The sequence below is a fragment of the Nyctibius grandis genome, chromosome 2, assembly GCF_013368605.1.
Source record: "Nyctibius grandis isolate bNycGra1 chromosome 2, bNycGra1.pri, whole genome shotgun sequence".
Classification (NCBI taxonomy): Eukaryota; Metazoa; Chordata; class Aves; order Nyctibiiformes; family Nyctibiidae; genus Nyctibius; species Nyctibius grandis.
This window is the reverse complement of record NC_090659.1, coordinates 56,871,712-57,160,069: the sequence shown is the minus strand read 5'-3', so window position 1 is coordinate 57,160,069 and position 288,358 is coordinate 56,871,712. Positions and strand designations below refer to the sequence as shown.

The 288,358-nt window shown below is 42.0% G+C and overlaps 7 protein-coding genes and 1 long non-coding RNA gene across 19 annotated transcripts in view; 3 read left to right on the top strand and 5 right to left on the bottom strand.

The window, feature by feature from the left end:
* GRTP1 (growth hormone regulated TBC protein 1) overlaps window positions 1–33,052 on the bottom strand; it is a 44,784-nt gene extending 11,732 nt beyond the window's left edge. For both annotated transcript variants that reach the window (XM_068418827.1, XM_068418834.1), the window contains exons 1-5: window positions 32,862–33,052; window positions 30,876–31,027; window positions 20,050–20,208; window positions 12,493–12,617; window positions 8,710–8,806 (exon numbers count right to left, since the gene is read on the bottom strand). In XM_068418827.1, coding sequence (XP_068274928.1) covers window positions 8,710–8,806; window positions 12,493–12,617; window positions 20,050–20,208; window positions 30,876–31,027; window positions 32,862–32,899 — 571 coding nt within the window. In that variant the 5' untranslated portion in view covers window positions 32,900–33,052. The remainder of the gene's footprint in view (window positions 1–8,709; window positions 8,807–12,492; window positions 12,618–20,049; window positions 20,209–30,875; window positions 31,028–32,861) is intronic.
* A 13,221-nt stretch (window positions 33,053–46,273) lies between these two features.
* On the top strand, window positions 46,274–52,073 carry LOC137673820 (uncharacterized). The gene is made up of 3 exons (XR_011049775.1): window positions 46,274–46,410; window positions 49,802–49,930; window positions 51,064–52,073. It is a non-coding gene; the product is annotated as an uncharacterized lncRNA (long non-coding RNA).
* A 2,053-nt stretch (window positions 52,074–54,126) lies between these two features.
* On the bottom strand, window positions 54,127–65,586 carry LOC137673781 (myb-like protein X). Its single transcript, XM_068418791.1, has one exon. It carries the CDS (start codon window positions 65,410–65,412, stop codon window positions 60,685–60,687), a length of 4,728 nt encoding a protein of 1,575 aa, XP_068274892.1. The 5' UTR covers window positions 65,413–65,586; the 3' UTR covers window positions 54,127–60,684.
* Window positions 65,587–71,302: 5,716 nt separating this feature from the next.
* ADPRHL1 (ADP-ribosylhydrolase like 1) lies at window positions 71,303–96,100 on the bottom strand. Its single transcript, XM_068418816.1, has 7 exons — window positions 95,586–96,100; window positions 91,519–91,683; window positions 85,130–85,255; window positions 82,356–82,496; window positions 77,364–77,491; window positions 73,427–73,559; window positions 71,303–71,737 (listed from the first exon to the last, which is right to left on the bottom strand). Exons 1-7 carry the CDS (start codon window positions 95,797–95,799, stop codon window positions 71,580–71,582), a joined length of 1,065 nt encoding a protein of 354 aa, XP_068274917.1. The 5' UTR covers window positions 95,800–96,100; the 3' UTR covers window positions 71,303–71,579.
* A 6,454-nt stretch (window positions 96,101–102,554) lies between these two features.
* Window positions 102,555–131,734, bottom strand: DCUN1D2 (defective in cullin neddylation 1 domain containing 2). 4 transcript variants are annotated; one of them, XM_068417801.1, is made up of 7 exons: window positions 131,537–131,734; window positions 128,508–128,724; window positions 125,415–125,583; window positions 123,775–123,905; window positions 109,455–109,537; window positions 106,583–106,679; window positions 102,555–105,831 (listed from the first exon to the last, which is right to left on the bottom strand). In XM_068417801.1, the coding sequence occupies exons 1-7, from the start codon at window positions 131,537–131,539 to the stop codon at window positions 105,752–105,754; spliced, it is 780 nt and encodes a 259-aa protein (XP_068273902.1). In that variant the 5' UTR covers window positions 131,540–131,734; the 3' UTR covers window positions 102,555–105,751. The 4 variants fall into 4 exon arrangements, with proteins under 4 accessions (XP_068273902.1, XP_068273910.1, XP_068273918.1 ...); XM_068417809.1 differs by having other exon boundaries at window positions 128,508–128,904; window positions 131,537–131,733; XM_068417817.1 differs by having other exon boundaries at window positions 128,508–128,877; window positions 131,537–131,733.
* A 597-nt stretch (window positions 131,735–132,331) lies between these two features.
* On the top strand, window positions 132,332–168,874 carry TMCO3 (transmembrane and coiled-coil domains 3). 4 transcript variants are annotated; one of them, XM_068424341.1, is made up of 13 exons: window positions 132,332–132,418; window positions 134,805–135,347; window positions 139,957–140,136; window positions 143,854–144,045; window positions 144,804–144,932; window positions 146,773–146,865; window positions 148,079–148,265; window positions 149,857–149,974; window positions 150,531–150,726; window positions 156,990–157,140; window positions 165,358–165,437; window positions 165,988–166,095; window positions 167,690–168,874. In XM_068424341.1, the coding sequence occupies exons 2-13, from the start codon at window positions 134,901–134,903 to the stop codon at window positions 167,801–167,803; spliced, it is 1,995 nt and encodes a 664-aa protein (XP_068280442.1). In that variant the 5' UTR covers window positions 132,332–132,418; window positions 134,805–134,900; the 3' UTR covers window positions 167,804–168,874. The 4 variants fall into 4 exon arrangements, with proteins under 4 accessions (XP_068280442.1, XP_068280433.1, XP_068280447.1 ...); XM_068424332.1 differs by having other exon boundaries at window positions 165,946–166,095; XM_068424346.1 differs by having other exon boundaries at window positions 166,022–166,095; window positions 167,690–167,797.
* A 6,805-nt stretch (window positions 168,875–175,679) lies between these two features.
* Window positions 175,680–221,487, top strand: TFDP1 (transcription factor Dp-1). 4 transcript variants are annotated; one of them, XM_068421813.1, is made up of 12 exons: window positions 175,680–175,786; window positions 176,670–176,754; window positions 189,539–189,605; window positions 204,164–204,270; window positions 209,390–209,511; window positions 210,804–210,969; window positions 211,168–211,311; window positions 214,834–214,902; window positions 216,229–216,380; window positions 217,165–217,331; window positions 217,936–218,017; window positions 220,157–221,487. In XM_068421813.1, the coding sequence occupies exons 2-12, from the start codon at window positions 176,743–176,745 to the stop codon at window positions 220,302–220,304; spliced, it is 1,236 nt and encodes a 411-aa protein (XP_068277914.1). In that variant the 5' UTR covers window positions 175,680–175,786; window positions 176,670–176,742; the 3' UTR covers window positions 220,305–221,487. The 4 variants fall into 4 exon arrangements, with proteins under 4 accessions (XP_068277914.1, XP_068277890.1, XP_068277899.1 ...); XM_068421789.1 differs by having other exon boundaries at window positions 211,165–211,311; XM_068421798.1 differs by having other exon boundaries at window positions 176,643–176,754; window positions 211,165–211,311.
* A 10,201-nt stretch (window positions 221,488–231,688) lies between these two features.
* On the bottom strand, window positions 231,689–238,552 carry ATP4B (ATPase H+/K+ transporting subunit beta). 2 transcript variants are annotated; one of them, XM_068395525.1, is made up of 7 exons: window positions 238,441–238,552; window positions 236,909–237,037; window positions 235,615–235,728; window positions 234,630–234,829; window positions 232,927–232,983; window positions 232,013–232,105; window positions 231,689–231,850 (listed from the first exon to the last, which is right to left on the bottom strand). In XM_068395525.1, exons 1-7 carry the CDS (start codon window positions 238,550–238,552, stop codon window positions 231,689–231,691), a joined length of 867 nt encoding a protein of 288 aa, XP_068251626.1. The 2 variants fall into 2 exon arrangements, with proteins under 2 accessions (XP_068251626.1, XP_068251627.1); XM_068395526.1 differs by having other exon boundaries at window positions 232,930–232,983.
* Window positions 238,553–288,358: the final 49,806 nt, after the last annotated feature.

The following is a 288,358-nucleotide window of genomic DNA, read 5'->3' as shown; positions in this document are numbered from 1 at the left end:
ATAACGGCATTATCCATTTGTCAGCATGCTTCTTGCTGTCAAAGGAAGGCTGCATTATTAAAATCGTAGTTGAACATGCAGGGCCCTGGCTGACCATTAGAAGGTAAAAAAATATATACATATATATGCTATGAGAAATGAAATAAGCTACTCCAGCTTTGTGTCTCTGCTGCTTTAATTATGCAGCTAAAACAACACAATCCCTTTAACATGGAGACAGCTCTGTCAAAACTATAGTTTCAATACCACATGTGCACATTAGTGCTTTCACAACTAGAGCCATTAACTAAAACTGAAAAAAAACCCAAAACCTTCCCTCCAACGTGGCTATTCCGATAAAATATAAAGCACAAACTAAGCAAGGCTTGTGCTGCTTGCTAAGGCTTGGCCACTAATTGGTTTTTAAATGTCCAAAAAAAAAAAAAAAAAAGGGGTGGGGAAGGGAGACACCTCTTCCCCCAAACCCACACTTCTCTGTTTCCACCACTCTGCCCACCCTCCTCCTTTGTATGCAGCAAGGGAATTTTACTTTTGATCAGTCCTAACTAAACTAAAATTTCATTTAAAAAGTTTATTTTGCTGGTGGCTTTGGAAAGGGATGAAACTTTGATATACTGGGGAGATAAGCAAGCAAATACCACTGCCTGCACAGATAGCCAAAGGCTGCAGTCCCATCCAGAGCAGTACCACAAATGGCCTACTGAAGATACCTCAAGTTCAACATAATGAAATTATATTAACACAAGGCTTGCCTGCCACAAGGAGAGAGGCATACTTTACTTTTTTGAGTGGAATAAGTCATTTAAGTCCTGCTTCCAGGATAAATACAGCCATATCGAGGAACACAATATTCTTCAGCATTTTTAAACACTATGGGTCCTTTTGCTGCATAGCTGAAACTTAGCAGGTTTCCTCACAAAAGTAAGGCCGACCACATGCATATTCTTGTCATATACAGGAAACTTCTGGTTTAGACAAAACTGTAAGATTTCTACCCAGCTACCTAAAGCATGCCTACTAAATATTGAGATTGTTCTTTTATTGATGAGGCTTGTGATTTGGGGGGGGGGGGGGGTGTCACATACGATACGTATAGGAAATAAATTATTCCAAAAGTCTAAATATATGTATCATTTCAGAGAAGAAATACATCAGTTACTTCCGGCTTGCTCAAGTCTCCCAAATGCCCTAGCAGTTCAGATTTGTAAGTAATAAGCATTTTAGTCTTATCATGGTTTCTAAATACAGACACATGATGACTCCTACATTCCACCTTCAGCTTAACAGGACACTGCATGCTTAATTCCCAGGTAAATACAACTGACCTCTAATGTTCAAAGTTTAATGCTTTCATCATGGCTGCTGGTTAACAGTAAAACATGTTGAAGTCCCATATTTCAAAACTCTTAATTATTCAGCCTACCAGCCAAGCATTCCTCTCTCCTAGCAGTAGACATGATGTACTTCAGAGGTGCGTATTGCTATGGCTTCACATGCGATCACAGAGGAACTCTCTTAAGGATTAGCGAGAACTCTGCCAGCTCATGGCCCTGTAGCTGGGTGCTCCCAGAGGAGGAAGGTAAGCAAACAGCCCAGAACTGATCAATCTGCTGAAATTTTCTGGGTTGATGGAGTTATAAAAAAGCTTGGTTATCAAAAACTACTTTGCAAGCTACTTTGTTATGCATAGCCTTGCAAGGAGCTTTCCACACCAAAGGCACATGCCTGTGGTGCTCAAATCTTCTCTGTGAAAGGACACAATTTTCATCAAAACAGTCTCCTTCACAGGCTGCAAATTCAGCTCAACATTACTACTATTCAGGTCTACCACTGTCTTTTACCTGCGCAGCTGAATAAAATCTTTCATGTGAAACAAAGTTCCACTCTCCTTTGGAGAATCAGGTCTTAAAAGATGCAGCTGCCTAGCCAGTTCTGCATTCAGAGGTTCCCTGGCAATACCCAATCAGGGTATTAAAATAAATTCAGCGACAAGAATGAAATAAATACATGCTTAACTTAACAGCCAACATGCCTTCACCAAGGGCAAACCATGTCTGACAAATTTGGTGGCCTTCTACGATAGGGTTACAGCACTGCTGGATAGGGAAAGAGCAACTGATGTCATCTACCTGGACTTGCGCAAAGCATTTGACACTGTCCCGCAGGACATCCTTGTCTCTAGATTGGAGAGAGATGGACTTGACGGATGGACCACTCGCTGGATAAAGAATTGGCTGGATGGTCGCACTCAAAGAGTTACGGTCAACGGCGCAATGTCCAAGTGGACACCAGTGACGAGTGGCGTTCCTCAGGAGTCGGTATTGGGACTGGTCCTGTTTAACATCTTTGTTGGCAACATGGACAGGGGGATTGAGTGCGCCCTCAGCAAGTTTGCCGACGACACCAAGTTGTGCGGTGTGGTCGACACGCTGGAGGGAAGGGATGCCTTGACAGGCTTGAGAGCTGGGCCTGTGCAAACCGCATGAAGTTCAACAAGGCCAAGTGCAAGGTCCTGCATGTGGGTCGGGGCAATCCCAAGCACAAATACAGGCTGGGCGGAGAATGGACTGAGAGCAGCCCTGAGGAGAAGGACTTGGGGGTGATGGTTGATGAGAAGCTCAACATGAGCCGGGAATGTGCACTTGCAGCCCAGAAAGCCAACTGTATCCTGGGCTGCATCAAAAGCAGCGTGGCCAGCAGGTCGAGGGAGGTGATTCTGCCCCTCTACTCCGCTCTTGTGAGACCCCACCTGGAGTACTGCGTTCAGCTCTGGGGCCCCCAAAAGAAGAAGGACATGGAGCTGTTGGAGCAAGTCCAGAGGAGGGCCACAAAGATGATCAGAGGGCTGGAGCACCTCTCCTATGAAGACAGGCTGAGAGAGTTGGAGCTGTTCAGCCCAGAGAAGAGAAGGCTCCGGGGAGACCTTCTAGCAGCCTTCCAGTACCTGAAGGGGGCCTACACGAAAGCGGGAGAGGGGCTTTTTAGAAGGGCAAGTAGTGATAGGACGAGGGGGAATGGTTTTAAACTGAAAGAAAGCAGATTTAGATTAGATATTACGAAGAAACTCTTTACTGTGAGGGTGGTGAGACACTGGAACAGGTTGCCCAGAGAAGCTGTGGATGCTCCCTCCCTGGCAGTGTTCAAGGCCAGGTTGGATGAGGCTTTGAGCAACCTGGTCTAGAGGAAAGGTGTCCCTGCCTATGGCAGGGGGGTTGTAACTAGATGATCTTTAAGGTCCCTTCCAACCCAAACCATTCTATGATTCTATGTTTAACTGCAATTAAAAGCAAGCAGTCTAAATAGAAATATTGTAAAGGTAGCACAGCATTCTGCGTTTCTCAAGTGGCCCTTCAAACCTAGAAGTCTCTGTGATGGGACATTAAATAATGTTATAACGTGAATCACTCGAAAGAGAAGGATATACAAGAGTTTGATATGTAACTGTTATTATTCACGTCTTTTACTATGCCTAATCTTTTACGCAACAGTACCTGCAAGTCTATGGTTGATACAACTGAGAACCATAGAGAGCTCAAAACAGAAATGTGTTAGCTATCTATTATCTCAACATGCAGATGTTTGCCTTAACCAGCAGCAGCTAAGCTACCCACCAAAGTGGTATCTTGTGTTGCACCTTGTGTCCTTGCAGACAGTGGCAGTTAGTTCAGTGCAGTCTACTACTATTGTGACTATTTCATCATTCAAAACTCTGTCCTTATTTTTAATTATTGATAAACAACCAGGCAGTACATGTGGGTAAAAAAAAAATTAAAAACCAAAAGGCTAAAAAGTACCAGGCTGAAGGAGGGTTGTTAGATTGATCCTTGAAGAATGCTTGTAGGCTACACCTAATGTAAGTTTTTATTAACAATGTTGGAGAAAAAGAAAAAGCTGGTATTTGTTAACAATCCTAAACTGAGAGATACTGTCCCATGTCAATACACAAGGCACAACAAAGTAACATAGTGAAAAGATTGGAGTAAGAGAGACATGATGATACTTAAAATAACAAGGACAAGAATGTGCAAATAAAGTTCAGCAAAAAGGTGTTATGAATTCCTATAAGCTGTGGAAAAAAAATCTGTTGACAATGAGAGACGAGCAATAGCACATGCATTATTACTGAGATCACAAATTAAAACCAGAGTGCCACAAGGGAAGAAAGGCAAGGGAGATCCTACAGTTTTTCCTCTCACAAAACACTTTCAGCTGCAAAGAGAGAGAAATAATGCCACTGCACAAGGCACTAGAAAATTTCCCACTGGAAAAAAAAAGGGTGCAATTGTGATCAAGTTAAAAAAAAAAAAGAAGAAAAAAATCAATTCAAACTGGAACAAGCACACAAAATAATTATTAGGCTAAAATGGGAACAGACAAGAGTTTCATGCAAAAGAAGAGTTTGACTGAAGCAGCTTAGTAATACAAAAGAACTGTAAAATGAATTGACTGTATCCTACAAATACATGAAAGGTAAGCACAAGAGAAAGGGATATTTTTTTCACTCCCAAAAGTCAGCAGTGGCACAAGAATAAAAGGATATAAAATTGGCCACGAACAGGCTAGTGCAGAAATCATAAGACCTCTCTTAACCATCGGAGGAGTAGTCTACAACTGGTTTTCATAAGAGTAAATATCTCCAGTATAATAGTCCAGTAGACTAATTAGAGTATAGCTTGATAAACACTGCTGCTTTCAGACTGAGAACTACTGACGTGACGGGGGGAGTGGGAATTGTTCTGCTATATATAAGGATAACGATCATGCTAAAGTGAGTCCAAATTGTCAAGTTTTTCCTTCTCTTAAACTAACCATTTAATCACAAATACAAAAAACATGACAAATATGCTCCTTAAATTACATACCAAAGTACCAGTTAAAAGTTCCTACCTACCTGATGCTTTCTAAAGCAACCTCCCCAATATTTCCTCAACAGAACAAAAAAAATTCTCAACAAGAACCAGGGCTATGAACAGAACAAACACTAGAGCTACACTGAATACAAACTGCAGACACATTCACTCTCAGCTCGAATTGAATCCATACTGCTTCTTGTGGGAAATACTGTCTGCTCCAGCCATCTCTTTTGAATGAACCTGGGAATAAAAGATCTTGGTAACACCCAAAACTTCAGTTAAACAAATAATTCTGTTCCCCCTTGCTGTGTTTAAATGAGATACACTCGTAATCCCTCCAAATCCCTGGTTGAGCAGCTGACAGACACAACAGGCAGTAGACTATGGACTTGCTTCTGGAAAGGTTCAGAAGCAGGATCTTTCTGGCCTCACCCAGCTGTACCCAGCAGTGCTACGTTCAGCCAGATGAATGGCACACACACAACTCCACATACCAACAAACCAAATTGTAACTTTTTCTTGCTCACTCTTCCAGCTGTGCTAACTCCATTTGAGTGTAACAGAACAATTCAGCCAGAAAAACCTCCACTGGGAGGGTCCCATTCCCAAATTGTCCCACTCCTGTCAGTCACACCTTCATCATATCCTATGGTACATACCTCCACCCACACCTAAAAACCAGTACAAGTGGGGAGGTGAGCCATAGCTTAGGGAGCCCTTCCCTGTCACTTCCCCAGAAAGCTGCTACTAATGCTCCCATCTGTCACATTCTACATTTTTCAATCAACGGCATTGATCTGTGTCTGGCTTCGTTCATCTGCTGAGCAAAAAAACACTGTCAGCATCAAGGTACTGGAGCAGCTGTTCAATGTAATTAAATGTCTGTGGGCCAGGGGAAGGAAGCGTTCATAGGGACACTGCAGAGGGCAGAGAAGGGATTTCTAAATTGTGCTAAATCATCACTGATTTGACTGGCAGTGACAGGACACACTCAAAAATGAGGACATGACCTGGAGGCATATCTGTTGCAATGAAAGGGGAAAACATATACATTAGAATGCAAACAGATCAGGAAAAGAGCATCACCACAAACTAAAGGAAAAATGTTGGCTAATCAAAGTGTTAACAACCACCAAAAATGATTGCTACTTTTCCCTCTGAAGAACATACAATGTTTCTCTGCTTCATCAACAAATACTTACAGGGCTTTAAACTGAAGGGTGCTATACCTTGCACTGTTAACAGAAGGGCAGTACTTACTTACCTGAGTAAGTTTCTTTATGGATACAGTCTACCTGTCTGTCTGATTCTCTCTCTCACATATACACACACAATATGCCACTGAAATTATGTCAATTATTTTATCTGTCTTGCTTTGAATTTTATTAATGTACAATTCAGGCACGATATAGGAGAGTAGTGGGAATAAAAGGGAAAAAAATTTTTTTAAAAATTGGAGGGAAAAAAAAAGAGCATCAGCAACAAGTTTTCTGACAATGAAGCCTTGTATTAGTCAATACAAACATTTTTACTACATAAAAGATTCATACTACCTAACTTGGGCTCTTGATGAGGCACCCAAGCTGGAAGGGACACCTCAAGCTCTCTTAAAACTGACGGTGGAGGGGAAAAGGGCACACTCAGATCAGCAATTCTGATCAGATATCCCCTTCGCCACTGACTACCAAAGAAACATAAGCACACATGTTTATAACTTCAGCACCTCAGATGGATGCCTGTACTGGATGTGCTGAACCCAGGCCAGTCTGGAACAAGACTCTTGTTACAGGGTAGTAAAAATATATCTATAAACAGGGTAGTAAGACTATATCTATAAATACAACTTAAGTAAATGTACATCTCCTTTATACACAGTAATTGCCTTTCACGTTATGATTTTCTTCTCATCACCAATGCTACTGGCATTAAGATAAATTCAACAACTAAGAGGGAAAAATAAGAGCAACTTTTGTCATATAGGTATCAGCAAAGCATAGAAGAAGGATATACAAGAAGAACTAAAGGTTTTATGACAAACTAAAGTAAACTCCCTACCAAAAAACAATTAATAAAAAATCTGAATCTACTCCCTTGTCCCAAATAAAAACATATAAGACTATCAAAAAGATTAACAGCAAAACTTGTCACACGTCACTTTGCAGTGAAACTTGCCTTTTACCAAGGGCCTTATCCCTCACACAGTCATGTCAATGGAAGGACATCCACCGATGTCAGCCAGTGGCAGGTCACGTGGCAGACAGCAGCCCTCAAGTCTCCTACCTGTTTGCACAGTTCACAGCTCTCAAGGCTGAACAAAAGCAACAGACACAGTTGATTTCTTTAGACTATTTTTATAGCTTGAAAGTAAACCTCAAGGCTGCAAACCCTCAAATATTTGCAGATTGACTCATCAAGTCATAGCACTCCCTGCCTGTCTCTACTCTTTCAATCTGCGAACGAAGTCCAACCACTCTGCTCATATGCAAGGAAAACCTGAGCTGCTATAGGGTGTATTCAGTGTAAAAGATAATTTCTTACAGACATTCAAAAGCAGTAAAAGACTCCCTCAGTTCTTCTTCCTTCTTCCTCAAAGTCTTTCCCTTCTGTTCAATAAGGAACCAAAAATTATATACTTTTTTTTTGTTTAATCTTACACAAGAACAGAAAGAAGCAGAAATTAAGATATCAACCTTGATGTCCTTGACCAGCACTTAGTTGACACTGTAATACTGAATTCAGCCTCTAACCATTTGGGATAAAGATCTGTTCAAAAGCAACACTGGGCCAACAGGGAATTTCAAAGCCTCCTTATAGAAAAACTGGTCTTCCATTTTGAGTATGGCTTTACATTAAGGGTGTAGCTGTAGTCAGTCCTGTGCAATGCTACTAGGAATTCACGATGAAACCATTCTTCCTCTGTAATTAAATCCCAAGAAAGAACATTCCCAAATGTATTTCATAGGAGTATAAAACATAGCTGTGCCTGATGTCTGCTTCTGGTTTTAAACTACTTCACACATGTGGCGAGATTAAGCTTATACATGGGGCAAAATTCAATGTGTAAACACCTCCTGAAACCCAGAGATCCAGGCAAGGGAACCTAGAGAGCTACCGAACGGACCAGATGTAGATATTGTCTATAGCTTAGGGTGCGCTGAATTTGCCTCTGGAATTTATTGACCAGCCTGGCTAGATCAGCACTGATTGTAACAGAGCTTTGACAAGAACTCCACATACAGACACATTTTGGCATTTGTTTGCTTTGTTGCAAAATCATGATGTGTAAAATGCCCAAGATATCCCCGCTCAGAAGTGGGGGACACAGCAGAAACTACCGTGCCTAGCAGAAACTACTACCACCTTGCCAAATACCTCTGAAGAAAGCTGACGCTGCCTGCAGACAAGCCACTGGGAATTCCTACTTCAGGCTCAGTGCTCAAACTGTGCACATCTCCCATCTTTGTTCTGCTCTGCAATCACTGCTTCATGTATATCTCATATTATATTCCTGCAACTGGAAGTGCCAAATCCCAGACACCTTCACCAAGTCCTGTTCCCCAGCATCATACTGATATAGGAAGACATCTACCTAACAGGTATAAGCAGGGAGTGAGAAGTAAGACTGCAAATTAACATACACATAAACCACTGCATAAAGACTAAAATCTGAGTATAAAACAGACAAGTTTTGCCTGTGTGCTGTGTCTTTGTCCTGTGTTTCCAGGACCCTAGAAAATCTTCAGTCCATGCAAGTCCATTTTAACATCTAAAACCTCTAAAACCAGAGAAGAATGCAAAGATAAAATAAAAGCCAAGCTCCAATCTACCAATACAACGATATATGTTTTTAGCATACCAGGCAATATTCTTCCAATAAGAGCATCTAGCAACCAAAAGGACTCCTCTTCTTTCTTTGTAATAAGAATCAGGTATCCAGCTATGAAGTTCATGCCCTGAAACAGAAAGAAAGGTTTTAAGATGCACTTAAGAGTTTCTAGGTTTTTTTCTTTTGATTAAGGGCTAAATTACTACAGTTCTACAAAGTCAGTGTTAAGTAAAATCTAGTAATAAAGGCCACCGGTTGAGTAAGCTGTTAAACCTGCATGACGACAGCTAACAAGAATTATTAACAAAGATCAAGGAGAGGAAAATTAAAAGAAAAATCTTAGTAGTCTATAATTTACCTTCAATTTTCCTTTTTTTTTTAAAATCCCAAAGCCCTGTCTCAATGTATTTGAAGACTGCTTTGACCAGAACCAAAACACAGCTGTACTGGACGTGCAATGCAAACACAACACATCTGCAGGTAGACAGTGCAGCTGCAGGAGAATGCCTGAACCAAACACTTTTCAGTGAAAAGTTGCAGCTCCAGCAGCTTTTACAAGCTGTTACTGCTTAACTCATCAAGTGACTGTATACAAATCATTTGCTTCCATAATACCTCCAGTACTCCACATGCTAGTCAACGACTGGCCACTACAGCTCCTCTCTTTCAAGGTGCAAACACAAGGTAAACACCAGGAGGTGGGGGGATTGGAAGAGCTACCAGAAAATTTGTGAAAAGTAGTCAAGTCATGACTGGCCAAATTCCAACTGTGCAATTTTTGTAACAGTTACTGACACTCTCTGACTGGAGAAGTGGCATACAGAACACACAGGTCACGAACTGGTATCGCCTGTAAACGCATTGCCTCTCTCTCAGGCACTTTTTTCCTTGTATCCACCATAACGCTGCTCAGTTATGGCAATATTACTGATTTACATGCACAGTAGTCCACTTGCTTAAGCATTTTTTAAGTATGTCTCTTCCGTCATAAACAAGCTGACAACCATAATAACAGAGTCATCACATCAGTATGACAATATACAAAAGCTGCCTCTGAGGTGCAAGCCCCCCCCAAGTCATCCTAAGATAACAGAAAATTATCTTTAAATATTTACAGGCTATGAAGGCTGGTGTTGGTTACATTGCCTTCTTTGGTTTCATCCCTTCCTTTGGCCTCCTCCCTGTTCTCTCTCCCTCTGAGCCTGACTTCTCCAGCACATCTACAGCCACAGGCAGCACCACTGTCTCTGGATATCCTGCAGTGCTGCCAATTATGGCTGTGAACCAGATGACAGCTACCAAAAAGAGTGTCCCTCGCAGCCTCGGGAAGCTACAACTTCCTCTCTGAACAAAGACCTCATTTCTTGCCTTCAACAGATTTGACTCACCTGTCCCACCTCAGAAGGCACTCCCAGAACATGGAAATATAAGGACACTGCATCTCCTCCAATGTTTCGTTTTCAAGCTTTAAGTCACTACGGCAGTTGTTACACAAATGGCTTGGATAGACCTTGCGTGGCCTTATACAGTGCATAGCCTTCCATCTAGGATGGCAACTATTTGTTTCCGTGCTGACAGTTAGCTTAGTAATTGCAGGTATGGTGACAAGAGACTGTCTGGCACTTAACGTGGCATGCACAAAAAACTACTGTGGAGCGTATGTTCACAGGACACTGAATTTTGCTGGTTATACTAGGGTAGGCAACATCATACCACTGTCATAGCATAACAGTGCAAAGCCTAATACACTCCCAGATGGGAGACGTAAATACCAGTAAGTACCACAAATGCACCAGCATTATGAAAACATCCCCTGAAGGGCCTTCAGTCAGTAAAAGCTCTGCAAAACATTTGAAAGAAAATTTCCATTTTTCACTCTGAATTTTCTAGTGTTTACACGGTCTCTCCTATCATGCAGTGGGTATCACCAAAGTCCAAAGAAGGGCAATGAAGCTGGCGAAGGGTCTGGAGAACAAGTCTTGTGAGGAGTGGTTGAGGGAACTGGGGTTGTTTAATCTGGAGAAAAGGAGGCTCAGGGGAGACCTTATCACTCTCTACAACTACCTGAAAGGAGGTTGTAGCGAGGAGGGTGTTAGTTTCTTCTCCCAGGTAACAAGTGACAGGATAAGAGGAAACAGCCTCATGTTGTGCCAGGGGAGGTTTAGATTGGATCTGAGGAAAAATTTCTTCACTGAAAGGGCTGTCAAACATTGGAACAGGCTGCCCAGGGAAGTGGTGGAATCACCATCCCTGGAGATATTTAAAAGACGTGCAGATGTAGTGCTTAGGGATACGGTTTAGTGGTGGACTTGGTAGTGTTAGGTTAACGGTTGGACTCGATGATCTTAAAGGTCCTTTCCAACCAAAATGGTTCTATGATATCTATCTGGATGAAGTCTGCTGCTTCTGTAGCAGAAAAGGTTGTATCCTGAAACTTTACTTGATTTACGACATGCCTTGGAAAGCAGATGTTGACCTTTTGTTTATGTTCTAATTACTTAGCCAGAAAGATAACATTCATCCTGTGAGGAGACCAGAGGTGAAAAGAAATCAAATAAGGCTTTTTAAGTTGTCTTCTTTCATCTCCAGTATTCATAATGCCAAGTTAAAACGCAAAGATTGGCCTACTGACTAAACAGTTAACGTACCAAAATTTTTTAGTAACAATTGGACATGTATTTTGGGTAATAGCTAGCATGATTTAGAAGTTGTGTATGTTTGTGGGTATAACTACCTCTATATAGGAGCCTGGCACTTGCAAAAGAGAGTATTCATAATTATACCCCTTCTGTTATTCTCAAAATATTAAAAATACATTTTAATAAATACATAATGGTGAAAAAAAAAATTAATCTTTTACTCTCATTCTTCAAATAATTTCTGTACTAAAACTGATTGGGATACACAAAAAGAATTTTTTTAGTGACTTCAGTCTAGGTTTAAGTCCCTCTAAGTCTTCTCCTCTCCAGATTTCAATAAATATAATTCATATTCTTTTAACTTTGGAACAGTTGTATTTACTGTACTAACCTTCTCAACTAACATAAGATACAGGTTAGCACACACATTCACGTAAGGAGGGGAGGAGAGAGGAGAGGACTTAATAAGTGAATTGAAAACACATTTTGCTCATGACAGTTCCTGCTTCTTTATGATCCTCAAAGGTGGCCGCATTTTTCTTGACTGCCATGAATCAACTTTTATCTTCTTTGTGTCCCACAGGAAACTTTACAGTACTTGACAATAACAACAGGAGTCTTTTTGAGCTGCCATATAAGCAGCAGCATCAGGTTGAATTTCAAACAACTTTTCTTCCTCCTTGCCTGTCTATACTGGGAGATGGCACCAAATAAATGATAGAACCCCCCAACTACATGATGTTGCATGAACGCTGGTCGTTTTGTGTTTTGAAAAATGTGACAGTGAAAACAAAGGAAATTGAGATCTCATGATGCCTTGTACACACCGAGGACTGTTTTGGGAAAGATGGCAGCAGGGAGGAAGAGGGAAAGGCAAGCTCGCTTTCTCTTCCTGTCTGAAACAATGAATCTTGATACAACCATGTGTGATAAAACATTTATTTTGCAGCTAACAGATGGAACCAAACATGATCAAGTAAGCTATGAAAAAGGCCATGGAGAAACTCACAAGGGCATCTGAACTTGCCTGAAGTGATTAATTTCCCCACACCCCCACAGGGCCATTTTAAAAACAGAAATAGTTTGTGGATCTGCTTCTAAAAACACACATTCAAATGGATAAGAACAATTACCATTGGTGAAATGCACCATTTAAAAAACAGTGATTACATACCTGACAATATCCTACTGCTTTATTATGATGCCCATATGCTACCAATACGTTGTAGAGCGTATGCTGCAAACAGGGATCAGCAGTTTTACGGAATTTTACATTATCTGGAAATGTTCTGTTCATGTCTAGACAAAACGGAAAGAGACCAAGATTAAGAGCTGTTCCCTCCTTCACATTCCAAACAAACTTTTACAGCTTTTCTGAAGTACAGGTGAAACTTCACTATGGTTCACTAAACTGTAGTTTTGGTGAACGAATTTTAAGAAACAGCTTTACCTCAATTTTGGCTAAAAAGCCATCTGCATTCAAGGATAATCTATTCCTAGAAAGACTGATCATATTAGTGTACAGAAATCAATTTCAAGCAGGACTAAAGAAATTCTGCAGATTGGACTCTCTCAACATCTGACTGCAAAGGCTTAAGCGAAAGCAAACCAGACATTCAGACTAACAGAAACATCACACACCAAATTTATCTAGCCAAGTGGCATGAAATGAGCTGTGCCTCTAGGAAAGCGTATTCTCATAACAAATCAGAGGAACATTCAATTGACCCATTCAATGAACTTCTACCAAACAGTCCCAAACAGCTAAAAAAAAAGACCTGCTCCTGCAGCTGGTGACTTCCACTTAAAAAGACTTTAAAAATACCATGATTTTAAGTTTCTTCATGATGTGACCATGAGAAAAGTTGTTTCTTCATTGGTGCAAGATCACTGAGAAGGAGAGTGATTTCTGATATCCAAGCAGCAGGGCATATTCCACATGCTTCAAGCTCAATCCTAAACCAACTAAGGACAATGCAATTACTGACATTTCAAAACATTCACTTCTTCCAGACCAAACATGGATAGTAGGACTCACCTCTCCTTACAAAGGTCTAAATATTAGACACACAAGTTTGAGCTAGTCACCCAAAACTGCCTTTAATTGTTGGAAAGAAACAGGCAGAGTTAATTTTTGGCCTGCTTCTCTCTATAAAGAAGGAACCCAAGGTCTCTAGTCCAGACTTGTGCATCTGATTTTTAGAAGTTTAAGTTGGGGAGAAAAATCCTATTCAAAAGTAACTTTGAAGATTTTTATAACCCAAGACTTATTAATAAAATAAGAATAGTTGTTTTGGTTACATTTAACAACAAAAAACTGGGTTGAAGTTAAAAAAAATTCAGTAACAGCGCTACTGTACAGATATTTATGTCCTAAGAGTTATCACTTCTTATCAGCCTTTTCCTGCATAGAGGAAGAAGTCCATTACAACTTTGACACAAAGTTGAGCTGTAAGCAACCAAAGGAAGAAAGCTCCCCAAAATCACGAGTAGCGTAATGGAAGTCACAAGCATTAAAAAGTTATTGCACTAATCACTAATTCTTTCTTTTAAAGTGAACAAATCATTTACAGAAATGGGAGGGCAGGGAAATATTTCACTTCACCTCTTATGACTGAAAAGAAAAACAAAAGAAAAAAGACAATTCTTAAAATGACTTGAGCAACAGCCAGTTATTGGATAAATAAATTTGTTTTGTTTCTTCTAGGTAGGAAAAGCAGCATAGTATTTACATAATCAAAATTTGTTGCTTATTAAAGTATATGCTGGATGTTACAGAAAATATTACTGCTGACATTCCAGTTATGGCTCCTGCCCTCAGCTATGCAGAACAAGGGTGAGGGGGGAGTACGAAAAGTCCATCACATACAGAGCAGAGACTACTCAAACTGAACTCACCTTTAATTTCACAACCTGAGGAAGGCCTGCAGCTGAGAGAATCAGTTCCAATTTGCTTTCTGATTGCAGAGCATGTTTTTCACACAAGGACTGGGGGAAGTCTTCCCTAATTTTATGAAGGATTTAAAACTTTTCTTTATATTTAGTAACAGTATTTTAGTTTGGGGGGAGGGGACAGGGACAAAAACAAGACACGAGGTAGAAGTCTTTGCCCTTAACAGAAGATATGGGGCATGGTCTCAGGTCCCGCTTCCTCTCCACCCTCCCCTTTCTGCTCCATTTGCATGCTCTCCCTCTTCCTACAGCTCTGAGGCTCCTCTGACTGCAAGGTGAGGGAAGTCAACCTGCTCCCCAAGCACACACAAACTGGTATGTTTTACTATACTACAAGACTACCAACCCCATTTTTCTACACCTGTCCCAGAGATGTCCGAACACCTCCTTCTCCCCCTCCACGCAGCCCACCCTCTGACCTGCTATCCATTAACCTACTTCATTCTTGATAGACTTATCATCCAAAGGAACACAGCCTCAAACTAGTCCAGTTTGAGGAAAAAACATCAGAATTGTTTTCAAATAGGGAAATGAACATTAGAACTTTGTACTGCTAGATAAACCCCAAAACAAGGACCGTCTTGTGGTTGTGTGCAGATCTGCTGGCTACAACCAAACCACGTATAGGAGCATGGGACCAGGAAGAAGGCCACAAAGAAAAGCCTAGCTACTCCTTTGCAGTAAATTCAGATTAAATCCCAGTAGTACTTTTTTTTGGATGATCTTTCAGTGCTGTGAAGTGGCAGCATTATGCTGCTGTGAAACAAAAACAACAGCTTTCCATTTCTGTTGATTTATCTCTGTGCAGCAACCATGAGAAGACCATTGGCTCGTTGCAGTATTTCTACCTCTCTTTCAGTAGTATAAACATAGGCAGAAAGCCACGTTAGCCTCAGTTTATAAAACAGACATCTATTCTGGTACCTGGAATCACAATTGTTGATGCTGTTTCTGGAGCAGAGAGATTTAAATGTGCAGCCCAGAAAACTAATTTTTTGTACCAGTCTTGTGCTTTTCATATTTAGGGTACTTCAAAAGTCAGGAACCTACAATCAACCTCCTTCATCTTGCTATCTCATCCTTTCTGTTCTTACCTTTGTATCCAGGGGCTTCCCACTCCCAGACACTGTGCCCAGTAAAGTACACAAGTATTTTTATAACTAACATCCTCTACTGCACTTACGGTCACTTCTTTGCTACTGCTACAGCTGTACCTTTCATCTTCTGTGAATAGCTTCCAGGCAGGTAATTTAATTATTTTTTTTTTTTTTTTTACTTAGTAAGGAGCAGAACAAAAATTCACCTCAACTGCCAGCTACAAGCATTCAAAAACTCCACTGCAAACCTCCAGAATAATGAGGATAGGTCACCAGTTACAACTTGTAAAAATATATACTTAAAGGGTATTTTAAATTTGTTACAACTGGATATTTAGGACTCATCTTCAAGTATTTCCCTGCAACACTTGGAACTAGAAATTGTTCTGGAGGTTTGGGGTTTTTTGTTTTTGTTTTTGTTTTTTTTTAAGGTAAGGTCAAGTTTGCTACCAACTAAGACTAGAGAAACTGAGCCTGACACCCCCCACCACCAGCACCAAGTAACAGTTCAATAGCTTGCAGCAATCAAGAAAGTGAACAGGGTTAGGATTTCCTACAAAAGAACAATAATTCCACTGTATAAATCTGAGAAGCACCTGCATAAATTCCAGTCCCCTTCATCTCCAAAAGGTCATATCAGAATTGGAGAAATTGCAGAAGAGAACGGCAACAAGGAAGATCACAGGTATGAAATGGCTACCATACATAGTATAAAACAAGGTGGATTAGAGCTCCTTAGTTTGGAGGGAGATGCTTATGAGCCAGACAGCACAAATCTGCAAAATCACAACTAAAGGGAGGGACATGAAAAAGGAGCAACCAGAGGGTTTTTGTGATTTTTTTCCTCATCCAGTGTTACTAACTACAAACATGCAGCGTATGACTCAGGAACTCCCCAAACCACAGATAACTGGAGACTAGGAAAAACATTCTGAGGAAGTATCACTACACACTTTACTCCTCCAGTTCTTCCTTTAGCTGTTCTGGTAGACAGAAGAATAGACGAGGAAGCCGTTTGGATATGACCTGATATGGCTCCTCTTACAGAGAGCCAGAAGAGCTGACACTGCTGTTCCCCTTGCTCTTGCACAGTTAAATGACCTAAACTCACGTGAAAATTCCCAACCTTCACTCGTAGTTTAACTCCATTCAGAGGAGCTTATTAGTGCTTTGATAGTAAAATCCTCACTGTCTCCAGTGAAGTGGCCATGGCTATTGTTTGAATTACTTTTCTGAACCCATCCTAAACTAAACTCTTACAACTGCTATCCAATCTATGCAGCCAGATCCTTATGCCAGCAGTCACGATATGCAGCGCAGGCTTGGAAGACTGACTGATAAATATCAGACCCTGGGTTTCACAGCACCTACAACTCCTCCTCATGAAACGCAAGAGTGGAAACGTGGATATAAGCTGCATGTGCATGCGAGAGGACTTGCAGACACAAACATACTTACTCTGAAATTCAATGGCCTGGCCTAAGGGGGGCTTACTGCACAGAAGCTACGTGAACTTACACCCCAGCCTTTTTGTAACCAGCCCGTAGCCTTTACATTAGGAGGACAGCCACATTTTATCCTGCCAACGTCATTTGTCCTACTAAACTTTACTATAATAGGGCATGAACAACAAAGCTCAGTGGGAATGCATGCCCTTCTAACTGTGTACGTACACCAAGCCATGAAAATTTCCATCAAAATTTAGAGACCTGCATTCTTTAAGCTCTTATTTTTATGTTTAGAGTAAGAAGCCTGCTCTCTCCTACATTCCTTTTGAAATAAAAAAAGGTACATTCAAACAGCAAATATCATATAAAACAAAATCAGCAATTAAAGCCCATCAGTTAAGAATCAGCAAGTTAAAGGCCAAAAATGGTGAAAGGACAGTTTAGATTTATTTAGCTCAAAGACTTTTATTGCTATTACTAATCAGATTTTTCTTTAAAGATTAGACCATTTCTCTACACAGTGCACCTGTACTTTTTAACCTGATTATATCTCATTAAAGACATTTTCATATTGAAAATAAGATCAAAAATGAAACAAAATGAAATGGAGCTTTCGGGTGTGTAAAAGAAACAGGACACATTGGTTCTTACACACGTTTTAAATTGAACTTGAAATAAGTCTTTGGTTGGCCTTGTCCTCCTGCCCCTCCCCATGAAAAAAAAGAAAGTGTTTGCATTCTCTTTGTTTTCAAACCACAGCATCATCCTGGCTATAACTTTACAGCTAGATCACAGGACTAAATACACCGCAACTGCCTGAAAATTTTGGAAACTGCAGACATGAAAAGCGAACAGCAGCAAGATTCCACATCTTACTTTAGTTTACTGTTAAAAACAACTACAGTGATGGGAAAACAACACAAGCAGAAAAACTGAATCATAGAATCATAGAATGGTTTGGGTTGGAAGGGACCTTAAAGATCATCTAGTTCCAACCCCCCTGCCATGGGCAGGGGCACCTTCTACTAGACCAGGTTGCCTAAAGCCCCATCCAACCTGGCCTTAAACGCTGCCAGGGAGGGGGCATCCACAACTTCTCTGGGCAACCTGTTCCAGGGTCTCACCACCCTCACAGTAAAGAATTTCTTCCTAATATCTAATCTAAATCTACCCTCTTTCAGTTTAAAACTGTTACCCCTCATCCTATCACTCCATGCTCTTGTAAAAAGTCCCTCCCCATCTTTCCTGTAGGCCCTCTTCAGGTACCGGAAGGCTGCTAGAAGGTCTCCCTGGAGCCTTCTCTTCTCCAGGCTGAACAACCCATGTCAGACATGACAATGTCAGACAACAATTCACACTGAAACAGTCCTCAGCTAAAGCCTACTATAAAATTTACACAGTCAACAAGAGCACTAAGTTTATTAAACACAAATTTCCATGCACCTTAACTACTTTGCTCCTTCTGTCCCTCATATGTTCATATTGTTTCTTCCTTTCTGAAGGGAAATCTACCACTCCTCCAAGGTCCTCTTTTTATTTTTTTTCCTCCAATAAAACCCTCCAACCCATTTCTCTTTATCCCTTCCCTCACTTCCTCCTTTTTCATTTTCTCTTATGCAGTCTTCTAATCAATGCAGTAGCTCTTCCAAAACTTTATTTCCTCCGTAACCCACAAGTAAGTCTTTATCTTCTTCCATCATTTTTCCTCCTCCACAGAAATATTTTTATTTCATGGTACCACCTGTGTGAAAAGCCACTTACTGTCATGATATGACCCTTATGACCCTTCATGTCATTGTCTAGTACTGGAAAAGAAATTGTTTGCAACTCCCACTTGCAGGAATTGTACCTCAACCAAATACAGTTTGCTCCTCCTCCAGGGCCCTTAGCAAGGCTGCCTTTGGAAAGTACCTTAGTAGCTCCCTCTGTATTCATAGTTAGAGCTCTACTGTTTCTAGTTCTGAGCAGGATATAAGCCTGAAAATTTCCTGCTAGTCTTCATATTTGTAGGAACATGAAAGTTTATGCTCCAAAATGCCTTACTAAGGCGTGTAGTCCCAAAAGCCCACAGTGCTGCTGCTGTTGTGGGGAGAGAGAGAGGAGAAACTCAGCATAAACGAAAAAGTGTTCAGGTGGTTACCCAACTCGAACAAAAACCCATAAAGCCATAATTTTAACTACCTGGCTTTTTCAAGATGAAAAAAAATGACAAGTGCACCTGCCATTCTAAACAAACAACCTCAGCATTGTGCTTGTCCAGAGCACAGCCCAACCTCTTGACTCATTAATTGGGCAATATCAGCTTCTCTACAAAAGCTCTGCTGCAGCAGGTTGAAAAGTTTCAGAACAAGTATCAGTTACATCAAACTTCTACTCACTTGTCCTTCCCTACTGCCTCTTTTAAACACCAGTGGGCCAGTCTAAGGTCAGGTTGACCTAACAACCTGTCACCAATATTGGACACTGATTAACGTTCACAGACAGCACATATGAAACTGGATTATTAGAGAAGGGGTATTTCTCCTCCTACACTTCCCTTCTTTCAGGATTTACATTTAGTGTTTAGGATTTCATCCATCAGGTGGATTTCCCCACTGCTCAGTTCATCAAATTCCTTTTTTAAACCAGTTCATATTTCTGGCCTCAGCAGCACTCTCCAGTAACAAGTGCCACAATTCAGTGACATAGGGTCTTCTAAACCTGCAGCATGGCAAATTTCATTCACTGTCTTTGGTTCTTATGTTACAAGAAACAAATAGCAATTGCTCCCCATTCACCCTCTCCACACCATTTATAATTCATGTATCTCTATCAGCACCTTTTTCTCAGCAGTCTTTTTCCTCAAGCTGAAAACCTAACATACTTCACCTGCCTCATGCAGGCACTGTACCACATCTTCAACCAACCCTGCTGCTCTTCCAGCATCCTATTGGGACAGAAGTAAGGAGAAACAGACCCAAAGTCAGGTCTCATGGTACGAAGTTATAACTCTTCAATCACTTAGGAGACGACATAATAATGTTTTCTAGTTTGTTCTCTGTTCCTTCCCAAATAATTTCTAGTCTTCCTTAATGCTTTTGACCACATGATAACCTGGAAAGATCTGTGCTGTTAAAGACCTTATCGCTAATCTAATTTACATGTTAATTCAGCACTTAAACCACTACTACATAACTTGATCTCTAATACTTAAGGACATCGGACGGATAAATAAGACAACATCAAGACAATAACCTGTTTTGATTGCTTCAACCAGCTTGTCATTCTTCTTTCCTTCAAGCAGTCTGTGGTAATATCCAGGGTTTTGTTCCATGTTGGTTTGGGCCCCACTCACAATCATCCAGATTAATGCACGGTGTTCATTGGGGATGCCTTTCCTGATATATCTCTTCACTGCAAAACAAGAATTTTAGTGTTTTTTAAAAAAATAATAAATAAATAAAATCCAGCTGTATTTATGAGCAACAGAAAGTTGAGAAGTCATAGGAAAACTCTTGATTAGAGATTATTATGCTTTCTCTCCTATGCTACCATTTAGGATAAGCGTTTCCTTCTCAGCTACATAGTATATTTTAGATTCACTCCTAAGTTCTTGCCACTCAGAGTCCCCACACAGATCTCCAGACCCACGCTTTCCTCCCTTCTCTGTTCTCCCATTAGGACTTTGAATCTTTTCCTCTTCACAGAATCACAGAATCACAGAATGTTAGGGATTGGAAGGGACCTCGAAAGATCATCTAGTCCAATCCCCCTGCCGGGGCAGGATTGCCTAGACCATATCACACAGGAACACGTCCAGGCGGGTTTTGAATGTCTCCAGAGAAGGAGACTCCACAACCTCTCTGGGCAGCCTGTTCCAGTGTTCGGTCACCCTCACCGTAAAGAAGTTTTTCCTCATATTTAAGTGGAACCTCCTGTGTTCCAGCTTGCACCCATTGCCCCTTGTCCTGTCAAGGGATGTCACTGAGAAGAGCCTGGCTCCATCCTCATGACACTTGCCCTTTACATATTTATAAACATTAATGAGGTCACCCCTCAGTCTCCTCTTCTCCAAGCTAAAGAGACCCAGCTCCCTCAGCCTCTCCTCATAAGGGAGATGTTCCACTCCCTTAATCATCTTCGTGGCTCTGCGCTGGACTCTCTCTAGCAGTTCCCTGTCCTTCTTGAACTGAGGGGCCCAGAACTGGACACAATACTCCAGATGCGGCCTCACCAGGGCAGAGTAGAGGGGGAGGAGAACCTCTCTTGACCTGCTAACCACACCCCTTCTAATACACCCCAGGATGCCATTGGCCTTCTTGGCCACAAGGGCACACTGCTGGCTCATGGTCATCCTGTTGTCCACTAGGACCCCCAGGTCCCTTTCCCCTACGCTGCTCTCCAACAGGTCTGTCCCCAACTGGTACTGGTACATGGGGTTGTTCTTGCCCAGATGCAGGACTCTACACTTGCCCTTGTTATATTTCATTAAATTTCTCCCCGCCCAACTCTCCAGCCTGTCCAGGTCCCTCTGAATGGCTGCGCAGCCTTCCGGCACATCAGCCACTCCTCCCAGTTTGGTGTCATCAGCGAACTTGCTGACAGTGCACTCTATTCCCTCATCCAAGTCATTAATGAATATATTGAATAGAACTGGTCCCAGTACCGACCCTTGAGGGACTCCGCTAGACACAGACATTGAATAGAACTGGTCCCAGTACCGACCCTTGAGGGACTCCGCTAGACACAGACATTGAATAGAACTGGTCCCAGTACCGACCCTTGAGGGACTCCGCTAGACACAGACATTGAATAGAACTGGTCCCAGTACCGACCCTTGAGGGACTCCGCTAGACACAGACCTCCAACTGGACTCTGTCCCATTGACCACCACTTTCTGGCTTCTTTCCTTCAGCCAGTTCACAATCCACCTCACTACCCGATCATCCAGACCACACTTCCTCAGTTTAGCTGCGAGGATGCTGTGGGAGACCGTGTCAAACGCTTTACTGAAATCGAGATAGACCACATCCACAGCTTTACCATCATCTATCCACCGGGTAACATCCTCATAAAAGGCTATCAAGTTGGTTGAGCAAGACTTCCCCTTGGTGAAGCCATGCTGAGTGCCCCTAATGATCCCCCTATCCTTGATGTGCCTAGAGACAGCACCAAGAACAAGTTGCTCCATCACCTTTCCAGGGATGGAGGTGAGGCTGACCGGTCTATAGTTACCCGGGTCCTCCTTCTTGCCCTTTTTGAAGACTGGAGTGACATTCGCTTTCCTCCAGTCCTCAGGCACCTCTCCCGTTGCCCACGACTTAGCAAAGATGATGGAGAGTGGCCTAGCAATGACTTCCGCCAGCTCCCTCAGCACCCGCGGGTGCATCCCATCAGGGCCCATGGATTTATGGACATCCAGGTTGCTTAATTGGTCCCTGACCCAGCCCTCATCAACCAAGACAGATTCCTCCTCTATCCTGACTTCTTCTGAGGCCTCAGGGGTCCGGGGCTCCTCAGGACAGCCTCCAACAGTATAGACAGAGGCAAAGAAGGCATTCAGTAACTCCGCCTTCTTTTTATCCTCTGTCTCCAGGACCCCCACCTCATTCATCACCTCTTCTTCCTGCCTTTCCCGACAGAGATAGGAACAGCAAAGTTTCCCCTTGATCTTTGTCCTTTTTCATTCAGACAAGCACTGACTTTTTGTTTCCCTACATTACCAACGGCCTCTGACATGATAGCCCTTTCCATTTGCTTGGTTACGCTCTAGCATATATGGCTATGTTAACACAACCCTAGGATTTCAGCTTAGCACCTAGTCACTGAAATCATAGCAGAAACTGAGAAATATGAAATATGTGGCTACTATCTAAATGAGCCTCTGGAAGAACTAGAGATGGGAGTGAGCAGCAGAGGATTTTTCATAGAATAATTGGGGAAGTCTTTTCAAATCTAAAGTAGCTCTTATCTCCTGCATCATATTCATCATCAGGGTGTGCTTTGGGGTTTTTTTAAGCAGATGATTCAGTGTAAATAACTAGGATGCAAGATTGCAGGAAGAAGCATCAGGCTAATGACAGCCAAAGCAGCTTCCTCCTGGGAATGGTATGAAAAATATTAATAAGGAGCCAGTGCTGCTCATTGGTACATAATCCTAAATCAGCATTACCCCTTCTGACCCAAAAAGACAGCCAAATGTTTGAGATCCTTCTGCTTTTTCCACGGAGAAGAAACTGACAAAGGAACCAGACGCTTCTTACTAAATGAATGAGACTGTATCAATTAGAGTATCAACTTCTCCTCCCCAAATTCTACAGGACTCAAATGAGAGTAGGGATTTTTATGCTGCCTACACACACACACACACACAAAATATCATTACCTAATGTGGTTTTATCCAGTCAGAAAGATCTGTAATTCAAGATAAACACTGCCTGAATTAAAGGCCTTAAAAACAGCAGGGGGAAACAAGGTTTTACAAGAACTCAGCCAGTCACCTTCTAAATGCATTCCACCTAATTGCAGCTGCCTGTCCTTTAGGAGCCAAACTGCTTTCCCAGTGTCAACAGGGAGATCCGTGCATCTCTCATGGGCATTTCACCCACCTAAAATCTGGCACTTTCTCTCAGAGAAACACTCCTACCCTTAACATTTGCAATAAACACCTGGTCTTCAGGGTACATTTTTGTTTAGCTTTTTGATGAGGATTTGTACTATGGGTTACAGTCTCTACTGTTATAGGTTGTAGTTAAAGTTACTTCACAGCTTCTTTTGACACACTGGAAATAATTTACTTGTTGCCATGGTTGTTTAATAATCCCCACTTAATCTTTTTTACAAGATTTTGAACTCTAATGCTCAAGAAATCCTATGGATGGACATAGCAAATGCAGGAATGAATATGAGGAAACACTCCCATTTAGGTCAACAAGAAGAGACGTTCGGATGAGCCTGCGAATGTCTCCAGAAGCAAACTTACTGGCTAAATTACTGGATTATCATATTCTAACATATAATTCCAAAGGTATTTTTTTCTGGAACAACTGTCAATTCTGCAAGCATAGCCGACATCCACATCCAACAATACACATTAAATTCAAGAGAAGCAGGGACAAGCCTTTGACATTGGCACAAGGGGAAAGCAGCCCTGCAGCACAGCGTACACTTGTTATTCCTCAGTGTCATCATTCTCATGGTAATAGACAGCCAGGGGCTTGTATCACCCCAAGTGACTACCTATCCCAGCTCCCCAACTCCCCAAGTAATGGAAAAAAGCCCTTTACATGGTGCTTTTCTTCCTCACAACATTATCATACTTGCCAGAATCTGCAAACTGGCATACAGAAGCAGCAAAGAAGTTTTGAAAATAAAGACAGTTTCAATTTGATATGTTTTATATATACAAATATTATTTATATATGTCATATTCTATACATAAAATTGTATTGGTTTATACAATTATGTATTTATTTTGTTTTCTATAGGCCCTCTTCTACATTATCGTCAGGAACTAAAAAGCCCACAACAGTCCACACCACAGAATATCCTCCCACTGTAACATTTAAGAAGCTTTCACAGATGAAGTCAGATTGTGCATTTGTCTCCAATTACACATCTGACTCCAACTATAAACCAAGAGCTTGATCTCAAACGTAGCTCTGCTGAATACCACACAGCCCTGAGTATCCGCACGCAGAATCACTCCCAGGACAACCATGGTGCACACAACGCAGTCTAAGCTTTAAAACATGTGTAGTAAAGAAATATCATTATGTGAAATTTTTTGCCTCTGTTCATTAACAAAATATGAAACATCAATTTTTAAGCAAACAAAAGCAGTCTTAATAATTCCCTTACCTCTGACACCCAGTGCCAGTTTCTGCAGGTTAAGAGTCACACTTTATTAATATGTTTTTTCTTGTTACAAGAAATGGATTGAGAGCAGCCCTGAGGAGGAGGACTTGGGGGTGATGGTTGATGAGAAGCTCAACATGAGCTGGCAATGTGCACTTGCAGCCCAGAAAGCCAACCGTATCCTGGGCTGCATCAAAAGCAGCGTGGCCAGCAGGTCAAGGGAGGTGATTCTCCTCCTCTACTCCGCTTTCATGAGACCCCACCTGCAGTACTGCATCCAGCTCTGGGGCCCCCAAAAGAAGAAGGACATGGAGCTGTTGGAGCAAGTCCAGAGGAGGGCCACGAAGATGATCAGAGGGCTGGAGCACCTCTCCTAGGAAGAGAGGCTCAGAGAGTTGGAGCTGTTCAGCCCAGAGAAGAGAAGGCTCCGGGGAGACCTTCTAGCAGCCTTCCAGTACCTGAAGGGAGCCTACAGGAAAGCTGGAGAGGGGCTTTTTACAAGGGCATGTGATGATACGATGAGGGGGAACGGTCTTAAACTGAAAGAGGGTAGATTTAGATTAGATATTAGGAAGAAATTCTTTACTGTGAGGATGGTGAGACACTGGCACAGGTTGCCCAGAGAAGTTGTGGCCCTTCCCTGGCAGCGTTTAAGGCCAGATTGGATGGGGCTTTGAGCGACCTGGTCTAGTGGAAAGGTGTCCCTGCCCATGGCAGGGGGGTTGGAACTAGATGATCTTTAAGGTCCCTTCCAACCCAAACCATTCTATGATTCTATGAAAAAAAAAAAACTATGTGATAGGGAAGTAGTCTAGAAGTGCTGATAAAGACCCAAAGTAACTTCAAGAGAAAAATATGCAGAAAATAACATTTTTCAATACTGTGCACTACTTATAATAACAAGATTTTAAAATAAGTAAATCATTTTAAAGCTGCCTGTCCTTGTTTAATGGTAGAATATGAGAATTTTTGAGGTTTTTCTTCTAGATGAAGTTGTAGATAAAGATTAATGTTTCACTCTACACTATAGACAAAGTTTATGTAGGAAAACCTCATTTAAAAAAATTATCTCATCTAAAATATTAGAAGAGTGTGATTTTGAGAAGCATCTGCACTTTTCAGTTAACTTTTTTCAGTTACTAACAATTACTCTTCAATGCTTAGGAAACTAACTTGGACCCTAGAGGAAGAATTCTACAAAAGAGTTGAAAACAACATACAACAAGGAATTGAAAGGTTTATTTTATGAATACATCACAGAAGAAACAAAGCAGATCTGTGTTGTAAATGTTCAAGTTACAGTCAAATAGAAGAACTGACTAAGATGCTCCTTCCTCCAACCCTTGGGCTGGAACAGAAGTGCTCCTGTTATAACCACTGTTTAGTACCATTTACTTTCACCTTTCACTGTATTTTATCAGCCTCAAAGACTAGAAAGCGCCTTCTACTGCTGGTCAGTTTTGACTAATCCACTTACAGCCAAATTCTTTTACGCAGCACGTTTTCGGTCAGAATTAAGCTACTTTGGGTAATTATGTCAGACAGCTTGTTGCCTGCCTGTAAACAAGCCAGAGCGGAAAGCTGTCTTTTGGTCCCATAAAGATAGCAGCTGAATGGAGAAAAGCAAAAATTAAGAGGATCTCAGTAGCATCAGAGAGAGAAGAGGCAAGTGACTGAACACTGACTGAAAATTCACATGTGCAGAGGAGACAGTAAAGATAACAAGGGTAGAGGGGGAAACAAAAATACCAGAAAATAACAAAAAGAGACTAGAGAAGGGGCAAAAGGAACTGTCAGCCAAAATTCCCCTGACCCGCCCTGCTGAAAGGCTGTAATCCAAAACAACCTGATACACTGCTTAATTACCATCGTTAAATGTAGTCTAATTATTTTTCTTTACAGTAGAACAGAATTGTATACATACATACCAGCCTGGATATGAGGCAAACACAGTAGCATGCAAACAGGCCACATTTCCAAACTGGAAAATTAACACAAGTCATCAGTTCTTCCTGTTCACCTGGACAGGAATTATGAGCTTCTCTATGTGTAAAGACAAATGGGCATGGAGCGTCTGAGACACCACGCGTACAATACCTCTCTCACATCTACTCACAGCAGGATGCATTTGGAAAGGCCCTAATAGAACTCAAAATAAGGATGTGGGTTGGCAGATGGCATTCGAGGGGGAAGCGGCAAATCAAATATTCTTTTTAGTTCTAGCTTATGGCCGACTTGCAGCAGAGGGGAAGTTAATCAGAAGCAGCAGCTCCTGAGCACAGTTTCAGAGCAACGGAGTCAGGTGCTGAAGGAGGGAAATGCAGTGCATCACCAGGCAGACCTTCTGCACTCTGACTGCCTGCAAGGAAATCACTGCAGGATCATCTTCACAGAATCACAGAATCAATCAGGTTGGAAGAGATCTCTGGGATCATCGAGTCCAACCTTTGACCTAACACCACTGTGTCAACTAGACCATGGCACTAGGTGCCACATCTAGTCTTATCTTAAACACCTCCAGGGATGGTGACTCCACCACCTTCCTGGGTAGCCCATTCCAATGTCTAATAACCCTTTCTGTGAAGAAATTTTTCCTAATGTCTAACCTGAACCTCCCCGGCACAGCTTGAGGCTCTGTCCTCTAGTCCTGTTGCTAGTTGCCTGGCAGAAGAGGCCGACCCCCACCCTGCTACAACCTCCTTTCAGTCAGTTGTAGAGAGCGATAAGGTCTCCCCTCAGCCTCCTTTTCTCCAGGCTAAACAATCCCAGTTCCCCCAGCCGCTCCTCATAGGACAGACCCTCCAGACCCTTCACCAGCTTTGTTGCCCTCCTCTGGACTTGCTCCAGCACCTCAATGTCTGTCTTGTAGCGAGGGGCCCAAAACTGAACACAGGATTTGAGGTGTGGCCTCACCAGTGCTGAGTACAGGGGGACAATTACTTCCCTTGTCCTGCTGGCCACACTATTCCTGATACACGCCAGGATGCTGTTGGCCACCTTGGCCACCTGGGCACACTGCTGGCTCGTGTTCAGCTGACCATCGACCAACACCCCCAGGTCCTTTTCCACCAGGCCGCTTTCCAGCCACTTTTCCCCAAGCCTGTAGCGTTGCATGGGGTTGTTGTGCCCCAAGCATAGGACCCGGCACTTGGTCTTATTGAACTTTATGCCATTGGTCTCAGCCCATCTATCTAACCTGTCCAGATCTCTCTTCAGAGCCTTCCTACCCTCAGGCAGATCAACACTCCCACCCAGCTTGGTGTCATCTGCAAACTTCCTAAGGGTGCACTCAATCCCCTCGTCCAGATCATCAATAAAGATATTAAACAGTACTGACCCCAAGACTGAGCCCTGGGGGACACCACTAGTGACTGGCTGCCAACTAGATGTGGTACCGTTCACCACCACTCTCTGGGCCCGGCCATCCAGCCAGTCCTTAACCCAGCGAAGAGTGCACCTGTCCAAGCCGTGGGCTGCCAGCTTATCCAGGAGAATGCCGTGGGAGACAGTATCAAAGGCTTTGCTGAAGTCCAAGTATACTACATCCACAGCCTTTCCCTCATCCACTGGGTGGGTCACCTGGTCATAAAAAGAGATCAAGTAGGTGAGGCAGGACCTGCCTCTCCTAAGCCCATGCTGACTGGGCCTGATCCCCTGGTTGTCCTGTATGTGCTGTGTAATCGCACTCAAGATGATCTGTTCCATGACCTTGCCGGGCACCGAGGTCAAGCTGACAGGCCTGTAGTTCCTGGGATCCTCCTTCCAGCCCTTCTTATGGATGGGCATCACATTGGCCAGCCTCCAGTCATCTGGGACCTCCCTGGTTAGCCAGGACTGATAATAAAAAATGGAGAGCGGCTTAGCAAGCTTTTCCGCCAGCTCCCTCAGTACCCTTGGGTGGTACCGTCTGATCCCATAGACTTGTGAGCGTCCAAGCAGCACAGCAAGTCACTACTTTGTCCTGAACTATACGGGGTCTATTCTGCTCCCCGTCCCTGTCTACTGGCTCAGGGGGGCAGTTGCCCTGAGGATAACCGGTCTTACTGTGAAAAACTGAGGCAAAAAAGGTATTAAGCACCTCAGCATTTTCCTCATCCCTAGTCACAATATTCCCCCCCACATTCAATAAAGAATGGAGGTATTCCCTTGATCTCCTTTTGTTGTGTATGTATTTATAAAAACACTTCTTATTATCTTTTACTGCAGTGGCCAGATTGATATCTTGCAGGATAAAGCACACACCTAACCAACTGCTTACGCAATTCTAAGTGCATACACCGCAGACTTCAATCTTAATACTGACAGAAGAAGGGAAGTATTTAAAAATCAGTAATTGTACAGGTTAACCTGTTGCTCTCCTCTTCTGAGGTATCAGTTGACGATAATGAGGGAGGCTTATTGTAACAACTTTGCATTTACACTCAGGCTACATTTCCTCAACATTATTTATTCCAGTCACTCTCCTTAGAATTACATATATACATGAGAACGCATAGTCTACAAATTCAAGTGTCTTTAGCAAAAGTTAGTAACATCAAAGATGATGCACCAGCCTGGAAGGGCTTGCTACAGTCAAGAGCCATTGCCTGTGTCTACTCAGTGCATTTATGGTATCTCATTTTTCACAAACAGTAGCCCGTTAGGGACAATCAACACCACATGAATGGTTAGTGCCGTTACATGGCTAGTGGAGCAGCATGACCATCAGTACTGAAGCCTGGTGGACAAGTTGAGAGATTTGGTCAAAGTTTTGGCTCTGAAATAAGACCAAATGCATTCACGCTGTATCACAGTAGCATTCTGTGTCTACAATGCTGGAACGGGCTACACAAAGGAAGAGAAATGTAACGAACTCACAGAAATTGCTACAAGCTGCCACCGTCACAGTTCACACATTTTAAGAGAAGAAGGAGATTAATTAAAACCTGAGATTATTTTTCCACAACAACTAGAAGACTAAATTCTGCAGAATCTCAAAATCCTCACTAATTCAATATACCACAGTTACTGCTATAGTCAAACTTGACACCCTAAACAAAAGCTTCTTTACACTTGGAAGAAAAAGAAGAAAGTAGAAGTAGCTACTTGCGAGTTAGCAGCATATGATCTAGCAGCTATAGCTTAAACCTACATTTTCTGGGATTCCTCAGCCTTAAAACAGACATCCATACACTAAATACACTGTTATACTTAAAATGTCTCACTAGTTATCATGCCATTCTTGGTGCCAAGAAAAAAAAAAACCACCCCAAACCAACAAAACCACCAGAACTAGCAGTCAAAGTCTGCACCTGCAGCACAGCTCTAAATATTCAGCTACGTTACAGTGAGTGTCTGATGAACTTTTGCTTTTTTTTTTTGCTAAAGTTTTACTCACTTTTTCTTTAACATACTAGAGAACTGTGCCCAGCTCCGAAAGACTCCCAAGAGAAAGCAAGCTGAATAGCATCATTAAGGGCAAAGAGGAAAATTTAGATGCGTATATGAAAAAATAACCCAGAGAAAGACTGGGAGGAAAAAACCCCACCCTTTAGTCTCACAGGATTTTCTGCCACCTTCTGACTCACTCCCTTTATTTCTCCCTGCCTCTCTTCCAAGATAAAACATTACTAGAGGTTTCTTGGTTTTTGAAGCAGCCATTAACAGTTCCATCAGCATTTTATCCAGTGTTGCATTAGCTCCTGCATTAATTTTACTTTCTTCACTTCATAAGGCATTTAGCATCAGTTCTTAGTACACACCTTTTTAGTGGTGAGGTGAATGTCATTTTACAAAAGGAGGACACAGAGAGCTAGAAAACCTCAGCCATCTAAAAAACTGTCAGAGTCAGCAACTGAGAGCCCTAATATCCTGACCCCTGGGGTTCAAGACAGTGTCTTCTACATAAACTCATGTCTTTTTAGAGAGCACAGAGCAGAGTACAATACAACAAACAGCTGAAAAACGGCATCTTGAAGTGCCCATGGCCATAACCTCTGGGTTACAGATGTAATAAGATATTATAGCATATGCCAAAGAAGGATTACTCCTTTGTAAGCTTTAAATCAAATCAATGATTCCCCCAACAACAGCATGCTTGATTATTTATTATTACTGTTTATACTACTGTTTTTCATTTGAAGACAAAAATAGTATCTAACATTCAAAAATGCAAACCAATTTAATACGATTTATATTGGTTCCAACATAACGCACTTTTACCTACAAAGAGACATACAGCTCACCTTTTAAACTCTTCCGTATACTGTTATTCCCCTTTAGGAGCTTGGACCATTTTATTGCTCTTCTAGTGAGTACCACTAGGTACCTGGAAAAGAATGCTTCATAGGATGCATAATCAAAGTCTTCTGGCCTTTCAAACCCATATGGATCAACTCTACAAAATAAAAAAGAATTCTTGTACAAATGTTTCTACATACCTACAGCTGAAAAAAAAATATATGCACGTATGCTTTAAATAACTTCCAGTTGCTATGTCTAAAGGCAGCCCAAAACTCCCTCCTCCCAACAAAAACCTACTTTACACAAACTGTTACACTCCATTTCTCATATCAAAGCTGTTTAAGTAAATGAATTCAAAGATGCACTGTTCAGTCAGTTTTACAGATTTCACTACTTTTAGAAGTAAGGAGTTTTTAGAGCAAAGAATCCATTGTGTGCAAAATTGACCCAAGTTGTGAGCACACAGAAGTCTGGGAGGTGTTTTTCTCCACAATACAAACAGTCGAAAAGTATGAAGGTATAGCACAACAGCTCAAATATGGCCTGAACTCACTTTCCACACAGTCCTGCACAGAAAAATGTCAACAAAAAGAACAAGTTACAAAGATTATTTTTAGGAGGGCCTATTTCTGAAATTATCTCATGAAAGTATATGGTTTGGAAAAAAAAACACAAATCCTTATGTCAACCTTCTTCATATGTAGCATCAAAAATGCTTATTTTATTATCTTTAACAATTTTTCAATGTTACGTCACACTATCTTGGGCAGCACAGCACTGATGGAGTTTCCAAACTGCAAGTCTGAGTCTGTTCTAGCTTGATATATCAAGTCACCTCGCTAAACTAGATTTACGGCAACTTCCCAGGGCGCTTTATACCTGCCAATTATCACCTGAGTACAGAGCACTCACAGGCTTTGTGGAAGTTAAACAGGCAGAGGGGTCTGTCCATGCAGAAAAGTTTGCAAGGCAGACATCGAGGCTCAACTTCCAAAACCACTGCCCATTTCATTGATGGAGAAGGAGTTTGCCCATGGAGCGGCACCGGCACAGCCTTGGGTAAACTCTGGCTCACAGGACTGTCACGGGTAGTAAAGCATGAATCAGAAGAGGAACATTTTAATACTCAGACCTGAAATTGGTATTACCTAATCGGCAGTTAGAAGCGTCTTCCTTGTATTCATGTACTCCTCAAATTTGACACCAAAAACACATGTGTAAACACTACCAAAACCCCTGATACAGGTTTCTCTGAGGACACTGAACGTGAGGACGCTCAAAAAACCCTAACGCCTGCAAGAACACACATCTCGTATTTATGACTACGACTGTCGAGGCAGTAAGTCCAGATTAATTTCATGCTCGACTCCATTCCTGAGGCAGAAAGGGAAAATACCGAGTGGGGAAGTACGGTTTTAAGGAAGTTACCCTCCCTAACCTGCCCCCAGGCAGTGAAGGTTATCATTACTCCTGGGTGCCCTTGCGCGACCAGCCCCATCGTGTGCCGGGGCTCTCCCCCCGGGGGGAGGCCTCTGCCCCCGCCGCCCCCTCACAACCCCCAGCGCGCTGGGGGGGACATTTCGCTCTCCCTGGGTTAACCGGCTCCAAATTCACCCTCCTCCACGGCCCCTCTCTGCCCCAGCCCTTCGCGTTTCTCGGCAAGATACTAGCAGGGGAAAAGGCTATTTTAAGGGACTACCAAAAAACCCAAACTCCCCGCGAGGCTGAGAGTCATCGCCCCCGGCCCGCTCCCCCCGCCTCAGCCAGAGCGCTGCAGGTTCACAATAAAGTTGTAAAAGCGATATTTTTAAACGTGACCCCACCCCCTGCCCCGGGAGAGCCCAGGTGGGAGCGGGCAGGCGGCCGCGGTCGGTCCCGGGTGGGGGGTGGGCACGCCGGATCCTCCGGGGGCCGCTGCCAGGCTCCCCCCCCCCCACCTTCCCAGGCCCGGGGCGGGGGAAGCGAAGCGCCGCCACCAGCAGCCCTACCTGTACGCCCAGTCCCGCCCGTCCTCTCGCCTCTCCATCGGCCGTCCGCGCTCGGCCTCCCCCCGGCGGGGAGCGCGGCACCTGGGCCGCGGGGTGGGCTCTCCTCAGGCCGCGCAGCGCCGCGGCCGCAGCCCCATACGGAGCGGCTCCCGACTCCAACTCTCCTGCCGCCCTCCGAGGGGCGGGGGCGGCCGCCGGGTCCCGCCTCCCATGCCAGGGGCCGGGAGCCGGGCAGGGCAGCTCCGCGCCCGCGGGGCCGGGCGGCGGCGGGGCGGCCTCACCGCCTGTCCCCCCCCCGCCCCTGCGGCTCCGCCTAACCTGCGCGGCCCCCGCTCCGCTCTGCGCCGCCGGGCGAGGGGGCCTGGGGGGGGCCGGGCTCCTCGGCGGCAAATAGATGTTGATCTGTTCTGATACTGCCTTAGATTTGTGTATTTCACATTTCTGTCGCGTGTCGGGAAAAATTCAACTATTTTAGCTGGAAGGGATTGTCTCACTAACATAGGGTGAGAGTGGCTTCAGGTGTGGCCCTTCAAACCAAAGGCATTTCCCCATAACCGGCGAGAAGAGGTGGTTGTATTAGTATTTAAACTCAGTTGGTTGGTTTGGGCTTTTTTCTCCCAAACCCTCGCACTGTTCCAGTTAATTTCCACAAATAATTCATTAAAGTCAATGTTTTGTTACGTTGAAATATTACCAACTTTAGCTTCTGATGACCTAGTTTCCACCATAAACTAACAATCATTTAAATACGATTTAAATAATAAATAGCAGGTTGTCAAAAACGTCGAGTAATAATACCCAAAATAATACCCAAAAAAGGCTTCCCCATTTGCAGAACCAGCATTTAACATTAGCATGTAGCTCTTCGTCTTCAGAGGTGTCGAACAAACCCTGAAACCCACACGGACTCTGCCCTACCTGACTGCCAGCAGCCTAATTCATAATACACTGTGTAACAGAACAGTGAGAGAGAAATTGTATCCCTGCTTGTCCTTTTTGAATCAAGTTCTGACTTTGCACCCAGCAAAGCGCTTGGAAAATTACAGCTACTGCCAGAGCAACATTATCTCGTTCAGCCAGAGAGTAAGAGTTGCTGAAGACAACAGATGGGATTTCACAAGGGAGATCAACAGTTGCTCCCTCCCAGCACACTCCTCGAGAAAGCTGCCTCCTCTCTGCAGGATCAAAGGCAATCACCCACACAGAAATGGGGAAGTAGTTCGGCTCCAATGGCAGGGAAAAAACACAGAGATTTGTACTTGGTTTAACTGCCATCACAGGGTTGTAAAAGTTCATGATTGTTCAGCAAAACATAGTAATCTTTTTTTGTTGTTGGAAAATTCTGTGCTTCAGCAGGCATTGGGCTTCTCTTGCAGGAGGGTGGTCCCGCTCAAATTACTGTGCGGCGTCACGAACACGCTCAGGTACTGGCAGGACTGGAACCTGATTACAAACCAGCCCAGGGAGAGCTGGCCGGTGCCTGTGCCAAGCCTGTGCTTTGACATCCCGCCAGCGTTGCCTTGGCAGAGTGTAGGCAGAGGCACGCTCTGCAAACAGCTCTGCCCCAGTGACTTGGTCAAAGTCGCGCAGAAAATCCTTGGCAGAGCTGTGAATAGGAGGCGGTGATGCTGTCCCACGGAAGAGAAGAAGGAAGCCTCAGTTAGGCAGAATACCCCCTTCTCCCCCAGATCCTGAAGCCACAGGCTCATTTGGCAGCAGGTTTATATTTCACCTGACAAGGTCAGGCTCTTTGGTGCATGTTCCTTTTAAAATGGATCTGTCAAAAGCTCCCTGCAAACAGTAGATTGTTTTTGTGATTAATTAAGGGTACATCTGCAGTGCATCAGGGGCAGCCTTGTGTATACCACAGTACATTTTTACTGTCAGCAAGCCTTGAATATTATATACAGTTTCTGTTGCTCTAAAACAAGCATAGCAACTTAGTGATTCAGTCAGATTTATGCCTGTTTCACACAAAGTCTCCTATTAAGAAACTTCATGTAACTCCTGTTAAGGAACCTACTTAGAATGTTAATCAATTAATAGAAATAATTCCTAAATTTCTGTGCAATAATTGGATCCCCATATCGTGGCTGATAGTATGAACCAGCCTACTGTCTGGCAACAGATAATATCTTGGTTGTCCTTCACAGGGTATCAGTGCTGCTCTCTTCTGGGCAGATTATATCATGCTGCTTTCAAAGGCATTCAAAGAAACTAAGGCATAAACCCTCGAGTCTGAAAACTGCATGTGCTTGGTGTTGTGATCAGCAGAAAAAGATACTATTTACTTTTGATCCTTTACTTCTGAAGGAGTTAGTGGCAGTGGCAGAGTGCGGGAGAGCAGGGTTAGGTGACGTTCAGACCAGTGAAGCTCACAGCCTTCACGCCTACCACCTGGCACAAGGGAAACACACCTCATGTAATTTTTTTCCCCTTTTGCATTTGAACCTTATCCCTGACGTTTTTACATTATGGTGAATGTGTTTGGTAGAAATTCCCATCCCGCTGCCGCCAGAGTAAGGCCTTAAAATAGTGACTTCCCTTTAAGGGCAGGCATTTAGACATGTTCCCTGCAAAGGCAGATGAAGGCAGAAGACAAGTGTTTCACAGGCTGAGGCATTCAAAGCTTCGCTTGTCTTATACCCTGTATTTTAGTGAGGAAGGCTCCCCTACTTGTGCTTGCAGAGCAGTTGTTAAATAACAATACCAGCAAAAGTTTCAGCCTTATCAGGAATTAGTCTGGGGTGGCTTTTTGCTTCCCAGAGCTGTGAAATGTGCACTATGCCACGTGTGCTTGGCATATCAGCAGCACTGAAACATGGTCCAGCTCCTCACATACCACTCCCGAGCCTGTTGTTACTTTTAGGCCAGAACTAGGGAAGGAGCATTAGGAGAAAGCCTTTGATAATATTTGTGCCTGGAAGTGTTTCCTTGGCTGCCTGTGAGGACCATAAGGGTTCTTCATCTGTCCGAGAACAGAAGAAATATCTTTATTATTTTGTGTATCACAAATGTGTCAGTTTTCTTGCCCAAGGTTCTTTTCACTGGCTGCAGCAAGGTCAATGAAAGAAACTGTTAGGGGAAAGCAAAGTGCAATAGGACCAAGAAAGGGATAAGGTATGTGTGGGTATAGAAGGTGTGTGTGGATATAGTGTGCCTACTATTTTTAAAACAGCACGGGTGAGTCTGTTAACTGAGAAATACCAGTGAGAAACACCATTCCCAGCAAAGCTAGCAGCTCTGCTTTTCCAGATCCAGACAGTTTTAAAAAACCCCTAACTACTCACAAAACGGTTAATAGCCCCTGTTTAGAAAACATGAATGCAGCAGCACTGGAGAAGAGATAAAAAAATAACTCTTGCTAGTGACTGGGTGTTGTAGTATCCCAAGTAAGTGATGAAATTTCCACGGCATATGTGGCTTCCCTAGCTTGGGTGGTTTGTCATACAGCCACTAATCTTTGTGTCTGTACTTAGTAAACCATGCCAAGCAAGCGTACCCTGCTTTGTTGGAGCTCTACTCTGCATCCATTTGGCTTGAGCTACTTTCCCATGACCTGAAAAAAATCTGCTACTCCATACTTGGAGAAAACAGTTTAGATTAAGCAGATTTGGCAGTATAGAATATCCAGTAATATATATCCAGTAATATAAAATATCCAGTAAGAAGTAAACACATATATATATATATAAAAAAATCACTGCAAGTGTATATTCTAACCTAGGTACAATGTGCTCCAGGACTAGACAACTCATCCAGCTAATGAGGTGAAGGAGTGCCACCATCACATCTAGACACCTTTGGTTCCTGTTACAACCAGCTACCTACCAAGTTTAGTCAACCTTCAGCCTACGTATGGGTTGAGGCTCCTGATGGATAATGAAATGCTGAACTTGCTCCATATTTTTGTCCCAGAAAATTGTGTCATGCTGACATAATTGTAGTCTGCGGGCCTGATTAAACCTGTTCACGTGAATGGTTCCAACAGCAGTCACTGAACTTTAAAATAGACTATGTAGCAAGGACAGAAACATATTTAAAAAAATTAATTTCCTGTTCCCTGAAGGCTTCACAGCTTCATGTCTGTGAAGGTTACTAGCTGGTAGGACAAGTTACAAACCCATCTGTAGTCTGGGAAGTGCCAGTATTTTGATTACTCTCAGCATGACTGTGGCCCCCGGAGTCAAAGCATACTGATATGAGCAACTACAAAAAGGAGCTCTAAAGCTTGCCACATACCACTGCAGCTGCGTGGAGAATCAACATTACCCATGGAAATCTCTGCAGAAAGGTTTTTGCACTCAGCTGCCATCCTCCAGCTGTGTCAGAGAAGAAGGCTCAAGGCTTTAAGTGACAATACTAGAAACAGCAGGGAAAGAGAAATGATATGGTAGTGTCCTTGGTGTGAAAAACACAGCAAATATATGTCAGAAGTGATATGGAACAAATACTTGAACATTATTAGCAGGAAGGGTTCCTAAGAAAGGGACAAGGATGTCCTTAGAAAAAGGTCAGTGTCTATCACAAACCAGTAACTCAAAAGTATGGAATGGAGTAAACCAAAAGAGAGGTTCATAATGGCTAATTACTTGATGAATCTAGCTTAGGTCAGGCTGCAACTTTGTAAAACATGTTTATTATTTCAACTGAAAAAATGAAGTATTTTCTAAATGGCTTTGTTTTGTTTGTTTTGTTTTTCCTTATCTACTTGAAAGATCACGAGGGGTATGCTGAAAGCACTTTAAATTGATGCTGATGATGTTTACTTTCCAGGCTTATAACTGAACTTTGAAATTTTGCAGGGAGAGATGACAGATGAGATTGGAGATTATTAAGTCCTTACTTCCCCCATCCCCTTTTTCTTTCTTGTCTTTATTTGTGAAGATATCATGCCTAGCAAATCTGGCAGCTGCAAGATCTACTGATTAGGGACAGGGTTTAACCTGGATGTTCTCTGGCTGTCTACTATGATTTTACATTTGGTCCTAGTTGGGAAATGTGAAGGCAAACCTTCTGCCCTTCAGTTGCCTCTGCGTTAGGACTTCTGCAAGGGCTCTCATTTCAATCGTCTCAAGTCAGTGTCCTATTCCATAAGGAGCAGGCAGAGGTGTCAATACAGGTATTTAAATACAATCATTTCATGTAAATACATAGTGTTAGCTGTGAATAACTAGCTATTTCACTTAATTGTCTCTGTGCTGTTAAGGGTTTCTCTAAAAATCACTCATTAAGAAAAAAACCCCTTAAAGTAATAACAGAGTTTGGTGTAAAAAGAAGAAGGTGTAGCTATCCATTCAGGAAGAGACATCCATTCCTTACATGCAATAAGGCAGGAGTTTTCCAGGAGCACAGATAATCTTAAGTTTCTGTAATTAAATACTATTTCATAATGCATAGGTACAAGGGCACTGAGTTTAGGTCAGATCAGCAAATTCCCTTTTTGTAAGTTCCCACCTTTGGAGCATTGAACTCTGCATAGCTAACGTGCTCCCAAGGAGGTTGTTCTTCACTGTAGCTTTCTGCATGTTTATTCTTTACACATTTTTCAAACTTAGAGGCTGAAAGAAAAATAACAAGTTTCGTGAAAACCCAAACTTGGGTTTGACAGCAAGAGTGGCTGAAACTTCTTTCAACCGCAGGGTTATAGCAACCCTACAGGCTGTAGAGATATTCATCAGTATTTACATGTAATCAAGGTATTGCCTGAAGTATCATGTTACTTTTAAATTCCTTTGAAAGGTTAGAAACTTGGATTGCAACATCTAGGACCAAATTATGACTTCTCTCTGGCTTACTTTGTCAGGTTACAGATGATATCATGTGACTAATACTGGACGAAAAATTCAATTCTCATTTTGTGTTAGTTTGCAGATAAATGACCCCCAAACACTGATACTATCACTAGCTGATACAATGTCAAAATTGAAATTATTTAATTTAAATTTCCTCTTTATATTTCAGGTATTTCTGATATTGTCCTTTCCTGTCTTAAAGTAATCAAATTGAGGAAGGATGCATAGCACTGAAAACTATCAGCAACATTTTGGTATTTCCATGGTTTACTGAGTAAGTGATTACAAAAATACTATGTTCTCAGCCAGCAGTTTGATTCTTTTTTCAGTTGAAACTGTAGCTCACATGTCAACAATACACCAGACTCTTTTTTGGACCGAGAAATTTTATTTTAGCTGTGTGTGAACTTACGAAAGTTATACAACTTAATTTGCCATTATTATCCAGTGAGCCGTAGCAATCATTGTGTATGACCATGCTGCACATTTATATTTCTTCTGCAACAGATACCTTGTATTTCTGTATTTTCATACTTCTCAATAACATATTTTTCAAGAATTTTCTTCTCAGAAACTCCAATAGTATTATTTTTATAATAATTTCCTTTTACATGACATCTTGTCACCACCAGTCCTCCATGAGCAACTGATAAACTTCTGAACACAGTCAAGTAAGCTTTATGATAATCTTCTTTCCTGATCTGTGCAAAGTCATTTTTTCACATGATTGCAAAGGTGCAAGCATCTTGTTATTAGATGTTGATAGAAAATGGACCATAGACATAATCCATATGTAGATGCAAATCAACCCACCAAAAGACATAAGTAATACTTAGAATTGACCATTACAGTTTTGCCTGCTGTGGACATGCCCTATAGGGGCCCTGATGCTCTGCCCCACTCAGTTAAAATTCATCCCATGATACCTACATGTGATGAAACCATTTAGCATTCCAAAGAATGAGTCTATAAGTAATTCCAGCTGCAATTCTCTTAACTATGCTGTTCTGGAAATATCTCTCAGACGTCATAGTTTTTTGCATTTTGATGGCAGCATAAATACCCTGTGTAAAGTTTGCAGAGAATTACAGACTTTCAGGATTGAATGGTTCTTTATATGTGTGCAACAGGTTAGTTTGTGTAAATGAAACAACTTTTAGCAAAGAAAGAATCAGAAAATCACAGAATGGTTAGGGTTGGAAGGGACCTCTGGAGATCACCTAGTCCAACCCCCTGCCAAAGAAGGTTCACCTAGAGCACATTGCACAGGGTCACATCCAGGCGGGTTTTGAATATCTCCACATATTCAGATTCAATCCCGCAGAAGTCACTGGGGTAGGAGGGAAGGGGCTGAGTGTTCATCATGCCTCTCTTAATAATTTTCAGTCCTTTGTTTCAGCCTGTCCCAGTCCCTGGGGTTCAAACAGATCTGGCAGTACAGGACCAGAGAGCGAGTGAATCACTCAGGGAGAGGAGATGATTCTCCTACAGCACAAAAAACTCCCACTCAGGCCTTCACCTAAGCAAAAAAAAAGGTGATTTCTCTCTCCAGCTCCAGTGCCCAACTCTGAAGTCCACCCAAGGCCTGGGGCCTCCCAGGGCTCAATGGGGGGTTGCTGAGCCAGCAGGAACACTGCTGGGGAGCTCTAGCACTCCTTCTAGCCAGAATTGTCCAGTCCCTGCCTGAAAGGACAGCTGAGTCTCACAAAATATATTACACGTGTCTGTTCTTTCTCTCACATGACATGTCTTTTGATTGTGTCACCAAAAAACAGAGGCTGGGGGCTATATGTTAAAGCAGGCCAGGTCTTAAATGTGAAGGTAGAGCTGCAATTTTGCTTCACATTTGAGTAGCCAGGGAAACCAAACATGAAGGAGCTTCAAGTAGAGACAAAGCAAGTTCAGCCTTACATCCAGTAGAGAAAATGCTGCTGCATTGGATATTGACAGCACCATGGAGTATTTCCCCTGCACATCACAGGATCAAATGTAGCTCACAGAAAAGTTGCAAGTCTAGCACCTACACTCAGGGTGAGAATCCAATGGTTAGATACCAGAAAGATGGACAACTGCCCGAGAACTTCCTCAGACCCACCCAGTCCTTCAGAAAAGAAAAGAAAATAGGGCGTTTCCACAAATAGGACTCTTGGAATCACAGAATCACAGAATGTTAGGGATTGGAAGGGACCTCAAAAGATCATCTAGTCCAATCGCCCTGCCGGGGCAGGATTGCCTAGACCATATCACACAGGAACGCGTCCAGGCGGGTTTTGAATGTCTCCAGAGAAGGAGACTCCACAACCTCTCTGGGCAGCCTGTTCCAGTGTTCAGTCACCCTCACCGTAAAGAAGTTTTTCCTCAAATTTAAGTGGAACCTCCTGTGCTCCAGCTTGCACCCATTGCCCCTTGTCCTGTCAAGGGATGTCACTGAGAAGAGCCTGGCTCCATCCTCATGACACTTGCCCTTTACATATTTATAAACATTAATGAGGTCACCCCTCAGTCTCCTCTTCTCCAAGCTAAAGAGACGCAGCTCCCTCAGCCTCTCCTCATAAGGGAGATGTTCCACTCCCTTAATCATCTTCGTGGCTCTGCGCTGGACTCTCTCTAGCAGTTCCCTGTCCTTCTTGAACTGAGGGGCCCAGAACTGGACACAATACTCCAGATGCGGCCTCACCAGGGCAGAGTAGAGGGGGAGGAGAACCTCTCTCGACCTGCTGACCACACCCCTTCTAATACACCCCAGGATGCCATTGGCCTTCTTGGCCACAAGGGCACACTGCTGGCTCATGGTCATCCTGTTGTCCACTAGGACCCCCAGGTCCCTTTCCCCTACGCTGCTCTCCAACAGGTCTGTCCCCAACTGGTACTGGTACATGGGGTTGTTCTTGCCCAGATGCAGGACTCTACACTTGCCCTTGTTATATTTCATTAAATTTCTCCCCGCCCAACTCTCCAGCCTGTCCAGGTCCCTCTGAATGGCTGCGCAGCCTTCCGGCACATCAGCCACTCCTCCCAGTTTGGTGTCATCAGCGAACTTGCTGACAGTGCACTCTAATCCCTCATCCAAGTCATTAATGAATATATTGAATAGAACTGGTCCCAGAACCGACCCTTGCGGAACTCCGCTAGACACAGACCTCCAACTGGACTCTGTCCCGCTGACCACTACTCTCTGGCTTCTTTCCTTCAGCCAGTTCACAATCCTCCTCACTACCCGATCATCCAGACCACACTTCCCCAGTTTAGCTGCGAGGATGCTGTGGGAGACCGTGTCAAACGCTTTACTGAAATCGAGATAGACCACATCCACAGCTTTACCATCATCTATCCACCGGGTAACATCCTCATAAAAGGCTATGAAGTTGGTTGAGCAAGACTTCCCCTTGGTGAAGCCATGCTGAGTGCCCCTAATGATCCCCCTATCCTTGATGTGCCTAGAGACAGCACCAAGAACAAGTTGCTCCATCACCTTTCCAGGGATGGAGGTGAGGCTGACCGGTCTATAGTTACCCGGGTCCTCCTTCTTGCCCTTTTTGAAGACTGGAGTGACATTCGCTTTCCTCCAGTCCTCAGGCACCTCTCCCGTTGCCCACGACTTAGCAAAGATGATGGAGAGTGGCCTAGCAATGACTTCCGCCAGCTCCCTCAGCACCCGCGGGTGCATCCCATCAGGGCCCATGGATTTATGGACATCCAGGTTGCTTAATTGGTCCCTGACCCAGCCCTCATCAACCAAGACAGATTCCTCCTCTATCCTGACTTCTTCTGAGGCCTCAGGGGTCCGGGGCTCCTCAGGACAGCCTCCAACAGTATAGACAGAGGCAAAGAAGGCATTCAGTAACTCCGCCTTCTTTTTATCCTCTGTCTCCAGGACCCCCACCTCATTCATCAGTGGGCCTACATTGCCTCTAGTGTTGGCTTTACCTGCAATGTATTTGAAGAAGTCCTTTCTGTTGTCCTTGACCTCTCTTGCAAGGTTTAATTCCATGGAGGCCTTAGCTTTCCTAGTTGCCTCCTTACATCCTCTGACAACAGACTTATATTCCTCCCAAGTGGCCAGCCCCTCCTTCCACGATCTGTACACCCTCTTCTTCCACTTGAGTTTGCCCAGCAGTTCCCTGTTCAACCATGCAGGTCTCCTGGTACCCTTCCTTGACTTCCTACCTGTTGGGATGCTCTGATCTTGAGCTCGGAAGAAGCAGTCCTTGAATGCTAACCAACTATCTTGAGCCCCCTTACCTTCTAGTACCCTGTCCCATGGGATTTCCCCTAGCAATTGCTTGAAAAGGCCAAAGTTGGCCCTCCTGAAGTTCAGGGTTGTGATTCTGCTAGCTATTCTGTTCCTGCCACATGACATCCTGAACTCTACCATCTCATGGTCGCTACAACCAAGGCTGCTCTCAACCTTCACCTCTTCAACCAGACCCTCCTTGTTAGTGAGGATCAGATCCAGCAGCGCTCCTCTCCTAGTTGGCTCATCCACCATTTGCATCAGAAAGTTATCATCAACGCACTGGAGGAACCTCCTGGACTGGGGATGGCTGGCTGAGTAGGCCTCCCAGCAAATATCAGGGTAGTTGAAATCCCCCACAACAACCAGGCCCTGTAATTGCGAGACTGCTCTCAGCTGCCTGTAGAAGGCCTCATCACCCTCCTCATCCTGATCCGGTGGCCTGTAATAGACACCCACAACAGTATCACCCCTGCCAGCCTGCCCCTTAATTCGCACCCACAAACTCTCAACTCGCTCCTGATCCGCCTCTGGACAGAACTCAATACATTCTAGCTGCTCACTCACATAAAGAGCAACTCCACCACCTCTCCTTAGCGGCCTGTCTTTCCTGAACAGGACATAGCCATCCATGACCACATTCCAGTCATGCGAGGCGTCCCACCAAGTCTCTGTAATTGCCACTAGATCATAGCCCCCCGACCGAACACGGATTTCTAACTCCTCCTGCTTATTCCCCATGCTGCGTGCATTGGTGTACAGGCATTTCAGGGAGCGAGCTGGGCACACCGATTTCATCCCAGATTCACCCCCTGATTTCACCCCAGGGGGATGGGGGGCCTCCTGGTCTACCTCGACACTAGAGCGTTGCCCCAGTGGTGCAAGCCCAGCTACCACCCCATCCCCCTTCGAATCTAGTTTAAAGCTCTCCGAATGAGCCCTGCTAATTCCTGTCCCAGAACCCTTTTGCCCCTACGACATAAACCTTTCCCATGTATCACTGTCACGCCTGTTGTCTTATAAAACCAGCCATTATCAAAGAACCCAAAGCCCTGCCTGTAGCACCAGTCTCGTAGCCAGGCGTTAATAGAGAGAATCCTACTATTCCAAACAACGTCATCACCTGAAAATGGAAGGAGGGAGGAGAAAACAACTTGTGCTCCAGACTCTTTCACCAACCGCCCTAGGGCCTTGTAGTCTTTCTTCATCCCCCTCAGACTACGGGATGCAGCTTCTTCCCCACCTGTCTGGAAGATCAGCAGGGGGTAGTACTCTGTGGCCTTCACCAGGTTGGGGAGTTGCCTGGTGATATCCCTGATTCGGGCTCCAGGCAGGCTGCAGACCTCCCTGTGATGGGGGTCAGCTCTGCATATTGGGCCCTCAGATCCCTTTAGGAAGGAGTCTCCAACCACTAAAACTCTTCTCTTCTTCCTTGTGGAGGAGGTAGCTATACGCCCGTCAGGTTTTTCTGACTGTGGTGGGACCTCTGATATAGGTTGCCTCTCCACCACATCCCCGTTGGACCGGCTGTATTCCACTAGGGCTTCATATCTATTGCTCAGAGGCACCTGTGGAGGCAAGGTAGGCAAGGAGGGCACTTCTAGGGAGGACTCAGCCTTTCAAAGCGCACCATCAGTATTTGACAGCATGACTGAGGAGCGACTGAGGGAACTGGGGTTGTTTACTCTGGAGAAAAGGAGGCTCAGGGGAGACCTTATCACTCTCTACAACTACCTGAAAGGAGGTTGTAGCAAGGTGGGTGTTAGTCTCTTCTCCCAAGTAACAAGTGATAGGATGAGAGGAAACGGCCTCAAGCTGCACCAGAGGAGGTTTGGATTGGATATCAGGAATAATTTCTTCACTGAAAGGGTTGTCAAGCATTGGAACAGGCTGTCCAGGGAAGTGGTGGAGTCACCGTCCCTGGAGGTATTTAAAAGACATGCAGATGTGGTGCTTAGGGACATGGTTTAGTGGCAGACTTGTCAGTGCTAGGTTAACGGTTGGACTCAATGATCTTAAGGGTCTTTTCCAACCTAAATGATTCTATGAGTCTATGATTCTGTCCTACTCTGTGTGGAAAAACACTGGTGGCTCTTTTGATTGCAGTGACTGCATTTTAGAGTACTGATGTGTGGTTACTACGAGGGGTGTTCACAGTGTAGCTTCTAGTATGAAACAAATGCCAGATTAGCAAGGTGGTGTGTTTCCCAGCAATGATAGTGTGTCCCTGGCAATACTATTCATATTCACAGGGGAGAAGGCTAACACTGATCCTTGCAGTCAAGCTTATGTGGTGACAACAAACAGTACTTTAAAACCTCACAGTTGCTGTCAAGGGTCCTCACAAAGGGGACACTTGTAATGAAACAAGAGACTGCTAGACGGACTGTTTTCTGGGAAGAAATAATGATTAGGTAACACTTACACAAGAATCAATGGCTGGTTTTAGCTTTTTCAATGGTCTGTTTTCCCACTTGAGCACCCTTCAGTATCTTTTGTAAATACATCCTTCTGTGCATAACTAGCTTTTGCCACTTGCACTTCCCTTACCCACAGGGCTGTCTTCAGATGTTCGGGTCCAGACTGCATTTAACGTTTCTCGCTAAACGGTTTTGAAAACCAGTGGAATAACATCAAATAATATTTGAGAAATTTGCAGCAGATATTTGCAAAGAGCAAAGCTGCGAATGCTGAAATGTTAATAATAAGGACATGCAAGATGCATATCTTGCAACTTCTGTTTTAGCACCTAACCTTTAGTTAAACTAAAAACCTGTGCTGACCAAAAGCATCTGGAATCTCCTCTCTGCACATATGTACTTCAACAGAGTAATTGAGTTAATGACCTGTACTATTAAAGATGGGTGAAAATAGTTCAGAAGAAGTGAGGTGAAATCCCTCTTTGATGAGTGTGAGAAGAGATGAGGCAGGACACCACAGAGAATCACTGCATCAGGATTTTTGCAGCTCTAAGTTGAACATGGTTATTTTTAGAGGGCCTGCTGTACATATCAACAACACTAATGACTGCCAGCAGAGACAACCACGTTCTTAGAGCCAGCGACATCGTGTGCAGCTCTCAGGATTTAGCTGAAGTATGTTTTTGCCATGTAGGTGTTAAGTAATTCATTCTTTTTGTTTCCATCAGATTGAATTATGCTTCTCTTTTACCTCTCTTTCCCTTTGGGTTGCCATTTTTAAAAGTAAAACTGTGTGGACTTACAAAGTAGGGCCTGAGAGGTTTCCTTGGGCAAAATTAGCCTGAGATAAATGAGTGATCTGGAGCCAACCCAAGAGCAAGCGTGTGTGGAGTGCAAGGTGAAGGGTGGTTCAGTAGGCATTAGGCTGGGCCAGTTCAACTGGGTACAGGATCTGACTGCCCAGAGTGGGTGAAAAATTACAACTATTAGCATTTAAAGCTGATAAAGGAGGGTAAGAAGGTGTATCACAAAGACACCAGCCAGAGCACCGCTTCCCAATGAGTATTCCCTACAAGAATATTTAAAGGCAATCCTGGGTGGTGAGTTTGTGCTTTAAAGTGTGGAGTGAAAGCAGTTTGATTACCTGAATTCTGATCAGTTACCTTTTACTTCCATAATTTTACAGCATTTGGTTCTCATTATTTAATGGAGTGAATGGCTTTTTTACAAAACTCTGGGTCTTTTTGTGTTATAGATGGTTACTATGTTTTTGCTATTGCTTTCTTTTTATTGCTATTCTGTGGTGCTTCTAACATTTTGGGAAGCAAGACAATCCCTACCGAGAAACTTGTCTCCCTCATTACTTAATCCTGAGAAGAGCAGGGAGCAAGACTCCTGTAATCCCTAGGAGGGGACACACAAACACATTTTGCCTTATAAACCCACACTTGGGCGTCAGAGGGGCGTCCTGGGCTGGCCCAGAATATGGGAGCTGTCACAGGGCAGTATTCCTTCTGCCTTTGCCAAGGGCAGCTTTCTTATCGCCATTTACTATTAGCAAGCTCTTTGCTCACAGATCTACCCACAGTGCTGTATGATGATATTCATAAGTGATAAAACTGCCTCATTAAAAAAGCTTCCGTCTAGCTGGGGTGGCTGGGGGGTCCAAGTGGAATGGCAAGTGGTGTGGGGTCAGAGAGAGCACTCTGATCTATGCCTGCAGCAGAAAAACAGCCAAAGAAATCATTGTGCAAACACTATTGGGGAATGTCAAAAGGGCCTTGAAGCAAATCGTGGAGGATTTGATTGTTGATCTCAGTGAAACACCTTCCAGACCTTTTCAAGTCTGGAAAATGGGCATATAGAGCCAGATTCTGCAAAATTCAGGGGCTCTGGCTAGGCAGAGCCACTTTGCTGCTGGTTTGTGCTCAGCGCAGCTACTGTGCCCACTGCAGACACAACATCAAAACCCTTTGCCCCAAAGTGGCAGGATTTTGCAGAAATCCAAGTGGAGGCCCCCAAAAATTACTTGTGTAGGGCAGAGGGAGCCAGTGCTCCCGCTGGAGAGGGATTGCCAGGGGTACAGTCTTCCTCTCAGACCTGCAGCACCATGTAACTTAAGTGACAGAAAACCCTGGGATTATTTTTGTCAGCAGTGATCTGGGGCAGCAGTCGTATGATTTCCATCTGGTAAGATATAAAAGTATGCTCTGTGCCAAGTGGTAACAGGGCTTTGAGACCCCAGTGCTCCAGTACTCCTAAGACCCTGTAGCAACTTCACTCCCAGCTGAGCCTGGAAGCCCTGTGTGCGTTGGGAAAGGCAGACATAATGGCATAGAGAGTCTTGCAGCAAGGCAAGAGGGTTTAGTCAGCCAAAAATGCTGTTTTTTTCAACAAAAAAATGCTGTGCATGCAAAAGGAATGCCCCCAGGCTAGTGAAATAGGCTAGTGAAATATGCTATTGAGGTATTGCCTCTGCTCCTCTCCTCTGCCCACAGGGCCCACAAACCGCTGTGGGGTCAAAGACAAGCTATTAAGACCTAGAAACAAAGCAGAGTCTGTGGGCAGCAGGAGGGATGAGGTACTAAGTGCTGCTCTTTGCCAGCAACTGAGCATAAATCAATAAGTTTTCCTCTTTGTTACCATTCAGCCTTTGCTGTGCATTTCTCTTTTCCTGGTACAGCAGGAAACCTCCATCGTCTTCTGTGCTCCACAGCCGCTTGCTGGCTCAGAGACCATCCCTGCAGGAGCACTGAAACAGCTCCAGTCACAGCAGCAGCCCTGCAGCATTGGGTGTTGGGTGTGCAGAGGAAAAGCCATGGGCAAATACACTCACGTGTGTGTCCAGGCCCTTGCAAAACCCACCCGTTCCATGTGGGCGAGTGGGGGACAGTGGTGGCAGTGGCAGAGCAAGAGGAGGCTGGTGTTTACATGAGTTCCTGAATCAGTGCTGCACTACAGCATGCAGCTCACCTGGTCTTGTGGCTTGTAGAGACAAACACGGTGGCGGAGCTCAGCCCTGGTGCAAATATAACAGGCCTGGCTTGTTTGCAGTGCATTTATGGTCCAACAGCTGAGATAACCTTTTCCTGCAATGCTGGAAATGTCGGAGGGGATGCTGCTACCTGCTTTGTAGCAATACTGGAATACTGGCAACAGCAGCAGCTACCTGTGCCTTGTGCTACCCAGGGCTCCAAGATGCAGAGGATGCTGCCTTCCTCCCACTCAGGGCTCCTCCTTCAGCTGGGGTGGTGGCAGAGGGAAAGTCCCAGGTGATCCAGGGAGGAGCGGGTACCGCACTGGAGAACAAGAGGGGTGGAAAAATCCCTCCCCACCAAATGTTTTAGTTATTTGGGCACCAAATTTGAGATTTGCAGCCAGAATGTAGTATGCGTGTGCATTTGTGTAGCTGATCAAAACAGTGCATTGAAAATGTTTTGTTTTGAATGGCTGAGAATGCTTTCTTTAACAAAATAACTCTGAAGCTTCAGAATGGAAAGATTACTGTTTGTTTTAGGGATTTTCCCAGGAATTAATGAGCAAATGCATGTTGGAAAGACATTCCTACTCATGTGGCTCTCGGGAGGGCTCAGAAATCTTTATTGAAAAATAAATGGAAAATTTGACCCACAGAGCAAGTTCTGTATGTTTCTTGGAAATACATGATTCACATTCCAACCTCATTTTGTAGCTATTGGACAGGACAGAAATGTAAGGGGAAAGGTAGGAAAGTGGAAAGGAGGAGAGGGAAGCCTGCAATAGGAAATGAATGTGTCAAAGGATGAGCTTAGCAGAGTTTCCATGTGGGCAGTCAGGGAAAAACATGTATTCTTGTGTCTATTAAAAGTACTCTTTTCAACTTCATGGTTTTACTTCTGTGAAGTATTCATATTTTTACTTTTGTGAATTGGTGAAGGAGTCCAGATGAGTTTAAAACACAGACATAGATTTTGAAAAACAGATATGGAAAACATATGTTCCTAAAAGGATGTGATGATTCAGTGGGCCCCAGACTCAAAATTTTTGACCTCCTGGGGGAATTTGGCTCATGGTGGTGCAGAGATCAGTAATGCCACAAGTCCTTGCTTGAGTCTTAGTCTTGGACCTTACTGTGGGACCTTTGGAGTCAATCAGTCAATATGGGTATCTCTTAATTCATGTCCATGTATTACTAAAGACTATAGGGGAGATGAGAAAATGATAGCCTGTGCTCATCATATACCTTCGCCTCCTGGAAGAGCAATCTTAATGATTTTTTGCTGTGGACGGTGACTGTGGCTGCGGTTCTAGTGGATGGTGAAGTTCCCTATTTCCATTGCAAATAATGTTTCATGTTCAGCCAAAGTACCGATATTACCATCTTCGGGGCAATATCCTCATGCCTAGTAAACAGCTGGTCATGCACACAAAATTAAGTATTACGGAAGAGGTGTTAAGGAGGGTGGAGAGTTAACCCTTAGCTATCATCTTTACGGCGTATTTCTTTTTCAGGTTCCCTTACGGACGCAGGGCTTTTCCCCATCTCCAAATGCCAAACTCGCCATCTGCAGGCCAGCAAGACTACGCACAAGGACCAGGGGAAAAAACAGTCCCAACAACCTCAGGGACATCTTGCTAACGGTAATCTTAAGATTTCCTCTTCTTTTATGCACTAGTTAGCAAAAGGAAATTGCCCTTTGGGTGTTATCCCAAAGAAATTTAGAGTGTCTGTCTCTGGAGCTTAATCCTATCCCGGTGGATTTTTGAAAAAATGTAAAAAAAAATAGATTTTATGTTCTTCTGCAGCAGGCTGCTGCTGCCCTTGCTAGCCGTCTCCTCATGCCTGGTCTCAGCTGCAAGGAGAGAGCACACTGCAGGGCTCCTGTCCCCTTCGGCTTCCCAGCCCAGGCCTTAACACCCTCCCCCTGCTACCAGAAATCAGCACCGGTTCCCCATGAAACATGGTTTTGATTGGAACATACTGTTTCTTAAGCATATTTTTTTTCCATGAGAACAAGTTTTATTTTTGAAAGATACCAAAACACGGTGTTTCAGGAAGTTTGAGCTTTCTTTGGCAGGCTGGAGGAACATTACTGGAATGCATTTTTCTATTTGAAATAAATTTTAAAGGTGAAAGTTACCTTATTTCAGTGGCTGTCTTGTAGTGCTCAGGAATCACAGTTGCCTCCAGTCAACAGTAAAAAGTCAAAGACAAAAGAAAATGTTTCGTTTTTATAATATTGTTTCCATTCAGCCCTTTAAAAAAAAACAAGAGGAAACTGAGGCAACCTCAGGTTCACCCCATTTTAAATAAAAGCTATCTCAAAGCTGCCTAAAGGAAAACACACACAGTCCAGCTCCCCCAGCAACAGAAGGGTTTGTAAGCACCACAGAGGAACCAGAGAATCTGCAGCCCAGCCTTTGCCAGCCCTGTAAACTGTGTCTTAAATACCATCATGCGGCACACTAATGAGAAACAGCGGAGCCTGGTTGCTGCTATGCCTCCTGCCCATAATTCACCATACATCTGGCCCCACTGGTCCTAGCAACTGTGAGCGAGACTGAAGCTGGTCTGCCATGGCCTCTTATCAGATGTTTGGTAGTGGTCTTGTCCCACCTGGAGCTTCTGCTGCGGAGGGAGCTGCTCCACTGCCGTAGGGTTACAAAGAGGGTAGCCACCAGGCAAGGGGCTGCCCAGTGAACCTGTCAAAGCTTTGGGGTCCTGTTGCTGCTGGTTGACTTAATACGCTCTTACAATCCTTCATCATTCACAGGACACTCAAAGAAGAATTTTAACGACCTTCACGGAGGCTGTCGTGATCTTACAGACTTCAGAAGTGAAGCTGAACTGTTCTTCAGCCCCTGGGAAGTGGACGATTATCTCATCGTAGTTTAGCCCTTGAGATGTGCAAACAGATGATTTTTCATTTAAACCTGGGTTTCTAAAGGAGAAAGCATAAAGAAAGAGCTGATTTTGCATTCTGTTTGCCTAGAGTTGGGTGGTAGTGGTGTACATTGGAGAGCAGTGGCCACTTATTTTAAAAAGATATTTTAAAAAGTCAGTGCACCCATTTTTTAATACAAAAATAAGCCTGAGTATTAGCTTGCTCGAAAGGGAGCACCCAGAGGTTGCACCTGTGCCACATTTCTGTGGCTTGCTGGTGAATTCTGAAAATGAGGGACGGAAGTTGATAGAAAATAATAAATTTAATCTTCCATCTGATTTTTCACATTGCCTGGAAACATCAGGTGAGCTTTTGGTGCAGTCAGATAGGTAGTACATCGCAGAATCACAGAATCAGAGAATGGCTGGGGTTGGAAGGGACCTCTGGAGATCATTTAGTCCAACCCCCTGCCAAAGCAGGTTCACCTAGAGCATGTTGCACAGGATCGTGGCCAGGTGGGTTTTGAATATCTCCAGAGGAGGAGACTCCACAGCCTCCCTGGGCAGCCTGTTCCAGTGCTCTGTCACACTCAAAGTAAAGAAGTTTTTCCTCATATTCAGATGGAACTTCCCATGTTTCAGTTTGTGCCCGTTGCCCCTTGTCCTGTCACTGGGCACCACTGAGAAGAGTCTGGCCCCATCCTCTTGACATCTGCCCCTAAGGTATCTGTAAGTGTTGATAAGTTCCCCTGCAGCCTTCTCTTCTCCAGGCTAAACAGACCCAGCTCCCTCAGCCTCTCCTCATAAGAGAGACGCTCCAGTCCTCTGATCATCTTTGTAGCCCTCCGCTGGACTCTCTCCAGTGGTTCCTTATCTTTCTTGAACTGGGGGGCCTAGAACTGGACACAGTACTCCAGGTGTGGCCTCACTAGGGCAGTGTAGAGGGGGAGGATAACCTCCCTTGACCTGCTGGCCACACTCTTCCTAATTCACCCCAGGATACTATTGGCCTTGTTGGCCACAATGGGACATTGTTAGCTCATTGTTGTTCACCAGAACTCCAAGGTCCTTCTCCACAGAAGACATCCACATACATACACTTGTAGACTTCCATGGCCCAAAGAGCTCACATGTCACCTATACAAAGACAGGCACCAAGGCAAGAGGAAAAAACATTCATTCCCATTATGCAGATGGAGAAGCAAGGCACAGAAAGAAGCTAATTCTTTTGACATCAGAAAGACTTAATGTATTGGGGGGGGGGAGGGGCAAAACAAAACTTACCTGTATTTTCATTATATTTTCTTAGGAACAGCTTGTGCTTATGTGCTTGCTTCCATGTGGTACTTGTACAAGTCTGTTTCTTCTAATTCTTAGTGACATTCAGCTTCATACTCCTGCTGGGAATCGCGCTCCCACACACTTTACATGCACCCTTTGTGCCTTTTTCAAACATGGGTTTTACGAGCTGGTGAAGAGAAATGCCAGAGGAACATCAGAAGTCCCCAAGCAACTGCTAGCATCAATTTGAGTAGTAACAGGGGAGTTGCAACTCAACTAAGTATAAAGCTGAAAAAGCGTTGCCTGTGTACGGCATCACACTGATAACCTGAGTACTTGCGTGGGTTGTCTTCCACCACAGCTCTGCCCACTCTCCACCACACTTCTCATGCTCTGTGGCCATCTCACCTACACATGTCCCCTGGAGAATTAACACTGGAAGAGCCGAAGGCGACGTGAGGATCAGTGGCGATGATTTTGGAAGAAGAGTCAGACACACAGAACAACAGTGAGTGTGAGTGAGCAGCCTCTGTCCTGGTTTCCCTGTGCTGCTCGCATCCAGGCGGTGGGTCCAGGCTGGGTGCTTGCCAGACCCTGGCCACAGCTGGCACCTGAGCTCGCTGCTGCCTGCAAAGTATGTCCTCTGTTTTGCAGGTGGGTTGTGTGGATGGATTAAGTGCTGATGATTGCGCAGACAGTTTGTGACAAGGAGGAACAGAACTGAGCTCAGCTCCTCCAAAACATCTTCAGATGGGGCAGGGTGAACCCTCAGCAAGATCCCTCTCTTCTCTTCACTGGCATTTGAAGGACCAGAAGAAAGAAAGGCCCATCTCGGGCAAGGGCCAGGGGTCTCCCCAGGGTTTGCTCCTCACAGGCTAGTCCCAGGTTTGCCTGACTGCTCTGGCTGAACAGTAGGCAGGGCTGGAGCACTTGCAGGTCATCCTGGGCTGCTCTGTGTGTAACTGTATTTCCATATTCAGAGGTTCAGTTTTGCCCAAGTTTCATGTTCTGGAGGGACAGCATCCAGTAATCTCAACAGTAAATGCTGTTTTCTTTAAAGGTTATATATGAAGGAGTAGCTGCCCAAGGACTTTCTGCAGCTCTAACACACTAATGTGGTCACCAGGTTACTGGCTTCTCCTTCCAGCCTGGGATCATGGATAGTCAAATCTGATCCAGCCCTGCCGTGGTGCCAGGTTCGTTTCAGGTGTGCATTAAATTACTCCCATCACCAAACAAAAGAAAGATAGGAAGTCACATCAGGTCATGCAGCCCTGGCTGGCCACCCTCACTCTGTGGGTAATGTGGGAGGAGGAGGTTGGCCCTACCAATGTGCTCCTTAGCCCATCACTTCTCCTATTTCAGTGGCTGGAGTCACCTCCCTGGCACACAGCCTGCTCTTCGCCCAGGTTCAAGGAGCCAGAGAGGACAGGGCAGCAAGGAGCAAGCTGCAGAGAATGCAGCTTGTCTTGTTCTTTTCAAAGCCAAGACATTTGCGTAATTCATTCTCTGCATTTTCTACCTATTCCCAGCTGTCCCATGAAACTCAGCATGTGTCAGATCTCTTGGGCGTAAGGAAAACAGTTTGCATACTGATGAGATACTTACAGGCACTGTTTGTCTTTGTTTCTCATGCTCCTTCCTTGATAATGACAGAATGATTACAAGATCGTTATTTTGTATGCTTTTATTATTTTCATCTTCTCAACACACAAGTAAGACTCGGTAGTGCAAATAAGTAACCCATCTAAGAAGGAAAACAGTTTTATTAAGAAATCTGTATGGTATGACAATGGCACAGACTTTCTTGTTACGTGATGGGTGTAATTTAAATGAGTGAATAAAGAAGATGTCTTTTGGGGATTTCTGCTTTTCTGTGATAAGTTTCCTGGGGCCTGGAGACAGAGCTGAGACACATTTGGTGGGATGTTGTTTGGGCACTTGGATCACCGCTGCCCACACTGTTCCCATTCTTCAGAAGAATGAAAGATCTCAGTAACTGGGGCTAGCAATCCAGAGTTGCCTTTGGGTAGCCCATTGTATGGGTATGAATCCCAAGGGACGCAAGCATTTAACTCTGATGCTGTAACTCAATTAAACACAGTTGTTACTTGGTAAGGATGGACTGGTCCTGCAGTGTCCAAGTGTTTTCTTTCTTTGATTCCTTCCAGAAGCCTTGGGGAGCACAATGATGGGGAAGACTTGCCTTCTTTTTAGGCTGCATCTCAACCATATAAAAAATCTCACCTCCCTGCAAGGGCCAGAATGACTGGCTTAGCAACTGCTGTGGTGCAGGCCAAAGAGCTGTGTGGTCTGCAGAAAGAGGTTGCGAGTTCTTGTGGTGAAAGCAACCTGTGCTGGCTGCACTTACTCACACGGCTGCAGCAAGCTGACCGGTCCCTGCACGTCAATTCTTTTGTTCACAGCCTTTCTTTTTGTAGATGCATTGGCAAGTGTGTTCCTGTGAAACCCTCCTGTATTTCAGAAATCTGGGTCAATGTTTTTAGAAAGGACTTTGGTTGCTCAACATGAGGCACCTTATGAAAGAAGCTTGATTTTCAGAGAGCAAGTGATGAGCACTTCCCCCAAAAATCATATCCTTTGATAAGGTGTCCCGTGTTGGATATTTGGAGTCACTAACCATTTTCAAAAGTATAGGCCCTAACAGCTATTTTGTGGCTTTTTGAGGATAATGAGTTCAGTGCATTATAGATTTTTATGGCTTTATTATCACAGGAAATTTTCCCTCTGGCAGTACATTTCTGCTGTTGCATGACACGCATCATTGAAAGCCTGCTGTAGCTCTTGCTTGCCAAGAGAAAATCCCACCATCTTACGAAGTTGTTCTTGTACCTGCAGCTCAGTGAAATATAAGCAACTGAAGGCACATTAAGGACAAACCAAATACTGTAACGGGAGGTGTCTAGCAATTCCCAAAACAATTTCAGGTCCTTTGGGTCGTAAGAGGTGAAATACTGACCTGCTGATTCTTTGGCTTTTCAGTATACAAAAGGTCTTTTAGTTGGCAGGAAAGCAGATACCCAGCAAGACTTTTTTCCTGTGTTGAAAGTGCTCATCAAGGAGTGAAAAATGTTTCGTTCTATAAAAAGCGGTGCTCATGGAAATGAAAAAGAGAAATAAAGCTTGGAGGACACGATGCATTTTGGAAACAACATAGTGAGTGGAGTAGTTAAAATTGTTTCTGCTAATAGTTGATAATACCTCTGTACTTATTTCTCAGATAATAGGTAACAGAGATTTCTTCTAGCGTTTCAGAGCAACCTCCCACCCCAAAATCCATACAGATCCCCAGTTATTATTTGTCAGGTTCCTCTATTCACACAGACAAGCTCCTTTTGGATGGTGTGCAGTCCTTGCCGTCATAGGAATAAGAGAAGAAATGTGTCCCTAAATTTCCCTGCTGTTCCCACCACTATTCCCACTTTTACTCTGCCTTCATTGCTGCTTACTTGCAACCTGCTTTACAAATTCAGCCATTAGATGGAGTGTTTCTACTGTCAGCAACTCAGAGATTTCACCTGTGGCATCTCGGGGCTGGGAGGGATGCTTCACCCAAGTGCTGAATAATCCCTGTGTGCGGGGGTCTTCTGGCTGCAGGTGGAAACGAAAAAATCTAAAATCTAAAATCTAAAATGGGGGGGTCAGGGGGAAGTTGCATTTTAATATGGAGTGTTTTCTATTCTCTTTAGTGCTTTCTTCAATTACCAGCTCCACTGACATCCAAAAAAGTACGAGGAAAATCTGAGATAAATAGTACAACTAAGTTATTTCACAGTTCAAAGCCAGAAGCCTGCATTCATTAATTTTTTGTTGCATTTGTACAATTTGGAATCAGACAGCACTACCAGGACAACTGTTTCTTCCCGGTTTTGAGGTCTGGAGAAACATAGTAATACATTTCCTAATTTTGATGTGAACTTGTCCCTCATGGTACTGGACTGGCCTGAGTCCTTCTTCTGGCGAAACCTTTTCAGGGCTTGGGCTCTTTTTGCTGAGGGTAGCTATGCTTTATATGCCCTCTTTCAATTAAAAAAGATAAGAAATCAGCAAGTAGGAGCTCTTTATCACAGTTTTATGGAGACAACGCTCATCCAGGCATGGCTTAGCAGCCCTTACTGAGCCTGGGGGAGAAAAAGGGAGCTCTCAGCAGTTCCCCTGGTCCCTCTGAGCTCTCTCAGTGCCTGAAGCCCCAGAAATATGGGCATCACATTTGTTTCATGAAACTTTTGGAGAAAGTGGTGCTCTCTTTACAAAGCTGGGACGCTGAGACCCGGGTTTGTCCCACTCAGCTTCAGGCACCTCAGTCGAGGACTGCATTGCTGTAGGAGATGGAGGGACAGCGAGGCACATCCAGAGGGCTGTTGACCTAGTACCGAGTTTGGGATCAAATGCAGAGGTTTGTCCTTCAGTAAGAAATGCAGGAGGATGAATGGGGCTGCTGGAGACGATGGCCACATGTTCAAGTGTGGGAAGGGGACTGTACTACCATACCAGTGTGCAGGGGTTTTTGGGGTCCATGCTTGGCTACCCAAATCACTCCAAACCAATCCTTTTGTGAATCCCGTGTTACTAAGCCCACCTGAGAGGTGTCCTGCAGATGTGAAGTTCTAGGGGAGCTTTTTACTATGGCCTAATTAGAGAGGACATAAAAAATCTGAAAGACTTTACTGACAGCTGCTACTGGAAGCCTGCCTGGCTTCTCTGCTTTCCCCAAGCTCTACCCCACCACTTACCACCGAACCCCCCTCTGACCTACTTCTTCAGCTGGGACCTTTCAGGTGCCCCAGGTCCTGCTTGGAGTTGGGACTCCCCTTAAACACCTCCTTTATTCAGGCTCTCAAAAACTCCTGGAAAGCTACACTTTGGAGAACCCAAAGCAATGGACTACACTTGGGGAAATTACATTGTCATTCATTTTGCCCAGTTCCTTTAAAAAAATCTCTCTTTATGAGAGGTTAATTCCATAAGAATCTGAAATTTCAAACTATGTCTCTATAGAGGGGTAACCTTGAAAAACCTTTTCTACCTGGGCTTTGTTTTTTCTTTATTTTCCCTATGCCTGGCCTGATTTTGATTGTCTCTCTGTCTCTATAGCTAAGCCAGGGCTTTAAAAAAGCATTACTAAAACTGACAAAAAAAATTCCTGCTACATTTATTGAGGGCTAAGAACTTAATGCCTTCAGTGACCTTGAGAGGTGCTTGTCTTGAGAGATGCGTTTTAGTAAAGCAGAGGGCTGTAGTATGGTGGAGGAACAGAACTGTACAGAATTACACCCGTCATGCAAAACTACAAAAGCCAGAGATGTGCTGGCAGGAGCATCAAAGATATCTGTTACCTGGTCAGACAAAGCGAAATAGCAGCCCAGGAGGGCTCCCTTCACTGCCTCTCCTGTGATGAGGTGGGAGACGTGCTTAAAGGAGAGCAGAGGCACGGGGCCTCTCCTCCTGGGGCAAAGGAGGCCGGGAACGACTCCTGGGCACTGGGAATTAAACTTAATTTTCTGTTGTGTATCTCCCTCAGGCAAGGGTGTCACCAGGCTTTGAGCCTTGCCGTTTGCACACCTTCTGGCACAGCTGACGCAGGTCTGCGTACACCTCCTCAGACTCCTGTTCTTTCTAAAGTACCCATTTCTGACATTTCTTTGCTTATCACCAGTGCTATATTTCCTGCCAGCATGGTCTGGAGTGGCTTGTTTTGGGCTGTTGACTGCAAGACACACCAGTCTTCTACTGCTCCTCTAGCCATTGCCACTAGAATTAGTACGGCCTTTTTCTTTACTTTCCTGGAGGATTAATTATGTCAGCTCCTGAAACAAAACTCGGTGATTTGCTTAAGTGAGGCATTACCCCTAAGGATGCATTTAGTCCAAATCTCTCTCATGTTTTAAGTGTACTTCAGGAACAGTCAATTAACTTGGATGGATGTTTTATGTCTTACCGGCAGAGATTAAGGCATGCGGTAACCTAAAAGTTAACCCCCACAAGATGACTCTGCCTGACTTGTTGTGAACATAGGGTGCTTAGTCTCCTAGTGCTGTATCTCTGTTGAGAAAAACAGACATTGCAGGCGTGAATTGGAAGAGTTGAGGGCCTCCTGGTGTGCACTGACTACCTCTCCTGGATGGTACCTGCTTAATATCTGGCAGACAGGAGAAGTCCTTTAATTTGTGACAGGGTAGTGATCTTTCTAGGTGTGAAAAAGGGGCAAAAAAAGCCCCCTTTTAAATTTCTTTTAAAAGATTAGAAAAAGAATCACTAAAATGGCTTCTCCTGTGCTGGCAGGAGAAGCCAGCTAATAGAGAATTTACTATTCAAGTCTGGTGCAAATGCTTTATGTTGTAAGGACTTTTCTCAATTAGGAAATGAAATCATGGACAATAAAAAGTACATTACAGTTTAGGTTTAGTACAAAGTGGCCAGCTCATAAAAGCTCAGTGGGTGAAACACACCTCTGCGCAGAAGGGTAGTCTTGTACCACCAATAAATTCCATTTAGCCTTTGTTTTGAGGACCAGTGTGACATACATATGTGATTTTCATTTTGTGAGCCTCCGGATGCCAGAAAACCTAATTTTTGGCATGTTGTGAAGGAAAAGAAATCAAAATCTAAGCCTCATCAGCAGTTAGGGGACACGATGTTCACATCCCCTCTTCCTCCCAGCTGCATCCCCGGCCGGGCCAGCCCAGTTGTCACGTATGTGACTTGTGTGTATTGTGCTGGCAAAAGGGTTTGATCACAACTTGCTGCCAGCCTGCTCTTGTCCTCATTCCCTTGCTGGCAGTGGGTCGGGGCGCTTTGCCAACCTGGGCTGGAGCAACAGCCAGCCCTTCGCTGTACAGAGTGAGGTCGTGGAGAGCCTCTTAAAAATTGAAGTGAAGTCACTGCCATGGGGGAGCAGGACCTCCCTTGAGCAAACCCTCTTTCTTTCTGGAGAGCTCTGCAATTTTCTGAAGGCGGGTCCTTAGGATATGCCTTTAGGGTTCCTCTACAGTAAGTGTTAACCTGAATCTATGGTTACAACGCTAAGCTAAACTGGCATATGGGAGAGTGGTGCTGTAAGATTTCTCTGTCTGTCACAGTTTTGCTATGACACCCAAGGCAGCAACCCTGCCTTCACTTCTCCAAAACAGCACTCATCACGTGCAAACTTTGCACAGAAGCCGCTTTTACTGTAAACACAAAAAATCATATCCCGTTAGCAGGATTCAGTGACACTGGCTGCTTGTTACTGCTCCGTTTCACATTGCATTGTATAATAAACACTTCCTAAGACTTTTAATGTGAGCTGGCACCTGCCCCATGTCTGTGCACCCCAGGATTCGAACTGGGACAGATGTCCCCTGAAGAGCTGAATTGCCCCAGCAAAGTGTTGAGCCTCTCTGGCTTACATTGTTCTCAGGAGAGGTCTGCAGGGCCTTTCAGTGCTGGGCTTTTCTGAGCCCTTACACTTGTTGCATATTCATCTGCAGTAATTAAGAACCCCTTGAAATCATGCATCTTTACAACAATAATGCATACAGTGTATGGCCAAAGTGCAAATAGCTTCAGAGGAGGTTAAATCACTATTTTTCCAATATTAATATTAATGAGGCTGAACATTTGCATTCGCGATAAATCCTCTTGTAGCATCCACGTCCTTTGATTATTTTTCTGCAGATAAATGAAGCGTTCCTCTCCTTCCCTCACTACTTCTGCTAACAGTGTCACTCAGTGCAGCAACAGATCAACAGCTCCCATTAATCTGTGAAAAGGCAGAGCTTAGAACAAGCGCTTTTTGACATAATTAAATCTGACACTGCCTACCACCATTCCTGGAAGAAGTACTAGCAGAGTTTCGTTAGAATAAGTAAATACAAATAGAGTTCACCCTGAACAGTCATCTTTGTTACAAACAAGACCCATTAGTTAGGAAGGAGAGTCTGGAGCAGGGCTGAATTCACGCTGATCTCAAAGCCCTTCTCATATTTAATTTATAAAGTGATGATTAATTCAGTGATTAGCTAATTCACTTGCAGTGATTAATTTAATTCATGCCTTCAGGCTAATGTTTAAGAAAGGAATAAAGCCCGGCTCAGATAGATGCACATCAATGTCCTTGTAATTAAAAAATGAAAATATAATGCCCTGGAGAGGAAAGGAAAAAAGAAAGATGGAGAGAATCGATGGCATGATTAGTTGTAAGTTCTTGCCTAAGCTGTAGCTGTATTTTTCAGCTGTGATGTTTAAATGTGTCAGTTACTCTAATGATCAATGGTTTGAAAGATGAATCTAAGAGTCTTTCACTGTAGCTTTCCACTGTGTATTTTGAGAATGACGCTGCTTTAGAGCAGTCCTCCAGTTCTGCTTTTCTGTCACTTGTTTTGCTAGCTGCCTGCCAGCTCCCCTCCCTTTCAGCAACATCTTTCTCATGCCTCACCAAATTCTTTGATGAGAGTGCTTGGTACTTCTTAAATCCAGGCTGTTTTTTCTTATTTTCAGCAGGATTTTTCTCATATTTTGATGCATCATGAAATGGGGATGATTTGGAGGACTTCTCTGTATTAGACAAACTGGTCTCTTTTGGAACAGTATTGCTTTTACATTTTATGCCATCACTTGGCAATGTTTTTTGATAGCTCTTTAAGCTGTCTGCAGGGCCTTCCTTTCCCGAGCCATCATTGCTGTGCTTCTCTGTTTGAGCTGCAGAGCGCAGCTGGTATTTCTCTCTTCTCTCAGGTCCACTCTTCTCTTCTGGATTACCAGTTTTATACATCGTTTTTTCATCAGCTGGTGGTGTTGATTGCTTCTTTTTGGCTGTGATGTTCTTTTCTTGAGGCTTCCCCAGTGAATTTGAAGGTGGGGACCGGCACATCCTGGAACCTAGATCTTTGCTTTTATCTTTTACAGCACTTGCATCAGGCTTTGTAAAACTTTCAGATACAGTTTGGTGTTTTTCTCCTCCTGGAATATTTTTCTCAGGCTTTGCTGATTTACTTGAAGGAGGTAACTGATGGTTCCCAGAACGCTGGTGTTTATCATCCTCTTTTACAGCTTTTGTTTCGGGTGACCTGATGTCCACTGCTGCTGGTGTCTTTTGCCTCCTGTCTCCTGAAATATTTTTTTCTTGGGACCTCACCACTGTCTTTGAAGAGGGTGACTTCTCAGAATTCAGATCTCCATCTTTTTCTTTTACATCATTAGTACCAGTCTTCTTAAAACCTGCAGAAGCTGATGTTTGTTGCTTTTGTTCTGGAGTATTTTTTTCTTGAGGCTTAACCAATATTTCTGAAGATAATGATCGGTACTTCCTGGAACTTGGCAATTTTTTCTTATCTTTTGCAACATTTGTATCAGGCATCGTAAAATCTTCACATTTTGTTTGTTGCTTTTCTCCTCCTGGAGTGTTTTCCTCACACTTTGCTGATTTTCTTGAAGGAGGCAGCTGGTAATTCCCAAAATGCCGGTGCTCATTATCCTCTTTTACAGCCTTTGCTTCAGGTGACCTAGTGTCCTCTGCTGCTGGTGTCTTTTGCTTCCTCTCTCCTGAAGAACCTCTTTCTTGAGGCTTCAGCACTTTGTTAGAAGAACATGACTGGGGCTTCTCAGAGGTATGTTTAGTCTTTTTTTTGACTGACTTAGTTTCAGGCTTTACAAAGTCACCTGGTGACATCTGCTTCTGTGTCTCTAGAGGGGGCGATTTCTTGTCTTGCTTCACTAATGGATTCGGTGATGATATTTGATTTTTAGAATCACACAAAGTATTCTTTTTATGCTGCACTGGTTCTTTTTTCAAATTAGGAGGTGTATTCTCCTCATCAGTAGTCTTGTTGTCCTGCCTTGATGTATTTCTTGTTGGCTTTGAATAATTCTTGAAGTTTGACTTGATGTTTCTTTCCTCTGCACTGCCATTTGCATGTTTCATTGGTTCATTTGATGAGGACAGGTGGTGTTTCCCATTATTGCAGCAGATGTTTTCATCTACTGTCAGATCATGTTCGTGTTTCACAAAATCTCTTGAAGGTGTTAGACACTTCAAACTCTGCCCAGTATTTTTCACTCCTTGAATGTTGGTATCATGCTCTGACGAAGGTAACTGGGATGTTTGAGGTCCATGAGCATTATTCTCATTTGAAGAGTTATTATCATGATGCATCGTATCACTTGGTGTGGATACTTGTTCCTCCTCAGATTTATGCAAGACATTTCTCTCTTCTCTCTCCTCTGTCTCCGTCTTATCATTCTCATGCTTCATGTCATCATCTGATGACAAGAACTTATCCTTTTTATGTTTGGAGATTTTATTACTACCTTTTGCATGCTTATTTTCATCTGAGACCAATTCAGTTGATGAAGGAAACAGGCTCTCTTCCAGCATATCACTTCCTTGCTTTGTGGTATCATCTGAAGTTGGTGCTCGGTTCTTCTCCAAGGGTAATAGGGGCTTTCTTGCTAGTGTGGTTTTATTTTCTTGTTTTTGAGGCTTCTTGGTTGAAAGGGAAATACAATTCTTGAAGCTCTGACATGTATTTGTCTCTTCAGCTGTAGAGTTTTCATTTTCTGTTGCTTGATTTGGGGACAGCACTTGGTTCTTGAAATCACATGCAGTTTTCTTCTCAACCGTAGTGTTGTTCCCACAATTTGTCAACTCATCTGAAGAAGGTGGTGGGTGCTTCTCACAGCCATGGCTGGCATGCTCATCTTCCACACCACCAGCTCCCTGTCTCACCAGATCAACAGGTGGAAGGGCTGGGGGATTTCCAAGGGTGTGATGGATTCTTTGTCCTGCAATCCCACTGATTGGTGTTGGTAAAGGGTTTGATGAGGGTGACAGCCATGCCTCAGAGTCAGGCCAGGGCATCTCATCTGCAGTGGCCTCTTCATGCTCAATGAAAAATTTGGATTGATTGTGACAGGTCTCCAGGTCAGTCAAGGTACTCCTGCCCAGGGCTCGATTGGTTGCATGATTCGTCATTTTATTTGGTGAAGATAATTTGTCCTTTCCAAAATCTTCTTCTGCAATGTAGAAGCTGTGCTTCACAAGGTCACCTGGCAAAGGGCTTTGTGTCTTTTCCAAATGAGAAGAGATGTGCTTTTCTTCTGCAGCACCAGGCTCCTGTTCCTGGCTCTCATTTGAGGAGATTCTGGGTTTGGTCTGATTTACATTTGGATTTGATATGTCAGCACTGGAATTACCAAACTTATTTTGTGGGCTGGGTATTTGAGGAGGCTGTGGCTGCTTGGTTTTGGAATCATTTTGCATTTGGCTCCTGGGTGTTTTATTCTTCTCTTCCTTTTTAGTTAGGACATCACTATCATTTTTGTGAGAAGTAGAGGATATTTTGTCTTCACTGTGATATTTTTCTCCTTCTTTGGCTTCCTCAGAACATCTGCCTCTTAAACCTGGTGCCTCTTTTTGGGCTATGGGTGGCCTTTTGCCAGAAGCTGGTGTTAGGAGAGTTATTTGTTGATCCTCTGTTGGAGGCTCAATTTCACAAGATGCTTGAACTCCTGGAGAGTGAAATGGCAAAATGTTTTCCAGTGCTTTCAGTTCTGGAAAACATTTTTGGCCTGCAAAGAAAGGATCCTTTTCTGGCTGTATGAGCTCTGTGTCAGCTTCCTCTGAACTGTATACATACATAGTTATTTCAGGAATTTCACCTGTTTTAGCATCCTGAGGACTTTGTTCATGGTATCCTTCACCTGTGCTAGAGTAAGGCGAGTTAGAAGGTGGACTGTCTTCCTTAACATGTTGCACAGCATTAGTAATTCCCAATAGTGCAGATGTATCAGGCCCAGCCAGCATGTTATTCCTGTTGCAGTCTAGACTACGTTCAGAGAAGGGAGGAATGCAGTCTGCAAGAGCTTTGCTTTTACAGGTAACAGAAGAGCTATCTAGATTAGGGTTAAAGACAGGTCCTTGCTTTGTGGAATCTATGTTAGCCTCAGCATGATCCTTTAGAACAGAAATGGCCTTGGGTGCCATCGGTAACTCTTCTTTGTCCTCCCTGTTCTGTGATGCATTTGCTGGTGTTTTGTTCTCACCAGGCTCTCTGTCAGTCCCCCCCTTTTCCTTCAGTGGCATGTCATAACTGAAAGGCTGCTTTGTGGCGTTATTTTTTGACCAGCTCCAAGGATGGTTAATTTTGGTAGCGATGCTGAGTCTGGGCACCGGGACCGTGGAGCACACCAAGTATTGGGACTCTGGACTGTTTATACCTGTGGCTGTCATTGCTGCCGTGCGCAGCACTCTGACCTCTGGCTTACGAATACTTTTTCTGCCTGGGAAGTTTTTAGTCTTTTTCTCACCTTTGCGCAAGAGCGATGTTTTCACCTCTGCAGCTGAGCAGAGAGTGCTTTGTTCAAACCGCTCCTTCAATTGGGACAGGACCGAACTCTTGTTGACTATTTTTGGCAAACCACTGTTTGGCCCCTTCTTTTTCCAGCTGGGAGACTTCTTCTTGACTTCTTTTTCTTCAGCAACTAAAAATTTCTTCAGGATGTTCTTCACTTTGTTTTTCCCACTTGCGCTGCTCCACCTGGCCCTCTCGCTGGGCACTGTGTCTGCATCTTCCTCCGCTGCTTTTCCATCTCCTTTCCTATCTCTGCTTCTGTCCAGCTTGTTACCAGTCCTGCTCACCCACAGTTTCTCTTTAATGACCAGTTTGCCGACTTCTCTTCTTTTCTTGGTGTACGGCTCGCGATTGCTGTTTAGAAATCTGGACCGCAAGAGCTGAAATCTGGTCGGATGCTGGCCCCTATTTGTATCTGGACATGGCTGGTTATAACTCACCTTGTTTTCTTTACCTTCTGCCCATTTTGTCCTCTTGCTGCTGAGCTGTGGATCGCCAGCTGCGAGCTCTGTGACGTACAGCAGCAGGCTGCTGAGAACAGCAAAGGCCCCTTGCTCCGTTGCCATCCTATTGAGCTGCTTCTTCAGCACCAAAGGGTCTACCAGCATCTTATCATCTCCGCAAAAGTGTGTGCTTTTGGTGCTGCGCAAGAGAAAACATGAATGTTCTTTTCAAGTCATCAACATTGCCGCTACCTCCTTATTTTGCTTTAATGGCATGCTGCCGTGCATAAAATGGAAAAAAATACTTTAATTTCGAACTTCTCAAGAGAGTTGTCATTAGTGGCCTGTTAAAAAGCATGCAAATAGTGCTTTACAAGCTTTGTGGGGCATGGTGTAGCAGGAGCGTGTAGGGTGGTCCCACACAGCACCATCGGCTCTTTCTTCTGTGTTTTGTGGCCAGTGGAAGCACTTAGGGGAGCAAGCAACGCTAATTGGGGTAATCGCATCTCCTCTGTGCCACTCCTCACTCATTGAGTATTACCGTGTCCTAATGCGAGGGCAATATCGAAGGTGATTTCCTCACCTGCTAGGTAAAGTGTAGGCAAAGATAAATATGATGAGAACACAGTTAGCAGGAAAACATGGTTCTGCCTCTGGGTTATAAAAACAGACTCAAACCATTAAAACAAAATATCAAGGCTGAGGAGCACAAATATATCACTGATTGTTTTTTCTGTTGGTACAGGTTAGAAGTCAGTAGGTAATTCTCCAGAATTTAAAAAACCCCACAGGATTTGCATGAGTTGCTTTTTGATAGCATTCAAATCCCACATCAGGACTATGCTCTTAAATCTCCTTTGTGAAGCATAGCACCACCACAACAACCCTGGCAATGTCTCTTGACTACGACCCCCTTTAATCTGGAGCAAGAAGGCTGGTATTTTGCACCCACGCTTGAGTTTGAAGAATCAGGCCCTTGGACAGCTGAGGATTTAGGTGATGCTTTAATTGGTGTGGATCAGTTACTAAATAAAATACTGAACTCAGCACAAAAGCTGGAGTGTGAAGTCAATAACAATAGATGGGGCTAGGAGGGAAAAAACCCAAGAGGTGTCGGCTTTCTGACACCACGAAAAGCTGGACGGTTACTTCACTGTGCAGTGAAATAGCTTCACGCACAGAATGCAGCTGGCATACCAGGAAGGGATTGTTTTTTTATGAGCAGAAGTGGAATAAAAAATTCTTTAAATTAACCCACACGTAGAAAATGAACAAAGGCCGCGAAGAGGCTCATCCTTTAGGGAGTGTCAGCCTTGAAAGGTTGGGGAAGGCCCAGCTGTGCCCAGGCAGCTGGTACCCCACGGACTCTGAAAGAAATTGGACCCAGCCCCCCACTGCGATATTATGGGGGCTGTTTGCAAAGTGGGGGGCTGGTCCTTGTCCAGTTGGGTAGTGACATTTGGATTCTACTTGGCTTCATTTCAAGTGCACATATTGAAAATTACATCCCTCAGCAGTGGGATGAAGTTGCCATCTTGAATGGAAGAAGGTCTATTTATAATGACTTTGTAGATATTTTTAAAGGCCAATAAAAGGAAAAAGTGTGACAACTGGCCCGTGTCTAATGTGACAAACAATACTTTGTAGGTTTTGATGGGGAATAACTGTATTTCAGCATAGCACAGGTGCACACTCCCACATGCACAATGTGGTAACATCTATCCTTTCTTTTACTGAATTGACCAGAGCCAAAGAAGCAAGGCTCCAGTGTTACACCATGATCCCTGTTTGTCACAACTATGGGAATTTTCAGAATAAAGAAAAAAGACAGAATTCAGGGTATAATTGAGGCTAAAAATATCCTGGTTCACTCTCCTATAGCCAGTCTGATGATATTTTGACTGAAACCTTGCCATGGCAGAAGATTGATCCTCTCCTCCCTAAGAAGGGCCTGGTATATTCAGAAACACATGTAGGGCCATCAACTGGCATGATTTAGGGTCGTCTCTGATCTCTCAGAACAGGAGTGGAACTAGATGCCCTGCTTACCTCTCCCTTCTGGACTACTTTGGATACAATAAATGGCCACAGTAAAATATGGACTAGTTCTGTTCTCAGTGAGGTCAGCATAGCAAACTATTATTGATTGTGAAGGGAAGAAGATCAGTATTCAAGGTAATTAATCACTTATGAGCTATAAAATTCAAACAGCTTCATTAAAACATATTACTAGTGAGCTCTGTTCAGAGTTTTCCTTTTATGCTTTTGGTAAAATACATGTTAGGGCATTCTTACAGGATGCCTTCTGAAATGTAGCATTTGTGGGCATACTGCATTGTTTCAAGTACCAAGACATGTTGCATGGGTTGAGTGCTGATCCGTATTCACCAGCAAGCAGCAGCAGCTGAGCAAACAGCTACGGCACCTTTTTAGGGCATCTGCAGGTCTTCTAAGATGACTACACCGGCAAACCAGCATCACGAATGTGTAAATCTGAAATGCGTTCTGTGGAAGGGTTGTGGTACAACGACACTAAATTCTGAGACCACCACAGAAAATGCGCATAGTGATGAGGCTGCATTGTGCCAACACTTGGAAAACACCATGCTTCTGCCTTGGGGAAAGAGGGCAAAGGTGGAGGGTTTCTCAGGTTTGGGAGCACGACCACCACTTACAACAGGCCAAGACATTATCCCTAATATTTCTTCACCACCTTTTCCCAAGTTGCAACTTGCTGTTCTTAAACTATGTGACCTATAAATGAAATTTCATCACCTCTATATCAACTATGGATAGTCAGCTCTAGTCCCACCTATGGCTGGGAGGAACTGGGCAGGTACCCCCCACGCACAAGAGGAACCCCATGCCAGAAGAAGTCACTTCCCAGCAGTGTGAGTTACACCAGATGACAAGGCAGATGCTTTGGGTTCCTCCCTGATGCTGTGAAAAGGCCTAGGGCAGACTTCAGCTGCCTCCCCAAGAGATGCTGGTTTTCACTGTTTTTCATGTGTGTGATGCTGCCTCAGTGCGCTGCTGGTTTCTGCCGCATGGTTTTCAGTGTCTGAAGAATAGACTGCTTGGACCTCCAGAGGAGGCAAGGCCACCTTCAGAAGTTTCCTGTCTTCTTGGCCCCCGAATAATTAAGATGCATAAGACAGGCAGATTAGTTATTTATTTATAGGTTCTTCAGTGACGCTTACCATGGCAGCATCAGAGCGGCAACAGCCTGATATGCTAACGGGCAGCAGTGCAACCCTATCCTGCTGGCTGGCCTGTCCCAGGGAAACCTCTGCAGCAGACACTGCCATGTTTTAGAGTGGAGGAGAGCTGACATGCCACAGCAGAGAGAGAGGAGACAGTGCTCTCCTCCAGCCCTGCCTGCACCCTCCTGCACCAACGCACTCCTGCCTTTCCACTCTGTTAGGGCTCTGGGGGCTGCTGAGTAGCAGGGGGTGGTGGCATCCCGTGGAGCTTGCTAAAAGCAGGCAGCTGAAGGAGTTTCTGGTTTACTGTCTCTGGTGTGGAGAAGAGAAGGCCCTGTCTCTTGACTCTGAATTACATGTTAAATATCTGACCACCATTTTGCACAGCCTGGCAACCCAAAGGACTAGCTGCTGCGGGGGCAGCTCTCAGGACAGGGCATGGGCAGGAGGAGGCAGCACTATGAAGACTTCATCAAAAGACATGAAAAAAATTTGAAAACACTGTCTGAGTTGCAGAAGCTGCCAGAGATCGATGGATTTCTCTGACTCGCTGTTAGTAGGCTTTGGGGAAACGGCCATGAGCTGGAGCATGTGAGGTGCTGCATCCCATAGATCCTCTCATCCTCGGACATCCCCATCACTACCCAGCTCTGCATGATGTTTGGTTCAAAGAGCTGCGTGTAGCTAAGGAAGGCAACTGGGAGCAGCTCAGCCTACTCGGAACAATGCACAGGCCTATTTAGTGTTGTCGGTGAAAGGATGGCCAACATGCTGTCGCCTCAACAAGTGCAGAAATGGTGCTTTACAAGTTCAGTCTTTGGGAACCGCCTGTTAAGTTAGATTATCTTATTTGTCTCTGAAACAAACTTGGTCCTCCCCAGCCTGGATAGAAGGTAAAATGGGAACAGTAACGAATGCTCTTCATTTTTGTTTGTGATTTGTTTTCTAAAGGAAGAGAAAAAGCCAAAGTACTAGAGAAAATCCTCCCTTGTGCAGGATATGTTCTTCTCTCTTCTCTGTTGCGGAATTTATTACAGGTATGCTAGAGGCATCCTAAACTAGAAGGAATGTTTTTAGAAAGTCTTGGTATTCTCTTAAATCTAAAGCTACTGACACAAATGCTCCTTTTGGTTTAACGTATCTCCAAAGCAAACAAGAAAGCACCCCGCAAAGCTGCCAAGAGAAAACATGCTAGAACTACAGTATGTGAAGTAGCTCATAGTATGGAAAGCCTTTTTGTATGGATATTGTCATGCAGGCTGCTATTTGTAATGACAGGGATCACCTGCTCCTCTTTCTGCCACATAACATCCCAGTGATGATTCCAGCAATTGCTTACATGGAAAAAGGAGTAGGAAAGTACTTATGTATTTTTAGCTATCTTTTTAAAATGCAGTTCAGCAGCTGGAGAGAGATAGGAGAAACCAACACCATGTAGGCAATCACCCACAGTGGAGATTAGAAAGTGCTACGTAGACCTCAGTTTCTGAACTTCTGAAATAAAACATAAGGTTAAAAGCCAGGGACAAATTCTGCACTCACTTCTTCTGTGTCATTTCATTGAGAATTCCAGATTTGTGCCTGTGCTGCTACAGGTGCATCAGAATGTCCTTCACTGACGTCTACTGTTTACTTTATCATCTGCTCTATGCAACTTTTAACTGAATCTTAGTTTGTTGGTTTTCTTGAAAAATAAAAATAAAACCCCCAAAATTTTAAAAAATATATAAAGGAAAAGAAAAAGAAGGGGAAAAGAGGAAAAAGGAAAAGAAAGAGAAAAAAGGAACAGAGGAAAAGGGAAAAGGGAAAGGGAAAGGAAAGAAGAAAGAGAAAAAAATTAATAGAAAAATGAAAAGAAAAAGGAAAAGAAAAAAGAGAAAAGAAAGAAAAAGAAAAAGAAAAAGAAAAAGAAAAAGAAAAAGAAAAAGAAAAAGAAAAAGAAAAAGAAAAAGAAAAAGAAAAAGAAAAAGAAAAAGAAAAAGAAAAAGAAAAAGAAAAAGAAAAAGAAAAAGAAAAAGAAAAAGAAAAAGAAAAAGAAAAAGAAAAAGAAAAAGAAAAAGAGAAAAAGGAGTTGAATTTGGAGAGGCGAGGTGAGTTGAAGTGAGGCGAGGTGAGTTGAGGTGAGGCGAGGCAAGGAAAGGAAAGGGGAAAAAGGGGGAAAAAGGGACAAGGAAAAAAAGGAAAAAAGCAAAAGGAAAAAGGAAAGAAGAAAAAGAAGAAAGGTAAAGTAGTCATAACTGTTTTCTTCCTGGGGCTTTTGTGGTGCTCAAACTTGTGAAATGTATCACAGCCTGACTGCTGACCTATTACAACTGCTTGAAGACCTCAGCCAAAAATTCTGCTACTGATACAGCAACATATAATCTGCTCAATCTAAAAATAACGATGCTTAGAAAATAGTGTCAGATTAATTTATTTACAAATATTTCAGCTAGTTATATTTAAAAAAAAACTTTGTTCTGAAGACTGAAGAATGATAAAAGTGTAATTCAGAAATTTTAGACACACTGATGCTTTACTGTTCCTTGGGGGTATTTTTAGTGTTGGCTTTTCCTTTTCTGGAAGCTTCTAATGTAACAATACTCTGCACCACAGTGCTGATGCGGGGATCAGCGGTTCATTAAAAACTAATCTGTGAGACATTAGGTTTACAAATGTCACAGACACATTAGATTTGAGAACAAGGAGGAACAGCAGTGGTGAAAGGATTGTCAAATATACAGAGAATATCCCCATAAGTGGGTACTACCATTAGTTTTGCAGGAAAGCATTAGTTCTGAAAATTAATTTCATATGTGTGATTACTGGTCACAGCTGTTTAGGAAGTGGTATTATAGCAAGTTAGACTGAAATCAATCAAAAGAGGTTTTATTTATTTTTTTCCATTTGAGATTATCTCATTGGTTTAAGCAGCACTCTTTATACTCAGAAATCCCCACATCAGTAAAAAAACCACAAAGACCGTACATATCTAATCAGTCTTGAATAATTCAGCTACCTTCACTTGCATGCGATCTACATACAACCTTTCAGACTAACTCTCGGCTAATTCCTTCGCTATGAACGTCAGTCAGTTATCTACAGGGTTTGATATAGTCTTTATAGAAAGAGAAAATGGCAGAAACCGCTTTACTTTTCCTCCATGGATAGTCGGTAAAGATTCTCGCCCAAGTACTCGAGCCTCTCCCTTTGTTCCAGGTCCTGGTACAAGCCTTTGGGGACCTTGCTTAGGCCGTACACCAAGCCATACAGGCAGCCAGCGATCGACCCTGTTGCCGCGCTTTCTCCTGCAGGTTTAAGCACAATTGCAATGGTCTCTCAGCATCACCTTCACATACACAACCAAAAACCGCGCTGCGCAGAGGAGGAAATATTATGCCACCGACGGAGCGTGGTGGGGGCATGTTGGGTCAGTCCCAAAGGCTGGCACCACTCCGTGTCCTGCCTCTGGCAGTGCCAGTTGAGGGTGCCTGGGGAAGAGAGAGATGCCAAGGCAAGGATGGGGCAACACCTCTGCAGTGTGCACTCCTGGGCTAGGATCTTGTTTGGTTGGGGAAAAACCGCTCCAACACAACAGCTCTTGCAAGCAGCTAGCCATCGCTAGGAAAAAAGGAGGGAAGAGTAGTTGCAGGGATCCCTGCTACATGGCAAACCTCCTGGATTGGAGAGTGTACCTTCCTTCCTAACAGCACAGCGTGGCATTGATCATGCTTTAGAACATCTAGCCACGGTGAATAGCACTGGTGCTCCGTGTGGTGCCTGAGGGTTCATGCCTGCCTGGCTCTGCAGTGAGGGGCCATGAGCTCTCTTGGTTTCACTATGTGCAGTTAAAAGGTTGCTTTGCCAAAGGCACTAGCATTTTGGGGGGCGGAGAAGCCAGCCCTTTACTAAGTCATATTGGATTTACTTCTCATGCATCTCTCAAAACTGAGGCTTGGAGCAACATTTGAAAAGCACCGTAAACAGCTTGTGTGGCCGCTGCTGCCACAAGAATCAGAGAATCACAGAATGGGAAGGGACCTCTGGAGATCATCTAGTCCAACCCCCTGCCAAAGCAGGTTCACCTAGAACACATTGCACAGGGTCGTGTCCAGGCGGGTCTTGAATATCTCCAGAGAAGGAGACTCCACAGCCTCCCTGGGCAGCCTGTTCCAGTGCTCTGTCACCCTCAAAGCAAAGATGTTTTTCCTCATATTCAGATGGAACTTCCCATGTTTCAGTTTGTGCCTGTTGCCCCTTGTCCTGTCACTGGGCACCACTGAGAAGAGTCTGGCCCCATCCTCTTGACACCTGCCCCTAAGGTATTTGTAAGTATTGATAACATCTCCCCGCAGTCTTCTCTTCTCCAGGCTAAACAGACCCAGCTCCCTCAGCCTCTCCTCATAAGAGAGATGCTCCAATCCTCTGATCATCTTTGTAGCCCTCTGCTGGACTCTCTTCAGTGGTTCCTTGTCTTTCTTGAACTGGGGGCCCCAGAACTGGACACAGTACTCCAGGTGTGGCCTTACTAGGGCAGTGTAGAGGGGGAGGATAACCTCCCTCGACCTGCTGGCCACACTCTTCCTAATTCACCCCAGGATACTATTGGCCTTGTTGGCCACAAGGGCACATTGCTGGCTCATGGTGAACTTGTCCACCAGAACTCCCAGGTCTTTCTCTACAGAGCTGCTTTCCAGCAGGTCAACCCCCAGCCTGTACTGGTGCATGGGGTTATTCCTGCCTAGGTGCAGGACCCTACACTTGCCTTTGCTGAATTTCATTAGGTTCCTCTCCACCCAACTCTCTAGCCTGTCCAGGTCTTGCTGGATGGCAGCACGGTCTTCTGGTGTAAAGAAGGCGGTTTATGGTGTAAAACCAGAGGCACAGATATAACAGGCAACATGGCAGGTTGGCCAACAGTGGCAGCTGACAGCCAGGAGGTCTCTCTCCCACCCCCGGTGAGGGAGCGGGGGGCAGGTTCTACAGGGGGCCCTCACCTCCATGGAACATGGAGCGGTTGCAGAGCTCCGTCCAGTCCCCGCCGCAGCCCAGCAAGGCGTCGTAGGCGATCATGGGGGCATCGTGGCCTCGTCTGCCCCCCCGACCTTCAGAGCTCCATCTCCTGTACGTCTGCAGGAGAGACAGCGGTGTCAGGGTAGGGTGCTGGAAACGGGGCCATGGGGCACGTGGCTGTGCCGGGATGGCTTCTCCCCTGATAGGAAGGAATATCTCATCTTGCAGGGAAAGGGCGGTGGGCAGCTGCGTTGCCTGTACTGCTGCCTGCAGCGTGGGGTGAGCCAGCACAGTGGCAGCTACCACAGGCGAGGTGATGCCTGAGGTGCAGGTATAAGCCTGCACTCCAGCTTAATGCATCAAGTCCTTGGCAGGCCAAGAACTTGGCTTGATTTAAGCAAGCCATGAATGACAAAAAAATAGACCATGATGGATTCCAAGCTCATACCCCAGATATTCCTTATTATTTAAAAAATTAGGGTTGTTAAGGACATACATACGTTGTCAGTCCTCTTCCTGCCTCTTGGATATATTCTCAGCTCCCCTTGTCACACATTTGCAAATGTTTCAATTAGCCAAGTTTTACGTGGGGGGCGAAAAAGTTCTGATTCAGAACTTTCTTTAGGGGCTCAATTTCAGACTATGTTAGTTCAACCCCCTTCTCTGACCTTTTCTTTCCAAGACTTTTCTCTCCTCTTCAGCAAGTGTTTGTTGAACAAGAGGGAAAATAATTTGCAAATGCAAGAAACATTTCTTCTGCAGGAGAAGAAAGAAGGAAAAAAAAACCCAAACCCACAGCAAGGTTTGCAAAGGAAAATCAGATTTTCTCTAGAAGAGGTACCTCCAGAACTCACTTTTTCCTGCCCAAAATCCCCGAATGAACTCAACGCTGATAAATTTATAGTAAAAAAAAATGCCTTCCTTTAAAGGAAATGGGCAGCTTTATTTCCTGAAGTTTACTTCACATTACAGTAAGTTGAATTCTTGCTGCTTGGCTGGCTCTTGGCTTCTGCAACACGTCTGAAGGGTTTGCATTTCGGTCTATTCACCTTCACCTCAGCCATTACATGCTTGGTTGTGGTTTATCTGCATATACATCAGACAAGGCAGAGCTGGACTTCAGCTTCACTCTGCTGCTTTCGGGGGCTTTTTGCCAACTAGAGAGAGTATTTATGTCTTTATGCTGTCCTTGGCTACATGCAAACTTTCCAGCCTTACTGCTGCAGTTTGGATGCTGGTGGAGCAGCGCTGGCACATGTGTAATACTACCAAAGGCAAGAGGACTAAGCGTGGAGGTGCTATTCTGGGTGCACAGGAGGGCGGCTCAAGTGTCGCTCCAGTTAGCCCTTGAGATCACTGTGTGCTCTGCATACATCTGATGTCACCTCACTTTGCTGAAACAATTTTACACTAGGGACAGCTCTCCTCGGGGCCGAGCCTGGGGGGACTTAACTGCACCAAGACACCATTTCTTAAACATTTCAGAAGTGCAACCTCCTTTCAACTCCTGCGCCTTCGTGCAGCCCTGCGATGTAGCACCAGCCCAGCTTCCCTAGGGCGGGCAGGTGAGGACCGGCAGCACTGATGCACAGACGGGGATGTCAGCATGCCCTCACTCCTGCTGAAGGCACTGAGCTGCTGCCAAGCCCTGGAGGTAATTCACACATCCCCTCCTTGCTGTAAACCCCTGCAGTCAGTAATTACAGCTGCCTCTGACTTCCTCACCCTCCAGGAGCTGACCTGCTGCTGGCTCGCACTCCCTTTCCATCCATTTTTTTCCCCTTTCTGGGTCTTTTTGCAGTGCTGGTTTAAGCAACTCCATCTTAAGGGGACGAGATCCTCACAGTCTAATTGGCGTGGATGACTTTGGTTTGGTTCCTCTCTCGTTTTGTCGCACACCGTGTCCAGCACGGGAGAGAGAGCAGGGAGAGTGATTTGTTTGCAGAAGCAAGGCTGATCCCGAGTGTAGTGTAGTTTCTGCCTATATGCTGTGTATCTAACACATTCCAAACACATACTACTGAAAAATTATTTATCCTACATTGGCCTATCTTGTATTTATACATTCAAGAAGGGGTAATTTGTCTTTTATCCCCACATTTGTAGTGATCTCCAAATTTAAGCTGTATATGTGCTTATACAGAATGTGGTCTTTGCTGCTTAGCATTTCGAGGTGTAATTTTTTTTGAGAGGGATATTGCCTTTGCAACGCACTCAGATCAATCCAAGCCACATTTAAGGGCTCCACTGTCACATCTCCTGCAGCTGGTATGTGCTTGCAGAAAAGTGTGCCTGGTCGAGCAGGAACATGCACACAATGACTTGTTGGCAAGAGTGGTGCCAGATATTCATAGAATCACAGAATGGTTTGGGTTGGAAGGGATCTTAAAGATCATCTAGTTATAACCCCCCTGCCATGAGCAGGGACACCTTTCCACAGACCAGGTTGCTCAAAGCCCCATCCAACCTGGCCTTGAACACTGCCAGGGAGGGAGCATCCACAGCTTCTCTGGGCAACCTGTTCCAGTGTCTCACCACCCTCATGGTAAAAAATTCCTTCCTGGTCCTTTGTTGGTCCTTTATTAATTGCCTGTAGAAAGGCAATCAGTATACCTCCAGACACAAGTGGCCAGTTAATTTGGAGGCAGTGCAAAGGAAAGCGCTCCTGGGGAAAAGGCAGGCAGGATGGTTACCTTCTCCTCGTTTATTCTTTCCATGGCTACAAGCACACTTGGCTTATAAGCAAATTAAGTCTCTCAACTTCTGTCAGGCTGTGATCTCTGGCTGGCAGTGAAGTTTTAGGGTCAAGCAACATTTTCCTTTCTTGTGCATGAAAATGAATAGCTTAATAGACCAAACTAGTTGGACTTGGGCAATGAAGGTAAATTTTGTTTCTGCATTATGGATTCATCCAGTTCTCTCCTGAAATGATCATGGGGAAATACTGTTGGGCTTAATCTCTCCTAAAGCTCTGCTAAGACTCTGGTAGAACTGGAAGGAATAAAAATCTAGTAGTAAATTCATGGCACTGAATTAATAAAATAAAACTGGAAGGGGATCTCTTCTTTATGTTTAGAGTGAGCAATTTATTATCCACAGTCAATCTATCTTCCATTGGCACCTTTCACTGCATAGATGAGCACCTAAAAATATACAAAGTGACTTCTCAGAATAGAACTGTGCTTTAATAGTCTGGAAAAAAGGATTGATTTATGGGAAAAGGTGACAAGAACCACATACTTATTGCTTAGCTGCTAAGTGGAGAGCTTTGAGGGGTGCCAGCACATATCAGAAAGCTGTAAACACCAGGGAAGAAGACACATTATTTCTCTTGAGTTAAGAAGATATACCAGAAGTCATGAGGCAAAGGAAAGATCATTTACGCTGTAAAATAGTAACGCATGGGACGTGGTGAAACACCATCTCTTGAGACACTTAAAACTAGCCTGGGCACAGCCTGCATTGGCAGAGAATTGCTTAGGACGGCCATCTTCTGTTCAAAGGACCATAACCAAGTCCAGCTCCTAGTACCCGAGAGGATTTCTGTGGGACTCGGGCCCCAGCTGCATTAGGCTTTAACGAGAGCCCCCGGCGAGACATTTGCCTTTTCCACCCTCAGATAGCTGTGGCGTATGTTTTGTGCCTGCTCTGGACAGCAACACACCTGACCATTAAGTCTGCCTCTCTGCACTGTTTCCTTCCATTGCAGCAACCCCAGGACCAGTGGCAAATGCTTTTTGACACTAACACATACCCAAGCCAAAGGAGGGAGTTGTTTTTTCTTTTTTGAAATTTTAGAAAAAAATAAAGACTTCCTGACTGCTCTGGCACTGGCAACAGTTGAAAAATACTGGTGTGTCTCTTTGAAAATACCTCTCTTGGTTCAGAGCCTTTCCGAGCGCTTTCTAAAGTTGCAGTTACCTTTTCTCTCTCCTCTGCGTCATAGTTGTCTGGAAAGACGGGCTTATTCTGATTTTCCTCATTGATTTCTCTCTCCTCCAAATAAAACTGCCACTTGGCTTCGAAGTAAAACCAGTGCTCCTGATATTCTGAATGCAAAAGAAATGAATGATGTAGTATTTCATCTCAGCAACATTTTCATTTCTACTTAAATAAATTTTAAAGAAAATGACAGCATCGACTGACCTGAAAAACTGGGTATTTTACAGTAACATACATTAAACAGGCATATGTACTAGAGTGTGCATTTTAATATGAAGTGCGACATCTAACTGGAAACAGAAGATGTGAAAGAAAGAAGAAAATATATTCAGAATCTTGTGCTATTTTAATGGTATATTGAAATTACATTAAGATACATCAAGATAAGATTTTTAGAGAACTTACTGAGGAGCACTCCAAGGAAAACAGAAGAGTCAACAAAAAGAAATAAAAAAATAAATTCAGTGGCAATTTTTATATTCCTTCTCTTTGATTAAAGAATATCTAAAAATGCTGGCATGTCCTAAACACAAATTGCCTCTTACTTCAGTTATCAGTTTCTATTCACATAATTTCTCCTGTATTTCTGTTCTGTTCTCATAGTATTTATGTGTGATCTTTCAGGAAAAGGCAAGTAGGAAAGATCAAAATTTCCATTTGCACCCACCTGCAGGATTGGGGCCTGAATGAAACCCTGCCTAGAAAGCCAATGGGGTAAGGAATTAGAAATCAGTGAGACGAGCAAGACCTTTAAGCTCAGGTGAACTAGCAATTCAGTATGGGACCATCGGCGTACAGTTTAAAATAAAATGAAGAATTGCCACTTTTTCCCTGTCTCTATCCTGCTTGGTCGCTCAGTTGTGTGCTGCAAGTGGCTGAGGAGCATGCACACAACCAAACCTCTTCTCTGAAGGATGTAATCTGATTTTGACCTGGTTACCCGGGATATGGAGAAGGCTGAGGTACTTAATGACTTTTTTGCCTCAGTCTTCACTGGCAAGTGCTCTACCCTCACCACCCAAGTCACAGAAGGCAAACACAGGGACTGGAAGGATGAAGAACCACCCACTGTAGGAGAAGATCAGGTTCAAGACCATCTAAGGAACCTAAAGGTGCACAAGTCCATGGGACCTGATGAGGTGCATCCATGGGTCCTGAGGGAACTGGCGGATGAAGTTGCTAAGCCGCTATCCATCATTTTTGAGAAGTCGTGGCAGTCTGGTAAAGTCCCCACTGACTGGAAAAGGGGAAACATAACCCCCATCTGCAAGAAGGGGAAAAAGGAAGACCCGAGGAACTACAGGCCAGTCAGTCTCACCTCTGTGCCTGGCAAGATCATGGAGCAGATCCTCCTGGAAACTATACTGACGCACATGGAAAATAAGGAGGTGACTGGTGACAGCCAACATGGCTTCACTAAGGGCAAATCATGCCTGACAAATTTGGTGGCCTTCTACGATGAGGTTACAGTGCTGGTGGGTAGGGGAAGAGCAACTGATGTCATCTACCTGGACTTGTGCAAAGCATTTGACACTGTCCTGCATGTCATCCTAGTCTCTAAATTGGAGAGACATGGACTTGATGGATGGACCACTGGGTGGATACGGAATTGGCTGGATGGTCACACTCAAAGAGTTGCGGTCAATGGCTCGATGTCCAAGTGAACACCAGTGACGAGTGATGTTCCTCAGGGGTCGGTATTGGGACTGGTCCTGTTTAACATCTTTGTCAGCAACATGGACAGTGGGATTGAGTGCGCCCTCAGCAAGTTTGCCGACAACACCAAGCTGTGTGGTGTAGGTGACACGCTGGAGGGAAGGGATGCCATCCAGAGGGACCTTGACAGGCTTGAGAGGTGGGCCTGTGCGAACTGCATGAAGTTCAACAAGGCCAAGTGCAAGGTCCTGTATGTGGGTCAGGGCAATCCCAAGCACAAATACAGGCTGGGCAGAGAATGGATTAAGAGCAGCCCTGAGGAGAAGGACTTGGGGGTGATGGTTGATGAGAAGCTCAACATGAGCCAGCAGTGCGCGCTTGCAGCCCAGAAAGCCAACCATATCCTGGGCTGCATCAAAAGCAGCGTGGCCAGCAGGTCGAGGGAGGTGATTCTGCCCCTCTACTCCGCTCTCGTGAGACCCCACCTGGAGTACTGTGTCCGTCTCTGGGGCCCCCAACAGAAGAAGGACATGGAGCGGTTGGAGAGAGTCCAGAGGATGATGAGAGGGCTGGAGTACCTCTCCTATGAAGAGAAGCTGAGAGAGTTGGGGCTGTTCAGCCTGGAGAAGAGAAGGCTCCAGGGAGACCTCCTAGCAGCCTTCCAGTACCTGAAGGGGGCCTATATGAAAGCGGGAGAGGGACTTTTTACAAGGGCATGTGGTGATAGGACGAGGGGGAATGGTTTTAAACTGCAAGAGGGTAGATTTAGATTAGATACTGGGAAGAAATTCTTTACTGTGAGGGTGGCGAGACACTGGAACAGATTGCCCAGAGAAGTCGTGGATGCGCCCTCCCTGTCCGTGTTTAAGGCCAGGTTGGATGAGGCTTTGAGCAACCTGGTCTAGTGAAAAGGTGTCCCTGCCTGTGGCAGGGGGGTTGGAACTAGATGATCTTTAAGGTCCCTTCCAACCCAAACCATTCTATGATTCTATGATTCTATGATTTTGCTTCTTTTCCTAAATTGCCATGCAGGTGTCTCTCTTTGGCAATTTAAATCTTTAAAGTTGTTCAACTCCAATCAAAAACATCCAAGGTGCCTTGTAGGACCTGATACTTTCACAAGGTTGCTGGTTCCCCAGCCCCAGACAGGGATGAACCTTCAACCATGTGGCCCGATACGCCTGGGAATGCCCTGCTGCCCTTTTCCTCAGTCCACGCCTCAGTTTTACCTGATTACAAGGGAGCCATTCACTAGAACCCTAAAAAATGGTGGGTGTTTAGAAAAACAGAGTGAAAGGGCACTCACAGCCATCAGGCGAAGGAGACCATCTCGAGGAAAAAAAAAGGTCACACAAAGAATATATTGAACTACCGACACCCACTCCAGCATCTGGTTACAAGGCTACTTTTAAAAATGCAGGTGACCTGACAGGTTTCTTTCTTTGTGTTTTTTTTTCCTATTTCCCCCATGACTATAAAACAAGAATGCCTCAAAAATTAATGTTGCCTATGTAGCATCTCAACAAGCAAGAAAGTGTGATTACTCCAATGCACAAGCTCAGAGACAAAGGGACCAAGCAGTGGCAGGAGATTTGGGTTGCATGGACAGTCTGTAGCATGGTCAGAAATCCCATCCTGCCAGCCCTAGTGAGGCTCTGCCCCATCCCTCAAGCCCAGCCTGAGGCACCAGTCACATTCAGGTCCATGGGACTAGCTGGCAAGTAATCACAACTGAATAGCAGAGACGGGGGCTGAGTTGAGCCTTGTGTGACTGAACACTGTGTTTGTCATCCACGGGGAATAATGCAGCTAAAAAAGAGTTTTCTAAAACTGGAGGACTCTGGCAGGATTTCTTTGCAGTGCATCTCACCAGCCAAGAAGCTTAACTTTGATGCAGGAGACTTTTCCCACTGCCAAAATAGGACGAAGTTCAACAATACGGGCACTAGCCGGAGAGCACGCCTCAGGAGTCCAATGCGCATACCTCCACGCCGAGGGGTCCTGATGGGGTGGAGTGACAGGGACCTGCTGCAAAGCCACTCAGAGAGGCGCTCGCTCACACTAATCCTGCACCTGCTCCTCATAGGTCTTGGCTAAAAAAATCCTGGTGCGCAACGAGGCACAGACGAAAATGCGGGGTCTTTCAGAAAGGCTCCCTGGTGTTCCTTTCAGATTTTAAAGCAGCAGCTCTCCTTCCCAGGTAAATCTTCATTTCTGAGTGCTCTTGAGTAGAGATTTCCATTGAATTCAATCTTTCTCAACAGCTCTCCCTTGAGATTAACAGAAAAACCTCTTTCCTTGATGTTTTAATGTAACGATACTCGTCTGTCCACAGCACCGTATCACAGAATCACAGAATCGTTGGGGTTAGAAGGGACCTCTGGAGATCATCTAGTCCAAGCCCCTGCCAAAGTAGGTTCCCCTACAGCACATTACACAGGGTCATGTCCAGGCAGGTCTTGAATATCTCCAGAGAAGGAGACTCCACAACCTCCCTGGGCAGCCTGTTCCAGTGCTCTGTCACCCTCAAAGTAAAGAAGTTTTTCCTCCTGTTATAGATGGAACTTCTCATGTTTCAGTTTGTACCCATTGCCCCTTGTCCTGTCGCTGGGCACCACTGAGAAGAGTCTGGCAGGTCTCACCATTACAAATGCATCACTCCCTGGAAAGAGGGGACTGAAATACCTTTGCCCTGAAAATCACATACACTAGTAAAGTAGCACTCTCAAGTTCAGTAGTTATATTACACTCATTTGTTTTAAAACAAGGATACAACAGGTTGTATCTTAAACATTTGTTCAGAAAAGCAACAAGTCAAATCTGAATTTATCATCAAAAGCTAACTCTTGGTCAGGAGGCATCTACAGGTGAACTTTTCCTGACAAAATGAGGAATGTCAGTGAGTTTTCTTATGGCAAATACTGGACTGTGCTAACTGATGAAAGGGAGCTGAATAATTCATATCTCAGCAGTCAGTTTGCCTGATAACCTGCTAAACATCATTTCCTCCCTCCCCCCTGCCCACCAATCTTTGAGGATTTCCTAAAAATAAAACTCTGCAGTAGAGCATTATCATTGCTATTTCTCTTTGTATTTTTGCCACTAATATACCAGGCAACTAACAGATGGTAGAAGAAGGGGGCTCCACCTGTGAAGAGCTTACAGGATGAGCAGAGAAAGCAGAAGGATAGCCAGTGGAGACGGGCAAGAGGGGAAGGCAGCAAAAATGGAGACACTGGGGAGTGACGTTTCCTCTGTGTCTTTCTAGCTGAACATAGTTTTAAGAAAATAACTCTTTTGATTCAGACATTTTACCTGCCATGTGGCGAATGGTCTTCTTGCAGTATTCTTCAGCCATTGGCACAACCTTCATCATGTCTCTTCCCCACTGCACAAGGGGTTTCCCTTGTATTGCATACGCCACAAAGAGAGCTGTGCAGAGGGACCCTAGAAAGCCTGGAATTCATAGATGACAATGATTACCAATGCGCGGTCTGTGCTCTTACCATCCTTGTCAAGACCTTCATAAAATCATTAGCGGAATGCCTCACGGCTGTCGTGCAGACTAACGAAGGCACATAACCCGTCTCCGCCTGTTTGCAGGCTGGCTCACGGCATGTTGAGATTCTTGGCTAATGTGTGGTGCCTGTTGGTTTACAACTTATTTTACATAGAAGGGACCTCTGTTCTCAGTGGTGTAACATGACAGAAATTGAGGTAGGGGTCAAAAATAAACATCATCCACTAATGTGACACTGAAAATCTTCTAATTGAAGTCACATGAAGTAACTGACTTGTGCGAAGTGATTCAGTTACAAGCTATATCACCTTGCTTACAGAGTCATCCAGCTGAAGGGTTGTACTTGTTAGATCTAACGCTATTTCTGGCTCATTTTACTCTAAGGAGTCAAGTCCATGTCTTACTTGGACAATTGCTTCTTTAAGGGTACAAGTCCATGTTCCCTGAGAGGAAAGAAGCAATTGTCTAAATAAGATATGCTGTCTGCCTGCCCAGCCAGGTCTTCCTCTTTGGATGTGAATATGCTTAAGATGAACTTTTGTTAATGGGCACTCAACACTTCCATAATGTCAGAAACAGAGGGGCTTGTTTCTCATATTTGTGCTCTTGGCATTCTGTCAAAGGCAACAAAACCAACCCAGTGCAACATGCAAAACAAGGTTAAGAAAACAAGTCAGTCATTTAAATAAGGCCCAGGTGAGCAAAGTATCAATGCGTGTGCTTCTGTTGGTGCATGGGTCCAAAAGCATTCACTCATGCATAGAGGTAAGCATGAACTTTGTGTGTCTTGCTGAAGGTAAAACCAAATTATTTTAGGAGGTTACAAGCCCAGATGAGACAATTACTCATTCTCTCTGCCTAAGACCTGCAATACTGGGTCAGGCCAAAGGCACATCCAGCCCAGGATCCAACAGATGCTTTCCAAAAGAATAGAAAAACAGGTAGAGCCAGCTCAAAGGGTCTCACTTGGATAGATGGCATCTAACCCAACTGCTGTGAAGATCCTTGAGCGTCACATTCAGCATGAGGGTGGCAGCAGAGGGTTTAGATGGTGAAGCAAAGCGCTATCAGAGGACAGTGGGACAAGCCAGTGTAGAGGGTAGTAGGAGCTGGGACATGCCCAGAAATTTTTAGGGGGGCTGGCAGTCTCTTCCTGCCTGCTCCTCAGGTAGCCCCCTCCCCCTGCTGCTATTGCCCTGCTCCCGGCAGCCCTCACGTAGCCTCCTGCCCCTCACCGGGGAAGAAAGCCAGCCCCAGCTGAGGTTTCTAGCTCTGCAAATAATGCCGGTACAGAGTGAACCTAATTGGTCTGGCTTCTCTGCTCCCCAGAGCTTCTGGACTAGCTTAGGGGCAATTTCAATTACACAGCTTGATCGCTTTTAACAGCGACAGCCCTTCTCGTCCGCTTGCCTGATCCCTTTTGAACCCCGGCGTATCTGTGGACTTTGCAGCTGTCTGTAGCAACAAGGTCTGTGGCTTAACTATGCACAACACAGGGAAGTCTATCCTTTGTCTGTTTGTTTCAGCCCTGACTGACATGTCAGTTGGGTTTTCCCCGTCTTTGAGTAATGAGAATCACAAGTGACGTTTCCCTGGCACCTTTCAGGATGGTAGTGAGGTCCACGGTGGCCCTTCCACCCCTCTCCTCCCCGCCTCCCTGCCATGCCACTTGTCTCTTTTCCCAGCTGAAAACTCCTTCTGGATGTAATTTCTCCTTGTATGGAAGGTGTTTGATGACTTGGATGCTCCTTGCTGCCATTTTCTGGCTCTAGTGAGTCCTTTCTGAGGTGAGAGACCCAGAACTGCAAGCAGTCTCACTGCTGCTAGTGCACCAGAGACTTTATATATTGGCTTAATGATATTTTCTGCTTTGATCTGAATTGTTTTCCTCTAGTTTTTTTTGCCATCCTGATGGCTTTTCTGACTGCTTCAGAACACTGAGCATGTTGAACATGTCACGATTCATCATGGTTTTATTTATTGCTGTTTAAAGCCGACAGAATGGATACGCACTTATGTAGCATAAAATTATCAGAATGACAGACCTGAATGTTCAAAACAACATTAAATCTGCTTATTTATGTTTTGTTTAGCGAATGTTTCAGATTGTGTCCTAAAATCTGTGAAGGCAGATTTTTTGGCTTTCTACCTTTACCTACAGTGATTGAATATGACAAAACCTGTCAAGAGAAAAATGGTTTTATCCTCTGAACCATAAACTTGCATGATAACAATGAGTCATCTGGATGTACATGAATCCTAAAATTTGATCAGGGCCAGTGACATGAATGTACTTTGGACAAGACAGGTTGTGTTTAGTTATTGGGGTTTTAGGAGGGAAAACTCCCAGCCTGAGGTTGCTGTCTGCAATAAAAACAAGAAAATATGTAAGCCTATATGAGTAATATCTGCATGTATATACTATCCAAGCAAAATTCAAACCAAGGCCTTGGAGTCTGCAAAGCAGAAGCAGTTTAACCAGGTGAATTCACAGGAGCTGTGTTAGTCCCCGCAGAAGTGAAGAGCAGCCTTAGGGACTTCGGTGTGCCGATATGTCAGTGGACATTACCTGTAGGATGGTTATGAGTCATCCGTCCACACTCAATGCTCACTTCAATAAGGGACTCCAGCCTTTCTGGCTTCCAGTATCGCATCCCTAAACACATGGCTTTTGTGGATGCTCCAAACCCAGAACCTAAAGTGAAAAGATAATGCCAAGCACTTAAAAGGAAGCTAATGATATACAAATATGTCGATAAAATGTGAAAAAAAGTACATTTTATTAATTCAACTCATGTGTGGGGACTCGTCAGGGAACGGGAAATTAGCATGCAAAGCGAGCTACAAGTTTTCAAAGTTTCTTGTGATGAATTTTGCTTCCGCACAGTCATTCTGCTTTTACAGGTATTTTCCAATATTCTCAAGTGCAATGAACAGAAAGCAGTCTGTTCTCTTGTTCACAGCCCTTGTCTGATTCAAACTCTCATGCCATCTTTACTCATTCTTGGCTGACACCACTGTTTTGCTTGCTCCAGATGCCAGCACTAGAAACAGAAGTCTGAGAAACAGGTACACTTTTACTATGCCCTTATTTTAGTAGTCTTCATGCTCAAGGCACGCGATTAAAACACTTTGTATGATTATATCACTGCTGATCTTACAGTTTTATTGCATGCTTCATCCTCAAGAGCCCCACAGGTAGTTCACAAAATAGTTTCTATTATTACATACAAAAATAATGTGTCCAAAAAGATATTAAAGGCTATGGAGCCAAATCCTCCAAAGTTAGGCAATGTCAGAACTGAGGTTTCCCGTGTGACCTGAAGTCAGTACTTGAGTTTATTTATTGTATACCTAATTCAGCATTTCTTTTAATCCTCAGCACCGAGTGCATGATCCCAGGTGTTCAACTTCTAAACACTTCATTGAATGGAGAGTTAAATTTACTAATGAGTTTCTCTGCAGTACTTATCACAGTAATATATGGATCCCACAGAAATTTTAATGAGCTTATCTTCGCAAGGCACCGGTGGGGTGATTATCTCCTCTTTGCAGCTGGTGAGCCAGTGCCCAAAAAAGCACTACCTCATTTCAGGCACCCATCCTCAGAAGGAGAGAGTTCGATTTTTCAAAGTACTTGGCATTTTTCAGCACTGTCTTTGCTCAGTCACACTTCCCAGTGACCTTGGGTATAGCTGAAAGCAATCAGCACTTCTCTACTTGGTCCCTGGAAGATAAGGGGCATATTTATGCCACCTAATTTTAGCATCTGTGGAACCTGCATTAGGAGCACAGCCTTCCTGTCTTTTCCAGACAGGCAGCATGGAAAAGGCGGTATCTCCATTAGCCAGTACGATGGCGTAGTAGGAGAAATTCATGGGCCAGAGTGAATTGAAGTAGCAGATGCCAAGAAGCCAGGGTCAGGGCTTTTAGTCACCTACCTTCAGAGGAGCCCTCGGCTGCTCCCCTGAGCTGTGCCCACTGTGCCTGCAGAGCACCAGGAGCTCTCCTGGAGCACTACTTGCTTTTTAGTGTCATCCCAAGCGGCTCCAGCTCAGGTGTCCTAAGATCAGGAGTGTGATCAAAGTGTGGTAGTGAGGGGGGCAAGAAGATTTGCATCAAAATTACTTGCCTGAGCCAAAATGTAACACTAACATAAGCCACCCATTGGCATCTCCAGGTGCAGTACAGTCCAATCTGAATTTCTCTCTTGAGAGAAGAGCTCTTCTCCCTGGAGAACAGCTATCCTGAGTGAGCACCCTGGTAAGGTGGTCTAATTAGGTTAGCTGAAGACATTTCTTCCCTTCTTCTTCAGAGTCTAATGTGCAAATTTTGCATGCAATAACTCTTCCACTGGGCTTAACCACCAAGGGCAGTCTAAAAAAGGCCAAACATCTGATAAATGTGACATGAAAAGTTTTGAAAAATATGATTTTATTCCCTGTAAGCTCAGAGCTTGCTTCCTCCTTGCTAGCCTTGATACCAGTGAAAGAGACCCTCTCCAGGACATCTTTGGCCACTGCTTCTGACGAAAAGGCTGGACACTTGTCCTGCAAGTGGTGTGTTTGCTCCTGTGCCTCACGTATGCTGCAGCTGTAGTGCTGGTTATTAAGGAGCCAGGAGCAGATAAAACTCTTTGCGTGTCCCACAAATTATATAGAAACCACAAGGAAGAGTCAGGAAAGAAATCCAGTCTTCCAGTGCACCAGTCAGCTTAACTGGGAGAACATATCTTCTCCTGCTTGCAAGACCAAACTCTTCATTAAACCATCTGCTGCCATAGAGCAGCAGATGAGAGTTGTCTTCTCTATGCAATCTGGTTCCTCCAAAGGACACAATCCATGCTGGTTATCCAAGAGGGAAGGATGTTGTGCTACACAGAGCTGCTAATTAAATAACATCTCTTAACATCTCCAAAATGGAGGATGCACTACAGTAATTTGACTACTGGTCTGAAGGTGCTTGTCTTTGCAAAGTCATTGTGTTCCTCCAGTCTAGGAATTTATATTAAAACCTTCTGCAGAATTAGACGAGCAAACTTGGTAAAAAAAATTCCATCACAAGGAGTAACATTAAGCCTAGACAGGGCTTCAGGTGATTAGCAGCTGTTAGCTCCGATGTCTCATTATCTACCATTTGAATCAATGAAGTAAGGGACAGCGAGACTAGTCTAAGCAAGGGGTGACACACATGTGTAGGAACATAAGGACTGTCCTCCACAATCAGACCTAAGGTCGACCTAACTTGTCATGTCTGACAGTGGCCAATGAAGAGGATACTTAAGAAAGAGTAAAAGAAAAGTATGATGATGCTACCCCTTTGTACTAATTCACCTGCTGACAGTTTGTCTCCCTGATCCAGGAGGTGGCTGGCTATTCATCTTTCTGCTTAATAACTCTTGAAGAATTTCCTTTGAGTGAATTTGCCCAGCTCTTTTTTGAACTCACATGAACAGTAGCATCTGCAAATTGGCATTGGAAAATAGTTGTGCAGCCTAATTAGGTGTTGTGTGAAGAAGTCCTTCCTTTTGCTTGCTTTGAACTTACGACCTGCCAGTTTCATTTGAAGTCTCTAGCTCCTGTGCTGGAGGAGACAGTGAGTTTTCTCTGTCTCTACTCATGTTCTCCAAGATATCTATGACTTTACAGCTCTCTATTGTACTGTCTCAGACATCATAGCCTATGGAAGCAGTTTTTTACTAATGCAACCATCCTTCCTCATATCCTTTCTGGTTCTCTTACATCCTTTTGGGGGGAGAGAGGGACCATGAAGAAACAGCAGCTATGGAGTTACGCACTAGTGCAAACATGTTTTGTGTTCTGTTCTCTGTTCCTTTCCCAGTCATTTCTAATATTCTGTTTGCTTTCTGGCTCTTACTGAGCACTGAAGTGGCGTTCTTGTAGAACTACTATATAGCTCCAGGATCCCTTCCCTGGTGACTGAATCAGCAACTGCAACTATATATATAAAACTAGGATTTCCCCCCGCCCCTGGCATATGACTTTTAATTTATCTGCATTGCATTCGGTTCTGCCACTGTGCCACACGGTTACTCATCATTGTGAGCATCTTCCACAACTCTGCACAGTATTGTCTCTGACTTTGCTGACCCACTATGCACTTGTGTTTCCAGATAGTTTGTGGACATGTTGAACAACAGAGGTCCAACACAGGTACCTCCTTCTTCATGGAGAAGACAGGCTGCAATCTCCTACTCTTCATTTACTGTCTTTTAAACAGTTTTCTATCCTCAGGAGAACCTTTCTGTCATCCTGTAACAACTTAGTGCTTCATCACTTAGTGCCTTTGGTGAGGGACCTTGCTGAGAGTCTTTTGGAAATCCTAACAGACCATCTTTGCAATGTCTCCTTTTTCTTCCTGTTTCTTGGTTACTTCACGAGCTTTCTAATAGAATTCTGAGGTGTGACTTCTTGTCACAAAAGCTGTGTTGACACTTTCTTATTACATCATTTTCATTCATGCATGACATTACTCTTTAAGTATGTAATACCTCAGTGTGCTTTTCTACACACTACATCTGTAGAATAATAAAGATGAGCTTAATGGCTTCTAAGCCCTGAAGAGGATGTGTCTTGTCTGACTACAGACTGTTCCGCGTGAGAACTTTGAGCCCGGCCCCTTTACCTCCTGTCCTTCTGTGGCTTATCCTTATCTTCATTTTTGCTTCCCAACTTTCTGCATTTAACTCATACTTTTTCCTCATGCTCCTCTAGCAATGCCACCAGCAAAAAGACACTGTCCTCAAGCACTACTAGGAAGCCCAGCAGCTGCTCCAGTAGCTACAAATAAAGACCTGCTTGCATGCTGCAGTCTCAGGCTGAAATACATGCGATGCAGGTAGAGCCAAGCTGCCATTTGACTGGCCTTTTGCAGTGGCTCCGAAGGCACATCTCTGGATCAAGGGGTACCACCTTACTCAGATTTTGGTTCCAGCCCTCAAACATTAGTGATTCTATTCTGAACAATTTGAGTTTTTAGCAATCGGACAAAACATTTTTATGACTTTCCAGAAACAGCAGACTCATCTGCATCAAAACATTAAACAAATGCTGACGAACAGAGGCAAACACTCAACAGTGAAAATTTCAGCCTCGAGCTAATCCACGTCATAAATTGGAAAAAAGCTCTTAAAATGGAAGGTGTTAAGACAGCCTTGGGCAGGTCTTCTGGTGGTCACAGGAATGTCACCAACCTTTAACATAATCTGGACACCTCTGCAATGATTGTGGCAATGAACATGACAGCAGGTGGCAAAGAGACACACAGGGCAGTTTGACTTAAGAACTCAGTGTGCTGACTATACTCACACGAATTTGTGCAGAGGAGCTTCATGTAAACAATGCAAAATTACCTAAGCTATGATTTCACTGGTCCATGAAGGCTGGCACGTGAATTCTTGCTGGAAATGAGGTAAGCTAGAATGACCATGGGAAAACAGTATTTTGGTTCCAGCCCACCCAAGATATCATCTGACTGCTAGGCATTCAAAGCCTATGGAACGTTTTTGCCTCAAGAAGAAACTTGTGAAAATTAAATTAAAAAGTTATTTATGTCCATAGCAGTGTCAGGCCCCATGGTATGCTGAACATCTCCACTTCAGGTCACTGGTTCTTTTGCTCTCAGGGTGAAAAGAAAAGGTCATCTTGGGATATCCAGAATGATATTTGTCAGACCAGATAGAGAAGATGGGCTTTAGTTGCCACAGGAATTAATTTTAGATCATTCTAGCCCAGAGTACACCAAGAGCAAATAGTTTGCCATGGAAAGCTGGGGAGGAAGAAGGCTAAAAGAAGAGATGTAGCTCCAACACATCCATGGGCCAGGGAACAGCCGTGCTCCGCTACTGGAGTTGTTGAGAGCTGCTCAGGGCCAGCAGCAGCTCCGACAATTATTTTGACCAAATTTTACTCACTGTCAATCAGAAAACATATGACAAGTGCCAAAGGGGCACTTTCTCAGATCTGCCTGGCTAATAGTGGGGTGGGCAGAATAAATGGGAGGGATGGACCCTTTTCCCTCCCAGAAGCTGTTGTGAGGAGCGGGGGTCGAGTGAGGGATGCTTTTTGTGTCAGAGACAACTGACTGCAGAGACCCAGAAATAGCCATGGCATTGTGCCACTGAGTCTTTGCCACGGTGTTGCATCAATGTGCCACGCTATCGAGCGGTGCCAATACCTACTGCAGCGGTAGAGCGTCACACCGACACTGCACAATGTCTGTGTGAGCTGCCATCATCTTGTGGCTGTCTAGGTCTACCTCATCTGATGATGTGGTGTCTCTACAGGCTTTGAAGATTAATTGCACTGTATGGGGTATGGGTATATGCATATATGTGTGCACGTAGCTGTATGCATGTTATTTAACTTGAAGTAGAAATTCAATGCATCATAAAATGAAATTATCATAAAGAGAAAGAAAGAGAGGGTATGGGTAGGGAAACAGAGCTAGGAATATTAGTCGTTATCAGCAAAAGAGTCTTAGCTGTTAGCAGGGCATCCACCTGGAGAAAAGTCTCTGCTTTCCCTCCAGTGAACACATTGGTGCTGAGAGCATTTTACAGGCTTAGCTTTTTGTTTCATATCTGCCATCAATTAAAAGATCCAAGACCACAAACATTTAAACGAAAAATGGCAGAAAACATTTCTGAAAATGACCATTAAACTCAAGGACAAAGATTAGGACCCAGAGGCACAGAGCCAAGAACAAAGTCTCTTTAAATAGATGTTAAAGAGGGAAGGATTCATTTACGAGAGGACATAGTGCCCTACAGAAGGAATTCCTGGCAGATCTCTTGCCTTCCTCAAGCAAACATGGAAATGTTTCAGGGGTGATAGCCTTTGATGTCAGGGGGAAAAAGGAAACAATTTCCATACAGCCACAATGCAGAAAGCGTGCATTATTCAAGCCAGGATGTATAAATGGAAAGCGGTACTGTACCCTTTTCATTGAACGGCGTGTGCCAAGCGAGAAGGTAGTTGTCTGGTTTTAATTCCCTGCAGCCTTCGACAGTAGCAGGGTCTGGCCGCCTCCCCGAGAGCTTGTCGACAGCATCCACGTAGCGTTTTACCAGCTCCCGGTACAGGTCTTCTAAACACCAGTAATCTGCTCAGAGGAAGGAAGAGAAGGTTGATAAGTGAAGGCAAAAGGGCAAGAGAGCACTGGAAACAAGCAAGCAACCTCGCTATGCATTTAAGAAATGTTCCTATTTCCACTTCCAATACACTGAGTCGTGTTTCTGGTGCCACTGTCAACATGTTTTTATGCCCCATGAGGGTGGGATGGAGGGAGAACAGCCTTGTCTCTCTATTCTAATTTTTTTAAGTTTTCCTTTCCACTTTTAATTCCTTTAATTGGAAAGATGAAAGCATTCTGTTTGTCAACAGTAGCTGCTCAGGGGCTTTTTTTAGGCTCCGTGGTGTGAAGTATTTGCAGAGGTGTCTGACTGTCAGGTGAGTCTGTTGCCGCCGTGGGAACTGTGTGTGTGCTGGAAGCCGGCTGTGCCTGTCTCAGCATGTTGTCTTCGCCATCATTTGCAGATGTGAATCCAATTTAAAAATGAAAGCCTATTTTTTTTAAATAACCACTGAATTATTTAAAGAGGTATGTATGGTTAAACACAAAGGCAAATTGGTGACCTTATTTTTTAATCTGTATTTTATATTTATTTTGTCTAAAATGTGTAGGTCTTTCATGCAGGAATCCCTATATCTTATATCAGTACAATAACCACAACAGAGAGCTTTTATAAAAGTAATTATAAGGATTGGTAAGAGTAGTAAATCCCTACAGACTATAGTATTTCCAGCAGATAAATTTCTTTCTGGAATAAGTTCACTAGCAATGTCTGTTCATCGATTATTTTTACCAAGGCCTACAGTCTTGCCTAAGGAGGAACCTTCCCCCTCTTAAACATACACTGTTTCTTCAGCATAGCTGCTTCTCTTGGCTGCTGATGCTGCGTGTTGGGCTTGAAGAGCCCTGCCCTGGGCTCTTGCCAAGGAAAAGCTTCCACTGGCATCTATTACAGTTGTGCAGTCAGTGGAAACTGAGGAGGCCGTTGGGATTTGTCCGTTTACATCTTTTCTATGTACTTAGAGAAACCCTGTTTAATACTTGGTTTGATGCACAGGTTGAATGACACGGCAGGGGAAGTTCTGAAAAGATCTTCATTTTGTCAAAGATGCTGATTTCTTGAAATCCACAGAAGAGGTTTAATTTAAGAGAAAGTCTGGAGCTCCGTAAGCCGGAGCCACTCAAAAGTACCAGTTATGCAGACAGATGAATAAAGCAGATGCAATGTGAAACTGAGATTCTCCTTTCACGCAAAAAAATACCCTATCCATTACACTGGCCGTCCCACATACAATCCTAAAGGAACAAGATACTTTCAAGCTGCCGACTCTTTCCAGATTTAGGAATCAGGTGTCAGTTTATCTGGATGGGAGCCAGGAGCAGGAGTTACTGCCCGGCAGCTTCTGCAGAAGCCTTGTCCCCAGAACCAGTGTCCCTGTGGTTCAGCAGCTCCAGGCTGCCCAAGCCCACCATGGTTCCCACTCCCGTAGCCAGGCTGCCGTCTCAGCCGTCAAGTCAATAGGACAAGTTCCTTCTTTAGAAATGAACCCTTATTTTTTTTAAACGTGTGTTTAAGTCAGAGAGGAAAAGGCTTTCCTCGTTGCAGGGGTAGTTCCCCTGCTTTTGATGATGCTGTTTTCATTTCTCCCTTATGGGACAGATTCTTACTGGACGTAGACTTTGAGTTTATCCTTCATCAACCTTTCTTTCTGTGCACATGGTGGATTTGGAGAGCACCAGCTCAGTATGCAGCAGCGCCCGCAGTCCCTGCTGCTTCTGGCTGTGGCCCTCCTGGGATGTTCTCTACGCAGCCGGCAAAGCGCTGGCCAAAATCGCCTCCCTGAGTGAGAACTGCCTTCATCCTCAGTACAAACCCCCACCTTCATCCTCAGTGCAAACCTCCACCTTGTGCTTGGCTGCTGCTGCAGCCTCAGGCTGGGAGCTCCCTTGAGGGCAGTGCCCTGGCGATGGGACTTCACAGCAAGCCTAAGCCCTGGGCATGTCTCCCCAAGCCTGCAAGCATCCCACATGTACCTGGAGGTGTGCACCCAGGGGATGCTCCTTGCGGCCAGCGGGCATCTGGACAGGTGAATGGGACGTGCGGGGAGTGTGGTAATGACAGACAGGAATATTTTTATTGCTTATCCATCCCCCCCTCCTTTTTCCTTTTTTTTTTGGTTGGTAATGTCCCAGACACCCAATAGAGTCTTTAAAATCTCAGCCCTGCGGCAGCGAGGACTCCCTGCTGCATGAGGAAGGCAGGTCCCCAGGGCCAGTGGCAACTGTCTTCAGCCTCATGGACTCGCATTCCCTTCCTTTAGCTTCACTCTGTTGACTTGAGTGATTCTGCATGTGGGCCGGGTCATGAGCAAGCCCAGTGGCTTTTTTGTGTTCCTCTTGCCAGGAGGAGACACTGCTGTGGGCAGGAGCGGTTCTGTTTCTCTTGCTGGAAGCAGAGAGAAGGACTATGAAGTTATTATGAAATGAAGATTTCTTACTAAAATTCCTCACTCCAGCTTGTTGCTTTCTCACTAGCCCATAAAAACACCTTTTTAAAAAGCTTGTCTGATCAGGCCAAAGAAATGAGAGTGTAGGATAAACACAGCTGATGGGAATTGTGGCTGAGACTTTTTTTCTTTAGAGCCCCAGTGCTCCTGCTATATTTAAGAAACAAGATTTATCATTTTACTGTTAGTCTAACTGGCTTGATTACCCAGAAGTTATGGTTTTAGAGGGTTCAGTAAGCACGAAACATATGATACGTATTTAATCATAGCCTATATTCAGAAATGTGTTAGTCATCTATTTTCTTGATAGGCTGACATCTTGCCCGTATCTTTAGTGTATTAGCTACCCCTCAAACCATTGGTTAGCTAATAGTCAAGTATGAAGTGTCCAACACACTCTTCAACTAATCTCTACGTACTAAATTTAGAGCACATTGGAAGCAGGCAGATAAAGTGGTGAAACAGAAGCACAAGGGAAATTTCATTGATGTGAAGGATCCTTAGCTACATCCTGAGCTTCAGCTACTGTTAGTTACCCACTGCTATGCGTTTTAAGAAAAATCAGGAATATTTTTACAGATATTAAAAAAAATCGATTCCTTCTGAAAAGGCAAAATATTGCTGAATGGTCACTGTCTTCTGGTGTACTTTTAATGATGATCTTGACAGTCTCAGAAAGCTCAAGTTCAATGGGCAAGGTGTTGATATGAATATCATCTCATCTCACAAAAGACTATTCCTACCTTAAGAAAAAACTAGCATCAAACTATTGTGATTTTAGAAGACATATATTAATAACTTCCATTATTCTGATAGACTTTATTATAAACATAATATGTTAGAATATTTTTTGGATTAAAGACACAGAGCTCTCCTTATAAAGCAAATTGTTCCTTTCCTGCCCTTGCAGGTGCAACCCTTTGCCCGAGGGGTAGCGAAGAGGAGAGAGCACTAGTGATTTTAGCCCCAAAGAGGTGTTAAGGTGACTCTACTCCAGCCTGCAGTTCTGGATGCGAACATGTTAAATATGCACTTAGAAGAGCTCTTATCTTTTACAGAAGAATTTCTAGTGGCTATATTATTCCGTAACGTATTCCAGCGTAGAGCTAATCTACTTAGCAATTATTTTTGTTATACTGGACATGAGGTATTTTAGTCTCTAATCTTTAACCAACTGTATAAACCTAGGGAAATTATAGGGAGAGCCCCTCCACACTCAAGAAATCAAAACTCCCCAGTTTGTGTGATGGTTGCAAGATTGTGCTCATGGAGGAGACACGCTGATGCACGTTATCATTCACGTAAGCAGCATTTCTGACACGCTTTCTTACGGCTTCCCCAGCACTCAAGCTTATTTTAAGAAATGCAGCACCATGAGAGGTTTGTGCCTTTCCAGACTGCATTCGCTAGTCCCGGCGTACCTACCTGTGATGACAGCCTCTGCCGTAGCCATGTGCATGAGTGTGTTGTCACTTACTGGCCACTTGTCCGGGGAGAGCACCAGGTTCTCAAGCCCTCCGATTTCCTTCAGCTCCTGCTGGATTTTTGCACCTAAGGCATTGTTTTCTCTGGAGAAATTGCGATAACCAAGAGCATCCCCTACCCCAGCCAGCACAAGCGCAGCCTTAAATTTATCCATCCCCAAGACACGTCCCGCTTTCTTTTTGTCCGAGACAGCCACCGAATCTTGATCTTCCTTTGTTCCTTTGCCTTCAGCTCAGCTCCCCCGACACTTTATATCAGCCATTGTGTCACACCGAGAGCACTCTCTATAAGGCAAGGACTTCCTTTTCTGGCTCTGCAGATGCCATCTCTTGTCCAGGTCCTGACAGAGAGGAAATATTTCATAACCCAGGGATTTTACAAAGGTTCAATGAAACCCCAAGAGCAGACCCACAAAGCAAAGTGCAAAAGCCTTGTTTCTGCAACCCAGTGTAAAGCAAGCCAGGGAATCCTTAGCCCTACCCAGTAGTAAGTAACTCTACACCCAGAAAAACAGATGCTTCCACAGGGGTGCTTATTTATGTAATAACTTGTGAATTAATATATTTTCCTGCCCTTCTCTGGCGTGCTGCAGTCAGCCTCCCTTTCAGGGACCAGTCAGAACGAAAGCCTGTGATAAAAGGAGTTTACAAACTCTAGACTGATGGGTTAGGCAGTAAGAAATCTAGTCAAATGCAGACAACCTCTCCCATTTCTAATTATGCCCTATGGCAATATTTTGTCAACAGCTTTATTCCTCTGTTCCACCTATTAAAAGAATGTTTTGCTAATTCGCTGCACCCCTGGATAAACACTGAGCAAAACACCAACTTCAATCCTACGTCTCTTACTCCCTGGCAAAGACTGACTTTTTCCTAAGGCTGAGATCAGGTGCAGCCCACATTTGAATTCTGAAAGGAAACTATTTTGAAAAATGCATTTAAATGGCACCCTGTGAGTCTAAGAAAGTTCACGTATGAAGAAATCTCACTTGATAAGAACCAAGCTTTATTAATACCATCCTTTCAAACTTGATACTTGTGCAATTATGTGCTTCATTTTGTTACTGCAGTTTTTTCTGTGCTTCTGCCATGCAGTGCAAGAAGGGGCTCCGTAGTCTTGCAGCTTTTTAAAACATATTTTGCCCACAAACACACCTCTGTGTAGGCTCAACATCTTCCTTCAAGGGGTCTGCTGAGACTGACTCAAATTGTGGTTCCAAGTCACCATCCATGCTGTCCTAAAGACTCACAAATTACTACTACTTTACAGATAGAAATACAAAGGTAAATATAAAGTTAGGCAGATAAACAGAAAGCTTTGATTGGCTTGACTGTAATTTTGATGAAGGATACCTGGGGAAAGGTCTTTGGTTTTCTTTAATTTTTTTCAGAAAGCAATACTGATTGCTATTCGGATGGAAAAGGCCAACAGTGTAAAGGATGCATCCTCCTATCACCCAGAGCGATACGCAATTAATCACGGACTGAGTTATTGACATGTGTAAAATACCACTGTACTTCACAATAAACCTTAATGCAGTTTCAGAACACAGATAAGCATCGCCATCGCTATTCAATGTTATAAGAAATAAGGTGCCAAAGTGGTGAAAATAGCCTCTGTTAGTACACTCTTGTTTTAAAGATTAGGACTTGGGTAACAGAAGTGTTGAGTATTAAGAAGAGGACACGGAGAGTGTGTCTTCGTTGCTAGGAAGGAACAAATCTGCACTGAAAAGGCAAAAAAAAAAGGGCAATTATGGCTTAGGATACCAGGGGCATTATGTAGGGACCAGAAGAGATACAGGGCCAAGTGGTATGCAGTGGAGCCACGGCCAGCCTGCCCTAGAGATGGCTTGCCACGAGCAGTGAGGATGCCAGCCCCTCTTGACCTGCATGGCCATGGGAACAGGCATCAGCTACCACAATTGGGGCATTTAAGCAACGTAGCGGTAATCTTAGAGTCACTCCTACACTGTCAGAATTACCTTGGGTTCTGCGTGTCTGAAAGTGAACACTCAAAATGGAAAACTAAGGCCAAGGCAGCTTACAAAAACCAGACCAGGCAGAAACACTGATGTTGATGTCTCCACTACAGGTCCATGCACCCTTCTGCAGCACCCACCCCTTCCCTATTTCCGCAGAGCATTATGATTTGGAAGCACATGAGAAGTTGAACTTGCAAACCAAGGACAGGAAAAAACACCTGCTGGGGCACTGCAGAGAGCTAGTAAGGGCCTCGTCAGATGGAAGGTTCCTTCCTGAAAACGGGCAAAGCTATTCTTAGTTTTCCATTTATCTCTTCCTTCTGAATGTGGCTGGCAGTTGCACTGCCCTTTTGCCTCCCGTGGACTTTACCCTGTTGCATGCACGCTTGGCTGCTCGTAACACAGCCCAAGTTAGGAATAAAATCTTTGGCTTTAGAAACAAGGCTATAATGAAAACCCAGAGAAAATTTCAGAGAAGTTCTATTTTTCAACTCTGCAAAACAGAACATGCAACGAAGAATTTAGCTCTTATTTAATTTGTTAATTGCACATGATCTCCTTTTCTTGTGGTATTTCCAGCCAGTGTGAGCTTTCTGTGCAGAGGTGGGTTGGGCACACTGATATCTACCCCTACTCCCCCCAAATGAGACAATTATTTGTAAAATATCATACTTGCATGTCTTAAACACAGCCAAAATACAGTAACTCCATTAAGATGGGTAAGTATTCACTTACCACACATATTCACAACAAGAAAAAAAAATGTAGAGCTGGCAAAAAATGTTTGGTAAATGTTAAATCAGATAAAAATGCAGCTTTGGTGTCTTCTCATTAGTGTACATATGACTACTTTCAGATGGGGAGAATCCAGAAAAAAAAAGGAATGGGAAAGCAGGACAGAGAAAAGACTTCTTCCTGCTGGTGGCAACACGCTGTTGTTTCAGCTCAGCTGCCTTTGAAACCCTACATGAGAACACAAAAGCATGCCTTCAGCAAAGGTGGCACCACCTGCCTCCTCCACCTGAGGGGATGCGAAGCAATGCTCTACAACCACCCAGGAGAGGCTCTCGGGCTATACAGGCACTGTTGTCTTTTATGGATAAATGAACCAGTGAAGGAAGCATGGGCTGAGACTGCTCTGCCAACACAAGCCCTTCAGCATTTTAAGTTAAAAGATGTCTACATCCCAAGTACTTCACCCATGAGTGAGTGATGCTTCTGCCATTCAGAGACACTCAGCAGAGAAATGCTCTTGATTCCAAGTTCAATCATCCAAAGGATGCAGAGCTATATCCTGGAAAAGTAAGGCTGATACCAGATGGGTCTCCTCAACAATTCCTCTCCAGCTCCTGGTTAGGCTTGAGCCTATTAACTAAACCTTGTCAGACTTCTGTCAGAGCTGCATCTTTGCCACTGCTGAAGTGAAGGGTTTCACTGTGGCAACAGGATCATTTCTTTAGGAGCTATACTAATTATAGAACGCATTCACTGAGATCCAAGGGAAAAAAAGACTGGTTTTACAAAATTCTTTAATAGTGTGTATGAATCATTTTCATACTGCTTTACACCACAGCCTTAAAGGAAAAATATTCCTTTAACACCACAGCATGGACTTCTTTCTTCTTCACCCTCTTGACAGAAAGCCTGTGTCATGACATGAAGCCTATAGGGTTTGCCTAACAACAAATAAGAGTATTTCACTGCTTGTAAAAGAGGCACAAGAATAAAACACATGGGAATTTGTCAAGTATACGCACCAACAAGGGGAAGTATCCCAATAATTACATTCAATCAAAATTTGGATGCCCTTAAGCTTCCCCAGGCCTTTCTCATTAAGAAGTGAACATTGTAGCCACTTGTCTGAAATACAAAATTTTCTGCATGTGGTTGAAGAGGTAGCTGCAGTTGCAGACCCCTCTGCCAACAGTTTGTAACAAAAAAGCCCATTTTAGAAGTGTGTCACCCTCACCTAATTCTACCCAGCATACTGTGTATAATGCAAAGGTCAGAAAACATGTTTTGGTGAATATTTTTTAAAAAAAGTTCTCACAGTTGTAAAACATTACGCTTCTTCCCTTTCAGAAGGGCTGTGCCTTTTGGTGTGCCAGATGCTGGTTGGCATCAGCTGAGGGAAGATACTGGTGCTGACACTTAAAAGCAAAAGAGCTTGCCGTGGGTCAAGTATCAGCATCAGCAGTTTCGCTGTTACAGGAGAAGGCAGACAGACTTGTGTGATACCAAAGCAGCCAGTGGTCGGTGACACAATCTGCCTACAGGACAGGGACAAGTAGTTCCACTGCTGTGCCTGCTCACCCACTGGGATGCTCAGGTGCTCTTGTGCTCACCAGGGATGGGAACCACTTGAACCACCAGTCTGGCTCAGCGTAGTATCACAGGGGCTGGACAGGGATGCCAGCTAGGAGAGTACAGAGGACAACTATTTCTTTTGATTTAATCTTTCAGAAGAGAATTAAGGACAGCTGAATACATACCTCTGAAGGTCTTTGCACAGACTTCTGAGCAGGCTGCCTCTCCTACAGAGCTCAGAGCCTAGGACCGAGCAAGACTTTCCCTGCAATTACACCTCGCATCGCCAGTACAAACTAATGACACAAATTGCAGAGAGTTTGGTCGCTATGAGGTATATGTAGTGGATGCAGCACTGCAGCTGAACACAGTGAGCTGCTTAAAAGCCTAAAGGTGGCACAGATGAGCAAAACAGACATTCTGACAAAGAGGAAAGCAGACAAAGAGGAAGGCAGGCAAAAACGCCAGGAGGCCTGCATGGATGAACATGGATGAGCTTCTGGATAAACTCAGGCACAAGAAGGAAGCCTACAGAGGGTGGAAGCAAGGGCAGGTAGCCTGGGAGGAATACAAGGAAATTGTCCGAGAAGCCAGGGACAAGGTTAGGAAAGCTAAAGCCCTGATAGAATTAAATCTGGCCAGGGATGTCAAGGGCAACAAGAAATGCTTCTATAGGTATGTCAGTGATAAAAAGAAGACTAGGGAAAATGTGGGCCCTCTCCGGAAGGATACGGGAGACCTGGTTACCCAAGATATGGAGAAAGCTGAGGTACTCAACGACTTTTTTGCCTCAGTCTTCACCGGCAAGAGCTCTAGCCTCACCACCCAAGTCGCAGAAGGCAAAGGCAGGGACTGGGAGGATGAAGAACCACCCACTGTAGGAGAAGATCAGGTTCAAGACCATCTAAGGAACCTGAAGGTGCACAAGTCCATGGGACCTGATGAGGTGCATCCATGGGTCCTGAGGGAACGAGCGGATGAAGTTGCTAAGCCGCTATCCATCATTTTTGAGAAGTCGTGGCAGTCTGGTAAAGTTCCCACTGACTGGAAAAGGGGAAACATAACCCCCATCTGCAAGAAGGGGAAAAAGGAAGACCTGGGGAGCTACAGGCCGGTCAGTCTCACCTCTGTGCCTGGCAAGATCACGGAGCAGATCCTCCTGGAAACTATACTGAGGCACACGGAAATCAAGGAGGTGACTGGTGACAGCCAACATGGCTTCACCAAGGGCAAATCATGCCTGACAAATTTGGTGGCCTTCTACGATGAGGTTACAGTGCTGGTGGGTAGGGGAAGAGCAACTGATGTCATCTACCTGGACTTGTGCAAAGCTTTTGACACTGTCCTGCACAACATCCTGGTCTCTAAATTGGAGAGACATGGACATGACGGATGGACCACTGGGTGGATAAGGAATTGGCTGGATGGTCGCACTCAAAGAGTTACGGTCAATGGCTCAATATCCAAGTGGACACCAGTGACGAGTGGCGTTCCTCAGGGGTTGGTATTGGGACTGGTCCTGTTTAACATCTTTGTCAGCAACATGGACAGTGGGATTGAGTGCGCCCTCAGCAAGTTTGCCGATGACACCAAGCTATGCAGTGTGGTCGATACGCTGGAGGGAAGGGATGCCATCCAGAGGGACCTTGACAGGCTTGAGAGCTGGGCTTGCGTGAACCGCATGAAGTTCAACAAGGCCAAGTGCAAGGTCCTGCATGTGGGTCGGGGAAATCCCAAGCACAAATACAGGCTGGGCGGAGAATGGACTGAGAGCAGCCCTGAGGAGAAGGACTTGGGGGTGATGGTTGATGAGAAGCTCAACATGAGCCAGCAGTGCGCGCTTGCAGCCCAGAAGGCCAACCGTATCCTGGGCTGCATCAAAAGCAGCGTGGCCAGCAGGTCGACGGAGGTGATTCTGCCCCTCTACTCCGCTCTCGTGAGACCCCACCTGCAGTACTGCATCCAGCTCTGGGGCCCCCAACAGAAGAAGGACATGGAGCTGTTGGAGTAAGTCCAGAGGAGGGCCATGAAGACGATCAGAGGGCTGGAGCACCTCTCCTATGAAGACAGGCTGAGAGAGTTGGAGCTGTTCAGCCTGGAGAAGAGAAGGCTCCAGGGAGACCTCATAGCAGCCTTCCAGTACCTGAAGGGGGCCTACAGGAAAGCGGGAGAGAGACTTTTTACAAGGACAAGTAGTGACAAGACAAGGGGGAAAGGTTTTAAACTGAAAGAGGGTAGATTTAGATTAGGTATTAGGAAGAAATTCTTTCCTGTGAGGGTGGTGAGACACTGGAACAGGTTGCCCAGAGAAGTTGTGGCTGCCCCCTCCCTGGCAGTGTTTAAGGCCAGGTTGGATGGGGCTTTGAGCAACCTGGTCTAGTGGAAAGGTGTCCCTGCCCATGGCAGAGGGGTTGGAATTAGGTGATCTTTAAGGCCCCTTCCAACCCAAACCATTCTAAGATTCTATGATTTATTATAACTGCTAAAAATTCATGAGCTACATCCTTGCCTTCTTCTGACTGATGAAATAATAATGCAAGAATCTAATAAATTAACCACAAAACAAAAAACCCACCAGCCTTTGCAAGGCTTCCAAAGCAGAAAGCTGACAAAAACCATACAGACATCCCACATGACTGACTTCAGTCCTTTATGTTGACAGTCCATTTATTTCTTTTTCCGTTGCCACAAAATTTACACACATACAGCTTACTCGGCAGCAAATCTCTCAGGTGCATTGAATGAGCAGATGCCTGCAGGTTTGCTCTCCTTGGCATGACATACATGATAAATTACATTTAAATTTAGAATTGGCAAGTACAAATCCTATGGCTCAGTTCCAAACACTCTAGGATGTAAAACCAAACAACTTGGCACCAAGTTTAAAAATACATACAGCATATCTAGGAACTAATACCGTATGCACTGAACAACTTGAAGACATCTATACCATTTATGATTATAAACTGATCAGCCTAGGTGTCACGACTGTACCAGCTTACCTAAAAAGGCGAGTCACAGTGCCCTGTAAAGTGGAACAGTGGACAGTAGCAAATTATTAAAATACATAAGGAGGTCAGCATTTGAAAGCAGTTTATTTGCATTTATTTTTATGATTGTTTTGTGAAGTGTGAAAGTGTTACCGCATGCTATTACTTAGGGGAATGTAAAAAGCATATGTGGCTTCAAATGGGTAGAAGGCGAGGAAGAACAAAAGAAAATGAAAAAGCGTACTACACCTAGGAAGCTGGCTGATAAGGAGCAACTCCTATCTTTAGAGTATTTTGACCAGACTTCCTCTGTTGGAAGGTATCTTCCGTGAAGGATCCTCACAGGAATGAGGCTGAAGAGTGAGTAAGTGTGTATATATAGAAACTGAATATTGTGCTAAGCACCTTCCTTCTTCCTCAGATTAACAAGGCAAAAAACCTCAAACCACATGCATTTTTTATGCTCTAATATTTATTGTAAAAGGTAAAAGGTTCACCAGGTTGATTTGAGGGAGTTCTCAGCATGAATGAATGTTTCACAAGCTCTAGCGCTATGAAACTATTCAGTTACATCACATACCAATAAATTAAGCTACTTCTGGTCATTTATATTACAGCTATATATTTTAAGTGGCAATTGTGTTAATAGCAAGCATTCCACCGCTTTTGGCTGGATAAATGTACTGGAGATGTTACACACTCTCCAAAGCCTACAGGACAGGTATAGAAATGGCTTGTTTTGGGAAGGAAGAGTAGGTAAATCAAATGCATTAAAAAGAGCATAACAACTATTTTTAAATCTCCATTGACTTCTGTAGAATACCTGGACTTATGTACAGAAATGGCCTTCTAAAAAGATGTCAGAAAGTAGTAATTGGGTTTAATATTACTCCCTAACTCTAGGCAGAAGAGAGAAGCACCTGCAGCCTGGGACACCGACATCTAGTGGCTGCCATGCAAGAGCCAACATTTACAAACACGGCTTAGGGTGAGAAGACCACTAATATAAATCACTCACGGGGCATTTGTAACTTGCCTGCTATATTCTTATTAACAGAAAATATGCCAATTTGTTCAAATTTGTCCTAATCCTGCCTTTTAAACATCATGCACAACTGAAATCCCCTCAAGCGGAAGAATAACAGTAATCTTTCTGTATGCAGCACGTACATTTGTTCTTGTAGGCTGCACTGACATAAATGAAAGCTGACTGCTTATATGAAACTCTAAATATTAGAGTTTAAGAGAATACTGTAAGCTTTTATACCCTCACAACTATAAAATAAAATAGTATGCTGTCATGCAATACTTAAACGATCTGATGTGATCCAAACAGATATAAATTATAACTTAATGAACTATTTTTTCCAAAATTCTTGCATCTATTCAGCTCTGATTACAGAAAATATATTGATTATAGCTGTACATACTCTTTAGCAACTCTTTGTTTTAACAAACTTTTACAGTGGCTATGACAAACTCATTTCGATGAGGTAGCATTTAAAAAGAGCCCTGTGTGAAGACATGTTGAGTAGTTTCTGGTAAAACCTTTTGTGCTTAGGCATTGGAAGACATTGTTGAGAAAGAGGAGAGTAACCTCTGTACCCTTTATACTCGATGGCTGCTGAAAGGCGAGATACAAATGACTGAAATCCAGATTTGGTGAAAACTGGTCCAATTCCACTAGCCTTGAGATCAATGATACTGCATTAATTTACTCTTTTTTTTTTTCCTTAAATAAATAAAATTGAATGCACAATACATCCAGAGGCATGAATGCTTATCATCATTAATATAAAGTCTCCTTACTCCTAAATATTTCTCCAAAGTGGAAGCCAACTAGTTAAGTCTCTGGGTTTATTCACATTTAATTTCTGTGAGAAGTGACAGAAATTGCATTTTTATCTATGTTGCGTTTAGCTAGAATTTACGATATGTTTCAGGTTACAAATAAAACTAAAAGTTATATTCTACGAGTTCATTATTTAAAACAAATAAAACACATAATTGAAGACTAACTTAATTATGATAATTGAACATGAATTATAAAAGCATCTTTGGTTGTTTAATGTCTACTTTAAAATGGTTAATAAAAAAAGCTGGAGTTGCAACATAGCATAGAGCAGCAGCCCTTCCTCAGCAATGCTACTGTTACATGTCCAAGCACTTCAAGAAGAATAATGAGGAAGTTAATCTCAGTGGGAGAAAACAAAAGGCTGGATGTAATGAAGCTATTCATCTAGTACTTAAAACTACAAATTTAAAATTTTGGCAACAATAAAAAAAACCCACACACTTTTTTGTTTTGTTACAATTCTATATTAGGACAGATCCATGGAACTAGCTTTTATAAAAATACAACATACTGCATAAGTTTTATTTAGGGATTTAATTTATATACCACAAATACTGCTTTTAATATAAGTACAATATAATACAGCTTTATTTATGTAACTGCTGGTGTTCACTTTGGGTCATGAACTGAATGGCATGCTGTGCTGTCAAAACTTTAATAAAATGGCCTCTAGATAAACTTCTCCAAAGTATAAAATCATGCAAAATCTACACCCTATATGATACAACCAGTACAATAATTGAAGCCGATAGCCTACAAACAGCCTGGACTATCTTCTGAGTTTGTTGCTGAAGTGTCCACAAGCCAGCCATCATTTTCTTTAGGCAGAAAGGAAGAGTTTCAGTTTTGTCTGCAGAATCTCATCACAACCACTGAAACCAGCAACAGTGTGCACAGTTATCAGTCAACAAATCTTCATTACCTAATGCAGTTCAGAGCGCATGTTTAGTCCATGTTGACAAGTCTGGGGTTAGGAAGTTTTACGTTTTCCTTCTGTGACTACTGGTCGTGCATATTCCACAAAATCATCTATAAGAACAGGCCACGCTCCTAAAGAGAAGTCAAGCAATTCAGAAATTAATGTATCATTATCAGCAATAAATTGGTGTAGACTCTAAATACAAAGGATCAGAAGCTCACTTTGACATTTCTGGCCTAGACTAGCTTTAACATGCATGACATGATAAACACTTGAAAAAAGCACCAAACAAATAAGTTAAACATTTGAATCTCTTCTTGCAGCAATAGTTCTTAGCACAAACAAAATGTATTTAAAGCTTAAAAATCCATACTACAAAGTTTATGAACATAATTTGATAGCAAAACCCTGGCATTCCTATTAAAGCCATTCATAACTTAGGAAATATTTCTGTACACAGTCATTCCAAAACAGGATTTGCAGGATCAGTAACAGAGTGTAAATTCCTTTTAGGTTAGTAGAAAAAAAAAAAAAAAAAGCCCGTGCAGACATTCTTGCAGGTAGAAAACTGATGTATTTCCTTGCAGTTAGCAGCACTTTTATACAAAAAATTGTTTCATTGAGACTTCTGTAGCATAACAAGTTCAAACAGCATGTGCTATATCATGGTGTGACAGTATCTTTACTTCTATTTACATATTGCAGCAAACTAGTTAACCTTCTTATCATTACTGTTTTGGCAACAAGTGTGACTATATTTGCAGCTAAACCTCTAAGGGTAAACAAATTAAGACACAAGGTAGCAGCATGTTCTGTTGTTCGTTTATAGCGGTATTATAATTCTGCTGTACCAATTTTTGAAGATAGTCAAGTACTGCTTACCTTCTTCATCATAGTTGGACATATCATCTGCAATCATATTTCCAAAGTCTAACAAAAGATTCCAAGTATCTTTTGGAATTGATCTTTTATGATGTTCCTATAAAGGAGGAAAAATGGTACCATTCAATCCAAACTATTTTCAAATTCCACAGTAGTATTTTATATTGACATATACAGAAATACACATTTTACAAGTATTTCTTCTTATTTTCTCTATTTTTTTAAAAATAAATCTCAGAGCTTCCAAAGAAAGCTACAAAATAAATTGCAACTAAAGAAGGCAAAAGAGTGTGCGAAGTCTTTTGACAGTTGGTTTATTTCTTCCACTCTGCTTTTAGGGTATGTGTTCCTAACTTGTTATGGAAAAGAATAAACCAATTGCACTTTATAGTTCTACTTAAGGGCATCCATTCCAGGTTCTGAAACTGTGCAGCCATGGGTTAGCATTCTGCCATTTCAACTTGAGCCCTTTTTTCCTTACCCCTTTTTATTTATGCTTACCCAGTCTCTCTTTCACCCTGTTGGTTGTAGTTGTATCTACGTTCTTCTCACTCCCAGACTGCCTTCCGGATCCATCATCTCAGCTTCTCTTCAGCTATTCTCTCCTTCACCTGCATTTGCCCCACTTCTCATAGAATCATAGAATGTTAGGGGTTGGAAAGGACCTCTGGAGATCATTGAGTCCAACTCCCCTGCCAGAGCAGGACCAATCTAGGGCAGGTTACACAGGAACGCATCCAGACAGGTCTTGAAAGTCTCCAGAGAAGGAGACTCCACCACCTCTCTGGAGAGCTTGTTCCAGTGCTCTGTAACCCTTACAGTAAAGAAGTTCCTCCTCATGTTGAGGCTGAACTTCCTGTGCTCTACCTTGCATCCTTTGCCCCTTGTCCTATCCTAGGGCACAAGTGAAAAGAGGTTGCGCCTTTCCTCTTGACACCCATTCCTCACATATTTATACACATTAATCAGATCCCCTCTCAGTCTTCTCTTCTGCAGACTAAAAAGCCCCAGGTCTCTCAACCGTTCCTCATAAGGCAGGTAAGACTTCTCCCCAGTCTCCTTTTTCCCGGTCTGTCCTATTCTCCACTACCACCTCCTTGTCTGATTTCAAATATACTCTTTCTGCATCACTCCGTTCACAAGTACTAATTGCCACCCTGGCCAGATTGAGCAGCACTCCAAAACACTTCAGTCCTAGTCAGCATTCTCTCAGCTTTTAAAGTTAGCACTCCCAAGAAGAGAGAGTGTGTGGGGAAACACAACTACTACGCAGTTGTGAGCTGTACGATCAAGTCGGACCATTCACATCTCCCTTCATCTGTTAATACTGCTATGTTACCTGAAGATAGCAGGGGTGATTAATAGGGAATTAAATTTCAACACCTGGTTCTGGTTTGCAGTAAAAATTTGCAACTGTGTGAAAAGACTTGCTTGGTGAAGGGTTGGGTTTTTTTGTGTTTGTGGTTTTGGTTTTGTGTTGTGGGGTGTTTTTTGTTGTTTGTTTGTTCGGACTTTTTTTTAAGCAGTAATACTCTAAAGTATTGAGAACAAACTGCATTTCAAAAATCTGGAACTTGATCAAAATGAAGTTGATGTCCAACACAACAGCAAACATGTCCTCTCACTCAACCCAAAGGTCATATATTGACTGCAAAAAAAATAACAAGCAAACATACCTTCTGGAAAAGATTCCTTAAAACAAACAAAACACAAACAAAACCCCCTCATCCTAGAGTCCTAACTTGCTTCTTTCTTAGGCTGAATTTTTTAACTAGACATTTCTTCTAAAGTAAACATTCAGGTTAAATACTTGTAGCAAAGTAAGACACTTTATACCAGATCACCTAGATTATTGCTTAAAGTAGAGATCTGCAGAACTATCTGTTGGAACCATCTTGATCACATAGCCAAGTGTTAAGACTTCTCTTCCATTACATCTATAGATCTGCATTTGGATGTGTTAAGTGCACTAAGGCAGTTAAAATGTGAAATGTTTTCACAAGTTCTCTTGATGAAACTGGTACATTATTCAATGCATAAATATACTCTCCAAAAATTCAGAAAAAACTTCAGAGAATATTGCAAAAAGTATACACTCCCCCTATTAAGCACTGGTGATTATGGGACAAAATGCAAAAAGACTCCTTAATTCTCTTAAACTACAGATAAAAACATAAACTGAAAAAAAAATCAAGATAAATTATACATTATGTAAGGCATATTTTTTGCAAGTACATAGAAATGCAAATGTAGAAACATGGATGAATGAATCGGATCTTTAACAAGAATATTTTGCAATTTCTAAAGTCTAATTTATGCATCTTTACTCCACTGCCCACAGAATTGCACTGGTAGTAGAAAGCTGTCAAGATCAGTTCACAACTATTATCTAAAAAATGAGTCAAAATAATTATTCAGACAAGAACTTTTGCTTAAAAAGAAAAGTCTCTCGGGTTAAGTGAGTCATAACAGAACTGAGATTTAAAAAAGACTGGGTTTATGCATTAATGCCACAAAAGGCAGAACATGGTAAAATACATGGTTGACCATAATCACAGCTGTCTTGAGAATAAAGACAACATAGGTTCAATCTACAATCATGGCTTCCTTTCATGCAGAAACTTTCATAAGTAGGAGGATACAGGATCAAGCAAGCAGAATGCTCTATTGCTTTGCTACATCTTTTTGCATTCTTTTCAATTAGAAAATTATATATAGAAGATTTAATTTAGCTTGATTTAAGACCATTTTATATCAGTTTTCAAAAATGAAGAAGTTTGAAGAAAGTAATTTTCTTTATTGTAAGCACACAGCCTACAAGCCAGACTACTGTGGACTAAGATAGTCAGGAAGGAATATGGTACATACTTACCAACAAAAATTTATTCCAAAGATCTAGAAATTTAAACCTTCCTGACAAGACTAAATTCCAATATGCAATTGCCATTTCTAGATCTGCAAGAGACAAATAAACATGTAAATATTACAGTACATTATATGCAATAAAGCTCTTGTGGTTAAACAATTAATGCTACATCCAGTATATTATGATACAAATTAATAACATTATTTTAAAACCACTACAAAAATTATAAGGAACTGTTTTCTACTCTCGCTGAACCCGAAAGGTGGAAGACAAGCAGTAACGGTATAAATTGCATATTGAACACCACAGTCATAAAGACTAAAATATTTTTGTCACCATCCAGCAGCACCAGATTAAAGCTACTTGCAATCTACAGAAACAGAACAAAATAGTTATCAATAACTCTCTCTACAAATGAAAAAAAGAAAACAAAACAAAATGCACAAACACAGCAAATATTGATAGAAACCCAAACATTTAAGTCTGCAAGTGCCAATTTCTGTTAATTTATCGCATTTTAGACACACTTGACCTTAAAGGGAATTTAAGGACACGAGGGAACAAGAAAAAAAAAAGATTTGTCTGCGGCATGATAATCCTACAGCACCCCTTACCGCATTAATTCTCTTCTTCTGGAATCATTTAACAGACAAACACCTACACCCAATACTGAAAATATAAGCCCAAGAAAGCAGCCCTTATTGTGCACAATGACCATGGACCTGAGAGCAGAGCTCAGCTCATGGATGCCAACAGGAGGGTGCAGCACTGCCACACATTCAAGCAGAAAAGTAGGGGCAATATTAGATGCAGCATAAGGGTAGAAAGGATGTTTTCTTAAAGGCCTGATTTCATTCTCAGCAACTCACAATACCTAATGGCTTCTGTGCTTGGTCCCACAGGTAACAGCAACAAATGTATGGATACTGCTGCGCAACCACAAAATAAAGCACAGCCTTTCTTAAATGACAAAAAGATTTCAGTTTGTGCTTTCAGTGTAAAGTAAGTATAAACAAAATATGAAACTTAACAGAAAGTATTGTCATAGCAGATAAAAGGGAAGCTTGACCTCCACCTAGGAGGTCCAAGAAAAGAACACGGTATTTGAAATTGTACCTATCACATTACAAACCAAAGGACACTCTGTCACCTGAAATCACATTTCAAGTCTGAAAGACATGTTCCAGATTTTAACACAGACAGTTCCCTGAAGTCTGTATCACAGAGGGCTGGGGCCCAGACAAAGTGCAATAGTTAAGATATAGAGAAATGCAGTATGCCTATACCTAGCTATATAGAGACAGGGCTGACAGAGTTTGTTCTACTATGATGAGAGTGCTTTTCAGTACAGAACTTGTTTTATGCCCTAAGAAACTTCTTTCAGTCCTTCCTGTCTTTGCCACCATGCTCACTTTTCACAGAAAATAAGTGGAGAAAAATAGCTAATAGCATTTACTTGCTGTTTAGATATGCAGATTAATTATTCATATCTGTTATCCCAAATGAGAAGTAAAATAAACGGGAAGGGAGAAACTTGAATAATCTTAAGGATTTCTAAACTTCACAGTGAAGTGACTGGCTTTGATCCCATTCACTCAGGCTTCATTATGAAGACTCAACCTTTCCAAGCCAATCTTGCAAATCTGCCACGTGACAACATTAAGCAAAATGCTCACTGAAGAAAAAACACTTTAATAGCAGAAGAGTTTTTATACTTCTGATGAAATATTCCTTGGAAAAAGGAAGAAGGTACAGGCAAGGAAGGAAAGATGGTTGAAGGTGTCACAAAAAAGTTAAAAGAGAAAGAAGAGGCCATACTTCCTTGGTTTATTTGGGTATGTGTCAAATTTAGTATTATGTTAAGGTGAACTTGATTACTGGAAAATTGTATGTAACACAATGCCTGTGAAATACTATCTTAATTAAGTTGATACTTGAGTGATATACTACATGTGTGTGCAAACCGATTCTCCTGCACAAAGATACAGGAATTATTTGCTATAATGTACAACAAAAGCACATCCTGCTGAGGATGCCGCTCTGTAGTCGCTGAAACTGTTCCATGCTGGAGCTGCTCTCCCCATTAAGCACATGGAGGGAAGTCCTGATCTTGGTTAAAATTAGCTCAAAGGAAAAAAAATATAAATCTTCCTCATCTGGTTCACCGCAATCACACAAACTCATGAACTGCCACAAGAGATATTTGAACAAAAGGACTAGATGGGACTACGACTTTCGGTAGCGGTGCCAGCTTATGCAATCTTAAAGTTTTTGAAAAAACTAGGCCTTCAGGCGTGCTACATTCTGAGGGTATAAGGCTACACTTTTGGTTGAAGACAATTCCCTACCTAGGTTGAAAAACGTCTCACTGGAGGACAGAAAAGAGGATTTTTCTACTTTAAACGGAAGATCTAATTACACAGAATTCCAGTTCTACACTAGGATGCTGATAATTGTATCAATAAACAGTAATGCTGTGGAGTCTGTGTATCTGCTACAATCAGTGCAGCACTAAAAGATATTAAAAAACAAAGAAGGCCTCACGCCATGAGAGTTCTGCATCCCCACAGGACGATGCTTTTGCAAGGCATGGATTTCTTAGGCAGTCTTAGGAATACCTATTTCAATGCTGCATAGATATGAAGGCATCATTACAAATAAAATAAAATCAAACTACAATTATAAAAATATGCTGGTTTTGTACCAAAAGAAATATGCTTCCTACATTATAGACTAATGATGCAAGTTTTAGAAATGGAAAGGAAAAGACAGATGCATGAATCTCTGGAAACTAACACCTCAGCAAGGTCCAGTTTAGAAGATACTTCATTGCGAATATCCGTGTTCATATCCAACACTTAAAATTGGTTTATTTTATTTTAACCTAAAACGGTTAATGTTTACAGAACATAATAAAAATACTACATCATATACTGTAAATTATACAATAGTTTGAGCTTTCCCTTCACCCCAAAATATTTTCTGTGTCAATATCCAGCAGGTGTTGCATGTCATACAGCTCCCTCAGTATAATAGCTTTGTAGTCCAAAGTTTTTACATACACTGAAACAAAGCTTCAATATCTAGATATTCAGCTTTCTGGATATCTAGTCTAGTTGTGGCTACATACAGCATCTATAAAGCTTTCTGTAGTAAAACCCTAAGAACTGAGTCACCTGAAAGTGATACCAATTACCATTACAAAATTATTAAAACTAAAATTACTAAACAATATCTAAGTAAAGAAATATCTAAGTTCAAGAGGGAGGAAAAGGTTAGTAAAATAATGTTTTAACTATTTTAAACATTATTTTGCTAAATAACATTTATTATAGTAAACATGTTTTAGTATATTTTAAAAGCAGTTCTTTACATGTTCGAATTATTTGAACAATCAGCTTTTCACAATCAGAAGTAAAGCATTTTGCATGCAGTATGATCTATTCTGAAACACTAAAGCCTCATTCTAAAATTGTTTTTAAAAACCCCCCAGCCTCTTCTACCCTGATTGAACAGAAATCTTGAAGTGATAACAAATTAGCACAATTAATGCAGAAGGAGAAATACATTATCAGTTAGAGAGCCTGTGTCTACTTTCAAGATTTGATCAAATGCTTATCTTGTGAACAAAAAAAAAAAAAATCATTATTAGATTCCTGCACGAATTTAAAAAAAAAAAAAAATCAAATTAAGTTCCTCATCCCTTTGCTATGATTTTGGACAAGGTCAATGAAGTCATTGCACACAAGTAATCAAGGAAGTGAGAAAACAGAAAGATAAATCAACAGATAGCAAGGAACCGGCTGGAGAGCTGGATTTATGAGGAACATGAAATGAAGTTCATTTAGACCTGCTGTGCCAAAACAGCACTGTGGGACTGCAGCACTCTGCCAAATAGAGCTTTCCAGCTCTCAGACTGCCCTACCAACAGAGCTGTTTGTGCAGTCATGTTTGAAGCTGTCAGAATATTAAAAACTAATTCAGTTAAATTACTGATAGATAACTTAAAAGAAAAAAAGGCCAAAGGCATTACATTGGCTTTCTAATGATATTTAAAAATCTTTAAGTTATAAATAAGAATACTTTAATATTATCCACTGTTGCCCTCATAATCCCTAGTTAGCATATTAACTAGGTTCTGTATATTATAATGGTATAGTCTATCATGTTTTAGAGCTTGGAAACAAATAATTTATTTTAATTTCATCTTTTGAGATTAACTGATTGTCCCAGTATTGCCTTTTTCTTCTTTTATTGATGTTTAATCTTCTTACCAATATTGTAAAGCTTTGCTACTTTATATGTCATCTCTATGAGAGACTTTGGGCACCTTGTTATAAGCATCAGTGCTCACCAATGAATTTTATTCAGAGTGTACCCTCTCAAACTACATTGGCAGCAGGGGTTTTTTCCCCCAAAATAACAGGATGCAATCAGCCTTATCCAGTCCATCTACAGACACAAACCAACAAATTAGTAAAGAATGTAACAAAGCTTGTAGCAGGAAAAAGTTACTTTTATTACACTAGTTAATAAGGATTAAAAAAAAAGGTTTTGAAAATTAAAATTTCAGAGCCAAGAGCTCCTTTGTTTGAAGCTTTCTCTTCCCAGTGCTTTAACCAAAACTTACCCTATAGCTTTGAAAACAAAAGAAGACTAGCCAACAAACTCTCCTGTTCCGAACACTGCATAAAAAAATTAATCTGGACAGGTGCAAGACACAGAAATCTATTTTATCATTCAATCACCTTGTAAAAATGTATGTAGCCTCTGTAAGAGACTGAACTTCAGATGTTTTCTTTAGTCATATAATTTGCCCTAAAGTATCACAGAATGTTAGGGATTGGAAGGGACCTCGAAAGATCATCTAGTCCAATCCCCCTGCCGGGGCAGGATTGCCTAGACCATATCACACAGGAACGCGTCCAGGCGGGTTTTGAATGTGTCCAGAGAAGGAGACTCCACAACCTCTCTGGGCAGCCTGTTCCAGTGTTCGGTCACCCTCACCGTAAAGAAGTTTTTCCTCATATTTACGTGGAACCTCCTGTGTTCCAGCTTGCACCCATTGCCCCTTGTCCTGTCAAGGGATGTCACTGAGAAGAGCCTGGCTCCATCCTCATGACACTTGCCCTTTACATATTTATAAACATTAATGAGGTCACCCCTCAGTCTCCTCTTCTCTAAGCTAAAGAGACCCAGCTCCCTCAGCCTCTCCTCATAAGGGAGATGTTCCACTCCCTTAATCATCTTCGTGGCTCTGCGCTGGACTCTCTCTAGCAGTTCCCTGTCCTTCTTGAACTGAGGGGCCCAGAACTGGACACAATATTCCAGATGCGGCCTCACCAGGGCAGAGTAGAGGGGGAGGAGAACCTCTCTTGACCTGCTAACCACACCCCTTCTAATACACCCCAGGATGCCATTGGCCTTCTTGGCCACAAGGGCACACTGCTGGCTCATGGTCATCCTGCTGTCCACTAGGACCCCCAGGTCCCTTTCCCCTACGCTGCTCTCCAACAGCTCTGTCCCCAACTTGTACTGGTACATGGGGTTGTTCTTGCCCAGATGCAGGACTCTACACTTGCCCTTGTTATATTTCATTAAATTTCTCCCCGCCCAACTCTCCAGCCTGTCCAGGTCTCTCTGAATGGCTGCGCAGCCTTCCGGTGTGTCAGCCACTCCTCCCAGTTTGGTGTCATCAGCGAACTTGCTGACAGTGCAAGTGACAGTGCACTCTATTCCCTCATCCAAATCATTAATGAATAGAACTGGTCCCAGTACCAACCCTTGAGGGACTCCGCTAGACACAGGCCTCCAACTGGACTCTGTCCCATTGACCACCAATGGTTTGGCCAATATCAACCAATTTGGTTGATATTCTTTGATCTCTTTCCTCTTGTTTTCTCACTGTGATCACAGGCAAATATCATACTTCTGTAAAGCTAAAACAAAAACTACCTTGCACAAAATTATTTTGTTTCCATAAAATTCCTGGACACTGTGCCAAAACTGGTGCAGATGCAGGAACAGTGGAAACTGGTGTCAATCTATCTCAACAATTGGACTATCACACTACCTGATCAACAAACATCAAATGAATACTTGCAAGATTCAGTGAGTTACTTGATTTCTTGTTTCCTCATCTCTGAATGATTTTTAAGTCTTCTTTGGCCTCCAAGTTACTAAGAACATGGACACAATAATTAGTTTCTTTCCTAATCAGAACGTTTTCTTCTTCTACAAACAAATAAAACCCACATAGCAAAATAACAAGAAAATACTGTCAGGATTCAACCTAAAAACCCTTCACCAAATTGCCAAAAGTCTAGAGAAAAATAGCCCTTATCTGCAATCAGGAGCTCCCCCATAGAAGGAAGAGAGAATGGGAAAAACAGATATGGGGTATGACACAAATACTGGAAGTGGCTAAACTCAGGATCCAGCCGAGTTGGATTCATTCATCCCTGCAAAGCTGTAAGCAAAGAGCTTACCAGTGCTCTACGTTAGGGGGCGTATAATGCACAGTGTCAGAGTTAAGTCCCTGTGGTGGACAGGGAAGAGAGGTGAAGTGCAGCATGTGGATTTCAGAAGAGCTCTGCAGGAATCAGGCAGAATCTGACTGTGCTTATTAACTCTCTCAGCATCTGCCATGCTGAAGCAGGCTGATTCCATGCAGAACCCTTCATGTTTATTATCTTGAGCATCAACTGCACAAAAGCAGACAAACTGCTTCTGATTGGGAGCTAAGCTTAGAAGAAGACAGCTAACTAAACGTCAATTTGAGTGCAGCCTAATGAACCTGATTGTAGCCGGTTTCAAAATCCTTCCATCTTTGCGAAACTCTCCATGTACAATTCAGATAAACTACAACGGATGACTTAAAGTTGACTGGATATACATTTCCCAAAGAAGAGACAAACATGAGTAAAAGAACCAATGAGGCATTACTAGAACTGTCAGTTATGCCACACTTTTCCTGCTACCATTGGCCTTTTTTGATCAGAGCACCCTGTTCTATACTAAGCTTCTCTTAAATTGCTGGCATTTTCAGAAAAAAACGTGAACAAAAATAAAGCAAGAACCATACATAGACCAAGGCCATTGAAACCCCTAAAATACAGCATTCACAGACCTCTTCCAAAGTAAACATGAAATTCATTTATTGAACTCACTCAACTTCTTCCATCCACTCACTCCTATAAACACACTACAAATGGATCAATCTAATTCTTCATTGAAAGTGGAGGAAATCTTCATAACTAACTAAGGGAGAGGGGAAAAAAAAAAGAAAAAAAAAAGATATCCTTCCCTAGCGTCTAAGCGTCTCTTCAAAGAATCTTGAGATATTGCTATGATGAAAGCCAAAGTTGATGTTGCTTCAATTAAAAAGAGCACATTATACTCATCTGCTCATAGAAGATGCAACCTCCTTGAAGTCCACATACCGGATGCAAAGATAGTCATTCTTCTGGTCTTGAAGGAATATTTGATTCAAGTCTGAATGCCCTCCTCATGTATCATCTCTTGCTTGATCCCAGGAAACTGGCAGAGAGAAGGAAGCACAACCTTTTGAGCCAGCAAGCAAGTGAAGGGACCACAAAGGAGTGATGAAGGACCAAATCTGCTTTTTGTTTCCATGTTGAAAGTCGAAGACCACGAAAGAATGCATTAAGCCTCTCCACGGTGCTGAAACAAACTGTAGTAAACTCCTGAGCATGAGGAATCTCCTGAACATGTCTTGTTGGGGCTCAAAGGGAGACCCATTAAGAGACTCACAGTAATTATCAGGTTCAAAAAAAAAAAAAAAAAAGAAAAAAAAGAAAGATGGAGCTAGGGCCTTGTTTTGAGCTTGAACAGTGTCCTTAGAAATTTGAACTGCTCTGTATACAACATTACAAAAGTTCTATAACCCTATTCTTTAGTACACTTATCAGCCAAGAGCTGGGATGCAAAATTTCACTCAGACTGCAGTAGAAAAAGCTAAAACTTGGGAAAAGGTGAGATAAACCTCTCCAAATCTGCACCATGCAAAACTTAAAAGATTTATTGTACTAAATATAGCGGCAAGAACACGAGAGCAGATTAAACAGACAGAATCACAGTTATCCATAATAATTCTTTGTAAAAGTCTCCTGGCAAACCAGACCTTAATAAACTGCACCTTTTACATTATCTCAAAATACATACAGAACACTCAGATGAAGTTTATTCTATCTAAATATTATGCCTGCCAGGTCCAATACGCAGCCATTGAGATGGCACTGCTGCACTGAAACCTTGCTATCTTTTTTCCTGAATTCTGTCCACCACTTAGAGAACAATAGTCTGAACAGTTATAAGCAACCATCTTTTTCTTAGATAATAATCGAATACAGAAGTATTTGAAAGACATTTGACAGTTTGGTCCTGAGTAACATTAATCAGAATATCATTTTCTACTTAGAGAAAATAATGGTAGATCTTATGCAATATGCTTTTGCCTCCTGCATCTCACTACTTACACGAGCTATCACCTAGGGGGACTGGTACTACTTTTACTTCTTTAAACAGCATGTGTCCAGACTGAAGCATACTACTTGACAGTATTAAGCTAATAAAAGTAAATGGAAACATTCTAGTTGGATGAGACTACAGAGACAGAAGTCCTGCAGATATAAAGAGAAATAAAAATTCCCTAGTATCACCACACAAACTGTGGAAAAGAGACTCCCATGAAAGGCAGTCCTATTTCTAGGAATGAGTATTGGTGTACTGAACTCTGTGCCTATTTTGGGGAATGACAGAATAGATGTAACTTAATTTATTGGAGAGAATTCTTCCCGTTTAATTACATAAAGGCAGAATTTCTTGCATTGTTTTTGAGGGGAACTATAGAATAAGAAGAAATTAAAAAGCAATGGAAGACAAGCTGTTCTAAAAATAAGTAAAACACGAAACTGCACACACACACACACCTTCCCCCGGACTGCTTTCCTGGAGCAAAATCCACTGCATTGTGAAGATGATTGTGTCAGGTATCACCAAAATTCTTCTATCACTAAAAAGCTACTAAGAAGGGCTTCTGTGCCTTCCCACTCTCCCCCTTACAAATGGCAGCTCATGTAATAAAAATGCATCCTGCTGATATCTCCCGAAAGAGAAATGTTTGGGATACACAGAGATTTTTTCAAGATACACACCAGGCAAAAAGGTTCAATGAAAACTGACAGTAATCTCAGAAACAACTGTTAGAAATCCAGCCTGAAAGCGCTGGTGCCGAAAGTGAAGCTAGATACGGCGAAATTCATGTCAGTATGCTGAAACAACCTCAAACTGCTACTTACGATCTTTGAGACTTCATAGAGGTCAAAGGAGGTTCTAGAAGAACCTCAGTGGTTCTCTGCCAAACTGGAGAAAGTAACTCATACATGGGGGTCAGTCCTGTATCTAACACTGTCCAGTACTTAAATAACTCTGATGATACACCAAAGAAAACTTTTATTAAATCTGCAACTTATACAAAGCCTGAAAAAAGTGCAGCATGGTAGAGGACAGGATTAGAATTCAAAATTATTTGGACAAATTGGAAAACCACTTGGAAGTAAATAAGAAAGATTTCATTAGAGAAGTGCGAAGTCGTATAGCTAGTAGGAGTAATCAACCGCAGAAATACAAGATCAGAATTAACTGCATGCATTGCAGTTCTGCAGAAGCCCAATAATATAATAGATCACAAACTGCAGACAGTATCAGTGTTATAAATATAAACAAACTTAATAACGGGATGTAAAACAAGGAGCAAAACATTTAAGGCACATGGAAGATCTCTAGCTTGTTCGTGTACCACATGACAAAAGAAAGTTAGATCAATCGGATTGCAAAGGAAAAGAGAATTGGAAGATATAATTCCAATATCCAAGAGCTGAAAGATAAATTTTATCAGGGTAGTCAATTTTACTCAGTCTAGAGACTAAGGGAAGATGCAATACATAGTTGCAAAATATGTAAAAAGTTGTTACTAACTCTAAGGAAAAACGTATTCTGCGTATTTATTCTGGATAGGTAAGTATAGAACTGAAGAATTCTGGAACAGAGATTGAAGTTATATGCTAGAAAAAGAATAAAAAAAAAATCTAACAATAAGTTGGAGCAAGTATGGACATAGATGTATGAGATACCTGCCATCGAAAATTTAAGATTATATTATGTGAAGGCAGTGGCTCTGAAACTTTTTCAGCCAGAGGACCACTGCCAATGAGATCTCAAATCTTGCTGACAACTACTGAAACTGAAAAGGCAAGTTGGTATGTCATGCTAGCATACCACTGAACATTTCATTAGAAAAACCTCTGCGAGGAATGGTTTTGGTAGACATTGATCCTGTCTGGAACAAGGGAATACACTGTGTATAAGTACTTCTTTATGTTTTAAATTTAAAGACCATCTGGCATATTAAAAAGGAACCCATGAATCACTGTATTTCCCGACATTCCTCAGGGGAGATGGGGCAGAAAATAAAGTAATAACTGCTGCTTATCACTTCTGAAAACAGCAGAAATTACTTTTTTGTTTTTAAAATCTATCTGAAACGTATTAGAATACTGTCAGAGCAATGGACATGACTCATAACCAAACCATCGCTGTCTGGACATTTTAGAGGTATTTCAGTAATTTCTTATAGTTTCAATATGTTAAGATAATAAACATGAAAAATAGTGGCATAAATGAGTCTTCTTTGCCTATCACAGCCTTTTTTCTGGTGAGTTCTATTCTCAAGAGTTATTTCTGTTTAAAAAAAAAAAAGATGCTGTAGCACTTAGCCTGAAGGATCCAAGAGAAGGACCATTTTAATTAGGTCTTCTTTTATGAAAAGTTTTTATTAACAATCTGCTAAGAACAAGAATTTCCCAGTTGTCTCTGGCACTATGTCAAATTTGCTTAGTTTTCAAATAGGCGTATTCATAGGTCATGTATACAGCTGAGAGTCAAGCAATGTTCTTTTAGCCTATAGATCACTCCCCTAAACAATGAGTGCAACAGCTACTAGACTTGGCGATTTAAACTCCAAGTGTAATAAGAGGAAGCACTGGATAGTTCACGCCCTAGAAAAATCACATCAAGTTATTTTGTAATTGAAAGTTCGGAAAGAGTTCCTTTGATTACTTCCACTTCATTAATTAAAACCATTCACTTTTATCCCTACTTGACATAAACTTACTGACCTCTTAGTCTTCAAGTCATAATTCATATGCGAACGTATGGGAAGGCGTGCTATGTGCTATCATGGGAGAATGCCACCAGAAGTGTTTTAAGGCAAGCAGCTAGGGCAGTAGCTTAGCAGCATCCTACACTTAGGTAGCACTGCATGTCATCTAACGTGCATGTGGGGAAGAAGAGGAGATCAACAGCTTAAGATGACCTAGACAGAGCTAGGCAGAGTTTTATACCAGTTCATGTGGTAACAAATCTAGTTATACATTCTGTTTAACTATCTGGACTGAATTCATAAAAGCATCCTGAGCAAAGGCTCCAAACTCAGTAAGAGAGAAACAGACCTTGTACATGGATGAGATAAACTCCCACATCTCTTTGACAACAGGGCACACAGTCATTGGGACACAAATACCAAACACCTCTACATTAGTTGTGGAGAGAGTGAGGGAAGACGGACAGTTTCTCATCCTAGGACAAAATACATAGTGTATACAGAGAAGAGTATGCACCTAAGCCTGTATTAAATGTCGCTGAAACAACTGGAATCCTCAGCTCATACAGACACTCCTGTAAGATAACTGAATTTTTTTTCCTTGCTAAACACCTCCTTGCTGAAAGATAACAAACATTACTCTTAGAATAATCGCAACAGGAAGCAGTACGTTGTAAACATCAACCTGTAAACTTATTTTTTTCCTCCATCTCTCTGCTCTACTGAACATAACGGCACTCTGAAAAGATTCCAACTCCAAACCTATACAGCATTAATTTTTATTTGGATAAGCTATCACTGACCTCAATCACTCAAAAATGTCATATTAGTCAATATGCTTGCTCAGCACTCTCTTTCTACTTGACCTATAGTGATCCAAGTTCCCACCAGACAGAAATATGGTGTATCTCCACTGAAATAAGAGCAGTGGCACCCGCATATATATATTTAACATCTAGAATAATCTTAGCAAAACCAGAAAAAGTCTGACGAAAAAATGTCACCAAAATACTGCCATGTAAGAACTAAGCACTACTTGAAATTAAGAAACAGTAAGTATTACCAGAATTATTAAAATTCCTGAAAACTGAAATCAGCAACAGTTCCAATCAACTCTTTCTACAGTTTATTTTAAGCTTAACTTTAATTTTTGCACTTCTTACTTTTGCCCACTAATACTTCAACACTTAGTGCAAAAAGCCACTTCACAGAATCACAGAATCAACCAGGTTGGAAGAGACCTCTGAGATCATCGAGTCCAACCGTTGCCCTGACACTACCCTGTCAACTAGACCATGGCACTAAGTGCCATGTCCAGGCTTTTCTTAAAGACATCTGGAGATGGTGACTCCACCACCTCCCTGGGCAGCCCGTTCCAATGTCTAATGACCCCTTCTGAGAAGAAATTCTTTCTAATGTCCAACCTGAACCTCCCCTGGCGAAGCTTGAGGCTGTGTCCTCTTGTCCTATCGCTAGTTGCCCGGGAGAAGAGGCCAACTACCACTCTGCTACAATCTCCCTTCAGGTAGTTGTAGACTGCAATAAGGTCACCTCTGAGCCTCCTCTTCTCCAGGCTAAACAACCCCAGCTCCCTCAGCCGTTCCTCGTAGGTCAGACCCTCCAGACCCTTCACCAGCTTGGTCACCCTCCTCTGGACTCACTCCAACACCTCAACATCTTTCTTGAAGTGTGGGGCCCAGAACTGGACACTTAGGTGTTCTATTGCCAAAAAGTACCTTTCTTACACAACAGAGAAGACAGACTTACAAATGAAAGGGCCTCCATACCAAATAAACAGAAGTAATGGAAAGCAAGTAAGTTTCCTCTTTCCTCCTCATGTCAAATAAGCAGTACATTCAGTTCCACAATCTGGGTTGGGCTGCCTTCCCTCCTCCTCTCTTTGTACAGGCTTAGGTGAAAAGCTTTTGAGACATATTTCCCAAGTACATGAGTTTCACGTTGGAACTGATCCAATTAAAACAGGAGTAATTTGTAATATTTCTTTAGGTATCCCATAAATTCTAACCTCAGCTGTAACTGACTTACCTTTTCCGCAATCTGAAAGTACTAGGCTTTTTAATGAAGAGAGGCAAGAAAATTGCTGCAAAAAATAAATAGAAATGGAAACTGGCTAAAAGTTGCCCATAGTTTAAAAAAGAAAAAAAAGACACTGGGAAAGACAAAGTCATTCCCAAGAAAGAAAGTGGAACAGTTGCCTCTGGTTGAGAAGGTCTAAATCAATATTCTGCTCCTCCATTTCGCTACTCTTCCAACAATTTTTGAGAAAAAGTATTTATTAACTTGCTTGCCAAGTAACAGACACATAGTTAAAGTGGCTATGCTAAAAAAAAAAACCCACTTCCTCTCACCCACAGCACAAAGAGAACAGTGATGATGGTGTGGGCTATTCTACACACAAATCAGTTTAATTCCTTCCTACACAGTGTCTTTTGAAAGTGGACATAAATTTAAAAGGCTATCAGATTTCACCTTACACTTTTTTTCACCTATTCACAAACCATAGATATTTTTGATTTGAAGAGAAGAAAACACTAGAATTTAAAATATGTATCCATTTTAGTCCAGCAACACAAGGCACGGATTGGGACAAATCTCAAACTTTATAAAGAATAATAATTTAATACTTTATAAAATGTATGCCTATTTCTATTCAGTAGCTTTGAACCAAGTCCATAATATTCTTTTTCTAAACTTTACATAAAAAGTGTGAGCTAAAACTAAAAATTCTTAGAAGAACAATAACTTTTGCCCAGAGTTTTCTCCCTCTTTTTAAGCGGATACAGACATCTTGTTTCAGTTGTTCTGAACAAAATGGAAAAGACAAGGAGCTCGCTATCTCAGTCTTTTTTAAAAAAAAATTCTGACAGGTCTCTAAGAACTGCAGGAACCTCTTTTGACAAGAGGAAAGAGAATGTCAATACTAGCAGAAAACCCCATTAAATTATCTGTATCAAGGGGACATTAAAGAAGAAGTTAACTGAAAGAAGATGGGAAAGAGGAGAAGCCAGAGAAAGAAATCAATAATGAATTTACTATACAATAATCAATGAGAAAACCATATTATTGGAAGTATTTGTAATTGACTTCACTGTCTGTTGATATTTTTCATTTTTTTCTACTTACCTAGACCTTTTTGTCCAGGGTTTTTAGCAAAGTTAAAAGTAAACTGATAAAAATCTTTGAACTTTGTTGGATCCTTTAGCTCTTGTTCCAGTCTTGGCAATAGAGCTTTTAGTTTTTCTGTGGTGTCACACCTGTTCAAAATAAGTTACATTATTTGTAAATTTTTTAAGATTTCTTTTTACTTTTTTCTTTTTTTTTTTTATTTTTAAAGGTTTAGTTTCAGAGCAAAATAAAACAGTAAATATAAAAAGAGAGTATCTTTCTGAATAGCATTCTTAAAAATATTAACACTCATATCTCTTTACTAAACAATTTTAAGTGGAACATTATATATATAGACATCCATTAAGTACACAACGCCAACATAGGAGCAATGTGACAATAAAGCTACAAAACAAAATCCAAGCCAGAAGCCACAGCTGGTTTAGCAAAACCTTTTTAATCAGTTATATCAAATAATGTTGGCAGCCTTTAATAGAACAGCATGAGCACTTGATTGCTGTCCATGTCTAGAAAATCGTAATTATTCTTACAGTATCTACCCAAAGGGACAAAATAGAGCAGTGCACTTCAGAGGATATAAAAAGTTATTTCATCACAATTCCTGAATACCCTTACCTAAACAGGAAAGCTTAGAAAGAAGTCAATAACTGATGAGGTCAGTAACAACGGACTGCTAGGACCCCTGCTCAAGAAACAACCACCCCATTTATGAGAAGTTGGTCTGTTGTAGAAAGGTATTGATAAGGTGCCATTCTAAGATCAAATTAAATTATTTAGCTAGAAAAAAATACGCACAAGTAACAAACTGTAATTCTCCACCTACCTAATGCAACCTGTTTAAAAAAAAAAAAAAATAGTTTCGACACCTCTATATATTAGTAATACTGCATCTCTTCCAAGGAAGAGTTATATACAAAATATTATTTTATGGTGATAAATGCTTGACTTTATAGCTAAGCAGAGGCAATGTGGTTTAACCTCAAAGTGTATTATCCAGAACAGCTCCATAATGCAGGAAGGAAAAAAATTTGTATCAGTTACATCACAGTCAGACTAAACAACCTTTTCTAGTACCAATACTTTCATTTTTATTTCAATTTCTTATAGATATTCTGTACAAATAAAGTATCTAGTACACAGGGCATAAAAACTATGGTTTGTAAAACTGGTAAAAAGAAAAAAATTGCATTTGGTGGTGACAAAGTCAAGGGAAAGAACTGGAGGTTCTTCTCTGCTTTCCTGTTTCTTTTCTGCTTCAACACTGACTGAACTTTTTTTTTTTCTTCATACATCTCCAGTGACTTCCAGCTTCTAACAGCACATGGTCCAACTCAAAACCGTAACACAACCGTCCATATGTTTGTACACATTACATGAAGAGATCAGCATATCTGTCTCTTTTCCTTGTTGCACAGGTAGGCATCATTCTGCTTCACCCTTACTATGGTCATTGTTAAGGCTTTGCAGTAAAGTACCAATTTAAGGAAGACAGGACACTACAGGCATTTAGCACCTGTTAAGCTTGGCACCAGCCTTACCAGCTTCTTGAAGCTTCACACTTAATTCAATTAAAAATGTTTTAAACATAAACCAGGCTCAGGCCTTATGTTTTGAACTACACAGAGATGGATACTTACCCCAACTCTGTCATGCCATCAACAAATTCCTTTTTACTGAATTCACATTGAGTAGCTGCTCTGAACTTCCATGCTACAACCAGAACACTGATACTGGCTGGGTCCAGGCTTAAATCATCACAGAACTGTTGAACCCCATCAATGCCAATTTTATTTTCATCTTGTGGGTCTGCAGTTCAAAATACAGAGAGGAGAATTGTAATTATTTACAAAAAATATTTACAAATAATCATCTGCACAGCTTTGATATGATGCATAACACAGGTCTTTGTTATTTCATAAGCTTCACAAATGTCTTCACTTGAAATCTAGTTAATTTTAGAAGTACCTTGGAGATTACCTGTAAACAGATTAGTATTCTGCAAACTTCCCTAGAAATCAGTTTGCAACTTTTTCCTAAATTCATCAGCTAACGTCAATGAAATAGTTTTGTCTTCTCTCCACAACGCTCTATGAAAGATCTGAATTAACTGAGGAGATGCCTGACTACATCTAAAAACAATAAGGCTGATAAACACATCAAAACGTACAATATATTTATTGGTTAGCATGTATTAAACTTTAAAAGAAAAACACAAACAACCCAACAAAACCACACCTACCAAGTGAGACCACAGATTTTTTCCTGATAGGGATATATGATAATCCACTATAACTGTTTAAAGACCACAATTGGCTCAAACATTTTTGGTTTTTAATTACAAGTCAAGGATATCACCAAAATATTGCTCAAACAATGGCTTAGCATAAGAGTATGTAAAATTAAATAATTGGAGGGGGGAAAAAAAACCCAAACAACAACAACAAAACACCTTTAGTTTTCAAAGTTTGACAGTTTACAAACTACAAAACTGTCTTTCCCAGCTTTTGATAGGAAGACATTTCAGTATTGTAAGTTGGGCTATGTAGAGAAGTACCCCTCAAGTAAATTTAAGATTAACTCCTTAAACCAGTAAGATTTTCAATCATGCTAATTTTAAAGTCCTTATCCAATGAGTTAATTAAAAAATTCTAAAAAATCAAGTCTAAAGAAAACTTTTTTTGGGGGGGCAAATTAAGCTAAGATCTCTTCTGCTTTTCCAGCCAACACAGTGGAAGAAATGCTAAAAATGCAAAGAGGAAGTTAATTTAGCAAACAAATACTTATATCTATTCAATAAAATTACACCTATGGTATAATTCAGGGATCTTTGAGCAGGAGTAACAAGTAAACATATCTATTCTACTTATATGCTGGATCTAGTTCTAAGACATGTAAAATGCATTTCTTGTGTATTTGGGGAATAATTGAAGAACCAAAGGCAAAAAGTGCACTAGTGTTGAAATCAGTGGAAAAATTCTGATGGATTTCAACAAGGACTGTTTCATCCTTATCATGTTTCACGACATCCAGGTAATGAGGAACAAAAATGAAACTGTTGTTTTGATTGAGTTGCTGGATAAACAGGTAAGAAAACTAACACAAAGACAGCACAGAAAATGAAAGACCTCTCATCTCAGATTTCAAACATAGCACAACGTATGTAGCATTCTATAGGCCCTGTAGGACAAAGGAATTCTGTGTTGTTGCGAGGCCAATGACTCAGGTTTAAGCTACACATGAAAAAAGAAAAGGTGCTTAACCAAACCTTTTATTGTTTTCTCTCAAATCTTGTGAAGGTTTTTTTCAAGTTTATAACTTCAAGTGCTAGAAGTGCAAAAGTGTGCTGCTAACCAAAACACGAACATAAAACTGACTAGACTTTCTTTCACAAAAGCCAAGTGGTGAAGTTTGCCATTGCTAGAAAATTATGAATAATAAATAACATTTGTGGGTTTTTTTCATTTTAGATATTCTTAATAGCATTTACGAATTTGCATATATTTTTGACCCAGCAATCTCTAAGACTGACATGCAAGGAGCAAGCAGAAGATTTAGATATGTATATATATGTTATACATACATTTTTATATATATATAACAAATCAAAAAAGTGACTCTCTAGTTAAGATTTTTTTTCCCCCCAAAGGAAATGCTATAGTGTTGCTGATCTTTGTCTCTACACAATTCATTACCACATAATAATGAAATATTGAAGAATGTCTATACTTAAAATAAAACACATTATGTAAAGGGTAACAAAAAAAGGTGGAAACAATATCATAAGAACAGGATAAAATGTATACAAAGCATGCCATACACTGCAATTAGAAAAGTACATAAAATCATAATTGAGTAATTGTTAAGAGTTCATTTTTTAAAACACGAGATGTACAGATCTCAGCAGGGGTTGGTAATGGTTCCAGCCCGCTCTGCTCTAACAAACAATGCACACATTCACGTCAGATGGCCACATTTCAGAAAGCCCTGTTACCTGGGATCACGTACATTCTTATATTTACATGACTATCTTTTTCCTTTTATTTCTTCTGCTCTTTTTAACAATGCTGTAAAATAAAAATAAATGGAAAAGAAACAACTCTGCCTTTAATCCACTTCCCTGTGGTTTTCCTCTCTAAGCCTCTCTGGACAGACACATCATTTTTGCTGTAATACGTCAGCACAAAGAATAAATTAAGGATGGAGTTTCCATGACTAGTTTTTGAGTTTTCTTATTTGACTGTTTTTCATACTCCTGGCTGTAATGTCATCTGAAACACTTTTAATTTTTATATATAGAAATACAATCTTTGAACAAAATTAACTCCCCCAAATATTAGTATAATAATCATACGTATTATTTTGCCACACAAAGTGCACTGTACATATATTTAATAGCAGCCACTGGCAATACATAAAACGAGTTGCATAATAAGCGTTCGTCTCCTTTCCATCACATGTAACTGACACTATTTCCTCATGATAGGTTTAATTTCCTATTGTGAATTTACTTTGAACTCTACAGGAATATCTACAGAAGTTGTGTACTGAACACAAAGAGCATTTAAAACCGTTTTCAGTCTTATCTTGCTACTGCAAACACAGGGTAAGAAGCAAAAGCTAGCAATCTTTCCTTAAAAGTCCTCAAGAATGGCAGAGGGAAAAGCAGAAATACCACCCAAACAAAATAATTAGGAAAAAACCAAAACCCACAACAAAAAAACAAGCCTTACCTTTGTATCGGTTATACAATTGTTCTAATTTCTTCCTGTCTACTGAATTTTTCATGGATTCTTTGTAGTACAAGTCTGGGTTCTGGAAGTAGTTGTCTGTTGCCACTTCTAGTTTCCATTCATTCTGCGTTAAGCAGTATATAGCAGTCCTTTCACCAGCCTGGGTAAATGCCATAAACTGGCGGACCTTGTCCTTCTGAGACGATTTAAGCTTATGCTTTGGGATGCAAAAGAAGCAGGAAAGCCAATGAAGCTAATCCAGAAGTTTGTTTCAGCATTCTACTACTAACGCCTATCTTTAAACGGTTCTAGTTTTCTTGCTGATGACAACTTTCACTTCAGAATTACAGGAAGACAAAGCCTTGTTCTTCTGCAGTCAAAAAGACAGCATTTTCTTCTGAAAATTGAAATGACAGCATCTATATATACATTTTTAGCAGCATATATTCTGGCAGTAACAAATTTGTATTTCTGCTTTATTGCTCACATAGGCACAAGTTTTTCAGTTCTGTAACAGCAGTAAACACAAGTTTCATCATATAACAATATGGTTATCTTCTGAAAATATGCCTAGTGGTTATACAAACAAGAAATTACAAAGACACCACTTATAAATTCTCAGATTCTGTATAAGTCCTTCATACATGGAGAAAAACTGCTCAACAGTTTTCCTAATACTTTCCTATCAACAATGAACAGTGCAAAGTTTAATCATTTTAAGTGATCAGCTGAAAAAGGCAGAAGCTTTTCTCACATTTTTATGTTAGAAACCATCGCCAAGAGAAGACATAAGACAAAAAGAAAAGAGATAAAGCAGACATGTCAGGGATTTGCTGAATGTTACAATGAGGCTATGAAGTTGCTGTAAATGTGATCTAAAACTTTAACTCTGAAAAAGATGCTTATACTATTAATATGTTAAACAACAAACCTGCCTATTATAGCGGTACACAGGAACCAGTAAGATGTTTCTCTTAATGGCAGCTAATTGCAGCAACCTTATCTATTCAACATCCCTAAACTTCTGGAAAACCCAAGAGGTGGGAACAGGGATTTTATAGGGAGTAAATTTCTATTAACATAGCTCAACTTTATTCTTTACATGAAGTTGGAAGAAGAAGGAGACAGCTTAAATCAAACTCTGTTTTTTATTATATTCTGGTACTTTCTAATTTTGTTAAACCACACTTAACACATATTCTGGGCCAACAATTAAGCTGAGAAATTTGTCTAAGTTCCTCTCTACTGCTTAAATCATCAGGTATAATAGAAAATCTACTGGTCTCTTAAGTATCAGGGGGAAAAGCTGAATGCTGATGCAGAAAGCAGTAAACATAGGACCATCTTTCAGTTTACTTGTTATCTCTTGTACACATATGGATGGTGACATCTTGACTGCAGATGGTCCGGAGACAAGTAACACATCATGTAAACAAGATAAGGACTTTGGTCTTTCCTGCAAGATTTTTCGATTTTATATAAAAAGAAACATGTAAAGTTTCATTTTATACAAGAAGAAACATGTAAAGTGGGAAAAGAGCTACAAAAATAACTACAATGTATTCTGTTAAGAAAACACTAAATAACCCTTTGCAAGCTCTGCATACTCCCCCTCCCAGATTTCATTACGGCCTAACTATGAGAGTTTCTCTGCACTAAGATCTTCCTCAGTTACATGAATTTCTTTTCAGCAACCAAGTGATGATCACTTCAAAACAGAGGTCTCCGACAACAATTCCAAAGTAAAACCCATGTCCTCTTATAAGTCTACTTACGCCAGGCATTTAGGGATATTTTCTAGCTTCAAAATGAAACACTGAGTTATTTCAAGAAATCAGATAAGAAACAGATTCGACTATCCAGTCTACTACTCTGCCACATATACTGTTCATTTGTGTTTAACGCCCTGCGTAGCAGGCAGGGGTGCCTACACACTCTCTACAGGACAGGCGGGAAGGTCTGGAAGTCCTGTTTCTAGCATGACTTCATGCTAACTGAAACACGGGAAGTTCCATCTCAATATGGGAAAAAACTTCTTTACTTTGAGGGTGGCAGAGCACTGGAACAGGCTGCCCAGGGGGGTTGTGAAGTCTCCTTCTCTGGAGATATTCAAGACCCGCCTGGACACGACCCTGCGCAACATGCTCTAGGGGAACCTGCTTTGGCAGGGGGTTGGACTAGATGATCTCCAGAGTTCCCCTCCCACCCCAGCCATCCTGTGATCCTGTAACGGAACCCAAACAAGGAGGCGTACTTCACTCCAAGACACGACTAAGTCCCGTTTCAGGAGCCCTCTCAAAACGGTAATGACATCCGACCGCCAGCCCCGAGGACAAGCGGAGAAAGAAGCCGCAGGCCGCGGCGGAGGCGCCGTGCGAACCCTTCCCGCACCGCTCCGGCTGCCCCCCGCCGCCTCCTCGCTCCCCTGCGCACCCTCCCCTCGGCCCCCGCCCCGGGGAGCCAATTCGCACCGCACCTTTCCCACCGCCTCCGGCTGCCGCCGCTGCACCTGCCGCGTCCCGGGGCGGGGAGGAGAGGGGGAAAGCCGGCGGGAGGGAGCCGCCCGGTGCCGGAAGGCGGGGCAGCGGGAGCCAGGGACACGGGGCTCCGGCAACCTGCCCCGCCAGCCCCAAGCCCAAAAAAGGGAAAGGTACGCGCCGCGCCGGCTGCCGGGACAGTGCTCGAAATACCCGCGGCGCCGCCCGCCCCTCCCTTCCCGTCCCCCCCCGCCCCCGGTGACCTTCCCCGCTCCCGGCGGAGGCGGGAGGGCGACTCCGCATAGTGTGTGTGTCCCCCCCCTTGCGCCGCTCGTCCCTCCTCGCCCCTGGCCCGTACAGGCCCTCCCGCCTGGCGCTGTCCTCCCCGGGGCAGGGGAGCGGGAGCCGGCGCTGAGGGAGGGGAGCAGCGGGAAAGCGCGGAGTGTGTTGGGGGACGCTCAGCTCGCCGGCCCGGGTGGTTGGGGGTTGTTTGGGGCTCCCCCCTCTCCAGTTTCTCCGCCTGCCTCCCTCCCCCACGCTCCCACAACCTACCATTTTATCACCGGCGCCTGGACCAACTTCACCGCCCGGCGCCGCCTCCCGCGCAGGCGCGCACCGGCCCGCACCCACGGCCTATCGCCGGCCGCCCGGTGAGGGACCAGGCGCAAAGGCGGAGCGCGGGGCCGAGGCGCGGGCCGGCGGAGCCCGCGGGCTTCCCTGCACCGCCGCTGGCGGGGAGTGGGGCGCGCCAGGGAGCGGCCGGGATGGCGGGGGGGGGGGTGAGTCTGTGGGGCGGGGGTGGAATCCACTGTTACGCTTCCCATGACGCGCCGCGCGGAGGCGCTCGGACTACAGGTCCCGCCTGACTCTGCGCTTAAAGGCGCCGCACCGGAGCTTAGTGACCGGTGCACGGTGAGGGGGAGGCAGAGGCCGTCGGCAAGGACGGAGCTCCCCGGAGCCTTCCGTCGGCGGCCGCCGCCCCCTGACCTCCGCGCTCGCCGCGTTGCGATCCCTTCCTTCCCGCGCTCCCCTGGCCGCTGCTGGCCTCCCTCCCTCCCTCCCAGCCGCGGGTGAGCGGGGCGGAGGGAGGATGCAGCGCCCGGGTCCGGCCGCTGTCGCAGTCTCCCCTCTGAGGTGGGCGCTGGGCGGTTGCTGGTGGGGTGGGTCGGGGCTGCGAGGAGGGAGCGGCGGGTTTGGTCCGAGTGCCGTGGGGCCGGCCGGGCGGCCGTCTCCCTCCCTCCCTTCCTCCGCCGCCATGAGGGGGCGGGAAAGGGGCAGGTCGCACCCGTGCTCTCCTGATCTTTCTGTGCTCCCTCCCTTCTTCCCTCCCGGCCTTGCCCAGGGAGAGGTACCGGCAGGCGCCGCCCAGCAGCGGGCCCGCGGAGAGGGGAGGCGGCGCAGGGAGCTGCCCTCCGGCGCGGCCATCGCTCTCAGGTGGGTGCGTGTCGGGGCGGAGGCGCCCGGGGAGTGCGGCAGCGGCCGGCGGCGCCGCCTCGGCTGCCGTGCGGGTCCTGAGAAGGAGCTTGGGTTGAGCAAAGCGGTGGGTGGCAGCAAACGGGCAGGTGCGGAAGGACCCGCAAGCGTTTTGGAAGAGAGGATCAGGGCCTGCGTGGGAGGCAGGGTCTGATACCGGCTTGATGAAATCCGGTGCTACGGTACCGTGTTCGGGAAGTAAAAATCGGGAAGATGAGCAGCAATCCATCAGAAAACAAACAGTGCTGAAAAAGGACTCCAAACGACAGGAGTTCCCTCTAATTTGATAATTTCTGCTGCACGGAGAGGAGTGTCTTTTTTTTTTTTTCTTCTTTTCTCTTTATGTGCACTCTGAACACATCGTATATTCTTATATGTGAGGTGATTATTGCCTTAAGAGCACTGCCCCAGGTGATACTTTTCTAAATAGCTTTTGTTAGCCAGGTAAAAAACACTGTTACTGAAACAAAACTGCACCGTGTCTGAACCACGGTGGTAAGTTTACTAAGTGCAACAATGGGCAAACTTACTAGTATAAATTTCTGCTCAGAATTTGGTTACGTGGTTTGACATACCACGTAGGATGTGCAGCAGAGTGTTTTACTCACCTCCCTGGTGAACAGAAGCGTGAATATACACTTGGTGTTTTCTTCTCCCTCTTTCTTGCAGGAATAGGTTGTAATATATTCAGTGAAATCTCCCCGCAAACGTGTTAAACAGGAAGAGTATTACTTTGTATACATGAAGAAATATTTCCTTAAATATCACTCTAGAATTTTGCCAGGTGGTGAGGATTGTTATTTTTTCCCGATCTCTTAAAAATAGTAAACCCTATAACTTTATCAAAATTCTGAAATATTTCTACTTTATTATTTTATTGAAATTAGAGTGGTGTAGACATGCTTTTGCCACTTTAATTACACTTTCAGTTCTTATCTGTAAATGTTTTAGCTGTTCATGTTGTTAACCCCTAGCCCGTAGTCAGCTATGGATAGCTGAATACTTTGGCTTGTATTTCATGCATTGAAAAGAAATAAACCAACCCACCTCAGTTCAGTTCTGTCTGAAACAGAGATGGGAGGGCATCTTATAAACCAAGGTAGTGCATGGCTGTGCCTGCCATCTTCCCTTCCCGTTCTATATATTGATGATGTCTGGCTTGGATACTTGTGACTGTGACTGCTACTGCATGACGGGAAAAGAAGATTCTCTCTTAGGCAGACTGCTTCCACATGACTATGTCCATATATTGGTTCCTGTTTAAGGCTGTTGGCTCAGAGATCAAGATTCCGGCTAAAGTTTTAGGCAAATACCTGCTCTATTGATGATCTACTCAAATGTAGTTGTGTGTTGTGCATTTTAGAATGCCGTGCTTCAGTGATGAATGTATGTTTTGTGCATCCATTTATACATTGTTATGTATAGCTTTGTGGTCTGAGGGGTTTTTTATGGGTTTCTCTGTGTGTTATTTTTTTCTTTTTTAAAGAAAATGTAACTTTGTTATTTTACAATAATGTCAGTATTTTCCTGTAGGACCTAGGGGAAGGAAATCGGTTCTTTTGAAATTTTATCCTGCTTGGTGTTAAAAGCAAATATAGCAGCTTAAATATAGATCTTCAAGTAGCTTCTGGGAAATGAACTTATGAATGAATTGATTTTCCTTTTAGTACTCTTATAACTTTATTTTAAAATCATGAGGATCAATATTTAGCTTTGAAGTAAAATGCCTCGAGACCATGCAGCCTTTCAGATGAAGGTCTTTGATCCAAATTAGTAGCGCTCAGAAGTCCAGGAAGTTTTGCTGCTATTTCTTTACTGTAGAAATGTTTCATTCACAACTATGATTTATAATGTAATCTGTTTCAGTTAAGCTTTTTTCATTATGTTTTGTATCATTCAGTGTGTTAATGCTTCTGAGGCTGTATAAATAACATAATTATGATACAATTTTTTAAGAGAGGTTTGAAAAAATACAAGAAGTTTACTGATAGATAAGAACGAGTTCTGGTGCTAGGTTGAAGTACAGCCTATGGCATCGTGGCTTAATATTTTTAATGGCTTTTCTCTCATCTAAGCAGCAGCACAGATGACAACCACGTGATATGACTAAGCTTTCCCTTCAGCGTTTTAAAAACAATATGATCTCTAGAAAATAGTCAAGGTGAAAACAAAAATCTATCAATAACCTTGGGCTGTTTCTTGGTTTTGATAACTGTTGACTGAAGGAGGCCGTATACATTCTGTTAAAGATCATAGTGTAGGATGCAGTCTTAGGTTTGTTTTCTACATTTGTTTGACCTAATGGTCCGGCATTATAACATTTGATAACTGATTGGTTATCTTGCAGCATGGTATGCGTACTGGAGATGCAGAAAGCATGTAGCAGAAAGCTTTGAGCAGTTGTGGATTATCAGCTTCTCCCAACAGCAATAAAAAGTGAAGAATGAAGGCGACTGGATTTATTTCCCTATGGACGTTGGTTTCACTGCCTTGTGGCCAGTTAGCAAATCCTGCAGAACATGAAGATGTAGTAAAGCATGCAATAAAGCTGCACCGTGGGAAAGGAGCTGTTATCACTCAGAGAAAGCAGTGGGTGTTGGAGAGCTGCAGAAAACTATCTGGTCTTCTTCGCCAAAAGAATGTTGTTCTCAACAAACTAAAAAATGCTATAAGAGCAGTTGAGAAGGATGCAGGACTGTCAGATGAAGAGAAGCTTTTTCAGGTGCATACGTTTGAAATTTTCCAAAAGGAGCTAAATGAAAGTGAAAACTCAGTCTTTCAAGCAATCCATGGCCTCCAGAGAGCTCTACAGGGTGATTACAAAGATGTTGTAAATATGAAAGAAAGCAGTAGACAGAGACTGGAAGCCTTGAGAGAAGCTGCAATTAAGGTTAGTTCCCCCATGTTTATTACTAGAGTATTAATATTTTAGTTGTGATTTTAATTTTATTATGGCACGGTTTCAATCTTTTAATAAAAAAGTGGATCTACATGAAACTTGCAATGTTTTACTGTTTAAAATGGATTTTGAATGAAGTATTTGTTCTCATTAGTAAAATTAGAAGTAATTCTGGTGTAGAGCTTAAAACTTACCAGCAGTCAGTAGTTCTTATTTCAAAACAAAGCTAAGCATAATCATAAGACCTGTGGCAAATATTATGTTAAAGGGAGAGGAATACAAGCAGTGAGTCAGTGCACGTAGCACAGTTGTACTAGATAAACCAGTGGGATTATCAGAGTGGAAATAATGCCATAAATTGGCAAAATACTGTTTTTTCCACTTCAAATGAGAATTGCGCAACCAAAATCTACAATTTAAACAGAATGACTTCTTGCCTCTTATTTCCTTATTCATATAGATGTGGGTAAAATGGACATGCAAAACATGAGATGACTAGATTTTTAATCTCAGCGTAGCACTCCTAGCCTAAGAAGTGTAGGTTTGAAAAACAGTACTTCCAAGAAAGGGTGGGCTGAGATAACTTTACCAAGAGAAGCACAGATGAGTAACAGCTGAGCACAAGTACTTCATGGAAAGTTTGAGTTCCCACGTCAGTGCAGACCTCTTAGGGCGTGCACAATCTGCCACTGTCTGCTGGACTTGGTAGTGCTCAGACTGTGTACTGAAAGTCTCCCATTGAGAGAAAATGTCGTTTAATTGATTTGGTATTTAAATTGCTCTTTTCTTCTACCGCTCAACCACTGGAGGAATAAATTAAGAATTTTCTTTGTTTTCTGACTTCTAAAATAAGAGGCTGCCCTTGTGCAAGGGAGCAAGAGAAGGAAAAAAAATGTAACTGGGATATCGCATCTGAGCTGGGAGAATCTCTAAATGGCATTTGTGTGAGAGATGTGCAGATCTTAACAGGTGAAAATGGCAAGAGATTGTGTGCAAGAAAGGTGTGCAGTGAACTGTGGCAGGAAAGGCTGGTGGAAGTAGAGTTAGGATGCAGATTTGCGAGACTGGAGTGGTCTGTGGAGTGAAAACAAAGACTGAATTATGACAAATTCGGATAGGGAGTAGCTTGGATCTAGGTGTGTTCCAATGAAGTGCTCAGTATGACTTTGATATTGGTGCTTAATGGTAGTGCCAGCCTCTGCTGCATAGAAATGGTAGCAATTGTCATGAAAATTGCTTGATTTTCCGACTGTTTTTTTTCCACGAGGCTCTTAAAATAGCAGCAGTGAAGCTGTCCAGAATCTTCTTTCCCATTTACCTAATTCTTGGCAACGTTACTGTAAAATACTGAGGTAATCTACCCTTGAACCTGAGAATGGCGCTTCTTCATTTTTCTCATAAAAGGAGGCCTGTGTGTATAACGATGTGTTTTAGATTTGTGTCTTGTCAAAACTTTACTTCTGCGGAGGTGGATTGTGTAGGCTTTTTTTGTATTATCATATCAAAGTATTTACTTGAACGAGCAGTCTTTTACACCCTTCCTTCTTATGTCATGCACATGATTATTTGAACAGAATATTTGTTGTTCTAACCTTCCAATTGTTATATAAAGTGAAACAAAGGATAGTGGGGAAATGCATGGCAAAAAGATGAAAATTACATGGGATACATTTTTTTTGACTTTTTCTTACTTCAGAAGACATGCATTAGGTCAAATTTTGTTCCAGTTTCATTTTACTGTGATGATTACTTTGTTGGTGTACTCATAAGACCTCCTTTCCATTTTTTTAAACAGTGATTGAATGGAAAATACAAATGACTGTAGAGGGTGCAGGACTCTTCATTTTATTTCTGTTGAGTTGAAGTATTTGAAAGTCTTCGGTGTTGGGATATCCATGTCTGATGCATTTCTTGCTGTTTCTGCTGCTGGGAAAAGGTATAGCGGAATCATTGATGATGGGGGGGAGAAGGAAAAAGTGCTGAAGATTGGTTCCTGCCTGGAGCAAGGAAGGCAGCAGCTGTGTAGATGTTCAGGAAAAAGCAAAAAATCTTGCCTGCTTTTTATCAGCTTCTAATTTCTCCTGTGCCTACTACTCAGACATTGATGGAAAAAATAACTCACAAGTAGTGCAAAGATGTGTCTCTTCTAAATGTCCTTTTTTCATCCCTAATTAAACAGAAGAGAGCAACAGCAACACTGCGTTCTTAACCAGTATCGCCCCAAAGTCTTGCTTAATCTCACTTCATTTTGCTCATTTGTTTCTCGGTGTTCCAGTCTCCTGTTTAGTGCACAATCCGTATCTGCATCACCTTGCTTAAAAGATTGTTTGGTATGTACCTTGTGATCAGATGTCTCCAATCCCAGCATGAGTTGCAGAACAGTGTGTGTACTGTGATGCACTTCTGCTTGACATGTAGCAGGCTGCTTATGCTTTTCGTGGACACCATTCTCTGTGATTGTCCCACTCTGCCGCTGTGACACTGGTCTGTAGGTGAAAATGGAGATGCCACTTCAATAGGCTACAAAAACCTTTGTCTTCATTAATTAAAGGAATTTACAGTTGAACTCAGATTTTTCAAAGCTCTTCTACCTTGATATTCAGAGAAAGTTAACTTCTTGCAAATTAGAGCCTTATTTATTTGCTGAAGTTTACAGCTAACTGTTCAGCCAGTTTGTCTCAGCCAACAGAAAGGACTGATCAGCTCCCTCCACCCAAAACCTGTTCCATTTTGGAGGGGAAAGAATGTAACCCTTATCAATTCCATCTCCTGTTCTAAGTTGTTGCTGACTGAGGAAAGAATCTGCAGCTGGTACAGGGGCTGTTTCGTACATCTTTCAAGCAATGTCTGCTAGCAGAGAACAACAGATAGGAAATGTTTTTCCTTGAGGCTGTATGAAAGTGACTCTGTCTGTTGCTTATGTGTTGCATAAGAACTAAAGCAGTTGACATTGGGCCAAACATATTAATAGTTACATTTTTCCAAACTCCTGTTATTTTGGGAACTGGGTGATTTTCATCATGGCAGTGTAACTATGATAATTCTAAACACCAGCAGGCAAGAGCCAGCAATTGTGTCATTTCATCACAACCAGGAGTATTCTGACTGTCAGGATTTTTAGAAGGGTTAAGCTGCAGTTACAGGCTGTACTGAACATACTCTTGTCTTGGCATCAGGGAATTGATGAAATTATATACATGTTCTTGCAGGTTTCAAGGGGAAAAAAGTCCATCTGCAAACGTGTGTGGAGGAGGGGACACTCCAGTTATTTAAACATGGGAGTTTAGGGCCATTTTAGATGCCCAGGTTGTCTAAGGTTATCTCTGTGTGGTGGGCAGATAAAACGTACAAGCTAAGGGAGACCTATGTTCTTCTATCCGATTTTGACCTGGGTATGGCAGGGCATCTAAAATGGAGCTGGAAACTTGTGTTTTCTGAGAATTCAGTCTGACTGAGAGATTACTTGTATTTTTTGCCTAGTCTGTTTTTTCCCTTTGTGATAATATTGTCTCTGTTAAAGAACAGATGTAGGGTCTCTCTCATCTTAATATTCTGAGCATCCTGAATCTAACTGAAAGGAAGAAGCCTGCCATTGCTTATGTTTCCTCATTCATAGTTGTTCTCTCTCTCAACCAGTGTATCTTTAAAGAATGTAGGCATGTAAAGTGCAGCATCTTTTTTCCTCAAAAAACTCAAATTATACTCTGTCAATACACAAAGTATTATGTTTGGTTATTGTCTTGGTAACCATGTAGAAGGCACAGTGTTAAGTCCAGTCTTGATTGGTAAATAAAACTTCTTTGGTTCTCTTTGAACCTGAAACATCATAACTTTATCAGGGAAGCTACTGAAATATTTTTATACCATATCAAACCACATCTTTCTCTTGTCTTACTTCTGAAGTCTAGAAATGGATTTCAGAAGTCATTAGTGCAAATTCATAAGAGGCCCAAACTGAAAGGATGGACAAAGTCAAGTATTCTGATAGGAAAAATGCTTCTCAGGAAACATAAACAGGAACGTCAGCTAGAGTGCTTCACTGCTCATCTGTACTCTCTCCCAACTGCTTTTATTTTTTTGTAGCTGTTTCCACAGTTATTGTAACTTTTGAAAACCATAAACAGATCTCTTCCCATGTTTATAAAATGACTTATAAAATTGAGATTAATTGTGTTTTTCTTCCAGTTTGTTTGCTGTAGCTAGTAAAGCTATGCTTTCAAGTTTATTATGCTTCCCTGCTTAAAGCACTGAGCTCTAAACTTTACTTGGCTCTGAAATGTTTTCTAGAGTTCCTCAAAGTAATTCCTTTCTTGGCTTTTCTTGATCCTGACTTGGGGCAGCTCTACTGTTTAATGGATTAGAAAAGGCAATTGGTGGATATTTTGTTTGTTTGCTTGTTTTGTTGTTTTTCTTGCCTGCTTACCCCAGCGAAAATTGGCACAAGGGAAAGCAATCTTCAAATACCATTATAAAGTCTGTAACGGTTTTGCAATTTCACTCATAAGAGGTTTTGTGTCAAAAGAAGCGTGCATTTATGTCAAATATTTTCCTGCTCAAAGGCCTGGCCAGCACTTTATCTGTGTGTTGTAAAATTCAACAGGAAGAAATGGAATATGTCGAATTACTAGCAGCAGAAAAACATCAGGTTGAAGCCCTTAAGAACATGCAGCATCAAAACAAAAGCCTGTCAATGCTTGATGAAATTCTGGAAGATGTCAGGAAGGCAGCTGATAGATTGGAAGAGGAAATAGAAGAGCATGCCTTTGATGACAACAAATCTGTAAGTGATGTTTTAGACTCAGTCTTTTCATTGGTGTGCATTTATTTTTTTAGTTGATATTTGCACTGTAGGGGTGTTTCTTTTGTGTTAAATAATTGTTAGGATTTTAGTGACTATTTAAAAAAAAACAAGGCAAAACTTTTGGCTCTACATTTGTTTTCGCTACCCTTTCAACAGCAGAAATTATTTATTGGTAGAATGATTGCTTCCTAGGAGGGCGCAAACAAGAATAATTACTTTTTTTTGCTGGTGATTTCTGTGGTTTTGATTTGAAAGTCCTCCCTGCAGCTGCTACTTTGACAGTGGCAAGTGTAGTCCATCTTGCTGATACAGCCCACAAGAGTCATGACATCTCGGTGGTGGTGGTGGGGACTGTGATATTTAGACTTTGCAGGATATGCATTTACCATGTTCAGCGTAGTCTCCACTTTTTTCTCTTTCATTTTGTTGAGAAAGTTACGGGAAAACAAGAATCCTTGCAGTTAGTTTTCACAGTCTGGGAAAAGATATATTGTTCAAGGTAAGGACTTGAAATGTGTTTGTGGTGTTGCTTTCTTCCACTTCTGACTTCCTTTGCTTTTCCTACCTTGGCCTATTTGCATTGTTCGTTGTTTCTATGTTGCATGATAGACAGCATCCCTCAGGCAGGGCTGTGTGTATTTGGAGCTGGGAGTACGTCAGTTTATTCTAGTGTCCCGTTGTGCCGCCCTTGGAGGCTGACTCTCTAAATTGGTCCTGTTTTGCATAAACATGGCTTGCAATTTTATTTGGCTTTTGCTCTTCAAAGGTTTTCGTTGATTTGCAGGTTGACTTCCAAGGCGAGAGTAGCTCATGAATTCTGCTGTGGAGGAAAAACAGTTGCTCTGTAGTAGAGAGCCAGGCCATTTTTTTTGTAGTTGTACTCTACTGAGAGAAAGTGAAAGCAGCTTTTTTTTGTTGTGTACACACCAGATCTCAGCAATTGTACCTAGTGGGAATCCTACCCAGCAGGACCAACAGCGGGGAAGGGACGAGCTAGCTGGAGTGCCCTCTTCTGCTCCACTGGGGTATAACGGCACGTTTTAAAGAGACCAGGAATGAGGTTTCTTCTACACCTATTAATTGGGAAAATGCCAACGCATCCTTTTTCTCCAGAGTCTCCCTCTGGTTTTCTGCTTGTGTCTCTATTGATGAAAGAAAAGGAATAATGAAATGCAACCTGGAGGACTATTTACATGTCCATCTTTGCAAGAAACACCCAGCATGTTTTCTCTTGAGCCAGAACACTGGAACATTATAACAAAGAAGTTCTAATAGAATCATCAGTATTCTGATAAAGATACAAAAGCTTCTATTAAAATATAATCAAATAGAGAAGTGTAGTAGGTAAAAATGAAAAAAAAAAAAAAAAAAGAATCTGAGCTAACCCATTTAATGCAAGACAAGAATATTGACACACTGTATTCTGTTATGTAGTACAACCCACTTTCAGGATTTGCTGTTTTAGGAAATAAAATCCTGAAAATAAATAACACTTTTCTCTCATTATATCCTCAAATTTATTAGTATTCAAAAGCTCATCTGAACCTGTGCCATCTACTCTTGCTCTTCTAGCAAGTTCCTTTTGTCAGTTCCCTTTTCTTTTGTGAAAGTAAGAATGCACCATAATACATTTATATATGTATTACACAGAAAAAAAACAGATTGTTTTTCATAATTCTCTTAATCTTATAAACATTTTCCCTTTTTTCCTAATATTATTTCTGACCTAGACTGTGAACTCCGCTAGATGAGGAATATATTTATCCAATTGCATTGCTTTTATATGATCTTTGATACATTTTTAATTTTGAGTCAGAGAAGTTTGGTTAGGTTCCAGACACGCAAGCTGCAAGTACAAAAGAACATATAACAAACGCTATATGAATTTGGAGTTCCAGAGCTTCAAAGTAAATGCTTCACTGCTGATGTATTTTATAAAATAATTTTGCTTAGTGAACACGATTGTCATAACATTAAATTTCCAAGAAGATACTAGAACAGATGTTGGCTTATTAGTGTTTTTTAGGCTAAGTAATAGTAATCTGCAAGATGGGGACACTGCACTGAACAGTGAAATAATTCCAATGTGAAAGGCAGCGTAAATTTTAAATTGTAGAGCTAACATTTAACAGTAAGCTCTAAGCTCTGTTTTGGTATCCCTGGAGTAGCAACGAGGGTGTGGGAGAGGGAGTCAGGAGCAAAGATGACAGAAGAACAGTAGAATTGGGCACTTACTGTGTATTCTGATTAGAAACAGTTCTTCGTGTTTGCTGACTGTAGGGAAGCCTTTCTTCTTGCTCCAGTACTGTGAGAACAGTTTGCATGTACGTGGCATGCAGCTGCTCCTGCTTTCTCCCATCAGCTGAAAACATGGTTTGGTCTCTCAGACTTGGCAATGGACACCTCATTCTGGAATGCAAAATAGACTGGTAAGTGGGGAGCTTAGGGAAGTAAAGGCAAAATATATATAAAAAGGCAAGGTTTTGGCAAAAAAGGGTGAAAAGACAACTTTCATAATGCATGAAAAGAAAACGGTCATCAGCCTCTCACTCCAACAGCTAAAACTTTGAAGCAGCTATTTTATGCTTCCAAATAATTCTGCAAACTTCATAATTAGTTTCAAGTTCCTTTTTTTCCCCTCTGTCTGATTCTTAGTGACTTCCAATTCTTTTAGAGGCCCATGGTATTACATGATGTACAAAAACAGGGGAAGAGGTCATTCCTACGATGGAAGTTTTTATTTAATTATATACACACACAAATATAAGGTGTGGAAGAAAAGGATAAAAATTGCAGGTTAAATATTAAATATTGAAAATGAAATATTTATCTGAGCAGTTTGGGGAAATGTGCTGGGTAATCAGCAAAGAAAAATAGGAGCCTGTTTTATAGATGGCTTATGTGAATGCATTTCTTCATTAAACTGGGGAGTTGTTTGAGAAAAATGCGCCAGTCCAGAAAAGTTGAATGTTATGTAGTCAGTCATTGGAATGACAACAGCCTGCTCTCTTTACTGGAATCTAAAAGAAGTATCAACTTTAACTGTTTCTGAATATTGGTAAAATCTACATTATTTAAAATACAGTGAATAGTGAAATCATCCTTGTCTCTTCTACTTTGTAATTACAGGTACTGAAGACAGAGCTAGGTAGAAACAGTTCTTATCCTCTCTCCTTCAAATTTACAGGACAGTGACTTTTTCTTGACTTGGAACACAGTCATTATTTCAGATTTTTGTGAACTAAATATCACTTTGTAATCTCTAATTGATTTTGTTCATTTCATTTTACAACATTTGGATGTTACAAATCTGACCTTTTGTGTTCGAAATGCGATAAAGCTTTTTAAAAAAAATATTTCAGAGTAGGTGCAGTTGAAAATACTGAATTGGAATCTTACAGCTTTGAAACCCTGTCTCTATTTTTTTAGTTGGACAACTTGGCTTAGAGGTCTGGAAAACCCTTTGTTTTTAAAATGTAAAGCAAATTATAGCCTTTTCAGTTATGGACATCAAGTTTTGATAAAGAGACCAGAAGACTTCTCTAAGAAGAAACTGCAGTATATTTAGTCAGTTTCAACAAATTCTGGAGCAACTTCAAGCACAGCTAATAGTCTTTCCCTTTTTACTCTATGCTTCATTGACACCCCGAACCTTTTTTTTTTTTCTTGTTGTTATTTGCTTTCTTTATTTTACAGGTAAGAGGTGTAAACTTCGAAGCAGTTTTAAGGTTGGAAGAAGATGAAGCCGACTCCAAAAGAAATACTTCAAAAAGAGAAGTAGAGGACGACTTAGGTCTTAGTATGCTTATTGATTCCCAGAACAATCAGTATATCCTTACCAAGCCCAGAGATTCAACCATTCCTCGTGCTGATCATCATTTCATAAAGGTAATGATTTTAGAGACATTCTTGTAATTTGTTTTGGTAAGATTTACTCCCACTAGTTTGCATGCCAGTACTGCTTGATTGTATTGAATATAGTTTCAGCATTTGTCCCTCTAAAGTTACCCTAGCATCCATGATTCCCCCGTCTACTGGTGATCTGGACAGTGTGTTCCCTACTTCTAGTACAGTCTTCACAAGACCGATTGTGATGCTGCATGAATCCTCTCTGGTTTTATCTGATTTAACTTGTTGCACCTTTGGGGCAGCATGCCTTCTCTCAGACTGCACAGCGTTAAAGCAAGTTACTGCCGTGCCTGGTAAGCCACTTGCATTTGTCACTAGAGAGAATTTATCTGTTCATGTCTTGTGATGAAAAAAGGGATGCTGGAAAATACATAGACATATTTTTTATTGTGTTTTTGCTTCATGAAGAATAACTGGATCAGGATTATTAAAAAAAAAAAAAAAAAAAAAAGATCTTTTTTCACCATTTTGTTTTAATGCAAAGTGTCATTCCCCCACAATTCCCCAGGACACTGTCTACTTCCTATAATGTATTTAAAATATTTAATAAATTGATCGAAAGTCCCTAAAGCTGCCAATTACTTAAGGTCAGTTTGTTTACTGAAGTTGTGTTTTCTTTTCACAGGCAGTATTCTGCATTTAATTTTACAGTGCTATTTGTCTTTTGAAAGATAATAGCTTCATCACAAATTTGTGTGTCCTTTATATTAACGCGTTTGTAAATCTTATATATTTAGGATATTGTGACAATAGGAATGTTGTCTTTGCCGTGTGGCTGGCTGTGCACAACAATAGGATTGCCAACCATGTTTGGGTATATCATCTGTGGAGTACTCTTAGGACCATCAGGACTAAATAGTATCAAGGTAAGTGTGCAAGTTGCTTCTTGACTAATTTCATTTGTTGAAATCTTTAAAAGTAGTTTTAAAAGAATATAGTAGTACCAATCTCAAACGTGTTAAAAAAAAAAAAAAAAATCCCCAAACATGGACCTTTACAAAATGAGGCCTTAAAATTTTATGTCTTTGAATCACTTTGTTTTCAATTTTTTTCTCCTATACAATCATGACATAAGCAATTGTTGAGAGCTGAAGGTTGTGTGTTGTGGGGTGTTTTTTGTTTGTGATTTTTTTTTCTTTTCTTTTTACCTTTAATTGTAAACATCCCATTTGAGAGCCAAATTATTTAAATGATATCAAATATTCAGAAACTTGCAAAAAGTCAGTGTTGGCCGTGGAGGAAGTGTAGCATAGCTTGGCGTCCTAGAGAATTATTTTGCATCTCTGTAGCTCTTTCATCCATTCTAGTCACTCTAGTTCTTTTCCAGTCCCCTGCCCACATTCCTGAAGTCTCTTGAACCTTTTTAGCTCCATCACGTGTACCCTGATTACTAGCTCAATGAGAAGCCGTGGGCTGTGGTTGGCTAGACATTGCACATGTTTTGATTATTAGTGGTCTGGTGTGCATTAAGAGACTGTTTAGCCAGCAGGCAAAACAGAACACATGTTAAGGTTGCATGGTAATGTCCAGTTAAGTTACATGTGTCTATTACGTTGATACCCACATAACTGCTTGGAACTTACTGTCTTTGCAACCTCTGCTCTTATGTGGAATTTTGTTGAAAATGACTCTTGGGTTCAAAAGTAAGTAGGGGTGAGTAGAAGTTGCAGGATTTTCTCAATCTTGTATTGGAAGAGAAGGCTACAAATACTACACTTTCAAAATTTCATATTCTAAAATTGAGATTAAATAATAACCTTTGTGTTATATATAACTTCTGGGTTGAGAAAGTCTGTAAAGCTTGACCACTTAGACTGAGAAGCAAGTTTGTAAGCTTGGCATTAGAAGGAGATTCAACAATGAACTTTTAGAGACTTAGACTGAGGAAGATGATGTGGTCAGAACAGAGGTGAGGGAGGTTTCTTTAGGACAGTTTTTTAGTAAGCTGCCTGTTTCTTGTGCAGCTATGATTAAACGTTATTCATCTGGATAATGTTCGTGTTGATTGGGTCTCTTGTGTGTGCTCTCTCCTTTTGTCTCTTTTGTATTTCATAAAAAAAAGTTTGAATGTTGGAGGAACTGAGGAGGCAGGTGGATTATAATCTGGCAGGGAAGATAGTTTCCATCTCCACTTCTCTATGATTGCTGATAGACCCTGTCCTCTTCTGCTCTGGACTGTAAATACACAGAAAAGAAATGTTAGGTTTTTCTGTTGTCACAAGGAAGACAACCACTTTTCTTGCTGTTGCACCCTTCTCTGAAGTGGAGAGGCTGGTAGCTGTACTGGTCTGAGAGATGGATGCATGGAGTCTCTAGGATGTAGATCAGGACAGCAACTACAGTCTAGCAGAATGATTATACTAATAGGCCAATAAAATAACTACCCAGAAGTAAGTTCTGGAATGCAAGCCTTGGGGGCTTAATAGCATATGCATAAAACGTAACCTATTTATTTTCAACAAGCAAGCATGCTTACCTAGATCAATGCACACGTGCATTTTGGGTGACCAGCGCTATCTAACCAAATTATCTCGTAGCAGCCAGGTGATGGGAAAAATGTTTGAACCCTAAAGATGCTGATGTCATATGACTAGCAAGTGAACTACCTATGGAAATGTAATGAGAAACAATTTGTTTTTTAAGTAGACTTACAATTTGTTATAAGTAGACTGCTGTGCACTGATTTTTACCTATTTTTTTGTAAAGTCTATTGTACAGGTGGAGACGTTAGGAGAGTTCGGTGTATTCTTCACTCTCTTTCTAGTTGGTCTGGAATTTTCTCCTGAAAGATTAAGAAAGGTATTTTTGTATAATACCTCTGCATTACAGGATTTAATTGCTAATGTTCCAAGTTATCAGTTCTGTTTCAGATTTTTACATTCTCCCTATAATATGCTGGTGTGACTTTGTACATTTTTGAAAACACAGATAAGACATTTGCTTCTTCTCTTTAACTCTTTGGAAAGAACAGAATGCATTATTTATTCAGTGCCTCAAAAAAACCCCCTTTGCTATTCCTTTTCGTTTTAGTAAAACAGTTTGATTACTAGAAAAATCCCACACAATTTATTGCAATCTATCTCTGCTTTATTTTAACATGCAGTAATGTGCAGTAACATACAGTTGCTGTTATGGAGTGTCCAGTAATGTTTGCCAGTCCTATTGTAAAAAAAAAAAAATGTTTCTTAAGTACTGCGTACTGAATTGATGATATATGCCATACTGGCTAATAAACTGATTCTGCAAGTATGTTAGTACAATCTGGAATATTTCATGGTGTGGCCATCAGGATTCAGCAAAAAGGTACAAGTTTCTTTTGGTCTTAATTTAAAAAAAAAAAGTTATCTCATAAAGCAGCTAGAATTTTAATAGTGGAAAATAGTGCTGCAAATTATGTAAAGACTTTATGTACGTAAAGAACTGCGTTGTGTGATTTGTTCCTAAACTGGTGATTGTAAGTTCATGAGACTGTAAAACCTTTAATTGAAATGCATTTAAAATGCATGAACATTCAGCTTAATCTGCTATTTCTAGTCCATCTAAGGTCAAAGATATAAATCAGTAATTCAAGGGTTCCTAAACTGTAGTATGTAAATTGCTACTTCAGAATTGTGTGCGCACTAGTGTGGAGCGGGCTGCTGGTATTGATGATGGTCTTTGCCACTCACATTTTTTTTCCCACCCTGAAATCACATCAAATAACTGGTCTTCCATTTGATGATTTTAATATATTTCAACCCATACTGGATCTTTGGCCCTTAATTTGTCTGTGAGCTCTGGGAAATTTACCTAATTTCTGGTAATGAGCCTTCTGTCATAGATTATTATCTATTAGGCATAATAACTTCACAGTTTTAGGATGTATAGGATGACAGCCTGTTATTTCTGTGGCCCAGTACTGCAGCCCCAAATTATGCATCTTTAACTGCTTATTTGCACTGAAAATCATTGTAACTTATTGGTGAGAAAAGTGTCATCAGACTTTATCATAAGAACTTGTTTTCTTCCCAAGGTATGGAAAATATCTTTGCAAGGACCTTGCTACATGACGGTTCTGATGATTGCCTTTGGTTTACTATGGGGACACTTGCTCCAAATTAGACCAACACAAAGTGTCTTCATTTCCACTTGTTTATCTTTATCAAGCACGCCACTGGTGTCAAGATTTCTTGCAGGTAGTGTTCGAGGAGATAAAGAAGGTAAATATGATTTTAAGAATGGACTACTGTAGTACCTACAATAAAATTTGAAAGAAGTTGACTTTGTAATAGTACAAGAGAAACTAGTTAAAAAAACAAACCAAACAAAAAAACACTGTTAAGTCTGGTTTACAAGCAATCACCCTCCTTTAGCACTGGCCGGTGTTGTGTATATTGTTGTTATGTTTTGGTTTTTTTTTTCTTTAAACATATGTAGCACCAGGGTTCAAGAATAACTTTCTGTGAGGGAGCTCAAACTTGCAGATTTCTTTTTATAAGCGTGTTAGGAACTTGCTAACTGAATGCAGTAGTCCCATCTTCCTGCAATATCTTTTTATACTTGAGGAAAGTGAAACCACCCCTTAAAAACTGAATGCGATTTCCTGTTTCAAAGCCATTATTAGTGTGAGCTAGAGAATGTTTGAGATAAGCAGATGCAAACCAATGACTGTTTCTACGCAAAAGAAATCTTACACGTATCCCCATGCCGCTGCATCCGCTGGCCTGCTGCACACCCTTGTTCGTGTTCCCAGGCAACTAGCAATAGGACAAGAGGACACAGCCTCAAGCTTTGCCAGGGGAGGTTCAGGTTGGACATTAGGAAGCATTTCTTCTCAGAAAGGATCATTAGACATTGGAAGGGGCTGCCCAGGGAGGTGGTGGAGTCACCATCCCTGGATGTGTTTAAGAAAAGACTGGACATGGCACTTAGTGCCATGGTCTAGTTGACAGGGTGGTGTCAGGGCAACGGTTGGACTCGATGATCCCAGAGGTCTCTTCCAACCTGGTTGATTCTGTGTGATTCTGTTATGAGGTGTGCCTGCTATTTACATAGCCAGTCCTCTTTGGAGAAAGACAGAGTAGCCCAATGTTAAGAACTCTCCGTGTTAAGAATTTACTTCACTGAGGGTCTGGATTCTTTGTGCTTTTTATGAGGTTACCAGGTTAGACCATTACTACCAGTCTGTCATCAGGGCAGAAAAGCTAACTTAAATAATTCACATCCTTCTTCAGCAAACTAAGACCAGCTCAGGTAGTCTTTCATAGCTAACAGCTCTTCAAATAAGTACCTTCAAGTGCCATATTGCTAGCTTCTCAAAGACTTCTAAATGTTTCCTTTCAAATGTTTTGCCACCCTGCTTTCTTCCACTTAAACCTCCCTCATACATACTACATTAAAGTTCTACCCACCCCCTAGAATATTCATATTCTAATGCCTAAATTCAAGTGTATACTTCACACATGCTGTCTCTTACATGTCTCAGTTATTCTAAAGACTGTATGTTTTCAGTAAAAGAGATCCAGTAACTGCGTAACGGGTGCTTAACTGCTAAGCAAAGTCTATATTTTTATTGGGTAACAAGCTTCATATGAATATTTTATTTATATTTTTAATATATCTTTATTTATATGTATTTTAATTTACTTACTGGTGGAAAAAAACCCCACAAAACCACAATGCTTTGAATGACCTCACCCCATTGAGAACTATACTTAGCCTCCATTTGATTAAGATACTTCTAGATTTCTGAGCACTGCAAGCACTCACAGATTCTGATGAATGTTTCCATACTGCTTTGTTGGTATACAGGGGATATTGACTACAGTAGTGTACTGCTTGGCATGCTGGTGATGCAGGATGTGCAGCTTGGTTTATTTATAGCTGTCATGCCTACACTTATTCAAGCAGGAGCGAGCACATATTCCAGGTAAAAAAAATTATTGTATGTATCTCCCCCTGACCCCCTTCCAGTTAGTATGTAGATCACCATATGAATGTGAGAGCACTACAGTTAATGTCAGTTCCATGAAAAATATGCACTCTGTTCTGTGAACTCCCTTTAGTATTTGTACTTGTCATGTTGTATGAGGATATTCTTTCTGCTCTAGCTGCCTTAGTACTTAAAATTTGTAGTGAAAAGTTTGTTATTGTAAAAAAATAAGTGAATTTCGTCAGTTACTTTATTCCTTCAAGACATCTTTTTTTTTCAAAGACTATGCGATAGCATTATAGAGCCTGATGGCTTACCTTGAAGATCAATCAACAAAAATCTTTTTGAATCATCATGGAAGTAAATTCTAGGCTGTAAAAGAGATTGCTGGGCACTCAGCTGATTTAGTATTCAGCTTGTTTACTAATGTATCTAAGTATCTTACTGGAGCTACTCAGTTTTGAACACCTGTGGAATTAGATCTTTTCACTTAGGGGAACTGGTTGGGAGGCATGAGAGCACTTGAAAGAATTTGTTTGTTCTTCTCTTCCAGCATTTTCAAGGAAATACTGCGAATACTGATACTGATTGGCCAAATTCTCTTTTCTCTGGCTGCTGTTTTTCTTATATGTCTTGTTATAAAGACTTACCTCATAGGACCGTATTATCGCAAGTTGCATGCAGAAAGCAAAGGGAATAAAGAAATCCTCATTCTAGGAATAACTGCATTCATCTTCCTTATGTTAACGGTAATCTTTTAAATTAATAAAATGTTTTGATACATGTGGTAGTTCACTGCATGAGTATCACAAAAGCCATCGCGCTTACTGTTATTGCATATCCGTGTATCTCTGTAATTAATTATTTGGTTTTAAAAAGTTTTAAAACAAACCCCAAATGCACAGGTGATTCATGCATTGCAGCATAGATGAGTAAGAAGAGATAAAATTTGAATGTCAATCAGCTGAACTTCTGCTGGTAACTTTTAATACAGCCAGTTAAAGAATCATGATTCCAGTTCTAATTTTGGGCTACTTCATGTGTTTGAAAATAATTTAAGATGGGTTTTGAGATACTGATAATGGCTGATTGTGACACTTGCTCACAAGTTTCTTTTCAATAGCCAATTCTCAACATGGTTTTTATTATAAAATAATTTTCTTTTTCTGTGGGAGATAAACAGTTTGGGATGAAGTTGAGAAAGTAGAGAAATGCCTAAAGGTTCATAGATTTTGATATTCTTTTTGGGTTGGGTTCATTTTCCTCTGAATCTTCCTTCTATTTGTTTCTATCTCATGTTTCAGCCCTCTGAAAAACTATTCTGCTGGAGAACAGGATGTGACAGTTGCTAAGGTTGTGGGTTTCAAACTCCATTATCCTGGACGTGCAGATTATGTCCTCTGAGAATTTCTGAGAAAAATTATCCCTAAAAGTTCCTGTGCATGCACCTTTTTTTCTAGGAGTATTTGCTTAATTATTACAGGTCCAACAGAGAAAGCTGACCTCCTTCAGGAAGAAGTCTAGAAAGTAGTGAGAGCAGAGCTTTACAATTTGTTGATTTCTACTGTATAGGTTAAAAACACCATACCTCTAAACAGCTATTCCATATTCCAAATGTGTCATCTAATAAGAGAAGGAACAAAACTAGTTTCTCTTCTTTACTTTCTAACAAGCAGACCTAAAATTTGTTGAACAACTTCAATAAAAAACAACCACCACCAAATGACAAAAGTTGCATAAAATATTATGGTATCTAGAAGCAGTCTTGCTTTCATTAAATTAAAAATATGGCCTACATAGACTGTTCTGATTGAATTGGGTGTATTGTGCCCAAATTGCGTATCAAATGTACAAGGAGTTTGTCTGCATGACTTTACATGATATATGTGTGTATACAAACCTGAGGGAGAATATGTTTGTGTGTGTTGGATTCATACTGCAAAACAGAATGCTGCTTCAGCATGGGAAGCGTTTGTGAAAGAGCAAATATTTTGTGTGCTTTAAGTGAAAGCAATTTTCCTTTTAAAGTTGATAAATAATGTATCAAAGGGAACAGTACAAAGGATACTGCATGTAACCTCAGTAAAACAGTTGAGATGCTTGTTACTCAATGACACCAATACATTCATTATAGTGATACTACAAGTTGTGGTTTGAGCACAAAGACTTTAAAAAAAACAGTAATGAAAAAACAAAACAAAAAATATTTGGTTCTCCAATTGAACAGTCCAACAAACAAATCTTTTGGAAAACAAACCTTAATTGGTATAGATACCCTACTATGTCAGGAATAAAAACATAGGATGGGGGATGGCAATCTAATTTGAAAAAATGTTGCACGTATTCGGAAAAGATAAATTAAGGTTTTTGGGTGCCAGGTAGGAAAACAAACTGCCATGGTTCCTGCAACGGTCTTTCTCCTTTGAAAACCAAGCCTAAATATTGATGGAGTTCGTATATCTGCAAACACAGAATTTTCCATATTGGTGTAATTCTAAAAAAGCTTTTGAATTTGTAGAGGGAGGAACAAGAGAGTGCATATTTTAGTGGCCTTAACCAAAGATGACTCTGCAGCTCCATTTAGAAAACTTGAGAGATGTTTTTAAACAAAATATTTGAACTGTCTACCATGTGAGTTATTCTGCAGGCTACATCCTTTCCAATACATGACAAAGGGGATAGGAATGATACTGTATTCCTGCTTCATGCATACAGTTACATGCATACAGTTACCTGTTACGTGCTTCTGTGTTGACTGGGTTTCTGGGGTCCCCCTAAGTTTATCCTGTATTGGGGTTCATCTGTAACAATAGCACATGTAATGCACATTATATATAAACTTAATTTATTTTACTTGTTTCCTGTGTTTGAAAATCTCAGATGACTAATTAAACAAGAATTGCAGTTTCTCTACCAATAAGGGCAAATTCTATATGGGAAAACAAGAGGGAGGATAGCACAGAAATGAGTAAGCAGTTTTGATGTAAGGGATTATCCTGTCAGTTGAGGAACCTTCTGTATGGAAGTGACTTTGAGCATTTCTGAACTGCTTGGCTCACCTGGATAACGTTGCAACTCATTAAATCTGAAACAAGATCTTAAATACATCTCTTCTTGATAAACTAACTTAGAGTAAAAGATATGCAACAAAACTTGTATGGGAGGTATTTTACCAAGATTTGGAGCTTAAGATACCTCTTAAGATACTCTCAGAAGTAACTGAAATTCCCTCTCCCTTTTTCCCCTCAACTAGCTAGGCAGATTGGGGTGGGGGGGATTGTATCAAGTGCCAATCCTATAAAAGTCTAGCTGACTTTGAGACACAGTTGTGCATCTTTCAATCATGTACCTCGTCATCAGTAACAAAGGTTCAGCAGATCTTTATTACACTTCCAGCAACTCCTTTTCAAGCTGTGAGTTATGCAGATGCTGCTTTGTTTTTTTAAATTGGAAAACTGTTCTCCTGAATCTCAACATAAAGAGCAAATCTAGCTTATGGTTTTAAATATGACCATTTAGTATTGATGGCCAAATTGTTACTTTTAGGTCGAGATATATACCACAATGAGCTGAAGAACACGTTATAGGTCAGCCAGAGTGTTCACTGGTGTAGTGTTGCTTTTTCATGTTCTGTATGTACAGAAACATTACAAGGAAAATTGTTTTAAACACTATCCTGATAATGAATTGCTGTATTAGATATCTGTAGGACAACAGTTGTCAGTTTTGTTATGTTTTAAAACTAAGTTGCTAAAGGTTATTAAGGAATTGGAAAAAAATAAACCCTGACCTGACAAGGATAGAAGTTACATTTACATTTTTATAGGACTGTGCATACAGATGGGAGCCAGGGGAGGGGAGTGGCTTCCAGTTTGACTGCATTATGGTTGACCTGGGATGATGGCAGCAGAGGGAAATTGCCAGCTTGCTTTATATACCAAAAAGATTAAAAGAAAATATAGCTATGTTATTGCAGTACTTTATATGTGAAAATGTACATACTTTTTCCTGCAGTGTATTAGGAATGTCATTCCTTGTTTGCCTGGAGTACTTCTCAGTGGCTCATAACCTGCTTATGAACTCTTTTCTATCAATTAAAAGGAGAAGATTAAGGAAGAACTGCAATCCCAGATATTCTAGTTAATTATTTAATAAAATACAGTTGGGAGAGAGTTTTTACAAGGCTCACTAAAAATTGTTTCCATTTCTATTAAGGTTTTACTTCCTTAAAATGCAAGCTTAGGATTCACCTCTTTACTCTTGGGCAGATTTAAGTTATTAAAGCCTGAAATTCTATTACATTTATTCCCATCAGGGGTTTCTTTAATTTTACTGGCTTACCATATTCATTAAGCTTCTGTGATGATTAAAGAGTAGCAATAAGATACACATTATTAGAGAATATAGGCAAAACAACTGCTGAACAAATGGCTGAAATTCAGCTGGAACATGTTATAGCAGTAATATTTATTTCTTTCTTTATTGCTATAGTAGAACATTTGAACATAAAAATCCAATGTTCTAGTGAAAGCAAAGCAATCCTTTCTGAATTAGAGTAAAATGAGACCTTTGAAAGCAACTGAAAACTAAATTGTACTGGGGAAAACATGTAAATTGACAAAACTTTTAATTTCATTTTGACTGAAAAAGCTTTCTGTACTGTAGGAGTTGAGAAAAGGACAGTGCAGAGCCCAGGGATTAGTAATTGTTACAGCCCTGTTTGGTAAAGGCAAAACATTAAAAATGATGCAAGCAGAGAGGGAATACAAAATGCAAAATACTTTCTAAGTTTTGCTTATATAAGAAATTTTGCTGAGAATGCTTTTCTGCCAGTAAAACAAACCCTCTCCAGCGTGTGTGGGTGTGTGTGCACCCACACGTTATATATAATAAACCCTGATGCTACAGATTTAGTTGAGGAAATGTGTCCACTTATTGGTAATATTACTGGACAACCAGAGACCAGGATGGGAATAGTAAAACAAGTCTCTGTATAAATCTAGATATAAATTTAAAAAACAGACTGGAGGAGGGGGGATGGAGTTAAGAAAATAATGTAATTTTTGATTCTTTTCTTGCCATCTCATCCACTTCACACTTTTCTGTGTATAGGGTGACCTGTAGATTTTTTTTTTTAGACCTGAAGTTGTGTAGTACCTGAAAGTAGACAAGAAATAGCAAAATTTGCCTTTTTATCTACCAGGCCCTTGAACTTAAACTTAGCTTGCCATAGAGTGAAGGAATGGAATTCAGTTTTTATGCTGTAGGAGCAAACCCAGACGGACATACAGTTTGCTCCAGTTATGTCTGATGCTTTCAGAATAAGCCATGTTTCTTTCACACTTAAATTGCTCCTTGCTTTAATAGTGATTCTCGTAACAGCACAGTATCATGCAATTCTGATACAAGAGATGCTAAATCCCCTCTTACATGGTAACCTAACCACGTACATGGGAACACTTAAAATATTAGCTATAAAAGTTTTGATCTGGGGCTCTGTTATAGCTGATTACAGTTAAGGAGGGGAGGATTATAGCTGAATAGTAAAAATAATTCCAACTTTATTTGAAGAGGCTATATTGGATCTTAATCATACTCGAGGTAGTGACTTTTAAAACAACTAATGTGTGATTGAGAAGAACTTAAATGTTTCCTATTCATAACTGTTTCCTTTATCTTATTCATCTTCTGGTGATTTGAAAGCCTTTTATATATATTTCCTTCTTCCCTCTTACAATTTCAAATTGTGGTGAAAATCACTGAAATTCCTTGTTTTAAAATGAGAGTAACATTATATTGTTATTTTGTTGGGTTTGCCTGATCAGCAACTATTTGCATTAGTTGACAGAACCAATTCGTTTTCTTAAATGTCTTGCAATAAATTATGGACTGTTAGCACAAATGGAGTTATGTGATGAGCATTCAGACATTAACACTTCAATATACAAAAGCCTGGGGTTTATTTTTAGGTGGCATTTTATGCATAGCTTGGAGACTTGTTTATCGTGTCTTTTGCTCTCCCACGTTAATTTCAAGTCACTTGAGTTTTAGCTTCCCACCTTACAGTGTAACACTGTTCAAGATATGATGAATGTTGTCCATAAATGTACTATGGTGTATTGTTGCTTAATCTAAATTAGTATGGAAATAAGTCTTCAGTTTTAAATGTTCTATTAATATTAATGGCATTGCCCTTTCTCAGTAAGATGACTGTCTGCAGCAGCATGGTTTTAAAGTAATTATTTTAAAACATACCTTATACTGACTAAAAGTGCTGCTTGCTTTTTTTAATGTTCCAAGCATTGCCTTAAGCAGTTGCTTTGTTTTTAGTTCAGTCTCTTTACTTGTGTTTCTTCTCTTCCCTCTAGTACTTTAATCAAATAATAAAAAAGAATGAAGAAGTCTGAATTGTTTCAAATGGATATTGTGCTTCATTTCAGCAGTTTACTTCCCATGCTTAAATGCATCCCTATTCAGTAAAGCACAGAGGCACATTTAAATCCAATTTACAACAATAAAATGTAATTTATGCCTGGGACTTCTGCTAAATTGAGAGTATTCTCCCAAATTATAAGCTTTGATTTTTTTTATTTTTCCCCTTGTTTGACAGCTGGAAAATATGCTGTTCTTACTGCTTTATTTCACAGCCTCAAAGTGTTATGTAATCCTGACTCTGAAGCTGTTGTAGTCTCTCTCGTTTTTATTAAATCAGATGGCTATCCTTAAGAGTGACACAAAGCATTACAATGTAGATTAAGAAATTTGGTTTTGGTTTTGTGGGGAAGGACGTAACATGGAGGGGAAACTGGTTTTGTGAGTCTTTTGTGTAAATACAATACTGCAGAACACTGAAATAAATACACTGAATTCTATTTGTTGTTGAACTTGCATAAAGACATAGTAATTCCCTCATTCAGTATAATGTACAGTTTTATAATTTCACTGTGAAATGGTATATAGAGTCACTCAGGGCTACAAAACAGCAATAGATTTTCTGTTATTCCTTTGACAGATCACAGAGCTGTTGGATGTTTCAATGGAGCTGGGATGCTTCTTAGCCGGAGCTCTGATCTCTTCTCAGGGTCACATGGTTACTGAGGAGATTATGTCCTGTATTGAACCAATACGTGACTTCCTTGCCATCATTTTCTTTGCATCCATAGGTAACTTCCAAGAAAACTTACTTTAAAAATAGTGTTAACCTACAAATGCGGAGGAGGAGAAAACAATGGTGTCTACAAATTGGGGGGGAGGAGATAGATTTTATTTTGTTAAAATACTAAACTGTTAACTGACCACAATATTGGTTTGCCTTTGCTAATATTTTTAAATGTAGCATTCGTTTTCATAAGCAATTTCCATGTTGTACTCTCAATTCTTGTTTTAATGTCAGCTATTCATTGTTATTTCTGAATTCATGCTATTTAAAACATAACTAAATTTTTTAAGGGAAAAAGGTATTTGTAATTTATACTAAAATTGTATTACTCTCTTGAGTCAATTGGTAGAGTAGGTTTCAGGTTCTTGTAGCTTGTTTGTCTCTAGAGGCAGGATATGATAATGGAAACAGATCTTTTTTTGTAGTATCTTGTTTCTTTAGTTAGGAAAATGTGATCTGTCTGTTCTGAACATGGGGAAAAAATAATTGAACACGATGTGTCTCAGAGACTACCTGAATGCCAACTGAAATGCAGCATTGATGCCTAAGACCAGGAGAATAACTCATCATGCCAATCAGTAGCTTCATTTTGAACTGCTACATTCTCTATCTGTCCATGCATGCCCCAATACGCTTTCTCTAAAGGAAACTGAAACACATTACTGAAGTGCTTAGGAACAGTGAATGAGGGGACAGGCCTGTGAAAGCACTTGCCTCTCCCTGTGGATTGTATAGGAGATGCATGTCCTATTTTGGGGCGCTGCAAGGTCTAAAATAGAGGGTTTGAATGTGACTCTTTGCCCAAATACAACCTCCTTCCACGCATGCTTACTCAGAAATTCTTGGGGTTTGTTTGTTTTTTTTTCCCAAGACCACCTTTGCTTTTTCTTCTCATTTTATTTTTAAGTTTTCTATTGTTCTTTCCATCTCCATATATTTATTCAGATAATAGTGGAGTCTCATCTGCATAATTTTAATGCCTTTCCTCATATACCTGTTTGATACCCATTGTTTCTTAACAGAAACTAAAGCTGTTTCTGGTGGTTGCCAAAATAAAAAAGAGTTATGCTTGCCAATCCCAATTTTTGTTTCACCCAGCCCATGATAATAACTTGTGCTGATCAGTCAGATTGCTTAGTAATAGATACGTTTATTTGAATAACTTATTTTTTAATAAAGGGAGGAAAGTGGTGAGCTACGGTAAAACTCTTGGGCCCATATAAGTGACAAGGTTGGATGAGTAATTGCTAAATGCTGACAAGTTGTTTATGTGTTTGAGTAAAGATGGTGATGGAGCAGATAGTGTTATCAGGGATACAAAGCATGACAAGTAATTATAAGCCCAAAGTTAATTTTACAAGGGACTGAACAAAAATACTGTCCTACGCTCTTGTGACTGCATAAATTAAGACTAGAGATAAGACTTTGGTAGAGTATAAAAAATAGCAAGACCTCAGTTGGCATGCTGTCAGCACTCCATATAGCCTACATTATACTGCAAGGAAATTATTTTAGTAGTTCTGTTACATAATTAAAAAAAAAAAATCTTTTTAACTGTTGTTACCATTATAATTGCAAGAAGGGAAAGAAAATTCCTTAACCAGTTTGTATGATTTTACAGAAAATGGGTGTTATTCCTGCCACAGAAGAAAGTTAGCTAAAAATCAGAAAAATGAGCTGTGTTATAGGCCTCTGACAAAATGTGACAATGCTTGCGTGTAAAAAAACACCCAAACCAACAAAACACCACAAAAACCAAACACCCCCCCAATAAACATTATCCCACCTTTATCCCTTGATTTTCAATTACTTTCAAATTTTGTGTTTAACAGGAAGTTCTGTGGGGTGGCAAGAAGGCAGCTTTTAAAAAAGGAGTGATGTGATGTTGCGAAGAAAACCTGAGTAGGATGAAAAGTATTCCTTAAATTTTTTAAAAAGAAATCTAGTAAGAAAAGACTTCTTGCTTGCTCTCTACTTACATATCATTTGCATGTGTACATATATATCTATAAATATATAGAGATTTACTATATGAAATTATGTAAAGGCCACAGGGAAACATTCTCCCCCCTGCCCTAAAGAGACGGCTTGTTGCTATATGCAGCAAGCACCCTATTCTAGAGAGCAGAAACACTTGAGATCCTGAGGTGGGATGGTACACCACTGCAGTAATATAATTTCTGTTCCTTTTAGAATAAAGGAATAAGTATAAAAATTTGACTTGATTAAAAGGGACTGTAAATACATAATTTGGAAAAGTTAGTTCCTATTTTGCTTGTCTGAAATGCCTGCTTTCCTGTTCTCACTACAGAAATACTGCTGGTGCCTAAAAGCTGAGCTGAATAGTTCTTGTTCATGTAATATCTGTAACAGTGGTCCTGCCCTTAGTTTGACCTGTGTAATGCTACTGCTTTCAAATTTGCGCATGGATGCATTTGTGAGAATAATACACCTTTGCAGTTAGGCATTAACAGCTGTTACCCTCCATCTGTACATTCATTTAGGCCTCTGTGTGTTCAAGTTTTCTGGCTCTCAGTGCTATCTGCTGAGGTTAGAAAGTTCCTTTTAGTCTCTGTCCTCAATAGGAATTTTGGGAGAACATCTGGACTAATCCCTTAGAGCCACATTTTGAGATTTTTTTTCTCATTTGTGTTTTGGTACCTAGTACTCAGATCCTTCCCTTTCCAACTCTCCATCCTTTGATTTTGTTTTGATTGCTTTTTAGAAAGATGGAAGGCATCTTTGCATAGACTGTTTGACCTTTTTTTTAAAAGGCTCCAATTTCCCATTTTTTGTCAGTCTACAAGGTGTATGGAGTTTGACATTGGGCATCCATTGCCTCCACGAGTGAGGAGGCGGATTACTTCCACTGACTGACAAAGTTGTGTGTCCTCAATGTGCTGTACAGATGTACTCACTTGCCAGGCTCCATGTTTCCCTTCTGGGTAAATCTTGTGGTCAGCATTGGACTTTGAATGCAAGATGCTGAAAATTTCACCCTGTAACAGTGTGGTCTTTTTCTTCAGAAGATGGGTGATGGGCAGCACTACCACTGTCCAGAACAAACACACACACACAATGTTTCTCTGATGAGCCTTTTAACATTTCTGTTGAATTTGAGAGAAATCAAAGCAAGATCCCAACTGGAATTCATTAGGTGACATACATCACCTTCTCCTTATCCGTCCAGCTCTACTGCTTTGTTGTCCTGCATGGAACACAATGAAACTTGAAGGTTTCACACTCTCAGAACTGACATTAGAATCAAGATACAGTACCCCAATGCATCACTAACGTGATTTTTCCGAGTGATGTCCTGTCTTGAGGATGTGTCAGAATGTGGCAGCCTTGGTTGTAGTGACCATGAGATGGTAGAGTTCAGGATCTCATGTGGCAGGAACAGAATAGCTAGCAGAATCACAACCCTGGACTTCAGGAGGGCCAACTTTGGCCTTTTCAAGCAATTTCTAGGGGAAATCCCATGGGACAGGGTACTAGAAGGTAAGGGGGCTCAAGATAGTTGGTTAGCATTCAAGGACTGCTTCTTCCAAGCTCAAGATCAGAGCATCCCAGCAGGTAGGAAGTCAAGGAAGGGTACCAGGAGACCTGCATGGTTAAACAGGGAACTGCTGGGCAAACTCAAGGGGAAGAAGAGGGTGTACAGATCATGGAAGGAGGGGCTGGCCACTTGGGAGGAATATAAGTCTGTTGTCAGAGGATGTAAGGAGGCAACTAGGAAAGCTAAGGCCTCCTTGGAATTAAACCTTGCAAGAGAGGTCAAGGACAACAGAAAGGGCTTCTTCAAATACATTGCAGGTAAAGCCAACACTAGAGGCAATGTAGGCCCACTGATGAATGAGGTGGGGGCCCTGGAGACAGAGGATAAAAAGAAGGCGGAGTTACTGAACGCCTTCTTTGCCTCTGTCTATACTGTTGGAGGCTGTCCTGAGGAGCCCCGGACCCCTGAGGCCCCAGAAGAAGTCAGGATAGAGGAGGAATCTGTCTTGGTTGATGAGGGCTGGGTCAGGGACCAATTAAGCAATCTGGACATCCATAAATCCCTGGGCCCTGATGGGATGCACCCGCGGGTGCTGAGGGAGCTGGCAGAAGTCATTGCTAGGCCACTCTCCATCATCGTTGCTAAGTCGTGGGCAACGGGAGAGGTGCCTGAGGACTGGAGGAAAGCGAATGTCACTCGAGTCTTCAAAAAGGGCAAGAAGGAGGACCCGGGTAACTATAGACCGGTCAGCCTCACCTCCATCCCCGGAAAGGTGATGGAGCAACTTGTCCTTGGTGCTGTCTCTAGGCACATCAAGGATAGGGGGATCATTAGGGGCACTCAGCATGGCTTCACCGACGGGAAGTCATGCTTAACCAACTTGATAGCCTTTTATGAGGACATAACCTGGTGGATAGATGATGGTAAAGCTGTGGATGTGGTCTATCTCGATTTCAGTAAAGCGTTTGACACGGTCTCCCACAGCATCCTCGCAGCTAAACTGGGGAGGTGTGGTCTGGATGATTGGGTAGTGAGGTGGATTGTGAACTGGCTGAAGGAAAGAAGCCAGAGAGTGGTGGTCAATGGGACAGAGTCCAGTTGGAGGTCTGTGTCTAGCGGAGTCCCTCAAGGGTCGGTACTGGGACCAGTTCTATTCAATATATTCATTAATGACTTGGATGAGGGAATAGAGTGCACTATCAGCAAGTTCGCTGATGACACCAAACTGGGAGGAGTGGCTGACACAAAGGAAGGCTGCGCAGCCATTCAGAGAGATCTGGACAGGCTGGAGAGTTGGGCGGGAGAAATTTAATGAAATATAACAAGGGCAAGTGTAGAGTCCTGCATCTGGGCAAGAACAACCCCATGTACCAGTACAAGTTGGGGACAGAGCTGTTGGAGAGCAGCGTAGGGGAAAGGGACCTGGGGGTCCTAGTGGACAGCAGGATGACCATGAGCCAGCAGTGTGCCCTTGTGGCCAAGAAGGCCAATGGCATCCTGGGGTGTATTAGAAGGGGTGTGGTTAGCAGGTCTAGAGAGGTTCTCCTCCCCCTCTACTCTGCCCTGGTGAGGCCGCATCTGGAATATTGTGTCCAGTTCTGGGCCCCTCAGTTCAAGAAGGACAGGGAACTGCTAGAGAGAGTCACGAAGATGATTAAGGGAGTGGAACATCTCCCTTATGAGGAGAGGCTGAGGGAGCTGGGTCTCTTTAGCTTAGAGAAGAGGAGACTGAGGGGTGACCTCATTAATGTTTATAAATATGTAAAGGGCAAGTGTCATGAGGACGGAGCCAGGCTCTTCTCAGTGACATCCCTTGACAGGACAAGGGGCAATGGGTGCAAGCTGGAACACAGGAGGTTCCACATAAATTTGAGGAAAAACTTCTTTACGGTGAGGGTGACCGAACACTGGAACAGGCTGCCCAGAGAGGTTGTGGAGTCTCCTTCTCTGGAGACATTCAAAACCCGCCTGGACGCGTTCCTGTGTGATATGATCTAGGTATTCCTGCTCCGGCAGGGGGATTGGACTAGATGATCTTTCGAGGTCCCTTCCAATCCCTAACATTCTGTGATTCTGTAATTCTACTGGCTCCAGTTGACCAACAGAGTTCTGGTTTCTGTAATCTTGTTTGCCACCAAGGATCTCCGAGATTCCTTTTCTTGATGCTGGATCTTCCAGGGTGTGGTCATGACGTTTGGATCTTCATGTGCTGTTTAGTGGCCATCTGGATTGGTGGAATCTGTCTAATCAGGGGGGAGAGGGAATTTACTTGTTAAGAAAAAAGTACTTATAAAAAGAATGTGCAAAATCTTGCCTGTAATTGTCCACAGAAGAACACATACCAGCTTATATGAGTGAACTGTGCTTTTTGGCTTGACATTGATGCAAGGTCACCTTCACCCCAAGGCCTCCATTCCAGCTATTCCAGAATACTGCTTAGAATTGGAAGTCCAGTGGCTTATGCTCAGCTCTGTGAAAATGTACCTAAGTGATATCCTAGCTATTGGTGACAGGCCAACGTGCCACATGCTACGTGATGGTAGTGCTGAAGTTCTTGAATTATTTGATTGAAACGTTTCTTCCATTTTAGAGAACAAGTCCATAGTGACTCCTGAGCTTAGTCACAAAGTCTGATTAAAACCATTTAAATAAATGCCCATATTCATGCACCTTCTGCCCATTAAGTTAATCTTTCTGATGGTGTTCGTGCTGTCAGGAAGGCTTCACGTGCTGTATACCAGTCTGATATGACTTCTGGCCTTACCCTAAGTTTTCATCTAGGGCTGGGGCAAAGGTGTGTAGTGACCATGAAATCCACTTTGGTGGGATTTATTTCCTCCCAAAGATGTATATGTGCTGGGATGTTTATTTGTTTGCTCAGCATAGCGTATGTAACAGGTTTAGGCTTGTTTCACCTTGCAGATGCTTACCTCCACGGGATTGGTATAGAAATTTGCAATAGTTTGTGCCTCAGCTCTTTGGAATATGGTAATAATCTCCACGTTGGGCAGCAGTTCAAATGGACTTCAGACTGCCTGTCTGCTCCAGAACTGAAAAGGTAGCTCCACCAGTAGTGAGGACAGCACTAGACTATATTTATAGCCTCCCTCTGAAATCTTCAATACCAGATGTGGCAGAGTTAGCCCTCTTATCAAACATGACATTGTTACAGGCTGTATTTCTCTAGTTGCTTTTCATGTATGTTTCTGAGACCGGCCTAAAGGTGAATGAGCAATGTGCACATGATACACAGTAAAATGTGTGTGCACACATTTGGATTTCTCTTTTTGGTGTGATGTTAATCTCGTTCTGCCATCTCTCCCTTTATTCTGATAGCTTTTTGCATTTGCGCTTCAGTAGTTGGAAGGAAATTAAGAAATAAAACAGGTTGTGTACATGTTGACTGGGTAGTACTTGCATAAAAATCTCTGATGTACTTGAAGTACATTTCCATCCACAATGGAGTGTGCGTATGGACAAAACATTGTGAAGTTACTGTAAATAACTTCTCTTGCGCACTCAGGAAGAGAAGATGACTCTTAGTTCTCTACAGTTCTGGCTCTGCAGCGCTATGGGGCAGGGAGAACCAGTGAGAACTTGTCTTGCATTAAAATAAGAAGTTACAGCATCAATTTACATGCCTCATGCTTTAGAAAGCTAAATTCTTGTCCTTCACCAGGACAATTGGGTTGAGAACTACCAACTATTATGGATTTATCAGGAACACCACCACTATTTCGGTTCCTTTTTTTAAGAGCTTTTATGAAAAAGGAATGAGCTTCCAAAGATACACAGTTATGTTTGCCTGTGCAAGTTCCTCATACCCCGGGAGGAAAAAATTGACGAAGTCAGATGTAAGATTCTTCCTCAGTGACTCCAGGACTTCTGCAACAAATATTTCTTTTTCTTATGTTTAATATTAGCAGGATTTAGTTTTAGATTTCTGTGCTCTTTATGGTTCTTGTTATCGTGCTTCATATAATTACCAAATTAAAATTACCCAAAAATTTAAAAAACAAAACCAAAACAAAACAGACACCCCACCCACCCCCCAAAAAACTCCAACAACATCATAGCAATGGAATATAATTCCTTAATTGTTAGACTATGCTCAGGGCTTCATGACTTTACCTGATTCCAGTCTAAGTGACTTGCCCAGTTCAGGTGACTTTCGGTGTTTGCAAGTGTGAGGGTCATGGGATGCAAACAGTTACATTTTCTGTTGTAGCTATAGTCTATGCACATACTGAATATCATGTTCCTCCCACAGTGATAGTCCACTACCATGTCATACCATGTCATACAAAAGTGTTAAACAGCTAGCAAAGTGTATCTGTAGCAATCACTGCGCAGAACAATGGAATGGTTTTCCTGCAGTATTTCTATAGCTTTCACTAGAGGTGTGTTTCAGTTCAGATTCTGGATTGTTGACTGGTGTGGAAGAAAGAAAACTTTATAAATGAAAGTGCTCATGCATCAGTCATATACAATTTAACTTAATTGAGAATATTGTTTGTGCTAAACCCCTCAAAAGGAAAAATGGTTGGGTAATGCAGAAAGTGCTTTAGTGATCAAGTAGGTAGTGTTGGTAGGTATGTTAGGGCTTTTTGTTTGTTTGTTTTCGAGAATACAGTCTTGCAATTAAATCTATTATTAACTCAGAAAATTATCATAGTAGGATATTGGCCTTAAACTCTGAAATATTGTTCTCTTTCCTCCTAGGACTTCATGTTTTCCCCACATTTGTAATATATGAACTCACAGTCTTACTATTCCTTACGTTGTCTGTGGTCATAATGAAGGTATTTGCTTTTTCTATTTTTTATCTTTAAATAGTCTAAATATTTGTGCTGCATGCCCTAATAAAAATTCTGTGCAAGAACTGAACATCTGATATAACAGAGAATGTTACATCTTTATTATAAATCTGTATTTGGAGGAATCTTACTGATTAGAATACAGTTTGATACAACGTTCTTAGGATATTAAAAAAAAGGATTGTATTTAATGTTAAAAGTAAGTTACATGTGGAGAAACATCTATTTTTCTAGTTTGGGATTTGTGACAAAGTTATGAAGTGTTTTTATATAGTAAACAAGATACTACTTTTTACTGTGCAATGTACGTTTGACTCTTTTGACATTAATACAGAAGACACATTTAGAAGTCTACTAGTTTATTTTATGTCCAGAATTATTGTATTTGATGCTATCTTACAAAGATTGTACTATTTTATTTATTGCACTTCTTTTATTTAAAAACAAAACAAAACAAACCCACAACAACCCCCCCAAAAAAACGTTTTTAAAGTTTGTCTTGGCAGTGCTTGTCCTTTCTCTGATTCTTCCAAAGACCAGCCAGTATATCAAGTGGATTGTCTCAGCAGGACTGGCACAAGTCAGTGAATTCTCTTTTGTTCTGGGAAGTAGAGCACGCAGAGCAGGGATCATATCTCGGGAGGTAAGCTGTTCTATAGTTATTAACTTTGTTTTTTGCACCTGAATAACTTACTGGGATTTTGTATTACAGTGTATTTGAAATACCAGTACACTCCAATTTAGTGGCATCTCTCAACTGTTAACAAGTAGAATCAACCCATAAAAATGGAGACACGTATGTCCCTGACAGGGTTCTTTGTTCTGTTTTTTACTTGTTTCGTACTGTACTTTTAATATTTTAAATAGCAGGTTTTACTTTTAAATAGCTTAATTACAAATGCTTTACCTTAACTGCTCTCACTTACAACTTCTTTATTAACTGAGCAGTGAGTTGTAGATAGCACCCAAGTCACTAAGCCGGAGAAGCCTTTGCTTTTAAAATCTTGATATAGCTATAGAAAGAGATAACTCAGAGTACAGGATTTGAACAAGGAAACATCATTAAATAAGAACTAGAGAGCAGATATGGTGAAGTGGCAATTGTCTTAACATTTAAACAAGCAAACAAACTTGTAATCTTTACCAGCAAAGCTTGTTCATTTTAAATCCTCTGCAGAAGAAACCAGCTTTTTCAGTAGTCTTGAAAAAAATCCCCTAGGAAAGAAACCTTAAACTTAGTTTCATATTGAAGCTATGAGAATGCTATTTTTTTCAAGATGAAGTCTGCTTTGTGAAATTAAGTAAATTATGGCTAGAGATACAGCAACTGAGCTCACCTTCTAGAGCTAGCTGCTTTCTCCTCTGTATCTCTGCTCACAAAAATACTCTGCTGGTGCTCTGACTTTTTCATTGTGTGAGCAAGTGGGCTGTATAATGCTGGAACCCATTCCAAAGAGAGCACGTGTGAAAAACTTGCACAATGCAGTTCACTTGCATAGGTAAAGGTGATTCATTTTCATGTTCACTCCTGCGTATAATCAGGAGTTATAAATATTATATGTTTGTATAGAGTTCCAAGATACCCATACGTGATCACAGAACCAGTTTAGGGGCCCACCCACTGTGCTTGGAGGCCTTTAGGCGTTCATTTTTTTCTGTGGCAGCTCTCATGTGATTATCTACTGTTTAGGTTTACATAGTACTGAAATTTCCAAAAGTCGTTGTTCTGTTTGAGACCTCAAAACTACTTCCTGCTACTGTTTTGTGAGACTCATTCAGACTACGTAGTTAAGATCTTTTTTCAGAAGATGTGCCGTATAACTTAAAGGGATATTTGTTTGCTTTTTTTAGTGTATAAAATAGTAGTGAACTTTGCCATTATATCATTAAAGCAGCATAGTTTTGGGTGGTTTGTTTGCTTTTTTTTTTTTAAATAAAGTGGTATTTGGCCTTTGAGCTTTCAAAATTGACCTCTTAAATATACATGTAAATAACTGTTTTTCTATAAGCTTATAATGTTGTTTTTCTAATTGTATCTTCAAACCAGGTAAACAAATAATTACATTATTTGAGTGTGCACTTGTTTGCTTTTGTAGCAATATGCACAGTTGCTTAGGAAGACAGGTGAAGTCTCCTGAAAATACTGTCCAGAAGACTCTGATCTTCTCAAACTTCTAGTCACTTCTTAGTTTACCATGTAACTAAGAGAAGTAATGGCTTTTATTTCCAATTTTCAGGTCTATCTTCTTATTCTGAGTGTGACTACTCTAAGCCTTTTACTTGCCCCTGCCCTGTGGAGAGCTGCGATTATGAAATGTGTTCCAAGACCTGAAAGACGCTCGAGTACTTGACTAAGATTTGCACATATACAAGAACACATCTTCTTGCAAGGAGTATCTGCGTTGCTCGTTGTATTTCTATGCACTCAGAAAACAAGAGGTTTTGAGTAGTCAGTCCTCTTAACATGCACTTGGTTATAAGCCTTATACTGACCTTAAGACAAAACAAAATTCAACATTAAAAAATAATTATATAGTTTGAATTGCACACCTTTTACAAAATTTACTTTCTCTCTGACAGATTAGAATCTGACGGAATATTTGTTCCGTGTCCAATCAGTTATTCAGAGCATAAATTATTTTTTTTAAATATAGCATCATGCAAACCGTGTTGATTATTTTTTGCCTGAATGTGCCTTTTAATTTTCATCCTATTTTGTTACTGCTGGTTCATCACCAGATTTTGTTTAAAAAGAAAAAAAAAATATATATTATGGTGCCTATGGTATCTTCTTTCACTAAATGACTTGGGTCATTTTCACATTTAGGAGTTTAGTATACTGGTATAAAATTAATCACAAAACACATTTCTAACAGTGAGTAACAGTGTAGTCCTCTACACAAAGAAAAGGTTTAACTGTTTAGCATCAAACTGTTTTAAACAGTCGAATACGTATTCCAAATGATGCAGCCAATATTGTATGATATTTTATTCTGAATTGCAGCATATTATGTATTTCTTATAGTGGTAACTTTTATTTGTGTTAGTCCTTGTATTTATTTACATATTTGACTAAAAGTTGACAGTAAGAAAGGGCATAACTTAATTATATTTGAAGACTGACAGTTGTCACCCATTCTTTTTCCTAACTGCTGTTACAGTAATTGTTTACAGTTTTTTCTTTGTTTTAAATCAAAAAATAAATTTAGTAAAACTGGGAAATCTAATTTCAAGCAGATGTGAAAAACATCTGTTCTGTAACTTTGGAGGTTGGAAGTTATTTGACACTATGCTAGATTTGAAATTATTTTAAGTAAATTAATTTGCACAAAACTAGGAATGGCAGACTGGATGTGTATTTGGAATTCCACTAGTTTATACGTTGCATTTACATTAAATACATTGTTAGTCTCTTTAAAATATCATGATATTTTAAAAAAGTGTTTTGAATGTGATCTTAAATGTGTTTTGTTGTTTAAAACATTATATGTAGCAGGATAAGCCTTGTAAAAGCCTATTCTTTAAGTGTCATACAGAAAGCTTACTCATAGACTGTAGTCTACTCTGACAAACAATTAAAAAAATCATCTTGAGGTTTATCTGCTAAAAACAATACTATTAAAGATATATTAACACTTTAGGTCAGTATTATACTGTCATCTGAAATAACTTTGATACCCACAAAATGGTTAGAAAAATGCATGTTATGTAGGTTTAAATAGCCAATTAAAATGAAAGCTGTCCTCCAAGTAGCAAAACAAAGCTTTGGATGGATTTGTGTGCTTTATACCTCCTTCCTCTACCATAGCAGCCTCAGTTTCCTCCTGTGTTTTCTCTGACATCTGCTGGGCTTGTCAAAGTGCAGCTTGGACTAGTCTGGAGTGTGTACATACTGTTAGGACACGGTAGGGTTCATCATATTTGAGTTCTTGCTCACTGGATTCAGGGCTTTCTCTCCAGGGCCCGATGCCTCATAAAGGTTGCAGGAATGTATGTCAATTCCACCTCTTCTTGAATGGTTTCAAAAGTTATTAAGGAACAGTGACAAATGCAGAGGAAAAAGCTGCCCTATAAATAAAATAGCTTTTTTACAAAATGAATCTGTAACAGAAAAGAAACTGATTTGTTGGTGTATTTCAGTATTTTGTATTCAGAATACAGAAGTAATTCAAAAGTTTTATGGTACCATTTAACAATCTGTTACCTCAGACCTTTTACTCTTTTTCAGGTGCCTCACTAAAATAATTTAACTTTGTTTCTTAACTGTACCAGGGAGAGAAATCTTACTCTGCCTACTGACCTAGCTCACAGTTTCTGCTTGAAATACAAGCTTCTTTCCTGAATGCCTCATTTTGGTTTTGAAAGATGCTTATTTCACAGTAGTTTACCACCTATGTTTCAGGGGAAAAAAAAAGTAGCTATGACAGACGATGGTAGAGACCTCTGTGTGGTTTCCATTATGTCTCTTAGTTAGCCCTTGAAACTGTTATACAAAGTATTACAGCTGTGATGAGTAAACCTTTTGTCTAAATAAATTGCTGTGGCTAGTTGTACTTCTCTGGAAAAATCCGGTTAGGAGAGTAGGAAATACTGATGGTTTGTGTCTCTTAAAAGAAAGAGAATATTTTCCCAATTACCTTTTAAAGGAGTTGGGTGAAGAGTCCTTTTGGTACCACGTCCAAAAAGGAAAGCAAGTCTCTAGATACCTCACTGGTTGCCTCATCTCTGTCACTTCTTTCCCCGAATGATTTTTTGATTCAGTCATGACTTGGCTAGGCTTTAGGAGAACTGGGGAAAGAAAAATAGGAACCTCATCTGAGAGTCAGTGTTCTGTGCCTCTTTGCTGACATAGAGTTGGATTGCCTGATTGAATATTAGATATAAATTCAAATTACTAATCTTATTGGACATAAGATGTTTGTTTACAATCAAAAAAGATGTTTGTGATTGTCTCATAGAAATCTGGAGGTATACTGAGATACTGTAAATGTTTCCTGAAATGCAAATAATGGCTTCCTGCATAATTTCATGTCAAAATGGAGTAGTCTCATGATACAATCTTAGGATAGAAACAACAGACCTTATTCCTGAACAATCAGTCATGCCTGTATGGAAAATGAGGAGAATATTTCACAACTGGCCCACATAGATATAATTGCAGCTTTTCAGGAACCTCATGCTTGTACCCTGAAATACTCTCTTTCTGTGTCAAGTAGGTTAAATTAAAGCAGAGATCTGGAAACCCTGAAAGGAAAATCTACTGATTTGTTGAAGGTTTGTTGAAGAACAGGTGGTCTTTTGTGGAAATTTTTGTTTCAGCTTGTTGGACAGTGGTTCTCTTTCATTTGTTTATCTAATGATGAGCATCATTTGAATACAGAAAAGCTGATACAGAGCAGAAACTTCGTAAGTGGTGAGAGGATATTTGTGTTGTGAGGCTGAGCTTAAGGGAGTGGAAAGGAAGAGTCTACTCTGCTTCAGTAGAAACTCATTCAGCATACCTGTTTTGGGGTTGTTTTTTTGTTGGTTTGTTTCAGAGGTGGGTGTAACTGGTTGCTTGTTTTGTGTGGCTTTCCCTCTGAAAATTTTTCTTGCATGTTACCCCTTAATTGCTACCTTTGGTCATTGTTCCCTATAGGGGTGAAGGAACCAAACCAGGTTTTTTGGCTGGTAGTCTGGGCTATGCTTATACTTCGTGAGTCATTTCCTTGTCTCCAGGATCAGATTGGTATATATGGACCCACAACCACCCTACTTATGGCTCATCCCATATAGAGCAGGCTGCTTCAGTTCCTCAGTAGGAAGATATCTAGTGGGAGCTGTGAGATGGGTTCTTGCAGTTGTGACTGACACAGGTCTAGGACGGCTCAAGGAATGCTGTCATGGTGGCCTAGTCCATGGGACTACATTTAAAAGCTGTAAGAATTAGTATTTCCTATAATCCTCAAAGATGAGGATAAAGCAGCCTCTCGATACCTTGTATTTTATTTGTTTTACAGTTGGACATCCTCTGCTTTGTGGGCAGAGAGGCGTGTGGAGGTGCCTTGTATGACAGAATAGTGCTGCATGATGATGCTTGATGGAGGGTGTGAGAAACCTAGTGTAGTCTTGCCGCCTGTTGGAATGAACCCAGGAACAATCTAACCGCAAAAGCACTCTTGGGGTTTGTCTAGGGAAGGAATCTGTAGTTGCTCTCCATAAGCAATCCTGGCAGTGCTCCAGCATATGGGCAGCGCCAAAGGTGGAGGAAACTGGACCCCTGAGTGACAGGAGGCAAGCCACTGCTAACAGCGTTAACATCTTCATGGGAAACAGCAATAGCTTATAAGGAGCAGCAAGCAGCAGACATCCACTATTAAGACGACCTGATTACGAGGGAGCCAACAAAACTAGTGAAGCGAGAAAGAAGAGCAGCAAGAGCTCCTAAGGGCTGGGAGATGTGTGGCCCACCCCACCCTAAAGGAAACAAAAGGCACAAGGGAAAGGCATGCCTCTTACCAGCTTCACGTGGTAGCCCAGGAGGTGTGCTGCTTTGGTTCTCCCACTGCCTTTGTGGAGAAATTACCGCTGCTGGGTGGGAAAAACTTCTTGACAGTAAGGACAGTGGGGACTAAGAAATTCTGATTGCTGGAGACAAAGAACAAACTGGAAAATGGTGCGACCAGAGTGGCTTAGGGACAACTGATCCTGCCTTGGGGGACAAAATCCAGGTCAGGGAATGGCAACACTTTAAAGTTTACGGTACCCAGCTGTATTTTTTATTTCCTAAAATAGAGCAGAAATTTCAGAATTGGGAGATGCTACCTCCCAACGAGGCCAGATGCTGACAAACTTGTCAACTGGTATTAGGTCTTTATTTAAGCCAGGAGCTTGCACAGGTCCCTCTCTGAAGATGGCATGGCTTCCAGTTCTGAAGCATGTCGGTCAAAATATGTCCACATGCACGTCCTCTGGATCTGTTGTAGGTTTATGTCTATAGACTAGATGACCTTTTGAAACAGTTTCCTTGTCTGTCACACAGTTCTGCCACACTGATGCTGTTTAAAGTTGTGATCCATTCTCCTTTTCAGGCACACTTAAAAGGGGGAGGCAGGCCACAGAAAAGTTGTGAACTGGAATAGCCTTTCACCACAAACACAAATGAAGTCCTAAAGCTCCAAAATGCCAGAGAAAGGTGAGCTCAGGGATTAGAGAAATGCTGAAGGTTTTTCCACTGGTGCGAATACTTCAAATTAGTTGTGAAACCTCTGCTAAAGGAAAAAAAAAACACCTGGGAGAGGGTATGCTTGGGCAGCTAGTAATGTATCAAAATAAACGCTAGCAAACCAGGACACCCCCCCTTATTCGTGCTTGTTCAGTTGTCTTGCAAGAAGCTCAGAGTAAAGAGAGGCTTACATGAGCAGCACAGCAAGATTACGTGACAAGTGTAAATAGAAGAATTAGAGTATTTAAAAAAGGTGGTCTTCAGTCACTGTTTCTTTACTGAGTAGGGTCAAGAAAGCATCAATTCTGGTGTTCGCAGAGAAGCTGTGTAGTTTGCAATAGTAAGTAGTGGTGTGAGGTTCATATTCTGTCCTTTGATTGCCATTGCTCCTCCATTCTGAAAGCTAGTATAGTTATCGTAGTCCCTATGTATTGCAGTTGCTAATGAATTATTTTCTTATTTTTTTATTCATAAATTTCTGACAATTTTGCTCTGTACTAGAGAAGGTAGAAGGTCTCTCTTCAACCTGAGACTTTTTCAAAATGGCACTAGGACCATTTTGAAAAAACAGCTGAGCAAATGCTTTGTGTCTTGGCGCAATGATGTAATTCTACCTGCTTAAGAGCATGTTTGCTTTTTTGTAGTCCCTTCTTCACCTGTTGAGGGTGCATTCCTGGAGAATGCAGGAGCTCATAGTAGTTGGGATAGTGGAACAGTTTTTTCTACAAGAATTAATGTAAAAAAGGGTGTGGGGGGTGCGGGCAGGGACTTGAGATATATAGAGGGTTTAAATCCACAGGCACAGTATATATGACATGGAGGGTGGAGAGCAGCACCATCAACTGGAGGAGCTCCTGCCTTTTAGGAAGCATTTTTTCTGCAGCTGGCCTGAGGTGCTTCATGGTTTTTGGGTGTCAAGTTCTTGCCTCTTTCTGAAAAGTTATAAGCATTTTCATTATCATTTTCTTTCTCTGATGTATACTGCCATCAAGTTTAGTCAAGAAAGGAGAATGGGGAAATGAGGTAATGGTTGCTGTCAGAGCAGGGTACTGAATGAGCAGCCATGGAACCGCAGGGCAGCAAGCGAGGGGTTACTGTGAATGAAAAACTTCAAAGATTGCTGTTTATCCAGAAAATGAAGGTAGCTAGTGTTTCTTCATTATTATAAAACACAGCTTCCCCAAGATCTTAAAAAAAAAAAAAAAAAAGTCAGATAAGTAATGTATAAAAGTAACTAAATGTGAATCTAGTCAACTGATGAAATGCATCTTCTCCAGCATGTGCTAGACTGTTCTGCTGTTTCTGTGTAGTGGCTCTGCTGGTCATGCCTTCTATTCCTGACTACTCTTTCCCAGGCGTCATCAGGAAGCAGCACGGTTTTCGAGAAAGAACAAACCTTTTACTTCCTGCTCCCCTCTTCATTGTGTTATGAACAGCCTTGTGGCACGCAGGCTTGGTACGGCACGCAGAAGCGTGTGCAGCTCCCCCCCATCACGTAGTCTTATATCCACCCCTGTAACCAACGCAGCTTTTGACGTTTTTGACTTTGCGTGCAGTTTCTACCATTATAGCTCTGCCTTTACAGCCCCCACTACGCATGCTGGAAGGTTTTTGCCAAGAATTACATCATTCTTGTGTAATTACATCACACAACCCTAGCTAACACACACGGCTTCTGTGGCAGCACACAGCTAGCATATGGGGCGTGCGGAAGTTTCACAGCCTGGAGGTGTCAGAAAGCCCGAGTGCTGAATTTTTGGGTGTAGATCTGGCCTAATTCGAGCTTGAGAGCAGCACCGTGGAAAACCTCCACTCGGATACTATCAAATCCTAATTTTAGCCGTGATCACCGTAAGCGAGCTTGCTCAAGTAACGGCCGGAGAAAACGCGATGAGGAAGCACCAGCAGGATGTTGTGGCAATTAACCGCACTGCCCGGCCCGGCCCAGCCGGCTCCCGCTTCCCACTGCCGCCACCCGCGCCCCCAGAAACCCGCCGCTCAGCAGCGAGGGCGGCGGCCGCCCGCTCTCTCTCCTCGGCCCTGAGGCGGGCAGCCCTGGGGAGGCTGAGCGGGGCGGCCCTCCCCGCGGCGGCGGGGCCAAGCGCGGGCCGTGTCCCGCAGTGATAAGGACACGGCGGAGCCCGGCGCCTTCCCGCCCCCTGACGGCACGGCGCGGCGGGAAGCTCGCTCCAGCCTACCCGCCAGCTCGCGCGCGCGCCGGCGACCACGTGCTCGGTGGCGGCGGCGGCAGGGGCCGAAGAGCAGTCTCGCGCCGATGCTTCCCGCGCGCTCGCTGCGGGCGGTGCAGGGCGGGGATCTGGAAGGCGCGAAAATCCCGCGCATGCTCCCTCCGCCCATGAAGCGGCGGGCGGTTGGCTTAGCCGCCCCGCGTGTGCCCGTGCAAGGCACGCTACACCCCCGTGACGTCAGCGCGCAGCGTCACGCCGGTGGGACGCACAAAAGTGTAAGTTTCAATTTTTTTTTTTTTCCTGCCAAGCGTTGCGGGGGGAGAAGGAGGCGCGCGGGGTCGCGCGCGCGGGGCCCGGGGAGAGGCTGCAGCGCTTGCGCCCCCCCCTCCCCGTCCCCCGTCCCCCGCTGCCCCCCGTCCCCCCGCGGGCAGCCCCTCGGCGGCTGGGGCGCGGGTCGGGGCAGCGCCGGCGGGCAGGTGTGCAGGGCCGCGGGCGGGGCTGGCGGGGGCGGGTGGCCGGGAGCCCCGCCAGGCTGGCGACCGGCGGGGGCAGAGGCGGGCTGGGAAGTGACAGCCCGCCGGGAGAGACCCCCCCCGCCCCCCGTCCCCCCGCCTCTTCCCCCCCGCCTCGGAGCGCGGCGAGCGGGGCGGTCCCTGCCGGCCCCCTCCCCTCCCCTCCCCTCCCCTCCCCCCACCCTGCGCGAGCTGCCGTTGGGGCCGTTGGTCTCCCGCCGCCTCCCCCCGCGCCGGCTCTCTCCGCCCCTGCCCCCTCCCGCCGGGCTCGCCAGGCCCGCGCGCGCGCGCGCCGCTGCACATGTGCAGTCGGGCGCCTCCGCAGCAGCGCGGCGGCGGGCGGGGGGTGCTCCCGCTCCGCGCTCCGGGTCCCTGTCTGGGGGCGGCGGCGGGGGATGGAGCCGGCTCTCTCCGCCTTCGGCCGCTCAGGTGCGGGCAGCCCGGGCCGGCCTGCAGCGGGAGGAGGATGGGGAGCATCGGGGCGGCGGGGGGGGGGGTTTGGAGAGGGGTGCGCCGCGGGGTGCAGCTGCCGGCGGGGCGAGGAGGCTGGGGACGGCGTGGACCGCCTGCCCCCCCCCACCCCCGGCGGTGCCGCCTGGCGCGCGGGCGCGTCCCCCCTTCCTCGTGCCCCCGCCGTCTGTGAGGCGATTAGCGCGGCCCCTCGCTGCCGAGGGGAGGCGGCGCGGGGCTTAGGGCTTTGCCCGGGCGGTGAGGCCCTGGTCGGGGGGCGAGGGTGGGGGAGGCGGGCGGGCGCTGGGTGCCCGAGGCGCGGTGGCGACTGCCAGTCTCTGCCTGTCGGTGCAGCCGCGGCCCGTCCGCCTGCAAGGAGTGGGGGGGGGGGGAGGGAGGAGGAGGAGAGGGGGGCTGCAAGGCCCCGGGGGGAGCTGGCCCCTGGGGCCTACTTGTGCCTGCTGCCTGAAATGGGGGTGGGGAGGAGGAGGCCGAGGGAGTGATCGCTTCCCCCGCCGGTTCTGCCCGCGCCCTGCTCTGCGGTGTTGCAAGGGGCGCAGCTGGACAGGGACCGGCCCAGCGTGGGCTGCCTGCTGCCCCGCTGGCACCGGGTACGTGCTGGGGGAAGGGCGCTCCTGCCAGGGGAGAGCTCACCCCCGCTCTCGGAAAGGAGTATTTCCCACACGTGAGCGTGGGGTGGGGGGGCCTGAGGGGATGAATTGGCGATGGCAGGAAACTTTTCCCTCTTAAAACCGGTTTTTTAGAAACTAAATTGTATTTGGTGGTATTCAGTAATTCAAATTGTAAGAACTTTCCCTCCTTTCATTTTTTGTAGCTGGTGTTCTCTTTACTTGCTTTCTAGAAAATAGCATCATTGTCTCGGTGTCCTGCAGCCATCAAGATTTTAAGAGGACTGATTTCTAGTCTTTGGTAACATGGCAAAAGATGTAAGTATGTTTGTAGCATGTCCTATGTGGAAGCATAGCTCATAGAATATTTTTGTTTTTATTAACAAAAGTAAACCAGGTCATGCTTTATAATAGCTGGCATTAATGAATATATGAAACTTACTTTGTTTATGTTGTACATCAAGCCTAGGCTATGTTTTCCTGTAGATGTAACAGCATCAAACAGCTTCAGATCTGCAGCCATGTTTTCAGAATAATTAATCTTAAGAATTCACTATGCTCATAAAAGCTCTTGGGCCACTGGCATTATGTGTATTCATATTGAACACTAAACCAACTTGGTTTTGAATTGGATTTTGAAAAAACACAGCAAATACTGTTCAGATTACTGGGTTGTCATTGACTGCTGTTGTCAACTAGCATTGCCTTTCTTGTGTTCAGGGAGGCATCTATGTTTGAGGGAGTGAAGATGGTTCAGTCTCCATATGTATTCATTGTTTTGTCTCTGTCTACCAAAAGATGCTAGTTAGTGTCCATAAAAACAGGCTCCATTACCATTGATGTTAAGGTTAGGGCTTTGATTCTGTGGCCTACCTCTTGAACCATGTTTGCTCTTTATCCATTCCAGTACCGAAAAAAAAAATTAAATAGGCTCTGCTTTTAAGATATAATTCATTGTTAATACCTAATATAATTGGGCTTTCACATTTCCTTATTGAAAATAAGACAAGATACTATACCATATTAAATTAGAATATATCTCCCCCTCAACACACACACCCCCACCCTCCCCCAAAGCAACAGCATGCGAGCTAAGGAAAAGTGATACAAGTAAAATTCTTAAACAGCAGGTTACAATCTAATGTGGACTGTTTTAGCTTTCAAATAGCGAGAATTTCCACAAAATAGTGATTGGGTTAACAAATTAATCTTGTAGAGAATTTTAGTAGTTCAGAAGCAACTGAAAAACATCTTAATGTGCAGAGAAGCAACCAGAAATACATAGTCACTCAAAGCTTGCATGGAAGAGATAAGGGTGGCCAAGTACGTTACAGATAGCAGAGTTCAGGGAATGAAAGGCCATATAAGCGGGAAGAAAATGAAAGAGCAATGTTAGAGTAGGAGATGAAATTGAAACAGTTCAAAGTAATTGAGACACTAAAGTACATTTGTTCAATATTAGCTTTTGGGAGAGACATCACCTAAGTGAAGAAGTGTTAGCACCTGGAAATACAGAATATCTAGAAGGTCTAGGGGAACAGAATAAGACGTTTAAGAAAGAACCTAATTTTTGAAAGATTTAGCTTATTCTAGAAAAGAGAGTAGTTAAAGGAGGAACAACATACATGATAATAAACTTCAGAAATGGAAGATGATGCTACAGATAGGAAAAGAAATTGCTTTCAGTATCTTCAGTACAATAATTAATAAGAAGAATTTGGAAAAATGAAAATCTGGGTCAGGTTTTAGGTAAAATTTTAAGTGTGCTTGAGCACCGGAACAGCGTAGCTAGAAAGGGTATGAAATCTTAATTGAAGGATTGTCTAACCTGTTCTTAAAAACCTCTACATATACTTAATCCTGCCTCAGGGAAGAAAGAAGAACTGCTTAGCTTTTTGCAGGCTATTATATACCCACCATTACATGATGTCTAAAACATGTAGTGAATGTTGGGAAATTTTAAATTTCCGGGTCTGATTATGGGTCCTATTCGGTTTGATTTAATGCTAGAAAATAGAGATGCTAATTGCTGTAACCCTTTTTTGATTTTCAGAAGGGAAGAGAATTATTCCCATTTCTTTAATCCAAAATCCAAGTTCTTTTCCTATCGAAATAATGGAATTAATCATGATAGAGACAGTATCGCTACATTTCTGGGCACTGGGTCTATGAAGACCCGGGCCGCTGTAAATTGAACATTCCGACATGCAAATATTGCTGTGATTAATGATCTGTGGTTCTGCCGTGTCATCTATCAAGTGCACTAACTGACTGTGAGAGGCAGTGGTGAAGAAGATGGCATAGTTGATGAATGCCTCCACCCCTTCCTTCCCTTTTTCTCAGCAGAGCGGAGATGGCTAAACTGTGGTAAGGGCTGTGCTCCTCCGATGCTTAAGTCTGGGCTTCAGGTGGCATTTACACAGCCAAGCACACGTCAATGTGCTCCAGCCTGGGAACTCAGGCTCGGCGTGCATCCTGCTCTTACTTGATGCTGCTAGGGCCAATGCTTGCTCTGGTGATGGTGAAGCAGGCAGCCCTGCAGAAGAGGAAGGTGTGGAGCCAGGGCTCCACAAGGTAACATGCTCCTACTTAACTCCTCCTCCCACTTGCCGCAGGAGGCCACTTTTCTTGTCCTTTTGTTGCTTGCTTCCAGCTCTTCTTGTGATACCTCTTTATAAAAACTGTAATTTGAAAAGACCTGTTTGAAAAGTCAAATGCTTGTAAAAGTTTGTGGACTGAGACTTTACTGGATAATTGAACAAATGGTGAGCATGATGGAGAATACCAGCAAACCCAATGAGAAGTTTTTATAAAGGATTAAATAATTACAAAAAGTACTGATCAGGTAAGCTGGCAAGATAATGCTTATGAGCTATTTGACCCAAGTCTAAATTCTCTTAAATATTACTTTAAAGTGTATTCCTCTAATGCTTTTCAGAGTGTACAATAAAGAGAAAATAAACAAAGCATTGACTTTTTTTGCAAAATACTTTAATTTCTGTGGCAGTGGTCAGGAAGCTATGAGGGGGAACAAAAAGGATACATTCATATGTAACACCTTAATTAGGAGCCTGCAGGTGGAGTTTAAGAGCATAATCACAAGTAATGTTGTAGCTGGCTAAGTTGAAAAATAATAATGGAAAGAGAGAAATACCAGCTTGTGAAGGTTAAAGTATTTGTGAGTATATAGATTTATTTTTTTGAAAACTTGTCTAAAGGGTAAGGGATCTGGAATGCAATAAATGTAAAGGGGGGAAAAAAAGGAGCAAACTCATTTTTCAGTGTGGTCTGGTAATAGTAATGAGCATAGCCATTTTTGCTTTTATGTAAATAAGCATTGTCTGGAGGTGAGAAGCGGTTCTAACAGAATCAGGCAGATTGGCCATGGAATGTCACATTCAGTTCAGAAGATCTTAGTTACTAGAAAGACTTTACTTTTTGTGTAATTTAAAGAAACAGTGAAAAAAGACGTGTGTGAATGAGAGAACACCAATTGCAGTATCTCAAGGACTTGTGTGCCTTGGGATTGGGATCATTCTGTTGCTTGTCAGAGGCTGAATGACAAATTGAGTAGAGTTGGGTACAGTTTGACATGTACATTTGCACTGTATGGGAAGTGTTTTGGTCCGAGACATGTAGTCATCACATGCAGACAATCTCCAGAAACTCCAGCTTAGCCAGTATTCCTCTTTCTGGTTTAGTCAGTGTCATTCTCTAAGACTTTACTGAGTCTACTGTAAACCCTTCCGCTGCTTACAAATGTGGCACCTTCCAGGCAGGAGCTGGAGGAACCAAATATATGCACTGAGGTCCTCAGCTGACTTGTGCTGCTCACTGGATTCATGAGATTCATAGTTTGGTACAGTTCCCTAGGTGAAATGGTGACCTGTCCATCCTTGGCATGCTTAAAACTAGGCAGTATGTAGCATCAAAAGAAGGAGCAGGATTTACTGTAGCAAGACAATAAATGTGGTAACTTAATTTTTTGTCTTCCATCTCCCAGTATAAGACTGAGACTACTTGCTAACCATTTCTATATTCAGTTATATATTGAGAATTATCTGTAAATTAAGATGATAAATACTTTTTAGTATCAATGGTTAACATACCTTCCACCACTAAATTAACAGCTTCTGTAGAGTAGCTGACAATCCAACTTGTGGTGTGATCCTGTTTCTCCTCTCAGTTACTTCTGTTGCAAATGAACTGTTGAAGCCTCTGAAGCAGCCATAAAGAAAGAGAAGCTTGTGGCTCTTTAAGACCCACTGTTAAATAGAAGAGAAGAAGCAGGAGTCACTTGCAGGAGCTGGGTCTGTTAGAGGGGGTAGTCCAATGTGTGGTGTTACAGCAAATTATGAGGAGAAGGGGACTAGACAAAAGGAATGAGTAAGATTCCTTCTGATCTTGAAAATTACATCTATCGAAATAGATGAGTTACGTAAATGAAATACTCTGGATAGTAGCAGTTGCTTATGATTGTTTTCAGTTGTTCACCATTATTGCATGGACTGTTTCAAGTCATTAAAAAAGACCTAATTGTTCATGAAGAACATGCAGTTGAAAACTAATTTGGTATTTCACAAACTTTTTAAGCTGACACACCACTGTTAGCCTTCAGAATTTCTCACAGACTAAAATATCTTTCTTGAGAGTTGTTTATTTGAAAATCTCATGCATTTTACTGTTTCATAGGTTGCTGACAGTGGCATTGGCTTTGGAACCACTTGTTCGGAAATTAGATTTTTTTTTTTTTTTTTTTAAATTGTGCTTCATTCTGCTGTCATCTTTTGCTTGGATTACTTTGAGGCATTCTTCTCTTGATCTCTAGTTTGCATAAAACTTACTGTATCTCTTTAGTATTTCATGGTGCTTTTATTAATCTCATTGAGTAGTAGCTGTAGCCCATGTATCTAACTTTGCAAAGGATGCCCTGTGCACACGTGTAAATCTGAGGACACCAGGTAAGAAGTTCTGCCTGCGCAAAGTTCAGCACCTGATCTAACATTACTGTTTAAGAGATCCAGAGACGCAGAGATTAACGTTGATGGCTTATTTTAATTGAGTATTCAGAATATATTCAGGTATGTAGTTAATCCAATTAATTTATTTCACAGTATTAATAAATATTTTGCTCAAAGAATATTTAAAAAAACACACAGCAAACTAATTTTTTTCTGGCAACTTCACTGAATAGGTCAATAGGCCTGCTAAATTTGGGGAAAGAAGTAGATCTGTGCTTCTGTATATTAATTTTGCCAGAACACAACAAAAGTTGTACTTCTTAATAGCTTTCATGTGGTTCTTCTACCTCAATCTTGAACAAGTGTTTGTGGTCTGAAAAAGTTACATTTGAGATGGATTAAAAAAAAAGACACTAATGGAAGCAGGAAAAAGGTGTATTTTGGATCTCTTTTACATGATGCACTTTCAATGCCTAGAAAGTATTGAAAAGTCTTCAAAACATTTTTCAGACTTTTCTTAACATACCAGCATGTGTTTCTCCTTTTATGCTTTTTTTTGGTTATCTACTGGGAATTTCAGTGAGGCAGACTACAGAAGTCTTTAGTGGATCTCAAGTGGTTCATGCACCTTTTTGATACCGTTTTAGTTCAGTGACTTCTCGGTAGCTTGATCTGTTTCTATTGGCCTTTAGTCAGCTGTAACATGTTCAGAAGTTTGTGAACTGAAGATCAAATAACATGAAATTAGGTCTTCTAAAAAGGTATCTCAGCCTGGGATTTCAAATGTTAATTTTTTTTTTAAATAAGCTTTTTAGAAGAAGGCAGAGGAAAATGATCTTTAAGCTCTCCTTTTTACATTGCAAATACACAATAAGGGATTCCCCCTTTCTTTCTCTATGTTGGTTTGTATTTATAAGTCAGAAAATAGCAACTCAGAAGTTGCCTGTCACCTCACCAGTTTGTTTGTGTAAATAAAGCATTTTCTTGTAGCCTCAGAGAGTATTATATGTGTCAGTTAATGGTAGTGGCTCTATATAGATACATACTTGTAGTATTACTGAGTAAATACACTGTGCTGACAACTTAACATGCTAAACAAAAATGCAGCTTTTAAAAGTTACGTTACACTGGGGATCACTTATTTTAGTGTTTCTATTTGCTTGCCTGGATATCATTTAATGGAGATTTATTGTGGCTAATTAGAAGTGGGAGGAAAAATGGGCCAATCTTTGCTAAACATTCTCTGTGTTGAAGTGGTTCTCAGAGTGGACAACTTCATTTTAAAGGTTGATAGTGGTCCATATCCCCAAAAACACTGCTGGCTATTTGTCTTGTATTGTGTTACATTGCATTTTCTAAGTATCCCTGTATTGCGTTAATGGTTACACCAGCTTGCTTGAAAATTAGGTTGTGAGCTGCTGTAGCCTTATAATACACTGATAAGGAGGCTGGTGAGGCAAATGGTTTCAGAATGAGTCCTGTTTGACATTACTTGTTGATTTCGGCTGTGGTTCAGATGCTGTTGAACAAACTGCTCTAAAGATTTGATTTGGCTGGAAAAACAAAAGTCTATTAAGGTCAAATCTAGAACAGCACCAGGAGCTAGCTGTGGAAGTAGCTGCTGCCGATATGAGTATCATATGCATATGAGCATTTAGTCCAGGAGGACACAAACAATGATTTTATTTTCGGATTAGTTTCTGTGGTAGAAGTGGCAAACTACTGCTTTGGTCATATTCACCCTAGGAATCTCGTATTCAATTTTGCTTCATTCTTATGGCTTTGCAGTTAGTTTTGGAGGTGTCAGCTTTGTATTTTGCAAGGATTGTATCACTTGAGCAGTTGAATTACCGTAAGAAACAACCCAGTGTAATGATTTTAACTCCTGTGGTATTTTTGATCTGTGTGGCTGCTTAGACTGGACCACTATTTGACTCATCTTCAAAATGAATTCTTCGTTTAATTTTTGCCGAATTCTAGATGTGTAGCTCTGTTAGCCAAGAAAGCTAATGGTCTCGACATGTTCTGCAATAAGGAAACCTCAGGTGTCATTTTGTGTATACTCAGTGTCCAACTTACGTGCAGTATCAGTGGAGCCTATATTCAGACCAAAGATCGACAATGCTTGACTGAGCTACTAACCTGTATTTAATTTTTACCTTCACAATTCTGTGTGATCCAGATCTTTAATATCTAGTGCTTTGACTATGCCTTGCTAGTTAAGGTGCTAATAATTCAAATTTACTTTTTGGAAAGCTCATTTCTATGGTATAGCTCATTGCTGAGTGGTTGACAAACACCTTAATCTTGAAGATGCTGCCATGAACTAAGGATGTGGTACAATCTCTGTTTCAGAAGAATGCTACTGAGACGCAGTAAAATATACACATCTGAAAGTTTTGCAGGATCAGACTCCTATAGCCTGACTTTAAAAGTTCTTTTATATTACTTAATACAGTAAAGAATAGTTCTCACAGACTTCATTTGCAAAATCAGATTCAAATGCTTTAAATTTAAGAACTTCCTTTCCTTTCCTGCAATCCTCTACTTCATATCTTAATCACCTTTTAATTTTTGCGGAAAATGAATTGGATGTCCCATAAAAATGGTCTCCGGCAGTTACATGAGAATTCATTCCCAGAGCGTATTTGCTTGGTCCCTGAATGAGATGAGAATCCAATGGGAAAAATAGTGTGTTATCATCTTGTTAGAAATGACATTTGCATACAGATGGGGTGAAAGAATTAAGGTTGTTTCAGCAGTGTTCTTTCTGATTGTAAGCTTTTCTCCACTTTGTAGCTGTCCTCATTTTCCGTTGTGTTTGTTTTGTTGCTTCCTGATATTAAAATAAAGCAAACAAAAAAAGCCCTACATTGTCAGTGAAGTGGCAGATAGTAAAATTGCATGGCATAGGGCCTTTACATTTATTGCCTACTCTTAAGCAGTAAGATGACCAGGGATTGTCATTCTGTATGGATCAAGTTGGGTGCAGTTTGCACTAGATGTGTGGTTGTTTGCTAGTAGGCTTTGCAAATGCCTGTATAGAGCAGAGGCATCCTCCTGATGCCTTTGACAAGCTCTGGGAGGAAATGTACTCTAATGGGGATACTTTTCCTTCCCAGTTCCTACTTTTTCTGGTTCTGTCTTTACTGTTTCTTTCCTGATTCATTTTGAACTTCTCAGTCAGAGTCCCAGCTTATTTACCCTTTCAGTCGTAGTTTAGAATAGATTGTGTTCATCTTCCCAGTTCCCACGTTCTTCCCTTCTCCTCACAGGATCTGATCTCCTTGTCCTGTTAAAGCTCTTTTAGGTTCTCATCAGTTCTGTTGCCTGTACTTTTTCAGTGACTCCCAGTTTCTCTGCCTCAACTCTTAATCTGCTATCTTCCATCTGATTTTCTAGCTCACTTTCTGTTTCTTTCCCAGCCAGTCCCAAAATCGTCTGGTTTTCTGTCTGTCCCATTCTGACTCCCATTCTTGAACCAATGTTGTATATTTGGCACCCGCTTCTCTTGTTTCGTTGTCAGACACAGTCCTGTGCCTCTATCTAGTGGGCTTAATCTGCTGTTAGCAACTGAAAATTTCTGTTCTGAGAAATACATTTTGGCAAATACCTCTGTTTCAATTTATCTCTACCCTTTTTGCTCTTCTTTCAGCTCTTTTTCAGGGAGTATACTTAAAATGGGCTTGTTACCTAGAAGCAAGATAGAAGAGGTATTTCTGTGGCACAAAAGCACCCTTCTGTTCCCCATATTTGCTTATCTCAGAGTAGTGAGGGGGACCTTCCTCTCCAGTTAAACCTGATAGACATAGCACATGTACTTGTTCAGTCTCGTTTTAGTCAAACTTCTTGGTCGTGCTTTTATAGGTTCCTTGTCCTTTGGTCCAAATTCAGCTTGAATCTTTTCTGTTTAGTTTAAAGACTTAGTGAATAATTTTATGCCAATTTTTATTTAGAAATTGAGTTGCTATTCTGGAAAGCTGTGGAAGAAATGATACTTTAGTTGTAAGGGTGTTGAGTTTCTAGTGCATAACTCGGAGACCACAAATACTAACTTGTTAGTAACATACTAAATTATTTTATCATAGTATGCATTAAGGGATTTTTTTAATAGTGAAATTCTCTGCATTTTTAGCAAATTTTGTTTCAGATTAACTTTAGTCCCAACAAAAGGATATTTCCCAATTTACTGACTTTCTGGCTGAGGGCACTTGCACTTTTTAACTTGTAAACAAAACAAAAATAGACTTCCCAATCCTTATGACTGCTGATGATCTCATAGCAGGCCAAAGCTAACTTCGTTTGAATTTTTGATATGTTTAGCCTGTCAGTTGATTTCTTTTCCTTAGGAGTTCTGAATCATGTGATGAGACAAAGCCTAGGTGACGGTTAGGTTCTCCACTCCAGTGTAGCTTCCACAGTTAAAATTACCAGATTTACTAATTTGTCCAGTGGTCTTTAACCTTCTTCCTCTGATCTGTGGAAAGGAGATCTTAAGTTATTACAGTTTAGATGCTATGTTGAGTGTCAAAAGCTATTTTTTAAAATCATTGTTTATTTTGTGTAATGTGACGAGGATAAAGGGTATATCTGTATCTGTTGCCTGTTTGGGATGCTAGGAGTTTCTTTATGTAGCCATAGAGAAGTATATGCAGCCAACATGTCTCTGAAGAGGAAAGCAGTGCTAAATTGTGCAGTTGCACACACTTAATAAGCTTTCATAATCGAATATTAAGAGCATGATATTATTTCAGGCAGCCCTGGCGTTATCGTCAAAGGAAGTAATGCATCTTGAAATTGAGAATCATTAGAAGATGAGAAGAAAATGTGCAATACAAAAAAAATTATATTATCAGGTGAAAAAAAAGTCAAAATATGTTATTACCAGTAGCCTGGTAAGGCCTGAAAACTACATGTATTTTCCCATCAGAAAATAGAATTTCCTTGATGTCTAAACCCTCCTTGGCAGAAGGTTGCTTTTCCATTGGGAAAAATCAGATACTACTTGCTGGTGTGGGTTTTTTTGTTGGCTGGTTTGTCTGTTCTGCGCCCTCCCACCTCCCCCGCCTTGTAAATCTGTGACAATGATACACCTAATGGGAGCTGTGGTCACATTTTCCTCTATTTTCTTCCTTTCTTTTGGGCACTGCACTATGCTAGATAGGTTGTGGAGGAATAATCCTCATCTCTCCTCCAAAATAACATGACTTGAAAAATAGCGGTAATTTCTTTGAAATACACACTGAGAGATTTTTTGCCTAGTATTTCCTTTTTAGAGCAAAGACACCAGAATTTCGTATGGAATGGAAGTTTTGCTTTTCCATTTTCTCTCCCCAAAAGCTTGTATCCATGACTGAGGAGACTCCAAACTAATAATAAATTTTGATAACCTTAGAATTAAATAGTGTATCATAAGTGTGAAGAGCACACTGAGGCTGGAGTAACAGAATTTTCACTAGAAATCAGTTTTCATTATGAAGAATAACAGCTGTGGATGCTATTTGCTGTGGGATTTGGTGGTATTCTTTCCAAATAGTTTTCTTGGAGTCTTTCCTAGGTATACTTTTACAAATAGTTGAATATTTACCAGCCATTTTAACTGCTAGAGCTGAACCTTTAGTAAGACACTGGTGTGGAAAGGTGGTGGAACTGTAACTGCTGTACTCTTCATCAGTGTCGTGGTTCCTGAGGGGATTCTTCTTTGTGTTCTGTGATTACTGTTCTCTGATTTTTACCAAATTGTATTCTCTCATTGATTAGATGCAGTGTTTTTCCCGAATGTTCTTCAGTTTGTCAGTGGCTTGCATAATTTCAGTCACGCAAAAGCAGGGTCCAGGGCACATAGCACTAACCTGACCCTTTGTAATGCTAGCTTAGACTGTGTTTTTTGGAGTTGCGTATTGTTTTGGGTCATGTTTTCCGCTGTATATTTTAATTATGTAGAAGGAAACTTGAAACTTATGAGATTGTTTGATACTATGGTGTGGTGGTTGGTTGGATACTTAAGGATAAAATTAATTATTAGAAATGGTTATATTTGAGATGATTCTAGTTTAAAAAAAATAGGAAGGGACCAATAAGTAATAGATTATTGAATTGCCTAATTTTCTAATTACTGAAATAATGATTTGCATTTAATACTTGAATTTGCTGAATATCACAGCTTAAATATTTGGTTTTGGATTATCACTGTAACTAACATGCGAACTTGATGCAAGTTTGCTTTTGCATATTAAACTGATGAATGGATTTAATAATTCAAAATTATTAAATCCATGTGCCTCTAAAATGAAAGGCATTACAGATTAAAACAGCTGTTTTCTTGGTGGTCCACAGATCATGAAGTCAACATATTAAATGTCTTTCCACTCTCCTTGATATCTTTTTGATTCTCGTTGAAAAAGAGAATTTGCTGAAATCGTTGAGTACAAGTGTCTTCTGTCTGTTATTGAATAGAAACTGAAGTACTGCATTTAAAGAAATTATGACAATGAGACTGCACTTCCTGTGTGGTTCAACACTTTCGTTGTGAAATTGAGGTAGAGTGGGAGTGTGATGTAGCACGCACTTACCCAAAAATTCATCTTCATGTAGCACATCGGGTTCCAGTGTTCTGGAATGTCATATTGCCATGGAGTGTAGCTCTAGTAACATCTTTGTACGTGATACTGATTTCATGTTGATGACTATATGTTCTTTCTTTGAAAGTGTCTGATATAGTCTTGCCCTTTTAAGTGTGATGAAGAGTTAGGCTTATAAAAAGCTGGGGTACCTGGGAATAGGGCAGTAGAACTGTCACTTGTTCAAGTGGACCTTTGAATCCCTACTGTGGGCAAGATGGAGAACAGGCAGTGTTTGTGTACTGGTAAATTGTTGCAGTCTCCTTAAAACAATGCTATTTTGTTACTTTTTTGGGGAAAATTAGAATAGAGGACAGAACTGCCACAGGCTCTTCATTCGTTCATTCCACCAGTTCTGCTGTCTCCTCACTTACGTTTTCTTTGTGCCACCAGGTCCGCATCGCTGCCACGCCATTAGAGGCCACTGCTCTTTTCACTCCCCTTAGCAAAATTTCTTTCCTGCTTACTTCCCAGCCTGTCCCCAATGCTCGATCATCATCTTTTCTCCCCTCCCCTTTCACTGAGAAGGTTTCCCGTTTTGTCAAGTTCCCTGTCTGTTTTAAGAAATCCTTGCTGTCATACACCTGGATAATGACAGCACCACAGCATCCTCTAGTGGCTCGCTTCGTTTGCTGAACTTCTGGCAAATCATAAGTAGGGCTCTTCAGGTAGACTTTTAAGGGAAAAGCTTTGCTGTTGACTGACAGCAAACCACTGAATTATCTCTTGAAGGTTGACAGTAGCCTTCAAATATCAGTCGTGCACAAAATGCAGCTAGGGACTTTTCAGCCTCTGTAACACCACATGCTAAACTATGGTTAAGTGCAAGTGTTGGCTTTCTTGCTGTTCTCTCTAAATAGAAACAGTCTTTGTGTCCTGTGTTCATTATTTTTTCAGAACTGTTTTGTCTGGAGATACCAAGGAGTTATTTCATCAAGTGTTTTCTATCCAAAAATTAATAGTATTTTTTTTTAAATAACTTCTACTGAAGGCTTTCTCAAAGGATGGTGATTGCTTTATAAACTGGTATGTAGTCCTATAGCTCTTTCACTTAAGAGCTTTATATTCTGATCTTTAAAAAAAATAATTGAAAAGCTCAAGATATTTCTTCTTAATGCCTTTTTTTCTGATTAAATTGTCTTAAGGTGCTCTCTATGACCGCTACTGTTTTTGCTAGAATGTTGCTAACTTCTATGGTAGGTTATAGTATCTACACGAAGAAAGATGTAGTCCCAGGTGTCAGTGGTTCTAATTAGAAGGGTGTTCAGCTATCTGTTAAAGCAGTGCGCGTGCGCTATAGGAACTTAGGACACAAAATTTTCTGCTTGCATTTTAAGAACATGTTACTTACAAAATCAAGATTTTAAAGTTTGGCAAATACTATGCCACAAACAGTGCCGTTACATAGTGTCAGATTTGTGACGAAATGTGCGTGGTAGCAGCAGACACTTCTGGTATGATTTCTTTAACAATAAAAGACTCTGTGTTTGTAAATTTAGTAAAAGTTACTTTCTTTAACAGGCTGGACTAATTGAAGCCAATGGAGAGCTTAAGGTGTTTATAGACCAAAACCTAAGTCCTGGAAAAGGTAAGAACACAATTTTTAGTAAGACTCTCCATTTCTTGATTTTTTTAGCTGTTACGCTTATTACTGGCTTTAAACTGCTTTCTTGGCATAGTTTTTGTAAAGTGTTTTTTAAGTTATATCTTGTTTAATCAGCAAGCAGACTGTAGATTTTCTGTGGTTTATAGTTGTCTCTAAACTGCATGTGAAGTTCAGTGGTGGTTTGTCATCCCATATGTGATCTTCTCGTTAGTGTTGCTTGTGTTTAAGTATGAAGGCCAGGGTGGTCTAAAACGTCTTTTGGGGCACTATGTTTTAGCAAATGGGAAAAATGCAGGAGTGTAGCAGTTTAAAATGGGTTATGACAGTTTTTATGATAGTGTATCCACACTGGTGCAAGCCTATCTGAAAAAATATTTTGAACAGAACTGGTTTGGACTTGCAGATAATGGCTGTGCTGGTATGATAGTGTAATGTAATCAAGCAATTTAATAAAACACAGGCTATAAACTTGAATTTGATATGTAAGCTCAAAAACTAAGAGTATCTAAAGATTTGGGGAGTTACGTGCTGCACTTTACAATTAGCATAGTTGGAGGAAAAAACAGAAGCACCACTGAGTTCCAGTCACCTGCAGTTCTGGCCAGCTCTGTCATATAACCTCTTCTGCAAACTGATTATGCTATATGTGAGAATTAGATTTTTGTCCCCTGTATTCTTAGGGGAAAACTGTTTCCATAGTGAGACTGTAGAACTATTCTCTTCCAGTTAAGTATATTCTTACCAGTTTATTCATTTTGCTGGTGATGGTGTTATTTTTCAGCTTAATAGTTTTCTCCATTGTGTTTACTTACTCTTTATAAATAACGATTTTGTATCTTAACAGTCTTTAGTTTGACAGGCCAACTAGCCATTGTTTCCTAGATTCCTCATCAGATGAGCTGTTTGTCCTCTGGGTTTTTCTTATCGTTATTCTTTGAGCCCGTTTCATTGCTTTCATCAACTTTCTTGGAAGTAAATGACCAAAATAGTATATATGACTCCAAGTGAAGCATCAGTCATACTTGTACGGAGGTATCAGTAATTTTTCTGTGCAACGTCATGTTTGTGGTTCACTGCCATCTCACAATAGATTTTGGTGAAATGGCCATTTTCCTTTGTTGTTGCTTCCAAATGATGATAGTCTGGTTTAATCTTGTGTGTGACAGATGGTGTGCTGTGATAGGCTATACTAAGTAGGGTGAAATTTATTAGGACAGAGTTACCTACTTCTCGTCTGATGCTCTCATAAACCTTGCTGTTGACAAGTCTATTGACTTTATGCATTCTTGGATTATGCCAGTACTCCCAGATTAACCAGTAGTCCAGTTCAGGTGAACTCCGTTAATATTATTGCACTAGTCTTTTATATACCATTTCAGGAAACCCCTTTAAGCATTTATTTTCACAACTTGCAGAACTTCTAATTTCTGTCACCACCAATTTAACTAACAGTTTGTCTAGGTACATCCAAGTACTTTATCGGAATCTCAATAGACTCTCTCTTTGACATTCCCTTGTCTAAAATATACATTGCTTTACAGAAGGGGGCTGTCTGACTAATCTGCCATGATCTAATTTTGATTGAGAAGGCACTAAGGGTTGAATAACTGACATTTATTAACTGATCCACATGTATATTTGTAAAACACAGGTACACACAAAAAGTGTGCAGGTACATTACCTGATCCTTAACAGCTATACCATTTTTCCTACCCACTATGGGCAGTAAAACTAGTGTGTACAACTGACATTTTTTTACACCCATGTAGGCACCTGTGTCTAGACCCTGTTAAAGTCAGTGGAGAGCTAGTCACAGAATCACAGAATCAACCAGGTTGGAAGAGACCTCAGGGATCATCGAGTCCAACCATTGCCCTGACACCACCCTGTCAACTAGACCATGGCACTAAGTGCCATGTCCAGTCTTTTCTTAAACACCTCCAGAGATGGTGACTCCACCACCTCCCTGGGCAGCAGCCCGTTCCAATGCCTAATGACCCTTTTTGAGAAGAAATTCTTCCTAATGTCCAACCTGAACCTCCCCTGGCGAAGCTTGAGGCTATGTCCTCTTGTCCTATCGCTAGTTGCCCGGGAGAAGAGGCCAACTACCACTTCACTACAACCTCCCTTCAGGTAGTTGTAGACTGCAATAAGGTCACCTCTGAGTCTCCTCCAGGCTAAACAACCCCAGCTCCCTCAGCTGTTCCTCGTAGGTCATACCCTCCAGACCCTTCACCAGCTTGGTCGCCCTCCTCTGGACTCGCTCCAACACCTCAACATCTTTCTTGAAGTGCAGGGCCCAGAACTGGACACAGTATTCAAGGTGCGGCCTCACCAGTGCCGAGTACAGAGGGATGATCACTTCCCTAGACCGGCTGGCTACACTATTCCTAATAGAGGCCAGGATGCTATTGGCCTTCTTGACCACCTGGGCACACTGCTGGCTCATGTTTAGCCAAAACATTTAGCCATTTGTTTAGTCAAAACAGACAGCGCAGTCTAGACGGCAAGAATTGGAAATATGAATCTTGCATTATTACTTAGCTCTTACAGTAGAACTGGGCAAAATAGAGGCCACTTAATTGCTTGTAGAATTTCTAAAATAAATTCAAGTGATTAAATAGTTGATTATAGGCCTGCAGCAGAATCGAGCTCTATTCTCAATGTATACCACCACAAATGATACAAGCAAACTAAGCTATCCTCAGTTAATTTCTGCACCTCATTGCTTTTAGGAGAGTTTTGTAAAGTTAATGGACAGCAACTCATTCTTGATATTGAGAAGAAACAACTGTTTCTCTTGGCTTGATCGTTTTGTATTTCTTGCCTCTGTCTTGTCTGTGTTTCATATGCAGGCTCTGTAGTCTTAATCAGAGCTTAAAACAACAAATATTTTGTCACTAAAGTGTTCAGATATGTATCAGAATTTATTCACTATAGTATGTATTTTCTGTTGCCACTTTTTAATAATTTTTAGGGTTTTTGTATAGTCTTTAAATGTTGGCATTTTAAATGTAACTACTATACACAAAAGTACTATGTGCTTTCTAAAAGTAGCTGTCTGCGTTATGTGGCATTATATGAAAAAGTCCAGTCCTCTACTGTCTTGTTAACTTTGTGCAAAATTTCTCTTAATTCCCTGATGAAGAGGATTCAGTCCACAGCAACAGATAAAAAACACAGAGTAAGCTTTCCACAGTGTAGCTGGTGTGCTTCTTAGGATGAATTGAAGAGGTCAGGAAAGAATCTTTCTGTTCTTCTCTGGTGGTCATCATTAAAAGTGGGTTTTTTCTTTTTTTTTTTCCCTTCCCCTTCGTATTTGTATTTCTTAAAAGGAAGGAATCTTTTCTGGAAGTTGCAAGTTAATGACAAGGAGAGTTTGAGAATATGTTGTATTATTGATACGGAATCAAATCTCCCAACTGTGTCAGATGAGTGGTTTGCGTAGCCCAATCTGCTGCCCTCCACAACAGAGAGGGCAGCAGGCTCTTCAGGGAGAATACAGAAGCCTGCCTACTTTTTGAAGTTCATTCTCCTTATGCTGCCACAGCACTCAAGGTCATTGGATTAGTAATATCAAAGGATGCATTCCAGAATCTTTTTGGAAAAGTCCAACTTTGAGAGACTCAGCAAATTAAGAATGTAACCTCAACAAGAAACTTACGACTTGCTTCAGTTTCCACATGTTGCCAGCCAGATGTGAAAGGAGGAAGAGCTCAGCTGTCAGAGATGTAAAGGTATTACGGGAGTGGTAGAGAACAAAAAATTACTTGTCCTATGGGTCATAAGGACATGCCTGCAAAAACATCTTTGGAAGAAAAAGAGCATAATTTTTTTTTTTTTTTTTTTAAATGGTTCTGTGACCATCAAAGATCTGTAAGACAAATACAAGACTATGTGGTAGGTATATGAATCAACTGTGAAAAATAGGCAAAGGTTGACTTTTCTGGCCAAAACAGATTATTATGCAACAGTTCTTACAGCCTGAACAGCTTCTGCTGCACAGAATAGCCTGTGAATGGACTTCTGTAAATTTTTAATCTGCACTGGCAGAAATCTGGGAACTGTGAACAGGTTATTTTTAAGACTGAGTTTTGTTAGGGTATGTGGCTGTTTTTTCTTAGGTGAATGATGAAGAGGCGATATCACTCACCTTGCTATGCTGAACAGTTATGCTGCACAACCTCTTGCTCAAAAAGTCCTAAAGCTGTAGAATCTGTGAGAGAAGAAAGTGTGTTAGGGAATATCTCTGTATGCAAGTTCCATCCTTACATTCATTCCCTGATTATCCAGTAATATCCACTGTCAGAAACGGGTTACCAACCTAGACAGACTTCTTACTTCAACTAGTGGGGACGTACTTCAGTCTAATTAATTTTGGAGAGACTGATCTCAACCATGAACTCCAGATTAGGAATTTTTGGTTTTAAAGCAGAGACTGATTTTATTTATTTTAAGAGGAAAAAACAGTAAAAAAAAAAATTTTTGTTCATAATGCCTGTAATATTGAGTAGAATGGTACATAAAATACTGTTCTAGAAAATGCTCTAAAAAAGTCTTTCTTCAAAAACATCTTTAGTGTGGAATAGGAGGGTATCAGTCTTTGTATGTGGTAGAAATGAGCTGGAAGCTTGTGCTTCCTCCAGTGCTTGTGCAACCATGAGAAGAGGCTGAGTGTAAATTCACCTGTGTTTCCTGATACCCCTGTGTATTTCCATTAGTGGAGTGTAACACCCCATTTAGCCCTGAAAAAAAGCGTTACATGGAGCTGCTCAAGCAAGGTGCAAGTTTTCCCTTGTATTAAGATAACACCATTAGCTCTGCTCACTGGAGGAAGATTTTCTTTCTGCCTACTTCTGTTCCTTTGCCACTAAGAATTTACCCTAGAAGGCTAATTCTTAAAGTTAAATCTTGGGAAAATATCAGTGGAGCAATACACAAGTTATATCAATCCCTGTTTGATATAAGGCTGTATTGATTCCCAGATCTTATAAATATTTCAGAAATGTAGTATCTAATTAGTTTTTCTTCTTGTTGGAAATGCATATGTTTGGGATAAATTTGTTAAAGTCCTTGGATGAGGAAACTTAGGTAATGCAGGTTTTCAGTATGTTTGGCTCCAGGGTGATGCTGTTGAAAAGCTCCAACTTCTCCTGGGAGGAAATGAGGTATGACATTTACATCTTAGTGCAGCTTTCCTGTGAAGTGCAAGGTCTGTGGAGTTTGTAGTTTGATAGCGTTTAAGTGGCACAAATCCCCAGATTTGGTCTAGAGTGGTTTGGTTTGGTACAGGTATGACTGTGAAAGGTTTAATCTAGTTGGTAACCAGGAAGATGGTTTTCTGGTATAGATGGTTCAAGATGAATATAGATGGTTCAAGACAGAAGCAGCAATGCACTGTGCAGAGAGTGAGAAGGGAGGATTTTTGTTTCAGGAAATCCTGAGCAATGCCAGGTGCTTTTAAAATGTAGCTTTGCGAGTGAGTTAACATACGCAACAGAAGGTAGCTGTATATCCTGATGTCCTCTCACTGATGAACTCTCAAAGCTACTTGGTTTTCTATCTGCCACTTGCCCTGTGCTGTTTTACTTACTGTCAGCTTCAATTGTGACATTGTGAAGGAATCCTAAATCCCATTGGAAGCAGTTGCAAGTTTCCTTGGCTCATTCCAAAATATTCAGTTGCCTTTTTTTCCCTAAAGCCTCAGTTACTGAGAACATCATTACACAGGGCCCTTTCCATTGCTTGTTACCCTGTATTCAGGAACGAGTTTTGTGGAACTGTGCCTAAATTAATCGTAGTAAACCCTCAAATTATAATCAGAAGCAATGATTATAAAAATCTCAAAGGTCAAGTGAAGAAAAGCTCTAAGGGCATACAAGTTGTGATTTATAGCTCTATTCCTTTTCTGGCAATAATAAAAAGGATTAATTGCTTTATTGAAGACAGAATAAGAGAGCAGTTTAATTGTGAAGTAAAATTCCAAATTGACTTGATTGTAATTGTTTGCTTCTTGCTTACCTTGGTTACGAGGTGAGGATAATTGCATTTGCATATTTTAATAGTTATTTTAGCGTATTTCCATTCTGGGATTTTAAAAAAATTATTTCTTTTAATTACTGGCTTTGTTTTGGAATATCTACCTGGCTAATTGCTTAAACCTGAAATTGCTAAAACTCACCCTGTACATGGACTTCCAGTGATAATTATAATCCAAATTCATTTTGAGGGTTAGAAAATACATACAGTTTGGAGGGATGGAAAGAATTTTTGATAGGTGCTGAACCAGTAAAACTTCATCACGAATTTGTGTCTTTTAGAAGTTATTTGGCAATGAATTTTAGAGACTTAGAAATTTTGCTGTTCAGGAAGGTTGGAAGGTTGCAGTTTGAAGAAAACTCTTACATTCTGGTCCTTGTTATAGTCAGATTAGTGTTGATATTTAAGTATGTTCAATTCTAATGCTGCCCCTTGCTTGTGAAGATATTTAAGTGTAAGAAATTACCTGCTTCAGATGAGTGCAATGGAAAAGATAACCAGTGATATTTAATGTTGTATTGAAATTAAAGCTCTTAAATTAATTTTAAAATTACTCAGAAAGAAAATCTGGATCTTCTGTCATGCCAGTAGGTGGCATTATTGGTACGTAACTAGAAAATAGTGGTAAAAGATGTCTTTAGCTCCTTTCACCTCTTACACTTTAAAATATGATTTCACATTTTATGGGCATAAAGAACTTTAGTTTTGTTTTCACTTCAGATTTGGTAATTGAAAAAAATTGAAGTCAAACATGTAAATTTTTAAGGTGTTGTAGACTTACATTTTAACACTGCGTAACTTTAAGATTGTCTTGTTCTTTTTATTTATATGACAAGAAACATCTGCAATGTAATTTTATTGTTAATTTTATTTACAGGATCAAACTCCCTGATATTTGACAGTGACTGGAATTGTTCCTCTGGAACAGAAGTAGAGATTGAATATTTCAGAGTCTGTGATTCATGCTTTAGCAAACAGATATATATCTGAACATTGGTTATAAAAATGCTAGTTGTATTATTGCAGATGAGGTAATTCCAAACAATTACTATTATCTAAAGTCAAGCTGAGGAGTTAAAACTGTTGCAAATAGGAATGTTATTTGGAAAAGTCTAAAAAAACTTGTAGAATGTCTAAAGGTAGACCACACAGTTTATTTCAACACAGACTTGGAAAGACTGGTTTGTAATAGCTAGAGTAAATTACTAGTCATATGTAAGGATGATAAGAATCACCTAAAAGTCTGAGTTGATACAAGAAGTTACTTAAGCACTTAGTAGTACTACACACTGGGGAAGATCAATGTCTGTGTAAAAGTGCTCAGAATTGCTGTATAAGCATGTTTATTGTCTTAATAGGATGGTGTGACTTGTTCAGTAAGCTGAGGTATTTTTACTTGACTTGGCACACAACTGTGTGTTGCCAAAGCTTATGGTAGGTTGATACCCCAGAAAGAGTTCACTGTTTTCTGAAAATTAGCATATAACTGATCATAAAATGTCCGTGGTGTTTGCGAGAGACGTGTTACTAACTGCAGCTTCACCGGAGTGACATCTGAGGAGACAGCTCCTAGGACATAATTGTCACCTCTGTCTTCTTTCTCAGCTCTTCTAAGTACACCCTTTATACATATTCTGTATGTTTGTGTAATCTAATAATCTAAAACTAGTCAAGTTGATGCTTTTGTGGTAAGGAGTGATTTTTATTGTAGGTGATGGGGGCTGAGAGAAATCTAATCTGATAACCCAGAGCTTTTCCCTTGAAAGAAGAACTTTTGCCAAAAATGAAGCGGACTTAAGCTACTTTACATTACTGTAAGAGACCCTGCTCACTTTTTGGTTCCAAACTTGATATTTTTTCAGACAATTTTCTACAGAGACCAGCTTGGGTTTGGGGGGTGACACACTGGAAAGAGAGAGGCATATTGTGCACTTAAGACTAGTTTGCTTTTTGTTATTTAAGATTTTGTTTATTCTAACCAGTTGGTTTAATGGACAGGTTTGGAGCTGGAATTATTTTTTGTATTCTCTATCTTTACAAAATGGTTACAGTATGGAATTTTGTTAGTGATATTAATGTAGAATTCCCTTTCCTTCTCCTCTTATCTCTTTTCTTACCAAAAGAAAAAAAAAACCCATGTACGGAAGACTGCCAAAACTGAATCTACAACATTTTCCAGATAATTCTCATAGTTTTCATGTAATGTTATATCAATCATTTGTATCTTAAGCAGTACAGGTACTCTGGCTTTATATAAATTCTATTCCTATTAACTATTTTTTTTAAATTCCTGAAATAAGGAATGTAATGTTCCAAATGGCACTTGGGCATCTCAGAGGTGACAGTCACAGTGGAATCTAGTGTCTCTGTCACTTCCTTAAATCTTGTTCATGGAAAGTCTCACTGGTCTTTTTTGGTCTCCCAAAAGAGACCCGTTAGGCTCTTCTCCTGATACTCTGTTAGTTATGAGTTTTTTCAAGTAATTGATAGTAGTAGTATCTCTTTGAGAGCATAAGTCATATTTAACTTGTATTGAGACTGGCTTAATAACATTGCTGTCTTCAGGTTGTGTAGCTGCTGTTAAGCTAGATTCCAACTGCTCTGTTAAAACGATCCATTTCAAAGCTTATGTAATTAAGAAAAAAGTTTGTAGAGTTCATAGGAGTGGTTGTACTGCAAAATGTCGTCTGCAGGGTTAACTTTCTCTAGACTTTTCTTAAAAAAACCCTTTAACCTTCAATCACATATTTACATACAAAGTGGTTTGCTTGACAGAGTTTGGTTGAGACTTGCAGGAGATGGTAGGAATTGCTTTGCATTCTGACAAAACACTCTCTTCTCATTCTGCACATTCTTTTTTTGGGGATGTAATAATTCTGAAAGTGCTTACAGAATTACCTTCTTACTAAGTCCAGTTCCACCATATACAATATTGCTTCTATGCTAGAAGACAGATTGACAAGACTTAGTTTGTTAGAGACTGCATTATCAGGAAACTGACTTGTTTTTCTGTTGTTGCATCACTTGTGTTGCTCTCTCTTTCACAAGTAAAGAAAACATAAGGACAGATTACATCAGAAGATGGTACAGCACCTGGAATGAGTGGGATTTCTGCTTCTGAGGCAAGGAGTACTTCAGCCCAGCCTCTTTGAGATGAAACACCAAATTCAAAGGTGCTACTGTTACATGAACTGGAGCAGTAAGCTTTTAGACAGATCTACTGCTTTGTCTGCAGAGGGCACTCTTTTCTCCAATTTTAGATGTACTGTGTCTTTCTGTGGCATGTCAGGTTACTTAAAATGTTCATAATTGCCTGTGTCACCAGTCTGTTTTACTGCTAAAATTCTGCAAGGGATTCTTTGTTTTTGGTAAAATTCTTGGGTTTGTTTTCATATGCAAGCAAAGGTCTGGTTCAAGGGTTCTCCCCTAAATGTGGTTAGTAGCTGAAGGAGGCTATTTACTACATACTCTCTATGAATAGAGTGCTTATTTGGAACAGTTTGTAGACTAGATAAATAATAGATTTCATTAAAGGGTGCTACTGCTTCTTTTGCTGTGCAAGTTTTATATGGCATTAGTCCTTGATCCCATCAGCATCATTATCTTCTGTTTGGAGGCATTCTGGAACTTCGTATTGATGAAGTTCTACTTTCATTTAGGTTCAGTGATTGCTTCTAAGTTACTAAGCGTAGTCTTCCAAACTGGTAATGTTTGGGAGACTGAGAATCTAAGTAGTAGTTAGGTCCTTAAGTGTAATTTTTTTGTGTGTGGCTTTACCTGGCCTTTTCCATGTTTTTTTGAAGTCTTTAGAAGGAGGGGGGAAAAAAAAGAAGAAAAGTGTGTCGGGAACTTGCAGTATTAATATGTGTTTATTTTGAAAAGGAAGAAGAGTTGGTGCCAGGGAAGCTGTTTGCAAACTCGTCGTTTAATTTTTACATGCTGTTATGCACACCGTATGTTGGCCACAAAATACGGGATTATTTGAATTGCAGCGATTGCTGTAAGAGTAACAGTAATTAACAAATGATTAGTAGAGGTCCTCTGAGACACTGAGTTGTCAGTCACTTGCAAAGCTAAGTTCTGCTTGTATACTTAAACAAACCAACCAACTACGCACACAAAACCACTGTGAAACCAGAGCATTATGAGCCTTTGATGAAAGTGCAGGTGGATATGAGAAAAATGTTTGCACATCAGGTGCAAAGAGGAGAAAAAAGTAGGGTGCACTTGGACAGAGACAAATTGAAAATACCCTTTAAAGAAAACCTCTTTTTTTTCCCCCCTGTTGTTGAACATTTATGCTCTTTCCTATTTAGTATGAGATCTTTTATAGGTTGACTTTCACTTTGCTTCAAACTGAAGTGCATGTTACTGTTCTTCCAGTTATATTTGCATTTCCTTGCAAGTCAGTTTGTGCCATAGAGACAGATGTACCTTGCAGTTTCTGTATAGAGCCAAGTTGGTTCAGTTGCATGAATTAACTCTGGCACAGCATCACAGGAAATGTTAATGTAATTAAAAACTTTAAAGAAGCATAGTGCATACTCCTCCCTTCATGCAGGTGTTTTAGTTGCAAGATAGCTATTTGTATTCATAGAATTAAATGAATAATATAAGGATGCTGGAGGCCATCTAATCTTAACCTTACAGTCAAATCAGGGCCAACTTCAAAGCACAGAGCCTTCAATAGTTGAATTTTTCTGTATATCTCCAGGGAACCTCCTAAGCAACCTGATGCTGTGCTTTACCTTTCTCATTGTGATTTTTTTTCCCAATATCTGGTTGGAATTTGCTGTGCAGCAACTTGTGACTGGTGCCTCTTTTTGTTGTGTCCTTTGTCATCTCTGTAACTCTCCGTTTGATAACTGTGTTAGCAGTTGGGAAGAAAACTCATCCACACAAAGCAGATAAGCAGGCAATTCTTTATTTTGGCGCTGGGGACACGGGGGGATAGCTCCACCATACGTGTCCAACCAAACATTAAAATCCATCAGTTTTTATACACTTTTTCTATCGAGTCATTATTACATAAGTTCTTTTACATAAAAGTGCGTAGTATGCTCGCTCTTTAAATTTACCTTTATAACGATTGGTTCTGTTTATTATAACCTTATCCATATTCTTATTCTAAACCAATCATTGGTTAGTTCTACTGTATTGATTGGAAACTAACCCTGATATTCAAATCAGGATGGGAAGGATAAGGGGGTTTCTAAGCAGCATAACTGGTGTCCGTGACGGTTTCCTTAGTTTCTTAAACAAAACATAGAAAACTCCAGTAACTTCCTGGTGAGGTTTCTCTCGTTACCTATTTCAAACCTAACAGTGCCTGTGGTTACCTATTTCAAACCTGACTTTCTATATGATCAAATCTTGATTATTTTATCAGAGTATGATTAGATTCCCACAAATACACCTCGTGTCCCACCTTAATCTTCCCTTCTACAGGCTGAACGCACCAAGCTCCCTCAGCTTCTCCTTGTATATCATATGCTCCAGTACCGTAGCCGTATTAGTGTCTTTCTGCTGGACTCTCTCCTCTTTGGTAATGCCTCTCTTGCACCTTGGGCCCCAAAACTGAACAGAGTAATGCAGGTACAGCTTAAAGAGTGCTGGAGGAAAAGGAGATAATAACTTCCTTTGTACTTATTTCTGTACTCTTCCAAATGCAGCCCAGGATGCGGTTAAGTTTTCATTAGCATAGGGGTGTACTTCTGGGTCACATTCACCTTGTTGTCCACCTGGATCCCCAGGTACTTTTCTGCACAGCTGCTTCCTGACCACTCAACCCCTGACCTCTGCTGTTGCATGGAGTTACACTGTCACAAGTGCAATATTTTTGCATTTGTCTTTGACTGCATAAAAGTTTTTTAAGAAGCAACACGATAGCCTAAAGAATTACTTTGGTTTTAAACATACCAGAAGAATGAAGTCTCTTGGTCTCTTGATCTGAAGAGTTGATAGATGATCAAGATGATTAGGAAGAGTCTCATGGCAGTATTGTTCTTTATGAAGTTGTCCTACTGAAGTATTGCTAGAAGTTGTTGTCTTAGGAAAAAATTGATAACATGAATGGTTGGAAATCATCATGGCCAGAGAATATCTACCTGTGAATTTTTTAAGGACCTAGCAATGGTACTTCTGTCCTGCTAACTCAGTGTGTATATATATATATATATATGTGTGTGTATATATATATATAATATAATTCATATATTACCAGAAGGATAGAAAGCAACATATCCTGCACCAATTTTTGAAGGGCTCAGATAACTGCAGATGAGTTAAGTCAGACTTCTGTTAGGCAAATCAGTTGAGTGCCTAACAGAGAAGTACTAGACATATGGATAAATGTGATAATGGGCAGGAGTTAACAGGGCTTTTCTGGAGGGAGCGGAAAAGGGAAGTTGAAGTTTTGTCTTTTCAAAGTCATGCTTTGAAAGAGTCAACAACCATGTGTGGATAAGGGTTATCTAATCAGTGCGATGTCCTTGGATTTCTTAAAAATAACAGCAACAAAAAACTTGATTATCAAGGCCATTAATCAGTCTGTGAAAGAAACTAAGGTGTCATAGAATGGGACGGTCCTCCCATGGGTTAATAATTGGTGAAAAACAAACTAGATACAATGAGGACCCCAAGTGAGTTACTAGCACTCAAGCAAGGTCTTGAAGTCATTCTAGGTTATATTATGAAAATGTGCTATCAGTGTTTGATGGGGAACAAGAAAATTTATTTTTGAGAATTATTTGGAAAGGAACAAGGAATAAAATAGAAAACGTGCTATGGAGTTATACAATAACGTATGGCATTCCTTTGTGGTAAATAATGTGTCCATCCCTGTCCCCTGCAAAAATAAAGGATAGGAGAACTAGAAAGTGTATGGGCAACAAGAGCCGTCAAAAATAAGGAAGGGCGATCAAATAGATGAGGCGTCTTAACTCTGGAAAGCAGTTACAACTCTTATTTTATACTGGAAGTATAATCTACAGATTGCTGTGTTGTTTTTAAAGCAACGAGGAGGAGGAGGTTAAAAAAAGACATGTCGACCTCCAGGAAGCTGAGAAGACGATACTCAAGCACTAGTAGCCACGGTAGTTTGTATCGCTTTACTGCATGCTGCAGAGAGGAAGAACACACGCAGAACAGGCCATGATAGTGATGGGTGTACTGGAAGGGACAGGAAGGCATAACAGACTTATGTTACGAACCAGATAGCTGCTGACTTTCTGGAAGAGCACTGGAAAGTTGGTTAATAACGGAAGAATGACCGGCTACTGCAGCCTATTAAAATTTGGGGGACTGAGAATAGGTTCTTCTGTGAAGCTACCAGTTTAACATGGTGTAGTAATAGCAGCTAGGAAATACAAGCCTTTTGGAAAGCAAGGGTTTAAACAAGACTTGAGTTGTCCTGAACTTTCTGTAGACTACTTGAATGCGTAAGAGGGATGGTTAGGCATCAAGGACTGGTTAGGGCCCTTCCTGATACAACCGTTGTGAAAATACTTACCTATTCCTTCTGTATTGGATAATGGGAAAAAGAAAGGAAGTGTAATGGGAGTTCTACCAAGTCTTTCTGGCCCCATTGGCCCCTTTAAAAGTGGTCTGAGGGAAAGAAGTGCTAAACATCTCACCTGACAACCAAATGACAGATGTTTCAGCAAAATAATTGTCTCCAATATTTTGAGACTTGTTTGTCCCATTATTCTTTTTCTGTAGTCAGTCCTTGTTGCCTTTTTTTTCATTTTGTTTGTTTTGTTGTTTTTTTAAACTATGACATGGAGCATCAAATTGCTAGAGGATACCTGGCTTGGTATTTTTGTAGTTGAATTTTTGTTTTACGTGGCTTAAGACTTGCTTAGCTATTGATGGTGATTGTGGATGGCTTGTGAACAGGAAGAGAGCAGCTTTCTCTGCAGAGTTGTTCTGCTGTGTTGCATGTATTTTGCTCAAATATTGGATTCTTGAAGACTTCTGTTCTTTAATTCCCTGCCTTCAGCTGGGAAGGGGCACTTAGAGGAAAGTTGAGAATATTCTCTTGGAAAGGCCTGTGCTAACCAAGTTTTATGTCCTGTAGACCAGCATGCCTGAGAAGGGTATGACATATGCCAGGGCATTGGGCGTGTTTTTCAAGTGGTGCGGGAAATTATTTCGATAGCCACAAAGGATGGGAGTAGAAGAGGAGGGGGTTATTCTTTCTGTTGGGTGCCTATTGCCTCTATTACTCTGCTTTGAGAGAGAAATGGGAATACAAGGAATTAAAACCTGTTAATACTAGATCACTGATAACTGTAAGGTTACACAGGAAAAAGTTTGAGAGACATCCTGAATCTTAATTTGTTTTTTTGCTTCAAATGTGTAAATGCTATGTTTATATTGACACTCTACGCAGTTCAGAGCTAGTTTCTATTAATGCACATTGGTGTAGTATACGTGAAACTGGAATTGCTCAAATAATACAATGTGGCTGACCTGAAGCTGTCTACTTGTATTTGTTTTAGGGGTTGTTTCTCTATTGGCTGTTCATCCTTCTACAGTAAATACGCTTGGAAAACAGCTCCTGCCAAAAACATTCGGACAGTCTAATGTCAACATTGCACAACAAGTGGTAAGGAGACTTTGCGGGTTTTTTTTTTTATTGCTTGTACTATTACTTACACATACAGTAAGTATGACTTGTAAATTGATAGTTGGTATCACTTGTCATGGGCAGATAGTCTAAGCTTGTTTCTAATTTTAATAGGCTTACGTTAAAACAAATGTTCTTTTATGCAAAGAAATACAAAGATGACTGTCAAAAGTGGACACTTGAATATTCAGGTGGCTTTATCTTTTGCTAGTCTTGCCACTTTAAAATCAGTGGCTCTTTCAGATTCTGTTTTAAAATCTGACACAGGGAAATTTGAATGAAGTCTATTAGCACATTTGTATTGAGAGTGAAGTTAGATGGAACAAAATTGAAAACAGAGCTACATTTCTTAGTGCTTAATTTAGATATCCTTTTGCTTAAACACTTAGTGTGAGCTTTGTGTGAGGTACATGAAATTAAAGGTTTCAAAGAATCTAATAATGTGATAGATAATACATAGGTTATGAGAGGTCACTTCTATACTGATCAAAGTTAAAATTTGATGATCTGAGAAGAGTGGGTCTGAGTTCATCTTCTGGAAAGCAACTGTAATGCATAAACATCTGAAATGAAATGTGTCTTATATTTGGGTTTCCTCTTGATAGGAAAGCAATTTCCCATCTGCCTTTCCCAACTGTAAGCTCTAAGGAGTGTTTTATAACTGAGGCTGCCTGAATCTATAAACTGTACCACTTCAACTGTACACATGTTGTGACAGTCTAGTCCCTCTGCAATAGGCAGTATCGCTATATAACTGCTTATTAACTACACTTTGAAGCTGTTGCCATACTCAGATAGCTGCTATGGTGTAACTGTCAGTTTCAAAAGGGAAACAAAGAAAACAAAAATCCTCAAACCTCTGCATCCTCTCATGTTCTTACTAGAATTGCAGATCCAGTATCACTATGTTTTAAGTCTTGAGCTTCACATAGTTTGAGTAGACCGAGACAGACTGAAGACTGAGTAATGAAGTGTCTGTATAATTGCAGATCATTCACTGTGCTGTATTTCTGGCAGTGGTGGTGAATTAACTACTTCCAACAGCCACTGGGAAGTTAAGAGTGTAGTGAAATGAGTTCAGCTGAATGAAGTTGCTCCTTCAGTAGGAGGCGTTTTATCAATAAATTTCCAAACAGGGAAATTCAGAGTAGTTAGGCATTCTTTTAGTTTAAAATCAGTAACAGGCAGTAGGAAGAGAATGTTTTAACTATAGCTCACAGGCATAATGGCACAGAGGGAGTCCCTTCTGGGCATTATTGTGAGACTGTGTACATACTTGAGTTTAATGTTGAAAATGAAATATTCTTTCAGGTAACTTACAAAATATTTTCTTAAAGTACCAAAACCAGGGGATAATAATGAAATTACAAATATCTGATGCTTTTTTAAACTTTCAACAATGAGTAAATTAATGTCTACAGCAATCTTTATATACCTATAAAATAAATTCTTGTGTCTTCCATGACAAGTTTAAATTGACAAATCCTCATCTATATTATCTATGATTAATTTTACATGGTAACATTATTAAAAAAATACGATTCCAAAATAATAACTACTCTTAACAGTGGTTTTGTTAGTATGATTACTGTGGGAAATTTACATTTGCAATCATAATTTTTTTCAGCACTTTTAAGTCTTACCCAGAACATATTAGCATTATTTTTTTTGTGAAAGAAAAGGCCCATATCAGCATATTTGTATTGGCTGTTATCAGTACAAAATTAGATGCTTAGCTGTATGTCGTTAAAGAAGAGATGGAGGTTTTGTTTTGTGTATATAGAGAGAGAAATTTTGGGTAAATTTCTGTTGACTTTACAGTTCTGAAGGGGATAGCAAGAGCTATTAAAAAAATTTTCTGCCAGTGTGGAAAATGTTGTTGGGAAGCAGAGTTGAGGAGTTAGCTTGTGACCCTGCTCAACTTTCTAACCTTTGAGTGGTAAAAATAGGTTTTTAACAATTAAGTACTTAATTTTCTGAGTTTGTGTTCTTTGTCCAGGTAGTCTTGATTTCTTTTTCTTAATGCTGTCCCCATATAAGTTTTTCTGTTGAGTACAATGAGGTGGACTGTGTGGGCTGTCTTGCTGTTGTCTGTTGTCCTGATCTTACTCAAGCTTAAGGAGCTGAGCTATAATCTTGTTCACTTTTGAAATCAGGCAACTTATGAGAAACAGCAGACACTTCTTTTTCTGCTTTTGCTTCCTGCCCCCCCCCAGCACCCTCGCAGTCCCTCTGTTTTCTCTAAAGCCATCCTCTCTAGTTCTATTTATAGGCTTTCATTTTAGGATGTTCCCAGTGACTCAGTACTGCTTAACTCTTTTCATTCATGCTCTTTTCATTCAAAGTCATGGTTGGTTGTGAACTTGTGAGTAAAAGTTAGGGGCATTAACATTTCTATTAAGGACCCAATAATACTAAGTAACTCCTTAGAAGATTCTGAAGCTCTGGACTCTAGACCGTAGGATCTTCCTTAATAGTGATACATTAAAGCATATAATTCTGGCTAGTTTGCAGACTTTTGTGACTTACAATCGGAACGCAGAGCAGGTTTTGAATGTACTAAATGGACTTCACTTTTCCACTCTAGAAATGACCCTGTGAATTTGTACACCCTTCTATTTATTCCTTTGTACTGTTGAGTATTTCAAGACACAACTGAGCGCAGTAGATGTCCAGGGTTTGCTGCTGCCAAACGATTTGTTTTTCTTCCAGCTGTAATTCCACCCCCTCCCCTGTGCTGGCTTGGCTTTCATGTTACTGCAGAGTCATACAAATTCTAGATGTGGCACCAGGGTGATAGTGGGCCTGTTTGTGGAGTTGGGAACCTAGGGAATAGAGTGGGACCCTCTAATTTTAGCCTCTGGGAGCAAGATATTGAATTACCTCTTCCAGTCATCTGTAACTGCATCCTAGCGGATAAAAACTGGCTAACAGCTTTCCTCTGTTCTCCATATTGTCTTCATTACTTGAATAGCACACCGGTGGTTTCACAGTCTTTTGAGACATTTGGTGAACCAGACCGGTGAATAGGAGAACTGATGGTATTTTTTTCACAGGAAGAAAGTGAGCTGGTTCACATATGTCCTGTGCCTGTTGGGCATCCTCCACCCTCATTCTGTTTCCCACAATCAGAATTTTTGGTTATGAAAAGTAGTAGGGGAGATTAGTTGACTTTCAATAAGAATTAGAAACATTTTAAGTATGGAAATAAGCTACTGGAAAGGGGAGGAGGACCTAAGATTTTCCAGCTGCCAGAAGTGAATGTAACAAACTTGTATGTTAACTAGTCAGAGAGGTGGCATAATATGAAGAGACAGTATTTGGGAAGAAATGCAGCTCTTTGTCCTTCCAGGCAAACGAAATCACGAACAACTAATATTCACTAGGCTGCTTCTTGCATTCTACATTTAAAGGTTATTCAAATTTTGGTTTATTTTAACTTTCACGCATAAAATGTTTCATTTTGGGTTTTCAGTTTTTCTGATTTATTCTTGTTGAGTCTAAATTACTGAAGCATGCCTGAGGAAGAAACTTAAAATTTTGTTGGGAGGCAGAATGTGGCCACAGGAGAATACAGCAGGCTTGTGGGTGGTTATGAGTTCAGGTTCATTTGATGTTTGTTTCATTTACCTGATGTCAGGGATGAAACTTACTGTTTCCACTGGGAGGTAAATGTACCCTCAAAAAATGGGCGTGTCTTTTCTACAAAACAGAAATCTGTACAGTATCGTTTTGTTTTCCTATATACATATTCTCTTGAAAGATACATGTATAATATTTCAGACATAAAAAACCATCATCTGCAAAAGTGGGAGTTCTGCTTCAGCTAGTTTCACAGATAAGGAGAGCATGGCGCTGTGTATGAATGAATGACGAGAAGCTCAACGTGAGCCGGCAAGTGCGTGCTTGCGGCCCAGAAGGCCAACCATATCCTGGGCTGCATCAAAAGCAGCGTGGCCCGCAGGTTGAGAGAGGTGATTCTGCCCCTCTACTCCGCTCTCATGAGACCCCACCTGGAGTACTGCGTCCAGCTCTGGGGCCCCCAACATAAGAAGGACATGGAGATGTTGGAGTGAGTCCAGAGGAGGGCCATGAAGACGATCAGAGGGCTGGAGCACCTCTCCTAGGAAGACAGGCTGAGAGAGTTGGGGCTGTTCAGCCTGGAGAGGAGAAGGCTCCAGGGAGACCTCATAGCAGCCTTCCAGTACCTGAAGGGGGCCTACAGAGGAAAGCGGGAGAGGGCAGTGTTTAAGGCCAGGTTGGGTGAGGCTTGAGCAACCTGGTCTAGAGGAAAGGTGTCCCTGCCTGTGGCAGGGGGGTTTGGAACTAGATGATCTTTAAGGTCCCTTCCAACCCAAACCATTCTATGATTCTATGATGATTCTATGGTTACTTATGATTAAATTACCACATCTTCTGGACTACTTACCTGTAAGCTGGAACACTGTGTTCCGCTGAGTGTGTGCTCCTAACATGTTCAAAATGAAATGGTATTGCTGAAATTGGTCTCACTCACTGCAGTGATCAAGAAAGTTGAACCTTACTCTTCCTTACCTCTAACATTGGTTATTTTGGTTTTGACTCTAGTGGTAGAGACTGACTGCAGGAGAGAATTTGGCCTTTCTTGCAACAGCTCTGCATTTTCGCTCTGCTTTTACTGATTTTCAGATTTTCTTGTTTCATCTGTTCATATTTTAACAGTAATTTGCCACAACTTCTTTATACGTATCCTGGTAGGGCTCTCTTTCCTATTTTTTTCCATTTTTCCCTTTTTCTTTCCTTTTATTTTTTTGGGGTTGGGGGTGTGTGTACTTTGATCTTGTCTACGTTAGTGTAGAACAGTATTAAGAAATCCAGCAAGCACGAAAAGCTCATGTAAGAAGGATAAAACATACATGCTCATTATTTAGGGAGTGCTCTAACTATATAATATGTAGTCTGAGGGGTTTTGTGCTAGTGTGTATAAATTTAATGCATCTAACAAAGTAGGTAGAAAAGCATTATTCATGTTTGGATAACGCATCATATGAATAATGCAGCATCTGAATATCTTTGAATGCTTATGATTATTTTCCAGATAATTTTCTCTTTATTGTAGGTTATTGGTACACCTCAGAGACCTTCAGCACCAAATACTATCCTGGTAGGAAGTCCACATACACCTAACACACATTTTGTATCACAGAATCAGACTGCCGATTCTTCGCCGTGGTCTGCTGGGTGAGCAAAATAAAAGTTACAAAGGATTAATTGTTCTAAGTGTTCATTGTGATAGTGTATGTACTCTTCAGGCTAGCAGTGTGAGAGAGAGCCTGCTTACCTTTCCATCAAGAACCCTTCAACATTAAAGTATACTGTACTAAAACCAGTCATAGTCACACAAGAATGAATACCCCCTTATAAAAACAACTAGAATATTTTCTGTAAACACTGATGGATATTCTCATGTTACTTACCTTTAAAGAATTTAGCTCCTAAAAGGACACAGGAATTCATCTGACTTGATTCAGTTTTTGATTTTGCATTTCTATTTTTCTGATGTATTTCCAAAAAATAAAAAACATTTCAGATTGAACAAACATACCGTGATGTGTCATTTGAAATAAGAATGTAGTTCTTACTGGAAAAAAAATATTAGGTGCAATGAATTCATTTTTTTGGTGCCTTTTCTCATGCAGGCTTGTTTTTAAGGGTCTGTTGTTAAATGTGGTTGCTTTAAAACTAAATTTATCATCAGTGTCTTGTTACACATAAATAGATTTCTACTTTTGAATTATACAGTGAAATGAGATGTAGAGAATTGAGAAGTTCCATTGCTGGTACTAATGTTGTTGGTACTTATATTTTTTCCTCAAGTTACAAGGAACTTTTTATTTAAAAGATATGCAGAAAACTTTGTTATACTCCTTGCATCTGTTGTAACTTCGAAGCTTTTGTAACAACTTCACATACTGTATAACTTCAAATCTGTGTTTTAGTAATAGTATAATGTTTAGTGAGTTCAACCAGTATCGGACTTTGTCTGTTCAGTGATTATTGGATTTTTGTAGAACAATGCTCAATCAATCTAATTTTTTGTCGTCAAACGAGATGGACTAGTTAAATTAAAAACAAACAAACAAAACCCCAAAAACGTAATTCACTTTTCCTGTAATTCACTTTTCGTATTTTAGCATTTATCCCCCTTATCCCTTCTTGTCTTGAAGATTGGAAGGTTTTATTTACTGACTTCTTGAAGGAATATCTGTATTGTTAACTTACTATCTGCTACTGGAGCTAGCAGTTGCCGAAAGGATGAATTTGTGCTGTATTTCAGCATCAAGATATTAGAATTGTTAATTATTGTAAATTGTAGAGGAAAAAATTACAGGAAAAAATGTTGTGAAGGGGTGAGAAGCAGAACAAAAGGGAAGGCTTGGTTTTTGCAGCAGTGTGCCTGTATTTAAAAAAGAGACATTAAATATTGCAAAGTTCAAATCTTCTTAAAATATATATATTATACATATATGTAGGAAGCGGAACAAAAAAGGAGAGAAGAATGGCAAGGGTTTACGTCATTTCTCTATGAAGGTTTGTGAGAAGGTACAAAGAAAAGGAATCACCTCATACAATGAGGTAGCAGACGAGCTGGTTGCAGAATTCAGTACCACTGATAATCACATTTCACCAAATGAATCGGTAAGTATATGGGAGGTCAATTACATGTGAACTGAATGGGGGAAGAGAAGTTTCTTTTGAGACTTTCGTATTTCTTTTCCTACTGCTAAATGAAACAGTTCAGACATTACCCGAGTTTACCCTTTTACTGTAATATATTTGTTTTCAAATATCTTCGTTACAGATATGTTTTTAATTAATGCACTATGTCTACAGCAGGCTTATGACCAGAAGAATATTAGACGACGTGTCTATGATGCCTTAAATGTCCTTATGGCCATGAACATTATCTCTAAGGAGAAGAAGGAAATCAAATGGATTGGTTTGCCTACTAACTCGGCTCAGGAATGTCAGAATTTAGAGGTATATGTGTTAGGAAATACACAATGGCTTTGTGTTTTGAGAAAATGTTTACAGCTTTAATATGTTCTGATCCAACATGTGCATGTGATCTTCTGAGATAGCGAGGTAGAATCGTATGGTCCCGTTGACTCTTTTTAAAATTTTATTTGTATTTACAGAACACACATTTAAACTTCCAGATTGCTGAATTTTTTTTTAATTCTTCTGTGTCAAAAATACAGCTCTGTATAAGCTTTTACAGTGTATGTGAAGTGGTTCTGAGTGGAAGTTAATCGAACTGAAAGATTAATGTGTGTTTCCAGCATTGCGGTAGTGGTGCTCAAGAGTCAGGAAGATTGTTTTCTCCAGATGCCAGACAAATAATACATCTGTGATGATAGATGTTGCATGTAGAGCAGCATATATATATATACACATCACTCCTTCTTTGTCGCTGCAGGTCATATGTGTTTCTGACATTTGTCTTGCATGAACATGTCAGACTTTTTTACTGTGTATCTTGGGTAAGAAGTAAAATGTTTTATACTGAGGCATTCGTAAGTTCTGGCAGGATTTTTTTTTTAGTGTCCTGAGATTTGCAGGGTAATAAAGTTACTGAGGTTTACTGAAGTCAGTTCACTTTATCAGAATAGAATGAGACTTTGTGTTTATTCTTAATAAGTCTAAATTCCCTTCAGCAAGACTGAAAAATCAGTGTAGAAGCTGACAAACTGGAAAAAAAAGCCATTTTGGAATCTATCTACAAAGGGCTAATTCTGTGGAGATTTTTGTTTGATGCTGATAATAGCAATTACAGTACTAACTGAAAAATCAATCTAGATGAAGAAAATCTAGGGTATCTCATCAATCTGAGTTTTATTTAAATATTTATCATCCCAAGTGAAAATTATTAGTTAAGGTAAGAGAGTGGTAATTGGGGTATAAATAGTACAGTGAGTATGGAAGGTGAAGTGGTTTGAAGATGACAGTGCTGTGTGCTGAATAGGGAACCAGCTAGCTGGAGGGATTTTAAAAGTAGATCTCTTTGGATCTGTCTCACAAAGTGTGATGTTGCCAGTAATGTTGGAGCAAAAGAAAAAGAAGAGTGGCTCATTCAGCTGGGTTTGATGTCATGACTGATAATGTACTAAAGAAGAGTAGGATAATATTCATACTGAAGTAAAAAAAGCAACTTAGAATGTAATAATGCACAGTGAAGGTTCATGCTTTTAAGATGGCAACAATGATAACTTCTGATATCGAAGTGAGAACTTGTTAATTAGATGTCACAAGAGGAGGAAAGATTTCTGTTAACCATTGAATAATTGAGCTACAAGTGTAATACAGTCTTGAAAATAGCAAAAACCCTAAGATGTATTGAGCTTACTTGAGGAAATTGCGGGATACCTCCCTTCCCCATTAGTGCTTCATGAGTATTCTAACTGCTGTTACTGCAAGCTCTATTGACATTTAAATAATTAGTGACATTGCCTGACAAATTTTGCAATAAGATTCTTTTTAATGAGTTTGTGGAGGCTAATGTTTAATTTGTGAAATTGTCAATAATAATAAACTTTTCTTACTATTCCATCTGATATTGCTTAGCTTCACCCTTAAACTGTTGAAAAATCAAGCCAAATAGTTTATAAGGCAAAATAGGAGTTTGAGGGGTTCCCCATCAAGTATTTAGTATTTTAAGTCTTTTTAAACTTGTACTTGGTTTGTAAATTAGAGTATTAGATTTGTTAAAATATGTTCTGATAATGCAAAAAGAGAGGGTGTGGGGCAATTAATAAGGTCTGTATCTTGAAGTAATATGGAAAGCAATGTCATTTACATGTAGGTGATAGGAAAATGTCTCAGGTGATTTGTGGTATGTTTTTTGGGGGAGATGGTTATTTGACTGACTTTCTAATGCTAAATTATAAGACTTGGTCTGTCCTTTTTTTTTCTTTTTTTAAAAATATGGTATAACATCATCCCTTTTTGCAGTTTTTTCAACTGTGTACACTTCTGGGTTTTTTTCACCAAAAATTAACAGAAAACTGCATTCATGTGAATTTTTATCTCCAGTCATTTTCTTGTTAGTTGCATATTTTAAGGACCTAAGAACAAAAGTTGATGTTCAGGCCAGCGGTCTGTCTGTCCAGATTAGAGAAAGTGTTTAGTGATGTTTTCTCCTGTAACTTGTGGCTCAGGCATAAACAGCCATCCGTCTGTTTAATAGCTCTCAATTAATTTTTCTTCCACAAATTTTTACTTTGTGCAAAGTTTACTTTTAACATTGAGCCTTTTGTGGCAGTGAGTTTCAGGTGCATTAGGAGCTGCTTATGAAATACCTTTTGTTTGTTTTTGAACATACTATATTTAGTTGATAGCCTCTGATTTTTTTGATTGGAAGTGATGATGACCCAGTCATTCCTTATTCACTTTCTCTATCCTATTGATGGTTTCATAGATATCACCCATGTTCTCCCTCATTATTTCATTCTCCTTTCTGTAGAGTCCTATTTTATTCATTATTCCCTTGTATGGGATCTGTTCTGTACCACTGATTATCCTGATTGCTCTTTTGTATAGTCTTTTTGAAAGAGGAACACTAGACCTACGGAATTCAAGATGTAAACATTCTGGCTTCATATACTGATGCAGTGATAATTTCTGTTTTGTTCTCTGTTCCTTGCATAATAATCCAAATTTTTGGCTGCTGTGGTGTACTGAGCTGATGTTTTTGTAGATACTGTAATTTAATATCTCTACTGAATGTCATTTTATTTCTAAAATTTGCATGAATGGGATTATGTTTTCTCACACATACCACATTACATTTACCAAAATTAATTTTGATGATGTAATTACTCAATGCTACAAGACACGAGTGTGCTTTGTGATGAGCTCTCTTTTTACTGTGCCAGATAGCCCAGCGTTGTCGGCAGATTCTGTCAGCTTGCTGTTCATCCCCTTATTCTGATCCTCTGTAATTTGAATAACAGTCTGTAAATAAAGTCCTTGTGGGAATCTGCTGGTGAGCTTCCTCCACTGGGAAAACAGTTTATTTCCTGCCATTTTGTCTTCTGTCTTTTATGTTATTACATAGTATGCATTTAATACTGTAGGGACTTAACCTTTGGTTCCACAGCAGCCTCATTTCTTTGAGCATCTTCAGTGGATCTTCTGCAGTATCTCCACTATCAGCAGACTACATCAAGTGGATCCTTCTGGTCTATGTGTTCTTCGCCTCCTTAGGAGAATTTGGATAATTCTTTGAGGCATAACTTCTGTTTGCAAAGATGTTTTTACCTTCTCCCCATTATATTGTACTTTATTTCCCAGTGTTCTAATTCTGCTCTTTGTTACAGTTTCCATCAGTACTACTGATGTGAGTCTTGATATTAGATCTCTAAATTATCTGCAAAACCTTAATGATTGACATTATATGTCCTAGCTCCAGTTCTCTGATACTGAAATGATTTTAAGGGGAGAAAATGTTGATATAAAATGTTATTTAAAACCAAAACTAACCAATCCTTCTTCTGTCTTAAGGTGGAGAAACAGAGAAGACTTGAAAGAATAAAGCAAAAACAGTCTCAGCTACAAGAACTCATTCTACAGGTACAGTCAAGGTACTCTTGTCTATAGGGCAAGGTAACTTATATCTATATTCCTGTTGTTTTATCCCAGTGAGGGATGGGAAACTTCTAAGAAGACTAGAGGTGAATTTCAGGATAAGGCGTATGCAGTTTTAATTTAGCACTGTAATTTAGCTGAGACTATGCTGTTGGCCATTGCTATTGGGGAAGCCAGGAACCTTCCATGAGTTACGATGAATTCTTTTGCAGTATCAAGTATGTTTAAACAGGATTTATGCTGACAGTAGCTGTAATTCATACTGTACCCTCTGAATTTTCCAGTTCAGTTCTTGTATCTAGATTGTTTTTCTGTATTAGAGTCCATAGATAAAATTATGTGACTGTAAAGGTCATCTCTCATAATGCTCTGTCTTTCCTTTCTTAGACATTGCTGCCCCTGCTGTGTAAGTGGCTTAACTGCTGTGAAATAGTTGCTGAACTCCTTCCCAGATTTTCCCTAATATACTGTGGGAAGCAGTAGTCTATCCCCTAAGTCACTGTGCTGCTGGTTTTCAGGGATGTATCCCTTAGTAGTTGCATTACCTACGCAGTAGGAATGCAAATGTCAGGGAGGGCATGCAGAAAGAAAGTACAGACAGCTATGGGACAGTAATCTCAACAGCTCTCTGATTTTTATCAGCTTCTATGTTGGCTTTGGATTTTGTTTTTAATTCTTGTTTAAGTCATTTGATTCCTTGACCAGAAAAATACTTTTTCTTTGTTTGGTGCCTTAGTATAAGATTTATAACTTGAATTTTAGTAGTTAACTTGAGTTTTCAGTTCTTAGAATTGCTAATCTTTAAAATATGAACATTTCGTTCTGAAAAGCAGTTTTGGTAAGATAGAGTACAGTCACTCATATTAGTAGAGTAATTCAGAAACCTAACATCAGACATTCAAATCCCAAATGTTAACTGGTTTTTAGCATGTAAATTCATAAAAAATACAGTATTAATCATTCAGCTGTTCTTGTGGAGTGCAGTAGCTAGCAGGGAATAGTAAACAGAGTGGAAGTAGTATGGTCTATGAAAATTCCTTTTTCCAGTCATTGTTATCTCTTCATTCTGTCAAGGATCTGTCCTGATGTAGTTATTAGAACGTGCATTTGTTAAGTTTTACTATGTTGTATTTTCACGACTATCATTTGTGTCTCGCATCTTAACATCTAGAAATATTGGTGAATGCTCTCTGTCGTTTTCTGCATTTACTTGCTACAACAATTGCTAGTGTTTTTTATCTGAGGGATTTTTTCATTAACAGGATGTTGCAGGTTTTATTCATACTTTCATATCACTATTGCTTTTTCTAGCAAATTGCCTTCAAGAACCTCGTTCAGCGAAACCGTCAAGCAGAACAACAGGCAAATCGACCACCACCTTCCAATTCTGTCATCCATTTGCCATTTATAATTGTGAACACCAGCAAGAAGACAGTGATTGACTGCAGTATTTCAAATGACAAGTAAGTTAACAAAGTTTTCTGTCTGGCATTTGGTACAACTATGAGTTTTATGTCCATGCTAGAGTGTTCATCTAGATTTGTTAAAAAGGAAATACCAATAAATTTACTTGTGCCTTTTGTAGATGGAGATTGTGCATTTCAGACGGGTAAAACTTAATCATGTTGAATAGAAACAGAGTTTTATAGAGCTTTTTAATAAACAGAATAATTGTGTTTACATTTAATAACTTCTTTAAGACTTACTATCTAGAGGTGTTAGAAGCAAAGTAAGGCAGCTCTGCTGAAGTTTTATATCATACTTTACCAAGTTGTATTTTCCTCTGGCTTTAACATGATGAAATACAGCCAGCCGAAGTGAAAATGAATTTTGCTTTCAGAACTGCTGTTCCCTACTTTTGGTTCAAAAAGCTACCTTTTTCATCAGCTAAATATAAGCTGAATGTAGCAGTTGTTTCTGCTTGCACTGTTAGCTTACTAGAAGAGCTTAAAAACATTGAAAAAAAAATTACGCAGTAGGCAGAGGAATGGGATTAAAGAAAAAATTATCAAGCATGCCAAATGTTTGATTAAAACTTTGTATCAATTAAACGTGTTAATGATTTACATAGTGTGTATAGTTACAGTTTTAGTCGCTTGCTATCAAATACATAAATTTTGAAAAATGTGATTGCTTAATGTGATGTGTCACTAACGCTGTGTGTTAAGCTTTTGAAATGCTGCAATTCCTGAAACTGGAAAGGTAGTTGAAGTAATTGAAGCTAATTGAGACATTTTTCCTCTCCAGGTTTGAGTATCTATTTAATTTTGACAATACTTTTGAAATTCATGATGATATAGAAGTACTAAAACGAATGGGAATGGCTTGTGGGCTAGAATCTGGAAGCTGTTCAGCAGAGGACCTAAAAATTGCAAGGAGTTTGGTTCCTAAAGCTCTGGAACCATATGTGACAGGTTAGTTACTCCAAGAAGAGTTGTTTTGTTTTCCTCCTTAATACAGGACTCAAGGAAGAAACATGAAAATATCTAAGATCAGTAAATTTCCGCTGGTTTGTGGTGAGGATTTCTAAGAAGTTCTTAAATATATGTGCTTTTTAGTGTAACTTAGGGAACAAATAACATAGAGATTCACAGAGAATGGACTGTTGCTCTTCCCAGAACCACGTTTTGTGTTACACCACGCAAGTAGATCTTTGCTGTAATTTTTTTTAAGAGAACAGTATTTATAGTTGATTCCTCTGCAGAAGTAAAAGATAGTAAGTGTGAACATGGTCATGGCTTCATTTTACATCGTTTTATCATTTTCATTATGTAAGAATACTGAAGACATCTGACTTGTTCACTTCAAAATAAAATGGTTTTTAATGTATTTTGAAATTTTGCTGTTGTACTAGCTTCTTTTTTTTTAATTATGCCATTTTGGATATAGTACATCAGTATGTTTTGTTGTTTTGGTTGCAAGACTCCTTTTCTGGACTTTAAAAGGATTAAGCATTTCCACTGAATGAGATGAGTGTGTTTTGAAGTATTCTTGAAATACATATTGTTCACTTTACAGAAATGGCTCAGGGATCAATCAGCAGTGTATATGTCACATCTTCATCAGGTTCTGCATCAAATGGCACAAGATTTTCAGCCAGGTGAGATGAAACTATCAATTAGTTTTTAAAGTCTGTGATCATCAAAGAAACTTAATCAGAGATTAAATACTTCATGAAAGAAGTACTGTTCTGATCAAATGTGGAGTGGATATGTGTTTTAAGTTTATTCTCAGACATCGCTTTTATTTCAGTAGTGGTGGTTCGTACCAGTGTCATTAAAGAAATCTTTTCCTGTATAGTAGAAAAGAAATTGATTAGACTGGTGTTAATCTTGAATGTACTATTTTTGTTTCGAGTTTGTGACAAGAAAACAGGTACTTCCCTAAAGATAAAATTTGGGCAAGATTCTGCCTTGGTCATTAGTGTCCGACTTAAAACACAGTTTTGGTCTTTGGGCTTTAAACAGCATCAGCAGCTGGTAGAGTGATAAACTGTAACTTTTATTTAACTTTGTTTGGACATATGTCATTTCTGAACTTAACTATTATTTTTGTCTTGCTATATAAGACATTTTTCCTTATGTAGTCACTACTTATCCATCAAATAGTCCATCCGACAAACCCATATCTCTCCAATTTAGAGGTAAGAATGTTGGCGAGGACTGTATCAAAGGCCTTCCAGAAGCCCAGGTAGATGACGGCTGTAGCTCTTCCCTTGTTCGTTGTTGCATTCACTCCACCATGGAAGGCCACTAGATTAGTCAGTCACAGTTGGCCCTTGGTGAAGCCATGCTGGCTGTCCCTAATCGCCTCCCTGTCTTCCATACACTTCAGCATAACTTCCAGGAGGATCTGTGCCATGATTTTAGCGGTCACTGAGGTGAGGTTGGAGAGGAGAGCGAAAATTCTAGATTACTTTGGCTCTTTCCACGACAATGACTGTATTATGTCAGAGTCACTGTCAGGCTCTGCCTTGTAAACTACTTGGGAAATTGCTATACCATTGAAATTCTCAAGGAAGTCCTAATTTTTAGGACATTTCTTAGCCATTTGTGTTTAAAGGCAAAAATCCTGTATTGATGCGCTTTCTTTACACAAGGAAATACAGCTTTATTTGTGTTCTCTGAAGATAGTCTTCTTTTTCTCACCCATCTGCTTTCCATCAGAGTTGGAAGGAGGTCCTCCTAAAGACAAGTATCTAGCTTACTTTAAAAGGCTAATGCAATTACATTTTTAAAGCATTTATTTTTTAAAAAAAAAAAACCCTTTTTGTGAATGATAGGCTTACTTGAATGCAAAACAAAAAAAAATAAGGAAATAACTTGCAAGTGAAACAGTTTAGCAGTGATTTTTAGAAAAACATTTTGTCAAGAATGTGTGACAAATTTTCATAGCATATCAAACTTGAGAAAGTAAATAATAAAAAAGACTAGCAAAATAGAGAGTAATGATGGAGGCAGAAATGTTCTAGCTCTATTAAAATAAAATACTTCTGGATACAGTTAATTTGTCTAGGAACAAGATATTTCAGACCATTTCTACAACGCATGTGTGTATTTTGGTGGAAAAAGAACACATTTAAGTAAGAAAGTGGATACTCTCTAAATTGACTTGCTGATCCAGCAGGTGGATTTTTAGTGTAGGGATACTCAGACGGAAAAATACGAGATGCCAAAGAGATTTTTTTGTTGTTGTTTTTTGGGTTTTGGTTGTGTTTTTTTTTTAACTAGAAAATAAAAGCACAATGAGAAGAAAACAATTTCAAGTTAAAAATACAGCAAATGTAGCAAGGATAGTTTGCCATGTAATAACAAGGAATTAAGCTATTAATTCCTCGGTTTTCCAAGTCTTTGAATCAAGATTAGTGCTTCTGAAAGACATGATTCACTTGTGATGCAAGTGTCCAGTGCTACATAAAAATATTAAAGGGCTTAGACAGCTGTGTAGCCTTAATCCTAAATGTTCTTTAGAAGAAACCTGGAAAGCATACTTCTAAGGCACCTGTGAAAGGATTTTATCTTTGTATTAAACCTAACAGAAGAAACACAATAACCATTTCAAAAGCACTTCAACTGTTTCTGCTTTTGAGAAACTACTTAAGACTATATTAAAGACAGTTTATGAAGTAGCGGTGGCAGATTCATTAAAGGAATGGAATAGATAGATTATTATATTTAAGAGCACAGTGAACTGGGAAAAATCAGCAATGGCAACTGGCCTCTTTTCTTTTTTTTTTCAGTGACTTTTCCAATGGTGGAGATGGGATGTTGGCTACAAGTTCCAATGGATCTCAGTACAGTGGCTCCAGAGTTGAAACACCAGTTTCTTATGTTGGGGATGACGATGATGATGACGACGATTTTAATGAAAACGATGATGACGACTGATGCCCTTTGCTTGTAGACTATGTTTTGTTAAAATTCAGCAAGCTTCAGGAATAAATTGTTCTAGGGAGAAGTGTCTCAAATTACTTTGCCCCATCCCTCAAGGAGAATATTGGTAAGCAGTTCTGAGTTTAGAAATTGCACCTCTGATAAGCAAACAAGGATTGTTTTATGTAGGGTATTTTTAAATGTGGTGTGGATGTGTGTTTTTGATACCAGTGTGTTAATGCAGAGCCTTTATTTACTCTTGTTTTAGGGGGTTTTGGTTTGTTGGTTGTTTTTTTGGTGGGTGTTTTTTTGTTTTTTTTTTTTACTTGAAGGAAAATGGATTTTGCCCCAAATGTTCTTACGAAGTTTGCTAAAGTAAATGTAGACACATCGTTGAGAAATAAAATGCTATCCTTCTGTGGAAAATGAATATACTGAATGGCAATTTATTTGGAGTGTATTTTGATTATGCCACTTCTTGAGGGATAGTGAGCTAATGTAGTAGTGTATTTGTTAATCATGCAGTGTCCAAAGAACCAAACAAGAAAGATACGTCCTACTTTTTTACGTGTTAAATTCCAGAAATGTTGTTGTGAACTTACTTTCCCTTAAATTATATCTTAACATTATGATTCCATCAAGTTTATATACTTTTCACTGTATGTTGGGACATATGAATTACAAAGTTTTTGGCAAATGTTTACTGCCAGTTGGTGCAGCTATATAAAATGTCTTGAAGGTTTGGAATGATTTATTGCTTATGGTAAAATTTGCCTGATTTCTTACAGGCAGACTTTGGAAACTTTTTATTATATAGTTGTTTACATACTTATAAGTCTATCATATAAAGACATGTACTGAAACAAATGTTTGTATTTGTTTCATAAGCATCTTCCTGTAATCTATTATAAAGTTGAAATTAAATATAGAGAATGTTTTAAGTTTTTTAACTCAAAATTTGTCAATCATTTTTAATAGTTCATTTTTATAAAAGGAATTTCAGGGCAGGTGGTAGTCTTTTTAAATTTATTCACAAACAATTAACTGCACAAATACTGTCAGCTGCCTATTCTAAGACAGTAGTCTTTTTATTGAAACACAAATAAACTTTTCTGTAATATTTTATGGAATATAAAGAGACTATAATTGTTTGACTTGTTTAACCTTGGCACTGTTAGTTTTTATTAATAAAACGCGCATGGGCATTTTTAACAAGCTCTGTGGTTTTTCTAATTTTAGGGTTATTTTAAAACATTTTGCTTCCCCTCATCACAAGACCTAGAATTAACTGTCTCAGGATACTGCATCTGCGCTATAGAGGGCCCAAATTTTTTTGCTTTGATTTAGTAATTTGTCCTTATAGCTCTTGGTAACTTACGATGCAAAAAGCAATATCTTGCCCTATATACTCTCTTCTTTCGTGTCTCTTGTTGCTCCTGCAGAGTGTCAGGCCAATCTTAGTACTCCAATCCAGCTTCTCTGTTTAAAATCCCATGCTTACTGTCGTAACTTTTCATCCCACATTCCTCAGTCCTGGCTTTTCATCATACATTCCCATGTTGTCAAACAGGTCTTCATCTACTTTCCGTATACTTCCACCTTAAACCTATTTGTTAGATCCCCTGCTCTCACCTGAAAGCATAGGTTACTGAACTGTCTCAGTCACTCTGCAGGCTTCTATCAGAGTCAGGATTTGTTGCTTCCGCAAACTCTAGGGAGTCACTGCAAAAACAACTTACAGTCTAATAATGGTTCTGTCTGCGGTAAGGGTTCCTGGATGCACTTAAACCCTGTGGTAAGTATGAAGTGTGTTACTTTTTTTTTCTCCGAGGGATTATGCCTTGACAAATCTTCTGTGTAAGGGGATGTGGGTGCTTACTACAGAGCAGTTGATATGCGGTGAACGTTTTCTAATTGTATCAAACTTTGTTGTAATATGTGTGAACCAAGCAAATTACTTAATTTTATGGGCCTGGGAAAACCATTTGGGGGGAGCTAATTGAATGCTTTGCTTCTCACTGAAGATGTCATTCTTTGCAGTACTAATGCAGAGGGATCTGGACAGGTTAAACAGATGGGCTGAGACCAGTGGCATGAAGTTCAACAAGGCCAAGTTCCAGGTCCTGCGCTTGGGGCACAACAATCCCATACAGCGCTACAGGCTGGGGGAAGAGTGGTTGGAAAGCGACCCAGTGGAAAAGGACCTGGGGGTGTTGATCGATGGCCGACTGAACATGAGCCAGCAGTGTGTCCAGGTGGCCAAGAAGGCCAACAGCATCCTGGCTCGTATCAGGAATAGTGTGGCCAGCAGGACTAGGGAAGTGATTGTTCCCATGTGCTCAGCACTGCTGAGGCCACACCTCGAGTACTGTGTCCAGCTCTGGGCCCCTCACTTCAAGAAAGACATAGAGGTGCTGGAGTTCAAAGGATGGCAACAAAGCTGGTGAAGGGTCTGGAGGGTCTGTCCTATGAGGAGCGGCTGGGGGAACTGGGATTGTTTAGCCTGGAGAAAAGGAGGTTTAGGGGAGACCTTATCGCTCTCTACAACTACCTGAAAGGAGGTTGTAGCGGGGTGGGGGTTGGCCTCTTCTCCCAGGCAACTAGCAACAGGACTAGAGGGCATAGCCTCAAGCTGTGCCAGGAGAGGTTCAGGTTAGACATTAGGAAAAATTTCTTCACAGAAAGGGCTATCAGGCATTGGAATGGGCTACCCAAGGAGGTGGTGGAGTCACCATCCCTGGATGTGTTTAAGAGAAGACTGGATGTGGCACTTAGTGCCATGGTCTGGTTGACACGGTGGTGTTAGGTCAAAGGTTGGACTCGATGATCCCAGAGGTTTCTTCCAACCTAGTTGTGATTCTGTAATTCTGTGATTCTGTAGTGCTTAGAAGCAAGGTTCTTGTCGCAGTTGAGTCAGCTGATTCAAATTATGTTTGCTATTGAACAGCAGTTTTATCTGCAGAGCCCAAAAATAGTTATCAAGGAACTTTTGACAGTCCAAGGGGATTATTCCAGTTTTCCCTTATGTTCTAAATCTCCAGTGTATGATCCAAGATTTACCTGCAAAGAGCGAGTACAGAGTTGTTAGGTAAGGAAGGCTGAAAGCATCTGATAGTCCTTTTGGTTCTTATCAGTGGAGTAGACCTCAGATGAGACAAGGTCAAGGTGGGAGTGAAAGTGTGGCAAAACATACATTTCAAAAGATGTTACTTTGCTTGGTTTTTGTTGCTGATGAATCTCTGAAATGGAATTTTAGGGTTCAAACAAAAGCAGCATTGGAGTGATTTGGGAGAATGGATCTCTTATTACCTTTGTTTCAGGTTGGCTTTCTAGTAAAGGCAACAGTTGATAACAAGAGACAGTCTATTGACTCATTAATTACCTGCTAGATTTCAGGCAATTACCTGGTCATGGTGTTTAGGTGAAGGAGGAGGAAAAAAAAAAGAGAAGAATGACCAATGGTGAGGGAGGAGATGGAAATGAGGAAGGGAGACGGAGGAGGAGGAGGAGGGAACCACAAAAGAAAGAACAGATTGAAACTTAGGGTCTTGACAGAGGGACATAAAAAGAGAAGGTGTAAGTTGGGAAGAAGTAATGAGAAGACTTGTCAAAGACTACAAAAAGACTAATAGTAGAAACTTTATTAAAAAAGAAAAAGGAAAGGCAGAGAAATGTGTAGAGCAGATGTAATAATGTCAGGCCTAGCATGAAAGGAACTGACTGGAAAGTGGGAGATAACTTTGTATGGTTCTGATCTCTGAAAAGGGTGGTACCACATGTACAGATGGAAAAGGAAGATCAAACACAGGAACAGACTGTAAGAGGAAATCATGAGACAGGAAATTGAGGAAATCTGTGGAAGCTGAAAATACTGTAAGGAGATAGAAAGTAGAATTCAGTTTAAGAAAGATTAAAAGATGGTAAAGGTAATGAGAATGGTAATAAGGGCTCAGTTTGGGGAAAAACATGACAGGGAAGGGATGTACTGTTACTCCTTTCATTTGTCAGCACTTTTTTGTGATCTGAAGAAGAAAAGTTGCAAAGTGTGTGTGTGTGTATCTTTGAAATGGTCCTGCAGATAAATCCTGGGAACAGTGTGCATCTTTTACTGTTTTTCTAAAGTGATACTGAGCTTTGAAAGACTATCTTATCTATTTGGACATATATAACAAGTTAAGAAGGATTTCTTGAATTTTTTGTTTCAAAAGTAAACTTTTTCTTGTCCAGCAGGAATTTACTTGAACTGAAGAAAAGCAATTATGACTTTGGAAACTTTTTTTTTTAATCTTTCTTCAACAAAGGACAACTGTTGCAGAGAAGAACAAATAAATGGGGCTGATAAGGGTACCAACCCTTGAAAATGACCACTTAGTAAATTGTTCATGGAAGGAAGTAACTGTCACAAGATAAATCTCTTCATTTCTTCATCAGTGAATACACGGGTTGTGAAATCTTCCCATTAATGGAAAATCTGAAAATTGGATGCTGCTTTAGTATAAAAAGGGTGAAAGGGATTAAAAAAAAAGCATTGATGTAATATTGCTGGAATGATCATCAAGAGAAAGGGGAGTATATACACAGCTTTTCCCAGATAGTCCATTGTTTCCTGTAGAGACTTCCTTTCTCTTGTCTGCTTATGAGAAGAGTAGTAGGCTATTTGTCTTGACTACTACGTTGAGTTAACTTTCAGCCCGTCTCAGGTCTGTCTGCTTCCAGAAAGAATATTCTCAGACACACTTTATTGTTAAAGCCTTGCTTTACCTTAATTGTCATTCATTTATCAGGAAAAGCAAAGACAAGACAGCACAATGAGAGCAGCAACTTTTAAATGTCATTATTTTCTAAATTTGGGATTTAAGATTTTTCCAAGGTTTTTCTTGGTCTCTGATTGTTCCTTGAGCTTTCATGGATTCTGGATGTTACCAGGGTGCTCAGGGGGCTGGAGCAGTTGCTGTATGAGAGAGAGGGGCTTGTTCAGCCTGAAGAAGAGGTGGCCTCAAGAGATCTAATAGCAGCTTTTCCACTACTGCAAGAAGGTTATTGCAAAGGTGTGGAGTTGGTCCACAGTGGTGCATGGTGGGAGGATGAGAGACAACACACACAAGCTGAAACTAGAGTGTTTCCAGCTGGGTTTGAGGAAGAACCTAGGATGGTCAAGCTGTGGAACATGTTGTCCAGAGAGGTTGTGCTGACTCAATCCTTTGGATTTTCAAGACCAGACAGGATAAAAGCCTTGCACAATGTAGTCTGACCTCACGACTGACCATACTTTGAGCAGGAATTGGACTAGAGATGACCTGAGGTGCCTTCCAGCCTGAAATACCATAAGAGAGAGGAAAAGAAAACAAGAAACACGTTAGAAAATACCATATATCAGTATCACAAACAGACTAACAAGTGAGTCATCTGGATTGCATGCATAACAAAGACTCAGCAGAAAAAGAATGGAAGCTCAGTTCATCTTCAGAAGCTATCAAAAATTACCAAACTCCTATGATGGAAAAGATAGTTAGATAAGCAGGTAGAAGTGAAGATTATTCCTTTAGGATGAGGTTTCTAAGAAGCAGAAATACAGGTGATGCTGAGAGCAGAATGAAGAAGGGCAACAACCGACATGCACAGGCATTTCCTGCTTCTGACATTTGGTTACACTGGTAATACTCACCTGGCACGATGATGGCTATCACCTAGCTGCGTCTGCCTCTCACTCACAATTGGAGAGCTGCAGTCCCTAGAGAGAACATTGAAAGTACGTCAAGCACTAACAAATTAACCAGGGAAAATCATGCTTATTGATTCACAGCTTTGCTGTGATAAAGGCAGAGTGTCCTGATGGGGCAGAGAATAAAGAAGAGAGACTGGTGTTAATTGAAAGTCACCAATGTAATATCTTTACAAGTGCTTTTCTTTGTTCTACTAACACCTCTCTTGTTTGTTAAATTTTTGGATGTTTTGCACAGGTTGAAATCCAAACTTAGGCTCAAAGATTTTATCTTCTTTTAACACATCACTGTGTACACATCATGGTACATCAATGTAAATATTGCAATGATACCAGCCCTAACCTATCAGGAGGACTGGTCAGAGCAGAATGGAAAGTTTCTGCATTGTAGCATGTTAAAAGAGAGCAAAGTTGCAGACTTCAGGCGAGATTCATGTTCTTCTATCATGTAAAGCAGAACATTAAGCACATACTTGAAGCTTAACTCCTTAAAATAGGCAACCCAGATACTTTATGCTGAGTAGAGAGTGGGTCTTTACATTTCTGATGCTGATTTTTACTGAACCTTGAAATAGTGAGTAAATTCTTACAAACTGAAATAATGCTAGAGTGCCAGTTTTCAAAGTGATGTGAGGAAGTCCTGTCCAAATGTGGTCTAGACAGCCTGAGATCATCCCTGAACCTTGTGTTAGAAAAACACCTAGAAGAAAATAAAAAGCCTGGAAGGTTAATTGTTAATGACAAAGTACAGGATAGGTCCTATCAAATGCATATGGGAGGAGACTGCGACTTTTTAGCTGATGAAGGGAACAATGGATATATTTCAGCATCTTTAAGCCTTTTCTGTTTCATTGCATTCTGATTTTTCATACATATTTTACAATATCAACGGATTTATGTTAAAGGGTTATGAACTGTTTACTGCTGAATCAAAAGTAGTTTTTGTGGATTATCTCTTACCGAACAGCTGCATCAAGTAAGATTGTACTTCTGTTTAATGTTTTCTTCAATAACCCAGAAGAAAATAAAATGTAAAAAAATTGTAAGTGATGCTTATTAGGAAAGAAGTAAACAATGAAAAGGACAGATGAATGTGGGTTGCTTGGCAAGCAGGGTGTGTCCAAAAAATGTTATGGTTAAGCTACACATTTTGAACAAAGTCTTCAAGCTACACTTATAGGAGGCAAGACTATGTGCTGAAAATGTGGGATCCTAAAAATGATCTGGGTGTCGGGGTAGACAAGAACTGCGTGTAAGTCTTCCTACACAGTGTTTTAAGGAACTAGCTAATCTGATTTTGGGTGTGTAGGTAAAACTAATCATGGATTGGAAAGTGGTTTTACATCTGAACGCATACAGCGAGATCGAGAGTTTACAGCTATGTATTTGTTAGCGTTGCCATTTAAAAAAGCCCTGGGAAAAAAAGCCCTTCCTCCAGTTATTCAATACCTAATGTCAAGATCTTAGTAAGAGATTTAAGGAACTCTCTTTTGTTTTATAAGAAAGAAGTTTTATAAGAAAGAAATACGAGGAAGTACTGGAATTATGTGAGGTCACACAAAAAGATACCATTTTAAAAGGCTTATCAGTATAGGAGAGAAAAGTGACATGAGATTTAAGGACTGGAACTTGAAATTAGAATAATTAAAACTACTTATGTAGTTGATAAAGATTGTGGTAAACCCCTGGGACATATTTGGATTGCATTGATAGAATTCCCACATTGGTAACAGTAGGACTACACATAAATATACACATTAATGACAAAGCACGTTATCCCAGTTCTTTCTCATTTTAGAGCAAGTGAGAGACGTAGTGGGAGCCTAAAAAGGGAATTCTTAGCCCAATTTCTACTTCTAACTTAATGAGAAGTGCCGTGCATCCGTTGTTATCACTCTGGTATCAAGAAAAAGCAATCGAAAGAGAAGAACAGTGAACAGTCTGTCCCCAGTGAGAGAGAGTTTTTTCAAATTAAATTGAGGAAAAGAAAAGGACACCTGTTCTTTCATGTGCATTTTTATTTTATGTTAAACAAAGTAATCTTGTTTGAGCTTGAACTTTTGTATCTGAAAGAAATTAAGCTTGTGAAGGGAGTATATGTGCAAAGCATAGAATACTTGCTGCGAGCATTATTGATGCAGCTGCAGTTCTCCATCCAATTACGGAAAGTAGCACATGGTTAGACAGCTTTATTTGCTGCAGAATCAATCGCTGCCTGACTTTTATTACAGGTAAGAGATTAAAACCAGTTATATGAAATGATGAGAGGAATTCCCAAGTGCAATAGCAATGACATCATGTGAGACCATTAAGCAAAAACTTAATTATTAATATATAGTACTTAGCAATTTTGAAAGGTAGAGGGCAAATGTTTTGTACTTGCTGTAGTCTCATAGTCATAGCACAAAAAATCCTTTAAGCATCAAGGAGCTTGTATTCAGTGTTTTTTGTGCACTCTCTTAATTTTTCTTCATAATTTTTAATTATAGGCATTAGGACTGTACGCTTCAGTTATTGGCTTTGCCAGTTGTATGAATATTCGTAAGAATAGACGGAGATGTCGAGAGGAAGTTACATCTCAAAGCAACTGCCATGTTTCTGTCTGATCTTCAAGAGTTTTATTTAACACCTTTAAGGGATAAGTCTGGAAACTAAAATTTATTGGGTATAAAAAAAATCATGGAGTCAATTATACCAGTGGCATGTTGTTATCTTCCCTGTGCCTCTTCTCTCAGCTAACCTCTCCGTTGCACAGGCGCTAGGAAGAAGGGCAGACAGTCTGGCACTGCCACCCAGTCATCCTCTCCAGTAACGCCTGCCTGCCCCCTCCGCCGCTCCAGGGACATGGGCTGACTGCCTTGGCTGTCTGATGTCCAAGTTGATCAACATCTCATTAAACTGAGGAATTTGTTTTTACTTGTGTTTAGTTCTTAAATATGCTGCTTCAGTTTCCTAACCAAAACCCCATGTAGCCTGGCAGTTTTTTCCCATTTGTATTGTTTGGTCTAATCAAATATCAAGAACATTGCAACTGAATGTATGTATATTGTACATATGTTCTTGCGCGCGCGTGTGTGTGTGTATCTCCCAAGGAACTGGAGACTTGCAATGAGAGTGTTTAAAAGACTGATACATGAGGCCAGTTTTAAATTTGAAAAGAAACCTAGCAAATTCATTAACAACACACTTTGTGCTAATGGTTAGTTCTTGCTTGTTATTAATCATTATCACTTCGTATATAAAACTGTTGCCTATAACACGTGTACACTAAATTAGCTGTGACTATACAATAGCGTGGAGCTGCTGGCACTGATGGCTGAGGTCCTCATTAGTCTCCGAGGGAAAGGCGATGAGGAGAGCTCTTCCACCAGAGGAAGTGTCTGTCTTCATTTCTCCCCTGTGGTTGGTGTTTTATGTGTCTTGCCCCCGTTGCCTAAAGGGGGATTTCAGCTGCTCCTTAACCTGGTTTTGCTTTTGCCCGTCACCCCTCCCATGCCTTAGGCAGGATGCACTGCTCGTTTTCCTTCCTTTGTGCTTGTTTTGGTCTTTATCTTGTAACTTCTCTCCCTTCGATGTCTCCAAAGTGCAACTGTGCAAGCCTGTCTGTGCTGCTTTGATGGTTACATTGCTCACTACATGAAGTGCTTGCATGTAGTGTTGGGCTGTGCCATCGCAGTATTACAAAGTACCTGTCGTTCTGCTATTTAAGTGTGCTTATATTTGGGTTCCAGGCAAGCTAATGTTAATTATACCCAGATTAATACACTTAGAGCTTTCACAGGGCTTTTCTACTTTGGCTACACTAGCCACAAACCTTGCTCTGTATTATTATTATTTGTAATTGCAGTAAAGAAAGAAAATAATCTCAGATGGCTAAAAGTTAAAGAAAAATCTAAATTCAAGGTGACAGTCTTTGTACTTGGAGATCCAGATGTGGTGGACCTGTGTACCCTTTTTTTGGCCTCCGAACGCATCATCCTTTGGTTGACACGGGGACGCGTCAGTCTCCTTTCAATGTATTTATCTCATCAAAGGTCTTTCTGTCAAGTCAGTCATTCTGAAGCTGTGGCTGTGCAGATGCCCAGTCCATGGGAAATTTCAGCATCTTCCTGCCTTGTGCTGTAGTGCTAACTAAAATGTGAGCTTGTAATAGTGCATTGCCCGATTCAAACGTGCAAATTGTAGACGCTAAATCAAATACAGTCAAGCAGAGAATCTGCCTATGTTAGGGACACCAAGGGAAGAGTTCTGTTTTCTTGGCAATGTTTAAATGTTCTGTTTATAGGCAACCTTGAATTACTTTTGAGCATAAATTACGATCTCGTTATCAAAAATATTTTATTATTTCATTGTTTCCCCTATTATTTTGGAAAGATGCTTGGGGGAGACCAGTGTTCCAACAAGGATATAAAATTGATTTTCATTCAGTCTCTTAGAAGAGAGGCAAAGCCCCACTGTAAAAATTGCAACAGGAAAGGCTAGGGGGAAAAAAATTACGTGAGGATGCATTTTCTTATTGTTTCTGAAATGCAGAATGCCCAGATTCTTTACGAAAAGCTCAAACACCATTTGTGGTTTTGAAGGGGAAATATTCCCCTCCAACTGTATTCTTTCTGCAAGCTGGCTATCTGAGCATCACGGTAGTAAAGGAGGTTGGCTTGTTACATCTTCGCACTCCCTAAAATGTCCAGGCAGTGAAGGTGTAAAATGATTTCTTCTCTTGAATATCTTTTTTTCTGTGCAGTGTTTATTCTCTGGCTGAAGCATCCTGGACTTCACCTGACATACCATACAGACAGAACGATCCTGTGTATTTGTATCACATCTGATAGAGTTAAACTCTTCAAATTTCAGATTCACTTAATGATTTAGTGTTACTTCATCACCTTCCAGATTATTCCAAGTAACCCAAAACTCATCTTTGCAATATAGGGCTATTCTACCAGAAAAGAAACACGAAAAACTCTAATAGTTAAATGAACACAGTTCTCCTGGGTGTAACTGGATGTTACAATCTTACCAGTCATTTTTATTAAGTTATACACATACAGAAGTTGTAAGTGGTACAATAAAATCTGTAAGCTAGAGGACAATTTCAAGCTCACTTCTTTTGCAGTCCTTAATCTGTCAACTAAAAAAAATCTGACTTGGCTGACTAGTACAAAAAAAACCAACGTACTGGGGTACAGATAATTTTAATATACAATTCATACATCCTATACAAGAGAGATTGAAAATTATATTATTTGCTAGTAATTAAAAGTATTGGTTTCTTTTTCTAGCTAATTATTTCTCAATATCCAAGATTTAGTATCATACATGAATTATTTGTAATGGTTTGGAAATTGACTGAAAATGGTGGTTTGATCCTATGCTTATTTTCTTCGAAGGCACAGCTGCGCTGTTCAGAGGAAATTTGTACAAATACTTGCGTGAAGGCAGCAGCATACTGTAGCCTTGGAATAGTAAGCTATGTACATCGAGATAATTCCTATCTCCTTCACACACTGAGAGTGGTATCTTGACTTTTAGCTATATGGGTCATCTTTCAGTAGAAAATGTCTCTTTGCACTGTAATTTGCATAAATTTATACAGCAATCATAGTGAGAAAATAAATACGGATGAATGTGATAACAGGTCACTTCACGTGTATTTCAGAAGTGTCTCTGTTGCTGCTCAGTCTTCTATTTTCAATTTAAATTCCACTTTTCCTTCATACGGATCATGAACATTATCAAAGGTAATTCCAGCTCCAATGATTTTGCACGCTATTTTAAGTTCTACATTCCTCGTAATGTTGAGAAATTTCACAGCTACCAAAGGATTGCTGTAGCTGGGCTAGGAGGAGAGAAAAAAAGTAATTTTACGCTACCAATTTAAAAATAAAGTCTTAAAATTAGCCTCCTCTCCAGTTCTCGTAAGATGGCAGAGATGCTCTGTACGTTTCATCTTATACAAAGATAAAGAAGAAAAGTGATAGTGAAATACATGAGCACCTACCTGTGCCTTTTTTCCATAGTAGGGGAAGTAGTGCAGGTTGAAGGTACCATTCATGGGGTAGTAGTCCACCTCCAGTGGGCGAGACTCGTCACCCTGTTTGTAAAGCAAGAAAGCAGCTCTGTTGGCTGGGCAATCGTAAGCCAGCCCTGGGCAAGTGTTTTACTGCTGTCAAAAGCTCTGCAGCATGCATTAGAGCTCAAGGTCAGCAGTCTGGTCTAATTTTTATTTTTCAAATAAAAATGGAAATGTCTTTCTGTTACTATTGCTGAGAAAAACAGGCAAGTGTTCTTTGGTAGCAGTTGTGAATTCAGTGAATGGGGACCTGCTGAAATGTGCCGAGAGCCTGAAGGAGCTGCTCTGAGGTGTGAACTTCACTAGTGGGAGCTGAAAGCAAACTTCACTAGTGGGAGCTGAAAGCAAACAGCAAATGTTCTCTGTAGCACATAAAAAAAATTTTTTCAGGTGATTTAAAATAAAGCAAACATTTTTTTGTTGTTCTTGGGATGTCTGCTGGTGCAAGAAATTGCACAGAACTGGGAATATTCCTAGTATGTGATAGGACAAGAGGAAACTGCCTCAAGTTGTGCCAGGGGAGGTTTAGATTGGATATCAGGAAAAACTCCTTCACTGAAAGGGTTGTCAAGCATTGGAGCAGGCTGCCCAGGGAAGTGGTGGAGTCACCGTCCCTGGAGGTATTTAAAAGATGAGTAAATGTGGTGCTTAGGGACATGGTTTAGTGGTGGACTTGGCAGTGCTAGGTTAATGGTTGGACTCGATGATCTTAAAGGTCCTTTCCAACCAAAATGATTCTATGATTTCCAGAGCTGCAGGGTAAATCTGGTCACAACTGTACTTCACTTGCTATCAGAGCTGTGGTGCTCGAAATTTTTGAGACTCAGACCTCATACACTTACCACATATGTGCAGTCCACTCTTGGTGCAGTGCCGTTGCCAGGGAAAAATTTGATAATCTGAAATAGAAAACACACGTTTGGTCATCTTGGAAATTATTTTGAGATAAAACCAAGCAAACAATTAACTGAGCTTCAGATGCTGCTTAATGTGTTTCATAGGATTATAGAACAGTTTGGGTTGGAAGGGACCTTAAAGATCATCTAGTTCCAACCCCCCTGACATGGGCAAGGACACCTCAAGGTTGCTCAAAGCCCCATCCAGTCTGGCCTTAGACACTGCCAGGGAGGGGGCATCCAACAGCTTCTCTGGGCAACCTGTTCCAGTGTCTCACCACCCTCACAGGAAAGAATTTCTTCCTAATATCTAATCTAAATCTACCCTCTTTCAGTTTAAAACCATTCCCCCTCGTCCTGTCACCACATGCCCTTGTAAAAAGTCCCTCTCCAGCTTTCCTGTAGCCCCCTTCAGGTTTCTGCGTAAGGCAAACGGATCACCTCATCTTATGTATCTGGGTGGAAAAAACATGTTGTGGCTGGATATTTAAGCAGCAGGACCCCGTGCTGCCCGGGATGGGCACTGCAGGCCGGCTGTTTCCTGGCTGCTCCTCCTGGCAAGTCCAGCTCACCTGCCTGCGCTGTACTGCTTACTCTCAGCCGGGGGGTCTCTTAAAGCAGCTTGTTGTGTGAAAATAAAGGAAAAGCTGAATCCCTGTGCTTTTCATCATATGCCTTATTAGCAAACCTTGGCTTTGGGAGAAACTTTTGGTCCCATTTGATCCTACAAAAGTAGCGAGGTCACACCATGTAGCAGCAAAGGCAAAAGGAGGCAGAGCCCCCCAGGCACCAGCCACCTGCCTTTCACCTGCTGGGGCTGATGTGCAGCCCTGCTGAAGGAGGCAAAGGATTTTTTGAAGGAAAGCCTGTGTTTCATCTGCCAAAATCAGGGGTACAGCTCTCCTCTCACAGCTGGACCTTGCACAGATTCTTGAAAATATTCATTGCCCAAGTCTAGGGTGCAAACCCAACCAAAAATGAAGTGATTTTGTTTATCAGGAGCTGGTGGAGAATACAAATTCTTCCCTTTGTACTGAAATGGAACTAGAAGGCTCAGAATCTTACGTGAAAACAAAAGTAAAATGTTTATGCCTGAAAAAATTAGAACAGGCATGGAAGATTCCCTTTTTCCTTTCCAAAAAAAAAAAAGTCTGGTGGGTTTTACTGAAAAAAATATCCACCAGGTTTGAATTCTGTTTTTACAAGTTCTGCTGAAGATTTTCTTTGCAGCCTGGAGAAATAAGGTGTGCAAGTATCCCCTCTCTGAAATCACTTCAGTTACTGTCACATCTTAGCGCTTTACCTGAAGGCACAGGATCGCGATATCGCAGAATGAAACTCTTTTACATACTAGCTTGTAGGATGAGAGCGCTATGGTGATGCTAACAAAACCCAAAGCTTTAGAGAGTTGGTTTGCAGGTCACTTTTCCCTATGTTACTTTCCTATGGGTGGTGACCAAGTCTCACTATTTTTCTGGTAACTCCAGAGGTCTCTTGGGGAAAAGCACATGAATTTGTCTTCCTGATACACAGCAGAGATTAGAGCCCGTGGCAGCAGATGATGTAGCACCTCCCCAGCAGAGACTTGAGCTATCAGGGGTTTTTTTTGGTGAATTCTTTCCTGCTCAGCACCTTGAGCTTGTACTTACCCTGTTCATTTTTATAATAAAACAGGGTTTTCCTTCTGGAAATCCAAAAGTAGGATCTGTGATGCCGGAGCAGTTTTGAAGCATATCTGAGGTAAATTTGCAGGATAGTTTTGTTTTATTCGGTCCATCAAAGGTGTCCTGAATGAAGTATGTGTCACCGGTGCAGTTGACATTCAGATGCTGAGCAGCTGGCGTATATGCTAGATGTATGAAGGAAGAAAGTAAAATTCCCCTCTGAAGTTTTTCATATATAAATTATACATTTCGATATCAGGCTGGAGGTTATATCATGGGAAGCTACTTCAAGTGAAGCTGGGATTAAATGGAATGAGGAGAGTTTAAATTGTTTGGGTTTTGGTGGTTTTTTTAGAACATCCAGGCAAGCAAAAAAAGATAAAATTGAGTTAAGGCTGCCAATTTGTGTTGATAGCTCCATATAAAGTCCATTTCAAATATAATTTTTCTCAATATGTGTATGAAAAACACAGAAATATGATATTAAGGCTCACAAGGAATATAAACATATTAAGAGATGAGCAGGCAAATGGAGCACCTAACCTGCTTTGATTGTACTCTCTGATGACACTACACAACGGCTTCACAAGACTTATTAGGGCACTTTGATATTTGTAGTCACGGACAATATTAGATTAATTTAGATTAGACTAGTTTTGAAGACCTTTCTTTTACCCTCTTCCTTCAAGCTATTAGCCTATTTTATTAAGGCTATTCAGGATTTTAAAAAGTAAAAGCTCTGAAACAGCAACTAAAAGCTTGGCTTTAATAGACATATTTACATATGTTTGATTTATAGATTCATGAGGTGATTTGCTCGTCCCTTTCAGAAGATGCATTTTCCACTCAAAATCTCTGGTTTCAGAAGAACAAATAGAAAATGGAAACACTGACTTAAGGTCCTCAGACCCAGTAAGGGAGATGCGACAGCACGTTTCTTCAGTATTATACAGGAAACCTCATTTTTTACCTGTCAGAAAAGTCTGAAGAGTTGTCACTAAACCTTCCCAGGTTTTGTTGTCAGATACGTTGTAATAAATTTGTAGTCCTCTGTCCCCATAAACGTCGGGTCGTAACGTTACACCTTCATGGGGGAAGAAAAGGGAAGGCAAAGCGGAGGAGAGGTGCCAGGCACAGATTTGTTTATTTAAATTGGTAATAGCAATTATGCAGCATCAAGACTTATTATTGTAAGTACAGGAGATCTGCAGGCTTTGCTGGAGAGGATTTAAGCACGTATGGAAACCATCTCAGCTCTGAGCTGTTCAACCGAAAACCTAAAAGCCTCTGCTAGTGCTAAACTCTTTTCTTTTCATGTGTATCCCTGCTGTCATCAGAACAGCTTGCAAAATTATTCCAGCAATTGCACTGGATTTCCCCAGGACTTGTTAAAAATAACAGTTATAATAGTCACATCAGGTTAAAGAAACAGATCGTACTGCAGTGTGAGAAATAGCTTTTGAAAAAGCCACACTTAATATTTTACAGGAATTGTTTTGCCAGCAAACATCAGGCTTAGTGAATACTGGGAAAGGAAGCTTAAAATTCAGCAACAGGCAGACAGAATAATTTTTAGGGCTACAGCTTTGAAAAAGTAATTTTTTCCTTCCCATTGCTTGTAAAAACAAGCCATTATGGGAGTGAAGTTATAGCAGCATGCACTGAGGGTCTCTCACTGGTACCGTCTTGTCCCTCCCCAGTCTCACTTTGTGTCCCACAAATCTTTATTTCTAATCCGATGCATCTTTTTCTTATTTTTACTTGCTTGGCTGCTGGCACAACATACCCCACCAGGGAGGGATTCCTGCTCTCCTGGGGACTTTCCATGCTGCTGACAAGTGTGGAAATACCCACCCCAGGCTGCTCGCCCCAGCACCCCTCCGTCTTTCAGGGCACCCCAAAACCCTCTGGGGTGCTTTGAGGGCTGGAGCAAAAACCAGGGTTTCCCCAGGGGCTCACCCCTGCCTGTGGGGAGAGGAGATATATATTTATTTATATATAAAAATGTATAAGTGTATAAAAATGAATAAATGAAATAATTATGCCAATTTTTTTTTTTAAGCCTAAAAGTGTTTTCAGGCAGAGGTGAAACTTTGCAGGGATCATTTGGGGACAATCGACCTGATTTATTCCACAATTGTCTCTCCTCACGCCCAGGCTCTGCCGATGCCTCTCAGCCCAGGCCAGCCCCACGCAGCCGCTGCGGGAGCCCGTGGGGGGTTTAGCTCCCCGCAGGGCAGCAGCCGGCCGGACTGTGGCAGTACCTGGGGATTTCAGCTGATCTTGGTAATCCGGCTCGTATGGATTCACCGTCCTCATTAAAGAATAAATGGAGAGTGCGAACAGCCCCGACATCACCACGTAGAAAGCCAGGTAGTACAGACTGATCCACACTGTGGAAAAAAATGAGGGCAAAATCTCATTTTTCGAGCAAGGCGATGCAGTGGTCCCTCCGCAGGCAGGACCGTCCTGGCAGCAGCAGCCACCTCCTTTCCACCCTTGGCTCCAGGGAGGTTTTCCCTACAAAGGGACAGGTGTTTTGGATCTTTTTCTCTACACTCAAAAGAATATTCTTCTAGAAAAAAATTGGATGTAAATTTGTTCAGTTTTACAAGGATTTTTGAAGTAGTTGGTGCTTAGCCCAGATGATTTAAAGCTTAAAAGACCGTGTGGCTTCTTGAAGACTCTTCATATATTAAGACCATTTATCTGCTTATTGACATGGACTAAGTGACACAGCTGAGGTATTTCTTCGACAAAAACGAGTTGCTCCTTGTGTTATTTGGATGGCAGATGTCGGTATTTCAGGTGTGTTGATTTTAGACCTGTATCACTTCACTGCCTTTTCCAGCTGAAATAACCTTCATCAAAATGTGTCATCTTGCTATTTTATTCTGGTGTGTGAGATGCAGAATAACGCTGTGTTTCTGTCTGTATGTGCATAACGTGTCTTACAGATGGCTGGTGCCCTCCAAGCAGCCAGTGGTTATTTTGGGGGAGCCATCAGAAGCCGCTCCCTGTAATCATCAGCACCTCATAGCCCCTTCTCTCCAAACTGGAAAAGCTCACATTTCGGTTTCATTTTCTGTAAAATTCTGGTTTTAAGAATGGCCAATAAGCTACACTCATGGGCTTCACAGCAGAAAAAAATAATCTGAAAACGTGCACCTACTCTCATGGTCTGTGGGAAGAGCAGGGACCTTTGTTACAATGCTTAGGGCTGCCCTTCCCAGAGCGTAGATCAGAAAACACATTGTTGTTGTAGACACACAAGTTTGGCTATGGGCAGGGAGACTCAGCTGAAATATGCACTAGCACGCAGTGATGAAAGAGAAGATCTACTGAACAGGCAATAATTTAGAAAGGCATTTTGGAAAAGCAGAACATGTTTCCAGAGAATTGGACAAAACCCACCAATTAAGCAAAATTCTCCATATACCAGAACCCCTTTCAGTCAGCAACAATGTCAGAACCGCACTGTAACCATCACCCTTAGCTATTAATAAGTTAACTGTTAATGCGTTAAGTTTTGTCCTTTTCAAATATTTGTTCCAAAACCAGTTTAAAGTCTTTTTACATTTGCAGGAACTACTTGGATCGATGTTTTGATCTAATTGACTCAGTTTATAGGGCCACCCTAGAAGTGGCTCAGAAGCATGGATGAGAACTGATGTTTTTAACAATTACAACACATCTACCACCACACTATGTCCCATTCATTAGGATGCTCCCCCCTCCCCCCAAGATTTTTAACTGTATCAGAAGGAAGAGAAGACTCTTGCATGTGAAAACCTACCCCAGTTAATTAAGGTCCTTCCCATAAAGAGCCTTGTTTCTGGATTCCAGACAAAACGACGGAAGTTTTCCATCCGTTCGCTGCAGGTCTTTTTCTCATTTAAAGTTGCCATTTTCTCACAAAATTTCCCCAAAATGCGTCCTCCTCAGAAACTAAAAAGTTCAACTGGTGCCCAAACAGTCGCCCAGGAAAAACACTTTGGTTTTTATACCTTCTTCTCCACTGAAGGTCACCGAGATTACTTCCTATACCAACGAAAGCCCCTGCTCACCATTATCAACCCTCACCAGATACAATTCTTTATAAAGGGTGTTGATAACGCTGGTGTTGAGGCTGGCAAGGAAAAGTTAGCTCCTATCAAACGCCCTTCTCCTTTCTCTTGACCACCTTAGCAGATCAGGCAGAGTTACGCATTTTGCTGAGTGCCCATGGGGGTTGTGACAGAATCAGTGTGATAGCTGTTATCAGAGCAGATAAAGCGAAGGAGAACTTGTTTCTCTCTAGGTTTTCTTTTCTTTTTTTTTTGTTCCATTTAGCCTGCAAATAGTGGATATAATTGTCCCACTACAACCTGTAGCCATCTGTTGGGATATATGGGATCGCAGCGGGAGTGATGGTGCTGGGGGAAAGCAACCCTTTCCCAGAATGTTTGCCCTGTTGCACAGCCGGGGAAATTAAGATCACAGAATCACAGAATGGTTAAGGGTTGGAAGGGACCTCTGGAGATCATCTAGTCCAACCCCCTGCCAAAGCAGGTTCACCTAGAGCATGTTGCACAGGTTCACGTCCAGGCGAGTTTTGAATATCTCCAGAGAAGGAGTTATTCACCCTCAAAGTAAAGAAGTTCCTCCTCATTTTCAGATGGAACTTTCCATGTTTCAGTTTGTGCCCATTGCCCCTTGTCCTGTCACTGGGCACCACTGAGAAGAGTCTGGCCCCATCCTCTTGACACCCGCCCCTAAGGTATTTGTAAGTGTTGATAAGATCCCCCCTCAGTCTTCTCTTCTCCAGGCTAAACAGACCCAGCTCCCTCAGCCTTTCCTCGTAAGAGAGACACTCCAGTCCTCTGATCATCTTCGTAGCACTCCACTGGACTCTCTCCAGTAGTTCCTTATCTTTCTTGAACTGGGAGGCCCAGAACTGGACACAGTACTCCAGGTGTGGCCTCACTAGGGCAGTGTGGAGGGGGAGGATAACGTCCCTCAACCGGCTTGCCACACTCTTCCTAATTCACCCCAGGATACCATTGGCCTTCTTGGCCACAAGATCAACGTTTTCCTGCTTTCTGTAGGGCATGTTTTTTAGGCAACCTCTGATGATGCTAACTCAATTTCAGAGGGTATCCCCAACTTGTTTGCTCCTTGTCTGTGCCTCCCTCGTAGCACGCCAGTGGAAAAGCCAGAAGAAAGATGGGGGGAACCAAAAGAGAAAATATTTTATAATAAAAGTTTTGCCACGCAGGTATATGACGACGGAGAGCAGAGAACATACAGGTGACATTTAACTACCTTTTCTATTTGCTTTACAGCCAAATGCAGTGGCGTGTTCAGAGCAGACACCCAGCCTTGAGCTCTGTGCACAGAGAAGGGCTGAAAAGTGTCCCCAGCAGCTCCCCCCGATGGACAAGCAAAGGGCGCACAGCAAATGGCCAGTGGGCTCTCTAAACGCCCCTGGTGCCAGAGGAGCTTGGGTTTTAGGAAGCCCTTCCAGGCACGTTGGTGTCCCTGCTGCTTGTCAAAGTTGTTCGCTAATGCTCTTACTCTCTTTTTGAACCCCAATAATGCTGAACCCCAAAACTGCCCAGTGAATTCCGCAGGGCCAGGGTTTCATCCCTTTTAACTAGGTATATCGGCGTGCCCTGCCTTCCACTCACTTCACAGGACACATTGTGGGAGCAAAGTCTTTAAAATGGGCACATGTATAAGGTTAGCTGAGAGATTTTGGATTATTTGGACATTAAGACAGCTGTAATTGAGCCTGTCAGCTGCAGTAATATGGCAGGGTTATTCTGTCAGCTAAATAATGCTGAGTTTCTGAACATAGAGATTTACAGTGCTTTGCTGCCTCAGATCAGGCAGTGTGATAGTTTAGTGTAATAGCCACCAATTTGGGGTGATTTAACTTGTTTCCAGATGATGAAATAGGAGTCAGGCCAAGTAGAAGAAAAACAAAATTTACAGACATTTGTATGCCCCGTAGAAAGGAGAGGAGTGTGAACAAAAAGGTACCTTCAGCATTGCACCATGAGCTGACTGATATTCAGGACAAATATGGGGCATTTTTAAAAGTTAAAATAAGTCAAGGAGATTGGGCAGTGGCCTAAAAATGATGAAAATGAAACAGCTGCCCAGAGGTTAAAAGGCTTGTGGAGGCTCCCATGTAGCAGTTTCAGAAATGAGAGCGGAGGTGTGGAGAGGTTACAGGGAAAAACAGGGAGGGAAGTAGCAGGATTTAACCTTTTCTGTATTGAGCAGAAGCCCTTGAGGTGAATCTAATGGAGGGGGGCAACTGGACTTGGTGAGAGTTAGAGGCTTTATGAAGAAAGAGAACTTTCTGCACTGCTTGCAGAAAGGTGTTAATTTAACAGTACATGGACTTCAGTAGGCAACTAAATCTAGACAACGAATAAAGTATTAATAATGAAATAAAAACCCAAATTATGTTAAAAGGAAAATGCTGTTACTTCTGTTTTCACAGAAGACATAGAAATCAGCAGGGTGCAAGTGCCTGCACAGGAGGTGAAATGGAGCCCCTCAAAATTGAGAAGTTTGTACTTTAACAAAACTGAGGCCAAGGATTTCATGTACTCTTCTCTCTTATATTATATCCCATCTGTTCCCATCTCGCCAGCTGGGGAACCTAAAAGTCTGCTGCGCTCAGCACCACTCGCCCAGGTGCGGCCACACAGCGTGAAGGAGACCATAAAACCAGGAGGGCAGAGCCATGTACCAGAGGGTGAGAAAGGCATGGGACAGCTCAATGGGACTGTGTGGGCAGTGGGGGAGGATCACTGTTGGCTGCTTTCATCCCAACGGGGTCGAAGAAATTTGTCAGGATTTGCATGTTACAGAACAGGCAGAAAAATGATGGTTGAAGGAAAGGAAAGCCAGATTTCAAATGGAGGGAGAGGGCCTGGCTGTAAGCTGTAATGCTTTAACACTGCCTGTAACCTGTACATAGTCTACTAACCTAGATTCAAAAGTGCCAGCTATATTAGGTGAGAGTAAGAAAGGTAAATGCTCTAATGGATGATTTAAAATAACTTTCATAGAATCATAGAATTGTTTGGGTTGGGAGGGACCTTAAAGATCATCTAGTTCCAACCCCCCTGCCACAGGCACGGACACCTTTCCTCTAGACCAGGTTGCTCAAAGCCTCATCCAACCTGGCCTTGAACACTGCCACGGAGGGAGCATCCACAGCTTCTCTGGGCAACCTGTTCCAGTGTCTCACCATCCTCACAGGAAAGAATTTCTTCCTAATATCTAATCTAAATCTACCCTCTTTCAGTTTAAAACCATTCCCCCTCATCTTATCACTACTTGCCCTTGTAAAAAGTCCCTCTCCTGCTTTCCTGTAGGCCCCCTTCAGGTACTGGAAGGCTGCTAGAAGGTCTCCCCGGAGCCTTCTCTTCTCTGGGCTGAACAGCCCCAACTCTCTCAACCTGTCTTCATAGGAAAGGTCCTCCAGCCCTCTGATCATCTTCGTGGCCCTTATTTCTAAACTGGGATTAGTAAAGTTCAGTGAAAACTGAAAATGAAAATGCACCAAGTTAACAGCAGTATCTACAACAGAAGGTAAGAATAAAGCAGAACAGCATTTCGGATGGAAATCTGCTCTGACTAGAAGCTCCAAAACTACAAATTAGATAAATGCATTAACCACATTAATATAAAAGTATAAATAGAATTAGTATAATTTTCTTCTAACCTTATTGTATAATAAGCTATATACATAATTTCAACTGATGCAAAAATTAAATACATAAATATATTAGAACCAATAAATTACAAAAATGCATTTGCATAAAAAAAAGAAGTAAGAAAAACAAAGTCATATAACAGTGGGCAGTTATGTTAAGATGGTTTCTCTCTTAGATTTCTCCTCCACTATTGGAAACTGTTAATGAAAATGTCAGATATTTGTCAGTGAAAGTGAAAGATGTCAGTATTTGGAGAGTGATGCATTAGTAGAACTGAGCTGAGAAACTTGCATTTTATTGAAGAAATCACCAGGAGTTTTGAGCCAGCATCAAACTTGAAGACTTGCTTGTAGAAGTGGTGCTGTCTGTGCCACCAGCCGACTGCTTGTGGCAGTTGCCTGGTGCTTGTGGACAGGCGCTTTCTCTTTAAGACTAGATGGGTAACTGCAGAAACAATTTTCATTAAAAATTGCATTTCACTTGCATGATTTCTAAATATAATTAAAGAAATGGGATTGGATAGAAAATAAGTAACTAGTCATTAAGCACACAACTCCTCTTAGAAGCTATTTGCAAGCACAGGAAAGATAAGATAATCCAAAGGTGGTTGGGATTTACTGAGGGTGCACTATGCCCACTAGCCTGGTTGTTTTCTCCTGTGAGATGGTGTCACGGTTTAAAGCTGGGCTGGCGATTAAACCTGCGGCAGATGCCCTCTGTTATCCCCCCCCCTCCCCCCAGAGGGAAAGGGAAAGGGAAAAGGGAGAGAGACTTCTGGGTTGGAAAATTAAAACAGTTTTAATAAACTATAATAATGAAAAAAAAAGTATAATAATAATAATAAAAATAATCAAATATATACAAATATATATACAAAACCAAGATTGAGCTCCCCTGAAGTCAGCCACGTCACCACCGGCACTGCAGGGCAGGCTCCGGGAAGGCCCAGCCTGGGCCTAGCGATGGTCGAGAGCTGGATTCAGGAACGCACGGATCGGGATCGGGGGCAGCAGGAAAACAGACGGAGTCCTCCCTGGACACCGGCCATAGCAGAAAAGGGGCGAGACCCTCGTGATCCCCCCACTTTATACCGAGAATGACGTGTATGGGATGGAATACCCTCGTTGGTCAATTTTGGGTCACCTGCCCTGTCTGCTCCCCACTGCAGCTGCGACCCCCCCCTTCGGCTCTTCACTCGTAAGCAATGAGGAATTCAGCAGTGACCTTGGTTTCTCTCAAGAATAAGTACAGCAAGAGCCTTTCTGCACAACATCCCTACCAGTGCCTCAGTGATAACTACAAACTTCGAGCGTTATCAGTCCTGGAAGCAGACACTGTCTGCAAAAACATGCAGTTAGTTAGAGGAGACTTAGCTGAAAGTAAAAATCACTGAAAGGAAAATCGGTCTGGTTTAGGCCAAACCAGGACATTCCACCCCTTATTCCATACCATTCACGTCATACTCAGATCACCACTAACTTTTCATTTTAAAATATATACAGATAACATTAGTTTATGATTCATCTCTATACAAAAAAAAAGTTCATCAAGTTCATTTAGTTCAGGATTGTGGGTTTCCATCTGGCTAGGAGTCTCCCAGGGTAGGAGAGATGATATGAGCTTTGTCACAGTTCGTGCCCACGGGTTGCAGGTTAAAGATGTCAGTCTCGAGGAGGTTACTGGACGCCACTTGCAGCTAGCTCCGGTCTCATCACCACTGCTTCAACCTGAAAGACACTTATGAACACTGTTAGTATTATGCAGCAATTAACATCATGCAGTTCAGAATTAAGTATTCTCACCCAAGATCAGATCACCTTCAGGGACACATCGGACTCCACCATCCTGCAGCATCACCCACCAAGTACATCCAGGTCCTTGAGCAAAAGCAATCCCATGAATGGGTTTACCTTTGCCCGTAGCAGGAAGAACCCAGACAGTTTTTCCCAACAGATTCCTTTCATGCACCACAGGGACTTTATCCCCTTCTATTGTATGTAAAAGGTCTGACTGAGCAGGGCCAGCTCGGTTGATAGATCCTCTGGTGTTAACTAGCCAGGTAGCTTGTGCCAAATGCTTATCCCAGTTTTTAAAGGTTCCACCCCCCATTGCTTTTAGGGTAGTTTTTAACAGCCCATTATACCGTTCAACTTTCCCAGAGGCTGGTGCATGATAGGGGATGTGATATACCCATTCGATGCCATGCTCTTTGGCCCAGTTATCTATGAGACTGTTTTTGAAATGAGTACCGTTATCCGACTCAATTCTCTCTGGTGTGCCGTGTCGCCACAAGATTTGCTTTTCGAGGCCCAGGATAGTGTTCCGGGCAGTGGCATGGGGCACAGAGTATGTTTCCAACCACCCGGTGGTCGCCTCCACCATGGTAAGTACATAACGTTTACCCTGGCGGGTCTGAGGGAGTGTGATGTAGTCAATTTGCCAGGCCTCCCCATATTTATATTTCAACCACCGCCCCCCATACCACAAAGGTTTTAACCGTTTGGCTTGCTTAATTGCGGCGCATGTTTCACAATCATGGATAACCTGTGCAATAGAGTCCATAGTTAAGTCCACCCCTCGGTCACGAGCCCATCTGTATGTTGCATCTCTCCCTTGATGACCTGAAGTGTCATGAGCCCACCGAGCTAAAAATAGTTCACCTTTATGTTCCCAGTCCAAATCTATTTGGAACACTTTAGCAGCCTGATCTGCTTGTTGGTTGTTTCGATGTTCCTCAGTTGCCCGACTTTTAGGTACGTGAGCATCTACATGACGTACCTTCACGACTAGTTTCTCTAGCCGAGCAGCAATATCTTGCCACAGTTCAACAGCCCAAATAGGTTTACCTTTACGCTGCCAGTTGCTTCGCTTCCACTGCTTTAACCACCCCCACAAGGCATTTGCCACCATCCATGAGTCAGTATAAAGATACAGCCTTGGCCACTTTTCTCGTTCAGCAATGTCTAAAGCCAGCTGGATGGCTTTTACCTCTGCAAATTGACTTGATTCACCTTGTCCTTCTGTGGCTTCTGTGACTCGTCGTATGGGACTCCATACAGCAGCTTTCCACTTCCGATGCTTTCCTACAAGACGGCAGGATCCATCGGTGAACAGGGCATACTGCTTCTCATCCTCTGGTAGTTCATTATATGGTGGGGCTTCTTCAGCACGTGTCACCTCCTTTTCTGGTGGCATTCCGAAGTCTTTGCCTTCTGGCCAGTCCATGATCACTTCTAAGATTCCTGGGCGATTAGGGTTTCCTATTCGAGCCCTCTGTGTAATTAATGCAATCCATTTACTCCATGTAGCATCAGTTGCATGATGAGTAGTAGGAACCTTACCCTTGAACATCCAGCCTAGTACTGGTAATCGGGGTGCCAGGAGAAGTTGTGCTTCAGTACCAATTACCTCTGAGGCAGCTCTAACTCCTTCATATGCTGCCAGTATCTCTTTTTCAGTTGGGGTGTAATTGGCCTCAGAGCCCTTGTATCCTCGACTCCAAAATCCTAGGGGTCGACCTCGAGTCTCCCCTGGCACTTTCTGCCAGAGGCTCCAGGTAGGACCATTGTCCCCAGCTGAGGTGTAGAGCACATTTTTAACATCTTGTCCCATACGGACTGGTCCAAGGGCTACTGCATGCACAATTTCTTGTTTAATCTGTTCAAAAGCCTGTTGTTGTTCAGGGCCCCACTGAAAATCATTTTTCTTTCTGGTCACCTGATAAAGAGGGCGTACAATCTGGCTGTAATCTGGAATATGCATTCTCCAGAAACCCACAACGCCTAAGAAGGCTTGTGTTTCCTTTTTGTTAGTTGGTGGGGACATGGCTGTTATTTTGTTGATCACCTCTATCGGGATCTGGCGACGCCCATCTTGCCATTTAATCCCTAAAAACTGGATCTCCTGGGCAGGCCCCTTGACCTTGCCTCTTTTTATGGCAAAACCAGCTTGCAGAAGAATTTGAATTATTTTCTCCCCTTTGTCAAAAACTTCTGCTGCTGTATCACCCCATACAATGATGTCATCAATATATTGCAAATGTTCTGGAGCTCCACCCTCTTCTAGTGCAGTCTGGATCAGTCCGTGGCAAATAGTAGGACTGTGTTTCCACCCCTGGGGCAGTCGATTCCAGGTGTACTGGATACCTCTCCAGGTAAAAGCAAACTGTGGCCTGCACTTTGGTGCCAAGGGAATAGAGAAAAATGCATTAGCAATGTCTATAGTGGCGTACCACTTGGCTGCCTTTGACTCCAGTTCGTATTGAAGTTCTAGCATGTCTGGCACAGCAGCACTCAGAGGTGGTGTAACTTCATTTAGGCCACGATAGTCCACAGTTAATCTCCATTCTCCATTAGACTTTTGCACTGGCCATATAGGACTATTAAAGGGTGAGCGAGTCTTGCTAATCACTCCTTGATTTTCTAATTGTCTAATCAGTTTATGAATGGGGATCAGGGAGTCTCGATTGGTGCGATATTGTCGTCGGTGCACCGTGGCAGTAGCAATTGGCACCTGTTGTTCTTCAACTTTCAGCAACCCCACAACAGAAGGATCCTCTGAGAGGCCAGGCAAGGTAGACAGCTGTTTAATGTCCTCAGTCTCTACAGCTGCTACACCAAAGGCCCATCTATATCCTTTTGGGTCCTTAAAATACCCTTTCTTAAGGTAGTCTATGCCAAGGATGCACGGAGCATCTGGACCAGTCACAATGGGGTGCTTTTTCCATTCATTTTCAGTTAGGCTCACTTCGGCCTCCAATACAGATAACTCTTGAGATCCCCCTGTTATTCCCGAGATACTGACAGATTCTGTCCCTTTATGATTCGATGGCATGAGGGTGCACTGTGCACCAGTGTCTACCAGGGCTCGATACTTTTGTGGTTCTAATGTGCCAGGCCATCGAATCCACACAGTCCAATAAATCCGGTTATCCCTCTCCTCCTCCTGGCTAGAGGCAGGGCCCCTCTAATTAAAGATTGGATTCGTGCTGCTCACGGGGATTGGACCTTCATTTCCTCTATTCACTCTTGGAAAAAAAGGATTTGAGGCCCATCTACCCTGACTGGAGTCCTGCTCATTGGTAACTGGAGCAGCCATCCTCCTAGAAAAAATCTCTCTGGTATTTCTGTTAGCTTGCAACTCACGTACTCGTGCCTGTAGGGTACTGGTAGGTTGTCCATGCCATCTGTTCATGTCCTCCCCATAATCACGCAGGGTAAACCACAGGATACCTCGTGACGTGTTCCGTTTCCTTTGAGCCGGTCCAGTAGGAGGGCGTTGCCTCCTAAAGGCTGCAACGCGGGCCTGTGTAGGTAGAGAGTCAAGTTTATTCTCGATCCTGGACAGTTTGTCTGACAGTTGTTTCAATGTGTCTTTGTTTTCCTTAGTCAGTTTTTCCACAGCCGAGACACGGGCCTGCAGTGGGGAAGAAATACTATCTTCATACTGTCGCATATAGTTAGCCATTTCGCCCACACTAGGTCGTGCCATAGCATCTTCTCCCCAGACTAATACTGACAATGTAGGGGCATGTGTTGGTGGAGCACTCTTCACAACCTTCCGGAACATGGATCGGTTGCATTCCACTTCATCAGGATTTACAGGATCTACAATGTCCTGAGGGTGTTTATAAATGATCTCTTGCACAGCTAGTTCTCTAAGGTAGTTAATACCTTTTTCTATAGTGGTCCATTTACTTAGGTGGCTCATAACATCATCTTTATAGGGATACCTGCTCTTTACAGCTGACAAGAGTCGCCTCCAGAGACTGATACTGTTCGACCTTCTTGGAAGCATCTTATCAATACCACCATCTCTGGACAGGGATCCCAACTGTCTGGCTTCTCTGCCATCCAATTCTATGCTATCTGCCCCATTATCCCAGCATCGGAGCAACCAGGTAATTATTGGCTCACCGTCATAACGACTAAAATCTTTTCTTATATTTCGCAGTTCTTTCAGGGATAAGGAGTGGTAGGTTATCTCTACTTCCGAGTCCGAGTCCTCCTGTGATTGTTCTGCTTTAGAAGGACCTTTCTTGTCCTTCTTGTGTAATGGGCCTTCTTTAAAAAGACGATCAAGGAAACCCCCCTCTGTGTCAGGCCCTGACTCTGACTGAGAAGGGCCCTCACCTGGGTCCCGTGCTGGCTCTGCCTTAGAAGCCTCTGAATCATCATCCTTCACTTTACTAGTTGATTTCTTTCGGTGTTTTCTCCTGGTTACAGGGGCAGCATGATACCTCCCGCTGTTGCTGCACCGACATCTAATCACATAGCACACCAGTAACACATTCAGGACACCCAAAAATAACAACATGCCCTGTTCGAATTTTGCAGGAATCAGCTTGGCAAAAAAGGAGCAGATACTATCAAAATCAGTTAAAAGACGCCCGGTGTGCGCAGCTACGGATTCGCGATCAAAGCTGCCCATCATTGTATCATAGAGATAAGAGATCGGAATAATAACTGCCCGGTTTATCATGACATAAATCAGTATCAAAACCCATACCAAAAAGACACATTTCGACCAGCACGCCCTGTTAAACCACATGAAAGCACTAACACACAGCGCATACGGCAAGTAAGGTATCATTACACATAACTCTAAAACAAGCTTTATAAAGAAAAGAGGTAACACAAGGCTCACAAATAACATTATCATCTTAGCTATCTGTTTTAATTTCCAACCCCTCGTAAATCTCAAAGGAAGAAATCTGATACTCTCTTGGCTGAGCTCTCCGGGTCTCCTCCCACGGGAGCTGGGATTCGACTTATCAGAGCAACCTGTCGGAGCTTCTCTCGAGCCCCACGTTGGGCGCCAATAAATCTGTCACGGTTTAAAGCTGGGCTGGCGATTAAACCTGCGGCAGATGCCCTCTGTTATCCCCCCCCCCTCCCCCCAGAGGGAAAGGGAAAGGGAAAAGGGAGAGAGACTTCTGGGTTGGAAAATTAAAACAGTTTTAATAAACTATAATAATGAAAAAAAAAAGTATAATAATAATAATAAAAATAATCAAATATATACAAATATATATACAAAACCAAGATTGAGCTCCCCTGAAGTCAGCCACGTCACCACCGGCACTGCAGGGCAGGCTCCGGGAAGGCCCAGCCTGGGCCTAGCGATGGTCGAGAGCTGGATTCAGGAACGCACGGATCGGGATCGGGGGCAGCAGGAAAACAGACGGAGTCCTCCCTGGACACCGGCCATAGCAGAAAAGGGGCGAGACCCTCGTGATCCCCCCACTTTATACCGAGAATGACGTGTATGGGATGGAATACCCTCGTTGGTCAATTTTGGGTCACCTGCCCTGTCTGCTCCCCACTGCAGCTGCGACCCCCCCCTTCGGCTCTTCACTCGTAAGCAATGAGGAATTCAGCAGTGACCTTGGTTTCTCTCAAGAATAAGTACAGCAAGAGCCTTTCTGCACAACATCCCTACCAGTGCCTCAGTGATAACTACAAACTTCGAGCGTTATCAGTCCTGGAAGCAGACACTGTCTGCAAAAACATGCAGTTAGTTAGAGGAGACTTAGCTGAAAGTAAAAATCACTGAAAGGAAAATCGGTCTGGTTTAGGCCAAACCAGGACAGATGGGTGGGGTGATGGGCAAAAGCAGAGGCTTTACAATTTGACGTCACCCAATCTGATGTCAGCAGACCTTGCGACAGGGAGCTGCGCATCGGCTTGGCGAGGACTGTGGGGATGGACGGCAGCCCGGCAGCCAGGACCACAGCGCAGTGGTCAGTGGGTGGACATCCAGCTACAACCACTATGGAGCAGTGTCGCTTGGGGGCCAGCACTGGTACCGGGGCTGTTTAAGATCTTCAATAACCACAGACACCGTGGAGTGGTGGCTGACATGCTGGATGGCAGAGCTGCCACTCAGAGAGACATCAACCGGCTGTCTTCAGTGGCCTAAAGGGAGGTTATAGGGTCAAGCTCTTCTATGAGGAGCACAGCAAAAGGACAAGAGTCAACAAACACAGGTGGCAGCGAAGGAAACTCCAACAAGCTAGAAGGAGAAAGCTTTTCTCCATGAGGGTGGTCACTGCAGAAACAGGAGCCCCAAGAGACGGTGTAGTCTTCATCCTTGAAGGCACTAAAAACCCAGCTGGGTGCAGCCGTGCCCAACCTGCTGTACCCTTGGGGCTGGCCCTGCCTTTGGACGGAACTGGACTAGGTGACCACTAAAGGTCCCTTCTCACACAGATCATCCTGTGCATCTATGATCCTAATCTATTTTTAATTAGCAGGATGTGAACCAGAAAAGGGCACCTAACACTGAAAACCTGTAATAGTGTTGTTACATGGCAACACTTTGCACTCCTATATTTGCTGCTTCCAGGTCTGTTGCTGGAATTCCTGAAAATGAGTGTACACTCTGCTGTCTTCAGTGTCATGGGAACGACCTGATGCTGGAGGTCCTACAGCCCTGGCAGGAAAGGACGGAGAAGTCCTGTGACAGCCCTGAACAGCTCTGCTCCTCTCTCCCTGAGAGCTCTTGTACCGCAGTAACTCAGCACAGCAGCAGCTGTCAAACCCTTGGTGGCTGCTCTGCACCATGCCCATCGAACCTCATCGATCACATATGCACCACCAGCAAAACCCGCACAAGCGTCATTCTCCTTTCCTCCCCATGCAGAGCTGCCGGCAGACCATGGAGAAGGATCAGTTTTCCATCCGTGGTTGTGGGCTCCGCATGAACGCCTTCCAACCACCTCAGGAGAGGTAATGCAGAAAAGCATGTGCCCACAGGCATATGTTCTCTGCACAGGGATCTGCACCTTTGCTGAAAAATGCTTAGAAAAAGCTACAGGGGAGTTTCCTCGGCAGACACCACAGTGCCCAGCCAGGGAGCCCGTCCCATGACCCTGGCCAAGGCAGAAGAGGTGCTTAAGCTTAAACCGCCATGTGATGTGACAGCTGAGGCTAACCCAGCCTGACATTGAACTGAACTGAACCAAAATGGAACATTTTAAAATTTCAGGAGTTTTTTATTCTTTGGATATTTTGACATTTGAACCTCTGTTCCTGTCAGGTCTGGTTAAAGGCTGCAAACTACCTCCTGGTCTCCCCATTGTTGCTGCCGCGGGAGCCGCTCTCCCCCTTCTGCCCTCCCTCTCCATCTTCTCCATCTTCTTGCCCCACTCTCAGCTCCTCCTGCCTCAGCAGGTGGGTTCGTTCCTTCTGGGAGGTGAGCCCATCAGGGTGACCATACACATGTCCCCTTACTTGTGTTCATGCAGGCACGTGACAGTCATTTGCAATCACAGCTCTTCTTCCGTACCCACAGTGATTCACTGAATCAAGAGACCCTGGTGCAGACTTTGCATGAATTTAAATGTGTTTTGAAGCATTCTTCTGAGAAGTAGCACTGCCTTTGTAAAGCTTCTTGTACTGCTTGTGTTGTGGGTGAGGGCAAGACTCAAAAACATTTTCAGGCAAGGGGTGCCTCAGCAGAAAATAATTTTTCCAGGTTTATGTTTATTAAATAGTTTACTGTAAAAAAACCCCAACAAACAACAGTGTATGTAATTCACATAGTAAAGGTAGAATCAGACAACAGGACTCCAGGAGTGCAACCACTGCTAAAGAAAAGTGGCAACAAGCCCGATCAGCCACGTGGCTCAGTCTCATCCCTAAGCACGCAACAGGTCCCCTCTGTTTCGTGTCACAAAAAGCCTCCTGATGGGCTGTCTGCTGCACAGCCCTCCCCTCTTCCAAGGCCTACACTTGGAAACGTATGCAAAAATATTGATTATGTCTTTGGTGGGGCCAAAGAGGTACCACACGGGGCCCGGAGGGAACCCAGGGCCTTGTGCTGCATGCCATGGACACGGGCAGCCTGCTCCAGGGCCAGGCACAGCCATGTTGTCTTCACAGGCTCATCCCTTGTCCCTCTTCTGCTTAACAGCAGCAGAGAACATGACAAGAGAAGGGCCATCAAGAGCTCCTTCATATGTGCATGACTACTGAGTGTAGAAATTTCCCATCAGGAACCTGAGGATTTTCCACCTGCCTGCAAACAAACTGACTCAGAAATTCATGTTTCCCCTGAAAGGCTGGAGGAAAAGTTTTGGATGAAAAGAGCAAAGATTTGTAATGACAGATTTGTCCTTTGAGAGTTTTTCTGAACAATGTGTGAAATCTGACTGCACAGAGCTGACGAAAGGCCTTGATACTTTTATTTACCCACTGAATTGCACAGGAGGCCAGAACCTCCCTCTTCTCGTCTCCTGCCACGTGAGGTAGACAAAATACTGGAGACGGAAAGCTGTGAGCAGAGGACACTGGCGCCTGCGTGTGGGGACGAAGCAAATGCGGGGGGCAAGTCGGGGTGAGAAACCTGCTGGAAGAGCAGGAGGGGGACGCGTTGGTGCACAGAGCTGAGATCGGAGCTCCCGTGACACGCTGGCTGCATGCCGCGGCTGAGCCATGGGCATGACCCGTGCACAGCAGTGACAAATATGGGATTCTCGTGGGAAGTTTGTGTGTGTGCTTGAAAGCAAGCATTGCCTGTCTGAAGAGATTTATCAAGATAGGACAGAGCGATGGCTACTCTATGGGCTCTGCTGGAGGGCTGCTGGCCACTGCAGTAATTTCTCAGGACCCTTGTTACTGACCAGTGGACATCTCATGTCCCCACAGGAAGGTTGCTGGTCTAAGCTCCCTCCTGCTCTATAGTCCATCAGGATTCAACCAGTGCTTGCTTTCCTCATCCGACCGTGCAGGGCTGCCCGTCAGCATCCAGCGCACTGCCCCGATGCCCTGGCCTTGCAGCCATTGCAGCCAGCCCTGGTCCCTTTGCTGTGCCAACCCCTTGGCCCGGAGCCTTTTGTCATGTTTAATGTACCCAGAGCTGCTCGAAACAGGACTGATGTTTGCTTTCCCCGGCTGGTATTTAATGTCTGTGTCGCTGACCTTGGGCTGACCACTGAAGGGAAGGACAGCCGAAGGGGACAGTCATGCAGGATCGTGGGGGTGGTACAAGGCTGGAGGGGAGAACACAGCCCAGCTTCCCCTCCCAGGGTGGGCAGCCATGCTAGCACCAGTGTGAGGGGAGCTTGGGGCACGCTCTCCCGCCCAGCCCAGGCATGGTGGTGGGCAGGGCTAGGCAGGCTCCGTGCATTTTCCCTCTCTTGCTGACCTTAACTTAGGCATGAAGAAAGCAAAGCCTGGCCTCAGGGAGGCCCAGACTCTGCAGCAAAGCAATGGAGAATAAGTTTGGGAGAGCTGCGCTGCTGTAATGACAGGCAGCTGAATTTGTACCTACAAAGAAGGAGGTAAAGCCTGTTCCTCTCCCATTACTCAAGCAAGCTTGTGTAGTAAGCTTGAAGGCCTCTTCTGGAGCACCGTGCCTTAAAAGTTAGATCCAGCCTAAGATGTTGTCCCTCGAAGATGTTGCCCTGAGCAGACCTGGGTGCTGGCACGCCTCAGCCAGCGCAGGCTAAGCCTGTTTTACACTGAGCTCTCCACAAGCCATACCCGCTTGAGCTGCTTTAGGTTTGCCTGGCACCAAATAGGAGCTTGGTGTCAATGTTAATAAAACATTAACTTCATTCACTCGTGATAACGGCACCGATTCCTCCTTCCTGTGGAGGCTATGCAGGAGGTGGTGGTGGTGGGAGGAAATAGCAGGAGGGACAGGTCACTGCCTGCTGCCCTCCTGGAACACCACCAGCTCCATGCCACAGGGCCAGCCTGCAGGTGTCGGGCAGTTCCATGCCGCTGCCTCTAAGAACCATGATTTCAGCCTGGCTTCCCAAAAGAGGCATGCATGGCATGCCGCCTTGGTGCCTCCCTGGTGCATGGCACAGACAGCACCAGACAGGAGGGAAACCCACCCTGGTATAGCAGGGGGTGTGGGGATGCTCCGGCGGAGTCCCTCCCCACTGCGCCTGGGGGCCACCCAGGGGTCGTAGGTTAAGGCTGACATTAGAAGTGCATCTCCTGTGGGAGAAATGAGGTTTATGCCTTTCTCTTTGGCCTGTGGCTGTCTTCTATATTAAAGGGTCAGCAGGTGATCAGAAGTGACGGGCTTGCTCTGCCTTTCTCATGGGGATGGTAAAGAATATTTTCTGAAAATTTCTGAAATCTAAAATTTAGAATGTAAGAGGACACAGCAGAAGTCATTGCCAGTGCCTCAGATGGTGGAGCATGGTGAAGGGATGATTTTCATATTCAGGGTTGTATTTTGTTTAGGAATTTGGGGGTTTTTGTTGTTGTTTGTTTGCTTTGTTTTTTAGCTGGATTGTGTGTTTCATTAGCAATCCCTCTCATTTACTTCTCTCCTGTGTTTCGCAGGCTGACAAGAGAAATCGTGTTGGCATTTTACAGACTTGGGAAACACAGTTATTCTGCTTTTGAGAATAAAGACATCAGATCTGCAGCCTGAGCAATTCAAGGGAAGAAAACAGTGAAAACATCTTGGAGCTGAACTGATGTTTCCACTGTTTCCAGCCTTGGGGCAAGTGATAAGAAGAAGCAGGGGGTTTGACAAAAGCGCAATGCTGGGCTTATAATAGCACAGAACGATCAGGGTTGTGGAAAAGGCAAAGCAGCCTCTCTTCAGGGCTGACCTACCACTCACCCTGGTTCTCCAGAAGGAGCTTGTCTGGACTCCGCTTTTCTATCGTGTTCCTGTTTGTCCAAGGGCTGCTGATCCCACCACACGCCCAGCCAGCTCCTTCTCACCCTGACCGCCTCCCGAGAAACTAAAGGAAAATATTGCTATGAAAACTTGCTAAACTGAATGCAAAAATAAACCTAGCAAAACCCAGTGATGTTCCTTTCAGACACGGTTGAGTGCCAAAGTCTGCTGTTGTGGGGGAAACGTACTACTGATCGCAGTCTCTTTTGGATGATGGCGAGTAATGGGGTCCTTGGGAACATTAAACATCCCATGAAATATCTTCAGCAGTTCTGGCTTCATCCACTTTCACCAAAGGGATTTCTCCATAAGCACACACTATCACAGGCCGTAGAGTTTCATGCGGCGTTGCAAGGCAATAAGCCACGTGCCCAGCCAAATGCCCATCTGCAACGCTACACCCTGGCTCTCATTACACTCAAAATCATGTTCATGGACAAAAAGTGTCTTCATCAAGGAAAGCCAAGAATTTCTTGTTAGTGTAATTGAAATCTTCAGAGTCTAATCATTATTAGTCTAAATCTTGCTGTTGCAGGAAAGAATAATGATGCAGTTAAAGCTGTACACAGCTTTTTAGCCTCTACCCCTTTTCCTGATGTTATGTTCCCCATTTCCCCACTCCTTGGGGTCCTGAGGTTGATGGTGTCTTGCTGGTGGGTCTGGTGGGGGCTGTGGAGGATCATGAGCATCTAAAGTCCTGTACCAGGAGCAAGGTGATGTCTGTGTTGATGGCTTCTTTGGCCTCTCTCAAGGAACCACGTAGGGTCATTTTTATGTTTGCAAACACACTTTTGCACCTTGTTCTTTCTTTACTGGTCTGCAGCTTCACATTGCATCTGAATTTGGTATGCATGGTATGTACTCTCTATGTTGTTACCGGTTATTCCACCTGTTAGGTCTGGTTTCTCTGCTCTCATCCTGAGCTTTGAAGCCCCTTCTGCCCAGCTCCAGGCCGCACGTCCTCGCCTGCCCCTTCATGAGTTGTTGACAGCTGGAGGGGTCTCTATGTATGAAACTATGGCTATATAATAAGAAGATAAAAAACAAGTAAAGCAAACGTGTGAAGGACGCCTGATCCACTTGAAAAGCCTCTGCGACAACTAAACCAAGTAACCCAGAGCTGCTGGCAGGTTGAGAGAAGCCCAGACTCACTCCTGAGACTCATTGCCAAGCCCGTAGGGACCACGGCAAGTGGCTGGGGGGGTGTTGTGGGTGGCGGGGACCTCTTAGCTGGAGGAAAATCCCATCATAATTAAGTTATGGTGGGCTCAGCTTTCAAATCTGTCCAGTTGTGCTGGGCTGGGCTTCTCCCTAGCTCTGGCTTCACCATGGCTGTAGTGGTACCACCACCTTGTGAGGTATTGCTTTCCCTCACCTTTCTCTCCTTTCTTTAGGCCTCCCTGCTTCAAAGACTGTTGAGATACTGCTTAGCCATGCTATTAATGATTTAATAACTCTTCAATCTTGTTCCCTAAGCTAGTTCTCCTACACTCTGTTACCACCATTTTCCTTTGAATTTTTCCCAGCTTGTCAATATCTTGGGGGTAATAAAGTGCCCAAAATTGAACGGTGTTCAAGATGTGGCCTCACCAACCACAAACCCACTAAAATCAATGGCAACATGCCCATTGGCTTAAATTTACTTTGGGATCCGGCCCAAAGAGAAGAATACTGTTTTTCAGCTTAGTAACATGATGTCTCATCGTGAACCACTCAAAATGACTTAGGGCTTCTTTTTTTTTTTTGCACAACCCTATCAAATTGCAAATTGGCGTGTACTTACTATTCAGCAAATTCTCCAGACCTCTCTGGAGCACCCTCTGAGTGCTGCTTCTTACAGGTCTTCCTCCCATCAAATTTTAGCCATTCATATACTTGTCCTCTGGCTTAGTATCTTGTACTTTACCAAACTAAAATCCTATTATTTTCTACACAAGTTTCTGATCCTGCCAGACCTCCCTGTGCCTTTGCTCCATTTTTGTTGCCGAAGTCCCCTGTGGACAGGCTGACCATCTCTCTCTCTCTTGCATCGGTATCAGATGCACGCTGATTCTTATTTTTCAACTGAGATGAAAAAGTAACAATGCAGAGCCTGGGTCTTAATTTTAGGGTACCTTGTTTAGTCCTTGTCCACACATGTCCAAAGAGCTTCATTTTTGAAGGACACCCAGCTCAGTTCCTGTGCCTGGTTTTCAGAAATGAACTCTGCACCCAGCAGGGCAAAGGCAAAGCCACTTCAACATTTGCCTACATGCTAAGGACAAGAGATTGAGAGAACTGTACGTAACAGGACTAGAGGACATAGCCTCAAGCTGCGTCAGAGGAGGTTCAGGTTAGACATTAGGAAAAATTTCTTCACAGAAAGGGTTATTAGGCATTGTAATGGGCTACCCAGGGAGGTGGTGGAGTCACCATCCCTGGAGGTATTTAAGAAAAGGCTAGATGTGGCAGCACTTCGTGTCATGGTCCAGTTGACACAGTGGTGTTAGGTCAAAGGTTGGACTCAATGATCCCAGAGGTCTCTTCCAGCCTAGTTGATTCTGTGATTCTGTGATTCTATAACAGCACTCAGGCAACACCTGCCATCGTGCTGATGGATCACTCCCTTGTACTGGTGCAGCAGGTCTCTGTATTACAAATTATATCCTTCCGATTCATGACTGCACTCTTCACCCAGCCTCTGCTAGGTGATTAATGACACTATTCAGGTTCAACAAGGCCAAGTGTTGAGTCCTGCACTTGGGGCATAACAACCCCATGCAACCATACAGGCTTGGGGAAGAGTGGCTGGAAAGCTGCCTGGCAAAAAAGGACCTGGGGGTGTTGATTGGTAGCCGGCTGAACATGAGCCAGCAGTGTGCCCAGGTGGCCAAGAAGGCCAACAGCATACCGGCTTGTATCAGAAATAGCGTGGCCAGCATGACTAGGGAAGTGGTTGCCCCCCTGTACTCGGCACTGCTGAGGCCACACCTCGAGTACTGTGTTCAGTTCTGGGCCCCTCTCTAGACAGACACTGAGGTGCTGGAGGGAGTCCAGAGAAGGGCAACGAAGCTGGTGAAGGGTCTAGAGCACAAGTCTTACGAGGAGTGGCTGAGGGAACTGGGGTTGTTTAGACTGGAGAAAAGGAGGTTGAGGGGAGACCTTATCACTCTCTACAACTACCTGAAAGGAGGTTGTAGCAAGGAGGGTGTTAGTCTCTTCTTCCAGGTAACAAGTGATAGGACGAGAGGACATGGGCTCAAGTTGTACCAGGGGAGGTTTAGATTGGATATCAGGAAAATTTCTTCACCGAAAGGGTTGCCAAGCATTGGAACAGGCTGCCCAGGGAAGTGGTTGAGTCACCGTCCCTGGAGGTATTTAAAAGACGAGTAGATGTGGTGCCTAGGAACATGGTTTAGTGGTGGACTTGGCAGTGCTAAGTTAATGGTTGGACTCAATGATCTTAAAGGTCCTTCCAACCAAAATGATTCTATGATTCTATGATTGAATAAATCCATCAGTAACTCAGGTAGTGCATTACCAGTGATGTAATGGTAAGGAGGTAATGAAGTACCGGTTCCTCACTAAACCTATGCTGTATTTTTAGGGAGAAAGATTCCTTTGTTTAAGAATACCCTCCCAGTTTACAGGAAAGCATGGATAAGTACAGACAACCATTGAAACTCCTCTTTGGGAACAGGTTTTCAAATGCTTGTGGACTCACCTAATGTTTTTTTCACCTAGATCACATCATCAAAGTTTTCTTGGAGAAATGCTAAGTGAAACAATTTAAAATATTACCTAAACCAAGATATGCCAAGTTTACCACCTGCCCTCCTAGGCAAAGCAAGAAATGAGATTGGTCTGGCATTTTCAGCATTATTTAAATCACCCTGTAAACTTGTAGGTAGTTATAAACTAATTGCGTAATCCTTTTTCTAGCCTCTTCATCTTCATTGAAGCGGGACTGACTTGATTCCACAGGTCCTTCCTTTCTCTCTGTTTTTAAACAAAGATGGTGTATTTACCTGTCTTCGGGTCCCTGGGAAGGAGGCTGGTCCTCAGCAAGATTTTCAGAGATTGCTTTGGCTCATTGCTGAATTGCTCTGCTCTCGGCCAGCTGGAAAACACTTGTTTATCTACATGTTCTTTAACCCGCTCTCTCTTTTTTTCTGGCCTGCACCCAGTCTTGACTGTATCTGATACCAGGCTGCTGCTGCCTGCCGAATGCTACATGAACTTCCCCCAGGTAATGGGTGAATCAAGGTATGGTCTCCCCTTCCCTTCCAGCCAAAACAGATGAAAGATGTAACCTGGCGTCAGCCAAAGTACCTGGAGTACTGTGTGCAGTTCTGGGGCCCCCAACATAAGAAGGACATGGACCAGTTGGAGTGAGTCCAGAGGAGGGCCATGAAGATGATCAGAGGGCTGGAGGACCTTTCCTATGAAGACAGGCTGAGAGAGTTGGGCTGTTCAGCCTGGAGAAGAGAAGGCTCTAGGGAGACCTCCTAGCAGCCTTCCAGTACCTGAAGGGGGCCTAGAGGAAAGCTGGAGAGGGACTTTTTACAAGGGCAGGGAGTGATAGGACGAGGGGGAATGGTTTTAAACTGAAAGAGGGTAGATTTAGATTAGATATTAGGAAGAAATTCTTTCCTGTGAGGATGGTGAGACACTGGAACAGGTTGTCCAGAGAAGTTGTGGCTGCCCCCTCCCTGACCGTGTTCAAGGCCATGTTGGATGAGGCTTTGAGCAACCTGGTCTAGTGAAAAGGTGTCCCTGCCTATGGCAGGGGGGTTGGAACTAGATGATCTTTAAGGTCCCTTCCAACCCAAACCATTCTATGATTCTATGAAAGTGGACCCCCGCAACCCTCAACCATAACAGGGCCCTGCCAGGCCCAGGTGACAAGATGATTGTTTTCTTTATCACATCTTCAGAGCTGGGTCCTCAGCAGGCACTGAAGGCTTTGCCCTGCCCAATACCACAGACAGCCCAACCAAGGTAAGGAACGGCCCACTGCAATTGCCTGCAGGCATCAGGGTTTGTCTGTACACTGTGGGTTTACGAAGGCTTTGGTTGTGCTGTTTTGGACGTTAACTCTGTGTCATACTGGGCAGGGAAAGGTCAGCTTCAACCAGGTAAGAAATCAATACTGAGTGGAAAGTGGTGTCTCAAGCTGTAGGTGTTAAAATACCATTGGGAAAATCTGCTTTTACAGATGCTCCTCAGACTTATTGACAATTTCCTCAAGTTGCATGGCTGATTCCTCCTTTGCTGTTAGTCTGAGTAATGCCATATTCGTTAAGAGCTAAATCTCCATAGGAGTTATTTCCCCTACTGGTGCCTATATATATATATATATATATGAATATGTATATAAAAATACTTTTATATATATGTCTGTGTGTGTATATATATAAAAATATATAATTAATATATATATATTAATATATATATTAATATATATATAAAGGCATTATTTTCCAGGCTGATACAAGGAAATGAGGCCAGATAGAAAGTGTGGAATTATCTTGCAGTATAACCACAGTGGCTGTTCAGCGGTTAATGAGCCCAGTTTAGCATGCCAATGTCCTTTTACACTCCCTGTCCCTCTGGAGCTGCTCAGCCGTTGTCCTGGCCTTGTTACAACAACAGACCAATGCTCTTTTAATTGACATGGCTCCTGTCGCTGCATAAAGAGATACTTCTTTGTGTCGAAGAACTCTGGGCTATCAAAAAGCATGATGTACTGGTGCTATGCGATAAGGGACCCCAAACTCAGGCCAGTTTTTTTCTCAAAGAGTCAACTCTCACCTCCTCTTGTGGCAGTAGAGGTGACAGTGGGGCTCTGTTGCTGCTGTCCTGCACCCATACACGCAGCAGCGGCAGGGTGCTGGCATGGGCAGCCACCGCAGCATCCCTCCCAGGCTGTCCAAGAGGATGCAGTGCAGGGGGAACAGCCCTCAGGGTGCTCCGTGGTGAGCTGTGCATGATGGCATGCCTCTGGGAACTACTACAGATCTCCCTTTGCACATCTCCTGAACCATGCATGCTGAGAGGCATTGTAAAATGGTGCCTAAATGGTTGAGGAAATGGCAAAAATGATGCATTTGGCCCTTATCCAGAGGCAGAAATATTTCTCTTGTTCCAGTAAATGTTGGTAACTGGGAAAAGGTGAAGAGATTTTTCCTGATAGTGGGACTGTAAGTGCTAAAGAGGGATCCTCAAGAAAAGTGGAGGAGAGAGAAATCTGAGGACAGGGGCTGAGCACAAGCAGGTTTTAGTATTAAATCATCTCTGTGTGCCTACTTGTGGAGCTATTAAACCACTGGGCTAAGCTACACCACCTTCTGTAACAATCTTATATTTAGTGACCTGGCATTAAAAATGTACATGGTTACGGATGAAACAGTTCCACTTGTCGCTATTTCACTACAAGACTTAGAAAACTCTCTTTTCAGAGAGACAAGGTGACGAATTCTAATGGAGGTACCATTAATACAAATTCTGTCTGTATCAACATTTCAAGGGAAGGCTAGATTGAGAAAAATCCTTTTAAAACTGCGTGTTTCGCTAAAATGGGTTAGGAGCATTTATGGCACTTTTATGTTTAGCTGTCATCTTGCTGAGATGGGAACATTTCAGAATATGGCTATGCATCAGAACTTAACTATCAGTGCGTCTTTATATTGATCTGAGTGCCTGGGATCAGCATCCATAATGGATAATGAAGCCTGTGATCCCAAGGCACTGCTATGAAGTCCTGGTATTTGGAACTAACTACTGCTATAAGCAGAAGCTGTGGAGATACTTGTGAATACCAGGCCTGGCTCTTAAAATATATCCCATTTGCTATAAAGAACTTGTTCTGTTCCTAAACTATAAGACTAGCACAGAGATGTATTTGTTGCATTTATCAGTTGCTTCGTACCTGTAGCTAGATTTATTCCTTCCTAGAAATAAGTATGGAGATTGGCAGACTTGGCAGGATCCACGGCAACGATTGATGGCCACCCCACAAGACAGTGAGCCTGATTCTCATCTGACTTTTACGCATCGCCAGAAAGCCAAACTTGTAAACCTGAACCATCAACTGAAGACAGAGAAAACAACAGATCTGAGTTAGCCTTCAATTTGCTCAATGACTTGAAAGACACCATTTGAGGTTTGTGATACAGATTTCGGTAAAAATTCCACACCCCCCCGCCCCAGCTGTGTAGGACTCTGCTTGCAGAGGGTATTCAGTGAAGTGAGGTATGGCAAGCCTTGGCAAGTCCAGCTTCTCAGCTGCTAGAGTCACATTTCAGCAGGTTTCTTTTACTGAAGGAACAACAAATCAAAACACCATTTGAATAAGTAAAGAGCTTTTGATGCCCAACGGTGAGAAGCCTGCACCTGTGTCCTGCCAGGGTCCCCTGCAAATGAGGCATTTTGGTGGCCTGAGGAGGGCAGCCTGGGGGTTCTCTTTGCTTCCTACACAGGAGCCCTCACACAGCACCCATGGCTTGCTTTACCAACAGGGAGGATATGTATGTGCTCAGGGGAGGGAGGCAGAGCTTGCATTTCACAAGCATTACATAAACTATGCGCTTACAAGCACACCACGCCAGCCAGTTGCTTTTGGTCCGACAGTGAAGCCCCGCATTGCCTTCCTAAACCTGTGGAGCATGATTTGGTCTCTTTGACTGATGAAGCTTCCTTAGTCCTAGTGCTCTGCATACTCTTAATGAGTAACAGCGCTGCTTCATACACAGCAACAGAGATCCGCTTACCCAAGACCCTAAAGCATTCTAAAAAGGAGGGCCAGCACCCCTATGGTGTGCCTACAGAGGGGGACACGGTGACGGGGGGCATTCATGAGACTTGCCAAAAACTTATTTTGGACACAATCGTGTTTGATAATTCTAGACAGGCTTTGTCCAGCCCTGAAACACATGTGTCCAGAAATAGATTTTGTCTAGTATTTTTATTTTCCTCCCTGGCCAGATTTTCATCTGGGCATGAAAATGAATCATAAATTTATCTTTCAAGGTTAGAATTATAATTTCAGGGCTTTCAATGAAATTGTAAGAGCTAATTTATTTCTCAGTGAGTGAGTCTGAGCAGGTAGTCGTAACATTTTTTCAGACTATTCCATTTACATGGATATTTGTACTTTATATTCCAGGACACACCCATGACGAAAAAAATATCTTGCAGATACAAAACTGTGATGAAGACCTCAGTCTGCAATGTGGCAGTGAATCAGATGTTAAAGATGGGGTGACAACATCTCACAGTCTGTACTGAATACTGTTTCCATGTGAAGAATCACAGAATCACAGAATCAACCAGGTTGGAAGAGACCTCAGGGATCATTGAGTCCAACCGTTGCCCTGACACCACCCTGTCAACTAGATCATGGCACTAAGTGCCATGTCCAGTCTTTTCTTAAACACATCCAGAGATGGTGACTCCACCACCTCCCTGGGCAGCCCATTCCAATGTCTAATGACCCTTTCTGAAAAGAAATTCTTCCTAATGTCCAACCTGAACCTCCCCTGGCAAAGCCTGAGGCTGTGTCCTCTTGTCCTATCGCTAGTTGCCTGGGAGAAGAGGCCGACTCCCACTTCACTACAACCTCCCTTCAGGTAGTTGTAGACTGCAATAAGGTCACCTCGGAGCCTCCTCTTCTCCAGGCTAAACAACCCCAGCTCCCTCAGCTGTTCCTCATAGGTCAGACCCTCCAGACCCTTCACCAGCTTGGTCGCCCTCCTCTGGACTCGCTCCAACACCTCAACATCTTTCTTGAAGTGCGGGGCCCAGAACTGGACACAGGATTCAAGATGCGGCCTCACCAGTGCTGAGTACAGAGGGACAATCACTTCCCTAGACCGGCTGGCTACACTATTCCTAATAGAGGCCAGGATGCCATTGGCCTTCCTGGCCACCTGGGCACACTGCTGGCTCATGTTTAGCTGGCTGTCGATCAGCACCCCCAGGTCTCTTTCTGCCGGGCCGCTTTCTAACCACTCTTCCCCCAGCCTGTAGCGCTGCATGGGGTTGTTGTGGCCGAAGTATAAGACCCGGCACTTGTTCTTGTTGAACCTCATGCCGTTGGTCTCGGCCCATCTATCTAACCTGTCCAGATCCCTCTGTAGGGCCTTCCTACCCTCCAGCAGATCGACACTCCCACCCAGCTTGGTGTCGTCTGCAAATTTACTGAGGGTGCACTCAATCCCTACGTCTAGATCATCTATAAAGATATTGAACAGCACCGGCCCCAGAACTGAGCCCTGGGGAACACCGCTAGTGACCGGTGGCCAGCTGGACTTTGCCCCATTCACCACCACTCTCTGGGCTCGGCCATGCAGCCAGTTTTTAACCCATCGAAGAGTCCACCCATCCAAGCCCCGGGCAGCTAGTTTGTCTAGGAGGATGCTGTGGGAGAGAGTGTCGAATGCCTTACTGAAGTCTAGATACACTACATCCACAGCCCTGCCCTCATCTACTAAGCGGGTCACTTTGTCATAGAAGGAGATCAGGTTGGTCGAGCAGGACCTGCCTTTCATGAATCCATGTTGGCTGGCCCCAATGCCCCGATTGTCCTGCATGTGCTGTGTAATGGCACTCAGGATGATCTGTTCCATCACCTTGCCTGGCACCGAGGTCAGGCTGACAGGCCTATAGTTCCCTGGATCATCCTTCTGACCCTTCTTGTAGATGGGCATTACATTTGCTAATTTCCAGTCAGATGGAACTTCTCCAGTTAACCAGGACTGCCGGTAGATAATAGAGAGTGGTTTGGCAAGTTCATTTGCCAGTTCCTTCATTACTCTGGGGTGAATCCCATCCGGGCCCATAGCCTTGTGGGTGTCCAACTGGCACAGCAGGTCACTAACAGTCTCCTCCTGGATCCTGGGAGGTTCACACAGCCCCCCGTCCCTAACTTCAGCCTCTGGGGGCCGAGTCTCCTGAGGACAACTGGTCTTGACATTAAAGACCGAGGCAAAGAAGGCATTGAGCACCTCTGCCTTTTCCTCATCCCCTGACACTACACTACCCTCCTCATTCAGCAAGTGGTGGAGGCTCTCCTTGACCCTCCTTTTGCTGTTGATGTATTTGTAAAAGGTTTTTTTGTTATCTTTGACCGTAGCAGCCAAATCAAGCTCTAATTGAGCTTTGGCCCTTCTAATCTTCTCCCTACACGACCTGGCCACGTCCCTATAGACCTCCCAAGTTACCCGACCCTTCTTCCAGAGCAAGTAGGCTCTCTTTTTTTCCTTAAGTTCTAGCCTAAGTTCTCTGTTTAACCAGGCCGGTCTTTTTCCCCGATGGCTTGTCTTCCTACACACCAGGACAGCCTGCTCCTGAATATTTAGCAATTCCCTTTTGAAGCATGTCCAGCCTTCCTGGACTCCTTTTCCCTTCAGGACTGACTCCCAAGGGACTCGGTCCACCAGCCTCTTAAACAGGCTAAAGTCTGCCCGCCGGAAATCTACGGCAGAAGTTTTGCTCTTGCCCCTCCTTACTTCCCCCACTATCGAAAACTCTAACATTTCATGGTCGCTATTCCCAAGACGGCCACCGACCCTCACATCTCCCACTAGTCCTTCTCTGTTCAGAAACAACAGGTCAAGCAGGGCCCCTCCTCTAGTGGGCTCATTTACCACTTGCATGAGGAAGTTGTCCTCCACACATTCGAGGAATCTCCTAGATTGTTTCCTCTCTGCCATGTTGTATTTCCAGCAGACATCCGGCAAGTTGAAGTCGCCCATGAGTACAAGGGCCGGCGACCGGGCGGCTTCTGACAGCTGCTTGTAAAACACCTCGTCCGCCTGCTCATCCTGGTTGGGTGGTCTATAACAGACTCCCACCATAATGTCCGCCTTGCCGACCTTCCCCCTGATCTTCACCCATAGACATTCAACCTTGTCATCCTCACCATCTTCCTCAATTTCAACACAGTCCAAGCACTCCCTAACATGCAGCGCTACCCCACTACCTCTCCTGCTTCGCCTGTCCCTCTTAAAGAGCTTATAGCCATCCATAGCAGCACTCCAGTCATGAGAGTCATCCCACCACGTTTCTGTGATGGCAACCACATCATAACCTTCCTGCTGTACAGTGGCTTCTAGCTCTTCCTGTTTGTTGCCCATACTGTGTGCATTGGTGTAAACGCACTTCAGCTGGGCTAGCGGCCTTGCCCCCGACGCAGGCCTGTCGCCCCTAGGTTCATTTGTGGTTGCCCTGGTCTTATCCCCCTCCCCCATCGAACCTAGTTTAAAGACCTCTTAACCAGCCCTGCCAACTTCTGGGCCATAACTCTTTTCCCCTTCTGATTCAGCTGTTCCCCATCCGGCATAAGCAGGCCCGGTGCCATGAAAGCCGCCCTGTGGTCAACGAACCCAAAATCCCACCTACGGCACCAGTCTCTTAGCCACATAGTAATCTGTTGTACTTTCAACAGAGAAAGTACAACAAGAGAAGTGAGTGGGAAATATCTTCTGAATAACTGATTTCAGCAGTGCCGTAGGTTGTTGTCCAGAGGTGCAACAGCACAGGGTCTTTGGTCTGATTGCCCCAAATCACTGACGTATCTACACATGGTGCCCTTTTTTGTTGTTTTTCCCATTTGTGTTTAACAATTCATGTTTTTCCTCCTGCCCTTTAAACTCCAGTTTGCAGTCCAACACTGTGAAACTGTTACAAGCAAAGTCTGACTTTGCACTTGAAATGCAGCTCAGTAATAATCGATCATTTGGAAGACATCTCATGTAACAGCACTCAGCTAAAACCAGAAGGAGCGGAATGATGCACAACAGAACAAGGGGGAAACAGGCGCAATAAGAGAGGACATAATGGGTAATTTCTACGACAGGCAACAAGATACTTTCCAATTAGAAAGCCAGGAAATTAGTCAGAGTTTCTTTCAGTTTAGAAAGATGATAAGGCTTGTCCTAAGGATAACCATATATACACAGAAATACAGTAAAACTTGTCTTTACTTCAATTGCTTAAGTGCAGAAACATCTTAATAAGGACATGGGGGGGATGGTTTTTATAAACCTGCTGTAGGACATCAGAGAGGATTACAAAAATTCTCCAAGTGCGCCATTGCAGAGTGGGGGAGAGACATCTCAGGGATGGCTCATGGGGAAGTCAAGATGCTGAGTAGTAGTTAGAAGTCCTTTCTCTTCTCAGTTGCCTGTGTTATATCCTTGGTTCTTCTTGCTCATGCAGTGGATAAACAGACCTCCAAATGGACTAGCACAGACTCTGCCAGACCTGCTTTTTGTATCCTGCTCTTGCTCTCAGCTGTGAATATACTCCGCAGTGCTTCAGTGAAACTTATGTGCTCAGATATATTGGGGGATCTGGACCTTAGGCATGTAGGTGCCCGTGCCTTGCTGAAACTGGATAAAACGTGGATAGCTAGGGGATGCGTTCATGCTGCCTGCCTGCTGGCATGGGGATGAAGCACCTACATGACCAGTCAGGGCTCCCTGCAGAGTCAGTGAAGAAACAACACCCAATTTAGCTTATCTGAGGCTAAGTACGAATTACTTGTTTGGGAGTATTTCTGAATTCCTGAGGCTGGATGGAGGCCATCTCAGGTGAATCCTGGCCCTACTGCTCTGCTCACACAGGGTTTGCCAGGGCAGGAGAGGAGCTGTGTGCATGCACACAGAGTAGCCCCACAGTGAGTATTGGTGTTATTGTGGTGCCTGGGTGGGCATGTAAGGGGAGATCAGCAGCTTTATTCATAGGTTTCCTTAGTCACATTTGGAAGTTTTCAAGTTCCCACACTGGGAAGCAAGCTCAGCCTCAACCCAACTCAGATCAAGGTGGGATTGAGGTACACCTTCCTTTTGTCTCCCTGTTTTGACACAGCATGAAAAGAGCCCTGCAGAGACTAGAGGAGGGAAGCAGTAGGCTGCAGCTGGACCCTGGAGAGGCCAGATCCCTCGGGCACACAGCAGTGCATGTTTTTAACCAAGCAAAAGTAACCTGCAAAATTCAGATCTGGGATGCTGACATGTCCCTTCAAGCTAAATTCAGACTTAGGTGAAAATCCCTTAAAACTCATGCTCATTCTTAGTGAAGCCCCCTCATAAGTTTGGTCTGAAGTGCTGCCCTACTGTTGCACTCCCAAGATTTGTAGCTCCACAAGAAATCCCATTTCCCATTGCCAGGACTCTGTACTGCAGTTATGCATGTGGGTCCCACCACTGTGGCATCTTACCACCTAGCAATTCTCCTGTGAGGATGGAGGGGAGGGTTGTCATCACCGTTTTCAGGTTGGGAATGGAGGCAAAGAGAAGCTCAGTGATGTGCCCAAGGTCACACGGGTAATCAGTGGCAAAGGAGGAACCAACAAGTCCCTGAATAACCCCTGCATTAATGGCTGCTGCAGTTGGTCATACAGGCAGTCAGGACCTCAGTTACATGTGGAGCACCAAAATGTCCTAAAACCCAAGCCCAGCCTCCTCTCTTCAGCGGCGACAGCTTTAGCATCATTCAGTGCACAACAGGAACAGAGCTCAGCGGACTGTTCCTGCCCACAGCCGCAGGACAGCTACAGCCTCTGAGGTGGGGATGTATGGGGCAGAAGGGCTCTCTGATGATCTTTGCTTTCTGCCTGCTTTGTGATCGTGCCCCTGTAAGCAGCTTCTTTTTCTTGGCTCTGTAAAGTCACTTCAAATGCCAATATTGCAAATGCCATTATCGATAAATTAATTATTAGTAGGCAGCTCTGAGGATGGGTAACAGGATACGGAGACTTTCAGCGAGACATCACAAGACCTGAGCTGAGGCCATGGCACTCTCGGGGACACTTAACACTTTGTGGCCTGTGTGGATGCCTGCTGGGCTCTGAAGCTGGGTGTGGGGTACAACTGGATGGGTTGGAAGGCTAATAACTACTCCTGCAAAGGAGGGCTGGGGCCAGACACAGGCTGTGCTGAGCTGGGGTTCGAAGGTCCCCAATGTTTTGCTGCCCCCCTCCAGTCAGCCAGCACAACTGCACGTGAGACGGGTTTCCAAGCCCTCTTATATCCCAATGACCTAGTTTACCTCAATGCCCTCAATTACTAGGTTTTTCTAACTTTGGATCATTTCCACAGGTGCGTTTCTGCTGGTGGATGGGGGGGAGGCAGTATCCAGCCATTGCTGAGTAGGTGGGGACAGTGGTCCCCCGACCTTTGGGACAGCAACCTGCAGCCCTGGCCACAGCTTTGGGGGCAGTGAGGGGGGCTGCAGCTGACCTGGGGACTCTGCCAGTATTTCTTCACATCCCCTCATCTCTCCCACCCTGTCCTTCAGGCACTGCAGAGCCACAGGGGCACTTCCCCAGGGCCCCTCACAGCAAGAGCCGCCCTGGTTGCAATGAACACCTACACCCGCACAGCCAAAAAACTGGGGAAATGTGGGTAATTTCCAATTCCACTGCGTCCCATCACCAGAACACACACATCCTCAGGGACCCAGAGCTCTGGCACTGAGACCTGGATGAAGCTGATGAACTTTGGGAGAGAAAGGGAAGCTTCTGATGCACCTTGAGGATAGCAAAGAACACAGTTTTACTCCCTGTTGAAGTTGCTCACACTTTCTCCCCCCTTCTCTGCTGCTCTGTTTCTCTCCTGCGTTTCACCTTCTACTTCCTTGCCTCTCCCCTCTGCTTTTCCAGCCGCTCTGAGATCCTGCTGCTCACCCAGTTTCCTCTGCCACCACATATCCCACTGCTGTTTGCCTTCCTCCAGCTTTGTCTGTCTTGTGCTGCTGCCTATGGGATGCTTCTGGGGGTGGCATCTGACTTTGTTCCTGGACATGACAGCTGTCTTCACATCACAGGCTGTACTGAAATTGCAGGACTTGGGGATTTCCATCTCAGTCATATTAACTGCTTGAGGGACTGTCAGGGCCCAGACCACAAGGCAAAGTACATTACCTGTGCTCAGTAGGCAGTATTCCCCATAAGTTGCCAGACAAAAGCCCTGCAAAGAAGATGCGCTTGTATTTTGTAAATTTCCGGAGTGTTCCTAGTTGAATTCCTATTTACATCTCCACCAGTTCATTGCAGGACTCACTAACAGATACCAAGACTCACACAGAGCTCCCACACCCCCCAGGCATACTGGACAGAAACGGGATAGCTGTGTGTATAAATATACCTCCATCGCTGACTCGTATGTAGTCTCATTCCATCGAAACAAGTAAAGTCTAGTTATTTGAATCCTGTGTTGCTTGGAGTATGGGAGGGGGAGTGTGGATATAGGCTGACAGCACTTTTCCTCTCTTTATTTATGTCCATGAGAATGCATGCGCATGTGTCTGCTCCTTCCTAAGCATTTCTGCAAATATACTTATAAATCGATATAATTTTAGCCAGATGGTCAAGAGGATCAATAATCACTAGCACTCAGTACACTCAGCATTGATCCCCCTCTCTTACCTGCACATATGGAGTAAAAGCCGAGTGTGCGTGGGAGCTGTTAGAAGTTGCCTTTCAAGCTACACATTTTAAGGATGTGTGTGTGCCACTGCATTGATCTGAAGGATTAAGGGCTAATCTGGTCAATACATGCCTTCCCCCTAGACAGTGAGAATAGATGAGATGGCAGATTATAATCTGGTACTGTATTTCCAAAACAGCATCACGGGTGCAAAGATTCAGCGTGAAGAGCAGCAGATGGAGAAAACTGTCAGGTCATTTTCTTTTAATATTGGTGTAATAGCTGCTGTGGGAGGGCTCTCCAGCAAAATCAGACCTGCTTCTGAGGGCGAGGACCCACCTGTACAGGTGTCCTCAGCACAGAGCAGGAAGCAGAAAGGCAGAGCTTTTTGGTACTCATGTGTTTGACCATTGATTATGAGTCACCTTGCAGAAAGGGCATGATTAATACAAAAAAATTCCATATTCTATAACAGAAAAAAATCCATATTCTAAATGTAAAGTTCTTTTTCCATTGAAGCTGCTTTTACTCCTACTTAGGGGACTTTACTGGCTGAAAGCTAGGGAAATTAAATTTCTCCAGAGCTCGGTGTGAAGTACTGAGTATCAACATTTTATGTGCTTATGCCCTCCTTCGGAGTTTCATCCACAGGTTTTTCAGATCAATTGTAAATAGCTTCTGAAACTATAAGCTAGGAGATCACTGTAGCAAAGACTGGGTAGAATTTCATAGTGTGTGTTGTATAGCAAGGAGTAGGAGCAACCAGGAAGGCTTTCTCCAGCCTGCAGCAGCAGTATGAAGCAGTGTGGAGAGAGTAAGGAAGAGTCTTCCAAGGGCAGTAGTGGGAGCACAGCTTCTCAGCAAACAGGGCAAGCACTGCCAAACGTTATCACCAGCAAGGATATGGACTGGACATCTTCTTAGGTCTCTGTTGCGTGTTATTTCTTAGGTTCTAAGAAATGCAAGTCATGCAGGGAATATGCGAAAGTAAAATGTTTTTACATTTTAGTTATTTTAAATGTATTTTTACATATTAGAAATCGACAATTTCCCTTGTTCCCTTTCCGTCTTCTTCTTTCATTGGTTTAATGGGTTTGCTGAATTCAGATGGCTAAAGAACCCAGTTTTGTTAACCCCCTCAGGACCTCCCTACATGGAGCACCTATGTTGACTTTGAGAAGAGTTTTACACAAGGAATAAAAGTGACCTTAGCTAATACATTATATTCAGGAAATTATGATTTGCTTTCCTACAAAATGTTATTCTTATTTTCCTCCAGTAACAGTAACACAGCTGTTGGCTCCTACAACAGACATCCAGAAAAGCCGGGTCACGGATGCTGTTGACTTCAGCAGGACACCTTTCAGCTCTGCTTTTGCAGCGTCCTTGCCTTTTGGCCCTCAGGGTTGATCTTGTAACAGGCTTTTTGGCTGCCAAACCAAACTGATGGAATCATTAAATAATGTAAGTCTGATTATTTGAGGAGCAACCTGAGGAGGGCATATAAGGTGTCATCGCGGGTTACCGAATGAGCTGAACATGATCATGTGTTCTTGAGGCCCCAAGAGGCTGGGATGAGGGGATGGTCTCCCAGTACACACGATTTGCATTCAGATTACTTTGGGGTTTTTTTTGTACAAATGGTTTGCAGGACATTGCAGAAGAGCTACAATGTGGGTTTTTCCACAGCTCATGTGGCTGAGCCCTGTGGGGACCCTTGCTCCGGCACCCGCCAGACGGGGAACTGCTCCGCATCCTGAGGCCACTCTTCCAGCGAGACACAAGAGGAGCGCCCTCTGGCCTCATCCAGCCCCACCATGTGCTGTGGGGCAGGAAGCCTCCATGCATCCCCACACTCAAACAGCCACCACAGGCTGGGCTGAGGGTGGGAGGCAGCTATGGGGCTCCTGACAGCCTTCATCCAGCTGCCTGCCATCATGTCTGGGCGTAAGACGCAGACCCAAATTCCCCTGAGGGATAAGGGGACAGAGGGACACTTCTACCATTTGATTCAGTGGTGATGACTCTCTTTTCAACAGGTCTGGGTGCTTTCTGAGTCCAGGTGACCTTTTAGCCTACAAAAGGTCTCTGGCAAGGCAGCCCACAGATTAGCTGCATATTATGTGCACAGGTATTTTTCTGTCCTTTAAAACTGCTGCCCAACAGGCTCACTTTGCTGCCCTGTGCTGCTTGGATTAGAAGAGACAGCTGGCAACTGTCCCCTCCTGGATTTCTTCCTGCCATTCGTGGTCTTACTGATCTCCCTCATGTCACCCCTGCTCATCTTCTCTTCAAACTGAAGAGCCCTCCTTGATTTAGTGATTTCTGGTGCAGAGGCCACTTGGTACCTTTGATTATCCTCACTGCCAATGCACAGATGCCTCCTGATGCATCTCCGCATCTTTTCCAGCTCTGCCGTAGCTTTCTGAATGTGGGGAGAAGCACACAGTATTCAACTTAAGAAATATCTCCTCCCCCTAAAATCAATGTATCTGTCCACTGCAATATTAACAGTGCCTATCAGTCATTTACATAGCAGAAAGCAGGATGCATCCAGGAGGGGCAGACAGTTATTCAATCCCATTAAAGCCCAATAAATAAATGATAGATTGCCTGGTAGAGCAATCTGGGCTATCAGATGTCCTTGCATAATAAGGACATGTAAAGCCTTGTTTCCTGCTGGGAGGTCCCCCTGCAAGCAGCACTAACCTGCCTGGGGAGGTGTTCCTGGCTGCTGCATGTCACTTTGCTGGGTTCTGATGGAAAACTTGGCCTCTCCCTTCCTATACCTGCAGCCCATCATAATTTCTTTCAGTGGGCTTCACAATTTTTCCAGGACTTTGTTGAGATATTGTGACACAAATCAGCATATTTGCTTTCTATTCAGGAAACCACCCAGTACGCCACCACTTGTGCTCAACATGACTACGCTGTATGGACTGCGTGGAGAAGAAATGCTGTCCTCTTCTGTATAATGTCATAGACTGTTTGAGAAGCACAATCCATGACAAGAGAGGAAGAAAGCTGACTTACTTTTTACTAGATATCCCTTTTCTGTAAGTGCTTGGCTATAAGCACTCAGCAATCGATTCTTGAAGGGCAGAGTGCCAAGGGTGCCTCCTGAACACTGTCTATTAAAGTTCTTCCCAAAAGAAGAACAAATCTGATTCTGTAGATAAAATAAAACTGAGCTGGACTGAACTAGTCCAGCATACCTCATCTGTTTGCGAATTTATTGGGCGGCTGAAAGACAGAGAGGCGATTCGTCTACATGCAGACACGTACTAGATGTTGTCAGCATGAACAGTCCATCTGGGTTTTTGAAGTTAACGCTCCTCACACAAGCTGCTCCGTGATGAGCAGAGTCTGCAGAGGCTTTTTAGCATGTTTCTTTTCCCTGTGTAACTTTTCTGGTGCCTCCTGATGTGGTTGAACTCTCCTTGAAACCCTTCTGTAGTGAATGCACTAACTAACTACTACTCCCTCTCCCTCCACTATCTGGTTGCCTCTTTGCCCAGCTGTGTTACCCTTGAGAGGTCCAGCCCTCTGCCAAGTGTGGTTACGTTTGGCCGGTGGGTTCATATGTTATTACAGAGGTTTGATAGGCAGCACAATTGCACACGTCTCAGCTCCAGGGGAAGCAAGGATAAAAATCCCCCAGGGAAAACAAAAAGGAGAGAAATAACCTGATTTAAGAAACCTCCAAGCATTCATGGGCTAAAAGGTGGGCTGAGCAGGGCATTCCCAGGTAACCTCCTCTAAACAAGTGGAAGAATACGCCTGCATTGCAGACACACTTACCACACAAGTCTGGACCTAAAGATGTGGTACGGACAGATATGTTGTTTGCATATCTGCTAACAATAACCCGCAAAAGAAAAGGGCCTTACAATTATTCATAACATAGAGACTGTAAAAAACATGAGTTTGATGCCTCTGATGTCCATTTTGGAGTGCAAAAGAATGGCAGACATCTCACTTAAAGGGGCCTTAATTTCAAAGGGGCCAACCCCATCCCAGGTTTCAACAGGCAAATCAGACACCTGGAGGATTTTCGCTTGCAGCTGCACATGCAAACCCCTGTACTTTATTTACCTTGTCTAACCTAAGCTCACCAATCCTTGAACACTGTGCATATGGGTGGGTGTGCATGTGTAGATGTAGTGTATATTCCTGCATCAGAGATGTACCTCTGCCAAGTACTAGATTTTGTATCACAGGCCTCGTCAGGATGCGTGGATTTGCTTTCTCAGTTCAGTGAATGTGAGTTTGGAACCGGGGTCCAAAACACCACACCTTTTCCGTAGGTGGGCTTAACTTCTTGGTGACTGACTATTTGGGAGGTAGCTATCTCTGTTTTCACCCAGGAAAAAGGACAGAAGATCTCAGATTCCTCCTGATACAGCATGAAAACTCATTTTTCCCCATGCAACTGATTCTTGCTTTGTGACTTTATTGCCTGTTTCTGCAGTGATGCCCTTTAGAGAGTACGATGTATTAAACCCAGTCTTTCTAAAGGAATGAGAGATCACCCCGTGTAGTCTTAGAGCTCCTAGCTGGCAACCTAAGCAACCCAGCATTATTTACAAATGAAAGCAAGGTAATCGATAGCAGCAATACAGACTCTGTATTCAGTTTCCCTGTCCAAAATTTCCGGCATTGCTGTACTCAGCACCGCAGCTCAGAGCTGGCTGCTGCTGGGTATTTAGCAAACTAATAACTCAGCCAATATGAATTTTATTTCCATTCGGTATTTGCTATCTAACTAGGTAGGATACTTGCAGTATTTATGGATTTGGGGTCTTTTTGCTCCTCCAGAGGGGTCTGGCTCCAGTCAAGTTCTTTCTTGCTTGTTTCCCATCTTCCAGACCATCTTCTTACATGCCAGGTGCTTGCCAGTTTTTCCCCTTTTGTGATCTGTAATATGAGTAGATGGATTTATTATCTCTTTCATTTATTCCTTTCCTCTGCTCCAGCCTCCAAGTGATGGCCTAATCATCTTCCTGGCAAGGAGGGCTGGTTGTCCCCTAGGATTTAAAAAATAAATGTGTTCCTTCAATGACTTTGAGGCAACTCCTGTCTGGCTGTGTGGAGAGTTGGCATGAGGATTTTTAGAAGGCAATGACTGCATATATGAAACACTTCTTATGAGTGCATTTTACAACCTGTGCTGTGCACTGCTTACACTATACCAGTGCCTCTGGACCACAATGCAAAAATCATCTCTTCACCTCACATCTGCGGGCTGGCAACCACCACTACATTTCATATTTGCTCTGTTGAAGACAGGCAGGGCAGTGTGGTACCAAAACAGATTTCCATTTTGTAGCTCACAGTACCTTCACTGTTGGGCCTGCTGAGCTATTTGAAGACTGCGACCACATGCAGGTCGTGCTGATTCAGGGTCTTCATCCTCTGAGGTAGAGTTTGGATCACCAGCACCTGTAGGAACCGCTCCTGTTCTTGGCCAATGTCAGAACCCAATAGGCCAGAGCTTCAGGCGAGAGATGAACAGCACTAAGACAAGTGGAGCCATCAAAATCTCCAAAACAATCTGTTGCACCTGAAGATGATAGGAAATAATTTGGGGCCTTGAGGCAGGTCTGTTGCAATTACAGAGAGGCAATGCAAAAGATGAAAAGCAGATGAGGAAAGAGATGGAGCACGATCAGAAGCAATGGTTAATAATCAGATAGAAGGCACAATTAGGAGTGACTGTTCTGCAATGCCAGGTGGAGGAGGGGAGATAATCCAATTCCAGAAGCGCTACCAGAGCACCACAACACTCTGCCTGCCATTTATTTAGGCAGCAGGAGAGCACTACCAAACGCACGTAATCATTACAGAAAAGAGGCGTTCATTTCTCTCTTGTTCACCGTGCAATTAATTAAAAAGTTATCTTCTATTTTTAAAGTCACCACAAGGTTGAGGTCAATTTATGTCTTGCTGAAAGCACAGTTGCTGTTTGAGGAATTAAAATCCTGCAGCTTTTATTACCTGCTTCCTTCCCAGCTCTCCCTAAATCCTTCCTCTGGCATTCTCCTTTCTCTGCTGAGGTCTTGCCTTGGCCTCTTGGTCCTGTATGACTCTCTGTCCCTCATGATGTGTCCCTCTGTGCCTGCCCCCGCACTTATACACCCTAAACGTCTCAGAGGGTGTCCAGCCACTTGTGTTATGTGCATTGAGCTGAAGTCCAGGGGTGTCCCTTCGGCCAGGGTTCAAAAGTTCTTGGTGAGACACCCCTAAAAAAACACTTGCAGGCAGCATGACTGCTTCAGCCACATTTCCAGAGGAGAAAATCAAAACAAAAACCTTTAGAGCAAGCAAGGCATTGCCAACCTCTGACCCAGTTAAGATTTTCATGTCCCATTTCCTTTCCTTCCATTTGAGCTTCTCCTTAGGTTTAGGCTTTCTAAAGTAGGCATTGGTCCTTCTTTTATTCTCGTATGAGAAGCCAGGACATGTTGTGTGCTGCATGAACAGCACACACATAGCAGGCTAACTGTATGCATTCTCCTAAAGGTGTCCTTCATCAAAATGAAAACGATAGATGTTTCCGCAAACAACTGTCATATATAAATAGATGAGGAGCTAATATTAAGACTAAAAATTTGGCACCCTTGCTTGGTAGGGGAAATGTATGATGCTGTATAGCAGGAAATTTTTAACACAATAATAAAATTGCAGCTTATAAATCAACAAGTAGCTTCTAGTTAAAAAAACAAAAGTCTAAGTAAAAAGTAAAAAATGGAACAAAGTGCTCTGGGAAGGAAATGCCCCATGTTTATTTATGGTGCACTATAGTTAAAAGGGCAAAATAAATGGTAGGCATTTATGTCCAAAGCAGAGCTGAACACCCACATGCATGCACACGAATTGTTTGCTGATAATTAAAAATCTCTGAAGGCTGGGTTAGATTAAGCTTTGTTGTCAACAGGTGGCCATAATCTTCCAGACTGATGAAGACAGTTTTATTCAACTGTATGGAAGTCCTCTAGATTTATGAGGATTCTGTAGTAATTAAAATTATTAAATGTTTGTTTTCAGAAAGAACAACCTAAATGCTTCAGAAATTAGAATGATGTGTATTTTTATTTGACCTCTTTCAAAAGTTGCTTGCATTACAGCATGAATCTTGGTTTCAGCTCTTGTTTTTTTTTCCCATTGTTTATGCTGCTTTATTATCATTTTTCAAATTAAACATTTTTTTTTCCAGTGAGGTGGAAAGTGGCCTTGTGTTTATCATGGATAAAAACCATGCACATGGGTAAGGCAGGAATATGATATATATGCAATTTAAACTCTAGCTCAAACGATAGTAAAATGTGTGTTTGCCCATAAGCTGAAGATCCTACAAGTTCTGCCCAAGTTGAATTCAGACCTCTGAAACAGAGGCAGCCCAGGGACTGTTTTGCAGAGTATATGGAGTTAGGCCTTCTCACATGGCATCCCAAATGTTGAGCACGCTGAGGAAGGACCATGAAGAGTGGTTTATAGCAATCCTGCACTTCAAGATTTATATATATCCCAAAAGGCTGCAGGTAGGTGCCTCTGTCCACTTAGTCTCTTTTATAGGGCAAAAATTCCCCACCTTTGCTTCCAAAGCATCAGTGGAGCTAACACTTTTCTATAAAGGCTTGACTGAACACATGGAGACTGTGGAAGAGATGGAGTATGTTGTAGCAGGACACTATTTTAGTGGTTAGAATACTTGCCTGACATAGGGCATTTGTGGCCCATATGCCAAGAGCTATTTGTGCATTTTGCATTAAATACTTGCAGTATAAGAAACAAAATCAGTGCCTCCTTGCTGGCCGAGTCAGTAATGATGGTCCACCTTCATTAGCAAATCATAGAATCATAGAATTGTCTTGGTTGGAAAGGACCTTTAAGATCTTCAAGTCCAACCATTAACCTAGCACTGCCAAGTCCACCACTAAACCATGTCCCTAAACACCACATCTACATGTCTTTTAAATACCTCCAGGGACGGTGACTCCACCACTTCCCCGGGCAGCCTGGTCCAATGCCTGACAACCCTTTCGGTGACAAAATTTTTCCTGATATCCAATTTAAACCTCCCCTGGCACAACTTGAGGCTGTTTTCCTCTTGTCTTATCATTTGTTACTTGTGAGAAGACACCAACGCCCACCTCGCTACAACCTCCTTTCAGTAGTTGTAGAGAGCGATAAGGTCTCCCCTGAGCCTCCTTATCTTCAGACTAAACAACCCCAGTTCCCTCAGCCGCTCCTCATAAGACTTGTGGTCCAGACCCTTCACCAGCTTTGTTGCTCTTCTTTTGTAAGTAGTAGCAAATGTACTCCTCCCAAAGTACTGTTGGCCTAGTGAACACAGGCTGTCCTCAGACAGAGGCTTCCCACTCCCTGAGTGAGCACTGTTGCCATGAAACTATTAAATAAAATGTGGTCACCACCATATTTTAAAAAGGCACTTGGGCTGAGGAGAGGTGCTGAGCTGCTCAGGCTGAGCATGGCCCCAGAGGCGTGCAGAGGTGTCACACTGCTGCTGGAGTCAAGCAGGGAGGTGCCTACAGTATCACTTGGCAGCTGCCTGGGGGCGTTTTGGGTCACAGCTTTGGCCATCAGCTAGTTTCAATACAGTTTCAATTCCAACCCTTAAGCTGTTTCTTCTCACTAAGGCATTTCATATGGAGTTTTAACACTCAAGACCAACCTCAAATGGCCAAAGGAACAGAAAGAATTTGGCTTTGTAGGTTGGATTTTGCAGTCACCATCTCAGATGTAACATGTAACAACCCCAGTGGTATTTCTCTCTCGTACTACAAATGAACCAAAATAGGGCTGAGTTTCTGTGCAGGGATGTTTGTGCCGGTGACACGTTCCAAAGGCATCCAGAAGAGAGAAGCTCTTGTATTTCTGCATCCCACTGTAGTCAAGGGCTACCAAGGACCTGGATTAACAGTATGCCCACCATTAATGGTAAGTGCAAACTGTAGCCCTGTGACACGTGGCTATCTGCTGCTAACAAGATAAGTATAAGATTTGAGGGAATAATTGCCAGTAACTTGCAGAGAGAGTTAATGTAGAGGTATGAAATGATGCCCGGCAAAACGAGCTTTTCCAAAACCAGGTCTTTAAAAACACTCTGTCCTATATGTTGATATTAAATAACTCTCACATTCATATGGCAGCTTTAGAGTGAGTTCTGTTGGTGTTCCAGCTTAGTTCTCTCTGAGTGTGTTCAGGAAACCCCTGTTCAGTTTGAACCCTGAATACCATCAATACTTCCCTCGTTTTTTTCTGAACTGTGTGAAGTTCTCATTTTCAAAGATTGTGACTTCAGGCTTAGCTCATTTGACTTTGCTAACCTGAACTGTGCCAAATTCTGACATCATGTATAAAAGCTTCAGTACAGATGTAAGAGGGGCCAGACTCAAAATCTTAAATTATCCTAAGTGTACTGTCAGGGCAGAGAGCCCTTGGGTCTGGTGCCACTTCCCTCATGCATGCCAGGCTGGTATCATGCTTAGCAGGAATTTGGATGCAAAGGAAATGCAAAATCAAGGTCCACAAAAGCGCACTTGGTTTAGGACATAAATGCTCCCCAGTGACTAAAAAACTACATTGGAAATGTACATATGTAATCTCTGCTCAGGAAGCCCTCCAGGAACAACAGGAAAGTGGATCAGTAAACTTAGTTACTGCTAAAGGAGTTATGTTGAGAGAAGAATGCCTTTACTTGAAAGAACCTAAATCAAAACCTAACAAACAGCCAAATGACAGCCCTTCTGAAAGTTTTATTAAAGGAGAAAGCAGTAAGCACCTGTAGCACTTGAAACAAGCTGCTATATATTAGCAGCCATGATCACATCTACTGACTCATTTGGACCTTGGGGTAAGCATTACTTAAAATGAAAGATATACATAGCCTGTGGAGAGATGTTTATTCAAATGCAGAAAGCAGCTTTTTTTAACTAGTTCCTCTGTGCCCTTTCTGTCTTGTGCAGCCCAACAGATACAGGGATCCACAAAACTGCACCCCTCCCCAAAGCCAGAGCTTGCTTTTGTGAATGTTGATACAATTCAAGTTTACTGCAGAGTCCCAGTTTCAAGGTCTGTTGATTTGTTTTTACTAGAATAAGCCCAGTACTAATCTAGATTCACAAACTTTTCTTCTTTATAACTGCTAAATGTGTAACTTCCGTTACATGTTGTTCACAACCTTAGTGTGGGTGAGATTTTTTAATTTGCATAGATGCTCAAGAAATGGCTATTGTCTGTATAAATACATATACTGATGATCAAACAATAGTATAGGGGGTATGTCAAATTGTTATTCAAATTCATCTTAAGAGGTTTATTTTCCTAGGCAAGGTGCAGAGGCACTGGCACAGAAGCAGGTACGTTTGTGTAATGAGGGCTGGAACCTTGGGTTTGGGAGCCATCAGTTCTCCCTCCAGCATGGCGAGGGAGTTTCATGTCTCCTTGCACCTCAGCAGCCATAACGCAAGGCTGAGGGTGTACAACAATGCTGGGGGAGTATTCTGAGGGGAAATCCTTCATTCCTTCCTTCTGGGGCAATCCCATGCCGTGACCATAGGAAAGCCTTGGAGGTAGATGACTGACCACACACAACAAAAAGAGAGAAACAATTAATAGATCAAGTGAATGGTTTATTTCTCATATTAAATTGTGTCCTTAGGATTAACTATGGTAGCAAATATATGTATAGAGCTTAGGATCAATTAATGAAGAAAGAGTCAAAGTAAATTAAGATTTACAACTAGCTGCAAAAAAAAATCCTGCTAGCTCTGAACCCCTCTAGGGACTTATAGTACGGCTCATGTTTTCATGAATCCAACATGTTTTAATGGGACACATGAGCAAGTCTGTATACATATTTGAATAGAAATAGATATGCCTATATAAGGGAGTTATGGCAGTGTGACATCTTTAACTATGTGCAATTATATTTCATTCACTAGGCATTTTTCAAAGCCTCACCTGCACCCTGTCGCATTAATTTATATCCTTTGGGCCCAGTTTGCACGGTATAAATCCCTGATACTCTCAAACTGCTGCTGCCACGGAGGATGAACAAGTGATTCCCTCCCACTAGCATGAACTATCAGCAAACTTTCCCTTTCCGAAGATGGATCTTTCACCAACTCCATCTCCACAGTACTTTTCTGCCTGTCCTCACGCCCTTCCCTGTCCCTAACAGTGACCCAGGCAGCAAGGCAATGTAGCATCTTTTCCTGAAACAGTCAGGCTTAAGACTTGAAATCTCAACATGCAACAAAGCCAGGACTGAAGGCTTTGTGCAAATGGAAATGGAGATTCCCACCTTTATAGCTGATCTCTTGACAAATGGCCCAGCTCCTAGAACTGAGGCATTATTGCATATGGAAAGGCAGTTTTAAATAACTGTCAGAGAATTCAGAAACTTACCAGTTAGCTTCTCACTCTCTTCAGTCTGGTGCCTCTGTAGTAAGGCAGATGGCTACAGAGTCACATGGAAACTGTCAGCAGCATGGTTTCTTAAGTATCTTTGCAAAGAAGTACCTACAGCAGTTTTTCTGCCACTGTCAGATATATATATACTGTACCCTTTAGGTACTGCTTGGAGGTGGTATGTGTTCTGGATGGCCTGTCTAAATCCTTCAGGCCTTTACCATATACCAGTTGCTCAGACACTTGCCTAGTCATGAGCTTATAAGCTTAGAGGACCGAGTCCTGCACTGACCTGTGTGCAAAGGGCATTTATATGTTTTAGAGACCCTCCGAAGCCCACAGGCCAGGCTGAAGTCAGAAGAATTTGCCAGTGGGTTTGCAGGATCCACCTTTTTCACAGTAGGACCACAGTAGAGGTGCTGGGAGGTGTCCGTGGAAGCCAAAGGGACGAATTGTAGGGTGGGATATTAAGCAGATGCCTACTAGGTTTCTGGATCAAGGTTTTCAGTATCTATTTCAATGGCTTCATTGGTATCAACAATCACTTAAAAAATAACACTTTCAGATGTGACCTGAAAAAATATAAAAAGATGTTACAGAACTGTGCTAAGAGATATTCTCTGTTTTATCAACTCAAAATTTCACAGAAGATGGGAAGATACAGCAAAATATAATAATAAAGAGATGCTGTTGACATGCTTTTTAATGGCACTTGTGACTTATTTATAATAGATGGATAATATCACTGTTTTTCTTGAAAAGGGAGAGAGACGTGTGTATTAGCATAAATAAATATTCAATATTGTATTCATGTTGGAATTGGCCAGCATCTTTTTCTAAAAGTTCCTTTCATTATTTGCACAACAGATTCACTGAAAAACCCACAGATGTTTGAAGATGATTTATGAAAAGTCAGGTTTATCACAGCTTCATTTATCTTATCAATATACACAAAATCTCAATTTGCAGATAACTGATCACACTCTTGTAGATCCTCAGGAAAAAGGACCAGAAATCCGTTAATCATCTGTTGCTGTTGCATTTATGCTGGAACCAAGCAGATGCTGTGGCTAAGGGGAGCAATCTGAAAAATGATGTCTTGATCAAAATCTGGGAAGGAACTGTAAGGGACCTTGGAGGCAAATCTGTAATGGCTACTTACCACCTGAAGTTTACGTTTGTTCAAATGAACAGTCATGTGAGTGGACAAAGTTAATGTAATATCCGATGTAAACCATCATTCATAGCCTGTGAGGCAAAAGGATGGCCTCATTTATCAAGGTATCTGCTTACTATGAACAGTCAGCTCATCTCCAAATATAACCTCTTTTTTCCTTTAAAAGTCTATGAAATCAAGAATGATGCTGGGCTCCATTTGCACACTTACCTCCACAGTAGTTTCAGTGCATCCAGCCCACACAAGCTCATTGATTTCACCTCTCACTCTATTTTTTCCCCGCCCGTATTTCAGTGACCATTTTTTTACTGGCACTGAAAAAGTGCATGATTAGGGAGACCTGTTTCCTCCTCTCACTCCAGTTCTCTTATCTGTCTGCTTTCATGTGTGCATAGGCAAAGAATAGGTCTCTTGTTTTGCTATCCAATGCTGTAGCTTGTTTGCTGAGGAGGAATACAGCAGCTTACTAAAAAGTGGCTGTCTTCAGTGGCTGCACTCCGAGAGTTTGAAACTCCTCCTGGGCAACTGCATTTTGTCACCTTTTGAACTGCCTCTACTTGGATGCCTAAACCTCCATGGCAGAAAGCCATAGTCCATCTCTTGGACGGTTAAAGCTCCCCGGCAGCAAGTCATGGTCCACCAGCTACTTTTAACTCTTTTTCCCTTATTGACAATTTAGTATTTTACAAAACAAAGTGCCTGGAAGACTCTCAACTGCTGCTGAAAGTGACTTAGCCCTGAGGGTAGAGAATACATTTTAAAACCTGACACCTTTTTTTATTTCAACCCTACATCTCCTCTTTGTCTCCACAAGCAGCCCATGTCACCACATGCACCATTAATTCTGGTACCTTCAAATCAAGCAGAACAAATAAACCAGGCTGTAGCCTTTCCTTTGTGCCGCCATAATGAACCAAGCTAGGAATTTGGAATAAAAAGTGCTGACATTTTAACTTTCAGTTGAAGAATTTCTTCCCCACAGAGGTATCAGCAGGGAACAGAGCATCATCCTTCCTTTTAAAATTAAAGGCCAAGTTCCTCTGCTTTTTTTTGAGCCAACAAGGGTACAGCCACAAGTGGGATGGTGTAAAGGCACCCCCTTCCAGGGCTGAAAGGCACATCTGAACTAAAGCAGTGGCCGCTCCAAGTCCCTGTGCTAGCCAGCGAGACTGGTGGAGAGCCACCTCAACTCTGACACTCAGAGCCCGCTTGCTGTTTGCGTATCCTGCACTGTCTCCAGCTAAATGTGATTCGTTCCGTTCACTGCCTTGTTCTGCCAAGTAGCCAGGAATCCTCATCTCTCCAGCTAGATCACACAACGTCCTGCAGCAGGACCCAGCCTCTAAGTCAGGATTTTGGCCTTCTTTCTGTTACACCTGCACATCTATCTTTAATCCTAAACACAAACTTTTAAGAATTGGCAAGCTGCTTCGCTCCTGTGCAAAATAAATGCTGCAGTTTTGATCTGTTCAATGGTTGTGTGCACTGTAAAAACACTGAGACACTGGACTACTATAAGTGCCCATCATCCTATCCTCTTCTAAATAATTACCTGGGTGGTTCCTAAGGACCCTTTGGGATGGAGAAGGAGATCCACTCTACATTACTGGGATACCTCTCCATGGTTGGTGCATTTCCTTCTAGAGTGAGCTTCAAAGGCTGACCCACTCGTCTCTGCTCACCCTCTCCCTCTGCTCCCTTCTTCCCAGTTGAGCCACACTATCACCTTCTCCAAATTTCATTGTTCTCCTTACCAAGACATTTTTGGTACAGTGGAAACTGCAGTGAATGTAAAAATATTACTCTGATTTCATATTTCATTGTCCAGAGTTTCTGAAGAGTACTGTGAGTTATTTAAGGAGTACATCAGTAAAACAACTAGGAGATCAGTTTGACAAATGTTGCAGTAGATAACAACTCTTGAGGGGGTTCTCAGTGTGGAACTTGGCTTTGGCTCTCCTCAGTTTCCATTAAACTGCAAAACAGCCTGTCAAGGGAAAGGAGGAGAACCTTATGACTGAGACTTTAAAACTGAACTGAGCAAAGCTGTTGAGAATATACTGAGGAAATAACCTTGCATGGGAAGAGAGAGGTGCAAGGAGCTCTTTCCCCACACTGAGGTTGTATTATACATTGTCCTTGACTTTAACAGTGTCTACTACAGCAGACATGAAGGGCGCCTAACTAAATTAGGCATCAGCCGGTATGAGGAAAGGTACAGGATGCCTCACTTACTTCTGGGCTTTAAAAAAAAGTATAATTTGAATGGATAGTGTAATTCATTGTGCTATTAAAGGAATTTTTGAAGATGCCTTGAGACAGGCAAAATAATTAATCAAACTTTATGTTTACTACTTAGAAGTGTAACTGAAACTATGGCTGATACAAAAATATTACCACATCTGTATTTCAGACACAAAAATATTACCACATCTGTATTTCAGACTGATTTATTCTTTTGGTGATGGCATATTTTTGACATTTAAGTCACATTTTTCCAGCGGAGTTTCTGTAACATGCATTCCAAAAATTGATGATCTGTTCTTGTTTGGACTGGTATAAATACCTCTGTATATACATTTTTACCTATGAACAAATTAATGTAACAGTTCACAACACAAACTAAGGGTTTTTTTGTTTGTTCACACTTCTGATGTGTTATTGTCTGTGCATTTCAAACATACCTTTATTAATCATCTTGCAGAGGTACACATCCAGCTTATATAAACTTAGGCTCTATCAATATAAGAATATTTCAAAACAAGGTACTTCTCTGAAAACCTTTTTTTACTTTCATTTTCAGGGATTTTTTCCAATAAAAAAGGCTTTCTGTTGTGCAGTCTTCACTGTAACACTGTCTTATTCCTACCAATAGGAATTTCCTGACAAAGGTCTGGTATGTTATTTCTGTACTTCTCAGTCGCTCACCTACAACTATCCAAGGAAAGCCACTTTCATCTACCAAAAGAAGAGTTCAATTTTTAGAGATTTTATTTCTGTATTGAGGTAATCCTTTGGAAGGCACCTGTAAGAGAAGATATTCTCATGTTTTACTAAAATCATGTTGACTGTTCCATGAAATAAGATTAGGGTACAGTGACTTCATTCAGTTGTTACAGATTTACACAAATCCTTAGCATGTTTCATTTTTGTAGCAGCACATTCATATCATGGGTTGTACGTCTTCTGATATTGCTTGTCATCGTAGTCTATTTTAATTGGAATATATAATTATGAGGAGTCTGAATACATTATATTTGACATCTTTGCATTTTGCTATGCCTGTCTCCAAACTACTGCAAAAGACCTTCATCTCTGCCTTTTGGTTACCCCTTGCATTTTGTTTTGTCTTCCTTTCTTAAATCCTTTGAATGAGATGAATTCCCTTCTTTCACTGAGTGATAAGGTTTTCCTGAAGGAAGTAGCATTATCATCAGCCCAGCTAAAAGACAGTTGTCAGTCTTCAGCAAAGTCAAGTCCATTTCTCACAGTACTGTTGCTTTGATATGGTTATGTTTATCATCCATATAACTTCTCATTATCTAGCTTTATTTTAGGAGAAAAGTAAAATAATGACTTTCGGAATCATGTAGCAATTGCTTTTTTGTAAGGGCAACGTACCTTTCCTCAGGTACATTCTCCTATGACTCTAAATACATCTGACCTTTAACTTGACTTTTATCTTGCTCTTTTCAGTTTGCTTCTTGCTCCCACTGGGATATCCCACTTCTTTGCACAGCACACAGATGTCCATGGAGCTCCTTGTCACAGCATGTTTTGAATGCTAAAAGTTTATAAAGTTCAAAAACTGACTGCACAAATTAATGGGTGAAAAGTCTACTGAAAGCAGTTAAAGACTTGAAATCTGCTTTTGACAAACACATACCTGTGTGTCATTCATTTATCTCAGATGCCTCTGAACAACGTTATGAATAGCTATACCTTCTCAAGTCCCTTTTTAAGCTGGCAGACGAAGTCTTTTAAATCTTCTGCTAATAAAACCAAACCAAACCACACCACACCTTGGAAACTGTCTGGCACCAGGAAGCAGAACTTTTGAAGTGAATTGTCCAGCAATTGTCTTTTGATAGCCGTCAACTATTCTAGTCAAATAGTCAGTGACCATTAACCTTAACCTCATGGCTACTTCTCTTGTTCCTTTCACTTCCCGCATGATTTCCTATACCGCCCAGCTGAACTAAGGCAATGTATTCTAGCGGGACTGTACCAGTAACCATGCCAATAAATACTATTTATAAATTTTGAACAAAGGAAATCTTCTTACCTCATTATCATGACCCTGTGTGACTGGGGAAGCTGGCCTATTAAGAATCCTGTGGCTGGACTTAGCCCCTGGCTTACTTGGCTTCATAGACTGGTGGGTGGTATCTGAGAAAGTTGTCTTCTTTCACCTAACCATTTTCTGGGGAAATCAGTCGAAGACTGAAGAAGTTAAATATGTATACATGCATACATTTAGAGGTTTGAGCAAAAGAAAACCAAGAATGTTAAATTGAGTTGTTCTTCTTGTGAGTAGGACAACACATCTTAGTGTAAGCAAAGCACTTGGCAGCCTATCAAAAACATTGTCCACAAAAAAATGTTCTTACATTCTTTGCTATGGGGAAGTTCTCCAAAAGGAACAGCAGGCGCCAAAACAAGACAGCGGCTGTTGGCTGTTTCTTCTCAGTTGTTCCCAGACTCTTTCAGACAGAAATCACGCGTCTCTGCAGTCGGTAGCACTAGGAGCAGCAGCTAGCAGCTCCCGGGTAGCAGCAGGACAAGTGGCAGGATCTGCTGTGGGAATGAAAACCGAGATGGAAGGAAAGGACCAGTGAGGTTGAGAAAGTGATAGATACCATGTGAGAAAAAGAATAGCTCTACAATATATGTTGACTATTCATGTTGCCAGCTTAGCCTATGCCTACCTTAACCTTTGTCTCCGAGATGCCTGGTTTTGTTATTAATTTTATTAATATTTCTGGTGCTGTGGTATTTTATTTCTTATTGATATTGATTTTTTTAAAAAATGAAAAAGGAAAGTTTGGTAATTCTGATCTCCACAAGGTGACAAACTGGTCCCCTGCCATAGGCCAAGAACACATCAAGAAGCGAAGCCTGAGACACAGGTAGAACATATAATTAATTAAGTTATTGACCGCAGCACAAATAAAGTTGTAGTCCTTGTCCCTCCATCACGCCACACACTCAAAGGTCAGCCTGGAAATGAACTGCTCATGGTGCGTATGGAGAGCTGAGCTGAAATAGAAGGAGAGCTGTGTCTCATAAAGGAGAAACCCGAAGGCAGTGAGGAGAGGG

Excerpts from the sequence above, each read along its gene's own strand:
- LOC137673781 (XM_068418791.1), bottom strand. The coding sequence starts at position 65,412 with ATGCTGGTAGACCCTTTGGTGCTGAAGAAGCAGCTCAATAGGATGGCA.
- ADPRHL1 (XM_068418816.1), bottom strand. The coding sequence starts at position 95,799 with ATGGATAAATTTAAGGCTGCGCTTGTGCTGGCTGGGGTAGGGGATGCT. Across the intron at positions 85,256-91,518 it reads CACGCCGTTCAATGAAAAGG|GTTCTGGGTTTGGAGCATCC; the intron begins GTACAGTACCGC and ends TTTTCACTTTAG. Across the intron at positions 71,738-73,426 it reads CCGCTCCATGTTCCATGGAG|GAGAAAGCGCGGCAACAGGG; the intron begins GTGAGGGCCCCC and ends TTAAACCTGCAG.
- DCUN1D2 (XM_068417801.1), bottom strand. Across the intron at positions 125,584-128,507 it reads ATTGTATAACCGATACAAAG|ACCCACAAGATGAAAATAAA; the intron begins GTAAGGCTTGTT and ends TTTGAACTGCAG. Across the intron at positions 109,538-123,774 it reads CCCTGGACAAAAAGGTCTAG|ATCTAGAAATGGCAATTGCA; the intron begins GTAAGTAGAAAA and ends TGTCTCTTGCAG.
- TMCO3 (XM_068424332.1), top strand. The coding sequence starts at position 134,901 with ATGAAGGCGACTGGATTTATTTCCCTATGGACGTTGGTTTCACTGCCT. Across the intron at positions 144,046-144,803 it reads CTGATCATCATTTCATAAAG|GATATTGTGACAATAGGAAT; the intron begins GTAATGATTTTA and ends TTATATATTTAG. Across the intron at positions 165,438-165,945 it reads TGTCTGTGGTCATAATGAAG|TTTGTCTTGGCAGTGCTTGT; the intron begins GTATTTGCTTTT and ends ACGTTTTTAAAG.
- TFDP1 (XM_068421789.1), top strand. Across the intron at positions 210,970-211,164 it reads ACATTTCACCAAATGAATCG|CAGGCTTATGACCAGAAGAA; the intron begins GTAAGTATATGG and ends CTATGTCTACAG. Across the intron at positions 218,018-220,156 it reads GGCACAAGATTTTCAGCCAG|TGACTTTTCCAATGGTGGAG; the intron begins GTGAGATGAAAC and ends TTTTTTTTTCAG.
- ATP4B (XM_068395525.1), bottom strand. The coding sequence starts at position 238,552 with ATGGCAACTTTAAATGAGAAAAAGACCTGCAGCGAACGGATGGAAAAC. Across the intron at positions 232,984-234,629 it reads TTATTATAAAAATGAACAGG|ATTATCAAATTTTTCCCTGG; the intron begins GTAAGTACAAGC and ends TTTCTATTTCAG. Across the intron at positions 231,851-232,012 it reads ACTATGGAAAAAAGGCACAG|CCCAGCTACAGCAATCCTTT; the intron begins GTAGGTGCTCAT and ends CTCTCCTCCTAG.